This window comes from Anoplopoma fimbria, chromosome 23 (genome assembly GCF_027596085.1).
Source record: "Anoplopoma fimbria isolate UVic2021 breed Golden Eagle Sablefish chromosome 23, Afim_UVic_2022, whole genome shotgun sequence".
NCBI lineage: Eukaryota > Metazoa > Chordata > Actinopteri > Perciformes > Anoplopomatidae > Anoplopoma > Anoplopoma fimbria.
The window spans coordinates 9,361,673-9,650,030 of record NC_072471.1 but is presented as its reverse complement, the minus strand read 5'-3'; the positions used below and the strand labels follow the sequence as shown (position 1 = coordinate 9,650,030).

At 40.0% G+C, this 288,358-nt stretch overlaps 9 protein-coding genes across 12 annotated transcripts in view; 4 read left to right on the top strand and 5 right to left on the bottom strand.

Annotated features, from left to right (window-relative positions):
• Positions 1–49,003, top strand: part of LOC129112456 (serine/threonine-protein kinase WNK1-like) — an 84,665-nt gene extending 35,662 nt beyond the window's left edge. The window contains 39 exon segments of the mRNA XM_054624565.1: positions 2,607–2,779; positions 7,557–7,777; positions 9,066–9,223; positions 13,549–13,637; positions 14,269–14,408; positions 14,524–14,603; positions 14,742–15,080; positions 15,280–15,355; positions 15,893–15,991; positions 15,994–16,085; positions 18,109–18,148; positions 18,151–18,407; positions 20,383–21,807; positions 24,389–24,481; positions 25,304–25,378; positions 28,408–28,668; positions 30,322–30,392; positions 30,538–30,688; positions 31,007–31,123; positions 31,419–31,529; positions 31,701–31,752; positions 32,061–32,201; positions 33,061–33,982; positions 34,402–34,721; positions 34,804–34,874; positions 35,219–35,275; positions 36,438–36,516; positions 36,716–36,757; positions 36,847–36,929; positions 37,079–37,369; positions 37,489–37,760; positions 38,169–38,244; positions 38,338–38,467; positions 39,585–39,782; positions 40,197–40,289; positions 42,730–42,771; positions 44,466–44,638; positions 45,235–45,291; positions 45,937–49,003. Of these exon segments, the coding sequence (XP_054480540.1) occupies positions 2,607–2,779; positions 7,557–7,777; positions 9,066–9,223; positions 13,549–13,637; positions 14,269–14,408; positions 14,524–14,603; positions 14,742–15,080; positions 15,280–15,355; positions 15,893–15,991; positions 15,994–16,085; positions 18,109–18,148; positions 18,151–18,407; positions 20,383–21,807; positions 24,389–24,481; positions 25,304–25,378; positions 28,408–28,668; positions 30,322–30,392; positions 30,538–30,688; positions 31,007–31,123; positions 31,419–31,529; positions 31,701–31,752; positions 32,061–32,201; positions 33,061–33,982; positions 34,402–34,721; positions 34,804–34,874; positions 35,219–35,275; positions 36,438–36,516; positions 36,716–36,757; positions 36,847–36,929; positions 37,079–37,369; positions 37,489–37,760; positions 38,169–38,244; positions 38,338–38,467; positions 39,585–39,782; positions 40,197–40,289; positions 42,730–42,771; positions 44,466–44,638; positions 45,235–45,291; positions 45,937–46,377 (7,608 nt within the window). The 3' untranslated portion in view covers positions 46,378–49,003.
• An 11,349-nt stretch (positions 49,004–60,352) lies between these two features.
• LOC129112472 (proline-rich protein 5-like) lies at positions 60,353–74,433 on the top strand. 2 transcript variants are annotated; one of them, XM_054624587.1, is made up of 10 exons: positions 60,353–60,614; positions 63,148–63,233; positions 66,174–66,356; positions 67,171–67,251; positions 68,064–68,170; positions 69,308–69,399; positions 69,499–69,639; positions 72,430–72,574; positions 72,768–73,085; positions 73,377–74,433. In XM_054624587.1, exons 2-10 carry the CDS (start codon positions 63,208–63,210, stop codon positions 73,754–73,756), a joined length of 1,473 nt encoding a protein of 490 aa, XP_054480562.1. In that variant the 5' UTR covers positions 60,353–60,614; positions 63,148–63,207; the 3' UTR covers positions 73,757–74,433. The 2 variants fall into 2 exon arrangements, with proteins under 2 accessions (XP_054480562.1, XP_054480561.1); XM_054624586.1 differs by lacking the exons at positions 60,353–60,614; positions 63,148–63,233 and adding an exon at positions 64,355–64,754.
• Positions 74,434–81,774: 7,341 nt separating this feature from the next.
• On the bottom strand, positions 81,775–92,168 carry napepld (N-acyl phosphatidylethanolamine phospholipase D). 2 transcript variants are annotated; one of them, XM_054624519.1, is made up of 10 exons: positions 91,915–92,168; positions 88,814–88,889; positions 87,639–87,752; positions 87,259–87,399; positions 86,050–86,274; positions 85,836–85,939; positions 84,702–84,867; positions 84,344–84,492; positions 84,026–84,140; positions 81,775–82,759 (listed from the first exon to the last, which is right to left on the bottom strand). In XM_054624519.1, exons 1-10 carry the CDS (start codon positions 92,064–92,066, stop codon positions 82,628–82,630), a joined length of 1,374 nt encoding a protein of 457 aa, XP_054480494.1. In that variant the 5' UTR covers positions 92,067–92,168; the 3' UTR covers positions 81,775–82,627. The 2 variants fall into 2 exon arrangements, with proteins under 2 accessions (XP_054480494.1, XP_054480495.1); XM_054624520.1 differs by lacking the exon at positions 91,915–92,168 and adding an exon at positions 90,612–90,912.
• Positions 92,169–92,396: 228 nt separating this feature from the next.
• yeats4 (YEATS domain containing 4) lies at positions 92,397–95,603 on the bottom strand. The gene is made up of 7 exons (XM_054624781.1): positions 95,372–95,603; positions 94,603–94,722; positions 94,398–94,464; positions 94,121–94,215; positions 93,859–93,948; positions 93,534–93,621; positions 92,397–93,387 (listed from the first exon to the last, which is right to left on the bottom strand). The coding sequence occupies exons 1-7, from the start codon at positions 95,420–95,422 to the stop codon at positions 93,218–93,220; spliced, it is 681 nt and encodes a 226-aa protein (XP_054480756.1). The 5' UTR covers positions 95,423–95,603; the 3' UTR covers positions 92,397–93,217.
• A 3,278-nt stretch (positions 95,604–98,881) lies between these two features.
• Positions 98,882–113,224, bottom strand: LOC129112298 (cleavage and polyadenylation specificity factor subunit 6-like). Its single transcript, XM_054624332.1, is given in 12 exon segments — positions 98,882–99,473; positions 105,417–105,615; positions 105,913–106,066; positions 106,164–106,279; positions 106,527–106,941; positions 106,944–107,090; positions 108,380–108,405; positions 109,681–109,864; positions 110,216–110,361; positions 110,774–110,877; positions 111,207–111,416; positions 113,076–113,224. Coding segments are annotated over 11 exon segments (1,749 nt in total). The 5' UTR covers positions 113,136–113,224; the 3' UTR covers positions 98,882–99,473; positions 105,417–105,428.
• Positions 113,225–116,342: 3,118 nt separating this feature from the next.
• On the bottom strand, positions 116,343–196,505 carry cacna2d4a (calcium channel, voltage-dependent, alpha 2/delta subunit 4a). Its single transcript, XM_054624442.1, has 39 exons — positions 196,330–196,505; positions 192,566–192,647; positions 189,959–190,075; positions 189,470–189,529; positions 188,993–189,155; positions 188,756–188,887; positions 188,266–188,326; positions 186,595–186,745; positions 185,567–185,641; positions 184,308–184,397; positions 184,024–184,137; positions 183,790–183,868; positions 182,699–182,832; positions 181,140–181,217; positions 180,959–181,039; positions 180,693–180,767; positions 180,476–180,562; positions 180,287–180,358; positions 179,995–180,056; positions 179,742–179,809; positions 179,599–179,644; positions 179,393–179,490; positions 178,830–178,923; positions 178,575–178,667; positions 178,118–178,245; positions 175,863–175,931; positions 128,481–128,542; positions 123,677–123,691; positions 123,168–123,212; positions 122,874–122,936; positions 121,205–121,275; positions 120,023–120,098; positions 119,876–119,928; positions 119,231–119,286; positions 118,765–118,785; positions 118,095–118,215; positions 117,055–117,170; positions 116,597–116,679; positions 116,343–116,435 (listed from the first exon to the last, which is right to left on the bottom strand). The coding sequence occupies exons 1-39, from the start codon at positions 196,503–196,505 to the stop codon at positions 116,343–116,345; spliced, it is 3,360 nt and encodes a 1,119-aa protein (XP_054480417.1).
• Positions 153,273–168,438, top strand: lrtm2a (leucine-rich repeats and transmembrane domains 2a). The gene is made up of 7 exons (XM_054624443.1): positions 153,273–153,351; positions 164,451–164,680; positions 165,439–165,564; positions 166,122–166,210; positions 166,487–166,644; positions 167,870–168,121; positions 168,179–168,438. The coding sequence occupies exons 1-7, from the start codon at positions 153,273–153,275 to the stop codon at positions 168,436–168,438; spliced, it is 1,194 nt and encodes a 397-aa protein (XP_054480418.1).
• Positions 196,506–201,555: 5,050 nt separating the features above from the next.
• Positions 201,556–215,823, bottom strand: dcp1b (decapping mRNA 1B). Of its 2 annotated transcripts, XM_054624632.1 has the most exons (12): positions 215,737–215,823; positions 215,428–215,628; positions 215,030–215,070; positions 214,608–214,735; positions 207,224–207,290; positions 206,579–206,834; positions 206,243–206,335; positions 205,023–205,929; positions 204,783–204,833; positions 204,051–204,277; positions 203,735–203,946; positions 201,556–203,562 (listed from the first exon to the last, which is right to left on the bottom strand). In XM_054624632.1, exons 2-11 carry the CDS (start codon positions 215,584–215,586, stop codon positions 203,749–203,751), a joined length of 2,127 nt encoding a protein of 708 aa, XP_054480607.1. In that variant the 5' UTR covers positions 215,587–215,628; positions 215,737–215,823; the 3' UTR covers positions 201,556–203,562; positions 203,735–203,748. The 2 variants fall into 2 exon arrangements, with proteins under 2 accessions (XP_054480607.1, XP_054480606.1); XM_054624631.1 differs by having other exon boundaries at positions 215,428–215,814.
• Positions 215,824–222,944: 7,121 nt separating this feature from the next.
• The window catches only part of cacna1c (calcium channel, voltage-dependent, L type, alpha 1C subunit), a 173,552-nt gene continuing 108,138 nt past the window's right edge, over positions 222,945–288,358 (top strand). The window contains 4 exon segments of the mRNA XM_054624630.1: positions 222,945–223,002; positions 271,648–271,668; positions 271,671–272,061; positions 278,793–278,898. Of these exon segments, the coding sequence (XP_054480605.1) occupies positions 222,945–223,002; positions 271,648–271,668; positions 271,671–272,061; positions 278,793–278,898 (576 nt within the window).

The window sequence follows — 288,358 nt, the reverse complement described above, 5'->3', positions numbered from 1 at the left end:
CAGAGATTGTCCTAATCTCTGAAGCAGCTCACAAGGTTTTCAAGAAGCTTTATAACATTTAAAAGACTTGCACATCGTGACCTGGCAGAATTTACAGTGCTGAATAGTTTATGGTTGATGTGGTAGGTATTGACAGATTGTTTAGATATCCACTCAATAGTACCACCCACATATATCAATATGTTGTGGGATTTAGTTCACTGTAGCTTTAAACAACATGATTGATTGATTGATGCTGAGCTTGTGCTTCGTCTAATGTTCTGGATGGGTTTTTTTTAATGCCATATTTAAATTAAGTTCTCAACTCAAACAATACAATGCTGTAAAAAAAAAAAAAAAAAAAGCACAGACTAACAACATTTTATCCGAAGGATGTCAGAATATTGTTGATTGATTGCATGTAACGACAAAATAGTTGAATTGGATGCAAGGGGCGCCTCATTGGACCTCTATTTAAAACTGGTTGCCGTGGTGATAGTCCCGATATTGTTGCCAGGAGTAGGTGTCTAACCTCCAACGTGGTCTCACTCTGTGTTTTCAGTTATTTTGTCATCTCTACTTTAACAAATGGTCTTTGTGTCAGTCCTGTTCCTCTCTGCAATTTTCTGCATCAATCCGTCTGTTCACTTTTCTGTCCTTTCATCCTCTAAAAGGGTCACAGGCATCATTAAAACGTTCTGGCTGTGTGTCATTCGTTCCTCTCAAAACACAAATATCTGTTTGTTCCAGGTTAATTGGAACATCTCTTTCATATTTGTTTAATTCTCTGTTTTTTTTCATATGTGGTGGACCCTACTATGAAGACTTCATATTTCGCATGGTTAAATTGATTTTTTTTAGAATCACAGAGGAAGTTGCAACCATATTTGGGCTTAAATCCTTTCAGTATTGAGGTTTTGTAACCTAATTTTATCGTTGTCAGGCTGGCAGCTCTGATTTTATTTATTTCTGGGGCTGTGATGTGCTGAATGTGTCAACTACTGTTAGACACAGAGCCGGTGAAGAAACGAAACATTGGTGTGCACACACATTCAGGAAAAGCAAATAAGCACATACGAACACTCACTATCACGGATACACAAGCCTAACACAAAGTGATGCCTACAACAAATGATAATACTTTTTTTTAGAAACTGACGTGTAAACAAATACACAAGCTAGACACAGTTGAACGCCTGACACATTACCTTATGTTGATGTATAAATGCAGACACATGCACACACTTTCTTTACAAGGCCTGAATCGCCTACGCTGTCCTTTGCATCTATGTTTATTGAGGTATCAGTGCTAAGGCTGGAATGCCCATTAAACTGTGTCTGTGTTTGTAGCGGGCTTTTTCTAAGAAGCTAGTTTTACAGGATGGAAGAATGTAGACCTTAACTTTAGCCGGTTTTAGTCACACTGGGTGGCTCCGACCACTAGTAATAAAGACTCAGTTAAAGCTTGGTGTGAATGTTATAGAACAGGTTTCACAACCAAATAACAAAAAAATGAAGGACACAAGAAGTAGGAGCTTGTACCTGAAGATTTGCCGAACGTTTTAGGAGAGAATTGGGAGTGTTTATTGGTGGGAAGCCAGTGTGGGATCATTCGCATAGAGGACAGGGGAAAGCATGGTTCATTTTTTCGACAACAAAGTTGTGTCAAAAGTCACATGTCTTCTGCTTTAACTCATTTTATTATATAACAGACATTCTTTTAGAGCTTGAATGATTAGACGTTAGTTGATCAACGTAAAATGAATCGGTGACAAGTTAAGCAAAGATGCAAATTCAGTGTCCAGCCTCTCAAATGTGAATATTTTCTGGTTTTCGTTGTCTTGTCTGTGATTTCATGTAACTGGACACGCTTTTTTGTTCAACCTTTGAGGACATACAGTAAACTTCACACGCCCAATTTGGACATTCAACTGAAATGGCAGAAAGTAAAGAACATGCACTATATAGTAAATGAGGAGTCTTTTCATACAATGCCTGTTTGTGTCTGTCTACAACCTTCCTGTGAGTTACAAGTGAGGATCACAGTAGAGGGGAATATATGGGAAGTAAATTCAGAAACACAGGCTAGTAGCTTACTTAACCTACTTTGCCTCCTGTGGTAAGTTAAAGCAGTTTAATTATAATATTTTTTTTATAAACCAGTTTGTCACCATGTACTTTTCAGAAAAGCAAAGCAAAGATGTCGGATGTTTGTGTCTTCTTTGACTTAACATGAAAGGACAGTCTACTGTTTACCCCCGTCCTCATCCTTCTCGAGTGCTGCATTTTGATGTAATATGGCACCATTTTCTGAGAGCACCTGCTTTCATATTTCATCCGCATTTGTATTCCGGCAGCATGTTTCGATGGCGTTTCAGTGTTTGATGTTCTGTAAGCATTTATTATTCCTCCTCTGCTCACGCTTCTCTACCTAACTTGTTTATTTCCCTCTGTTGATTAGCTTCCCTCTCCCCCCTTCAAACCCTCTTCCAGCTTAATTTGATTGTAATCACACTCACTCTTTGTTTGGGTAAATGCCCTCTAGATTTTCTGATGAACAATGTTTCTTAGTATTTTTTTTTAATCTATGAATGACACATTTTTCCCCTCTTCTGTCCTGTGTGTAGGATCGCAAGCTGTCCAAGTCTGAGCGCCAGCGCTTTAAAGAGGAGGCCGGGATGTTGAAGGGTCTCCAGCATCCTAACATTGTCCGCTTCTATGACTCCTGGGAGGGACCATGCAAAGGAAAGAAATGTATTGTTCTGGTCACGGAGCTCATGACATCTGGCACACTTAAAACGTGAGTTCATGAGAGATAAAAATTATTTTTCCAAGATGTTCATTTAGTGACATTGGGAGACTTGGGAGTAAAAGATATTTATTGATTCAAGGGGAAAAACTGTCAAAACGTAAATTACTTCAATTGCATTTGAAGTATTCAGTTCATGTTGCATTAAATGAAAAAAAAAAATTGCAGGGAATGTGAACAACCACATGCACACACACTCTTAACCACCTCTTTTTCCTTTTGCTTCTGATGACTCACCTCCAGTTCTTTTGTTGAACTGTAGAAATTCCACACAGCTTTAACCTCCTATATCCTGTCAAACCAATACACAGTTCTTCACTATTTTCAACTTCGAACAGCCTGTGATGTCATCAGAACATCACATCCCAGCCGGATTTCAGTACTGAGAGCAGCTGTTAGTGGGATGTCTGACTCATCACACGTACACTAAAGTATGTGTCTGCGTTATTTAGAGTATATATGTCATAGACTGAGAGAGACAGTCAACGCACGTCTGAGACTCTGAAGAGTGAAATGATGGCACTGTAGTGTAGCAATATCAATCCACCTCCAAAATAAGATGTTCTCGTCTGATTTCAGCATCAAATGGACACAATAAGTTGTGAAAGCTCATGGGGAGACTTTTTTTTTCTCCGTGTGTGTCAAGCTTTATATCTGCGGGGCATCTGTCGGTCTCCCACCCCCCACTCCCCTAAATTCATGGGAGGATTGACGCACTTGTGGCTGTCATTGTCCATGCCATGCCCGCATGCCGGTCTCTCTGCTGTACAGAATAGATGCGTGTCTGTGAATGCGTATGTGATTGTTGAGCTCCTGACACAATAAAGGGGCTAAATGTGAGGCGTGTGGCGCGTGGCGAAGCCCCACGCAGTGCATGGTGGGACATCGGCCCACCTGCCAGCTGCTGCTTCTGCTGCAGATTCCTCTCATTCCTGACGGAGAGACAGACAGAGGGAGAGACCAAATGAGGCGTGTGGGTGAGGGAGGGAGGGGGGGGAGGCAGACAGGGGGAGACGTGGATGGATGACCAGACTGTTTTAAGCAAAATCACAGAAAAGAGGGAGACTCAGCAGTCGGCTGAAGAGGCAAATAAACGCACAAATAGTCAAATCAATAACTAGAAATCCAGTTTAAAGCAAGTTAGGCAGAGTGACACACCAATGAACCACCTGTGACCACAGAGGGAGGGTATTAATCCAGCAGCACAGCACTGCCAAGGACAGTAGCACCCTCCACTGGAAGACTGGAAAAGCTTCATAAGTTTAACAAATGCAGACGCTCTCTGTCCTGCATCTATCCAGAATGTTTCACACATAATAGTTATTTAAAAGATATATATTTATTTACTTTTCATTTCAAAATCAGGAAATATGAATTAATAAAATAAAGGTTTGTAGTATTTTAAATATTCAGATGCAAAAAAAAAAGCAATGTTTAGAAGGGAAAGTATTTCCAAACAACAAGTTTGATGGGGGACTATGACTTCTATGGTTCTTCAATATTAGATAAAAAATTGAATGTACTGTACAGTAGTTAAAAATTCCCTAAATCCATGAACAATCATATTATAATATCAAGTATACCTTATACGTGGGTTACACCTGACTATTTATATTCATTAATGATTAATCTGCTGATTGTATTGTTTGGTCAATAAAATGTCAGAAAATAGTAACAAAGGTCACGCTAATGTCTTCATGTATCTTGTTTTGTTATCTTGTATTATAGTTAATACTCAGTTTACTCTCATAGAAAAAGGAAATCAGATGATAATCACATTTTAAAAGCTGGTACCAGTCATTTGACAAATCGCCTCGTCTAGCTCTTTTTAAGTTTGTGTAATTCATGCATGTACATATATGAACAGGATCGAGGCTGCAAAGGGATTTGGCTGCCATCCAAATGAAGACTCAGAAAGGAGAGGAACTGTTGTGTTTTGAAGTGGTGGAAAAAGAGGGAGAGATGGTGAGAGGGAGGACTGATAGGAAGGGAGGGAGAGGGGTGAGGATGGAAATACTGACCAGCGTGGGCTCAGGGTATTAGAGGCCCCTTATCTACTGTGTGTGTGTGTGTGTGCGTGTGTGTGTGTGTGTGTGTGTGTGTGTGTGTGTGTGTGTGTGTGTGTGTGTGTGTGTGTGTGTGTGTGTGTGTGTGTGTGTGTGTGTGTGTGTGTGTGTGTGTGTGTGCGTGTGCGTGCGAATGCTTATCTTTTCATGCATTCACGAGTACCATATATGTACCATTCACATACTGTATAATGTGTATTCTCACAGTGCAAAGATACATCTGCATTTAGGTATGCGTGTTGAAAAGAGAGCATGGTTGAGTGTTTGTGTGTTGAAGAGATGCTTTGTGCAGTGCATGCCACACGGTTTAACTTGTCTGTCAACACTGTTCTGACTTCAGAAAGCGAGAGAAAGAAAGCAGAGGAGACAGGAGAGGGAGAGGAGGGCAGGAAGGTAAAGGAAGACTGAGGAAGAGGAGAACAGAGTCGTGTTTCTTAGGAGATACGTGAGAAGATGCTTTAAAAGGTTTTAGTATTAACGCTAAAGTTATGCAGATGTGCATGCTGAGATAAGCTCACTTAAAAAGTCCCGTAAAGATAGTTGTTCTGTCTTTGTTCAGCGCCCTGAAGGCAAACTATGAGAGAATCTGTGAATCGAGCCAGATGTCTGATAAATTCCTCTGTGTTGTGTTAAAAGACATAGATGAATGGTGAGAGCCAAAGTAAGAGACAGACTCATCACTTGTTCCCTAGTTCCAGTTTGTCATTTGCTTTTCTTTGTCTCGTGGTGATAAATTAATATTCTTTGGGTTTTGGGCCATTAGTCGGACAAAAAAATGCTTGAGGTTTGGAAAAATTGTGATGGGCATTTCTCATTTGTTTCTGGACAATTTCTGGACCAAACAATAAATTGGGTACTTGAGAAATGAATCTGCTGCTTAATTGATAATGAAAAAATCCTCATAAGTTGCTGCCTCTGTGTGGTCATACTCTGTTGCTGGTATGAAACTGGCTGACAGTGATTTTGAATATTGTTAATGCTGACGTTCAAAGTAATCCTGATGAAGCTGGAGTTCATCGTAGACCAAGGACAGAAGAGAGGACACAATGCATGCTGGTCATTTTGATTCCACTGGTCAGCAGAGATGCTGCCGGCCGCCCTGGTTGTCATTCAATGGCCTCTGTTATGAAGGGCATGTTACGTAGCATGCTGCCGCTCCTGCAACAAGGAGAGATTTCTTCAAATAAGCTCTAAAGAGTTAAAACTACTCAGTACTGCCTGGTACTTGAATAGAGCTGAAGAGCCGAGGCAGACGCGTCCCCAGTGGAGATCAGCAAATTGGAATCACTTTGCTTAGAATTCAGGCATTGAGTTTTAAATGAGCTCATCAAGAGTGATAGTCAGACGAATTTTAAATGAGTTCTCAAAGCTCTTAAAGAGAAGTGTTGACTGAAGCCTTTTTTTTTTTTTCAAATTAATTAAATAAAAACTGACTGCATGTTTAACTTTGACTGAAAGTGAAAAAGATGTTAAATCTGGAAGTGTTGCTGTGCAGATAACTGAAATACATGTTACACATAGTGAAACTCCCGCCCTGGTCTCCCTGTAATCATGTGGGGTTTCCTTCACTTTCCTCCCACATTCCAAAGACATGCTAACTAGATGGACTGGAGGCGTCTGATCACACACAGGTGTGGATCTGTGTTAGCTCTGTGATGGCTTGCGACCTGTCAAACGGTGTCCAAATATCCATCTGGTGTATGTTGGGATACATTCTAGACACTCATGAGTGAAATGGGTTAAGATAATGGACAGCTCCTACCTAGAAACCACATCAAAAAATTCTCTGATGATGTGCATAAGCATGGCTACTATTGTTTCATTAGAAATTGCTAAGATTGTGACATCTAAATGACGTTGCATTTGGATATTTTTGCTTTACACGGTGTGAAAATGATTAAAGTAAATGTTTTAAATAGTTAAATTCCTGCTTATATTCAGTAGAATTGGCTTTCTAAAATAGATAATCAAAATAGTCCAAAACATGTTCTCAGTCCTGCTGAGTAAACCTCACGATTATTGGCTGTTCATTGACTTTTCAATGGCCATTCTCTTAAATTGACATATTCGTATGCAGATTGAAATAGACGTCTCTTTTCAAAAGGTAAAATAAGGTTATGTCTCTGTTTGTCTCAGTATTCCCGTGGTTATCTGTTTTTTCATGTGCTGTCAGTCTCTAACCATGCAGATGCCAGAATGGCTTGTCTTTTTTTTGTGTGTGTTTTTAAGCGCACATCCATTGACACTTGTGTGAGTATTTAAGGCGCATCTGTTTTTAAGATGGAATTGTCTGACTGTAATCCACTTTGGATTTGTAAGCTTTCATCTTTAATTGAAGCATTATCTGTGCTTCCATTGCTGAATCTTATCTGGCTATTGTCCGCCTCTCCATGCTTCGCTTTGGAATAATTAATTCCCTCATGGATGTCTTGCCATAATAATATAACTGTATAATACATTCAAAACACTTTAGAGAGCCCCTAAAGCCTTAAAGACAAGATGTTACAGATGATATGAGAAGCATAGTGGGGCAGCTTTGTTTTTAAGCTGGTGGCCAAACGCCACTTGAACAGGATATATGGCTGTTGAAAAGCTTTAAGGGGTTAAACCTGCTGCTCTCTCTATATTTCTTTACACTTAATCTCCTACAAAGCATTGTTGAATGACGTGTCGGCTTGTGTGTGATTTATTTTGTTCTGCAGCTACCTGAAGCGCTTCAAGGTGATGAAAATCAAGGTCCTGCGTTCGTGGTGTAGGCAGATCCTCAAAGGCCTTCACTTCCTGCACACCAGAGCGCCGCCCATCATCCACAGGGATCTGAAATGCGACAACATCTTCATCACGGGGCCCACGGGCTCGGTGAAGATCGGGGACTTGGGCTTAGCCACGCTAAAGAGGGCTTCCTTCGCCAAGAGTGTCATAGGTAGGAAGAAGCATGTACACAGCCACTAAATACACTTATTCCTTATCTCTTGCATCTCACACACACCAGTCAGTAGAGCTGGGCCATGTGGCAAAATATTCTAACATAATATAGGTTATTTCATATCGCGATAAGGATATGTATATCGCCATATAGCATGTTTTCTGGTTATCCAATATATAGTCTATATAAAATAATCACATTGTTTTTAGAAATGAAAAGTACTGATTATTTTTTCTCATTTAATTCAATACTTCAGTCTGAGAAATTTGAGTAAATATGTGCATGTAATTATCCATTTAGTAGCCATCATTTTGTATCACAATATCTCGATATATATTTCATCCCCATATGATTCCACTGTCTGTAGTCAGACATAAAGCTGTATATCTGTATGAAATTTATAGATCTGCGAACGTGGAAAGAGAACAACTTCCATGATTTATGTGACTTTGCAACAACAATAATTTCTGTACATACACGCTGTCAGGTACGCGCAAAAACATGAGCGCAGAGACATTGTGTCCTACTACACACGCCTTCTGTAGTTTAATCTGACTCCTTCTGAATGTCTGCTTGCACAAGCAAAAACCGCACATATTTGTGAGATACTCTCCGTTCAGTCAGTCTGCTTTTAAGCTAGGATTAAGCTGTCTGGAGGCTACATACAGTACACACACACACACACCAAAAAAAATACAGACCGCACACACCTCATAGATTACACACATTCAAACTAAAGTTGAGTAAAAAGAGTCTGCTGTGCTCCATAAAATAACTTGGCTGCCATCCAGTTGTTCACCACAGATATTCTGTTATTCGTACACATTCGCCCACAAGCACTATTATTCTGCATATAGCCACGCACTTGAGGCGACAATGATATGCTTTGTAAATCGCACAGCTGCTTTATAGTTATTAGACAGACCTCAAGACCTATTTGGACACTTGCAGATTTCCGCAAACACACACATGCATGCATTAATGTGCACACACACACACACACACACACACACACACACACACACACACACACACACACACACACACACACACACACACACACACACACGCACACACAACAAGGCTAGTATGTGGCACCAGTAAGTCCCCCACATACTACAAATAATTTAAGTATGTGTTACTTATAACTGACAGAGCCAAGTTTGTATCTAGCATAGTTTATTTAAACCTCGTACTGTGCAGATATATTTTGTAACATAACATTAAAGATGTTGAGTTCAACATGATGACTTAGAGTTAACTGTTTCCTCTCCTTTTTCATCAGGAACCCCAGAGTTTATGGCTCCAGAGATGTATGAGGAGAAGTACGATGAATCCGTAGACGTCTACGCCTTCGGGATGTGCATGCTGGAGATGGCTACCTCAGAGTACCCTTACTCTGAATGTCAGAACGCTGCCCAGATCTACAGGCGGGTCACTAGTGTAAGTTTGCCTCTCCTCTACAGTACGGGGGTGAAACTGTATCCTCTGAATGCCTCAGCTGTGAATGATGTTACATTGTTGAGACACCAAGTTGTGACATTCATGAGTTCCATCTAACAGCCCTGTTTGTCTTTTTTTGTCTTTAATCTCCACCCTCCTCCGTGAGACTCTCTCTGCCGCTCCCCCGATGCTTGTTTACTGACTGAATTAATAAGTTTGGCATGAGCTGTGGGAGATCCAGTCATATGACCGTTGTTTTTGCCCTTTTTAGTCTCTCTTGCTTATTTTCCCAGAGCTCTCTCTGAGAGACATTTTTTAATTAAATGAAGAGAAATATGAAAAAAAAAAAAAAAAACTACAATCTGATTGAAATGCTCTCACTTTCCATTCACTTTTAGTTTTGTCACATTCTAATGCTTGCTAAAACATTTAGATAGACAGTTGGCTAAACTGAGTGCTTCGGAGGTTATCACCCCAAAACACACACACACACACACACACACACACACACACACACACACACACACACACACACACACACACACACACACACACACACACACACACACACACACACACACACACACAGAGGCAGATGAAAGCTGTCTGCCTCTTTTCCTCATGGGACTGAGTTCAGCTTTGTGGAGGCTGACTGTGATGGTTAATTGACCAGAGGAATTTACTAGAAATCTCTCTCTCTCTCCATCCTGCTCTAGTCCCTCCAATATCGCTGTGTCCTCTCTTTAACTGTCTGTCTTATCACATCTTTTATTTCAGCAACATCTTTTTCACATTAAATCAGAAAAGATGCTCAAACATGTGGACACATCTTAACTTTTATTTTTATACAATTAGATACAGTTTTTGCAAAAACATTAATTTCAAATCTTTTGCTGGTAATAATTCAGAAATGCGGTGCTGTTTGCAGCTTTTGGATGAGTGCAACATCCCCCTAAGCTAAAACATGTTCTTCTGTTACCTCTGGTGAAGTCTAACATTAAAATTGAATGGCAATTTTAGACACACAGCTGTTCCCCCATAATGTTTACAGCAAAAATCAAACTAATGTGTTCCATTTTCTATTTAATAAGTATAGCCAGTCAAAGGCTGCAAAAGCACTGGTTTCATTATGTTATAGATCTTATATGCTCTAATTAATATTCAGTTTCAGTTCAGTAATGGAATCTATCAAACACTTTTGGTGATGGTCCATCCTATCTAACTGGTAAATTCAGATCAAAGGATTTGGACTAAAATTGCCTCTAACCACCACTGTGAGAGAAAAGAAGCAGTCTTCTGTCTTTCTGTATTCTGTCATCTTTTTGAATTTTTGAATTTAATCTAAAAACTAAATTCAGACAGTATATTTCGATACATTTGTCCATACCGCCTCTTCTCACTCACCCAAAATTGAAATCACACAGCCAGATTTGATTATCGCTGTGACCTCAGCCTCTGTGTTTGTGTGTATGTGTTTGAGTTATTATTTCATAGCAGTAATCTCATAAATTGAAAGCGAATGCGCATTATGCTTCTCACATAATTTTGTTCAGTCAGCCAGACATTGTGTCAAACAACCAACTTCAGTTGTCTGTATTTGTTATTGTCACACACACATTCACGTCACACACAACCTTGTGACAACCCCAGGGTGTCCCAGTCCCCCGCTTCCTTTCATATCATTGCCTAATCCGACTTTAATTTCCCACAAAGTCAAAGACCTCAGTTAACCCCTGATATCTTTAAACTGCAAGTTCAAACAACAAGTAAGATGAAACAAAAAGAAACTCTGTTGTGTTATGATGTACACTGTAGCATATAACAATTACACTTTTTCTAACAGTGTATTGGAGGTTAAGCTTAATAAGACAGTTACCAGTTGTTCTGAAAGGTCACTAACAGGATAGGACATTCAAATAAATGTTTAAGGAAAAAAGTAAGTTTAAGGTATTTGCTTTTTTTTCTTGATCATCATTGTATTGATATCAGACTTTCACATTGTCAATCTGAATTTGCCAAATTGATGTTTGGGTCACTTTTAAGAGGTTGCAGTATAATGAGACAATTCAAAGGATAGGAAAGCAGAAAACATATCAAAACTTTACAAAATTCTATTTACTTTAAAACATTTTCAGATATTCTTTTAATCTTTTCTTCTTGTGTTTTTACTGGATCATTTTAACTCTACACAACACTGAAAGTATAAAATAAAAGAAACTGTTCCATGGAAAAACAGTTGTCCAGGTCATAACTCAGCGACGTGTAGAACCAGTGAAGCGAGGTCACAAAAAGGTTGGAAACCACCGGGCTAGCATGTCCAACAATGGGGAAAATACACAATTTTTGTTTTTCACATCAGTATTTTACTCTTAATCAATTTGAATATACTTCATACTGGTGTTTCAGACACTTTGTGTTATCTTGTATGACTGTAAGGCAGGACCTTCTGAGAGTGCATGGCTTGTGCAGATATACTTATAATACTGTACATTGACATGCAACGTTGTTGACGTACTTCATGGTTCTTCTCCCTCTGGAACATTCCTGACCTCCAATCATCCTTGTTAAACTGAAATCTTTGCTTTCTCCCTCTCCTTCTCCCCTTCATCCTCCCTTCTTCTGTCAGACCTAATACCATTACTTCCTCCATTAGTCCTAACTTTGTTTGGCCCTGGAATCACACGTGTGTGTGAGCAAGAGAGAGAGAGAGAGAGAGAGAGACAGAGATGGAGGGGGGGTTGTTGTGTAATGGTGAACTGGGGGGTTACAGGAGAGAAACGGGACAAGAAAGTAGGAAGGGAGGACGGCTGGAGGAGAAGAGCAGAAGTAGGTGGTCATTTGCCGGCATGAACAGGTTGAAATAAACAGTTAGCAAATCTGTCTGTCTGTCTGACAAGCTAGTTTAGACTGAAAAACAGCTTCCCAAGACATCCGTTACTCCAACAGGTCTGTAGTCTATTTGTCTCAGTATTTTCTAGGTAAGGTACCTTTTATTTGATGATTCTTAAACCTGTCCAACTGTCTCTCTGCCATTCGTAGTACCTGGTATTGAGTTTGTATTGCTTTCAATCTGCAGTCATCTTTCTGAATTTGTATTTGATATGTAATTGGGATTTAAGGAAACTTTTGATCCAATTTAATATAAATGTGGGTTTTAAGTGGATAATTCCATGTTATTCTACACATTCACCCTACAGCTATATGACAGATGGAGAGATGTATTTTGTCTGATGTATTTTCTGGTATATGTCATTTTTGTTTGCTACCTTGTTATTTATTATTTATTTATTTTTTAAATCTGACTCTATTTTGTTCCTCCAATGTTTGAACAATTGGGCCGGTCATTAAGATGCCTTGTTTCAAGCTGTGGGTCTTCTGAATGATCTACTTCAAAATCACATGAGCCTTTAGAGGTTCCTTATTAGTTTATTGTCCCGCAACTGTTGTCTTAGAGCTGTTTTCTTCTTTGGGAAGAATTCCAGCTGATGCCTTTTGTTAGTTTTATCCATCAAAATGGCCTTTAGTTTTCTTAATCTGGCGCTGGACGGCTGAGATTCATTATATGTATTCCTGACAGGATATCTGGATTTATGTCGGAAATAAGAGTGGGCAGTCTCTCTTACTGCAGGACGTCTGTCTGTCAAATGTTTAACCATCATAAAATAAGTGTTAACAGTAAAATACTGCATGGCTCATTAATTTAAATTGCATAATGGGTATTTCACAGACAAAGTACCATTTAATTTGATTAGTAACAGTTAATCCTGCCTGTATGTAATAGGAATTGGCAGTTCAGTCTTTTGACGCTTTCTAATTTGGACTATTTAAATCATTTGTCCTGTTTTTCTATTTTCCTATTCTGAAGAATAATTGTGTTGTGTATTGCAGATAGAGGCAAAACAAAAAACAACAAGCAAGCATAGAATGTTTTCTTGAACAAATTGAAGATTAACATGAATGAATGTACAGCACATGTAGGAACAGCGTTTTTGTGTGTTTTAAAAGATGGCAGCCCATTTTAAGCATCTTCTATACATTGAAGAGAAAGAAGAACATGTGTGTTTCAGTTCTATCCCAAACACCAGCAAGTGTATCTACCATTTTGTGTGTGTGTGTGTGTGTGTGTGTGTGTGTGTGTGTGTGTGTGTGTGTGTGTGTGTGTGTGTGTGTGTGTGTGTGTGTGTGTGTGTGTGTGTGTGTGTGTGTGTGTGTGTGTGTGTGTGTGTGTGTACGTGTGTGTGTGTGTGTGTGTGTGTGTGTGCTTGACTCCTTGTCTTTCTCTAAAAGGTTCCTTGTCTTCACTGTTCTTCTTCTTGTGTTTGCAGGGCGTGAAGCCGGGCAGTTTTGACAAGGTAGCCATTCCTGAGGTGAAGGAAATCATAGAGGGCTGCATCAGAACAAACAAGGATGAGAGGTGAGACACACACACACACACACACACACACACACACACACACACACACACACACAGCTTAATTCGGCATTGTTAATATTTATTAATATATTTTGATTTATGGACGTTATATGGACTCTGTAACTTTGTGAGATTTACTGTATAGAAAATATTTGGATCAATCTCTTACTTTTACTATTAAAATAAAATATTAAAATGAATCCTGTTCTGATTCACAGCTTCTTGTTCAGAAATAAGTAGAACTACTGGTTCTGTGTGTTCCCATTCTGTAGGTCTGCCAAAACATTCACCGCACCCTCCTGTCTGCTTCTTTAGAAACTAAACCAAAGCTAAACTCACTTCCTCTCCGTTAGTTTTTCTTCGGTGTCTTTTGGAAGAATAGTTATATGATGGATGGCTTGTCATTCAGTTTATGTGACACAATGAGATATACATGTGGAGGACAGACTGTCCCAGACTCATTGTCGTCATCATGTTGTGTTTCCCAACAGATAAATTAAATGCCATGTCTTTCTTATTAGCTTATCAGCTGGAGACCAGCTCACAAGTCGTCGCCGGTCTTGAACACATTGGTATCAAGAAGCAAATCCCCTTATACATATCTTTTTTTTCTTTTCTCTTTTTTCTCTAGGTATGCTATAAAGATCCTGTTGAACCATGCGTTCTTCCAGGAGGACACGGGCGTCAGGGTTGAACTGGCAGAAGAGGATGATGGGGAAATGATTGCCATCAAACTTTGGCTCAGGATAGAAGATGTGAAGAAGCTCAAAGGCAAGGAATAATTATATTTCTTCATCTAATTAAGATCTTTTACATTTGGAAGAAATTGTAATGTCTGCCAACAGGGGGGGCCTGCCTAACGAGCTATTTCCTAATTTGTTTGCAGGCAAATACAAAGACAACGAAGCCATCGAGTTCTCTTTTGACCTGATCAAGGACGTCCCTGAAGATGTGGCCCAGGAAATGGTATGTACAGAGTGGAAGGATGTTGGATAAGAAGAGCTATGTGGTAAGAAGAGATGGGGGAGGGTTGTGGTATGAAGTAAACAAGTCAAAGGTCCTGTTTGTTAAAAAGAGTGTGTGTTGCTCCACCTAACTCCCCAGGTTGAGTCTGGCTACGTTGCTGAGGGTGACCATAAGACCATGGCCAAGGCTATCAAGGACCGGGTGTCTCTGATCCGCCGGAAGAGAGAACAGAGGCAGCTGGTACGAGAAGAACAGGAGAAGAGAAGACTTGAGACTGAACAACAACAACAACAACAGCTGCAGCAGCAGCAACAACAACAACAACAACAGCAGCAGCAACAACAACAACAACAACAACAACAGCAGCAGCAACAACAGCAACAACAACAACAGCAGCAACAACAACAGCAGCAACAACAACACCAACAGCAACAGCAGCAACAACAGCAAGAGACCCTTAAACTTTCTCACACACAGGTTTGTTCATTTATTAGTAAATCAGTTTGTCAGTATATTTGTACTTTTGGAACACTCAACTGGTTTTGGATCAACAGACTGATCAATAATAAATACAGATATATTCATGGTTCAAGGTGGCCCTTTTTCCAGTTGTAGTATTTAGTATTTGAATGTGGACCTAGTTGACTTGACCCTCGTTGTGTTTGTTTGTCTGCAGGTAGAAGCAGAGGAGACTGAAGTGGAGCTACAGCAACAGCAGCTTCACTATCAGCAGACAGGCATCTCACACACATGTAAGACAAGATACAAATTGCAGAGAGAGATGATACGTAGAGCACAGCATCATCACATTCTGCGAAGATATGTTATTTCCATCGTGTGTATTATTCATAAAAGAGAATATTTTAAGCATCTGTAATGTATGATTTAAGATTACCATGAGACACCGTTCCAGCACTACCATCTCTATGTGACATGTGACAAATGACTCATACATCTATAAAAATATTCACCATGACCCAAGAGGGTTAATCCAGTATCATATTGTAAACCAGCGGCAGCAATTTTTGAGTTATTTCTTTAAGTGTAGCACACAATTTGAAGTCATCCTATTGTAAACTGAAAACACTGGAAATGACCATTAGTTCTTCCTTCCTATACTTGCATGCCAAGTGCAAAATTCCTACAGAGATATTCAGATTATTCTCATCTCAAAGTACTTTTATGTAAATACTGACTTGATTGTGAGCTTCTGTTCAAGTCTATACTTTAAGATGGAGTACATCGGACTGAAGGTGACCCTAACAAATCTCTCTCCGTCTCTCTCTCAGCTGAAGGAGGTCTGGACAGCGGCCAGGGCTCCTCGGTTTTCTCCTCAGACTCCCCCCACCTGGGTCAGCTGACCATGTCTTACAACTGCTCCCCCTCCTCCCACCCCCTTCCCAGCCCCAAACCCCTTACCCCTCCACCCCTTCTGCTAACCCGCAGCAGCACCCAGGCTACGCCCAGCCGCCGCAGCCCATGGTGAGTGGGGTTATCACACAAACTGGACATTACACACGTGTGGGTTGGTGGTATGCATTTAACCACGTCATGCTCAATACATCTGTGAGTGGTGCTCAGTCACAGATGTGCTGAAAATTGACTGGTCGGTTTTTAGTGAGCACTGCGTTGTGTTTTGGAGTGGGAGTGAGTAGGAATGACGCGTGCAGTGTTTGTGACTAGGCTGGGAGTTTATTGAACTAAATACGCAAGAGCATGTTGTTGATTTTTCTATTTGAGATGATCCCCTCTGACCTGAAGAAGAGGAGGACTAGAAGGTATTTGATTTCATCTTGCCTATTGAGGCTGTAACTTCATTGCGCAGAGAGACAGAAACGCATCCATCAGCCAATATTTAAGAACCTTAGACAAGTTAGTTAATTACACAATTTGATATTTATTCAGTTTCAGTCAGCTAAGTAGTCAGTCTTTTCTCAGCCAGCTAATGGCCAGCAGACCAGTTACTCAATTAATCAGTCAAACACTTTCATAGTAAGCCAGCTTAGCATTCATTTTCCATTGTAATTCATCTTTAAGTCTGTAAGTCACTCTCTCTTCAGCGTACCAGATCTCATTCATCCCTCTTTCTTTCTTCCTCCCTTATTCCTCCTCGTTCTCTGTGTTGAAATCCACTTGTGTTAATAATGCTCCCTCATATACGCATCTAGTTGTCGCATCTGTTTTTGTTTATTCAGTTTTTCATTTTATTTTTTTTTCATACTTTAGACTTGTTTTCATATATTGATAGTTGATATGTGGGATATATAATTGAACACTCACCAACCCCCATGCTTATTACTTTGCTTAGACAGAAGCATCATATTCAGGAAGGAATAAGTTCCTTATAAGTGGGATAAAATGCCTTAAACACTTTCAACTAAGCCTTAGGTTTTTCTCACTCAGCAAATGTTACATTTACTTTCCCCAATGTTGTTGATCAGGTATCCTGTATATTGTTTTAATCTGGTGTTCGAGGCAGTATGCTCAGCATTTTGGGGGATTTTTACTTCATTTTAAGGCTTTTTCCTAAGAAATAATTCATCTTAGATATGACATGATAACTTTCTGAAACAGTTTTTTCAGAGCTCTGTTTGCAGAGCATAGCTTTCTGTTTTAACCATGATACTTAATTGTTGACCTTTTAGCAGCAGATAAGACAAATGCCTTGGTCAAGGACACCTTTATACGCAATTACGAAAGGAGGCGTGAGCATTTCTTATTTAATTTCACAACACTTTTCCATCCGGTGACCTTTTGGCTACAGATGCTCTTGTTTGACCTCCAGTTTACCTACCCTGACTGATACTGTTCAACTGGACATTCAGTTTGTAGGCTGATTGATTGAATAATTTAATGATAGTTTGGACTTTTTTAGGACTATCATCAAAGGTCATTGCTGTTTAGACAAACTGACTTACTGACAGACTGGTTTATCATATTTAATTACTACTTAATTGAATATCTTGAATAATCATTCTCTCCTTTTATGTAATATTGGGTTAATTTATTTCCTTATTTATCTTAGAATGTATTTGTTTCAGTTTCTTTTGTTTTTGGTCTTTTTCAGTCTGTGGTTCATTTGTCTTTATTGCATTTATTCATAAAGTAATTTATATTTCTTTGTGTTATTATGCTGTTTCTCTTGTTTAACTTTTTTAACAGGTTTCGATAGAAAGTTCTTGTTGGAAAAACTGAAACGGTTGCTCGTTGATTGCGTTTTCTTCTTTAATTAATCCTTCCATTATAGGAGATGTTATTTTGTTTGTTTATGTAATAAGTTCTAATTATGGAATCATCTTTCTTTTTTTTATGACTTCTTTTGTAATTTAATTGATTGTTTCTGTATTTTTTTTTTAAGCCTCTAAGTTTTTATTCATGTCCTTTGGTTGTGTTTTAATTTTGCTGCTTTTTTCTATGTTAATTTCATTTTTTGCGTGTTGTAATTTCTTGTGTTTGTTTTTCATGTTGGTCCCATCCTCTTCTATCACCCCTTCCTGGCCTACAGCCCGCGTTGCGCCGTCGTCGAAGTCGTAGCATGTCTTTTTGCGTCCCCCCTCCTCCTACTCCTTTTCCCACGCTCCTCCGCCCATGGCCGTTCCTCCGAAGCAGCCCTCCACCCCTCCTCCAGACCTGTCCTCCTCATCCTCCTACACCACCACCTCCCCCTGCATGCCTCTCGCAGCTGACTCGTTCGCTGGGCGCCTCTCCAAGGCCCTGGAGACGGTCCTCCCCCTCCACTCGGCCTCCTCTCTGCCCAGGGTTAGGCAGCGGAGGGCCAGCCTACCTGCTCTGTTCTCCACCCCTGTAGGTTCACAGTGTTAAACCCCAAAGCCTATGATTGTGGTGACAACCAGAGAGGAAGGGAGAGAGAGAAAGATCTGGGATAGGGGCCACACTGGTGTCTGGAAGTAGATAAAACTGCTTAAGCATGTTGGGAGTGCCCAGTGCAAAGTTAATGTACTGGTATTTGTAAAAAAAAAATGAGAAATGCATAAACAAGCACATAGAATCAGAAAGTTTTATTTATTTGCAATATCATTGAAAATGCAAGATGAGATGCACACTTGAGAAAAACGTCAATTATTTTAGTAGCGCTGTAAACTTTCCAGTGCCCTTTATTAAATATTCATATGTATCAAGTGTCCTCTTCATAGTTAACATATTGATAAAAATCTTCTACAATATAATGTTGGCTGAGCTTATTATGTATCTTTTATTCAAGACATTTTAAGTGGCACCCTTGGCCTGATTAGTATGACCTCAGAGTTTAATCAAATTTAGTTTACTTTCCGACACCGCTGTGAGTCTCGTTCTACCCATCCACCTCTCTTTTACTCTCTCTTTCCCCCTCTGTTAGACCACCATGTGTTCATATTGAATACAAATTGACTGGCTTTACCTTTCACTTTGCTCTATGGTACAAATTTCCAATATCATGTGCATTCGCCATCAGGAAAACTGCTCATTTGACAGCAAACATTTTTAGAGCGTTAATTTTCAAGTACAAAACCTTGCTATACACAACACATTCTCACTCCCGACTTGTGCAGTGTTCGGAGATCGACGCGCTGGGTACCCCTCTAGTGTTAGTTTTCAATGTGTCGAGATGGTGTACCGACTTACACTTCTTACATGCATAGTGTCTTTTAAAATAAATCATTCTTATAAGTTGGGTTTATGCAACCCAACCACTTGGCTAGGTTTATGAAACGATGGGGATTGACGTTAACTTCACTGACTTAACGACTCGCGTGGCGAATAACTGACCTGACTAGCTAATCACGGGACTAACGACTAATTAGTCACTCGACTAATGTGACTTTTAGTTTCACATGAGCCGTGAACAATGGCTTTGTGGTTGGAAACACACTTTATACGACGTCACGTGCTCTTATCGTCCACTAATGCCGCGAAGGGTTTACAATAAAGTTAGTTGAAAGCCCAGTGCGTTGCTCAATGCATCGTTCTCTGACAAAGCGGTGGCATTTGAAGAGCTGGGGGTGAGAATTGGTTCCTGTATACCAAAAATGTTACTTTACACTTGAGAAGGAATAAAATGGCTAGAGTAACAGAAGCTACCTTCCTCTTATTTAAGGCGTATTTGGGCATTGTGTTCCCTTGTTACGCAGCTATCAGTAGAGAGGTGACAGGAAATAAGCAAAGAGAAAGATGGCGAATGTTGTGCAACTAAGGTTGTGACTCATAGTCAACGCCTTAACCCGTAGGCCACCAGCATGCCTACTTTTCAGAGTTTTTACTTTACATGTAAAGACACCAAGCCTGTCTAGATCGTCAGTTTGCAGCTACATAGTTGGACAATCAACGTTTTGCAGATAGAATCTGTGTGTTAAAAGACAGTTTTCCTGACTGCGGGTGCGACAAGATATTATTGAGCGTATTTGGCCTTTCTTTTCTTTGTATTATACTTTATAAACTACCCCACTGTGTATCTACCTGTGATCTCTCACAGTGTCTCCCACTTTTCTGCTCGTCTGTCACTTGGCCTGTCTGTCTGTTGTACTGCAGCTTTGTCTCTTAACGTTACCTGTTCACTTCATCTCATCACTCCTTTTAATAGCTGTTAATGATCTTATGTCCTATTTTAACCACCTCTTTTGTTTCTTATGTTGAGAAAGACTACATGTCCCTTTTTTCTCTTGGTAGTGCTTTGAAATGATGCTCTTTACTGTTTTCTACATTTCATGTGGGCCTTTGCTGAAGTTCTCTCTCTCATTCTCTTGAGTCTCATTCTTCAATTCATTGTATCTCATTGTCGCAGCAGCATTCAATGCCGCACCCATACAGTGGAGGAGGAAGTACAGGAGGAGGAGTGGGAGGGAGCATCCCCCTACAAACTCTCCCAGACCCCCCTACTATTTTCTTCCCATCTATCCCTGAGCGCCCCATTTCCTTCTCGCCTCCGCCCACTGGGCCTCCTAAGGCCTACAACACCCAGAGACGCAAGAGCACGTCCATTCTCGAGGCACATACCCGACACTTCCAGCCTGCCTACCCCCGCTATGGGAGCAGCCTGCATCCGTTTCCTGGGATGGAGGGCGTTGAGCCCTCTCTCTATATGGTAAATCCCGGTTTTGCAGCAGCTGCTCAGAGACTTGGTGTCTGTGAGCCGCTGCATCTCCAAGGACAATCTGACCCAAGTTTATACGGCTATAAAGACATGAGAGCAGAGCACGAAGAAGTAGTGCGGAGATTAAGTCTAAATCAAGCTGCCTTATTGGACCATTATGAAGCCATGGCATATGGAGGTTACCCAATGACTGCACACCAGCTTGGCCACTTGAGTTTTCATCAGCAGAGGCAAGCAGCAGCTGCAGCCGCTAGTTTTGGTTTCGATCCTGTTCCTCCACCTCAACCAGGGTTCCTGCACGCACACCTCATGCAAAGAATGAGTGCACACAGCCCAATCCCCCAACCTTTACCCCCCATGAGCGGGCTCACTGTCTGCTCTTCTTCATCGTCTGATGGATGCTATCCTCCACCACAGCATGCCTCCTCGTCAGCTTACCCGATTTCTGCACCTCCAGTAATGGCTGAATCCCCAGCGCCAACTGGAAGTGTGTTTGAATTCCATTTAGCTGCAGCCGCCGCTGCAGCTGCTGCCGGAGACCCAAGCCTCCTGGCTTCCAGACTTTACCGGGCCAGAAGGAGCTCCATGGACCTCCCTCTGGAGGACAACACTGGAACTGGATCAGGTGGTTCAGGCACGTACAGCCGCCTTCAGCCGGTGACCGAAGAGCTGTACGCATATCTCAGTCCCGAGCTCCCCTTACCTCCGGGAAGTCTTCTTCTCCACCACATAGGTGTAGCTACAAAAGACAGAAGCCCTGAACCTTCTAGTGACTCTATGGCCTCCTCTGATGCCGGGGAGTTCCAGTCACCTCCTCCCCCTCCTATCCTCCCTCCCTTCGACTCCTCCGCCGCTCAGTCCATCCCTCACGCATCCTCCGCTGCACTCTACGATTCATCCGGAGGAGTGTTCCCCATAGACCCCCAGGGACATCCACCCTCCATGCAGAGCTTCCTCCCCGCCACTCCGTCCAATGAGCCTGGGGGAGCGTCATCAATCCAGCTGGAGTCTCTGATCCAGAGTGCCTGGGCTCGGCATGGAGGGGTGATACCAGCCCAACCCGATATGACATACCATGAGTCATTGCTGGCCATGCAGGCCGCTAACCCCACTCTGGTACTAAGTCTAGACCTTAAAAACACCCCTATACCTCTGGGTCAATTACTAGTTGAAATGACACAAGTTACTTTTTTAGCAAAGATTCACAACCAGCTGTTATTATGACATTCTATGCTCTTTCTTTTTTGTTTGACTGCAAATAGTCAACAACTCAAAGATTGAGAATTTCATATATATTGCCATGGACCTCATTTTTCATGATCTGTTTCTGATGAGGTCATTGGCGTGTAATTGTAAAACATAAAAACATATTGTTGAGAATAGATAAGAATGATGTTATCCATCAATTAAAGTGAATCTTTCTATGAAAAGCAGCTGCATTAATTTATGAAAGTAATTTGACCCAGAACCTGTTATACCACCCCTTCTGTTTTTTTTTTTTTACCCTGCCAACCCAGGAGCCTCAGTTGATGCTTATCATCATCATGTAGCCTTTGTTTGTGATTTTAATCCTCTCCAGTCATATCAACACGACAGAGAGATTCTCATGGTCTGCCTTCAGAATATCTCACATTATGACAATGTTTGCTTATATCAATACTTTAATATTTGTAGGAAAATGTCCAAAGCACAGCTTCAGTAAGAAATTGTAGACGAGGGCACAACTCAGAGCACATCTGGGTTCAACAAGGACCATAAACATTTGATGTGAAATCCAACATAAGACTCACTATTGTGAGTTGAGTAATACTTATTTTAAAAGCAACATTCAGAAGGTAGTCTTTGAGACAAACTCTGTTGTGCAAGCTTTATAAGCAGTCTAAGCCCCCTCCTTTCTGTGTTTATGTTGTGTATTTGGTTTCTTTTTGTAAATATCAGTAAGTAGTACTTTGTCTGTATGTTCATATACGAATGTATATGAGAAATGTGTGTTTGTGACAGTATACTGTTTGTATGGTATACTTACATTTTTACTCTTACAAATTCAAAGTCTGTTTCTGCCTCAAATGGTGAAAATTGTAAATGGAAAAACTTCAAATATAGCTATTTATTGTAGACACCTGCACATTGAATAGTGTGTTATGAATCTAAGACAATCATTGAAGTACGATAAAGCTACGAGACTTTGTTGATTTGTATGGACAAACACTCAGAAACATACAACAAATCCAAGGGGGCTTAGACAAACCTTCAATGTAACCATGCAGATAGCCTTTTCATTTGTATATTTTAGATTCTGTCTGTTGTTTTGTGTTGTATTTGCTAAAGATACTGGCTTCAAGTCAGTTCTTTATTATAGCATACTGTATTGTCATTTCCAACCCACACTGGAAATCAACTTCCTACACAAGGTTCAAAGGTCACAGTTCAAATTCTTTAAACCCTTAGAATGCTGATCTTTTCAGTGTCACCTTTACTTCATTTTTACTTTGAACCATCACTGTGATCACTGGCCTTTCTTTTAATTCCTTCAGTCTTTATCTGTCGCTACTGTTTTCTTTTTTTCATTTCATTATCTTTTATCTATATATATCTTGTCTTGCCATACATTTTGTTAAGTAGATATCTTCCTTGTGGAATTCTTTATTACTGCTTTTGATGTTAAAAAAGTTAGGTAGCGGTGTGTCGGGTACAACAAACTTGTGCTTCATGACAAGTAGAAAGTTGCAAAAAGCCTTCTAACGGGTTCAGTTAATAGAGCGGCCATAGCAGTCTGTATGATGATGTCCTGTAGTGCTGTAGATTATTCAAAGGATTCAGGAAGGGATGATACAGATCTGTTTGGCTTGATGCTCACTCTACCAGGATCAAAAATCAATAATTCCAAAGTTTAACAGGACTGGAAACAGAAAGAAAATCTGCAACATTTCAAACCATTCAGACTCTTTTGAAAATCATTGAAAGAGATATTCAGAGCACAACAAAGGTCTCTAATTATCTGCAAAACTTTCTGAACGCGATTATATCAGTCAATGTGGCATCTAAACATGGCTCCAGGCATGTTTGCAGTTTCAAGCTTTTGGTTTTTACTTTAATACCATCATCGGGAACAGGCAGAGTTGGCCACCACATCAAGGCTCATATTTTATCGTATGCTATAGAACAAAACATGTGTTAGGGTGTTTTAGGGAAAACAGCTGTGAGTTGTTTAATGGACTTGGTGTCCGTATTCCAGTTTCTACTTTGTGCTTCTTTTATTTAATATCCCTACCAATCACTAAAGGGTTTGACCTGCATGTAAAAAAAAATCCCTGTACTTACACCCTGCCTAACCCCAGTTCTGTGCCTGTACTGCTGTACATGCTACACTACGAACTGTGTATACAGTTGGTATTGGTGTGCTTATATCTGTTGCCGTATAGATGGACGTATTCTGTGTGCATGTGTGCATACACAAGAAGAAGACTAAAAACTAGCCACTAGAGAGCTGCAGAAGTACCTTGTGTTTGCACTCATGTGCAGTTTCTGGTTGACAAATTACGAACATGCTCTGATTTTATTCTTGTTTTTTTTCTTTTTCTCCTTGTTGCCAATCTCTCTTGATTTCCCGCCCCTTTCCTCCAACCTTTTATATCCTTCGATATCTCGTACTCTTTGTCCACCCTTCTGTCTGTCTTTCTCTGAATCTGTTCCACAGCAACAGGTTCAGACTCCCACCCCCCAGTCCGCTACGGGACCCCCTCTGGTCCCTGTCACCACCCACCCAGCTCCTCCTGGGACCCCCCAACAGGTAAGGCAACTAGGAAAACAACTGAAGCAAACTAAAAAAAGTCACTTTTTAGACATCCAGTATTCCCTCTCTTCTCTCATTTCATCACATTTCTCCCACTTTTATTACCACATCCCCTATATGTACAAACCCCAAAAAGATTCAAAACAAAAATAACCCTGTCTTATGTGCTTATCCAGCAATGACTCGTATGTCGGCTTTCACTTTGAAGTTGTTGCCTTTGCTTCAAGGTATCCACTCCCGCAGAGTTAGCCCTTTGCCTGCAGTAATAGTCTTTCTGAGGAACCTTGTTTGCCCCAAAGCACAAGCCTCTGCGGTGAACTAATTGCAGCCCTAAACTGATTTGATTGAGCATGAAATTGGATGTTAATCAGGGATCAAACGGTTTTTGGGGGGGAATGTCCTTATTTGAACGAGCAAATGAGCCATTCCCGCTTAACTACATTCACTGTGTTTACAAAACGCTTGCATTGCAGTCATTGACATTGTGTTCATATTTTACAACATATTTTTATTGCAATATGGGTTGACAACCAATTAGGAAATTAACGACACAGGGGGTTATAAGGAACTGAATTTAATTAGATAAGAATGATTTTCCCACCTGGAATTTTCCAACTCATTTTGGTTTGTCATATCTGGGATTTGAGTTATCCAGGTTATAACAAGCAGGACATGACTTGACATGACATTGCTATAAAAAGTAACAAACCATAAAAAGATACTGGCGTGCGTGTATATTTATATTTATGTTGGGTAATTCTCCCTCCTCTCTTTTCTCCACTACTCTCTATCTCACACTCTTTTCCCTTGTCTCTCCAGGTTGTTTCATCCAGTCACAGTATTACATCAGTTCAGAGCCCCACACACACATCTCTGTCGCAGGCGTCTTCACAGGTATGTAAAGTAGCACCACTAATGAAACATACTGTATATGTAACACAATACTTCAGAAACACATTCCTAATGGAACTTTGCAGACAGCTGCAGGATTTAACTGAAGCTCACCATACATGAAACACACACCTTCCTGTTTGTACATATGGTAATTGTGTACGATTGAACATTTTGTCACACATGCTAAAATCTATGCTGAAGCCAATTTATTAAACACTGACCTATTAGTTTAAGTTACAAACAACTCTCCGTTTGTGTTTTGTTTCCCCATACACTTTACTGTAGATGTATTTAAACCTGGAAACACAGAGGCATCCAAAGACACACATGGATATCCACATTTACACACAGTTGCCCTCAGTCTTCACATTCAGTTCCATTCTTGGCCTGTGTGTTATTATCGCATGTTTTGCTCCTCTTTTTGCTTCTTTCTTCTTCATCAGCTCAGATTGTTTCTTCTCTATTTTTCTTTCCACTCTCTGGCTCGCTCTCTGGCTTGCTGCCTGCACTTATCACCTGGTTTGTTATTATGTGTGTTAATACATTTCTACTTGTCTGTACAAATGTTTGTGTGATTGTATGTTTGATTGTGTTTGTGTGTGTGTGTGTGTTCAGTTTTTTGACCTCAGTCCGTCTCCCAGTATAGAACATCTTTATTTCCTGTACCAAGCTGCTCAGCTAGCTCTAGTTAAGGTACCAGAACATATGCTAGTGTATGTGGCTATGATGTACGTACTGTAGGTGACCTTGTGTGTCTGTAAGTGATAGTGTGTGATTTGGTCAGTGAATCTGTTTGACAATCCTCTTGTTTCGTTGATCGTTAATGGTTCCCCTTTGTTCATCCCAGATGTAATGCTCCTTCTAACTATCTCATTAAATTAGAGATGGCAAATACATGAACACATTTTTTAGCAAATGAAGATGGGTGATTTCCTTAATCGGAACTGATAAACAGTAAATGGTAAATATTGATAACAGGAGGCAGTGAAAAGCCTTGAAAGAAGCGTATCACTGATGTTCAGGCCAAAAAGCAGTATAATATGGTTTTACGGTGCTTTTACATCTAAGTTGTTTGGATTGGTAAAAATGAACTCAGGTCTGTTTGCTACGTTAGTATGGTTAATTTGGGTGCCGACCAAACAACCAAAACGAGACAGCCTAAAAAGGTGGGTCTCAGTTTGCTTCTAAGTTGACTGTGGTGTGTTTGGTTTGAGATGTGAAACAAACAACAAGATTTTATGATAGCAGATATGTGATTTTAGCTAATCTTTGATAAAAAACATCCGTCCCTCAGTCATTTCCCATAAGGGTCCTGATAATTCAGGATGACAATCGCCAACCAATGAGTTACCTGTCAGTCCATATAACGTCATGTTTACTCCTCATGGTTCACTTATAAATTGTCAGTGTGAACATGACGCAGACCAGAACAAAAATGCGATAATGTATCATTTCCCCCCTTGGTCTGGACCAAACAAACTAAAAGCTGATGCTTACAGTACATCTGCAAAGTGAGCAATGCACTGTGCAAAATATGTTACTGTCTTCAGCTGTGGACATTTAATCATTAGATGGATACTGCTATTTAAGTTTCATGTACATCAGTAGGTTTACATGCAGCCGTTTTGTGGCAGTAGCTATGAAGAGCAGCTGAATTTAATTGTAAAGAACACATTGAAGCAATGAAAGATCGACTTCTTTGTGTGACAGCAAGTTAACTGGTTTGTTGGTTTTGCATTATTGTTTTAATGTAATGCACTGTACCCTTTGTTGTGCATAAATGGACAAAATACATACAATGTAGGTTATTTAAAGGTACCATGTGGAGATTTTGACTTCTACTAGCACTAAGGAACATTTTTATGAGTGGATCCTTGTTGTGTTTGTCTCATGCTTGACAGGCACACCGACTAGTCTGCCTTCAAAGACTTGTTGTGTATACTTGTGGTCATGTGACCGCGGTGTAGTTAGTAAATAGCCTAACGTTAGCTTTTTACTCGTTCCGATTGCATTCAGGCTTTAAATAATCATAAAAGTGGTGTTCATTTCTGTACATTATCTTACGTATAGAAAAATCACTTTGGCTTTTTGTCGCGGGAATCAGTGCGATTTCAACTTCCATTGTTGCCCTCCAAAAAATGTGTCATCCCTGCAGCACTCTATTGAAAGGTGGCTGTAATGCGCCAAGATACACAGTGATGTGCCAACAGAGGCAGGAAGCAAGATGACTGCTCACTTGTAAACACGGATGTTAACTATGCAGCTTTCACACATTTAAGCAAAATCGCCTTTTGCAGTTGTTTTATGAGGAAAGAAATGCATTTGACATTTAAACCTCAAGGACACACGCAATGCCTGTAGACTTGATATAGAGTAACAGCAGCATTACATCACTTTGTAAAGTGTGACAAACATTTGTAGGTCAGTTTTTGGTCCTGTGTGTGCGTTTTATTATGGCATTAGGAGTGTTGCCCATCTGCATCGTACAAAGAATTTGCTTGCTCTCTCACTTCCTGTAAAGCCACACTGTACATTGCCTGTTGGGATATATTTGTGGTTGCATGATCTTAAGAGTCGTGTGTGTTTTACACAACATTTGTCTCACAGAGTTTGTTGTCACTAATGGGCTTGGTCGATGTTCCAGTTGTTTGTTGAGGGTCAATAATGGGTCAGTGAACTATAATTGGCTCTTTTTCTTAGTGTCTTTATTTAAACATGATTTATTTTGGAGATCATAAAGAACCAGACTCACAAGCTAGCAGGGAAGTAGTTTTTTCTTCTGATGTGGAGTCTTTACGGTGAACCTTACAGTTAAACTAAAGACCAGCTTTAGCTCACTGTTCCATTACCAAGGCAGTTGACGTTAAATCTGTCTTTGCTCGGGGTTATCTGCTTCCTCCTCCTCCTTATGACGTTGATCCCTCCCTCTCTCCTACCTGTCCTCTTCCTTATTTACCTTCTTCTCTTTCCCTTCTTTTCCTATTCTGCCTCCTCCTCTTCCTCCTTCTGGCCCTTCCTCCTCTTCTCAGCCCAGTGTAACTCCATCTTCCGTTTCCTTGGCGACCCAGCCCTCTGCGTCGCAGTCCCTCCCTGTTCCCATGCCGACAGCGGTCGTGGCTTCCCCTCCCTCTCCTCTGCCACTCCGTGTTGGGGTGGCTCCTACCATTGTTTCCCCTCCTCCTCCTCCTCCTCCTCCTTCTTCTCCTGTGCCTCAGCCGTTGGCCACGCTGGTGCCAATCATCAGTGTGGTCACCGCCCCACCTGATACTCCCATGGAAGCCCCGCCCCAGGTACTGGTTATAGACAGACAGACAGACCCAACACGAGAATGCTGTAGTTGTTGAATCCTTTTCAAGTGCCTGGGTTTATTGGATTTTTAACTTTGTTTTTATGGAATTCCTTCTTGTCCATGATACGAAGATGATACACATTTGAAGGGGAGGATGGACTGCATCTTATATAAGATGCAAGAACATTTTCTTATTCTCATCCATATACTCTTGTTTTTTTCTGTGTGGTTTGGAAGTCAGATTCACCAAACTCTCTTGACTGCATAAACTAGTGGAACCGTAGCAATTAAATAAAAACGGTACAGATGTCCACAACAAAATGTCATCAGAGCAGCTTCATAGTGTGTCAGAAATAAAGCTGGATTTGTTCAAAATGTTAAATGATTACAACAACTGAAGAAAAGCAGCCACGAGTAATGTGAGAGGCGGTCAAGTGCACATGAGATGGAGAGGATTAGAGGAAAACTTATTATAGGCCAAGTAGGTGTTGTTCTACTGTCAGTGTAGCAGAAGATAATCCTGTACAGGGACCGGCATTAAGGCCCAGAGGCAGTTGTTGGAGAATTGTACTACAACTAGAGAAATGTTTGCATTTCAGTGCCAAAATATGCCAGTTACAATTTAAAAAACCTAAATTGGCAAGCCATGATGATGATAATGAGGTGAACAGAAATAGGTGTTATGTTTCTTAAGTGTTTCTGCTCATAGAGACAGGCTGACTATCTGCATATGACTCATACGGCGGGTCTGGACCGCCCGTGGATTTTGTTAATACCAACAAATCCGTTCATACGAGTTTTTTTCTGAATGAGGCCGAATATCCTGCAAACGTACAGTAACAGTTTGATATCTGTTTTGGATAGTAGTTATATTAAAGCTGCAATCTGAACAACTGTTTTCAGTTGGAGTTGGGTATTTGCAATGGTACTGCATCTACAGTACATTCACTTTTAGGTGATTAGTAATATGACTGACTTGCAATTGTAGTTTAATTTTATGTGCTGAAATATTCTGATTTCCTTTAACTACATTGAATAATTAGTCTGGTTGTTGAATAGCTTTTGTGGCTTGTTTTGAATGCAGCAACACTGACTTACTTAGAAGAACACTGGGTTGCTGGTCTGACGTCAGAGACAGTTTTGATTGGTCCACAAATAAATAATGTCTATTAGAATCCATGTTTCACTGTCTGCAGATTTCTCTTTGGTCCAAGTGCAAGAGTTGAACTCTGCTCCAACTCTTAGCATTTATTCTAATATCTAAGTCATCATTTATAGATGTTTATCATTTATGAGGCAGGGTTGCATGAGCAATCGGAGAGACTGTATGCACCTAATGAATACAATCCTGTTTATGTTCTCTTTTTGGGTCAGTTCTGCTTTGTTACTTTTGTTCCATGCTCTAGTTTTACTTTTTGTTCGGACCAATTCTGATGCCTTCTGTCTCTCGACTGCTCTATTTAGTTTGACTCTAAAATCATGAACCCACTTCTTCTCTAGTTAGTTTTCGCTCTTATTTTCGTCACACTTTGCTTATATTTCATGCCTTCCTGCTGCATTTTCTTTTCCCAAATGTCCCTGGTGTTTGTGTTGATAGCGATCATATTGATTGAGTGTGCAAGTGCATTTTCATGAGCCTGTGTGTGTGTTTCAGTCGGCCTCTCAGTCTTCAGAGCTGTCTCAGTCCCAACTACAGCCACCTCAAGTTCTCTCATCTATAGAGAGGTAATACATGCATAAACAAGCGAACACAATGACTTAACTGCTCAAATATTTGTGATCACATTTACACATTTTTGATGCTGTCTCTCACTATTAAACTCTTTTTCTCTTATTAAATTTGACCTCTGTTTGATTCTCTGTACCTCAGTGGGCATTCTGAGACTTCAGGTTTGAGCGACGGCAACGAAGGAGGAGGAGGTCGCCATGAAGGGCGCTCCACTAAGCGACATCAGCGGCGCTCTGTGCGAAGCCGATCACGCCATGAGAAGATCTCCAAGGCGAAACTCAATGTCCTCAATGTAATGGCACATCCTATAAATCCTATAAACTCATAATTATATAATAAATCCCCTTTTGTACTGTACCACTGCTGAAATTGTGTTACAGAGTTATGAGTTTCAATATACGTAATGAAAAACAGCTATTAGAGATACTTATCTGTTTACATTCCGTCTCCTTCTTTCTAATTGTATTTCTCTTTATGTATGTATGTGTGTGTGTGTGTGTATGTGTGTGTGTGTGTGTGTTTCTAATTGTATTTCTCTTTATGTATGTGTGTGTATGTGTGTGTGTGTGTGTGTGTGTGTGTGTGTGTGTGTGTGTGTGTGTGTGTGTAGATCTCCAACCGAGGAGACCGGGTGGCAGAGTGTCAGCTGGAGACCCACAATAGGAAGATGGTGACTTTCAGATTTGACCTGGATGGAGACAACCCTGAAGAGATCGCCCAGATCATGGTACACACATTGTTATTTTCGCCCTCCCGAACTATATTAATACCTTAATACCTCCGTTAAAAGGCTGGAATATGCTTCACATGCCAGTATGCGTGCTATCTACTCTTTGTCACCCAAAACCACTGAAGTACACATAATTGCCGTGCTGTTGTCCTTGTCCTTTCATTGAGTCATCAGCAGGTTCCCACACAGAGCAAAATTATACCTCAGTGGCCACTACAAACCAGCTTTGTTTTCTGTCACATGCTACAAACACACATACACACATCTTAATGGGACTTTTTTTTCACATCAGGTCCAGAGCGAGTTCATCCTGGAGAGTGAGAGGGAGTCATTCATTGAGCAGGTTCGAGAGGTGATAGAGAACGCAGATGAGAAGGGTCTGGAGAGAGACACAAACAGCCAGGTAAATACAACACTCAGTCTTTCTTTTCTTTCTCTCTGTTTGTGTTCTGTTTTTTGTTTTTCAGGGGTTGCTGGTATTCTTGTTGCTAATTTTTATTGTACAGTATACCTTTATTACTTTTACACCATCTATCTTTCAGTGTTTATTTCATGTTGTGTTGTTGATCTACAGATAACAGGTGATATGGCGCAGCAGATTCCTGCTATATCTGTCCCCATGCCAGGTAAAACTAACAAAATGAAAAGCCTTAGAGTAACAACATGCACCAGTTTGAGTGCAGGTCGAGCAACAGGGGGGCAGCTGTAAGACCGGGCTCGAAGCATCTGTCTCACACTGCAGGAGTTTCCTTGAGCATAGCATTGAATTCCCACCACATCTACAGACAAGACAGAATTTTCACACAGAGATTTTCCATATTTTCTCTCTAGAGCTTCTATTTTGTATCCACAAAGCTTCCTGTTACTTCTTTAGCAGGTTAACTGTAGAATCTAAACTATTTTTACAATACTATGTTCTGTCATCTCTTCCCAGACATCACTCCCAGTGCAACAGCTCAAGTGGTCCATTCAGCAGGTCGGAGGTTCATCGTCAGCCCCGTACCTGAAGCCAGGCTGAAGGAACAAATGTTTCCCACGTCTCCTTCTCCTGCCCGTGCACCTACTGTTGAAATAGGTTAGGAGTGTGTGTGTGTGTGTGTGTGTGTGTGTGTGTGTGTGTGTGTGTGTGTGTGTGTGTGTGTGTGTGTGTGTGTGTGTGTGTGTGTGTGTGTGTGTGTGTGTGTGTGTGTGTGTGTGTGTGTGTGTGTGTGTGTGTGTGTGTGTGTGTGTGTGTGTGTGTTCATGACCTTCGAAAGTCAAAATGAAGGATTTGTTTACAACCTGTCTTTCAACCTGTAAGACATCTCATTACCTACTTCCAGATAAGATGTTGGTGTTAAGAATTATATATATATTTTTTTTTCAGATTATAATGATTGGCCCAAAAAGAAAGAAATACTAAAATAAGACCCAGGTTGCCCCATTTATCTTCAATTTAACTTTAACAGTCACACACAATCTTGCACTAAATGACTGTGTACTCACACACTCATCAGATTAAGCTGTAATGCTTTTAAATGAAATTGGGCAAATGTTCTGTCCAAATGCAATAAGACAATGACATTCATTTATTTTGCTACAATAGGATCCTTCAGTAGAACATTGGAACGTTTAATTCTTTTTAGTCCGTTCCAAATTTCGGCATTATCCAAAGAGGACCAAACGACAAAACCAATCAAGACCACGAGACTGAAGGTAGCCAAGATTAACGACCCAGTTGATAGTTACTGACGTAACATTGACATTAGTATTGCTCTATTAAAACATTCTTGGAGACATATGACCCTTTCCTATGTTGAAAAGTACTCCCAATTATAATCTTCCAGTCAGTAAAAAAAAAAATCAATGAAAATGTACAAGTACTGATAGGATAAAGATCTTAAAGTGAACAGGACAGACTTTTGGGATTAAAACAATGTTTCTTTTTTTTCCAGTTCCTCCAAGATCCGCTCCATCTCAGACTCCGGCCCAAGGAGTGGGATTGTCCCAGTCTGCCGGAGCAGTCAGCTTACAACAAGCCTTCTCCGAGCTCAGACAGTACCAGCTGGACGCTGGTCCCAGTACCGCCCCAGCTTTAATCCACTCCACCCATCCTCTCCTGCAGGCCGCAGCAGCCTCTGTCCCTTCACAGGCTAGCACAGTCACTCCTACAGTGGATGCTACGGCGGGACTCGTCCCTTCTGATTTGAACCAGGAGCAGGCATCGGACGCCTCTCTTCCTCCCCCTTCCTCCTCCTCCTCCTCCTCCACCCCCTCCTCTAAGCCCGCTGTCTGTCTCAGCCCCCCTTGTTCCTCCTCCCCTCCTCCTACTGTGGTGAATCAGTCCATCCTTCAGTCACAGGTACCACCACAGCCTGGGATACAGGCTGCGTCCCAACCCCAAGGACAGGTGCCGGTCCCGGGCCAAGCACAAATCCAGCCCCAGGTTTTCCCCCAGCCTCAGTCTCAAACTGTCCCTGCTGTCATTGCTACTTCGGTACCCTCCACTTTACCACCTGCCAGCATCTCCAGCATCCCGCCAACAATGCTCACCTCCCCTCCTCCCGCCCAGATTATTCCTCACGTATCCTCCCCTCCCTCCTCCACTCTTCCACCGAGTGAAGTCTCCTCCGATCATCCGTCAGTGTCTCCCCCTGCCTCCTCTACTCCTTCCCTCTCCTCCTCTGTCATCCCCACCACTGTCATCCCTGGCCCCCAGCTCGCTCCCTCTGCTGCCATCCACCACATCCACACTCCGCCCTCCTCTTCCTCCGCTGTTGGTGTTCCCTCAGTCCAACCCACCTTGGTCCACACCCAACCGCAGACGGCAGCGCTGCCCGGGCAGACGCACACACACTGTGGGGAATGCGATGCAAGGTGAGTGATGAACAATATGTCTTTATTTAATCTCCATAGTTTATTTACTACTTAGGACTTGCTACCTGACTACTTTACTAACTTAGTATAGAAAACTGACACATACCAAAAGCAGGCGTGATTAGCTTGCTTTGTTTCGTACTCTTCTTCAATTATTCTCTGATCAGACAGTTTTCTGTTTTAAATCTTAGCTTTTCCAGTTCTTGACTGAATATATTTAGGCAAAGTTCTTGTAGTTCTTGTACAGTTGATTCTGTCCCACTAACACTTAATATTCCACCGAAATTAGACCAGTTTTGGATCCGTGTATCTGTGTTTTCTCTGGGTGTTTCTCATTGATTTACTATGTCAGGGTTGTTTTGGGGCTTTGATTCATTTTTTGAGCAGAATTGCAAAACATCCCTTGATATCTTTCTCAGGTGTGAGGCATTCACTGAGTCCCAAGGCAAACCGGACGACATCCAATCTCTGGAGAAGAAGCTGCGGTCTCTCTTCATGGATCTCGGTGGAGGGGTGCCATCCTCCCAGGGAGACATCTTAGCTGCTGACCCTGCCTCTGGAGTCCCTGTGGCAGGGACCTCTTCCCCAATAGGCCCCTGCTCTACCTCCAGCCCGTCTGTCACCACACCCGGCTCCAGTCAGCCAGCCAATCCTCCTCAGCCCCCCTCCAGCCTGTCACTTGTGTCACCTCTTCCCATCCAGGGCCCTGGAACACCTATCTCCACCCCTGCACCGATTGGTACGTAGATTAATATGTTTATGTGTGTAGGGTCAGTTAAGATGTGTTTTAATAATGCAGCTTACTGACTTTATGGTTTCAGTTTCTACAGTCATCCCTGCTTCATCCTTTGGCCAGACCACTCCATCCAAACCCTCTTTATCCAGGGCACCGGTGAGTGAGCCAGTTAAGCCGTCCACAGCAATACTAGTTATTTTGATAAAGTTAAAGAACTAGTAATTGTATTAGTTACTTAATTCTGTGGTCAGCTATCAGACCAGTGTTTTGAGAAACTGCCCAGGTAATTTACAGTACATCACTTTTAAAGGTTTAGAAGCCACAGATTATTTAATCTTTAGAAGTTATAGGTGTTGCAAGATGTTTCTACTCACTTTCCTGACAATTCATCTGGCATGCAAATTTCTTTTTAACTTTCTCCACAACAAACACTATTCTTAAACCTCCTCTTGAAATCTTTTTTCTCTCTGTATTTTTTTCAACTCTTTCTCTGGGATTAGGCCAGTTCTCCTCCTTCAGAACTCCTGCCATCCTTCCCTGGACCTTGTCTAATACAGGTGTTTTTTTTACTCATTTTTAGAGTTCTATTTCCAATGCAATGCAACTCTTTATGCAACTGAGCCTGTGATGCTTGTGATTAAATTGTGCTGGATCTGCTGTGTATAAAAGTGCTTCTGCTGTGCTAAAATACATCTGATTCATGGTGCATATTGAATATGTTAAAAGCTTGCAAAACCTGAGACCTCAGACATTATGTTTCATTTCCATCATAAATCTTACTTTACATCCTAAATAAACCCATCAGAACAAACAACAGTAGAACTCTACAGTGTGACATCAATAGATACATTAAACTACAAAGAAATCCTGATACGGTTACTTTAAATGAAAATAATGAGAGATGATAAAATAAAGTAGGATAGGAGAAAAGCTGAAAAGATACACAAATGAAATGAGACATGGAAACTCAATTGGACAGAGAGAGAGACAAAGGGGACAGGTTGAGGACCGGGGACTTCAAGGAAGAGACGACATTGAAGTGACTCTAGTTTCCAGACTGTTTTGTTGTGACTGAATGCTGCCGTCAAAGAATAGTCCCTCCATGTAACTAACCACTGGATGGTGAGACATGACTTGTAGCTCTTTTATGAAATATCTGACCTGCCAAGTTACCGACATTCGCTTCTCATTCCTTACGTAACTCTCATGGGCGGTGAGACATGTCATGTTTGATTAAAATAATTCGGCTGCAGTTGAAGCTCACAAGGGATTTTTTAATTTGAATGACTTTTCACCTACCTGATTCTGTGTCTGTGTCTGTGTGTGTGTGTGTGTGTGTGTGTGTGTGTGTGTGTGTGTGTGTGTGTGTGTGTGTGTGTGTGTGTGTGTGTGTGTGTGTGTGTGTGTGTGTGTGTGTGTGTGTGTGTGTGTGTGTGTGTGTGTGTGTGTGTGTGTGTGTGTCAGGAGAGGGTCTGATGAAATTTGGAAGGATAAGGCCTTTAACAATGCGCTGGCTTCTAAAATGTACACATACTTATATCTGCTGAATTGCAGTAAAAACTAATGATGAATTATGTGACTTATGGTAACCATACATGTGTGCTTTTGGGCTAATCTGTGCTTGTATTGCTAATCAACTTCAGTGGCCGATCGGTGTGTGTGTTTGCTTCTACTTGTATGTGTGTGTTTGTATCTAAATGTGTTTCTGACTTTTTCCAGTCCCAGCAGCCTCTGGAAGACCTGGATGCTCAGTTGAGGAGAGCACTGAGCCCAGAGACCGTTCCTGTCAGCACACACACACACACAAACACACACACACACACACACACACACACACACACACACACACACACACACACACACACACACACACACACACACACACACACACACACACACACACACACACACACACACGTTTGATTATTGCTCATACTGGCATTGTGTTTCCATGATAGTGGTCAGTACTTACCCACTTTCTTTCTTTCCATGCTGACCCCAGGCGTCTCACAGTGGCATACCTTCAGCGGGACTACCAAGTATGTATATAAATCTATTAATCTATGTGTCTGTCTCTATATCTGCGTATTATCCGTCCATTAAATAATTGTAACATCTGTCTTTAAAGTTCCTTTCTCTCTGGAGGAAGCAAATGGATCATTTCCTGGTCCTCCTCATCCTTCAGCTGGAATCAAACTGGGAAGATTTCAGGTAATATTCCTTTTCCAATGATCTAAGGGTGACATAATAAATGTTGTTAAAGGTCTATTATATACTTTTAATTCCAGGTTCCCTGAATTTGTTGATATGAAGTGTGTCTGTTTCATTGTCCCCTTTCTCTGACTCCTGTCACTGATTAGGTCTCGTTGGCTACTGAAGCTCCTCCTCCTGTCCAACGACCAGCATGCACTGAATCTTCCTCCACCTCCTCCTCCTCCTCGTCTTCTTCCTCGTCGTCCTCCTCCAGTCTCTCCAGCCCGGAGAATACACTGCACAAGGATTCCTCGTCCCCTCTGAGAGGGGGAGGAGGACAAGGAGGAGATGTCGTGGACGGACTCCCCCAACGCACTCTGGGAGGGTCACACCAGCCCTCCCCCCTCACCTCACCCTGCCACTCTCCTAAGCCCACCACTACCATCGGACGCTTCCAGGTATTTCCTGTTTCCTGTTTCTGATCTTGTGGTGTAGCGGGTGAGGGGTTCATTTCCTTTTTTTGTCCTACTGTCCAGTCATTCGTTTTTTCATCGATTATTTTGTACTTTTATTTCAGGTTACCACCAACCCAGAGGCCCGTGTTGGTAGATTCTCAGTCAGTCGTGCCCAGGAGCAGAGCCTCGAATCCAGGCAGACGCCTCCACCCGCTGCCCAGGCTGCTAATGGACCCAGTAATCCCGAGCAGGTTTTGAGTCCAGACTCTCCTCATAAAGCCTCGCTGCCCAGTCTGAACAACAACTCCTTTAATAACTCCTACATCAGCAGTGACAACGACTCCGAATTTGAGGATGAAGACTTCAAACTGGAAGTCAGCCACCTCAGAGAAAAGTAAGTCATCCCATCCTCTCTTCCCAAACAACTCAGTTCTGTTCATTCTATCAACCCTCTCCTCTTTCACCTTCCATCACCTCTTTATTAGGTTGAACTGCTTTGAAATGAACTAGATTCTGCTTTCTTCTGTCTTCTATTTCTGTGCCCCCCGAAAATAGAAAGCTTTGCTCTGCTTCTCTTTTCTCCTCTTCCTCTTTCCTCCCCCTCAAGAATGAGGTTAACCACCCACTTTCCTTCATTACTACTTTCTCGGGCTCCTTCCTCTTTTTTTAAAAAGGCAAGCTCTTCCTAGAACACTTGGCCCTCCTCTTATCTCCTTGCTTCTTCATTCTCATTGTCTCTTTCTTTTACCTCTTAATATTTTATTCCTCATATTTATTTTTCATTCCCTCTTTCTACCACCAGGCACATGCGTGAGATTCAGGCCCTGCACTGCCGCCAGAAGGAGGAAATAGACAGTCTCTTCACCAGGCTGGGAAAGGTAACTCACCCTGGCTACATCTGTCAAAACACTATAAACTGTATCTTGTCCATTATGTGGAAAGCAACCATCCTTTCTTTGGACTCTGTGTAGGTCCCTCCAGCTGCAGTGCTGCCTCCAGTTTTAGGCTTGACTGGCAGGAGGAGACGTCCTACCAAAAGCAAATCCTCCAAGTCCTCCAGAACCAGCTCCATGCACAGCAGCAAGAGTCCATTACAGCCAGGTAGGCTCCTGTTTAAACATTTATATTGAAGAGTTGGTTCACCCACAGTTCAAAGAAACATGATTTCTTGCTTATTTCTGGTGGTTACCAAACATGCTGTGGTTGGTTTTATTTGTCCAGGATTAAAGATATGCATATTTAAGATTTCTGCCTCCACCCCCACACAATGGTGGTGAATTATATTTGGTGTATGTTGCTGACAGCACAAGTATAACAGCAGCATGTCTTCTCAGAAAAGAGAAGTGAAAATAGTTGACATTGACACTTTTTTATCTAGCGCCATCTTGAGGTCAGAATTAGAATTTGTCCAAGACTTTCTCTTCTGACAAAAACCTGCAAACCTAATGATACATCCTCAGCTGTCCTTTGTGTTTAGTGCTGAATAGCAAATATTAGCATGCTGAACAAATACGTTAAACATTACCAGATTAACATCAGCATGTAAACATTGGAATTGTGAGTTATGTTAGAATGTTGACGTTAGCATTTAGCTCAAGCAATGCTTTACCAGTATATAATGTCTTATATCACTTAGCTGCTAGCATGGCTGTAGACTGTTGACCTAGTTTAAATCACTTTTCTGAATGTTGTGAGCAATACAAATAAGATTCCACTCATCTCACCAAAATCTGGACAAATGAAACCAAAACAATAGCATTATAGCTAGATACCACCAGAGGAAGGTGATCAAATGTGTATTCATCTCTGAACAGTAACTCACCACCAACATATTCACCTTCATCTTTAATCCTACACTTTAATCAGGATGGTTAAAAAAAATCTTTACCCTAATGTTACACTGTCTCTGTGTTTATGCATGCATGTGCATTTGTATGTGTGTTTGTGTGTGTTGATGTGCTTGGTTGCACATGCACATGGGTGTACGCTGGTGCAGGCTCAGAGCTTGAACATTTCTGACTGCTTTCCCCGTCTGTGTCTCTCTGTGTGCTTGTGTGTGTGTGTGTGTGTGGGGTGGGGGGGGGTGTCTGTCTATGTAAATGTCTATGGTGACGGGTTGTCTTATTTGTCCATTATCTTTGTCTTTGTGTGTCTCTGGTGTCTCCGGTGTGTTGTTACTGCCCTGTCCTCTCCTGCCCATGCCTTGTGCTATCCCCAGGCAGCACTTTATCCGCCCAGAGCGTCCCCACCATGTACCCCGGCCAGCTGGCTCTGTTAGCCCCCGGAGGATTAGCCGATTCGTGCAGCAGTACTGTGCTCCAGCCACTCAAACCCTCTGCCTCCAGCAACAACCTGTGTTCGGCCTACACCAGCGATGCGGCACTCTCTGTGCCCAGCCTGTGCGCTCCCGACCCAGGTAGGCACGCAGTCTGCAGCAGGGCCTCATGAGCTTTCCCCACAACATTAGAAATACTTTGCATAAATGCATGCATGCTCTAGGTTCGTCTTCACTCGCTCACAAGACACAAATAGCATCTTTTTCTATCTTTCTCTATCTGTTTCTCGCTCTGTGTAAAGCAGGGTGATGGATAACTGACTGTTACATTCTTCCTCTGTACTCTTTCACCTGTGGCTCTCTTCTTTCTTCTCCTCTATACCTCTCTGGTCTTCCTTTTGTCCTGTCTGTCTCTGTTTTTTCTTTGTCTTTTATGTTACTCTCCTCATTTTCCTTTCTTTATCTTCTTCACCTCTACCTTTTCTCTTTGTCTCCTTTCTCTTCTTTTACTCTCCTCTCCTGGTTCTTCATCTCTTCCCTCATCCCTCTCTTCAGGCTGTGTAAAGTTCAGCTGGGGTTCGGAGCGTTTGGCCTTCAAGCCTGGCGGCAGGAGGACGCGCTTTCTGAGTACGCCCTGCTTGGCTCTTTGTGTGTAACGCTTTATTTCTTTGCTCTTCTCTTTTTACCCATTGTCCTTACTTACTTTTGTTGTTATTTTTGTTACTCCTATATCCGTCAAGTCACAGTCGTCCTGTCTTCCCGTGGGTTTCCTTCTTTGATGGAGGAAGACCCCTCTGCTTGTGATATTACCAGTGTCATGCAGGAAACTGGTGTCTCCAATAAAGTCAGCTTTTCAGGCATTAATAGGAAACATAAATTAACCTTGGGAAGCATGCAGGCTTAACTTTTAAACCTGAGAGCTCAAAATGACCAGCCAAGCTAAATTTCTTTCCGAAAACAAAAGCAGAAATCTGCACACTGTAGCTCCCTTAAGTACAATTTATTGGCACAGTCACAATAAAATATTGTACAGAAGATAAAAAGGTAAAATCAGAGATAAGAGCTTGCTGCAGGATACATAAAGTTAGCCTAATGACAAACACAGTCTGTGATACATCCCAGAGCTTCCCATAGTCAGCTTCACTTACTTTTTAAATATTTTTGATTCCACTCTCCCTCAGTATTCTTTCTTTTCTTTGACATAGTCGTCCTTGACAAACACATCATCTCTTAACTTCTCATTCAATGCCATCCTTTTGCACTTTTGGCTGCAGAGAATAACAGCATTGCCAGAAGAAAAGGAAAGCATCATAATTGATAGAAAGGACGCAGAAAAGTGTTAGCTGTCTAAAAGTAACACTTTAAAAGGCAGTCAACAAATTGCACTGCCATTTTCATCAAAACCTGTTAGCTTTCTAGAGGTCATGTGGAGTGCAACAGCCTAAACACAATACAGCAACTGTAATGTTTAAGGAAAACTTTGATTAGTGACTGTAAACTCGAGCGTCACAAGTGTGTATGATTCCTGGTTGATTTGGTGACAAACCGAGTTACTGTTGGTTACATCAAGTGTAGTTCATACTTCATGTCCCAAAATTGTTTGTGCAGAACACACTATTTGAGTAAATATTGTGTAATAAAGAGCAGGGCAACTGGTGCCACCAAACAAACTCACAATGTGATTTAAAAAAAAAGTCAGTCAAAAATGAGTGCAATGTTAACATACATGATTGCATGAAACAAGTTTGGTCCGTGGGAAATTAAAACAGCAGCTCATGGCTTGTCCAAATTGCTTCATTGTGCAGCATGTTTACATTTCATCCAATAAGATAATTCTCCACGGCAACTGCCTTGATAACGAGCGTTTCATACGTTTCATCTCAAGCAATACTACTAAGGTAGGCCTCCATTTCTAACCTTTGCCACCGTGAAAACAAGCAGACTAACGAGGAAAGACAAGTGGAGACCTGATGACTTGAGATTTGTGCCATTCAGTTTTGTTTTTATAGAAGATTTATTATTTGTTTTGATTAAACTTGTTTAATTGCAGTGACTTCTTTGTTTAAGCACAGTTCTGTGCATCATTCTATATTTTTCGTGATTATCATTTTTTTTATTTCTTAAATAATATTATAATCATAATATGCAATCTTGGGTACAGTTTTTGTGCATCATGAAGACATGTTTATGAGTGCTTCTGAACCCTCTGCAGCTCAAATCCTTTGTCTCTCTCCCTTACTCCTTTCCCTCACTCCCTTTCCTCACCCCTCTCTCCCTCACCTGTTCCCTGTCACTGCACAGCCAGGAAGGGAGAGAGACAGACCTGGGTCTTTCTCTTCTTGTTTGCCAAGAGGAAAAATGTATTTGATTATTAATGTAAAGGATCTTGACAATAAGGCATTTTGTTTCTCATCATTCTTTTTAAATGGCTGACCAAATCAGAGATGTGTGCAGCAATTAAGAGATGTGCAAACAGGGTACTTTGATAAATCTGAATCTTAATTTGGACCCAGTTCTGGAACGACGCTTTGAGCTGTAGGGAGGACTCGGATTCACATGAGAACCAGGGGTTGGTTACTCAAAAGCTTCTTTTAGCCACAGTACACAAACAAGACTTTGAGGCAGTGAGCAAAGACTCTGTTTTGGTTTATTGTTAAACAGAAGTATTATAACCAAGAGCGTTGTTACAAAATATATATATTCCAGTAATAACTGCTCCGTTGCTGCCGCAGTAGGTGTGCTTAAAGTTGGTGTCTGCACTTCCTCAGACTGTTGCCATCATATCTTGGCATTGTCCAAAGACAAACATCTGTGGTCAGTCTTTCTCACAGTGCAGAGTACAGAACACACACCAGACACACCTCATGTCTTTCATTTAGACATATTTGAAAACTGCACATAAGTGCTTCACATTGCACTATGTTACAGTGTAAAGATGTTATTGGGCAACTAAACCCCAATGTGTTGTTTATTGACCGCTTCAAGTTCAAATCATCATACTTGGATGCATTGTGTTTGGTTGTCGGGTGTTGTGGGTTTAACTCTGACTCTCTCCCAATCCTCCAACCGTTGTCTTCCGGCCGCACAGGGAAGATGGTGAAAAAAGTCTGCCCCTGCAACCAGCTCTGTAGTAATTATCTCTCTTTTTGGTCTTTCCTCCCTCCATCGATGCCCTTTTCCATCCTTGCACTTGCTCTCCCACGCTTCCTCCTGCTCTTTAATTTCCTTTAGATTCCAACTTTGATCCTCTGCCAGATTTGAGATCAGTTTGATTCAGTTATTTCAGCAACTTAAATGTGATGTTTTTTAATTAAGACATGCTGACACTGAAGGATCAAAAAACACCCAGTTTGAAGACTGAAATGACTGAATTGACCAGCCATCACAGATCCAAGCTGACAGTGCATGCACCTGCAAGCTCACACACACATGTTCAGACACACACTAGCACATCACTGAACAGCTGTTCTCCACTCTGCCCAATCCCTTTTCCTCTCCTCCCTCGTCATGGCTTCTGGTCTTGACTACATTGCCCAGAATTCAATTCTGCTGCAGTCATTCATGACTCAGCCTTTACTCATTCTTATTTTCCTCCATTTTCTTTAGCATGACATACCAGTTTCTGTCAGACCAAACTGTATAGTTTTGTTTTTTTACTGGTTAATCCCTGCATATTATGTCTTTTCTTGTGTATTATCTGATATGAAAAGATCTGTTTTAATATAATTATAGTCTGGATTAAAGCTATAGTAAAGGAATTATGATATAGAAACAACATTTGGGAGGGAATTATTATTATTATTATTATGATTCTTTAGTAAAATCACAATAACAAATCCTATTAATCCTGATGTTCTCTTTTACTGGCCTAAATATTTCTTGAAAGGTATATTTGTGAAAGAAAGCATACAATGCATATTATGAGAGCTGTGTGCAGTTTTGGGGATCCAGATTTAATTGAAATCCTTTATTTCTGAGATAATTATTTGACACCAGGAGAGTGTGTAGCAAAGAGCTGGTATTTAATATAATCTCTCAGTTTATACTGATTTAGTTTCCTATTGTTTTGTAAGAGATGCACTAATGTGAATAAATTCAGTCTTGAACCATAAAAATCAATTGATTATGGCACAAGTATCATGTAATAGTTTATAAAAAGTGAACCTAACTTTAACAGAGGCTGCATACTACGATAGAACTGCACGTACATGCAGACACCCTGGCCAGTTTGCAGTGTTTGCTTTCATGTTCTGCAGTGAATTTGCTCTGATCAGTTTGATGCTTAGGGTTTTCACACTACCAGAGCTTGAGTGCCATCTTATGGTCAAAGAATAGACACGAGATCAGTGATGCATGGGGCAACTGTGATAGACAGCAGGCCGAGCTCAGCGTTACTGTTTTCATGTAGGAGCATCTTGTGGCTGAATGATATGGGCATGTCAGCTTTAAAGGTTGCCCAGTTAATCACTAACCCGAAGCAATGGGACTCTTGAGATAACTCAATGTTTAATATTCTGAAACAGGCTCAGATTTTGTTACTTAAAAGTGTCCATTTTTGTGTTTTAAAATGCTGCTCTAGTATCATAATTTTTCTTATATTCTCATCCGTCCTCATTATTTCTTTCATTAAAACTAAACATTATAATGACCATGTCGACATGCTGACCTACCCTAAAAACTCTGTCCCGACCATGCAACGCCTTCATGGTCAAGACAGGAAGTGCATTCTCATTCATTGAGATAACATCAATTATCATCTTCTAGTTTGAACGATATCTCACATCCTTTGCTCTTCTCCTCCTCCCTCTCCTCCTCCCTCCACAGGGACTAACAGCACCAATGCAGTGAGCGGTTCAGGTGGTTTGGGTCAGAGCCAGGGGGGTTCTCAGTGTCTGCCCCCCAACATGTCAGCCCCCCATCAGAGGAAAGGAACCTTCACCGATGACCTCCATAAACTGGTGGACAACTGGGCCAGAGATGCCATGAACCTCTCACAGGTTTACTGCTATTTTAATGGTTCATCTTCCTGTAGCAGAATTTGTTTTGACACATAAAATGTTTCTTCAGCAATGTCTCACGAATTCCTGTATTTAGTTTACCAGACAAGAAGACAGAGGAAAGAAGCTAAACTGTAATTGGCGGTATTTTTAAAAGCATTTGGCTGCTGATGTGTTATCTAAACCTCTACCAGGTCTTTTTTACTTTCATGAGGGTTTACAAATGACCAAAACATCAGAGAGAGGAGTGAGGGAATATAATTTATTCATGAGAGGTTTTGAAGACAATTTCAGTGTAATTGGATGACCTAATAGTGAGTTAAGCCAGTTCAAACCTTGAGGACAAAGACAGCAAATGTTTAGTCCTCCAAGCTCTGGGAGCATCCAGTAGTAGATATAGTTGCCTAATGTACATTTTAATGCTTTTCAGAAATGTGAATCATTTTGTTCAAATGAGGGCTTTTAACTCCCATGCAGTCGTGTTTTTTGTATCTTCAATTATTGATCCTTGAAGAAAAATAACTGTTTTGTGTGATTAATGTGTGTGTTTGATAAAGTGATGTACAGATGAGAAAACTGAACTAACTTTTTTTCAGGGGAAGAGGAGTGCCAAACAGCTGCAGCAGGCCCCAGCACAGGGACATAGCTACGAGGTTAGTTTAAGAATACACTGTATGACATCATGGGCAGATTAACCTGCTAGGGGGGCCCAAGGGCAAAAATGACTTCTCTTGGTACCTCCAACTTCTTATTAAGTACAATGGATGCAGCAGACAACACATGGCAGTTTAATTAATGCAAAGAGACCCACAAACCATCCAGTCCTTCTTTGCTGTAATACTATTAACTGGCCGTGTTTCTTAATTAGTTTGTGGTCATTTGATTAAAGAAAACGGACAAATGTTCCAAAATAAACAAAAAATGACAAAGGTCTTTTGACAAGATAACTAATGGCCCTTTGTCAAGACAGGACACAGGTTTAGTTAATAATTCAGTACCTATTTATATATACATTTGAATATGAATGATCTGAGACTTTGCATTTCCAAAACAGTGAGTTGTTTGATTTTTATGATTTTTTTACTGAGATGCATGTTTTCCAAATTTACATTTAAAAAAAATCTTGAATTTGTGTCTTAGTCAGTCTCATAATTATACCTTCAGGGACATAAACTTATCTACCAAATGGGAACAACATTTTTCGGAAAGGTCATTGAAACATAAACGTGCTTGAACCAACAACTGTGAATAGTAAGCATGAATAAAGGTTTCATCATGTGAAATATCCATCTCTCCAGGTGATCCAGTCAGCCAGTCTGGGCAGGAAGTACTCTGCTCCCAGCCAGCTGTGTCCCAGCAGCATTGGAGGTTCGGCCCACCTCCCTACAAACTCCACCAACGCTACCTCTCTGAACACCCGCAAGGGCTCCCTGTGCCACCCCCCGGCCTCCTCCGCCCCAACTCAACCCCAACCTCCCCAGTTCATCAACTACACCCCCACCTCCGCCTACAGTGCACAGTGGGCGGGTCCGACTCACAGCCTGTCAAACCCACACCAGGCCCCATCACAGCCCGGGCCTCTACTGGTCAGCACCTCCCAGCCGCTGGGCCCCTACCCGACCACGGTTGGTGGACAGGGCCAGATTCCCGGGCAGGGGCCGCTCCAGGCTTTCCATCTGACCAACTCTCTCCAGAAGTCGGTCAGCAACCCAGGAGGACCCAACATGAGGACCACGTAGGACTTGGGGAAGAGGGCTGGTTTGAACTACTGCCCGACTGGACCGGACTGGTGTGGAACAGGGTGTTATGGGCTTGATCGGCTGGAGAGGAGGAAAGAACTGGAGGAGCGTGGAGAGAGAGAGAAGAGTTTGAAGGGACAGAAGCTGACCTGTTCACGAATAGAAAAGAAAAAAAAAAGGACATGAGGAGGAGGGAAGAAATCAGGAGTGCGATGAGGCCAACGTTTGTGTGATGCGTCTCACCTCTGCATCCAACCATGTGTGTGTGTGTGTGTGAGAGAAGCTGTCACAGACACAAATGCAGTCACACAATCTCCCTTTGTGCTGTGCTGGACTGTAGGTTTGTGACAGACAGCCAAATGCTCAAGGATAAAGGAAAAAGACTCATGAGTGCAATGTTAAAAGGCCAAAGAGATTCTGACAGGGTGCGGGATTGGCGTTAATTACTGTTGGTGTGTGAGGTGTTTTGTATGCGCAATCATGGCTCTGTCATACTTGTTCCATTTCATATTGAGTATTGAGATAATATCAAGATCTTAAAGACAATACTAACATGCAACAATGCAGTTTTTCCCAAATTGAAATACAGAAAAGACATTGGCTCTCTATAAAGAGGTAACTGGTGGATGCAGAGGGGAGCATGGCCGGCCATCGCATTAAGGTCTTAGTTCTCAGTGTCAACATAAAACGATGCACAAGAGGCTCCATCACTCTGAAGTTAAGCACTGGCAGGGTTTCTGCTTAAAAAGGAAGGGTGCACATAGCAGCAGGTAAAAGCTTTAATATCAGGTGAGAGCCGAATGGAGAGATGTTCAGGGTGTTTAGGAAGTGTTTTTTCTTCAGTATTCAGAATTTGGAAATTTTCCTCAATTCAAAGCACAAAAGAAAATCAAGAACAAATCAAACACACATTGAGAATTGAAACGCCTCAAACTGAGCCTGGTTTACAGTCGATACAGTCCAGCACTTGTTGGTGTTTGACTCGTCAGCTGGAGGAAAGAAAATCGTGATAGCTACTCCTCTGTTACCTTCTGTGTCTTGTTCCTCCCTTGTTCTGACAAACCATTCAAACAGACGGAGAGAGATGGAGGGGAAAAAAGGTGGATGAAGAGGGAGAGCAGCGAGAGGGTGTTTGCATTAAATACCAGTCAAACAATCTGTTTCCCAGTTCACTGCTTACTATAGGAGCACACTGGCTGTGTGCAACGTGAGTATTGATGAACGCGATGCCTCTGCACATCAAACACCTCTTCACCATCACGACTCCACCTCTCCCTCCATCCCTCTCTCCGCCTCTCTGTTGCCATTTGAAGCAATAACAGCAGAAACCTTTTAGAGAAGAAAAAAAAAGCAGCCCAAACACGAGAGAACTCAGCGTGAAAAAGTGGCCTTGTTAACAGAATAATATCAGAGTCCCTGTACAGTTGGTGTCTCTGTTTATTTTTTAGAATGTCAGCCATGATGATTCCATTTTGTTGTTTTTATTTTGGTTTTGTTCAGTTGGGATTGTTCTGCTTGCTGCCCCCGGCTAGCAAACTGATACACACACACACACACACACACACACACACACACACACACACACACACACACACACACACACACACACACACACACACACACACACACACACACACACACACACACACACACACACACACACACACAATGCATGAGACATTCACATAAATACAAACACAGACTTATGTAAATACACACACATTGTTGGAGGCGTAGCATCCATTTAACAGACACATTCACAGACTAATGCCTCAGTTCTTTGTGTCATCATTAGGGTGTTTTCAACATTTGTGTTGAAATGATTGCAATGTAAATTGTTGTTAATGATAATTATTCTATTTAAAAAGAAACAAAAACGTGTTCTGTTGATGGACCTGTTATTCGCGCACATCGGTGTACGATGTGGAAACACTGTGATTATTGTTGTTTATTATTAGGAAAATGTTGTTGGACAACATTAGTTTAGGGTGAAATATCACAAATTTAAAAAGAAATAAAAAAAAAGCATACAGAGAACGGTTCGGGGTCCTTTCACTTTCAATTCACTGCTTTCAGCAAATGGATTCTTATCAAAATGTGAAAATTGAGAATAACTCTTTTCAATAATCGTCCCCACATTCAGTGACTGAGGACACGCTCTAAACAAATGCCTTACAGACAACTAACCAACCGCAGTTTCAGTTCCTTGTTCAGAACTGATTGAATTGAAAGTCGAAACTGACCTCCAAGCCTGATTTATAAGTGAACGGCAGGATAGTTGATATTTAGATAATAAAGTAATGCTAGCTATTTTTTTTTCTTAATACAGTACTTATATATCAGACACTTTAAATAGCCCTCCTCTTCCCTTTCTTCCCTGTTTTTTGTTAGATGAATGTGAATGTATAAACCAATGGTGTCCATTTTTATGTACTTGAAAACAAACAAAAAAAGAAGTCTGTCTTTTATTTTTTGCTCTCTTTCACTTCCCCTGACCCTCCTCTAGAGCCTCCGGTGAATACTGGAGGAACTTACTAGTGCCTTGCATCCTTCCTGTTGCTCGTTTCTTTTGGGGGTTGAGGACTTGGGTTAAAGTAAGCACACTTGACAGCACGTGTGGAGCGTTTTTTTTTTTTTGGGGTTGTCACTTTGAAGTCAGTGGTGACGATTGGACCTGGTGTGAGTTGAGCAGGCATGCAGTAGATTGGTGCAGATTCAGTATTAATGGCTGTTGTTAGATGCTACTGTGTGCTCTACTGCTGGTTTGTGGTTCATTCTCTTCGATTTCAACTAATTGAGTGTGTTTTCCCCAAAAAACAAGTATTGTTCCCCAATTTAGCTCTTTGAATTGATAGAGAGATGAATTGACCCCAACTCTGCTGCCATTTAAACCAATGAGATTGTCCCCTTAAGATTAGAAAAGGCCACCATATAAAAGCTAGTGTTGTTTCTGTGAAGTGAGGCCCGCGTTAACTACACCTGAGGCCTGACTGTGACTGAGGCCCATTACACAACCAACATGATTAAAGATGGAGAGAGAGTTAATCAGTGACATTTATTTTCAGGGTTTTAAAAGTACATATTGAGGGGAGAAGAGGGCAGGAATATTCTTTTCAGTTTTAAGGAGGGAGTTGTTGAAGATTGTATTTGAAGCTTGGACCACTCTGTATTTTAGAGGCACAGGTGCAGCGTAAAGTCAGCAGCGGACACATTGATACAGTGAACTAAAGTTGATGCATCTCTAGTGTAGTATAGATTATGTTTTTACCAAACCAAACATCTAATTCTTCTTAGACCTACATGTGAAATACAGCAGAAATCAAAGGATTAAAGATTAATCTTCGGCTTTTATTTTTCCAAATTTGAAACTTCCAGTCTACGATAGCTGAGAATAGAACAGAGAAACTGAGAATTACAGAAACCTCTTGAGTTAAATCACCAACACTTTGGCATGAAACGGTGTTTTCATGTAGGAAGTCATCACTCATAGTTAGAAGCTAATTGCCACTGTGTAAACCTTTGTTCTCCAATTAGGAAAGATGTTGGCTATCTAACCATTTATAAATCAAAAACATTTACAAAGCCAGCAGAACTATACTGTCTTTTTTAACAGATTTGGTTGGGAATGCCTTCTCATCTGAGAATTGCTGCTATCGAGCAGAAACAGTCTGCTAAAAGGTATGAATATTGTCTCCTTCACTGCTATTCTCACTGTTTGTTCCTGAAGCTGCACCGTTGGGGTGAAACAGGTTTCATTCACTGAAATGTCTACGTAAACCAGACATTTAAGCATTTCGAAATATTTGAGTATAAGGACGTAACAGCGCTAGAGGTGGTGTTGGTGGTGGTGGTTGGAATGACTGTGAGCACAGTGGTGGTTATGATGGTTGTACTGGTAGTGATGACGGTGGTTGAAACGATGGAAGTGATAATGGCGGTTTTAGATTCAAGGCCTTTGACACCCTGTCCTCTTTTCTCTCTTCATTTGTCCGTGCAAATGAAACATATCTGGTACAAACTTTGACATTCACTTAAAATACTTTTGTTTTTTTTGTTGTTGGGAAATGAGAGTTCTGAATTCACTTATAAAAACATGAAAAGGTTACTTTGTACAAACAAAACACATTGCTTTTGCTCATTTATTGGGGATGTTTTTTCTAGTTCTCATGAATAATAATGCAACATTTTTACTACTAGGCAAGTTTGGTTGAAGCTGTGAATACTCATTGAGCCACTTTGCTTTAGTTCTGGTTATCATAATCTGTTAAAAGAAGTCAAACCTTTAACGATGCCACCAACTCAGTGCCATGTTACTTTTTGTCAGTGGAGTGAAAACATCAGAGGTAAAGAAATTAAAAAAAAAAGTAAATTCTGTGTATGTTTGACTGCTTTTATTCACTGGAGCTGTTTTAGTTGCCAGGTAACACCCTGGATTTCCACTTTGCAATTGCTGGAGCCTCAAATGATCTCCACAGTAGGATTTGATCATATTTTGCTGTGTCTCTTCTACATGATAACTATGAAAGAAATGCCTACTGTGCAGTGGCTAAAATGCTATTATTATTTAAAGTTACAGTATGCTGTCAAGCTCTGAGGTTACAGTTTGGTTTGACAGTTATGTCCCCAGCTGGAGGACTCTCATTTATTTAAAAAAGCTCTAGAATTAAACATCAGTGGGTGCATTGATTGTGAAGTTGTAGTGGAAGGACTCTTACTGTGAAAGGCTTGAGAGTTATCCAGTGTGGGCACTCTTATTGTGAAGTTTCCTGAAGTTAAAGTGGGGAAAGTACATTTCTTTCTCTGGCGACACACGTACAGTGTAGCAATACTTTATTCCAACTTCCTTGCATTAGACTAAGTTTGTGTTTTCACAGTTTTTGTCTGTTTAGCACTTGCTAACCTTTATGCTTTTACTGTATAAGTGCCCACATGTAAAAAAAAATGCCTTTCAGTGCACCAACAGATCCAGACTCTCAAACACATACACACAGATGGATTCATCACATCCCCTTGCTGTTTCATGTAGCTTGCTCCTGTGGAATGATGTTGAGACTCAAGCACAGCAACAGTTTCTCTAACTGTTACTGAAAACATTTTTCTCAACATGTTGAATATGTTTCTGGTTTCTCTGATGCTCTCATGTTTTTTGATTTTTTTTTTTTCTCTCACTTATTCTCACTTATCAGCAATTTTAACGTCTGTAGCGGCACCACTCTTAATTCAGTGGTTTCATTTTTCTGTATCGTGTTTGACATTGTACAAAGTGGTGGGAATGAAAGAAAAAACAAAAAAAATACATGTAGGGAGTCATCGGCAGCCTTTAACGGTATGTTTTGCACTAAGTATAGAGTGTTCAAGCTTCATATTAAAAAAACTTTGCGCTTTGCGCTACAATACAATGAAATTTGTTACTTTATTTGTAAAAACTTAATAAATAAAAGTTGTTTAAAATGAATTGGAGTGACTGGACTATAAATCAACATGAAGATAGTAATAGACTTAAAAGATGCATCACTGCTGTTCATGTTTTAACATTTAATATCTTTTCAACATGAATCCGGGTCAAAATGAACCAGAACTGTAAGACGCTGTAAGACGACAAAAATCGTCTTACTTTCTGCATTTTTTGTGTTAAGAGACTTTTCTTGTGAACCATTTAATGATCTCACATTCAGTAAAAAAGCTTTTATTTTTAGTCATATTAATAATAAGCTCCTTCCAAATGGTTGAAATGTTAACAAATATGTAATGGATTAATATTGAATTTACCATATTGACAACCTTTATACTCAGAAAGCGTTACATTCAGTGGGAATATTAACTTTTGTTGAAACATTACTGGCAATACTACCTTTATCATATTTATCATTTTTATTTTAATTGCTTTACATTGGTCAATGTAAGACACTACCCCATCATTAAGAAAAGACAAACAGCTTTGTTTTGTGCCCCTTTTTGTTGCAGTTACTTTTTCTTTCCACTTGGCTGCAGCACATATCTCTCTTAACTGTATAACCAGCAGGATTTACTCCTTCCTGTTACCTAGACCATATTCAGCAGCCTCTTGCATCGAGGCCAATAAGGAAACAGTTGTCAGGTGTGAATCTGTGCTTATTATCCGTCACCATGGAGACAATGAAATTAACACCGTCAGTACAGAGAAAAAGAGGCCCGAGGAAGGAAGGGAGGAAGGAAAATGAGACCTACCGGTACATTATAACAATAAATTTTCCATCATGCAGTTTTCCTGCTGTGACACAAATACCGCACTGCAAAAAATGTAACACTTTGGGATTGAGATCATATTCTGCATTGAGCCATGTCAAACTTTGGGGAAGGTATTTTGTCAGGTTATTTCAATGCTCCTTAGATAAATGTATATGTTTGAATTACTACTAAGGAATCTACTCGTTCTGGCGATACAAAAAATAGCTGGAAGTTATTTAGGACTTGCATGGCATTTAATAAACTTGATGAGCCTAAATAAAGAACAATATATGTTGCAGTGTAGGGCTTGTTTTTCAGGCTAGTGTGAACCAAGGCCATGTGCAGGGTTTACAGGTGAGCTCCCACAAGATCTAGAGGTCAGATTACTCAAGCTTAGTTGACATTTGTTGCTGCTCTGGTCATGTTTATTTAATGATTCTGCTTTCTGAAATAATAATAATTATGCTGATGAAATGCTTCTCTGTTCTATTAGATTAACGATGGAGACAGAAGTGACAACCATGAGGCGTAACCAAGCCCACAACTGTTCACACCACAAACTACAACATCTCACATTACCCTTTTAACACAGACCTCCCACATATATCTGTTATCTTTAAGCTTGTGGAAAATGAACGTATCTAGAAAAGTGCAAGAAGCAGACAGAGTGAGAAAAAGAAATATCGCCCACCACGTGCTGGTACATTTTGATTTTATCTACAACTGATGATAGTGCGATGCTTTTCTGATTCATGTCCTTTTTTATTGCTTCTGAATCTTGCAGGAAACCACTAACATTTAGCTTCCTGTTTAGCTGAATTATGTGAGTTACCCTTCAGGCCTGAGCACGAATGACTCAAAACCAGAAGGTGAATTATTAAGAAACAGTCACTGATCATTGATACCAAGCAAATCAGCCCCGGTCTGTTGTCCACAAAGGTGTACCACTGTATTGATTAGCTTACATATGACTTGAGGTGATGAAAGACTACTTATTTACTAAAGTAGAGACCATCTGATAAACTGTCTGGGACGATATATCATCTGATTTTATCTCATCTTAGAAATAAAAAAAATTGTTGGGGTAATGTAGAATAAGTGTTGTAATTACATAGTTTGTCCTCCAGACAGCAAGTAGATTTTTCAGCTTTAAAATGTTGTGCTCAGCATAAGACTTGGTCACAACTTGGTAATTACATAATTAAGGAATACCTATAATTTGTAAAAAAAAAAAGAAAAAGATTTCAATTCACTCGTTTTCAGATTTTTAAATATCAATATCGTATCCAATATTGTCTGTGAGCTGTATAACGGACTCCAAAGTCCTCAAGTAGATTTATGTCTTGCACAACATGATTATACATAAATACAGGAAGTGACCACTTTCAGTTCTGCACAGTCACATTCACCTCCACTGGTCACAAGAGGAGTTAACCTTCATGAATGTGGGAATAAAAAAAGTGATTGAGCAAAATGAGTCTTTTTTTTGAAAAGCTGATGAGCAGAGATTAATAAACAGTTTATGAATCGAGATAGAACATCTGCTTAAATACGATTTTTTTGTGTGTGAGTGTAGAGTATGTGACGCATCCATTTATTCATCTTGCTGTCGTGACAAATTAGTCGACTTACATCATAATGGTCCTTTTTTTTGCATGAATTGAAAGGTTACGCTGAGAAGGAGAGAGAGAGGGAGGGGAGAGAAATGGTGGCGAGGGCGACAGATATGGGGGTCTTCAGACGTCGTGTGTGTGGGAGAAATCCACAGACTGCAGACAGAGGGAACAGCTTGTTCCATGATTCAGTTTATGTAAATGTTACTAGCTGTAGACACCGTTTCCCTGTATGAATCTATATATGCATAAAATACTTATCTTGACATTCAGAATATTTAGGAAAAGACAAAATTTGGATCTTTTATCTCCAAAAGTTGTGTGACTCCACCACACACTGAACTGATTTGAGATCACTTTTAAAGTTGCCATTTGTAATTTTTTTGTTGTGGGAAGTCTAACAACTTTTGGAGAATGTTGTTATTAACATAAATACATAAAAGCATGGCTGAGAGGATTGGTATCCTCTTCTTGACACACTGTAGAGATGTTTGGTCCAACAATGACATAACCTAAAAAGTGCAGCCAACACTCTTTGGTCAAATCTGGAAATCTTGCAGTCCAGTCAGTGGTCTACTGAACAAATATTTAACTGTAAGAATCATACTGAAATGGCAAATTCAATAAATTATCAGTCTGCCCAATTATTGTTGAGAAATTTAAATTAAAACTACAAATATCAACTGATGGTGGCGCTAAAGAAGAAAGTCAGGGGATCCCTAAAATGAATAGCACACATCCTCTGGGGAACATGAAAGTCTGCACCAAATGTCATTGCAATCATTTTAATAGTCGTCAAGATATTTCAGTCTGGACCAAAGTGGTTAACTAACCGACGGTTCAACTTTACCAACCATAGCACCACACCGCTAGTGTGGAAATTAAAAATAACACCTGAACTCAATATTCTTGTGAATTGAAAAAAACATAACTTGATTGTCCATGCCACAGAAGCAGTTAAAAAAAGATTACATTTTATAACCTGACCTATCTGCACTGCAGGTGAACCACAGGGACTACAGATAGCAAGTCAGACCGATTGCATTACGCGATTTCTTTTCACAATCGGTGAAAATTTTGGAAACTTCCTCCGGATGTGGTCACAGTTCCTCCAGCTTTAACCAGAGTAAAATGTTTGAAGATTTTCTCACAATGAAGAGGGACCAAATAAAAGATACAGTGGATAAAATGACTTCCTCTTCAGTAGAGCCAACAGTAAGACAAACACATACTGAAAAACCCAAGCTATTGGATAAGAAACATCTGAGCCAGTGTTTATGGGGAATGTAGTCTTTAAATCAACATGAGACAATTCATTTGACAATGATATATCACTGTTTAACAATTCTACACATTATGTAATAGTCTGACTTGAAATTGTGTGAGTGCAACTTTTAAACACCTCCACTGTTAGCCATACAGAAATAGCAAGAGACCAAGTAATATTGATATTATCACAACATGGTAACATTTACTACAAGGGTATCATATTTCTAAACTGGTTGTTATTGCGGTTTAATTACAATCCACTAATTTTTCTAAGATATATAAACATGAATAAATAGTGTGTGTGTGTGTCTGTGCGTGCGTGTGTGTGTGTGCACGTGTGTTTGTTTACTAAACAGTGATCATTCTTGCATTTGTTGTCACTGCAAACACCCCCCTCAGGAAACCCCTCAGGATTTGGAATCAAGTATCTGTCTCTGATAATTTGTCCAGTTGTGGCTTTCAAATGATAATCCGATGGTTAATAACAAGTTTTTGTTGTTATTGTTGTTTTTGCATTTTCTACAATTATATGGTTACAGAGTATTCAGGAAAAAAAGACAAGATAAAAATAAGATAAAATGAACTAAAACAAAACAGCAGAGGAAAATAAGATAGCCTGTGTCTCCCTCCTTGTTCTACCCCTCTACTTGCTCATTTATTTACTCATTGATACATTTGTAGCTTACCCGCTAACTTCAGCTGCCCTTGAATGAAGCATTTAACCTTTAACTGGTGCTGTGAACCGGGATGCTACTGGAGTGGAACACTTATGATCTGGGTAAATACAGGTTTGTCCTGACTTTGCTCAGTGGTTCCTCAGCAGCACTAGTGGTGGTTCAGGGCACCACTTTGTTATCTTTGTCTTCTTCTAAATTATTCTGAGGTGGCGAATTGAGATAAAAGTCATCATATTCTGTTTTACTATGATCACAAAGGAGGCGATAGATAGAAGAATGATGAAGTTCTGAAATAACTTAGATGTAAGTTGTGCATTTTATCGAGAACATATTTGGTTTAAATGGTGTGAGATCACTGACACAACACATATTCCTTTGTTTCAACATAAAACACAGAAAAAGAAGTAATGAGCTGGATGTTTGCAGTTGGATTATTTAAAGGAAAATCCCGTCCAACCTCTCTGCAGTAGCAATGATGTAGCAACCTTGCCGTGTTTAGTGTAATCAAGCAGAGGCTGCAGGTTTACGATGTGGGCTCCTGAGTCATTACAGGTTCCTGCTGCTGTTTCCTTTGGCCTGAATGCATCTTTTCTCCCCTCAACTGTTTACACAGCCCAGATTAACACTGCACCAGTTTTAAATGATACTAGTTTGTCTGCGGACGAGTGTGTGTGTTTTTTTCTGTGGACATGTGTATTTCAGTACATTTTTGGAAAAGGCGTCTATCCACAAGTAGTCTTGGCTGTAGTTGTTGGTGCCCTCTGTGTGTGTGTTTGTTTGTGTCAGCCTAATGTGACTTTGTGTGTGTTTAAATAGACTGGAGGAGATGGACTGTAGCTGAACATAAACAAACACTGTGTATCTCTACACAGATCATCCATCTTGCAGCTGAAAGGTCACCGCTAACAGACACTTTGCACCTCTACCTGCTCCCCCAGTGGGAAAAGATGTAAGTCAGAGCCTCAGCTACTCATTGTCTTGTATACTAATTTCAAAAATATAAAGTTGATTTGATATGGAGAAGTGTGTCCATGTGTACATGTGATGAAAGAAAAATTCAGTTATTGTGATCTGGTTTAAACATATTGGGAAATTTGTGACATTTTGTGACATTTGATATTAAATCAGTCAGCTCTTTTAAGCATTTAGAACATCCCAAATTTCCAATAGACCAAAATAAAAAGCATGTCATGTCATGAATATAACCTAAAGGTCCACTTGCGAAACATCTAACAGAGAAAACTGTTTTTACAACTCTTCAATCCATTTGCTATGACAACGGAGGAAGCGCTCAATCATCTGAAACTAAAGTCTTTTAGAAGAGTACTTTGATACTGTGATGAGTATTGGTTGTGTAATGATATTACACTGAAACATTTTTTGTCTTAATGAAATAAACTACATGTATCTCAAATATTTATGTTCACTCTTACAGTGTGCTTTGCGGTTTTCGAACCTAGTTTCTTTATTAAAAATAACTTCGAGGTCTGCTGTAAAAGTGCAAATTACAGCTGTTAACCTCATCAGCAGTGTCGCTGCCGCTATACTGCAGAACAGAATTAGCTTTAGAATTCAAATGAACTGCTTTTTCACTTTCAGGGTTAACCTTTAACCTTGTGCTGTTTCCATTTAAGTGTAGCGAGGGATGGAAACACAGCAATTAGGCAAATGAAAGGTATAATATTAAAGTATCTCAGCTAAGAATTGGTTCAGCTATCATTAAATAAATAAGTTCAGCTCCAGAGGCATTGCAGGTTCATCCTGTTATTTCCTGATATCAAGATACACGCTTGCATACACTTACACATTATCCAAACACACGACCACACACCGTCGTGTTTTCATGTATTTTAGGGACATTACATTGACTTACATTCAGCCTGAACCTAACCTTACCCTGAACTTAAACCAAGTCTTCCAGTAGACTGTAATGATTTACATTATGAGGACATGCAATTGTCTCCATTCTGTTCTGCAAAAAACACAATGTGATTGTGTGTTTATGTCCCCACAAGGTGGGTAAAATCCCCCCCACACACACACATACTAGTCGGTTTCTCTTCAAGTCTCAAGCGTGAAAGAATGTCCCTAAAGCAACATTCGCTAACTGCAAGAATAACTCACATCACTAATTTGCTGCAGGTTTTTTAAGGTCACATGATCAATCCAGCACACACAAACACACACACACACACAAACACACACACATCAGCAAAATCTAAAAAACTGATTAATATGTGGTCTGTGGCGTGCCAGCCATCATTAAAAACTAAATGTGATTTGTTTTTTTTTAGCATGTCTACAGTATCTGTACGTGCCAAAACACTGTGTATGCAAGGTGTGTGTGTGTGTGTGTGTGTGTGTGTGTGTGTGTGTGTGTGTGTGTGTGTGTGTGTGTGTGTGTGTGTGTGTGTGTGTGTGTGTGTGTGTGTGTGTGTGTGTGTGTGTGTGCCTAGAGACGTTAGTAAAACTCTGTTTATATGATGTTAAGTGATTGGTGAACTCTGGGCGAGCTGTATTTTTCCAGGTGCCGTGTGTGTGTGTGTGTGTGTGTGTGTGTGTGTGTGTGTGTGTGTGTGTGGGTGTGTGGGTGGGTGGGTGGTTGGGTGTTTTATGGTCCTAAGAACTTTTAAGATATAATCTGGCCTTGACCAGTAGACTTTGCTATTACAAACCTGTTCCTTATTACCGCATGTGTTGTGTGTGTGTGTGTGTGTTGTGTGTGTGTGTGTGTGTGTGTGTGTGCATCAGTAATTGCATATGCAGTCTGCAGACAGAGTGCAGTTTGTCTGACAAACTGAGCTCTGTGGTTAATGCAGAGATCTGAACATTAGATACTGTTTGCAGTGCAAGTTGATCAAGTTTTGGCGCAGAAGTTAAAACACACCCATAAACACACACACACACACACACACACACACACACACACACACACACACACACACACACACACACACACACACACACACACACAGAAGGCTGTGTAGCTTCTGAGTGGCCGTCTCCGCTGGCAGTAAAAGCACTCAGTGTATTGTCCAGTGTTTTGAGTGGGCTGCTGTAGTATTGGTTTGGCTATGAATTATTTAATTATTAATTAAACATGATGGGAGTCCAAAGTGCTGATAACTAAGACTAATTTTGTTTAAACAAAAAGGCTGACAGAGCTGCCTCTAATCTGCACCTTACACTCAGGCTGGAGTTTGAACTGAGGAGGAGACTCTTTCTTTCTTCTTGTCCATGATGGCGGCTATGGGTCAATACCTGCCGGAGATCCAGCTGGACCTCATGGCACTGTGTGCTTTCTCTTAGTGTTATCGTTGCAATAACATTCACTCAGTAAAATAGCATTTATTTTACCCACAGAAGTGGTATTCGCATTAAAATGGAATTATTCAAATTCAAGTGTCTAAAAATTGCGTTTCAGGACTTGTACTTAGTTACTTTCCATGATAAGCATTAGATGCCTTATGTTCATAGAAGACAAAAGTAGAAGCAGTATTCTAATATAGAGAGGGGCAACCGGTGTTGACAATCATTTATATCATAATGTTAATGATTTAAAAAAGAAACAACAAAACGCACAATAAACAAAGTTAGCTATGTCTATGTGTATATATTTACTGATGGCATTATTATCATTTTCAAAATGTTCTACAGTAGATATCTTGAGAATATATCCTCAACTCTTTTGGCCACAATAATCCTGTTGTGAAGATGTGATCATGTGACAGCCATAATGATGATCAATACACACACACACACACACACACACACACACACACACACACACACACACACACACACACATTTTTCTTTCTTTATTGCTCTTTATCTGTCTGTTCTCAACTGTTATGTATGCTATTATACACACACACACACACACACACACACACACACACACACACACACACACACACACACACACACACTAAACTACCAACATTTTCCATAGGCTGCTAGGTTACATCTCTCACCCGCCGACCCCTGCACACACAAAGCGTCGTGTACGTACGCACGCACCCACACACACACACACACACACACACACACACACACACACACACACACACACCATAATTGTATCTCTCTCTCTCTCCCTCACTCTCTCTCTCTCGGCTTCACGTCCCACACTTCCTCTCTCTCTCTCTCTCTCTCTCTCTCTCTCTCTCTCTGTCTGTGACGCTCGCGGACAGTCCTGAGAGCCGCGCGGACAGCTCGCTGCTCACGCGGGTCCTAATATCGGATCGTTTCAGGGCTGAAACGTGCGCAGCTATCCACGCGCCGTTATCTGCGCTAAAGGGACAGTGAAGGTGGACCTGCAGCCTTCACACCAATAAAAGGAGATATTTTTGGCTTCTTCTTCTTCTTCTTTTTTTCGTTGGTTGTTGGTGCGGGATTTAAAAACGGAGAACACTTACTCTTAAAGGCGAGCCCATCTGAAACACAGTCTCTCTTAAAGACATCTGAAAAAGTGAGTAGGAGCCTAGAGAATGTTGTGTGAAGATGATCCACTCAGTCCAAACATGAAAGAAAAAATGTCCTTGTGCATATATAGCAAAAACGGAAAGCTTTGACTATAAAAAAAAAGACTCAAATTCCATTTTTTCTTTTCATTTTATTCCAAGATCTGTCCTAAGATGAATTTCCTCTCCGACTTAAGTGTTATTGAAGGAGAACTTTATGCGCCATACAACAGGGTTTCTGTGCAGTGCATCGTTTGGAAGCGTTCCGTTGATCACTAGTAGACCTGCTGTGAGGGCAGGGTTGCTCTTTAAGCAGACACCAATGATGTGTCGGCTATGACAGAGCCAACCGACTTGTGGTTTGGTTTTCTGCCAGAGGTAGAGCAGTCAAACCTGCTGCAAGACTCAAGCAACACTTTAGCACCAGTCTGATGCAGGCTGGTAATTTCCCTGTTGTGCTGCCAGTCTGCAGAATGGTGTGTGTGTGTGTGTGTGTGTGTGTGTGTGTGTGTGTGTGTGTGTGTGTGTGTGTGTGTGTGTGTGTGAGAGAGAGAGAAAGTGTGTTGGAGCAGATTATGGGTGTTAATTTTCAGCAGTGGAGTCCCTGCTATCTACTTACAATATAAACTGCCTGTTGAGTGAGAGGCTGGAGGAGGAGGAGGAGACGGAGGAGGAGGAGAAGAAGGAGGAGGAAGCTTCACAATCAGAGAAGTCAGGATTTCTAAATGAGTGGGAGCTCCCTCCTTTCATATCCTGCACTGCTCATGAAAATCAGGCCAGAGGCTGTATGAGAAACACTTTCAAGCTCCCAAAAAAAAAACAATCCATGAATCTACAGTCTACAGAGCCCTTAAGCAAGGCATTAAACCACACTGAAGGTTGGCATTACAAAGAATTAGTCAGAGACGATGCAGCACCAGGATAACACCACGTTGCATGTGTGTCATTCAATCCAAAGACATTTCCCTCTGCAGAGACAGTTTGATTGACATCTAACTAGCATATAGTCTATAATATCAATAACAGTTTTTACCATACACAAACACCACATTATTCTTGAAAGTGGTGCCTTTCTGGCCTCAAACCAGTTTCACTTCTTCCGCAGAGTCTTTATTTGAATAGAAAAATCTGTGTTACGCTGCAAGGGCCAAGTCAGTTTATTTCCAAGCCACGTTGGTCAACAGACATTTGCTTCGCGGAGAAATTACAAGGAAAACCAGATAATAAAAATGAAAAGGATAAACTAGGTATAACTGTAACTGCCAGGCAACAGCAGGTCACCGTTTATACTGCAGAGCGACAAATACAACTTCCTGGAAGTAAAGCCTGAACCACTGGAGAGTCTTTACTGGCAGACAAACACATCACAGTTTTCATCCAAACAGACCCTGATTAATCGTCATGACCTCAACTTCACCAGGGCTCTCATAAACTGGTTTTAGGGCCTAAACCACATGCACAGCACATTTGAAAATAAATCAGTTTTAACAAAGTAAAGCTTTCAGTGATTTTTTTTATGTCGTTACAAGTCTGTGCATCAAATACGAATATGAGGAACAAACATGTTGCCTTGAATATGACAGTGACTCAGGTCAGGAGGAAGCCTCAGCTTTACCCAAATTGGCCCTCTAGTATAAACCTGCCTGATGTGTGTCATTCAGTGTGTGTGTGTGTGTGTGTGTGTGTGTGTGTGTGTGTGTATGTGAGAGAGTTAGTATAGGGGCATTTGAGTTCGTGGTAGGATCAAATGTCTGTCTGTCTCACCCACTTCACTGTAATTTGATTAGATTACGCTGTCTTGTTAGCTAGACGGTGATCGGAGACACCGTATGTCTGTGAATATCTGTAATCTGCGTGACTTAGTACTGAAGAATTTGACTACATAAGTAAATGAGCACATTGTAGCTTCTCACATTTTTTACATGTTTATTATTGTTGGAGCATTGTGCCTTTATTTGGTAGTGACAGTGGCTATACAGAGAGGAAATTCTGGGATGCGGAGAGGAGTGTGACATCAAGCATTTCGCATTTTAACAAAAAGGGGGAAATGCTATGAATTGTCCGATTTCTTTAAAACCACTTTTGTCCAGTTGAAGCATCTTTCACATCATAGAGAAGTCATGGAGGTTTTGTTCACTGCAAAATGAGACAATCTCAGTCAAAAGTGTTGAAATCTATATTGATGCTTTCACCCTAGTCACTCCATTGTCCCCAGGTCAGATCTGTGGAGGCACCGGGGTGCATTTCTCTACCACGGTGTCTTGTTTTGAAACGCTCTGTTCAAGTGTCCCAGTGAGCCATGACAGTTAGCCTGAAAATGAAGTAGCTGAATCACATTTCACCATTATCATATTTTTTGTTTACACCTGTTCTTTTCCTACTGTGTCGTGTAAAACATCTCCCAGGAAGTAGGTCGATTCACTTGGGGTTCAAACTAGAAAAAAAATCAACTCTACCAAAGCCTGTTAAGTTTGTTACTTCAGTTTTTTTTTTGTTTAAAATCAAGACAATTTTCTCTACTACTAATTCTACCTGTTTCAGATGCTGATTCGTCAGTGGTTGTAGCTGGGGGGGGTCGCTAGCTGGTCTGTTAAGGCTGAAATGGAACGAGAGGGCTCATTAAGGAGGTAAGAACACACACACACACACACACACACACACACACACACACACACACACACACACACACACACACACACACACACACACACACACACACACACACACACACACACACACACACACACATCACCCAGAAGGTCTCATTCAGAGAGTTTCACTGCATCTGCAATACTTTCTCTGTTCCTTTTTCTCTCTTTGTCCCTGTTCTTTGGGACACAAAAAGGTAGATGAAAGTGACTCACACACATTCCTCAATGACCTCATTCATTCTTTCAGGCATGCAAACATTCCCCTTATCCTCCTTTGTTCAGTAATTAGACCACAGCGTTTTCTCTCACAACTCTTCCGGTTGCATCAGCGCCACAAACAAAAGGTATCAAACTTCCGGGTTACATTACCAATCTTTAATTTAGTTAAAATAGAACTTTTTTCCCATCATGCTGACAACTCAGTGTTTACTCCGAGTCTCTGTATCTTCTGCTTCTGTTTTCTGCTCTGCATCATCCACTCTTCAGGTGTTTGTAAAAGTTGTGTGTGTGTGTGTGTGTGTGTGTGTGTGTGTGTGTGTGTGTGTGTGTGTGTGTGTGTGTGTGTGTGTGTGTGTGTGTGTGTGTGTGTGTGTGTGTGTGTGTGTGTGTGTGTGTGTGTGTGTGTGTGTGTGTCTGTCTGAGCCCCAGGCTCCTGTTTCTCACACTGACCTATTTATGTGGAGTTGAACTTAGATCCAGGTTGACAGACGGGCCAAAAAAAACCACATGCTCGCACAGACAGACACACACACACACACACACACACACACACACACACACACACACACACACACACACACACACACACACACACACACACACCTTCTCCCCTTTTCCCTGCCATATTTTTTTTACATGCTTCTGATTTTCCATCCTTTTTTTCATCTCCTTTCAGCCCTTTCTTTTCCTCTTTCTTCTTCCTATAATGTTCAAATTAATTAAAATTCAATTGGGCATGGATCATTACAAATGTATTGAAAACCAAAGAAGAAAAGTGAAAGATTCCACAGCAGATGACAATAAAAAGCAGACAAAAGCAATGTGATGAATCGAGCCAACATGTGATTACAGCTTGAATACAAAATTCTATCTGTCCTGGGCCCCACACAGAGAGCCAAAAAAAAAGGAGAAGGAGGAAGTGAAATGTGTGTCACCTTTAAATCCTTCCCCTCCCTCTTGGCAGCTCTTGAACCTCAAAGGGTTCCTTTGTTCGCCTGGCACAAAAGCTCACATCGCATGGTCACAGACTGGCACAGACTGGCAAAGGGGAGAGAGAGAGAAGAGTGTAGAAAAGAACAAAGTTTAAGTCAGAGAAGTGGGAGGGAGAGAAATGAATTAACAGAATGGCAAAAGGGCATGTGAAAGACTGAGATAGAGACCCATGAGGACAGAGACACTTTTTGTCCTCCACATCTTCATCCTTTCTTTCATCCAACTCTCGTTCAGTTCTGTGTGACACATGGAGTGGGGATATGTGGTATCTTTTCAATTACTGGAGTAAGTACATAGTGTGAGTGTGTGTGTGTGTGTGTGTGTGTGTGTGTGTGTGTGTGTGTGTGTGTGTGTGTGTGTGTGTGTGTGTGTGTGTGTGTGTGTGTGTGTGTGAGTGTGAGTGTGTGTATGTAGAGGAAGGTTTGAGTGCTGAAGTGCTGTTTTAGTCATTTTAATGAATGAATGAATGTAAAAGCCTCTTGATTCATTTTACATTATAGTCACTGCTTACTGTGTAAGTTTATATTTGCCTGCATATATACACGCATGCAGATTACAAATGTACGTACACACACACACACACACACGTTGTACATGTCTGTGGGAGAAAACATGGTTTCATAACCTGTTCCTGACATATTTAGCAGCTTTATACTAGTTTCAGCTTCAACACCACATTTTTACTTCGTTCCTCTTCTTCTGTACTTTTTTAGGGCCCTGACTGACATAATGTTTTCACATCTAATCCTAACCATCATAAGTACACTCCCAACCCCAAAAGATGTCCTAAACTAAAACTAACAATTGTTACTTGTACATGTTTAAATCTAGGTGTACAGTAGAATCTGTTGTTTAATTATCACCTGCATCACTCTGCCTTTTACTGAACTCACTGTTGGTGTTTGTTTCTCCTCCATGGACCAACCCTCTGAATATTTAGTTCATATTCTCCTCAGGCTGTACCTCCCTATACACTCCTTCTCTCCTCTTTTATCCTCCCCATCGTGTCTCTGTTCCTCACTTCATACTCTCTTTTTCTATTCTGTTCTCTTCCTACTCCATCTTCATTCCTTCCTTCCTCCTCATTCTTCCTCTTTTTTTGTCCTCTATCTGCTCATCTTTCTGTCTTAGGTTTCCCTCCTCTCTCCCTGTCCAGCTTACTCCTCTCTCATTTCTCTATTTAAGTGTTTCTACTGTATTGTATCTTTTCAAAGCAGTACAGTGCATTCGCTTGTGTAAACATCAACAGATGGCTGATACAAAGTTATCACCCATCAATGAAAGGTAATGTCTGCCATTAAAGTCAGGAAGAATTAAAGTGTGTTTGTCCGTTTTTCTCTGTAGACTTTCTGCTGATTTTCATTTTTTACATCTGTTGTTCTGTTTTTTACATGCTCAGTACAGTGTCTTGATTGTTAACATAGCTAAACAACGAACACATCCTGCAAGAGAACATTTTTGATAGATTTGGAAGTTTCTGAAACAAAAGGCACTGTACTTACCATTTACTAACAGAAGGATTAAGCTTTTGAGGGGGAAAAAAACCATTTGTCTTTGGATAGCTTTAACGCTTTATGTACTGTCACTGTTTTCCACTAGCGCAAGACGAAAGTGGGCTTTGCTCCACCAGTATCATCCAGTACCACAATGGACTGCAATTTCTGCTCGTAATTATTTCTCTCTTTCTGTCTTTTTGATTTCAAGGAGTCTCCACAGTAAGCTGAAGTTGGGTAGCAGCTCGTCCTCCAGTCTGACCGACCTCTCGCAGGCTAAAACCCCAGGAGGAGGAGGGGATAAGGGAGGGCCAACTGGAGGACTGGCTGAGGAGTCCAGCAGGGACAGAGGGACTCAGCAGAGAAGAGCCGGGGCCAACGCCACTTGGAACAGGTTAGTGTGTGAGCAATGTTGGTTCACTTGACATAATTGACTGAATTTGAAAATATGTATGTGTTGGTCTTGCATAAAACCCTATTTAAGCTGTCAAGCCTGTATGTTTACACAAACACACATGGACATTTGTGTGATTGTGTGTATTTCTTCCCAGAATAAACATCACTGGGGGAAAGCTCTGTTAGTGCCATTATTCATGCTGTGAATACAAACACACATAAGCACCAACTCTTTCTGTCTCTCCTCCCCTGAGGGTCCATCATCTCTTTTTATCTCCGTCCATCGCTCGCTCCTCTTTTCATCTCATTCTGCCTCTTGAGCCTTTTCTTCTCATTGTCTTTTCTCTGGTTATTTTTATGCTGGTTTAAGCTTTTTTGACTCTAGACAGTGGAGAGTGAAAGCATGAGCGCCCGGTTTGCTTGAGGGGTTGGAGGTGCATGAACAACATGAGCTGGACTGGAAGCTACAGTAAAGAAAGTTCATGCCCCCTCCTGACCTTTTATGTTAACTCTCCTTTCTTGTTTTCTGTTTTTTATTTTATTTGGTTTACACTTAGGGTTGTATGGCTTCCTTGTGCAAATTCACAGTTTGCCTAATTTTATTTTGTATTATTATTCATGTTAGGCAAATCTACAATGTATCTCAATTTAAAGGAATGGAAATCGTCTTTTTTGTGTGAAATGCTGCCTCTCAGCAGCTAGTCATGTAGTGATCATGCATATTGTTGATTAATGTAATATTATGCTATCATTCTACACGTAAGTCTTTGTGAATATTTGTCCATTAAATGCTTCTGTGTGCTTCTTTTCAGCATCCACAACGCAGTGATATCAGTTTTCCAGAGGAAAGATCTGGGGGAAAATGAACTCTACACTCTGAATGAAGGTGTCAGGTAAGCTCTCTGTCTCTTTATGTTTTATTTATTCATTTTCTTTTTAAGAAATTTGACTAAATTATAGTGTTGTGTCATTTCCCACCTTCCTTTGCTTCCATATACACACACACAATGACAGCTTCAGCATTCTAAATTTAGTCTTCACTAACACATTTCCAGTAACTGTTTTTGTTATAGCATCACGCTCAGCTACTCCTTCTTTTTCCTGCTGTTCACGGCTGCATACTGGCCACTGAATCAGAAACACCTTCAATTTAAAAAGGGGGAATGACAGCTGGAGGTTACAGAGGGGTCGCTGCTGTGTGTTTAATTACAGTTTAGCCGAGGGCAGTTGAGACAGGGCTTTCAAAACTCCAGTCATGTAAAGTAACTATCTCACTGCACACATACACATACTGTACATGCATGCACACTGACCAAAGCTGTTGTAATGAACTAGAACAATATGAAAGCTTCACATTACGTTGTAGAAACCCGGCAGTAGTCATGACGAGGGTGAGATTAAAGGTAAAATGTTCTCTTGCTGTAATAACAGCAAGAGAACATTCATACTAATCTCTACCTGTGTTCTCACTCACAGTTTATCAGTGGAAAATCCTGTTATTGAAATGTTCTTTGTTTTCGGTGTGAACAACATCTTTTTCTCATTTCCTGAGTATGCCGCTGTTCAAACACTGCAGCTTTCCAGTTCAGTCGAACTTATTGTTAATGGTCCATGTTAAGGAAGTATTGAGGTGTGTGTGAGGTGTGTCAGTGACCGCTTACAGTTTACATAGACACTCATACGCACTCTTTTTTTTTTTATACAGGCAACTGCTGAAGACGGAGCTGGGCTCCTTCTTCACTGAGTACCTTCAGAACCAGCTGCTCACTAAAGGCATGGTGATACTGAGAGACAAGATCCACTTCTATGAAGGTAAGCCAAACTCTACATGATGTAAGCGACGCAAAACTATCAAGACCTTAAGTTTGCTGGTGCCTTCTGGCTTTGGTGAGGAATGTTTACAGAGCCAGTGAGTCACTGCAGGGAAACTGAATGGAGACATGATTAAGAGTTTTTATCTCAATGTGAAAAACATCACAAGTCTAGCAGGGGAATATAATGATTGACCGAAATGTCCGACGCTAGGTTAACCCTTGAACTATTTGTGTGAACTGTTAGAACATAACTTTATCTCTGCATCATCACTCTGTGTGATAGACCTCTTTCTGCAGAACCTACCTGTATGTACACACACACACACACACACACACACACACACACACACACACACACACACACACACACACACACACACACACACACACACACACACACACACACACACACACACACACAGTCAGAGTGAGAACGAGCCATTGAGTATGTGAGAATGAGACACTGCAATCAATTTGTTCCCTCTGTTGTGGCTAGTGTGTGACCTTTATTTGAAGCACCTTTGACACACACACACACACACACACACACACACACACACACACACACACACACACACACACACACACACACACACACACACACACACACACACACACACACATACACATACGCACACTGACTAGATTTTCAGTGCTGGTTTTGCACAGCAACCAGATAGGAAGTGATGCAAGACGTCACACAACACGTAACATCCTGTCAGTGAGAAATTAAAGAAAAGAACCACTGCGGTGCATTCAGTGACTCACAGAACCATTGTTCTGGCTCACGCAATAGTAGTGTTTGTGTGTGCACTAGTGTGTGTGTGTTTGTGTGCACAGACCTATGCTGCAAAATCTGAAGCCTCAAGGCTAGAAGCGTCATGATTTTTACTTTACAAAGCACAGGCTCTGTCATGTCCATCATTAGAGAGATGTACAATTTGCATGGAATTAGGGACATGTACATCCACTTTAATGAGAACAATTCACATGAAGTTCTTGGATAACATGATGCAGAGATTTTCCAAAACATCCTAGCCGATTGTCTCTTGTTGACTGCGTGTGCTAGTCAGACTGTGATATCTTTGACATAGTGGTGATGTTGATTGTTTGTCTTAATGCTTGCGTGCTGTAGGTCAGAAGTTGCTGGACTCTCTGGCCGACACATGGGACTTCTTCTTCTGTGATGTTCTGTCCATGCTGCAGGCCATCTTCTATCCTGTACAGGTACACACACACACACACACACACACACACACAACCATTCTCACACTCACATGCTTATAATTCCATTACAAAACTGTGGGTTGACATGTGTGTCGACAGGGAAAGGAGCCATCAGTGCGACAGTTGGCTCTCCTCCACTTCAGGAACATCATCACCCTCAACCTGAAACTGAACGAGGCTCTGTGTCGACCCCGGGCCAGAGTTCCCCCTTCTATCATACAGATGCTGCTAATACTACAGGTACACACGCACTTTCTTTATCTTTTCCCTTCTTTTTCACCCTCTTTGTCTTACAATCTCTCACGCTATATCCCCACACACACACACACACACACACGCAAACACATTGCTTGCACAGACAAACATCCATGGCTGCTGTAGGCTGAGGGAAGAGGGTAAGTGACAACAGATGGAGGTTCAGACGGTACAGAGAGCTGCCCCGCTTTTTTTCTTGCAAAGAGATCTCACAGGAAGTAATCTCAGAGGAAACATAGTCATCTTCCCATGACCACTCAAGACCCTCGGCACCCTGCCTCTGTCTGTTTGTTTCAGTCTTTGCCTGTGTGTATTATCTATGTTTACACTGTCCTTTAAGACCCTTTTGTTCTCACAAAAACAGGGAAATCAGAAAGTCAATCATCAAAAGAATCATTTAGGATTAGTGACCTCTGTATCAACAACTATTGAGACAAAAGGTCAAAGGAATATGTGAATTCATTGTGTCCCCTGTGGATAGCTTGCTTCATATTGTAAACATTTAAAGACAAACTAACGTGAGTAACAGAAGGCGACGGATATCAACCCAAAGTAGGAAGCCTGACCTTTAGAGTTTAACATTTTAACTATTTTTTTATATGGCTGAACAAGGTTTTATATGATTTAGTGGTCATCCATTGGGCAGAGACTTGCATACAGATAGTTATCCATTACCTTCACTTCCCGTGGGAACAGGAAGAGAGTTTTTATCCGGTTATTTAACTGCGATGTCGCTGTACTCTTCATGCAGATAAAACATAATGCATTTTCAAGTTGATGCTGCTTGTTTCACAAGATTCACCCCAGTTTTATTCATCTGCAGTCATTGTCAATCACATCCATAGTTTGTCATTGTCAGATGCATTGATATTTTTGTGTTTCTCCTCATCAAGGCAGTGTTTTTTCATCCTAGAGGTCAGAACCTGCATGTGGGGTTTCAACATGATTAACAGGGGGTAATAAGGAATGGGAAAAAAAGAAACAATATTGTATATTTTTCTGGTCTATTCCTAATCTTTGATTTTTTTCCCAGGTGTATGATATTCACAGTATTATTCACAGTTATGCAGATTTAGTTTTAGTAAAAAAAACCTTCGGGACATTCTGTAAATATAGACACGTACATTTCTCTGAACAAAGTCAGCCATTTGCTGGTCCGATGTAAGATGTGGGTCAGGGAGTGATTGCAAGTGTTCTCAAGTGTGTCGAGGAGTATGAAGTGTGGGTCTGTTTCTGTGTGGGTCACTTTGGACATCACTGTGGTGACTCATTGACCCAAATATGCTGCTTCCACACTCAGACAGAGGGAGGGCAAGACAGAGGAAGGTATAGAGAGAAAAAGGGACACAAGAATAGAAAAATGTTTATTTTACTGTTTTATCTGTTGTGTACAGATGCTGCAGAGTCATTTCAAATGGTCTGTTTGTGTTTGCCTGCAGTGAATATCAGATCGACAGGTAGAGTGGAGGATATAAAAGCAGACAGGAAAGCAGGGCAGCTAAGACAAGAGTTTAGGGGTAAGAGAGATACAATTCTGCGCTGAATGTTTGCTGTTTTCTCGACTTCTTGTTTCATCTGTTAGTAATTTCCTTTTCGTTTTTGTGACGCAGATTACACCGAAGTCTGGTCTATTGATGTGGTTTGTCTCTTTGCTGTGGTTTAGATGCATATGCTCAATGATTCCGAGTACTGAAACCTTATTGATCTCTCTATTGTGTTTTGAAGACTCTGGAGTAAGTTCTCTTTGCCCACATGTTTCACACCCCTCAGCGTGAAGATGTGGTGTTGGGTTAATCAGAACTGTGCAGGGGACTCCAACTATTATTCAAACAAAGAGCCTGAACCTTTCAAACAGAAGAGTGGTTTTCATTAGTTGGCTCTGAGTTTGTAAAACTGCACCACATTCATTCCCATTGATTATGAAGGTCATTTGTTTGCCCCTGATTGTGTTAAAGGAAACACATGTGAAATGCACATTGGGTTTGAGCCTTGCTGCAAAGCTGTAATGCCTGTTTCCTTGCTACAGTGAAGAAACAATTTGGACCCTACATGAAGACCTATCTGAAATAAATAGGGCAAAGAGGGCCCAACACATGCCGAGCGGATGCATGGTGAAACTGGATGCATGCAAAGTTGCAAGTGTCCCATCATGGGGAGAAACACCCACTTTAGTCCCATTAAGGAAATTGGTTGTGATTGCACTGTGATAGCAGATGCAAATATTCTTACTCTTGCTCTCAGTTTGTAGTAGTGTTGTGTGTTGACCTAAAATCAACACCCAAATCTGTCCTGTCCTTTAAGCTGCTCTAATCAATGTCTTTTTTTTTTTTTTATCTCAGAATGATCTTTTCAGTGAGTTCCATTATTTATTTTTGACATCTATTGTTCACTTTTCTCACAGAAAATCGGTATTTATTAAACCAGATACATGAGTTTGTTTTATCTGTGTAAAGAGGAATGCATGTTTATTGTTTTCTTATCTGAGTATGTTTATACTTGTTTATACTGACATTAGATTGGGACCAAAAACTCTCAGCTCTTTTATTCATGTTGTTTTCCAGCAGGGTCCTATTGTCAACTGTCTGCCCCTCCATTAAGTTTTGATATTCAGCTAACTTCCTCAGAAACCTTTGATTTTTTTTTTGCTTCATTTTTTTGACCCTGAGATCTCTTTCATGGCTTTTAAAGTTTCCGTAACCACCTGCCAACAAGCAGCAATTACTGGCTAACGCGTACTAATGTGTGTGTGTGTGATTGTTCGTGTGTCTGATGCAGGGAGTCCATGAATCTAAAGGTGTAACAGAAGACTACCTTCGTCTGGAGACTCTCATCCAGAAGGTGGTCTCTCCCTACCTCGGCACTCATGGGTTATATTCCATAGATGGATCTTCCAATTTGCACTGCTCCTCCTGCCTTTTAGGTACGTACATGTGAGTGTAAATGTGTTCACAGATGACGAACAATGAAAGGGCTTTTAAAGGTCACTGCGCCATGATCGCCTATGTTTTAATTTGTTCTATTGCACTTTTGTGGTGTTTTTGCGTGTTTTCAAATACAGAGTAATCAGATTTATAGAGCAATCTTTCTTTACATCTCTGTCTTTCTCTTTACAGAAAAGCGTTTGCAGCGCTCCTGGTCCTCCAAACCAGGAAGTTCCCCCATCGCCAAGAACCCAGTGGTACGCTCTCAGAGCTACAACGTTCCCATGCTGACCCCTGTGGTGGAGTATGACGCCGACTCTTCCACAGGAGGTCTGGGCACAGGTATCAGACGACACTCCGTCTGTGAGATGACTTCCTGCTTGGAGGAGAGCAGCTCTTTGACTGAATCCACAATAATTGCCACAAATAACACCAGCAAAACCAGCAACACCAGCACTTCCAGCCTCGCCAACCACTCTCTAGCTTCCACTGCCTCCGCTGCACTTTCAGGTACGTCAAATAGCTGAATTAGTTGAGGCAAAAACATTTAGAAAAACACTGAATATTTGGAAATTAAGTGTGAAAGTAGTCACATTTCAACATATTAAATTCTGGGAGAAATGGTTCTTGTTTTTTTACATCAAAAATATCTGCTAAAAAGCCCTAACATTACAGAACTCTCTACAGGAAAGACTAAAAGCAGGCAGCTATTCAATAAGACACCTGGAGAGTTGTAAATCACATCTAACACACTGATCCTTATTTTTCTTAACTCTAAAACCTCTGCTGGTCTCTGTACAGACACTGTGACGTCCAGCCAGGACCCCCTTCCCAGGGGCGCTGACAGTCCTGCAGGTCCTGACCCTCTCCTGCTGCAGAATCCCTCCCCCTGCATCCTCCCAGAGCCTTTCCCAGGTGAAGACACACACTGTACTGGCTCGCTGCTGTCAGACTCCCCCGCATCCTCCAGAGCGCTGGCTCAGGACACCAGCTCCGGTCCCAGTCCTTCGTCCAGTCTGGAGATCATAATGGACCACGTCCCGGAGTCGTTGGACTCGGAGCCGGAGCACGACGGCATCTTTCTGGACTTCCCGCGGCGAAACTCTGGAGGGTCGAACCCGGACCAGAATCAGCAGATATACACTGATGGAGGGACGTGTGGCAGCACTGCTGAGCCATGAGGACATTCCTGACACCCAGTGACACTTGTGCTGTTTTATGGAGACTCTAGATCATTAGGGATCTTTTCAAACTAAAGTATTTTTTTAGAAGATGTGGTCACCCATCCCTAGAGACAAGTCTAACATCATGCTGCCTGGTAAAAACATGAATTTTGGCATCATCACTGGCTTTTTGGGAAGAGAGACTTCTTCCCTGTTTTTTCTTATGAATGAAACGGAGCCAGTTATTTTAACACATCCCAGGGGTAGATGCACATGCTGAAGGAATGTTTTATAATTGTCAAATATCTCAGCAAGACTAGGGCTATTGAATAACTTTTGCTGTCAATTTCAAACTTTTTTTTTTAACACTTTGAATGTAAAAGAAGCTCTCCAATTCTGTTGGTGGGAACTCTACTTATTATATTAATGGATGATAAAAATATTAATTTGAATTTGAACTTGGTCTCGCACTATATTTAAACCTAAACCTGTAGCTCTGGTATATTGAGAGAGATGTGTTTATATTCAAGCATTCAAGGGAAGAAGGCACTAGAAATGGTTTCACTGTATCTCAGATCTTCTGATTTTTAGGCCTCATCTACATAAGACCAGAGGCAAATTACACATCACATTGTTTTCTGCTGCTTTGATTTTGGTCCATATTCCTGGTATCAAAATAAAAGCTGGTCCCAGTGCTTAGTTTAGAGTAGCTTCTAAAAACAGCTTTAGGCAGATGGCAGATGTTATCATAGTTGTCTACAGTTTCTTTTTGATTCATCTAAAGGTATTTTCTTAAAAGCTAGTCTTGAAAATGAAACCCTTTAAATGATGATAGATTCAGTCTTTGCAGCTTGCCAAGAGGTAAACAGCTTTCTTCCAAACCTTATTTAGACATATTCAACGGTTTTCAAAAACTCAGACCTCTTCCTGCCACACAATGTTTTTAGTCAAAATCTCACTGAACTGCTTATGTTGACAAATGCCTCAGCGAGGATTCTCAGACTCGAGGTATGTTTTGACCAGAGACCAACATCGTATCTAAGCGCTTTTCAGCCATCTGTATTGTCTCTGTCATTCAACTACAATATGTCCCCCTGAGCTCGTCTAAACAGGGACAAACAACCTTGGATTTTATCTGTCCTTGTTCACACATCTGGGAGCAAATCACAACGTGGTCGCAGACAGTGAATGTCTGGATGAATGCAGCATTTAAAGATTTCTGTGAGTTGTACTGACAAATCATACAGCCAAATTAATGTCTTTAAATAATGAGATCAATGTGGTTTAGCAAATGAAATGTAATTCTAAAAATATCCCCTTTTCGCTGAATACTAATGACATCATCAACCTCCCAACAGCATAACAGCAATATTTTGTTTTATTCTAGATAATAGGATTTATGTAACATTTTAGAAGAAAACACCAATTACTGTATTTACTCTGCATAAGAAACATTGTTTGTTTAAAAAAAAAAAATACACAAATGTTGATTTTAAACCCATAATATCAAACAATAGTTTGTTATAAGTCCATATATTTTTATGAGAAAACTTAGCAGACAGCGCCATCTTGTGTCATTCTGTCACAGTGCAATATGTGTTATGTATGTATGTTATTTTTTTTTTTTACCTTGCATTCAAATAGACATTACAAAGATACAGTGTAGCATATCAGTAGAAAAAGGGAAAATGGCAGAATAGCTCTTTAAAACCTTGGCAGGCGAGGAAGGAGAGGAAATTACAGAGACTATTCTAAACCTGTGGGTGGCAGTGATGCACTGAACAGGGCCGAGTCTGCCGGGAAAAAGAAGGAGAAGAAGAAAGAGAGGAGCGCTCATTAGAGACACCTGTGCGCATGGGAAGGGAGCACAAACAGGTGAGAGTATTAAACAAAATATACATTTTAAAGACTTTAACCAGTTTCTAAGTGTCCTCTAAAACAACAGTACTGTAAGTAGAGTACACTATAAAAAGTTTTGTGGCAGCAGCTTCTGGAAGTGGTTGTATCTTCTGGACTTCCTGGACCACATGCTACTATGCAGGTATGAATGAAATGACCTAAATGTGTAAAACGCTGTCTGCCAGTGTCCTTTTCTTATACTGCCGCTAGGGGGCGCCAACGTTGCACGTTTTGCATTTCTAGTGTCATCAATAACATTGCTTTACATTTAATTTAACGTTCACCACAGTCTTATTCAGGAGTTTTTCTAAGGGTAAGAAACCATTAAAAGCAGTATTTGTACAACTTTCAAGGAGGGTTGTATTTGTAAAGGCTGTTGTACATTTAAAAAAGTTGCTCTGATGTTCTTAGAAGACAAAAACGTCCTTCATAAACTGCCATAAATAATATGTTTTTATTCATTTACATTTTCACTGAGTTAAATATTGTAACAAACTTCTGTCCTGACCATAGCTACCACTTAGTCATTCATTCTCAGAACTATAACCCTTTAAATAAAATGTGTTTACATAGAGACACTTCTTTTCCCCCACAGTCTGGGATATGTCAATGATTGGCAACAACATTTATTATGAAGCATTTTTTATGCAATTTAAAGGAAACTCCACCTTGTTACCTTTTTGAGGACAAAAATTGGCCCTTCCTAAAACTGATATAAATGCAAATACATGACACAAACTTTAATTATTAGAGTCCATCAAACTATGATAAACAAAATGTTCTGTTTTTTTTTTTTTACAGACACACAGCCCACAAAACCCTGGAGAGGATCAGTCAAAGATGGCTCCTTCCTGTGAAGCTACAAGGCGAGACTCTCTGATGCAAAGAGAAGAAGGATTGTGGCTTCAGTCCTTTCTGTTCCACGGCCTCTCTGAGACGGACCAGGCAGTGCTGGATGAAGGGAGGAAGCTGGACCAGAGAAAAAGTGAGTACTGTGTATATATACAATTTGTTTTTGACTGATTATTGTCAGCGCAGAGGTTGCATTAAATTGTGTTAGCTGCATAAATAGTCATGCAGCTTAATAAAGCACCTTTTGCAGATAATGTGTCAGAGCAACACCTTACCTCTGTAACACACAAATCAACCCTTAGGCTGCTGTGATTTATAATTTATAATAGTGACCAAGACATTACAGTAATGAAATACTAATGTGGCACGGTACTATGATGCATCAGCTCTGTTTCTTTTGGAAAAATATTTTTAAAACTTTTCTTACGGTTCCTTCTAGTGTATCAGCACCCTAACATACACTCAGTGGCCAGTTTATTAGGTATAGCTAGCTAAGATTAATGCAGTATTATACAAATATAACTGTACTTCACTAAATCGTACCTTCATTAAGTTTATGGTGTTCATTTTTAAGTGTTTCAGAGAGGTATTGATTCAATTTTGCAGTACTTTAAAAGGTATGTTATTTAGCATACCTTCATTGATATATATGGCGTGAGCAAAATAATAGAAACAACTGTCAATATAACACAATTCGATTTAGCAGAACCACAAACTGCAGAGATGAATCAAAGTTGATGTATATAATAAACTGGCCATGGCACTGAAAAGCTATTTAATATACTTTAACTTTTTAGGACTTTATTTTGGCATTGGTTACTATGACTTTTGTGTAATTTAATTGATTAAATTAGTTGTATGACTTAATATATAATGACTTTTTTCCCCATACTATATAATTAATTTGAATTGCATACTGTACTTTTACTTTTTTGACATGCTATACTCTGACCATTTGTGACTTTTTTGGAGATAAAGTAATCAACTTTTTGTAACTCTTATTGACATAATAAACGTAGGCTTTTTTTGAAATGCTATACTATGACTTGTTTTTGACATTTTTGAACATGCTGTACTATGACTTTTTTTTATAAATTTTTTCGACATACTTTACTGTGGCTTTTTCCGACATGCTATAGTATGAATTTTTATGACTTTTTTTGGATATAGTACACTATAACTTTTTTTGACTTTTTTCGACATACTATACTATGACTTTTTTTATGATACAATGTTTTTTTCTGACTTTTTTCTGCAGTGTATATACTATTACTTTTTTATACATTATATGCAATGATCTTTTATGACTTTTGACATCCTATACTGTGACTTTTAGACTTTTTTCATAACTTACTATAGAATGGCTTTTTTTCAACATACTATACGACATGATACACTATGATTTTTTTTATGACATTTTTCGACATACTTTACTATGACATTTTTCGATCGCTATACTATGACTTTTTTCTATGTGCTTCTCTATGACATTTTAGACGTTTATAAGGACATACTAAAGAACTGCTTTTTTTTCGACATACTATACTATGCCTGTTTTGACATGCTACGCTATGACTTTTTAATGTATTTTTTCGACATGTTATACTATGACTTTTTTTATGACTTTTTCTACATACTATACTTTTTTTTCCATCTATGATTATCTTCATACTGTTTCATGGTTTATTTTCCATATTCTAGATTTCCTTTTTTTTTACATACTGTATTCTGACTTTTTTTTTCGACATACTATTCTATATACTAAATAACCTGACGAAGGTCTACGTACCAAAACGTCGTGACTAAAATACATTTATACGCAAGTGAAGAAGACAGTGTGCGGGAGTTTTTGTTCTATATTGTCTACCCAAGGTATTCTCCTACGCACCTGTCGTCCTACTGGAGTGCAAAAGTTTTGCTCTTTTTTTGACATACTATACTATGACTTTTTTTGATATATGTTTTTCCTGACTTTTTCTGCAGGGTATTAACTATTACTTTTTTGACATGCTATAGTATGACCTTTTTCAACATGCTATGACTTTTTTTTCCTACTGGCTATACTTTGACTTGTCTTTTTTCCACGTTATACTATTACTTTTTAATGAGTTTTTTTGACATGCTATAGTATGACTTTTTTGAACATGCTATGACTTATTTTGACATGCTATACTATGACTTTTTTCCAACATGCTATAGTATGAATTTTAAATGTATTTTTTTCGACATGTTATACTTTAGTTTTTAATGACTTTTTTCGACATACTATACTATGACTTTTTTTTATGATACAATGTTTTTTTCTGACTTTTTTTCTGCAGTGTATATACTATTACTTTTTTATACATGATATGCAATGATCATTTATGACTTTTGACATCCTATACTGTGACTTTTCGACTTTTTTCATAACTTACTATAGAATGGCTTTTTTTCAACATACTATACTATGACATTTTTCGATCGCTATACTATGACTTTTTTCTACGTGCTTCTCTATGACATTTTAGACGTTTTTAAGGACATACTAAAGAACTGCTTTTTTTTCGACATACTATACTATGCCTGTTTTGACATACTATACTATGACTTTTTTTTGATATATGTTTTTCCTGACTTTTTCTGCAGGGTATTAACTATTACTTTTTTGACATGCTATAGTATGACTTTTTTGAACATGCTATGACTTATTTTGACATGCTATACTATGACTTTTTTTCAACATGCTATAGTATGAATTTTAAATGTATTTTTTTCGACATGTTATACTTTAGTTTTTTAATGACTTTTTTCGACATACTATACTATGACTTTTTTTTATGATACAATGTTTTTTTCTGACTTTTTTCTGCAGTGTATATACTATTACTTTTTTTATACATTATATGCAATGATCTTTTATGACTTTTGACATCCTATACTGTGACTTTTAGACTTTTTTCATAACTTACTATAGAATGGCTTTTTTTTGACAACATACTATACGACATGATACACTATGATTTTTTTATGACATTTTTCGACATACTTTACTATGACATTTTTTGATCGCTATACTATGACTTTTTTCTACGTGCTTCTCTATGACATTTTAGACGTTTTTAAGGACATACTAAAGAACTGCTTTTTTTTCGACATACTATACTATGCCTGTTTTGACATGCTACGCTATGACTTTTTAATGTATTTTTTCGACATGTTATACTATGACTTTTTTTATGACTTTTTCTACATACTATACTTTTTTTTCCATCTATGATTATCTTCATACTGTTTCATGGTTTATTTTCCATATTCTAGATTTCCTTTTTTTTTACATACTGTATTCTGACTTTTTTCCGACATACTATTCTATATACTAAATAACCTGACGAAGGTCTACGTACCAAAACGTCGTGACTAAAATACATTTATACGCAAGTGAAGAAGACAGTGTGCGGGAGTTTTTGTTCTATATTGTCTACCCAAGGTATTCTCCTACGCACCTGTCGTCCTACTGGAGTGCAAAAGTTTTGCTCTTTTTTTGACATACTATACTATGACTTTTTTTGATATATGTTTTTCCTGACTTTTTCTGCAGGGTATTAACTATTACTTTTTTGACATGCTATAGTATGACCTTTTTCAACATGCTATGACTTTTTTTTTTTCCTACTGCTATACTTTGACTTGTCTTTTTTCCACGTTATACTATTACTTTTTAATGAGTTTTTTTGACATGCTATAGTATGACTTTTTTGAACATGCTATGACTTATTTTGACATGCTATACTATGACTTTTTTCCAACATGCTATAGTATGAATTTTAAATGTATTTTTTTCGACATGTTATACTTTAGTTTTTAATGACTTTTTTCGACATACTATACTATGACTTTTTTTTATGATACAATGTTTTTTTCTGACTTTTTTTCTGCAGTGTATATACTATTACTTTTTTATACATGATATGCAATGATCATTTATGACTTTTGACATCCTATACTGTGACTTTTCGACTTTTTTCATAACTTACTATAGAATGGCTTTTTTTCAACATACTATACTATGACATTTTTCGATCGCTATACTATGACTTTTTTCTACGTGCTTCTCTATGACATTTTAGACGTTTTTAAGGACATACTAAAGAACTGCTTTTTTTTCGACATACTATACTATGCCTGTTTTGACATACTATACTATGACTTTTTTTTAACTATTACTTTTTTGATATATGTTTTTCCTGACTTTTTCTGCAGGGTATTAACTATTACTTTTTTGACATGCTATAGTATGACTTTTTTGAACATGCTTTTATTTTGACATGCTATACTATGACTTTTTTTCAACATGCTATAGTATGAATTTTAAATGTATTTTTTTCGACATGTTATACTTTAGTTTTTTAATGACTTTTTTCGACATACTATACTATGACTTTTTTTTATGATACAATGTTTTTTTCTGACTTTTTTCTGCAGTGTATATACTATTACTTTTTTTATACATTATATGCAATGATCTTTTATGACTTTCAACATACTATACTATGACTTTTTTTGACATGATACACTATGATTTGTTTTACGACATTTTTCGACATACTTTACTATGACTTTTCTACGTGCTTCTCTATGACATTTTAGACGTTTTTAAGGACATACTAAAGAACTGCTTTTTTTTCGACATACTATACTATGACTTTTTTAGGACATAGTATGCTATACTTTTTTTTGATATGCTTTAACTTTTTTCGACATGCTTATACTTTGACTTTTTCCGATGTGCTCTTCTATGACATTTTCATGACATACTGTAATATGACTTCAAGATATTTTAAGGACATTCTATAGTACTGATTTGTTTCGACATCCTATATTATGACATATTTCTATGACTTTATACAACATGCTAAACTATGACTTTTTTAATATATGCTAATCTATTTTTTTTTTGACATGTTACACTATTGCTTTTTGACTTTTTTAAAGAGCTATCCTATCACTTTTTATATGCCATACTTTTTCTTCTTAATTATATTTTTTTGCATGGTGTGCAATCACTTTTATGACTTTTTATGCCCCACTATTCTTAAACTTATATAACAGTATGTGTTATTTTATTCTCTAATGGCAGTGGCATCAGGTTTCAAATGGGACATTTGTCCAAACGGGTCAGAATGCCTGTATATTTATTCTTAAAGTACTTTTCTGTCAAAAACAGACAGAAAGGTATTCTCTTTTGATTGTTAATTTTGGTATAAATTACTGTTGACAACAAGAAAGAAACACAGCGTGCTCCCAAATGTTCATTTATTCAGGCTTTAAAGAATAAAACAAAATAATCACATTGAGTACTAAAATGATTCTACTTTTGCTCTGTGAAGCAAACATATCTGTTGACTTCAGTTCTAATAAGTGAAAATCACACTAAAAAGCAAAGAGCGAAAAAAAAAGCACGGTATTTTCAAGACATGAAGGTAAACCCAGCTCAACTTCAGTCTGCATTGTATAGCTCTTTAGCAGCACTTTTTTTTATTAAAATACAGTGGTTGGGAATAAATCTCACATACAATAGATGTCTGCGCTGGCCAGAGTACATTCAGAAAAACAATGCCTTTTGTATTGTGGCATCGGCTAGCACCACTTTAAAAAAACGTTCTGATAGTTGTTTTCTGTTAATTTACAGCCCACAGGAACTTCAAAGTCCAGCTGTGTGTGAACATGAAGCTGCATCACTCTTTCTCCAGTTCCACACAATATAGTAACATGGAACCTGCACCAGTCATGTGAGTTTTCATTTATTCTTAACCAGCCTATGTGATTAGCATGCAGAACTTTTCTTTTCAGTGGTTGTTCTGCTCTGGTCTCCTCAGAGCTGAAAGCCACAAAAACTCTTGATATTTTAAGCACACCAAAATTCAAGTTATCACTTCATGGAAAAAATATTTAGCTGCAGAAAAGTCTCTAAATATGAGTTATGTGAGATTGGTAATTTTACTTCTCAGGAAACACCAAAACACTGTTGTGCTTTATTCTGTTTTACAGATACAAATTGTATGTGTGACTTTAACTTCCTACTAAAAATGTTTCTTACGAGGAAATAATTACACACATTGTTTTCCTTTTATGGTTGAGACACAGCGCCCATGTGGATCAGTCAAAGACGTCTCCTTCCTGTAAAGCTATAAGGCGAGACTCCCCGTGATGTAATGTGAAAAAGGATTCTGGCTTCAGTCCTTTCTGTTCCATGGCCTCTCGGAGACGAAGTGGTGGCTCCAGGTAGTACTGGATGAAGAAGGGACAGAGAATAAAGGTTAGTGTTTTTGACTGGCTTATGTCATCTCTAACTTTCAAAGTGTTACCAGAACACAGTGTCACAGCGTCTCTTGGGCTGCTGTGATTAATAATAGTAACGGAATACTAATGTAATGGTGTACAGGATGATGGGTCAGCTCTGTTTCCTTCTAGTGTATGGGGCGGCTGTGGCGTAGTGGAGAGCAAGGTAGTTCTCAATCAGAAGGTCGGTGGTTCGATACCCGGCTTCGGCAGTCGATGTGTCCTTGGGCAAGACACTTAACCCCAAGTTGCTCCCGAAGGCTTGCCATCGGTGTGGACTGGATGTGAATGAATGTTAGTTAGAGTCTGATGGTGGCACCTTGCATGGTAGCCTGTCATCAGTGTGTGAATGGGTGAATGATATGTAATATACTCCTGATTGTAAGTCGCTTTGGATAAAAGCGTCTGCTAAATGACTGTAATGTAATGTAATGTAGTGTATCAGCACCCTAAAATCTTTAAGAGGTGTTGATTCAACTTTGCAGTTCTGTATACAGAAATGTTTCTGTTATTTAGCCTACCCTAAGTGATACAGAAATACTTGTAGGTATAACACAGTCCAGGTCACCTGAACCACACAATTTATTGCAGAACAAGCCGGTAGGACTCGTATGTTTAACATATTTTCTCCACATTGTTCAGAAACAGAGCTGTCTCATCGTGTCGTGCTGCTCGTCAATGTCACACTTGGCCCTGGCAGCCGATCAAATTAAGAGGCACGTTTTGATGCCAGTAGATGTGTAGCTAGGTAGCTGTTGGACTGTGAGAGGTAATTCATATCTCATGTTGGCTACTTTCTTTCAGAGAGAAACCATATTTGGTTGCCAAGGTGTTTTTGAAGCAGCACATCTCTGATCAGCCCCTAAACAGGTAAATACAATGTGGACTGGGTGCCGTAAGTGTACACTTATTTAAAAAAACAACCTAATTTCTCACAATGCTCAACCTTACAACCTATGTTTGCATGTGTGTTAAAGGAATAGTTTGACAGTTAAATAACATTGATCCCACTCTCACCGTCTGTGCAGTTATCAAGTTGTAACAAAATGTTAGCGGTTTCCTTGTCTTTACTATGCTAAGTATCTGTTCACACTGGGCTTCCTTAGAAACTCCTCACCGTTCAACACATGATACATTTTTTATGTTTTCATTATACGTATAGGAGTGGTGTCAAACTATTCATTTAAAGCACAACTAATTAACTGCATATTGTACCTCATAGGCAAGAGCAAAGGTTCCCCAGTGAATGGCCACGGACTGTTTGGCCTGAAGGTCTTGGTGAATCCGAACAGCCTCTTCTGGATCTACATGCTGCCCCTGCATCATATCCCTGAAAAACAAAGTATTTTTTTTACATTTTTGACAGTGTTTTAAAGCTGTATGGTAAAAGTACTCTAGTGTGTTGAGCTATTGCAATCCAATACAACATCTTTGCCATAGTCTACCTTTACAAAAGATGTGGGGCTCAGATTTTGTTGATATTGTCACATCTAAGTGGCGTTAAACTTGAACTGAAACGTTTAGGTACAGAACCTGGGCAGGTAAGCGCCGATGGGGATTGCTGCGAGGTCAAATGGTCCATAGCGCCGTCCAATCTCCTGGAAGGAAGTGCAGTAGCCCGTATCACCAGCAAAGAAGAATCGATGATCCGGACCCAGAATAGACCAGCTTCCCCAAAGAGACTAAGAGAAAGCACATACAATATTAAGAGTTACTTAATATGCTTTCAGCTGAAAATAAAATTGAAATGAAACCCTCTTTGTGCTTTACTACTGAAAAATGGGTCAGCCATTGAATAATGATTATGGTTATTCATAACCATATAAACTTTTGTCAGCATATTAATAATATGTCTCATTCAAGAGTACTTTTATAGTGATTGAATTACTACCTTGTTGTCGTCCAGGGCTGTGCGTTTGCTCCAGTGTTGAGCGGGGGTGCAGACAAAGGTAACATCATCATGACCAGGGACACAGTTCTCCGCCCACCAATCCAGCTCCATCACGTTCTCACAGCCCGTCTTTACCAGCCAGTCCATCAAACCCAGGGGCACGAACCTGTGAAACACGTGCATTCTTTTTAATGACATTCTAGATTTTCTGACACACTGAAGAATGACTTGCTCAACATAGTAGAACTTTTTTTTACACATATTATACTATGAGTATTTCCTAAATGCTATAGTAACACTTTTTTGACATGGTATATATACACACTTTCAATGTTATACTATGACTTCTTTCTGAATTTTTCAACATACTATGACTTTTTTTCCGTTTGCGACATACAATACTAACTTTTTTTAGACACACAACACTACGACTTTTTTCTACATTCCATTATATGACTTTTTTTTTTTACTGTTTTCCACATGCTATACCATCACTTTTTTCAACACACTATACTATGACATTTTTTACTATGACTTTTTTTCACATATATGCCTTTTTTTTGGACATTCTATCCTATGACTTTTGTTTGACATACTACATATGGCATTGACTTTTTTATGAAATCTTTATGACATACTATACTATGACTTGACTATGATTTAATGGCACTCTATACTAAAACTTTCTTATGAAATGATAGTATGGTTTTATTTACTTTTTTATGGATATACTATACTGACTATAATATATCTTTATGGCATCCTATACTATAACTCCTTTTTTCTACATTTTGTATGACAAGCTATGCTATTATTACTTCCTATGGCATACTTTATTTAGATTTGATATGGTCGCAAATATACTTTGACTTTTTAAATTATATTTTTATCGCACACTAAAAACATTTTTTAAACAAACCAAAGTATGACTTTTAAAGAGTTTTTATATTCTATACGACAACTTTCCTTTCTCATTTGATGGCATACTTTAATTGAATTATTCCAAAATTGTGGCATACTCTAATTATGCTCTTTGGTTGAGAGTGTAAGCTGAATACGTGAACTACAACTGATGAATATAGTTAAGACTGGATCTCACTACAATATTGTTGACAGTAGTTCCACAACACTTACCAGCGTAGCTCCCCTCCAAAGCGTGCATTAAGGCTGGCCACAGAGCCGGCATCCAGATGGTCATAATGAGAATGACTGATGACAACAGCATCGATCCTGGGCAGCTGTTGGCAGGAGGAGAAACAATGTAACCATAGTAATGATGGTAGAGGCTAAAGAAAAAAGGCCTAAGTGAAATACAATGATTGAGGACTTAAAAAGAATAGTACTACACCTGTTCCACAGTGCAGGGGGGTCCTCTGTACCTTTTGGGCCCCATGAACTGGAACGGCGAGGCCCTCTGACTGAACATTGGGTCTGTCAGAATATTCAGCCCGTCCATTTCAACCAGCACTGTAGCGTGACCCATCCAGGTGACTCTCAGACCTGGACCTGATTCAGAGAGGTCTGGGCTTTGGACGAAGTACGGTTCCATCACTGGGAGCTCAGCGTCCAGAGCCTTCACAGGAAGGAGAAAAGAGAATGAAGAGTATAAGCAGCGCAGAGAGAGGTGGGAGGATGAAGGAATGAAAGGAAGTAGGGTAAAGATGTAGAAAAGAAGGACAGGGATAGAAAAAACAATAACATTGATTATGAGGAATACGATGTTTCAGCCTTTTGACTTCATCTGATTATACTTTTCAAAAATGAACTGTAATCCTTATTCACCCTAATAACAGACTCACTGTTATACACTATGCCTATGTTACAGTCCTGCACTGTTTGCTCCTCGCTATACACAGGAATTAGCTTTTGTTGCTGCTTGCAGGATTTATTTTCAATTTAAACAAAATCCTTTTGTGTACCTTAAGTTTTATCTCTGTTAAGTATTTATCCATGCACTTTACAAGGCAACATGCTAATACACAATATTACTACAAAATGTTGCAAGCCTCGTTTCGATCATTCAACTTTTGATCCATGACCTCAGGTTTTTTGTTTGTACGCACATTCACAGGGTGAGAAAAGCTGTGCACATAAGGGGTTAACTATTTCTCTCTTGCGGTGTGAGAGCAGTCTTTGAAGCCTGTAAAGCTCCTACTGAGCTCAGCAAGGTTTCAACTAGGAGCTATAAATACTGTGTGGGTTTTGAAAGGGGACAAATTGCAATAATCCTACTAAGAGAGGTGGGGAAACACTGTGTATGAAGTATAATTCTGATCACTGTACAGATAATACTAATAATAAGTAGAGCCATATATTGGTTTGACTTAATTTGACACATGGCTTTTATACAGAATTGTGGAGTAAGATTTTAAAAGTGTGACTTGGTGAGTTTACCTCCATATCATCCACTATATACTGTATTATATTGGTACAGTTTAAAATTTAAAAACATCATCTTTTACTGATCCGACACCCTGTTGGGACTTCGATTACTTGTTATAATAAGTAACAAAGCTAAAATTGAAGTTAATGAAAGTTAACTCTAATAATAACCTACCTCTTTACTAGTCGGTACATTGCTGTTATTTTTATCCAATAACAGGAATCTGAGCAGGGTGGTGTAGGAAGGGAACCGCCATGTGGGCCAGGGGTTGGTCCAGCGGCCATGTTTGTCCCGGCAGGACTTGGTTACATCCTCCTAGAATCAAAGTAAACCGTGACATTTTAGCCATTTATTTTAGGCTTAAAGAATGTTATTTAAAATAACGTCAGGTTAAAACACAAACAGTTAGAGAACTGGAGTGATGGCATGTTGAGGGAAGGGGGTTTTGGAAATGATGATGATGATTGAGGTGAAGGCGGACGACTTGATGTGTGCGTTTCAAGTAGAAGAGGAGGTTTTGGGGGTCAGGGGGATTATGGGAAGAAAGGTTTTACCTCCAGCCGGTAGTCCAAGCGGAAGCTCTTGCGGGAAGAGCGAGAGGAGCTGCTCTTCCTCGGGGTCGGAGCATCCACCTCTCCACCCTCAGCACCTCTCAGCATCCCAACATCCTTGAGTACAGAAACAAACACAGACACAGTGATGGATTTAATTTGGATTCTCCGAGGCATTTGAAACAGTATGGGAAATTAGCACCATCAACAAAATAACCAACCACGATTAAGACACCCTCTTGTGCCCCCAAAATGAAAGAAAGATGAATTTTCTAATATTTTTCAGCTTCTGGTTGCTCTGGGTGCAACAATCAACAATCAAGAGTTCTGGACTGATTTAGCATTGCGCTCCTATAACATTGTCAGACACACAATGGACAGTTTAAAAAAAAAAAAAAAAAAAAAAAAAGGATCAAAACCTATGCAGCAGAACCGAAAATATGTTTTTTATTCCATGCATTCTTCCTCCTTGTCAAAACATGACGCCTTCATTACCCACAATGCACTGCCCACCAACAGATCAGTCAGAGATTTGGGTGTGTTATGCTACTGGCAGCTAGTGTTGAGCAGAGACGAGAAGCAGGCTGCAAAAGCCTGGTAAGCTCACTTCTTCACAACCCCACGTTCTTTTCTATTTTCAACTTGTAGTTAAAGGACTCGCGATATACATATGATAATATTTTGTAAATAATCCAGCGAATGTTCAAATACTTTTTATGGTTACGGACTGTCTCTCAATCTCCCTACACTTCTTATTAGTATGTTGAATGAAATATATTTTTCAAAGATATTTTTTTTTCTTGGCAGCAAACTGTTACTGACATTTCAAAATGTGAGGACATTTTGAAATGTCATAGTAGGAAAAGTACAAGTTTAATCAATAACACTGATAACAACTGCATTCCATCAGGATTAGTGGTACCTGCTGTTTTACACGCTGGCTCACCGTTATGGCTTACTGGGACAATTGGAATGCATGAAATTGATCCGTCCTTAATGTTATTTGTTCAACCTGTGCTTTTCCTCAATTTCCATATGAAATGTTTGACCACAGTTGAACAGCAGAAGCCCATATTAGTTAGTATTAAAGTTAGTTTAGAAACATGCATTCTCTTTCACTGTTTAATGTTATCATTCACCATATATTACAAGTTAGTGTTGACATGTAGGCTGCTTACCTCCACCAGGCCTCTTCTCTCCTCCAGAGCTGCTCTGCCTGAAGATGATGGCTTCTCCATGGACTCACCACCACACCTAGCACGCACACGCACACACACACAAAAACCACTGTTTTTTTTTTTTTTTTACTGTTGGCACACATGCCATGTCACATGCCTTGCTTAAAAGGTACACCAGTAGCAGCTGAGGAGGACAGCGTTTCACATTTAACAGCGTGAAGAGAGTGAAACCATAGTAATTTGCATACGAGATAAAACAACGATAATCAGACATAGAGCAAGATTTTAGTCTTGTGATAAACTGATTGGTAAGTAACTGATTCATCCATGGCACAAAAAGAATAAAGGCCATTCACATTAAAAAAGCCACATTAACTATTAATATGAAGTGATTATGGCAAACTGCGCCCTAACTGTACTCATTAAAACATATTGATACTTAATTACAGGCCCAGCGCAACAGTCCAAACTGCTCTGACTAATTTCTTCTTGGGAAAGATCTACATCAAACATATGTTGCAATATTAAACTTTGAGTTCAGCCCTACACTGTGCTACAGGTCTGGTTTCAGCCGAGCCGACCCAGGTAAAATAAAAGAGTCCGGGACTGACTGTGACTAAAAGATAATAACCACTTTTGTTGGAAGAGTTGCTAAATATGAGTGAATTTGACCTTTTAGTTTAAGGATAGGAGAAGAAACACCTACATTTACCAGGCACAAATATTGATGTTGGCTCCTACACACACCAAAGTCAGCAAGCCTAATCACAGCCTTTCCTTATCCTGCTATTATCCGCAGCAATCAGAGTGCAGCACACACCCTTACTAACTACTATCCACCTGTAAATATATCCTTTGTGCACTTATAGAGAATGCACTCATGAGGAAATGTACTTCTTCGCTATCTCATATTGATTGAAGATAATTGTATGATACGGTTCCTCCGTAGCGTGATGTTGTTGAGAGCCTAACAGATGGGTCCTCTGTTGTGCTAAGAGACACAGCCCCCACAACGCACTTGTCCTCTTTGGGGAACCCCATACATTAAAGCTGTGGCGTGCTGATCATGCACTCAGCCTGGTGAATAGACTTTAAAAAATGCAGAGAAACCAGACTCTCTGGGACAACAATGGAGCTCTGACAATCAAACAAAGATCTATGGAGCCAACCAGCGTGCCTGATGTGGTCCTATGAGCAACACATCCAGCCTGAAGTGAGAGTTTCTCTTCTTCTCTGTAGTCAGGTTGAATTCAATCTGTCCATTAAGTTATCAGACATGGTCATCTTAAGGTATTTGACGATAAAACACAGGATGTAGCCGACACTATTTGTGCAGGACACCAAATGTGATGATAACCACATTTACCTAGCCCAGATTCCCATCATGAAGGCAGACACTGAGCAGACAAATGAATATCACTGCCATAGTCATGATCAAGTCTGAACATGAATGAGTGTAGTCATTGTGAAACGTGACTGCCAAACCATTTGATAATCAACATATTTATATATATATATATCTTCAAATATCTCTGATTTAAAATGTATGATCAGATACTGACAGACAGGAAACGCAGCAACAACAACACTGGTTGTGTTATGAACTTCTTTGCAAAAAACAAGAAGGAAATGAAGAAATGCATGCCAAGTTACTCTATAGTATAGAAGGTTTTAAGAGAAAACTAGCCCAGCAAAACGTGTCCCCTTGGTAAAACCACAATGATACCATTAAACAGTAACACAAACATCGATATGCACTACACAACATGCCATTTGTTACTATTTTCAGCCCACTTACCTGTAACACTTGAACGCAACAGAATCCCACCAGTGGTTTTCTCAGCAGGGAGACATGTTTGTTGCGTTTACGTTCGCCATATATACCTCGTTAATGCGAGCTGGGAGGCATTATTAGGAGCTATGCGGTTCGCTGAGCATTTCCAGTTCACTTTACATTTTTATTTTTTTTTAAAGTCAATAGCGAGAGAGGAGACTGAAACACAGCAGTGCACGCTGCTGGGGAAGATGTCTCTCAGGAGGTAAGCCGTGCAGTTTACATGCAGGAGGACGGTGAGGATCATTAGTCGGCACCAGCTCTGTTTCTCTGACGTCGGTGCAAAGCCCTCTGATCACGTGACCGCCCGAATAACTCACTATGACTGCATGCTGGTTTTTATCAATGAATTAAAATGCATTTAAATAGACTAAAAAAAAGGGGGGGAAATTAATATTTTTAAGACTAAAAACAGAAAAGTCTTACTTACAAAATGTTTCTAAATTATTATTGTAACTAGTACAGGTGAGCTGACTATTATGTATGCTATATTTTGGTATGCCTAATCATTTAGTGCAAATAATAATAATTATAATAACAAAATGAATAAATAAAGAGAATATCCATATCAATTTAATGTAGCCCATCATATGTATCTATTTTCTTATTAACATATTGATTATTTAGTCAATTATATATATATATATATATGTGTATTTGTATGTATTGTATAGTATGTGTATTTATTGTCTGTGTCTGTGTAGTTGTATAGTATGTGTATTTATTGTCTGTGTAGTTGTATAGTATGTGTATTTATTGTCTGTGTAGTTGTATAGTATGTGTATTTATTGTCTGTGTAGTTGTATAGTATGTGTATTTATTGTCTGTGTCTGTGTAGTTGTATAGTATGTGTATTTATTGTCTGTGTCTGTGTAGTTGAGCTGCTGCAACACTTGAATTTCCCCCATGGGGATCAATAAAGGAATATAATAATAATATTTCATTTTCTATTATAATACTTTAAACAAAACTAATTGCACAACAATTAAACGTGGGGCCTGTGCTGTTTATTTATCATTTAAAATATAAAACTATATTGAAATGTGATCCCTTTCAAGAAAATGCAAGACATTTGAATACCTTTTTGACCACCAATCATCATCATTATTATCATTGATCTACCTGGAAATAAATGATGCTCCAATTAATAAACATGAAAAACACATATTTAATTAATTAATTTATCTTTTCTTTTTTTTTTACTACAAGTTGATTTATAATCCCTAAACACTCTGACACACATTTCCACTCACGGCTCTTGTTTTACCTTGAGCTGCTCCTCCTAATGAAGGACACCTGGAGCCAGCAGAACCCGAGCACACTGTTCAGTCGCTCCTCGTGTTTCCTAAACTTACATCCAAACGCCAGAAACAAATGCACAGGCCTGGACAACACTGCCTCCATTTTGGCCCTTTGCATTGGACCATATTTGCTTTAGAGATTAAGTAAAGAACAGTCAGAGAACACAAAGCAGCCTGTGTGTGCAGCTTAAGGAAAGTTCTTCAGCGTCCGGATAGCAAAAGTTTGAACTTCCTGCCAGATGCGTTCAAGGACTCACGGAAAACTCAAAATTCCTATCTAAGCTTTAATGAAACTTTCTTTTACTCCCTTTAAATACAAAATCATTTCGACGAGTTACTTTTTAAAAAAAATAATAAAGTCACATATAAAAGCTTCTTCTAAAATCTGGAAATGTTTCTGCCTGTTTTTGTACATTTATTCTGGAGGTAGTCAATAGAATATGCACCCACATAATGTTTATTGTGATGCTTTAAGTCTTTGCACAGAGACATGTTTTTAATAAATTTCACCAAATCTTGCATAGTCTGCCTGGCTATGCCCATCTTTGAACAGTAAGTCTTACTCCATATGGATTATAGGAGTTACTTAAATCATTGCATTACAGTGTGTGCACAACACCTTTATTCCATCATGTTTTATTAATCAACCCTCATTAAACCCAAATGGTTACAACAGGAGAGGCAATTATATTATATAAAAAAACTGAAATATCTGCAAAAAATACAACAAATGGGCTATTCGTATTCAGAACTATTCACACAAATGTGGATATCTCAGGTAGGTATCAGGTAGGTATGTGACTTCTGCTCAGGTTCACCTCACAGCGATGCATGGAAAAAGCTTTCTTCAAAACAGGATCAATTACATGAAGATGAATTGACAAGATTAATGTTGTAAAACATATCAGAAAATTACATTTATTTTGACATTCTTCCGGACAGCCTGGTGATCCAGCATTGTTTGGGTAGAAAAGAACACCATGAAAAGTCATATTAAGTAGCAATCACAAAATCCTCGTTTCAGCCACAAGCAAGACAGCTGACAACACAACAGAGTTCTGATTTTCATTTTTTTCAGTTCTGCAGTAAAAAAACCTAATATGGTAAATTGTGGGGAAATCATTCTTATGTCTTCTCTGAGCTTTGTGATATTGAGTGTTGGTGTAAAAGTAAAAAAAAGGAAATAATATAAACAAAAGTATAATCATAAAATATGTCACAACAATGGCTTGTTTCTTAATTACTTATTTGTGTTTGTTAGTCCGTGTCTCAGTGATCCTTGTGGTCTCCGTCCTCCTCCAGTTTCCTGATCTCTGCCTTCAGGTGGTTGATGTTTTCTCTGCTGGCTTTTAGTTTGTCTTTCAGCTCTGTGATCTCCTGGCTGGTTCTCTTCTTTGCTGTCTCCATTTTTTCCTTGGTCCTTAGTTCCAGCTCACTGACTGCAAACACACATAAACATGTTGACAGTAACTCAAACTATGTCAATACTCTCTGCTCTTCTGTACAGATGTATATACATTGTTTTCCCTTATGCAGGGCCCCAAGGTTAAAGTAAAAACAATTGTTTCTATTTGTGTGTACATACATTCAGTTTCATGCTTGTATGCGCCCAGGGTGAGTTGTCTCGATGTGGTCAGTAGCTGCTGCATCATGGCCGTAGGATCCTGAAAGATCTGAAAAATGACAAAGAAAACAGGGTCAGGTGCATCACTCCCAGTTTTACACAATTCTATGTTTACAGCTAAACCTCCTTGATCCATTTCATCAAAATACTGATGCAATGTGGTCGTGTCAGTTTGAAAATAAAAGCTCTTTATGTGTGGAAAACTTTGATATGTGATTTATTTAATTGATGGTGGCAAGATTAAATATTAGTAGGTAATAACAACAATGATAATGAACAGGCATACCATTTCATCATAGAATTCAGAGACAACCGTCTTCTTAGGTATCGCACTGGAGTCGGACTGGAACAGCTTCAACAGATGGTACAGAGTCACCTAAGACACACACAGACACAGGAACAAATCAATATAAGCATGAAATACAAGGAGGTGAAGCTCAACAATCCTGGGTTTCACTGCCTACTAAATACTTATTATTATCATCATGTGTTTAGTATTAAGTAGTAATATGCAAAGCAGCTCAAATAGATATAATTTAGGCTCTCACAGGTCTCTCATTGGGGTCAATGAAGAAGATCTTGATGATGATCTCAAACTCCCCCCAGCCCGTCTCTGTAATCTCATATGGAGGCTTGGTCACCACTGGAAGGAAGAGAAACACAATGAGCCATTATACACCTGCCTATATGATTATATGATGCACCACTATATCAATCTCCAGCAACATTTTCATTTTAACATAAATAAGAGGCAATGCATCCTTGCAACACAAACAGATCCATTCAGATGCAGACTCCTCAATAGTTATGATAAGGTCCACTCACCTCTCAGAGGGTTCCCATAGCTCTCGTGTAGCTTGAACTGGATCTTCTTCACATAAGCAGACATATCCTGGAAGAACAATGTTATGTATTTATGTAAAAATATTAAGAAAAATATTAGAATATCAAGAACAATTGGCATTAGAAGTGGTTGCACATTGTATTTCATAAACCTGGCAAAAGCCCTGATGTGATCTGGATGTCTCACCTCATTCCTGTAAGGCTTCACGTAGACAGACCACTGATGTGTGTGTCCATCCTCCTCTCTCTTTTTCCCAAAGTAACGGGCAACGTTCCCAAACACAATCGGCTTCACGATGGTTATCCCCTGCAGATTAGAGGGAAAACATTAATAATCATATATATGTGTGTTCCTGTTAACCCTCCTGTTACCTTCAAATGTACTAACATCTTTTATCCTTTGGGGTCAATTTGGACCCAGCAATTTAAACCTCCAGAAAATGATTATAATTAAAATTGTTACCCAAGTTTATGTGTCAGGTACTTTATGTTTGTTTGTTTGTTTGACTACCTAAATATCCATTTAAATAAATAAATATCCATTATATATATTTTAAACATTTTTTATTGCTCATTTGCTTATTTATAATTATAATTACTTATTTTTGATCTTTTTTTTTGTTTTTTTTCTATGTCTCTTGTTTGCACTATCCTCTATGCTGCTGTAATCCTGTAAATGTCCCCGCTGCGGGACTAATAAAGGATTATCTTATTTTATCTTATAATGAGCTAATATTTTCAATAACACAAGATAAATAATCATATATATTTGTTCCCAATTACAGGATAATAGTAAACAGAACAAAGTATGGGTAAAGGTTACATGCATGCATACTAGTGCTATTAGTAACATGAACATTTCTCTGCTTAGTTATTAAACTATCATAACAATACTTAAAAGCAATACAATGAGCTTTCATTGTCAATAACAGCAGCCTGCTCCAGTGTAGTGTTACCTTAACTCGCCCCCCGGAATCTGGACCAAATTCAGTCATCTTTTTGAACATAGTACGGTAGAAAGAGTGAAGTAGATCCCGTGGTACACTCTATAGGAGCCTTCCTGTTCCACAGCGTGTATCCTCATTGAATAAACCTGCCATTCAAGCATTAAAAGTATGCTTCATACCGCCAGCCTCCTTATTTCAAACAACCAGCCAGACAAGCGCCGGAAGTGGCAAGTGTAACGTCCTAAAGCGCCCGGTGGGAGTGAAAGATGGAGACACGAAGGTTCCGGGTTAGCGTCGGACTAGTAGCGTAGAATGTAGTATTACTTTTTATGTATACACTTGTATAATAGTTTCCTTGATCGGTAAAACACACTGCAAACGCGAACTTAACTTCTGTCAAAATTGCAAAAATAATATATTGTATTGATATCGTTTATACAACGTGGTTATTAAAATCGTATTACTAAAATCAACTTATATCAATCGTATGGGTGTTTACTTCTATGCTTAGTACCAGTTAAATGGACTGTTTTCTTGTGATCATTTGAGGTAGAAACATAACTTTTCTTGTTCAACATCCGTTATATATGAATCTAGTAATTAAGTAGGTTAGCACTATTATAATTAATTTAGTCCAAGAATTTATAGTAATGGAATGATATGGCTGCTCATTTTTACTTTCTTATACTCTTAATTTAGTGGTAATTTTTACCTTCAAACTAATACATCTCAGCATCTCTACTTAGTGGGTTTCTGCACCTTCATCAAACCTAAAAGAGAAAAAAAAAGGCATTTGGAAAATGTAATAAAAGAGAATTTGTGGACTAAATTGATAATGAAATCTCATTCACATTGGTAGCCTTGAAGTTATTGACGGAGTCTACCGTTACCTGATGCCCACTCTCAAGAATAATTACATGCATCATGCACAAAGTAAATCCACAAAACCAAAACAAATTTTGAAATGTTTTATTTAGGTGCAAGGACCATTTGATGACTTTCGCTACTGTGGGCCTTTCCCAGACAGGGGATGTGTAATTAGAATAACACTGCTGGCAGTAGTACAGGATGACAACAGTCCCCACTGTGAATCATCTAGAAAGGACTCTTCTGATCTAGAAGCCCAAGTTACATAAATAATAGAAACCCAAACTAAACTGGGCAAGTCTGCAAAGCTACTCTGATCCATTACATTTACAGGCAGAACACTGCAATTGTAACCAGTTATATAATCAAGTTGAGTTTTTATTATTGTTACACCTTTGGTGGGTTTCAGTTTGGGTCACACATAGCTGAATTTCTAAAACATTAACATGATCTGTTACAGACAATGAAAAAGTAGCTTAAGATCAGGTAATGCTTAGTGCAATTAAATTGCACTTTCAAGTCAAATACTGCAAACACACACTAAAAGATACTTTCCAGCTACCTTTATGAGGTAAAGTCTTGGTCTGTCTTGATGCAGCAGTCAGCCAGGCTTCAACTGGACTGAACAGTTTGGCCTTCTGTAGTGAGGTAGACCTGAAAACACTTACCTCCAGCGCTGTGGAGAGAAATCAGCACAAGGCAACGCAAACAGACCCCTGAGTATTGTTACTGAAAGCCCTGCACAGACATGTTCTTATCCCCGCTGATTAGACCTCAGTTTAGGATGACATTGAGTTGCACTGCGCTGGGAGTTTTCTCAGACCACAAAAGTCACTGTACTATAAAGACTCAAAGTGTTAAGGCATGAAGCCTTTATAGGTGCAAATGTAGCATGATCTGAACACACTTAACAAAGTCCAGAGAAGATGTCCAGTCACCCAAAAATATAAAAACAAACACAAGAAAGAAAACACTGGTGTGTAGGGGCTTGAAACTGCAGTAACATGTTTTAGGGAATTGTTATAAAATCCCGCTCCTTAAGTGCAAAATGTCCCATCTATTCACATTACTGTTCTGTACAAAAACCCAATTTACAAATATTACTCTTTTACAGAGTTTACAAGGCTATTGGAGCAAGTGGATTAATATCCGTGAATATATAACACTCTTTTTAAAGTATACGGTTAAAATAATAATACATAACAAGAGCATTTTTTAGGGATTTAAAAAATGTTTGGATGCCTTTAAAGGCTAATGAACATCTTTTTTTTAAATCAAAGTTCAGAGTGATCCCTGTAACCATTACAACGACTAGATGGTGGCTAGGGTCCACAACCTTTACAATCAAACACTTTTGAACATGCAATATTTCAGAGGATGGTTATGCATTTGGAACGAGGTGATGGGGGGGGGATCAATCATCTTGTCATGTAAACAAATAACCTCCAATAAATAACCCAAAAGGAACTTCGATTATAAAGTTATTGTGGACCATATAAACATGCGTCATGTTCGTTAACCTGTTAATATCAGAGTTGATCAACAACATTAGTTTGAATCTCATTTTATCCATATATCCATAAACATCACTATCAAAGCACCTGAAAAACACTGTTGCAGCCCAACAACCCCCCCTTATTTACTAAAACTGGTCTGGCCTTATAAGAGGTCAAATATGAGGACATCTAGGCCATATATATTTTGTCGTTGAAAATATCAATCAGACAGTAAAAAACAGACACGCAAGTGCTTATTTGCCAAAACGATCATATAAAATACTTCAAACTTATAGCTCTGTATCACAAAGTGCTGAAAATCAGTCTATAAAAAAGAAAAGCAAGACAAACATGATGGTCGTTGGAAGACACGTTGCCTTGCATATGATGACAAGTTAATGTTATGGTGCACATCACATATTAAACAAATTGCATATTTAGAACCAGTTCCACTGAATGTGTTCCGTATCTTGTCAAAATTTGGTATCTATGGTGTGACAAACTTAAAGTGTTTAACATGAACATACAGAAACAGAACGGGTGTGGGACACATGAGCAAAAAAAGTCAATCATTTTCTTTAAATGACCATTCCCCAAATGGGATTAATTAAAATATAAAGGATAACCAATTCCATGCCAGTTTTAATTAGTATGGCTGCTTGAATCAACATGGATCCCCAAAATATAAGAATGAATCATTTTCACATTAAAAAAACAAAGACAAAAACAATTTGGATTGGAAGGGTTCTTGGTAATAGCTGTTCAGTGCGTTACACACAAATAAAGCCCTTTGTCAGCAGTATTGTGTATTCTTTTGGGTTTCCTTTAAATCTGCCCAAAATTGTTCAAAGAGCTGCATGTACATGTAGACCTTCAACTTGTTCAAGGTCGACATATATTTCCATCAATTCACATTGCAAAAACAAACATTCAATTAAATGTTCTTACCTTGTAAGTTTTGTCCATTTGACTTAAACAGAATATAACAAAAATACTATTTTTTTTTTTTTAAATCATAAAGCTGCTCACTAGTACAGCACAAAAACAAAACAAAAAAAAAAACCTTTACCCACACAAATTCAATATGAAAAACAGTCCAAAATACACATTTAATATAAATAAGCCAAACGTAGAGGAATTCACCAAATGCATTGAGTACCTCAGTAAACATTTTTTATTACAACACCATCTAGTTTTTAATCAAAAGCAGAGAGACATTTACAAACATTCTAACAAAAGGAATAAATGAGAATGAGGGGTGGGGAGAACACATCAAACATGTACCCTATAAAAACTGATCTCTAAACTGAATGTACACAGTACAGCGAGCCAAGGAAAAATAACAAACAAATAGGATGTAATGTTTGTGTCTTCTAGTTAGGGTTTGTGTGGGCCAATTTATTGTTTCTTTGCAAAAAAGCATCACACGTAGTCATCTTCATGTCAAATAAAACATCATAAAAATAAAAGAACTGCTTGGAAAGTTTCTTTTCTTTCATCTTTAGTTACCATGAGTATAGATGTAGGGATAACATAGCCTTACACAGGTCAGGGTCTTCCATCCACTGCTCTTATTCAGGCAGACAAGATGAACAGACAGAGAAAAAGGATGGGTGGAGAAGCAGAGGAGAGGATAGATGGAGGAAGAGGTGGTGGTTGTAATCCTGTCCGGTCATGCAGGGTGGGGAAGTGGTGGCGCACTGAAATTCTTCCTCCTTTTTCTTCCATCCATCCTTGATCCTCGTTAGCTGAAAGGTGTCAAAACGAAGGGTGGAGTTTGGTTTCGAGGCAGCCCAACAGTGAACACTCTCTCCCTTCCCCCCCTCATCATCATCATCATCATCATCATCATCAAACGTCTAGACTACACATACATAGTGCACACCAGGGCTGGGCTCAATTCACCATCACTTTGAGTCACAGGGTTGGAGTTTTCTTCCAAATCCACTTACTGAACATGGTATTATGACAAGAGGTCTGTGGCCAGGAAAACAAAAATGAGGCATCTAAATATACAGTAAGGACTTTAACTTGTGTTTCTCTGAATGCTCAGATGACTGTGTATTGCACCCAACCCTGGCACAGGCACAAACATTGTCATGCAAACTTTAACAGGAAATATCCCAGAAGCAAATCTGAACTGTATCAGTATGTACACACACACCAGAAAAATAAAACAATATGCAGTTGAATTTATGCCTAAATGCATTTTATCACTGTTTTTGAAACATGTATTTGAAACTTAAAAAGTTAAAATGTGTGTTTAGAAATTCTTATATAGATGCTTGCACATTACATAAGCTTGTCTGACGGACAAGAGTTTATGTCCATATAATAAAAATGATAAAAATATAGTATATCTAAAGACTTGGGACAGTGAAGTAGGACATCTTTGTTACACGGTTGTCTACAGTGAAAACTGAATTTCAAATTTAGGGATGGACATGAGGCGAAATATTGGTTAAATCATAAGGGTAAAGATATTCTAGCTAATCTGGGAATCTTTTAAATGTGTAAAACTTAATTGAGCCTTTTGCTCGTACGGTGTGCACCTGGCTGGCTTTACAGGATCAGTTCTGCACAATGTAGCAAAGTTTCTGTTCTGTGTGGTTTGCAAAAAGTGTGAAATGTCTTGGTAAATTAGTATTTCCCCCCTATCACCAGTGTTTTTGAAGACTTGACTCCTCCCCTTAAAAAAAGATCAATAATCCACCAGATGTTAATAGTTAATTGGTAGTTTTATTTTAAAACTTGACTAAGAATAAGTAATGCATTAGCCACTTCTCACAACCATAGTAAATTGGACCCTATGTTTATTGTTTGGCTATTTCAAGAACACATTTTCCTTACAACTAACTAGCACTGGTAAGCTTTAGATACAGCCCTAAAAAACTAAACCACTGTGACGTGCAACATAGAAACAGTGCATGATTGGTTGTGACAGCTGTTTTTTCAGGAATTCAGCAATATAAGAGTCAAAGACACAGAAAGGACAAAAAGCCATAGATAAAACATACAACTACAAAGAAGAAGGCACGCATCTGATTCTGACATAGCAGGTGATAATTTGCTACAGCCACCCAGGTATGTATAAATATTAATACATATATATATATTTTTTTTTACATTTATCAGGAAAAATTCTGTCAGTGTAATTTAGTATATCCCTTTATGGCCTAGTAAACGTTATGCCAGCAATTAAGCTGCAATATTTTGTATTTAGAATTGAGAAAGACAAAGTCCAGCATGCAAGGTACAGGAAACCTGCAGCCTGTTTATGGTCATTAGAAATGACAGCAGCAATGGTCATTTAGACTGTCAACAATGGTCCACCAACCTGCTTACATTTTTACCCAATTTAGAGCACCTCTAAACCCAAAAATATTATATTAACAGTTCTGATACAGAAAGTTATTTCAAATTTGTTAGGTATTGTAACTATTTAAAATCGAATGAATTAAGCCTTGATGATGCAAGGTTTTGATTAACATGTTTAATTACAACTGGTGTCTGCACCAAAAAGGCCTCAATTACAGGCATGTCAACTGAGTACAGATGATTTCACATGATTCAGAGATTCAAATGCATATTGTAACTTGATACGTTTTTGCTGTAGAAAAGGTTTTACATGGTGCATGGCTACAGACAAAAACAGTTAAACCGACAATAACAATATTTTACACAGCACAGTAGTCAAACTCAATGATACTCGTTGTCACACCATCATTCATAAGGGACTTTAACATCCAGTACAAGTGCTAAGGGGCATGACCGAAGTTTTGTCAACAGTCAAATTACAGATCAGATCGAATATCAGACGAACAAATCTTTTGCAATATTAAGAAATATGCTTTGAACCTATGTTCATTTCAGGATATTTAATTAATAGAAAATATTAAAATATGTAGCCGTGTCTCCGCTATTACAGCATGGAAATGAAACAGATCAAAGTCAAACCAGGGTCAACCAGTTCATGAACGCTCAGATCTTCAACTTATTATCTGTTACAAAACCGTCCTCGAAACAGCTTAAGATGTGATACTTGCCATTTAAATATTTCTATTTAAAGATTATAATCTGACAACCAAGTTTGTTGCTGTGGGCATCACCTGTGCGTCAACTCTCAGTAATCGTTATTTTTACAGAAAATCTTTAAGATGGCTTCTTGTATTTCAGAAAATATCTTTTAAGTGCATACAGTATGGAGAAATTTACAAATTTGCATTTCGACTCAATGTGATAATTACATATATGATTTGTTGAAACTTGACACAATTAAAGTATTACAATTACCAAATTAAATTGGTAATTGTAATTTTCTTATTTTATACACACATAGCCCATCTCAGAGCCATGTGTATTCAGGTATACATTGTATACCCTCCCTATCCTTTAAATGGGGACCAATGCTTATTGATGACGTGTACATTAAACTGTTTGACCCTGGTTCAACATAAGCAAATAGTAAGCCTGTTTGAAAAGGACATCAGGCCTGTGACCCTGAGCATGCATGCACCTACAGACAGACTGAAGAGAGAGCATAAAGTCATTATAGCCTGTTGCAAACAGTGTACATTCCCCCATGGAAATATGAACAGATAAAAGAGCTTTACAGCATATTTGTGGACACAACTATAGCCATACTACCATCAGGATTAAAAGCAATATGCTTAATTATCTTTTTTTCCCCCCTGATGACCATGCTCTAAGATATCAGACTGAATGCAAGGGCAGATTTATACCTCGAAACATTTAGTGTAAAATATACTCAACAAATGCAAAAATGTTTGGCATCTTCAAATCACCAAAAGTTATAAGGCCCTGTGCCCACAGGGGATCTCTTATCTAACAGAAATAACTAAATTCAATGTGTTAAAGGGGACTGCAGTGATTGCTGTTGCAATGCTACTATTGAAATGCAGTGTTTATACAATAGGCTGTTGGTACTGAAAATGTACATGTGCTATGATTTGAGGAAAAATATGCTCTCTTTTTACAAGAGAAATCTTTTGTTAAGGGGTCCCCAGTGGACACAAAGTCTTACTTTGATAAAAACTGTTTTGTATAAGGACAATTCAGTGTAACATATGAGATCAAATTAGCTCAGGCTGATAGATAAGGGACACAATTAAGTTCTATTATTTTGGTCTGGGGTTTGCCTGCTTTTCAAAACTCTGCAACCCCACAAGCAAAAACACCCCAATTAATATTTCTCAGTGTGAAAGAAATATATGAAATACTGTATGTATAAAATATGTGTATAGAGTCATTACATTAAGACAACAAGGTCTCAGGAGTAAAGGTAGTTTATGTCTGAAAGCTAATGTAAAATTTTGGGAAATATTATTTGGGGTGATGCAAAGCTGTACAGGGAAGCTTAAGGGTCCATGTAGCCTTCTAGACTCTGCTCGATAAGGACTGGTTTATATACAACACCACAAACATCTTAAGTGCTTTGGCAGTGAAGGACATGAGAACGACACACAAAAATCGATAAACCAGATATTTCAACTGCAGTTCAAAAACTTTACAAAAGTTATCATGTTTAACACGCAAGTAACTCATGGAAACCTAACACCAAGCCAGACAATTACCCTACTTTTTTTTTTTTTTTTTTTTACCTCAACCAATTCAAGTGCAACAAACCATTTGCAATATGGTATTGATAATTGTTGTGCACAAGCTGTTGTTATATAGTTTTAACTACAACTCATTCATCACATGACTCAGCATCCAAAAAGCCAGCAAAAAACATAAATTTGCATGATCTCCTGCCAACCTATGACGATTAATCATTCAAAATCAACACTGCAGCCTAGGTGGGAATTATTTCAATGTACATACAAGTCCCATAAAAAAACATATCAAAATGTAAATGTTTTACTATGTATCAGTCAATGTCAAATAACAATTAGCATAGAGTCATGAATTTGCTGCATTGACATAAAAAAATGTTGTATACCTTCAATATTATTGACAAGTTCTTACATATCAAATTTGGATTTTCTTCAGTTTAACCGACTCAGGTAGCTCAACTACAAATGCTGTAATGATGGCGCCAACCAAAAAACTCTGGTCCGAGCTTTCAATTTATTACTCAATGTGTACATGTAAATTACTCGATGCAATCATATCATACTGCAATTTATTATGCACTGATCCTGAATGTAAACCAATTCTGACAATCAGCAAATTACAAATAAGTTAAATGCAAAGACATTGATCATCTCAAGGACATAAAATTTTGTTTTTGCTTCAAAAATTACATTACACATTGTGTGTATTAAGGGCATTGAGATCTTTGTCAGAACAAAAACGTATAAATGTTTTTTTAAATTTTCACTTTACCTCAACCTCTTAAATTGAGGTACAATGGTTCAAAGGTGAGTAATACTAGGCTTCAAAACATTCAATTTGACAAAAGTAAAATGTCAGACATTACTGACATGCAACAATGGCACAAGTACATTGTCAAAAATGTCTGTGTCCAAAAATCAGCAGCTATCAATTGATAAATCAATGTTCATCTTCTCGTGACAATTATATATATATGTTCAACTAGTCAACTGAAATGGTAATACGTATACAACAGGACTGTGAATGGAACATTTACAAAATGTAGATTGATATACTAATCGACAAGTTGAACATGTCATTTTTTTCCCTCCAAAAATACAATCCAATTTGAACAGACCACACAAAATGTTATATCTGTATATCTGTACTGTAAAAAAAGCATTGGGGAATACCTGGACTATTTTTACAAGCACACTGACAAACCAAGCCACAATACACTTCAATTAAACTCACATATAATGAAATGGCAATCAACTATTGAACCTTCATTTTCAAGCCAGAACATATTTTTTTGGGTCCACTGGCCATTGCTGAACTAAATTTTGATAAATTTTACTTCTGATGAGCAAAACCTTTGTTTAGAAAAGCAAAAGTTTATCTACAGAGTATCTGAACTGCAAAAATAGGCAGAACTGGTACAAAACATTTTGCAGCCTCAGAGGCATGAAGACCAAAAAGTAACAATACATCCACAAGTCAATTGCCAGTGATTATCAGTGTTTTTCTAATTTGCGGAAAACCACAGCATTGATACAACTTTTACAAACCCATTAGTGCAATGTAGCATGGTGAGTACAGCAGGTGTGTATTACACATATTGTCTGAAAGACCAGACACACGACAAATCTGTGATGAATAATTATGACATTTTAAAGAAAGAAGACTTACCTTTCACCTACCTGAAAGCAAAGGACTGATTTTTTTTTATATTTTCCCTTGCTTACCTCGTCTCTCCTTGTCTACCTCCTCATATATTCATAAAGGGACATTTAAATTAACGTGTGTAAGTCTCTACCTTAAATAATCCTTTCAAAAGTTTATAAAATGTTCAAAAGCCTTTTATGGCCTACGACTGACTGTATTTATAAGGACAAAGGCAACATTTACTTGATAATTTCTTAATTATCCTATGCAGATTACATTTTGGCCAAATAGGTTATTGTCCCAGAAAATCCTTAACTAAACCGAAGCCTTTGATCCAATGAAATAGAGAGGAGGTGAGAACTCAAAGCAAACGCATCTTCTGCCTCGATCCAGGTCTAAAAAGTGTTGTGATGAAGAACACAGAAGAGAGCTTATGACAGAAGTAAATAACACTGAAAATAGGTACCCACCTCCCTTCTCGTCTAGCGGTGTCGGTACTCTCTCTCCCTCTCTCTCTCCCGGTCTCGGTCACGGTCCCTCTCACGATGGCGGTCCCGCTCCCGGCTGCGTTCTCGGTAATAGTCCTCATGCCTGTCACGGCTGCGGGACTTGTGACGTCGGCTCTTTTCTCTGGAACGACTATGGTCCCGTTCCCTGGAACGTTCTCGCCTGGCATGGACAAGCATCATTGGACTGTGTACAAGGGGTTTAAAGTTTCAAATACCAAATGTTCCAGGGCCAATTCCCAATTGGAAGAAAGTGTTTAGATACAGTCAGAATTACAGTAGATATAGGTAAGAAATAGTTAACATTTCAAATCTGGCTAACTAACCCTTTTATTTTTGTGCTAGATCCAAAATATTCTGAAGATAAACAATCTGACAAGTGGTACAACATGTTTTATAATCTTTTAAAAACCTTGACCATTTGACATTTAATGGCTACTGGAGAAAATTAAAATCTTACCTGGAGGCGGAACCGTAGCTTTTTGACTCAATGCCGTGGAGGCAGTCCTGTAGGGAACTGATGAGGACCTTACAGCGGTCATCTGCTGACACTTTGGACTGCTTAATCAGACTGATAGCTGTCACCAGGGTCTCTATAGCACTGCCATAGTCAGCTGAAAGGACACAAGGTAGCAATAAGTGTTAATATGCTCCCAGTGTTTGTCTTGCTGCCATTTAATGTGTGCACGTCTATATTCTTATGTGTTTTACCTGCACTGGCATCAGACACTGCTCTAGATATGGCGCTGGAGGAGATGGCTCTGTTCCTGTTCATGATCTCCTCAAACTCAGCCTCGCTCAGAGGGGTCCGTGACGCCTCCATCTCACTATTAATACACACGAACACACAAGAGTCAATGCATGTGTTAAGTTACAAAGTTACAAAAGACACTGCTATCTTTCCAAACAATGTAAATGAGCTTCAACAACAAAAAAACATTTAAGTGTAAAGTTGCAACTTAATATGCAAGTCTAGTAATCTTGCACTTATTAATTAAGCTATACTTTGTGTAAATACCATTATATGAATAACTATGTTTAATATTTGTTCCACCTCCACCAAACCATTCTTACCGGCCTCCAGGACCGTAGTCCCCTCTTTCATATGGTGGTGGGCGCCCGTATGGGTCGTTTGGTCCTGGGGGGCCTCGGTTGTCATTAGGTGGCATGTTGTTGTTGCCAGGTGGGGGGAAGAAGGCAGGGTTGACATGCGGTGCTGGTGGTGGTCCACCCGGTGGGGGACCTGGCATGTGTGGAGGCGGAGCCAAAGCCATGGGGGGCCCAATGGGGCCTGGGGGACGTGGAGGGAAGGGTCCTGGGGGTGGGGGGCCCTGCTGAGGGGGTGGGGGACCAGGTGGAGGGCCATAACCTGGAGGAGGGGGACCTGGGGGCAGGGGTCCCATTGGAGGCTGGCCAAACTGAGGGAATAGAACAGGGGGTGGAGGCCTATCGCCTCTATTCGGAGGACCAGAAAGGGGAGGGGGAGGCCCTGGCCAGGAAGTGGAGGTCCTGGTGGACCAGGGGGACCAGGGGGACCAGGAGGGGGACGTGGGGGACCTTGCATCCCACCTAAAAGAGAACACAAGGGACAAAACAGAAAAGCATGATACAAAGTAAGATCTAGTGAACTATTTATCTCTTGTTTATGTTATAGCAGGTAGAGTTCTCCCCAACATTTTGAGTATCATGGGGAAATAATTGTGGTAACAAAAAACACTAAGCCTTTTTTACTTGAAAACATAATTAGCTGGTTTAAAAAAAAAAAAAAAAAAAAAAAAAAAAAAAGCATATTTTGGCTTGGCCGATTTGTTGGTCAAGCTCTAATTTTAAAATCCTGTAGTAGTCAGTATTTGATGATTTCCTTCAAAAAGCCAGTTCAAAGCAGGGACAACAACACAAACAGATAAAGAGCAAGCCATAGCTACAGGGTACAAATGTCAAAAGGGCACATAATAAATAAATAAAATTATATATATATAATAAATAAAAATAAATAAAATAATGCTGCAAATTAAACCAGAAGGCAACAGAACAGATGATGATACGCTCATAGCAAATTGTTTCAAGCAGGCTTTTTCTTTAAGCAGAGGCCCTGCATCCAATGCTCTTTTGCCTAAACACTTAATTGGGAGGGAGACTTCCTATAAGTTGCCAAGACCCCAAAGACTTCCTCATGACAAGCTCATACATATTTCAGATACTGTATATACTGCAGTTAGCAGAATGATTACTCCCATGCATGGGTAATTTAAGGCAAATAAGAACTACAAGACCTCGTCAGATGCATTTTGTTTTCTCATGCAGCTACACGTTTAAAGGGAAGTGTTGTCTTGACATTAAGCCATCACACAGCCTTAGAGGACCAAGGAGCAATAGAGGTAAATAAGTCCTGTATATATTCTCACTAGATATAATACAAGCATGAACAAGTTGAGTTTGCTCTAGGCAGTATGAATTGTTATAGACAGAATGCAGGATGACCTCATAAAACATATATTTTTTAGTTTTATGGGATGCTTTTTAGAACCAATTGTGACATTTTAATCTTAAGTAACTGACCTAAAATAAAATAAAAGCAAATCTCTATGAAGGTTTTACATCCCTAAAATGTTTTAGTTTGAAAACCGTTATCCCGGCCTTATGTACAGCTATCAGTTTTTTGTGGAAACTGTATATTTAGGGTTAAAGAGAGTAAGAAGTTCAGCTTTTTTAATGGTATAACGCGAACCAATAAACAGCTGAGGGTTAGGATAAAAAGGTGATCGATAAATTCAATCAGATTAATCGAGGTGTTTCACCTCTGCCACGCCAGCTCCCGTTCCTGCCCCCCGGCGGGAAGGGATTGAAATTCATATCCATCAGAGGGCCATCTTGGTGCCTAATCAGATCTGGTCTCATGCCCGAGCCTAATGGGGAAGAAAGCAAACCAATCACAACTATTCCCTTTAATAAACTTCCCCCTACGAACTGAAGGCCTGTCACAGCTCAGCAGCACGGGGCACCAGCCACTACGCAAAAGAAGAGATGTGAAAAAAAGGTGGGATGGAGGGGAAAAGACGCAGAAATTGGAGTAAAAAAAAACAAGAGAAAAGCTGGCAGCTCCACTCTCTACTGCTATCTGTGTAAGGCGGCCAATCCAAGATTTGCAAGGGATTTAAGGTTGGTAGCTTGCCAAGTAAAGCTTTGAGCAAACTGCTTCTCAAGCAATGGTGTTGGAAATTGCCAGTGAGCAGAAAATTGCAGCCAGGGAAGGATTATTTGTTCAACTGGAGGTGAAGAGGTACAACGAAAGAACAAACCAGATGGGGAGGGGAAACATGCAAAGACAAAGTCCTGCAACAGGAGAGTTAATGGTTGAAACACTGCTCACAGGAAACAAACACTACAATAGACTAGCCTCGGTTCCATGCGGGTGGGAGTAGAAGCAAAGACTGGACTGTGTTAAGAGAGCAGCACTGCCAGACAGAAAGCTGAATTTTACTTCATCTCATGTTAAGTTTTCATTCGTCACACTATGGTGATTATTTCAATCTGTTAAAACTAAAAACAATTTGAATTAACTTTTAACAGCACCAGGTCTAAATTAGGAATAAATCCACTGACCAATACATCTCAACAGGTGATAGAACATGACAACCGCTAGCAGTGATTCCCAATAAACTGGTCCATACACATAACAGATCACACATGTTGCAGTGAGATAACTGTGTGACTCTCGATGTGTATATATTCCCAATACATCCATCGATAAATTTGCTTCGACTTCTGGGACTGGAAATGAATCCATTTCAACAAGACAATTCAATATTCAGCTGGTTCTCCTGTAGGTACATGAAAACAACATAAACATCTTTTCTACCATGGACTCACCGTGTTTGGTACTGCAAGACCAATTTAACATGGTCCAATAACTATGGTTTTCCCCCATTCATATATTAGGTAAAAATAATTGTTTGAATACCTAAATTGGATTAGGAGCAACTAGCGATTTGTTCTAATAATACATACCCCCAACACTCTTAACTGTTATAAATCATTAAAGTAAAGTCAAAAATTGTTTGGTATTCATTAGATATGTATAGTTTAAAATGAGACCTGCTATAGCATAAACTGTTCTTAATTACTGACAATCACCAACACTTTCATCTGATTTCTGCAGTTTTTAAACATTATCTTTCAACTGAGTTAACTGAGAGCGGGTTCATCCCTACCATACTGGCACAAACACTTGTTACCAAACTAACCAGGGAAGTGTGGTGGCGGTCCTCCAGGCCCAATGGGACCAGGGAAGCGGTCTCCACCGGGGCCGGGTGGTCCAGGGAACCTGCCTCTGCCTCGACCCAAGGGGAAACGAAGGCCAGCACCAGGGGGACCAGCTTTACCTTCCCCAGACATCTGGCCTGACTGGGTACCTGAGGAATATAGACACAATAGTAACTCAGTCTTCCATTTAATATGCAATTAATAATAAATGTTTGTGCATTGTTTGCACATTTAAACACAAAGGGATCAATAACTGAATAGGTGTGACAAGTGTACTCCTGCAAATGACTGCACATGAGGTTCATGTATTTAATGTTGTCAATTTTGATGCAGTGCAAGTGCAATTTCAACGGACTAACTGATGTGTCAGAGCATTTGCAAATATCTTTTACATGACCTCTGTAAAACCAGCATGGTAACAAGCATGCAAGTCAAATTAACTATATTAATTGAGTGCTTTTAAAATATACAGATGCCAAATGTGCATTTATCCTACTTACTTTTGCGTGACTGCATCTCAAACTGGCTGAGGGACTGTTTGTTGCATGCCGTGACGATGGGATTCTGACCATGGAGCTCCCTCTTTGACAGCAGCTCCATCAACTTCCTAGATGATGCCTCTGAGCCCACACACACCAGTGCAAACCTGTAAGACGAATGCAGAGAATATACACAATCAGATTCATGACATTTTAACTTTTTATGCTTTTCACTGTAAATAATTATATTATTTCTTGTGACTTCACCCTTGACTTCTGTGGCTAAAGCATTAAACATTTTTCTTGAGAAATGGAATTTTACAATTTACAAACCAGTACTGCACTGCATCAGATCCAAAAGGAACTACATCAACAGTGCTACTGTCCAAAACTACATTTTAAATAGAAATAGGCATTTTTAGCGCTTAGTTCATACGTATCCATAACTGTAACTTAAAAGCACCATGTCCAGAAAAGCATAAATTCATCCTATCCAACTCACTATTTTCTATATGTACCAAGAAGTAATAGTCTTTATCTTAGTATCTTATATTCAGTCTATACATGTCAAAAACTCACCCTTTTGACTGCCCATTGGCTCTGTTTTCAAAGAACTTGATCTCCAGCACATCCGAGATGCCCACCGACCGGATAGCTTCTGTCAGGTCCTCGTCTGTCGTCCACTGCATAACAGAAAAAGGCATCAACAGTCTATTCGTACTAACTTGCTTAATTTGATATCCATTATGTAATGTTTCACATTACATTACATTACAGTCATTTAGCAGACGATTTTATCCAAAGCGACTTACAGTCAGTAGTATATTACATATCACAACTTGCAGATCATTGTGTGTGTCAACATTTGGCATGGCAATAGAATACCTTGTTTACAGGACTGTCTTGAACATTTTTACTTTAAAGAAAAGCATGCTACTATTTTTTCATGCCCTTAAACTTGAGTTTTCCTCTACGTGTATAAATAGCCTGAGCAAAATTCTCAGAAACCCACCCATGTGAGGTTTCCTATGTACAGGGCAATCCTTTTGCCTGTGTAGGTGTACACCACGTTGGGTGGGGCGCTCTTCCCTCCATCTGAGCCACCTGGTGTAGGCAGTGTGTCCAGGTAGTCTCGGTCTTCTGGAGCATCTCCATTGTTGGCTGATGGGGATATTACATCATCATACAGGTCGATCTGTTCATGGACTGGGTAGTCAGATTCCTGTTGAGCATGACAGTGACAGTTCAGTCAGACACAAGTGACACTTTCAGAATATTGATTATATAATCAGCATTGTTTGTCCTTGGAGCTGCTAAATTAACTTACGAAGACATAAATGTGTCTGCTAAATGCCATTTAATTTTCAAAGTCTGCTGCCTTTGCCAATGTGTCCTGAGCTGGTGAGCAGGGGCAACTCTGTGTGCTGCTGCATGGAGGGAAGACTGTTGCCATTCATCTACATGTACTACCCGGTGCCCATGCTGCAGTGACACGGAGCTGCCGATTTGTGTTATGTTATGGGCTTATGTCCAAAATTTCTTACAAACCATCAATTTTGCTTACAAACAGGGCTAAGTGTACTTTTAGATGTGGAGAATATTTTTGATATTTTTCTATCCATAACACAATGTAGGGGTATATTTTTGACTTTCAGTTCTATTATTTGATTGCAGAAGTAACTAGTGATACAGGAAATCCTGATGATGATTTGAGAAAAAGTGGTTATTTATTTCCATTTTATTCACTACGCCACTATCAGTTCAACAAGGCTTGTTAAAAGGCTCTTAATGTTGGCTCTGTACAGTGCATAGACACAAAGGCGATAATTGTGTTTTCCCAATATGAGTATTCCTGTATATTTTGGCAGAAATCCTAAAATAAATTGCAACAGTACCTTGACAAATTTGTGTAAATAACAGAATGATATTAAATGATTAACTTTGTCAAAGGTACTTGTTTACATTGTGTTCTATAAGAGCCTGTAGGAAACTCACATACTGCCAAACAGCTTATAAACACTTTATTGTGATTACCTTAAACCACGACAGGCTGACTCTTAGTCACTGTAACTCTACCTAGATTTCTTTTTTTAGTCTGTGCATGTTGCCAGATACAAATACCCGGATGCAAACAATGCAAAGGGAAAAGCACAGTATAAAAACAGGTTACTCAAGAAACGAGGGATCGTGTAAATGTATTCATAGTATTGCTTAAGAGTGTGGAAGTGTAGTCAAACTGGTGATTGATAAGTTCATGTGAAGATCAGCTGTTTACAGGCTGGTTATAGTCTGATTATAGTCTGATTATAGTCTACACACTATGGGAGGAAGATGTTTCTGCAGATAACGTGACTCTAAATAGTCTGCAAACAGCAAATGATCTGCCTCCCAAACTTTGCACACCAAACCATAATTACATGCGTTTCAATTGAGAAGTTGCTTGAATGAAATGGCAAAAGAAACGCACAATCTAAACATATTGTTTTTGCAAACGAGCCTCCCGTGTGTTGTGTGCTGGAGAGCCCGCCACAGGCAGCAGCCATCACGCCAAGGCCTGAACCGGGGAGAGCTGAACAATACAAGTTGTTGCTTTGTTTTGCGTTCACCTAAAACAAATGTTTCACTTTGCACCGTGCATGTTTATTACTACTTGCATTACACGTTGCTTAAAATGTCGACAATACCGCAAATGTATCATTTCAAGCCGAAAAAAACATAATTGAGTCTGCAGGCTTGCATCATGGTGAACGGGGCGGCCTGTATGCGAGGGAAACCAGTGTACCCAGCACAACACACCACTCTCTGGAAAATACGTATTTATACAATAAATACACACACAGTATAACTATTCGTCGAAGTGCGGTGAATGTGGCTTTAATACCTGGTTGAATTCCTCCTCTACGTCGGCGTAAATGTCGATGTGATCCACACCGTCCGCCATTTTCCTCTGGCCCGTCGCTCTCTCCGCCCGGCGGTGCAGAGCAATGCTGAGCCGCAAAACAATGAGCCAGAGAGGGGGACGACTAGCGCCTCTGCTGGTCGAGTTCAGCCACTACACCACCCACTGAAGACCGTATAAACACAGGGGGAAAGTCAAACAAGCTCTCCTATCATTTAGATAGTTTATTCTAGGCCATTTTGCCAAGAAAAAATAAGAATAAAAGATGAAATATCTAATATGTAATTACTTTCTCGTATATTTTTTAAATACATGGCAAAACATTGGATTTACCTCATAAGTATGACTGAGTTAGTAGGCCTATGTCAAAATGTTGACTCTGTTTTTCATAAAGTTGACATAAATTATCTTTGATTTAGTATTTCTAAAAAAGTAAAATGTAATCATCATTTTCTTTCTTTTCCTGACATAAATACAGTACCAGTCAAAAGTTTGGACACACCTTCTCATTCAATGGTTTTTCTTTATTTTTATTTTTATTTTTTTTCTACATTGTAGATTAATATTGAATACATCCAAACTATGAAGAAACATATATGGAATTATGTGGTAAACAAACAAATGCTCAACAAATCAGAATATGTTTTATATTTTAGATTCTTCAAAGTAGTTGAATGAGAAGGTGTGTCCAAACGTTTGACTGGTACTATATGTCAAAATGTTGACTCTGTTTTTCATATCTTTGAGTTAGTATTTCTAAATTTTGACTTGATCGTGATTTTTTTTAATTTTTATCATAATTTATTTTCATTTCCTATACATATGTTTGTCTTTTGTTTACATGCATGGTGCTGAAATTCTGTCAAAGAGCACTGATGAAGGAAGCATCCCTGAATGCAGAAATCTGAAACTATATTCTACTATACTGGATGATGCTCCTGATGAGTAATTTGCCATTAGTCTACTGCAGCATCTGAAAATGAAATGAAATAATCTGGTGTATGAGTGCAATCTGAGTGAATTGTTGTTCATAATTTCAGCCAAAGGAAATACAATCCAGGCATAAAGTCATACTGGATTCAGATTCTATGACACTAGTTAAGATGAATAACAGTTATTCTACATGAAGCTTTTCTGTAAAGCATCACACAGTTTCTAATGACAATATTTTGCAGTTGCAGATAGGATTTAAAACTTTTGCATTATTCCCGTTACTTGTGCAATACAGATAAATTCAAGCACTTCATGTAACACATTTATTTTACAGGGAGCCAAACATTTCGACTATCAAATTTGAATTCCGTATAGATACATTATAAAGGGTGTTTATTGTTAATTGACGAATGTTATTAGGATGTAATCCACTTCTTTACTAAATTCAAGATCAAAGCTTCGTGGAAGAAATTATATCACCTCAATTTATGATACATTTATGATTAACACTTCTTTGTGAGTATTAGTAGTATTCCTTGACTGATTCTCTGTTTTAGCCTAGTTAGTATATTTGTGCAATGAAATGAATCACTCACAAACAAAACAGAACACTCACTGACAACAAAGTACAAAAACCATATGGATCATTTAATTCAGTCAGCCAACATACAACTTGGTCACATGTCAACCATACAATATACAGAATATTGTACAGTGGAAATTACAAACAAAACTGAGACAAATGAATAAAATTACTCAGATAATCTCAGCAAGAAAAAACATACTGTAATGATGCACACTCACACACTATATGTATCTGAGTCTATTACACAAACAGGCAAATTCTCAGGCAATGTTTTCCTCATAGTTAGCTCAACGTAAAGACATGCTTTGTAGGATGATTCAGATATACTATTTTAAAAAAGCTATAGAGACACTCACAGCCAAAAAGTTGAAAATATGAAACACAAGTAAATACAAAAATACCCTATTCAATTAGATTTACACTGTAAATTTACATTGCAATTATGGGACATTTTCAGTTGTTTTTTTTCAGATGACTATCTTGCTTGCCAGAGTGAGCTTTTATCATGAATGTATGAAATCTGTTATTTATGCCAAGTAGTAAGTAGAAGTTACATGACACTGGGACCCAAGCAACCACATTCTTGGAAAATGATTAGTCACGGCCATAATAATAAATCAATTTCAGGAAAAAAATACATTTTGGTACTGCAACATGGGTTTTATTATGTTCTAGATTGTCTTTCAAACCATATAATTGCAATTTTTAAATCGCCCAAAAATAATCTTATCAAAACCTTTTTAATCCATTGTGTTATCCAATTTGATTGTAGATCTACATCCTGTGACAGTCCCAGTTTCCACAGTGATGTGCAGTCAAGCATAATTACATAAAGTATGTACAAACACACAGAAAGACACAGCTGATAAAGACAGAAAGGCAGACTTATAAAAAAAAAAAGATATGCCACAAAACAAATATTTTTGGGATGCAATCCAAGTAAAAACTTAAAAAATAGGATAGTGAAGGGACTTCCCATTCTGATTTGAATATTATCTTTATTACATTTTTATCAACTCTGCCAGTACTTTTCTGGCACCGAGCCATTACCCTTTGAGATTTGCAGAAGATTCAGAGAAACAATTATTGCAAACACCCTTGTAAAACACGACTTTTAGCAGCAACACTGATGTTACACAACAATGTTTACCAGATTTTGCTGCAGCCCTTCTCTCATTCAATGCTTAAAAAAGCATAGACAGTCAATGAAGCACTCAGGGTGACAAAGTATTGCATGCTTGCAGCTGCATATATAATATGCATGGGTGTTTGCAATTTTAAGTTCAGTGGGATTTGGGAAATCATAAACACATTTCCCCCTGGACTTTTTATGCCGCATCTTGTGACTCACAATCCTCTTTTCTCAATGCACGTCATGGACACCATCTGCATCTCTTTAGTCCCTTTTCATTTTGAGATGCAAATTGGTGAATGAGAAAGCAACTAATGGAAAAGTTTCCATGGCAACAACAGCCCATTAAAGTGCCTTCTTTGCAGTTTTCAGTTCAGATATAATAATTTCCAGGAGTTAACTAAGAACTGCTCAAAAACGACATCATAGGTCCATCATTAGAGACTAGGTTTGTGGTTGCCATGAGCAAATGAGCAAAATGTGCAACATTAGTTTTTAAAAAATCCACTTGAGGTGTCCAGTGTCCAAACACATCTCTTGATTCATTCTAATCACCTCCTTTATATGCGAATAGGAAAAATAGCAAAGTTGTCCATCATCAGGAAACAAGTGTCAAGAAGGAGAGGCAGGTGAGGAAGAGAGAGGCAGAGAGAGATATAGCAGAAGCTCCTCCACAGTCATTGGCGTTCTCCTATACAGCAAAAAAACAAAACAGGAAGAGCAATCAAGCTAAATATGACAGCAGATATAGAAGATAGGATTGTATTACTAGGATTGTACAGTATTTTGTGCACAGAAACAGTGTAGTACGACAATGAAAAAATGAACGGGGTGGACCAATTAGAAGCTGACCTGGGGGTGGTAGGCGTGGCAGGACTCGGGGCGTCGGCGAATCTTTTGGGACCTCATCCTGTCACACTTCACTGAGGCATTATGTGCTGGAGCGTCAAGGCGCAACAACATGAAAAGGCTTCTCTTGGATTCTCATTCAAATATCAATATACTGAAAAATACTTTCAGTTTATGGGCCACAGAATCTGAGTGAGTGGGGCGAGCGTGGGGCAAAGGGGAAAATCATATCACAATAATAGAGTTCTCTGGTGGGAAGCTGGTAAAGGTCCCGGACTCGCTGCAACATTAGACACATTAGACTTGTTGGTCTGTGTACAGTCTCTCCAAAGCAACTGGGACTGCGGTACAAAGGGAATATATTTGGGAGAAAGTTGAAAAGGTCAGCAATCTGTTTATATAGACCAAAACTATAACAACATACAATCTAGTGAGTTAAGGTGAGATAATTCAAAGGATATATTTGACTTCCTTGGGCTCCATTGTAATGGATGAGTACTGTCTGGAGCAGTCACAGTCCGCCTGCACCACCAACATCAACAGGTTGCTCTCTGGTATCTGTTGCACCACAAACATCCTGACACACACAAACACACATAATATTAAACGTGACAACATTTGCACACAGATAAAAACACATTTGTATGACATTTTTTTTTTAATATAATAATTTAATTCATTCATTCATCTTCCGTAACCGCTTATCCAGTTAAGGGCCCTGGGGATGCTGGAGCCCATCTCAGCTGTCAATGGGTGAAGGGCAGGGTACACTCTGGACAGGTTATCAGCCTATCACAGTATATAATAATTTCATTTTTCAATTATCATTAAGGCTTAATTTAATGGAAAATGACTCGCATTTTTATACTTACTTGCAACCACTGCATGGGTTGGCCGAACTTGGTGGTAATAATATTCTTTCCCAGTAGTGTTACTGTTGGTGTGTTTCTGCTGCTTTATACCTCCTTTGGCCTCATGAGGGCGTTCACACTCAACGTATAATCACAAACCTGCTGAACTATTACAGTTACCCCTCTGTCTCTCTCCATTTATTTCTGTTCTCTCTGTCTTTATAACAGACACACATACACACACATGCCAAGATGCTTCCCTCTCTTTCACCTCTTACCTCCCACTGTTTTTCCATTTCTGTTTCTGTTTCTGACACCCTCTCTCCCCTCTCTCCCCAAACACTGCTTTTTTACACATCTCTTAATACGTTCTCTCTCTTTTCCAGCCTCTCTCTCTCTCTCTTGCCCCATGTATGTGTCTCGGTTTTTCTATAACCACATGCGCCCAGATCTAATTCCGTTTCTTCCTACTTATTTCTACCCTTCCTGATACTCTTGTGTAAACACACACTGCTCTCAGTATTCAGAGCAGAGCAAAGCTGTAGAAAATGGATTTGGGGAGGACAATTTAATATGACTGGTCTAGGGCTTAGAGGGGACTGCACTGCAGATTTGTGTGTGTGCATAAGTGTGCATGCGCGTGTGCTTACTTCTGGCAGCGTCCACACTTAATAATGCTGTTGGTCTCTTTGACCGACGGCTCGTAGACGAAGCTGGGGTATTCGGTGTCACATGGCTGCAGGATGTCCCCTCTTTTCTTATGAGCTGAGGCTGATAAAGAAATAGATATAGATCCGGTTATGTTGCAAGGTTGGGAATTGGATTAACTGTATGTAAAAGTGTGTGTGTGACATTTTGTTGATGACTGACAGGCTGAGAGTCTGTGACAGGGAAATGCTGGGTGCTATTTAAATGCTTTACACTTGAGCCATTTATTGCTCTTTCTACCATGACCAGAGGTACCTTGCTGTATATGACAGACTAAATTGAATTTGGTGTGTTTGTACAAGTGAAATGATGGGTTTGAAAACCAGAAATAGGAGCTATAATGGCTTGTTTTTATTTTCACATCTTGTTGTGAGCTATGTTTTCTGTCTGCTTTCCTCCGAATTACATTAGTTTCAATTTAACAATACGCTTCTGTTTTGTTTTTGTAGAACTTACCAGTTGTGGCTGTTCCTACTGAAAGCTAGAGACTCCACATTTTATTTTGTGTTTGAAGTATACTACAAACACTACACCCTGCACTAAATGCAAAAAAAAAAGCTAGTTTTACAGAAGACGGATCTCCCTAAAGAATACTTCAAGACAGATACTCACACACGCTGAAAGATGGCTTGGCTGAATGAAGGGATGATGATGGTGGTGATGATGATGATGATGATGATGATGATGATGATGATGATGATGATGATGATGATGATGTGTAGTAGAGGACGAGTGGATGATTGACAGGTAGAGTAATGAAGAAGAGAATTTGTGATTGATGGAAAGACAGAAAAACACTCCTGGTATTGGACTGACAGAATATACATGTGTGTCATTACTCTGATTATTAAACTATGTAATGATGGCATTAGAATTTTCTTGCAATCAATGTAGATGTACATATGTGTATTATATCTAAATAATTGACTTTAAGGTACATATTGCATATCTGTTTGAAAGATTTACAGAATATACATGATTTATACACGTAGAGGGACATTTCCAAAACATATAAAAGGACATTTGTCACACAGATGGATAGAGTTTGAGTTTAACATTTTTTTCTCGCATAGCTCACCATCAGCGAAATGATCCGTATGCCAGAAGTCACAGATATTAAACTCCAGGAGAAACCTTGTGAAGAAGAGAGTAGAGGAGAGTGGACAGACAGAAGGACAATAGCCGGCCATCATTACAGACCAAAGCAGATTGCAAGCAGATTGCATTCAGCTTTCAAAAACTGGGCCACGACCCAAAGTTGTGTCATGGGAATTTGAAAATGGGTCCTCAAATTATTCAGCAGTAATTGTCAGCAGTTTTTGGGATAACTGGATAAGCCTTACAAAGTCACTACAGTAAAAGCACTACAGTCAAGCACATGACTTCCTGTTAAACAGATAATTATTGTTTATAGAGCCAGATAAACTGTTTCCTTCTTTTAGCAGTCTTTGAGCTAAGCTAGCTGACTGTTGGCGGTAGCTTCATATTTACCACGCGGACATGATAGTGGTATTGATCTTCTTACCTAACTCTTGGAAAGAGAGCAAATAAATAAGTTCTCAAAATGTCAAACTATTCCAATAACTATTATGTAATGTTAACCAATAAAAAAAAAAATGCTTTTACACAGATAATAAAATCTGAATATACTGAATACTTAATAGCAAAATATGAACTTTATTTTGGACATACTGACATTCTGGTTGCCCCTAGCAATACTTACAGTAGGAAGTTGGAGAGGAACCACTTGAGGACTGAAGCCAAACCATAAAACGGCTGAAAAGATAAACAGGTAGGTTATAGTTACCGCAGAATTGACAGGACCATTATGATATTAATATTGTATACGGAGTTAGAACACTGTGCATACACTGAGAAGTGGACGGGCGCTGCTGACAGAGTGCGGGTTCATCTTACACATGGCCTGGTAGTCGAACAAGGACACCCTGAGGAAACACACACACACAGACACACACAGACACAAAAGCACATGGTGTTGCTCTTCGGGCAGTATTTAACAAACTTAAATCGATTCCTTGACCTCCTGCAGAATATTACAAACAGTGTTGTGTAGCTGAGCTTAACCTTTGCAGAAACTCTGATCCCTAACTTAACTTAGAAAGAGAGAAACCTTAGAAAAAATCATCCCAGGGCTATAACTACTTTCCTTTTTAAAAAGAGGATTGACCCAATGTTTTGACCTTCTATATTTGGTCCTTAGGCAGGTAGACGCACAAGAACACATAAATACACACACATGTTTGCAGATGCATGCAGATATAAGTGCAAGTGATGAGTGCACGGCCAGTGAAGTTCATGCATGCTCTAAACCAGTTATGTAATATCCTGTGTCAAATGAAACATGACAAAATCTTTTAGCTGTATAAAAATAGCAGATCCCTTATGAGATTTCAAGCATAAAAGATGGGAAAATAGAAAGAGGGAAGTCTAAATGGGAGCTAAAGGGAAAAGGAGGGACATCTATCCTGGATATAAAAAAATGGGTGAATTAGCTACCCTCAGCACGTAGAGAGGACAACACAGGGCAGAGACTATACCATTATGTAGCAATAACAACAAAGCTTTTGAGTCTCTATAATGACAGTGAAGCATGCCCTCCAGGCTTTGGGTTGCGTATGCATACTAATGCATGGCTTAGGTGTATAATAACAAAAAGGCAAACCGAAAACATTTACAAGCCACTCTCCTGCTTAAGCCAAGCCTCCACTGCAACCACTTCTGTTTGTGATATAGCATGAGGGTGACATGTAATCAAATTCATGAGCCACATTCAAATGCAGGGTTTTATGAGCATGAGACACCGGGGATGCATAATATGGCACTTTGCTGTGCAATGCGGGGGAACTGTCACTTCATGCCTCATTGATTTCGAGAAGTTTACATTGTGTTTAACAATCTGGAGCTCTTGCAGGCCAAGTCAGGACTTGGTAATCACCTGACCTTTGCTAACAGACAGACTGACCAGACAGAGAAGCAGACAGACACACAACTATCCTATCAAACAGTCAGGCAATGACAACCAGCCCATTACCTTTTGAACATGCCCATTCTGATAAGTGTTGTCATCACTGATCCGTCAATCTCACCAAAAAATCTTCCCGCCTATTAGAAAAGAAAAAAAAGCAACAAAAAAAAAAAACACTGTGTGAAACTCTCAGTGTGGATGAACACATTAAACTCATGTCATGATAAACTGAGGGGATATCAACTCCCTTTGTTGATGTTCATCCTCTCCATTTTCACCTCAATGTAAACTGTGCGGTCAATTATTTATGTTATATTGTGTGTTGGTTAAAAAGCACAAATCTCATCACACATGATTTAATTGAAGTTCCTCCTTCATATGCACTCAGTGGAGGTGGGTCCCTGCAAGAAACTTTTAAAGGAATAGTTCGATTTTTTTGGTGAAATACGCTTATTGACTATTTTGCAGAAACTAAGATGTGATGATTTCATATCTGTAAGCTAAATGTGAAACTAGGGCCAAAAGCCAGTTAGCTTAGCTAAGCATAAAGACTGGACACAGGGGGAAACAGCCTGGCCAAAGGTAACAAATTAGATTGGCAATTGAATCAGGCTCCTTTGATCAAATTGTCAAATTTGTCCTGGCCACAGACGTAATATCTGCACTGCTGGTTAAAAGGCAACTTTTTTATTTTACTAAAACTCTTGCTGTGTCAAAGTTACAAAGAGTCTAATGGGGACAGCAATTTTTGAAATTGGTCCAGTATTGAGTTAGAGCGTTCCAGACAGCAGCCGCTAAACGAGAGGCGATGTAATCAACATGGGCAATTCTGCACCGTCACTGTGGTCCACTAAAAGTGCTTCATTCTTTGCCACTGACAGGCTGGGATTGTTATTTTAAATCCCTGACAAAATCAACGAAACGACTCTACAGAGAAATAAAACTGTTTGATTTTCCTATTGCTTGATCTGGTCTTTTTGTTCCTGTCTAACCAAGTGTCACATGGAGAAGTCTTGTGAAATCTTGCATCGCATCTACATTGTAGAAATCAGCTAAATATACAGCCATGAAATTGAAAATCTTTTGGTAAACACGAATTTACGCTTTCTTTACTTCAACACAACAAACTCTGACAATAGAGTCACTCCTCTTTCAAACGCTCACTCACGTTTCCACCGTTGTCTTCCGGCATCAAGTCACATGACACAATACCAAACAGATCGGATCAAGCGAAAGGTTATAATCAGATCTAATAACAACCTGAGCCTGTTAGTTGCTAAAACAAGCACTGTTATAGACATTGACGGTGGGCAATTGCCTCGAGTGATTACATCCCAGCCAGTTAAGTGGCTATTGGCTGCAGCGCTCTTGCTCAATGCTAGACCAATTTCTAAAATTGTTGTCCCCATTAGTCGCTTTTTAAAGTTACCCTTTAACCAAAGGTTCAAAGAATGAGAAGTGGGACGCTTAACTGAATCACAAGGAAAATTTAAGTGATTGTATCTTTAATTAACAGGCACAGAAAGTTTGGGATATTCTGAGTGTGTTTCTTTTCTTGGTAATGAAAATTGGCAGACGTAAGAGCCCTCAAATAATCAGGTCAAGCGCTAGAATAGCCTAGAAAACACATTTTCTGTGTGTGTGTGTGTGTGTGTGTGTGTGTGTGTGTGTGTGTGTGTGTGTGTGTGTGTGTGTGTGTGTGTGTGTGTGTGTGTGTGTGTGTGTGTGAACTCACATCCGTACGCTGTTTAGAAATTAGGACAAAGCCATTATTATCAATCACGTAGCATGCGATATCCTGAGATGAGAGACAGAGACAGAGAAAGCACATATTACTTATGTAAGGAAGGTTCTAACAAAGATAACAAAGTTCAAAAATAATTTATATAATTTATGTTATGATGTGACTCAATATTAAAGCTATAGGAGTACATTTATTTATTTTATGGCTCCATACAATAAAAATATTTGAACTTTTTTAACGCACTTGAGAATTCACTTTCACTACATATCAGACAGATATACTCACAATGCTGTCACACCGAAGAGGACAAACCCCATCCGTATCAGAGCACTGGAGGACAGACAGGCAGACAGAGAGAAAGGACAATATAATGGTAAGTGTAATAAGTGTTATTATCTAATGTGTATGTCTTTAAAGGAGGGCATGTTTGTGTATGTGAGGGAATGATTTGAACACATTTTTCAGTCTGTCTTCTCTGTGGAGGTGTTATGCTTGAACATGTGTCAGTGTCGACGATGGCGTGTGTGTGAAACAACGTGTCAGTGCTGGTGAGAAGGTGTTAATCTACGTGCGATGTCTACCTGTGTTCGGCTTCCGAGCGTCCTGTTTGCGAGATGCCTGTGACTCTGTGTGTATATGTGTGTGTAATTTGTTTTAACTGGAGTGTGAAAATGATTTCACAGAGCTCAGCACGTGCTGAAGATGTTAAATCTAGTTCAGTGCAAAAAGTAGAAAAGAAATAGGCAGATTGATGTTTTGAAAAAATGAGGAGAGGGGGACTTATGCACACTTACATCTGTGTCATTTGGCTGAGAAGACACGGAAAGAGGAACAAAGAGAGAGAACATGAAGAAGAGAGAAACATTACTTCAGTTAATGATGTGTAAGATAATGCACTGACTAGACTGTCTCACTCTGTTGCTGTTAAATTGCTGTTGACTACGCCATATATCATCTCAGAGCACTTTGTCGGGAAAAGACAAAAGACTGCAAATTGCTTTTTTTTTTTCATGAATGCCAGTTTTTGTAGATTTAATTACAGTTTTAACAGATTTTCAAGCAGAAATTTAACAAATCAATGAACATTTTAATCAAAGTGTGAAAAACGAAAAATGAAAAACTTGCTATTAGGTGTTTAGTGCTTCTTCCATAATGTTGAAAATAGGATTTGTGTATTAGCTTTTGGAAGTGGACCGTGGAAGTTCTCTATCGGCACTGTCTGTAAGTTCCACCTCCAAACACTTTCCCTCATCAGTGGAAGGGTCATGAGTCAAAATGTCAATAGTTCTCCTTGTGACTTTATGGTCACATCTTGTGTCGAGCGCATGTGTGGATTGGCGTCTGTGGACAATATGTCTTTAGAATCATGGTCAGGCTATATAGAGCGTGTCCAAGTGCGAATGAGACAATCTATCATCCTTTTCAATCCTATTACAGCAAAGTGTCAGTCTTTCTCCGCTTCCCAACACTGCCTCCTGAAATAAACTACCATTCATTGGGTGGACTGACAGAAATGATGATCCTTCCCAACATGCTGTTGGTATATAGCATGGCTTGAAGAGAGACAACATTTATAGAAAGCTATTGGAAACTAGATCAGATTTAAGAATATAGTTTCTAAAGATTGTTTATCCTTGTAGCTTTGTCTAGAAATTGAGCCAAAAATAGAATTTTGTCATGGTTAATGGCACTGTGAAAAAGGCATAGGGCCCTTGAAAAATGGAAATCTGGAAATCTGCCCTTAAGATAATTTTATTTTGTGTGCATGTTTGCTACTTCAGTCTAATGAAGTGTCAAAAGTGCAAAAGGTTCACCCTCAGGGGAGCATAAATGTGCAAAGTAGAATTTAATGTAAAAGTTCTTATTACATTATGGTATTTCCTGTGTAAAAACAGAATTTACACTTATCAGGTCATCACAAAAACTTAATTCTTTTCTCAGTTACATTGCCAGATTTGCTGATCAACTGTCCTAACCATCCACAATCACATCGCAAATGAATTCAAATCAAAACTGTTAATTTGTTCATCACAGCTTACTGCCTTGGACCCTCTCTTTGTGTAAATGTACCTCCTCTATTAGCAAAACTTCTATTTCTCATCCAGCCTCTTTACCTCAAACATCAGAGACAGATTTCTAAATCAGGGCAGCATGTAAGAGACTGTTCCTGTGTTGGTAAATGTGTCTCATCCGTGAGCACCAGGAGGAGTCAAGGTGATGTTGAGAGCATCAATTATCACTCTCATTCCCTGAACCGCAATCAAACTTTTTCTCGCAGCGACTGATGATCCTGCTGTCGACTCACTTACACACTTGAGCTCGAAGTAAGCAACTCCCTTCAGTATTATAACCATGATTTACTATACTGAGCTTTGCTACGCAATTAAGCCTGATTTTATGAAAACTGATTTTACAAATAGTATTGATATACTTTGAAGAAAGCTGCTCCATTTCTGACAATTTAAAAAAAACAAAAACTGTCAAATATTAATGATTACCAAAGTCAATTAGTTTCTGTGATTGCGTTAATTACAGTACTTACTGATATACTTTAATTTCATTTTTCAAAAGCTATAGTGTAGTGACTATCACACACACAGAATTAAAGTAACAGATATGGGATTATAGAGTAGGGAAGACCAGAGTCTCGTCCACGAGATAAAGAGCTTCCCAAGATGTGAATGGGAAAAAAATCTATCATCTTTTAATTCTCATTACCGTCACCTTACAGTCTCTCACTGCATCTCCACTCGATCCTTACACTGTGGGATTCACACTGTGTATTTTAATGTGATACAACTTTAAAAAACTGTGGCTTTCTTGATTTAACCAAGGTGGGAACATGTGTCAGGGGAGCAAAGGCAATTCTTTTTTAGTTCTGTCGTATTTCTACTTGTTTCTTTCTCTTATACTCTCACTCGCTATTTCAAAACATATGCAGCGCTGAAACACCACGGATTTAGACACACGCACACACATGCACACACACACGCACACACACACATGCACACACACACACACACACACACACACACACACACACACACACACACACACACACACACACACTGAGACGGTATACAAGACAGAGTGTGCTGTGCAGAGATGTCAGAACACTTTCCTAGTAATCATTCTATTAGATGGGAGCTTGTTCTTTATTCCTACCCCCACTAATTCATAATTTATCTACCAATACCATCTTATGTTAAGGTACTCAAGCTTATACTGAAGCTTTAAGATCAGACAGGGTTTCCCTGACTAATGTAACTCTTCCTGGAGATCTGAGAACTATGCAGAGTTCCTTGCAATGATCATTTCAAGTATTAGTAAAATAAAGGAGGAAATATGTCTCTTACTAATACCTAATGATGGAGTAGTGAGAAAATCTGAGTAAATTAATTTGTATTATTAGATAAATGTATCCTTCCCAATATATAAACATTATAAATAAAATGAAATAAAATGCTTGTAAGACCTTTACCGCTATGCATTGCATAGGCAAAAATGGACGTTTATTCACAGATTAAATGTAATCCAAGATATTTTTGTAACCCCAGAAGAATATATATATAAAAAAACTAATATACATAACAATTTCTTCATGTCATTACTTACATTAAAACCATTCTTTTTGTATTACAAGTTTTCTTAAATGTCATGCTAAAATGTGCAAATGAAGCACTATCTAATGCTTACAATTAGGAGAAATCTACAGATTAAAATAGACATTAAGTTTAGTAAAATAAACACCTAAATGTGTGTTTCGGATGTTTCATTTCAGTAGTTTTTGCATGGGGTGTCTCCGATTAACACTTAACCCAGAAGGCCAATATAACACCCTCTTTGGCAGAAGTCTTTATATGTGGATGGTTGGTTGCCATGTGACCGGTTATTGTACTTCCTCCTAAAAATATGTCATACAGAATGTACTGTGGGTACAGTATCTTCACCCCCAAGGGAGTTTAACACTTAAAATAGACCACCGACAGGATTTCACACACACACAAATACACACATACTGCAAACCCATGCATGGATGGACACATACACAACATACACAGTCAAGATGAGCACAGCCTGTGAGTGCATACACACACACACACAAACCTCTATTAAATAAAGATGCTTGACAGTGAATACATGACAGGAAGAAGATTATGTAACCTATCTGAGAAAGAGGGAGGGTTGAGGAGAGGAGATGAGACGAGGGAAGAGGGAGGGAGTATAGGAGATGAAAAGGGAAAGCTGAGAAGAAGGAGGGGACATGAGAGGAGAGAAAATTGAGAATTTGGGCAGTAGAAGAGAAATGTAAAGGTTCAAACACGAAATGAGAATGAGAGTTACTTTCATTAAAAAGCATTACTCAAGTGGATAACAAGGCTACTGCAAATGCTGCTAATGAGCTCCTAGTTGATGATGATGGACATAACAACACACTTGTGCACAGATGGTCATGCATATGGTCCCTGTCAACATGAAACATCCACATACACATATACAGTACTATCTTCTTCACACCTCCACAAACACACACAGAAACATGCACACATTTGGGAGTTTCTGAGCCTAGCCGTGGTGGCTATCCATCATTTATTGGCTAGCCAGCAGCCCTAATGCTCTTTTAACTGCTGTCATTTACAGCCATGGGAGCAGAGGAGGGGAACCGGCCAAGCTATCAAACACCTGCTACAGCAAAGATGTTACACCAAATTTAGCAAGTTGTCCAGTCTAAAATGTTTTCTCCAAGGTGTGGTAGAACTCAAAGGATACCAAGCTCCTCCACTGAAAGTAGTACTGATGGAATCATCTGAGCAACACAGTTAATCAGCTGAAAGCAATTCTAATAATGACTTTCAAGCTTTCAAAATTATATATCCGGCAGTGTGAGCCCTTCTTTCATGGCGCTTTGCACAGATAAGGAAAACAATGCGTTAAGCTTTGAATCAAAGTAAGTTCAAATGCTTTAATTACCAACTAATGGAGCAGAAAAAGAACCTATAATCATCCTTGACTCCTTCTTAAACAGTAAAAAATGGTGTCAGAACGACCTGGTGATCAAAAGGGATATTCCTGAATGCATGGTTTGAACCTATATATATACACAGCAGGAGTCATTATTTTGGGAGGGTGGGGTTATCATTCAGTTACTGAAAAACAGCATGCTTTCTTTGTTTCTATTTCACAAGCACTGTTCAATACAATAGCTATAACCATAAATATAAGGAGACATTTCTCATTAGTGCCAGTGTATTGCTACAATTAACTTGTTTTATGGTGGGCATTAGAACATAAAAACAACTATTAATCTCACATGGAAAACATTTAAGTAATAGTACTCTATTCACAGGGTTTAATTCCCAAACGATGGTACCTGACATTAATGATCCATGATTTTGTTTCTCAGATGGTGGCATCCATTAAAAGTTGTTAATAGCTGACAACTTAGCTAGAAGCCAGATTGTTGTTTATAGAGGGTTTGATTTAAATAATATGAAGGACTCATTAAGTGAAATGTCCACAGGACGATGAGTTGATGAGCAAAAAAAATACTGTAATAGAGAAAAACACTTGCATCACATTGAGCCTGTATATACTTACCTGTGATGCAATAGCCCAGAATTTAGACTCAATCAGATCCAGAGTCATCTGGACACCGATGGCTGCAGAGAGAGAGAGACAGAGAGAGTGTAAGGGGAATTAAGTTCAATAAAATAAGCCTGTATATAAAATTAAAGTTAAATGTATGACTTGGTAGAGAGAAAGAACAGGGGGAAGAGAAAGGAAAGGGGGATGTTGAAGAGGCAGATATCGAAGGATGGGAAGAAGTAGAAGGTGGATATTAGACTATGGATCCAGGCTTTGAATTTGAAGTGCCCCTCTCTAGTAAAGGCACATTTCCTCTGTAACAATATTAGCACATGCTGAAGGTGTCATGGTAACGACATGGAGGCAGGAAGAAAATAATGTACACCACCTGTGGCTACGCAGCATGATCTTTCCAGTATTATTATCTCACATTTTTTATTGCACTCTCTACTTTTGTATCCATTCTCTGTTTCTTGGGATTGCAGGTTTGTATGTTTTCAAGATGAACAGCTTATATATGTATATCACCTCTGTGAAGTGAAGGTTGACACATTAAGTCCTCCAAAATTGTTTATTAGTGTACATTTGAGTTGACAAAATCCAACTCACTAGCCTTTTTCCTGATTTCTGCGTCTGTCAACAAAATCAAACAATCTTCTCCAGCAGAAGGAGTTTGCCCATATGATACAGTTGAAAGCTTTCAAAAAGCAAATAAGTGGACCTTTAGTTTTTCATGGTTTTTTTGGGGGTCAAACTTCCATTTCCAGGGGTATACTTTGCAGATGAAGACCATGTGATACTGTTAAAAACAATGGAAAAAGTAATATTCCTAATGCTACAATCCTGTGACTCTGATGTGAAGACTGTACAATAGTGAGTATTGTGTGGTAAAATGTGTGATAATAACTTTTGATATGGCAGTATTGTTAATAGTGGGACTAGTGGAAATATAAAAATAGTATTAGCAAAAGCATTGATGGTCAAAGACCCCACTGCTGCGATAAGATTTTCAGTTTAAGCAGTGATTCCTTTAGAAGTAATACAGCCATTACTTATAATAGTAGGCTGTAAATGGAGGAGGGAACTTTAATTCCAGCAGTTTTGAAGAAAGAACATTAATGAGCCGGTTAACGTCCCGGGGTGAGAGACTATATCTCTCTCCCTCGGCTCTCAGGCTGGAGGAGCAAAAGAGGACCTGCTGTACAGATCAGCTCTGCCTTCAGAACTCAACTTATGAAAATCCTTTTACAGTAACTGGCCTTCTGAAGCCCCAGTGCCGCTGTGTGAACTGACTATTCATAGACAGTGTATGTGTGTGTGTGTGTGTGTGTGTGTGTGTGTGTGTGTGTGTGTGTGTGTGTGTGTGTGTGTGTGTGTGTGTGTGTGTGTGTGTGTGTGTGTGTGTGTGTGTGCGCGCCCGCATAACACAGCACTTTCAGTCACAAAACATTAAGCCAAGAGTTAGGGTGCGTTTGTACATGTTCAACACACGCACGGCGGCAGAGTGATTGCTTGTGTCAGCTTAGGGCTGTACGTCCATCAGCATTTTAGTCAGCGTGGTAATGCAAAAAGGAATTGTAATTGCATAAGTTCTCAGTGCAGACATACTGTATACACACATACACACACACAACAATAACACACACACACACTGCGAGGGAAGATATGACACTTCATATTAGCATCAAAGACTCAGCATTTATTTTTTTTTGCTCCCAGCGTGCCTTTTACAGCTACACAGGGAAAGCCTCCGCGGTGCTCACAATACACAGAACACATATAAACACACATGCAATGCGCACAAACCGACCTCCCCTCACACCACCCACATATAGGTAAACACTCTGTATACAGCATGCTCTAATACCCAACCACACACATGCACATCATGTACTGTAATCATTCTGTAAGACGAATAATTATTGTAATGGAGTTAGTGGCCAAAAAGCTTTATAAAGAGGGATATTGGTCTATTAGGGGTTAGTCATTTTTAGGTCTGGTTGCAGGGCAGAAGAGGAAGAGTAAGGGAGAGACTAAGTGGGATGAAAAATGATGGTACAGAGGGAGCCAAGCACTTGTTTTGCTTTTTGAAGATAGATACATTTAAATACATTCAGTGTTTTATTGTCAGACCTTAAAGGACCATACCAGCAGGTTTCTTTGTGTCTTAGTTATCTCATTGTCATTACCACAATCCCCATTTTTTGGAGAGTACTTTATTTATTTTATTTTCAATGTATTTTATATTTTTACCTGAAATAGTCCAGCGTAGTCTAAAAAAAATCGATCAGCCTAATCCATCGCATTGAACATCAAGGCTGCAATAGTTTTTGTTGAAATTGCATCAACTTGTTAGGCAACGGAAATGAAAGAAAACTAAATGGCTGCCGTAGAAAAAGTACATAAGATTTATAATAAGAATAAGAATAATATACATTTAATATGTAAAGCGCTTTAAAAGCTACTCAAAGGCACTCAAAGAAACATGTAAAACTGTATAGCATAACTTTGAAAACGGAGAGCAAAAATGTTAAGTATATATTATTTGTAGCTAAAGAGCTACAATGATATTATATTATATATTTATTGGTATTTCATCTCAACCCATAGACTGAAAAGCTCAACACAGCTCACTCAATTATGCTTGTAAAATGCTATTAGGTGATGCATTATGGATCGTTGAGGGTAAGAATAAACCATGAGATGTATGTACTCATGGGGATCTGTCTGACATTTTCTGCCTGCGGGTGTGTGTTTCAGTCTGAGTGTCTGTATGCGTGTTTGGTTTGTCATTGTGTTGTCATTGTGTGTGTGTGTGTGTGTGTGTGTGTGTGTGTGTGTGTGTGTGTGTGTGTGTGTGTGTGTGTGTGTGTGTGTGTGTGTGTGTGTGTGTGTGTGTGTGTGTGCATCATGGATTCTGTCCAATCTCTTGAAAATCAGTTGTGATTCTGACTCTGGCTGTAATCAGCCTGTAATCAGTCATGTACATAGAAAAGTTCGTTTAGCTGATTGGGGAGTTGTTTATCTGTTCATACAGCTCATGCAACTCCAGGACGGCTGTTCAGAAATTTACAAAGTGCGAAAGTCTATTTACTATAAGTTGTATGGACATACCAGAGAACTGTGTTGCTTTTTCTGTGAATATGTGGAAATTTCCCGCAACATATTTTCATATGTGATCGGAAAATAAAAAATATCACAGGATGAAAAATCAATGCTCTTTAATTTGCGCCAAAATCACACTTGACCTTTCGGTGCTATTCTACATGTGATTTGTGAATTTCTTGAACACTCTCTCTCACACATCTCTTCTCCTCAAAAGTGCTATTGACCTTGAAGTTTTGTCCCTCCAGCATAATCTCAGATAAAGTGTTGGAAGGCCATTATGGAGGGCAGCATTAATCTGCCTTCTCTCCCTCTCTGAGTTGGAGACCGATAGGCCAAATCTAATTAAAATCATCACACTGATCCCTCTGTGTATGTGTGTGTGTGTGTGTGTGTGTGTGTGTGTGTGTGTGTGTGTGTGTGTGTGTGTGTGTGTGTGTGTGTGTGTGTGTGTGTGTGTGTGTGTGCGTGTGTGTGCGTGCTGTAATAGATGTTTTTTTTACCATAATGTGTGAGCAATATTTTCCCAATGTGTGTAAATTTGCATAAAAATGTGTACCAAGAATACGCATGACCTTGCATGCATGCAATTGAGTTTGTGCTAATAAACTTGAATGTGTTTGCGCGTGCGTGTGTGTTTGTGAGTGTGTGTGAATGTGTATGTGTGTGCGTGAGATCCTAACAGTCTGAGTTCCAATTAGTGTGAGCTGCCAATCACTGTGGAGTGCGCTTTCAACAGGAAATGAATTAATGAGGAAATAAAAAAATAAAAAATTAAGCCATCAAGAGCCGGAGTTAATTGGTTATTACACTAACGAGATAGCGGAATGAGAGACGTAAGGATGCGAAACTGTGAGCGATAGGAGTGGAAAAAGTGTGAGAAAGAAATGATTATACTTTGCAAAAGAAAATATGTCTTGCAGCTATTAAAACTCATGTTTAGGAACCGGGGCTGTATAATCCTGCTACTAAAGCTTACTGTAATTGAATAGAGAGACGGGGAAAGGTGACCAGCATACTGGCCTTTTGCTAAAAGAGGCGGCGAGAGTGTCAAGTGTCTGACAGACTGTGAAGAGAGAGAGAAAGTGATAAGGGTGGAGGAAAAGGAAGGAGAGAGGGAAGGCAATATCTATCTATCTATGTATCTATGTATATATATATCTGTCTATCTGTCTGTCTACCTTCCTACCTTTGCCTATTGTTATTTGTTTAGTGTGGTGACTTTGCAGTTCTGGCACCTGCATGTGTTCACACATTTTTGTGGCACAGGAGGTCAGCTTGTGTTAAATGACTAGAGAGCAGAGGCAGTGTTGATGGCTCCCTTAGCAAGGCCCTGGAATCGAGGCTAAATATATTGTAACATACACACACACAGAAACGGAGTCAATAAATTAAACTGGCACAATGGCCAAGTCTCTGGGCACAGAGGGGACACTGAAAATAAGGCTACTAGTGATGAGGTCATTTCACTCTTTTCTGTTTCTCTTTCACACTCACACACACACACACGCTTGCATGCATCCACGCACATACACGCACACGCTCACAAACATACACAAACACACACACCCAAAAACCACTGGGCAGCAGTATGCTCTAGTAATGGATGTATGAGGCAGATATTACGACCACTAAAGGGAAAAGCAAAGCAAGGAAGTAAGAGAGAGAGGAGTCCAAGACCAAAGGAGTGAAGGACACACACATAAACAGACACACAAAGACACACAAAGACACACACACACACACACACACACACACACACACACACACACACACACACACACACACACACTATAGAGCAAAAACAAAAGAGTGTGGGCCGCAGTAAAGACACACAAACAAACACAGAGAGAAAGGTCATCAATAAAACACGGACATTGTAATCAAAGTAACATTAATTGTAGTAATGGAGTCTGATGGAGAGACAGAATGATGGAGGGATGAAGTGGGACACGAGAAATGACAGGAAAAGGATAAGTCGAAAGGCAGGGCTGATGGAAGAGAATTAATTGATTTTTAATAATGTTATGAGGTTAAAACCCTTTTCATTTCAACCAAACGTGGCAATCAATAATAGAACGAGCAAGCTCAAATGGTTGTGTGTGAGCGTGCATGAGAGCATGTGTGTGTGTTTCTCATTAGTGCACATACATGTGTGTCTATTTATGTGTGTGTGTGTGTGTGTGTGTGTGTGTGTGTGTGTGTGTGTGTGTGTGTGTGTGTGTGTGTGTGTGTGTGTGTGTGTGTGTGTGTGTGTGTGTGTGTGTGTGTTGTGTATTGAGCACAAGAGGTGGGAGAGGAAAACAAAGAGTTAGGTGTGTGTGTGTTTAAAGAATGTGTGAGAACTGGCTCCTAATTTAAAATTCACACCTCCTTTTAGAATATAATTCTCTCTTTCTATTGTTTTTGTAGATTTGGCCATCATTCCTGTTGGTAATAAAAACACTTTACTCACTCACTAAGTGACTGCCCTCAATGAGAAGCCTGTTTTACCTCTGACCAATCCCAGCATCACTGATGACAGCCGACAGTGATGTCACAGTGTTCTGACGCACTCTGGAGTACACTTCTACATCAATGCAGCGACATGAGAACCCCTGGAGGTCGGGGAAAAACAGGATCTTAATGGGGTGTTAAGTGAGTCTATCATTTATGATTGTTACAGACTTTACAATCAAATGAAGTGTTGTATATAATCTGGCCTTTTATTATTTTCTGACCTCTTGTGTTTCACTCCTCGTCCAACTACAGGATATGAATGAATTGTGATCTTCCATGCAAACGTAATCCTTTTGTGGTTACATATTGTGTGGTTATGTAACAAGATGTTGTACAGTGAGGATACTGAAGTGAAGTCTTTCAAACCTTGTCCTTGAAAAATAATCTTTTTGCAACTCATTCTAGACCATTGCATCTTCTGAGACTCTTAACATTTTCAAATGATAAATGTCTGCGCACAATTATCTAGAAGGCAGCATCTTTGTTGTGAAAGCCTTTAAAACTCTTAGTTTGTGGGGGTTTGATAATAGCAAAAGTAACTAATTCACAAAATCTATATTTCAGGTATTTTGTGCCTAGTTTGAGGTCTCAAAAGTGTGTTTGTTTTCTATTTGAAGCGACTGTGGACAACAAGATTACTGTTTATCTTAACACATGTCAAAGACTTATCATCTCTCTGTCATGATTGTCTCTCTTTTTCTTCTTTCTTGTGCTCACACATGCAGTCAACACTGACAAAGACACAATGCCAAAACAAGCATGCAATGAGATTATAGCTCTGTCACTTAGAAATGTCACTTGTGTTCTCTCGTCTCCCTCACAAACACATAAGAACATAATTATAGTTTTTATCGACAAATGCCAAACATTCATCAGGAAGATGGAATAGAGGCAGTTCAGAACATTTGTTGTCCTGTTTCTATTTCTTGTTGTTGTGCTTCCCACTCTCTTTCTTTCTATCCTCTTTGTTATGTGAACATTTGACCCTGTGAAAACGAAATCGCCCCCTCATATTAATCTTAACCTCAGCATCAATGTCTCCAAATGTCTCAACATCTGTCATAAATACGCCTCACAATGTAATCTGCATCTTGCTTCACCTTTACTTATTCATGTCCTTTTCTGTCCTCTATTACTAATTGATATGTAGGGTTTAGTTTAGCATATTTGCACAACATATTGCTGTAAACAACAGCGTAGAGATGAGAAAGAAAAACAACTTAAAGACGCCACACAGTGTTAAAGCTTCTAAGAAGAAAGGTGCATTAATTAGAAATACAATCATGTGAATAATTGCAAGGGCAAAAGGGGATTTCTGTGATGATTTTAATTAAATAAAAATTATATTACTGCATGTTGTGATGTGCTGTTGATTAACTAATATTTCAGGAACTCAAACGTGCACTGTTCCTCCAACATATCTTGAAATTGGTTTGGCTAATTAGAAGATTAAAAAGTATTTATAGTATTTGTCACACAAAATGTATTTACCAGTCTCACTCCCAGGTGTTCCTAGTGTGAGTGGTAGATATAAACCTTTAACTCTTTCAATTCTTTAATTAACTGTGCATTGGTCCAGAAGGGAAAATGCATCTCAGTGAAGTAAACTGTCAGTAATGTTGGGCTGAATACATATATAATGTACACAGGACTTGATTCATGACATTGGAGAATATTCTTCTCAATTTTATTTTTTATTACATGTTTTGACAGGAAATTGTCTTGTATTCTGGCTGGTCACTGTTACTATTTGCTGATCTGCAATTACTGAGCAAAAATGTTAACTGGTAATTAAATGATCCCTACTGTGTCTCTCTCTATGTATAATCTATTTAACATAAGTAGATAAAATTAGATACCAGTTTTTGTTATTCATAAAAATGCTTCTTATTTTGGCAAAAGATATGTACCCAGTCATAAGTCACATTTATACTTATACTTATATCTTCCATCCAACATGACCCTGATAAAAATGAAACTTACTATTCAAAAACAGAACTGAGTAACTCTTCAACTACAAAATTAATGTTTGTGTTTCGCCAAAAACAGCAGTGCTACATTCAAAAGCGCCCGAGGCAATCCCATGACTTTGTGATGGGGAGCGTTCAATAGCCTGACGTTGCCGGGCAACAAACACTGCTCCAGCCAGTAAAAGGAATTATAGCAAATTCTTGTCGACTAGTTTGGCAGTTGACTATAATGATCAGTTTGAAGAGAAATCCTTGACGTATGAACACGCACAAACACACATGCCCTCAGACTTCCACACAGAATTTCACACATGCAAAGTTAAGTAATGCACCAGCACATACATAAATAACATAAACATGTACAGTCAGAGATCAATTCAAATTTACAGACATAAATGTAAGGTGATACCCAAGAAATACCCAAAAGGATGCATGTACTCATTTAACTATTATAACAAGGAAGCAATAAAATCTGACCTCTGACCTTAAACTAAAGTCTAGTTGTTTTTTGTGACAACTTCAAGAGAGAGGAACAAGAAGAAACACACACACACACACACACACACACACACACACACACACACACACACACACACACACACACACACACACACACACACACACACACACACACACACACACACACACACACACACACACACACACACACACCTCTGTGCTGAAGCTCACTAACCTCAGAGGAGTTGCCAGAGGCTGCACTGACATCGTGTTACCAAAGCAACAGGCAGAGGCCTGGGATTGGACGAAAGCATGATGACTCAACCTCCCTCACTCGTCGTCCTCCTCTTTCTTTTGCTCTCTCTCTCTCTGTCTCTCTCTCTCTCTTTCGAGGTGTCTCTCACTTCCCGATGCGCAACTTTTTGAACGTCGAGGATGCAGACAGAGGGGCACAAACTGGCAGAGCCACATGATCATTTTTTATTAAAAGAATGGAAGAGGTGGCACGTCGGCTTGGACTAACTAACTTGGATTTCCAGCCCATATAACTCACACAAACTAACTAAATTAGTCTGCAAATTTGTGCTTAATAATTTGACAAACGAGCAACATGTTGCTCTGTGGAGCAAGTCAAACACTAAACTATACTAAAAAAAATAATAGAACTTAGGTAATACAGCTGTGTTATTGTTTATTTTTGTTATGAAAGCCGCTGACACAGCTAAAAGGTGGACAGAGGATCCTGTCACCCCTGTTTAGCTGTCGCCAAGGTGACAGACCAGAAGCGACAGGGTGTTAAATGGGTAGCCTGTTTCTTTAAAATGGAAATGAATGCTGTTGACATTGGGTATGTGTGTGTGTGTGTGTGTGTGTGTGTGTGTGTGTGTGTGTGTGTGTGTGTGTGTGTGTGTGTGTGTGTGTGTGTGTGTGTGTGTGTGTGTGTGTGTGTGTGTGTGTGTGTTTGTGTGTTTGGACCTTCTAAGTCAGCAGAGCCTACCTTAAGTTAACCTAGTTTCAAAGCCTTCTTGAGCGGGCCTGTTGGAGGCACGCTCACTAAATCATTTATAGTGGAGAGACAGGGCGAAACATGTTCCAGTGTGTGTGTGAGAGAAAGAGTGGCTGCAAACTGCCATGCTCTTTCCCCTGTTCTGAATGTTTACATGGTAGCTTATGCGCCTAACAGGGCTATTTGGTCACACATCAAAAGGAAATTAATGTAGCGTCATTTTGAGGCACTTATTTGGTGTGAAATTCAATTACCTACTCAATCTTTTATAACATGAAAGGGGATCAACATGGTACCGTGCATGTGTCTTTTTGTGTGTGATCGCCTCTCTTTCCTTAACCTCACTTATACTTTAATAATGGCAGACCTTAAGTATCTGAGCTTTAGTGGGATATTTCAACATTCATGGTTCATATCTCTTCCCAATACTGTGCAGCATCTCCAGCTACAATGTGAGTTGGAAACGATGGCCCCAAATGTGAACTTGTTGTGTTGATACGCACAGTCACTTTGCACAGGTGTTGTTCACCGATGAAAAGTTCTGACATGTACTGTAACCCCCATTTAAACAAGGTTAAAGGTTAAACAAACAATACGCATAGTGTTCAAGCTTCTTTAGCCTGCATTCATTTATTTTTGGGGGTTAATTTGAGGGCAACAAAACAAGCTGTAAACACAACACTGACATATTATCAACTCATAAAGATGATATTTTGAAAATGTTAAACTATTCCTTTAAGATGAAGGGAAAAAAGCATGGACACATATACATATATGTATATATGTATGTATCTATATATGTATGTATGTTTATATTTATTAAGCTCCCCCTTTTCATGACTTCCCTCTCTCTAGTCTTCTGTTCCTGTCTCTCTAATAAGACAGATGGAGCTCCCTCACCTCTCCCCTACTTATCTCCCGACTATCTCTCTCTCTTTTTCCACTTGATTCTTCTTTTGCTCTCCTGTTGCTTGTCTCTCTCCCTCTCTTCTGCTCTCTTGTCCTCTCTTTTTCCACCCTTCCTCTTCCCTCTCCTTTTCCCTCCCCCACTCTCTGTCGCCCCTGTCTGCCCCACGCCACTCTGTCTCTCCCTCTTCCTCTTCTCCTCCAGGAAATCCCTCTCTACCATCTGTCTGGCTGTGATGAATACAGAGCCTTTCAGAACAAATCAACTTGGCCAAATTAATGAGACTCTCAGAGGGGATAAACTTTGTGTGAGTGTGTGTGTGAGTGTGTTTGTGTGTGAGAGTGTGCGAGCGTGTGAGTGTGTGCACCTAAAATACTTCATAATCCGTTGGCTGTAGCACTTAATTTATCCTGCAGTGACAGATAGCGTGTTACAGGGAAATACAACAGACAAGGCTGGCTGCACACATTGAGTTTCTTAAACTATTACAGACCCCAGATGGGCAGTTTTTGATCGAGCTGGTTTCTTTTTTTTAATGAGGGTGTGTTGCTTTCACTTTCAGCCACATTTTTCCAAAAACTAGGATGTAAGGCATCTGCCAAACAATGTTTTGGATGAGTAATTCCATGACTTTATGTTTGTAGGTATACATCTCAGACTACATGGGGCCACCAAGTCAGGCTACTGGTTCTGAATGCTATAAGCACCAGTGCTGCTCCAAGAAAAAGCAATATATCAATTTGCTTTAACTGTTTGCTGATAGAGAGATATGAAGCAGCACTCAGGTAATATGGTGTTTTTAAAAAAAATACTAATTTCATTAATAAAAGGGTCTTAAGAAATCATTCTAAATTGTTCAGTTGCTAATAAGTCAACAATATAACTGAACAGCTAGTATTAATAATATACTTTTGAAAAGCAAATGCTATACGTATTAATCATTATAATACAAAATATCAGTTTATAATGTAGCATTTGGTGTTGCTTTTCTTTTAGCATGAAAGGCCGTTTGATTTCATGGAAACAGCAGAAAAAAAGAGATTGTTAAAAATAAATAGATACATGGCTAGTGCAACATGAGGTCAACACTGATGACGCACCTTTTCCTAGAAAGCATCACCTTTCCAGGAAGATCAAGAGTCTCTTTCATTAGATTTTTAAACCAATCCATTGAACTCACTCGTAAAGTACATTGCATGCTACCTTACCTACTTCAGTTTACCATGATAGGTCAGAAAATGTAACGTCTAGCCACAGTTTAAGAGGGAATGATGTACATTTAATGCAATACTGTGTTTTACAAAACCATTTAAAAGTCCTTTAAATCTAAGGAGGAAAACCAGAAAACTAGAAATAAACAAAAAGGCAAAAGTAATGGGAATACAGTAGGCTATTCGATAAAAGGTGTCCCAGCCAGAATTAAAAAATGATTGATCTTTAATGTAGCAACCCTCATTGACCATATTGACCAAAGGGCCATAAAACTGTCTGGTCAATATGAGGCCAATTCATGGATGATAGGAGACATTGATATATGGGAACGAAGACACCGATGTCTCCTGGGATGGCACCATGGACATATACAATCCCTCTGGGTGTATGTGTGTCAGTGTGTCGGTGTGTTCGTGTGTGTGTGTGTGTGTGTGTGTGTGAGAGAGTTAAGATGGATGGTGCCTTGAAGTCACTTGCTCCGCGCAGGAACTAGTGGTTGTAGCGCTAAACGTGCCTGGCCAGACCCGCTGTTAATACGAAGACGAGAGCCAATTCATCTTCTTTGACATTCACCCAATAGCACAGTAAATTTCAGAGCAAGGGAGGGGTGGGGGCGTTAAAAGATAGAGTGAGAAAGAGAGAGCTAGAGACGAGGGACGAGACAGTAGGAGAGAGAGAGAGAGAGAGAGAGAGAGGGGATGAAGACTGCTGCAAAAAGGGGAGAGGCGATACTCGTCCATATAGTTCACACAGCAACTTATAATGAGTGCAACAGAGTTTAAATGTATATATCATCAATATTGCAACGAACAAGGACTGCAGTGATTTAATCATGCCTTCTGGATAATAAATAAACCAATATTTTTGTAGCTGCATGGGGAATGAATATATCTGATAGAGAATTTCTGCGGGGTGCGACTACAATAGCCAGGCAGAAAGGTTAAAAAAGGCCCTTTCTTGCTCCAAACCATTGCCAGTAATCATTTTTCATAACACGTATTTCCTGCATCATTGATGGAACAGAACGGCCATAAAAGTCGCCTTGGCAGGATGTGCTGGCATTAACAATGGATCCTTACGCCAGAAGGCCTTTTTTTTGCCAGACAGTAAACAGCCCAAAAAAGCGGACACATCGCTTGGAGGACCAGATAAATCAAACTCACCCTACGTTCTTATCTGGTGTTAAAAACCTCTTCCCCCTCAATCAGTGAACAAAGTCTCAGAGGAGCTGCCTAAGGAGCTTGGAAAAGTCACAGTCTTTACATTATTCTTTCGGGATTTCAACTAACTTTCTAATAACTTTCACTGTTTTTTAGCTAATGAGTCCATTATTTCTAAAATGTTGTGTTGTATACCTAGCATTTCTGGTTAAAGCAACGCTAGATTACCACTGTAATTTCAGCTTGATCAGAGTAATTAGATGTGCTCATGGCAAGGGACACAAAGGCAAAGATTTTAAGGGATTTACATTTTTCTTCTCAAAACTAAAGGCAGAGGTAATTTACAGGAAGAACCATGAAGGTCCTTTTCATCCATTACAGACTGCTTTTGGATTACATCACAGACAGCTGTCATTTCATCTGTTGCACACTGAAAGGACACATCAAAAAATCAAAGTCAAAGTTGAATCAACTGGAATTTCGAGTGCAGTGAAGGGACATAAAGTTCAGGGGCTGCCATGGGGTTTGCAATCTCCACTCTCTGCATAGGGGAGCAGTGGCTCAATCAGATAAATTAATTCCAAGGATGGTGCAAAAAAGTCAGGGATTTGATACAAAGTGTTATAATAAAAATATGCTGAAACATGTTTAAGTCTTTTGATATATATTATCTCTTTTAAAAAAGAGACCTGGCCAAACTGACAGCGTAAGATAAGTAAATTACCATCAACCATTATTAGAATCACAAATCATTTATTTTTCAATGTAATAACTTATTACTGTAATATATAACTACATTACTTACGTTAACGAGATAAAAATGCCAGAAACATGTTTTTCCAAAATGACTATGCACCATATTCTCTCGTTAATGACAGCATGGCTGCACTTCAACACCAAGCCACCATGTTGCGAAGTAGAATAGAGTGCTTCAGGGCCGAGCAAACGGTAAAATGAATAGATTTGGGCTATTTTCAACAGTGCCGGGCCCTTCAGCATTTTTCTATATTTGATCCAAAGTGTCCTTCAGCCTGGCACTGAATCCTGGACAGCTGAAAGGTTGCGTCACTGTAGCTCACCTTTGTCACTGACCCCTGCACTCTGGAGAGGAGGGGGCAAGACTAATTAGAGGACTAATTACCCCTTTGGGAGAAAACACACTCACACACACCTACGCACATCGACACACACACACACACACACACACACACACACACACACACACACACACACACACACACACACACACACACACACACACACACACACACAGTCAACACTTTGCTGTTATATCAGCAGATGTTCTTTCTTACGTCCTTCAACACTAATAGTCAGAAAAATCGAACTTTTATGTGGAAACGCCATATTACACCTTCACCTCTGTTCTAGTCAATCTAGCCAATCATCTTTCATAACTACCACTGACGAGTGTGTTCTATATTGCCAGCAGCACTGGCAGCAGCTGCTGGCAGCTAAAACAGATTTCTGTTTTGTCAGGAAGTACATTCAAGTCAAATGAAGCCAGCACAAGCACCCACATTTGGACAGGAAACCAGAGGACTCATGTTCGGGTTGTGTTTGTGTGGTGACAGACAGTGATGTGTGCAAACTCCGGAAGTTGTTCAGATATGTGCTGCTGACTATTAATAGAAAGGCTGAAATCCATATTATTATGTGTTACAGATATCTTGGTACATATCTTTTAATACATAATGCATAAAATGTTACTGGTTCAATGCTTCTTTATGTGTCCTGATTAATTACCAGTGACTCTGGGCTTTTGTTTGGTTGAACTACCAGTTAGATAACTCTGTTTTTGTGCAATACTCAGCCAGTTGTTTTATTGAAAATCGAATTATGAGTACTGTTGTGTTTCTAGTCCAATAATCACTGTCCTTATATCTCAGTTTTGGTCTCCACCAACCACTTCAAGTCGATGGCTATATATAGTAGAGCTATATACCTGTTACTGGCCATGTGCTGAAAACAGCTGCCTACTGCGGTAAAGTTGCAGTCCAGGAGACCAAAACAATGACCTGAAAGATGCAAAAATGCACCGTAGACCGGAGTCGAGTCTATCGTCACTACAGGCGATACCTCACAGTAGGGGTGTCCAGATCAAGCTTTTTGGTGCTATAACATTGGTGATCTGACCATGAAATATGTATTTGGCACATTGAAAACACAGGACCTCGCTAAATTTGTAGCACCTTTTTTGTTATAAGTTGCTTCATCCACATACTTAAGGTCCAACTTAAAACTCTTAGTCAATCATGTTCATTTATGTATTACTTATTGAATGAAAGTTTCACTGGGAGAATGCAATGCCACTTGATCTGGTCGACTAGAGAGAAGACGTATCACTCTGTTGGAACTTATTAGAACTATCAAAGCACTCTTGGTCCATTCATGGCAATTCCGAGGTGTTACAGAAGAGAGTTTCTTCCCTTACAAATAACCTTTGGCTGAGTGCAGATGAGCTGCAGAGATAACAGACAAGTTTAATGATGACCTGAAGTTACTCCTGTAATTCATGTTAATTAGCGACAGCTAATATGATCTGCTGCTGGCAACGTTTGTCCTTTTAACCTGTAAAAGTGGCTTTCAGCGCCGCTAGAAATGATTAGCTGCAACCTCAATGATTTGAAGATTGCTCTTTTCTAGATAACAGATATGACAGTACATTTCTTAGCTTGGGAGATTCCATGTATTTTGCCAACCTGGGTGTCAGACCTCAGAGTCACTCACACCAACGCGGCCAGAATTTTCACATTCACACACTCTCTCACGCAGTGAAATGCTGCACCGTTGAGCCAAATGATTCACATGCTCATTAACAGCACAATGTGTGCGAGTGTGTTTCAACTATGATTCAGTCCATGTAAGGAAACAGCCAAGTAATTATATGCTGTGTGCAAACAAACACCACCACCACCACCACCATTTCATACCCCCCACTCCACACCCTTTTACTCCCCCACCCCCTCTTTCTGTTTGTTTTGAAAATGAACACTGGTGTTCTTCCAAAGATTGTGCTTTCTCACAATGACTTCCACAAATAAACACACACACCACTAACTCCGAGGACATTGCACTGACTTACATTTGTTTCTTGAGGATTAATCCTAAACCTCATTGCCAACATTTACCCTTAAAATCTATTGTTTTACCTGGTGAGGACCAGCTTTTTTTCCCCTAGACACACTCTACACCACGTGTGCACAAACAGCCATATACAAAATCATACTCTTCACACACACACACACACACACACACACACACACACACACACACACACACACACACACACACACACACACACACACACACACACACACACACACACAAAGCAGGCGTTACGGGAGCTGCCACAGGGAATAGAATGAAAATGAAAGCCGAGAGAGGGAGACGTGAGGAGAAAAAAAGGGAAAGAAAATAGAGGGGAGGAGAAAAGCCCATGTGGCAGAGGGAGATTCTCATCTTTACTGAAATCAGCTGATCCCTCCCTCCCTCCCTCCCTCCCTCCCTCTTTTGCTACAGCTTTCTTTCTTGCATTTCTTATTCCGTCTCTCCCCTTTCAATCCCCTCCATCCTCCCCTATCCTCTTCCTCCCTCCTACCTTATTCGTTTTTCAACCAAACCTCTTCTCTATTTCTCTCGCCACCTCCCTCTCTTTCTCTTTATTTTCTCCCTGCCCTCCCCTCCCACCAACTCCTACTCCCTCTTTTTTTCTCTCTATCCCTGGCTTTCACTCTTTTGTATTATCATTCTGTATTCCAGCTCCCTTATCCTCTCTCTGTCACAGTGGGAGAGCTGCAGGCAGACAGAGGCAGCATACACTAATGTTACTATATTTGACAAGACACACACACACACACACACACACACACACACACACACACACACACACACACACACACACACACACACACACACACACACACACACACATATTCTCCTGCCACTTGCACGAATGCACACACATAGGGGGAAAAAAAGAGGGGGAGGTGGGGGCACAAATACACATGCACATGGAAAGACAGCCCTCAACTGTAAATACGTGGATGAACACACACACACACACACACACACACACACACACACACACACACACACACACACACACACACACACACACACTGCAACGCGTGCTGAGTGCAGGAATCACAAACATAGCGACACACAGAGGGGCAAGCGCATGACGCCAGCAACCTAATGCCGTTCTCTCTCTCTCTCTCTCTCTCTCTCTCTCTCTCTCTCTATCTCTCTCTATCTCTCACACACACACTCGTCTCTCTTTTTCACACACACTCATGTCTCTCAGACGCACACGGCAGCACTCAAGCCAGCGAACAGGACGGCGCTGGACATACCATCCGTATAGGGAATAGATCCGAAGGAAAGGATTAACTATCTCCATCCCTCTCCCTCTACAGACCTCATCCTCTCGCCTCTCCTCTTGTGTCTCTAAGCCTCTCTTCACCTCGTTTTTTTCCCCTTCACAATCCCTCCTTTTTCACAATTTATTGCTGGGTTGAATGGAAGCTGGGGGGAATTGTCGCTCTACAGAAAGGAGGATTATTCTTGCATTATTCACTCGACCAGGAACTTGAATGTATGGATTTATTTAATTGAAGAGGCAACAGTTTTTATTTTTTTGAGATTTTTTTATCTTTTTTTTTTTTTTTTTTATTATTTTTTTTGGGGGATATTTTATTGCGATGATGGCTGATGGCAGAAAGCTATAAGGCTGGTGCTGCCTGAGATATTTGGTCAAAAGGTAAGTCTGCTTATGGTGTCAGTTCTTTTCTCTTCACTCATACATACACACAGACTTCATTTCAACTGCTCCTCGTCTTTTTCACGACTGGAATAAAAGATGAGGACAGACTTGCCTTCCTTCTCTGCAAACAAATGGACATTTCTGATGGGGCCAAAGGTGCCTGCTGTGAGGAGGTGGATGCTGAAAATGTCAGCCCTTAAGCTGTTTCCTGGATACACACAACATGCACATTCACTGGAAGGTTTGGGCTGTGGTTTTGGGGCAAAGCTTGCAGACGTGGGAAATAGGAGAAGGTGAGAGTATGGGAGTGTGTTATTTACCTATTAATGATTTAGAGCTAAACATGAAAGAAGTACATATAAAGAGAGGCAGCAGTAAACCACTCAAGCAACACACACACACACAAAGGTAAAATACCTTAAACTAAGAGATACGCTGTAAAGATACTTCAAACTCTAATATTTGAAATTAACAACATACCCTGCAGGTCATAAACATATAATGGTTTGTTCTAAACATGCAGTATGAGAAAGTACAGTATACAGGAGATATAAACTTGTATTTTTTCTCCTCCCACAAGCCACTTTATTGCAAGACAAACCTAAATCCACATAATCTGTTAAGGTAAAGCTCAGCTAAAGTTAAAATACTGAAATACACTGGGATATTTTTTTTTCATGGCAAATACAGTATGCCAGATGAACCACCCTGGGATGTTTTCAAATTGCATGAGGTACTCAAAACATGGCGGCACATGTATTCCAGTGAAATCCCATGAAAACCCCAAAAGTTTGGTCCGTTTCCTTCTTCTTTACCAAAACATGTGCATTAAAGTCTTTATCTAGCTCTGTTTAGCTGACTGGACATGAAAAATATCGTTATACAGCTTTTCTTTCCAAATATCTGGCCTAAACGTTAATATATTAGGAATCACAAAAACTTAAATCTGCACGATGCACAGGAAATGTTTTTCCTCCATTTATTTTGTAATGGTCATGAGAGTGTCTCTTAAACCCAAGGCGTCATGTGACCTGGAGGTCAAACTTTGGCCACCATACTAAAATTGCTGCACAGAGTGATCGTGCATCTCTTGGGGTTATGTCAGTGTGGATCTGTGTTAATATACTAGATGACTTTTGTTACACTTTTCCTATAGCACAATAAATATCCTATCCTATCCTTTTTTCTAATGGGCTTGACATAGACAACTTTATAGACAAACTTATTTATCTCAACGAACGCTACCCTTATTTGCAATGAATCTAAAGTGAATATACAAAGCAGTAATTGCCTTCCGTCTAGTCGTGCTTCTCGATTCTCTGACCTTCACAATATATAGTCTTAATCGAGCTGAAACCCTTACGAGGTTCTATGACATGGTGTCCTGTCAATCCTTTTTTTGTACCTGCTGTAAATCACTTTGTAGGATTTAACCTTGTTTTTAAACGGTGTGATATAAGAGTGATTAGCGTTCAAGAGCTGCAGTGATAATGCAGTGGGTGTGAGCCACTCCACCCTGATATCCTCTCGTGTGCCTCTCCACATTAGCTAACAATTAATGGGTATTGTCTGAATGTCCTCTAAGTTAATGAAGACGCAACATAAAACCTGGAGGAAACAATGATCGCTGACTAACTCCACGGTTAGCGCTGTCACTTGACATGCCTACTCAATACATGGCTAACACCTCAGACTAGTCGGACAACTCCGGCAAAACTGCTCAGCCAATCAATTACTTCAGACATGTGGGAAACAGTCTGGGTCATATTATTGATGTGCTTGAATAAATTATAAATCAGTATCAGAATCAGAATCAGAAATGAAATACATATCCCAATTACAGTATTTTTGTTCGGTTAATGTTAAAAAAAAGTGTACTTTACTGCAGCAGTCACCGTAAATTAGAATTGTGGTACTAGATGAGAAAGCTGAATATCTAGATTTAAGAAAACTATAGTTATAATAATAATTAACCATACCAACAATCATTTCAAATAAGCATGATAACATGGTTTGCAATTAAAACGCCTGCTATTCATGTACGTGTATGCTCGAACAAAATGTGTTTGTGGACACATGCAGACTCTTACAAAATGTTATGTACAGTATGTGTCCGCATACCCACATGCATGTGTAATTATATATCTGTACATATTTTTGCCCCATGTGCCTGTCAACACTCGTGTGGTTCTATTTGTCAAGCCATCGGCATGTGCGTAGCTGTGTGTGTGTGTGTGATTGTGTGTGTTTTGTTGTGTGTCCGGTGAACGTGTTGCCCCAATCTCTCCACTCTCCTGTGTAAGAAAGCTATTAAAAATTGATTCGGACGAGCTTGGCTGCCTCTATCTGCCTTTGTTAGCACCCTGCACTGTTACAAAGACAAACGCACCGAAAGACACACACACACGCAAAAAAAAAAATGGACATATAACGTCAGGTAGATGCACATAAACCTTTTCTATATTATTACTTTTTTACTTCTATTTCCCTTTGATGTCAGCTTGAACTCCTAAAAAAATACGTTCCTCCACAACAAAACTGTATTGTCAATAACATTCCATTGGAAACTAAATTTGTCTCAGATTACATTTGTTTTTGACATAATACGTTTCTAATCAAAGCCTAAGTTGGACGAGGTCAGGGTGGATAAAAAGACAAACCAAGGACTTTCATCCAGGATACCGCTGTTCATGTCCTGCATGAAACGAAAAGTCTACATTAAAATATGTTAATGTTTAATGTTATATACGCAACTTAATTTACATCACAAACAAACTTGTTCTAAGCCAAACCATGATATTTTAATAAATATACAGTTGTATATGTTCGGTTTGTGTTTTGATTTGTCTCAATTCAAGTGTGACTATCTGGGAGAAACATTTCTAGAAGCGTATTTAGGAATGCAGTTTAGTTGAATGGGAACGTGATTTTTAGGAGACAGGGTAGCTATTGCATGGTGTGGTTTGTGTTGTCAAATAATCTGACATTGATAGATCCCTTAAACCAGGCTTGAATCAAACACCAGCCAACTGCCAAATGCTAATGTGTGTGAGTACAAATGTGTGTGCGTGTGAGTGTGCGTGTGTGTGTGTGTGTGTGTGTGTGTGTGTGTGTGTGTGTGTGTGTGTGTGTGTATGTGTGTGTGTAAATAGGGAAGAAAGGGTAGAGCTGAAGTTGAATGATTGGGCTGTGTGTTTACAGCTGTGATGTCACTCACTGAGGGGCCACACACCCACATTTAAACACTCACACTGTGGTTCGCTCGCTCGCTCGCACACACACACGCACGCACACACGCACACACACACACACACACACACACACACACACACACACACACACACACACACACACACACACACACACACACACACACCTGCCTTCACACATGAATAGACGTCCTCTTGAGTGCAGGTGGATTTCAATTTGGTGGCAAATTGGACAGAATTCTGGCCATATTGATTAAAAACTATTAGTCAAGCCAAGTGGGGCATGTCACAAGAATGATGAAATACTCTGAAAAATGGGCTCAAGTGGGCACATCGGGCAAATATGGGCCCACACTAGCACAAACAGGATTTAAGCTTTTCTGTGGAGGTGATTCAAGTAGATGCCTGTCGGAGCATCAACACAACTTTTACCATTCCTTCGGTGGATGAGGCATGATGGGAAAGTTAAACAGGAGGAGCTAGCTGCTGTAGATTACTGACACAAACATGATCAAAGTGGTGATGCTTGCGGGGAAATGGATTTGCTAGATCACAAAAAGTAATTTTGTCAAGCGTGAATAAAAATAAAAATACATGAGCCTTTCTTAATCGACAGTCTCTTCCTGCATCATAAACATGTGGGCCTAAACACAAGCAGCCCAGGTTGACCAATTTAAGTTGGTGGTCTCTACTTGTTATCTCAGCCCCTGAGGCGTGCGTTTAAAGTTTTGAGGAAATGCATGCCGAAGGCTTTGCACATCACGAAGCCTCTGCATCACCCCGTGGAGTATAAATCTGGTTTACGTGCGGACAGGAAACAGTTAGTGGAATAAACAGAGTGAAAAAATAGTACGGAAAGAGGAGAGAGAAGAGGGGCATAGGAGCCCAGAGGAGGGGAGGAGGTGTTATTTGATTCCCCAACATGCAGGCCACTTTGGCAACCAAGTATTTACACGTGTGTGTGTGTGTGTGTGTGTGTGTGTGTGTGTGTGTGTGTGTGTGTGTGTGCGTGTGTGTGTGTGTGTGTGTGTGTGTGTGTGTGCATGAGGGGATTTTGGCTGCCCCCGTATCCAGGTCAAATTGGTAAAAAAAGCTTTCTGAGAATAGCCTGACAGACTTACCACCACACCACCAGTTTAACATGATGGGAACTGATGGGCGATCAGTAACATGTGGCTGCAGAGGTCACCTTCTGCTACACCTCCAATACATCATTTATAGGACAGTTGCAGCATGATTGCGCACAGTATTGATGATTTTTTTCCCCCTTGCTGCTTAAAATGTAATTTCTGCCTCTCTCTTTTTCATCCACTTTCATTTATTTCAAAAATGGCATAGAAAAAAAAGAAGCAATAAACAATAAGATGCGAATGAGCTATAAACCAGATATAAGCGCCGTTCACCATTTTGAATCAATGCAGACATTTGTTATGACTGACTGGTTTTACTTTCCCGCTCATAAAGTTGCTCACTGCTTCCCAGCAAAGCTGTTTTCCTCGCCAAAATAAATCAAAAATACACAAGCATAAAACCATGAATCATTTGAAAAATGGCCAACATGCTAAACAAGGCAACACTTAAAGTCCCAAAGCTGAAACTGAAATTAAAGATTGATTTAACACAGCTTGAAATTGCAGGAGAAATGTTTTATTCAATGAACAACTACGAAGAATGCTTTGTTTGATGTTCCACAGTGTATGAGTAAAATGTATGGAAATCAGCAGAAAGTGTAATCACACTATAACTTTCTGTTGCATAGATAAAATATATGTTTTTAACAAAAAGACCAAGCAAACTGAGAAAAATAAAACAAAACATGCTAGAAAATCGAAGCAGAGAGAGGAATCTTAAATTCCTTTCATTTCTCATCTGCGCTTCAGAATCCTTCAAATGACGCTCACGTGCTCATTTAGAAAGAACAACACAAATTTCCCAGTAGAGCCTGGCTAATGTGACTTTAATCACACGCAGGAAATCCATCTGCAGAATATATAGAGAATATACAAGCCAGAATATACAAGCCAGAGAGGGAGAGATGTGATGAGAGAGAGAGGAAGGAGGGAAGGTGAATATCGAAAGATGAAGGTCATAAAGAAAGTGCAAAGACTGAAAGGCGGAGGAAGAGATGATGGAGAGGAGAAGAGGAAGTGAGGGAGCGTGAGATGCAGAAGGAATATAAAGACAGAGGGGAGAGAGCTGAGAGATTAGACCAGTGCTTTATATTTTGTTCAGTATCTTGCAGGCACTAATAGCAGTCATGATAACAAATATCACCACTGGGGAGCACATAAACCGTCCACGCCAAAACACTCGAGAGGTTCGGGAGGAGAATTTTAATGTCCTCCCTGTTTACCAAAGGCACTTCTGTCTACCTCCCCTACACTTCTGTCATTTCCTGCCTCGCCTATATTTTTCTTTTTATCCTTTCATCGCTGTCTCCTTTCAACACCTCCTCTACTCCGTCGTTACCCTCTCTCTTATTTCACCTCGCCCCCTCTCCCACCCAGTCCTCTCATACCACTCATATATAGCAAGTTGTAAATAACTCACTGACACTCGGAGCAGATTGTTTTGGTGTTACTTTTGGAAGTGAGTGCAGTTAGCTTATGTCTGCTTGGCTATTTGCATAGAACGTTTAATTTACTGTTTATCCACCTGACTGTCTATCTTTATTATGTTTTCCCTTTTTTTCCCTCACTTTATCCTCCCACAACTCTAGATCATTTTTGCTTAACATGCTAGCTAAGGCGGTACAGGTGCTAATTTACATAATCACTGCACACGCATCCACAAATTAGCGCTAACACACACACACACACACACACACACACACATTCACCAACTTTATGTAAAAATAAGCAGAGTAGGGAAAAAAACGCCTGCTTGTTTTTCTGAGTTTTACCCACAAACAGCTAACTACTGAACAACGGCCTAATCAGATTAGTGCGATATTTCACACTCTGCTGATTGGGTTTTGATGATACTTTGGGAAAAGATGCATCCCACAGCAGCACTCCAGCATTTTTAAAAATTACACTGATTGGCCCAGGGGGGCACGAGTCAACAGCGAGCATCAGTCATGTGGCACTGAGGTTCCAACAAGCGTTCTCCCATGGCAATTTCCCACTCCGCTAACCTATTTTCCCTGTAATGACTCAACAGTGACAAGAAGACTCATCTCTTTAAAATCATGTGGGATTTGTTTCATTACACTGCTGTAATTAGACTGGGTCTTTCTTTTCAACTTTTCTTAATCAAAACAAAAGTCCATCCATCAAACTGATACACAAATACACAACAAATCCGTCACCATGTTAGTATAGATAGCAAAATCACAATTGTGAACAATATAATAACTATACAACTAACTATATTATACACAATGGTAACACAACATTTTCCATGACATTTCAGATGAGTGGACCACAGGCAAAGAGTTTTTGTACAATAGAACTTTCTTATTAAACTTGCAGCCTGATGTGAATACTCTTGTATTGTTGATTTCCTTTGTTAAAAAGTTTGTATATATTTTTTTAACAGATTTGCTCTGGTGGACCATGCAAATATCCTTCGAAATTGTTACAGCTGAATTTACGGAATCATTTGGACACCATCATCCCCAAAATATTACAATTTCAGGATCTATATGTACTCTCAAGGTGACATGTCCCTTGCTGTTTACTCGGGATTCAGTTTGGTTGCTGTGTTACCTTTATTTATTCAGCGAAGCGCTCAAAGAGTGTCAGCAGCACTCTACCGTCTCCTGCCTTGCCCAAGGGTAGTTTTGCAGAATCATACACACAAACGGATGCAATGACGTTTTGCGTTAGACTTCCTATTTATTCTCTCTTCCTTTTCACTCTGTTCTTTTTTTGTTCCATCCATATGTCTCTGTTCCTCCAAGTTAATGACATTATCCTCCCCCTTAACCTACCTTTTCTCACCCTCCTCCTCCTCCCTCTTCCTCCCCTCTCACTCCCTGTGTCATTCTCGCTTTGTCCCTCTTTGTGTGTCAGTCTCTGTGCCAGACAGTAGCAGCAGGGGTCTGTCTGAGGGAAAGGCAAACTGATTGTGTAAACTAACAAAGACACACACATCTATTATTTATGCCTATGAAATACCAGGGGGGCTATAAGATAATATAGCGCAAGCACATATACGCACATACATTCGCACACAAGGGAGCAAAGGTGCTGGCGTGTATGGGTGTGTGTACACATGTGTGCAAGTGTAAGTGCTTATTAGTTTGTGTCGCCCTGTGCAACAACAGTTTCCCAAAGAAGTAGGATTTGCAAAAGTATTAAGTGTAAAAGGGAGAAAAATTCTCTTATTTCATTCAGGCTTCTTTTCTCAATCATTTTTTTCTCTCTCTTCCCACAGGTGTTTTGTTGTAGCGTTTCGCAGTCGGCGCCCTAGTGGAGGCCGCAGGCATGGTGGCTTGACGCCCCCATAGCCCCGCCCCTCCGACAGAGGAAGGCTGCAGAGCTCTGTGTCATGCCCCCGAACACCCACCCCCCTTGGGGCATTGGCCTGCCCCCACCCAGCTCTACCACCCACCACCTGGCCAGACCTGGTGAGTCGACATAAGCAGATTGAAAAGATGAGAGAGATGAGAGGAACAGTGAAGAGGAGGAGGGGGGGAAAAAAGGCGCTCTGTCCTTACTCCACTCTGCTCTATTTTATTCCCATCTTTTGTACTTCTAACTACACATGAAAGGAAGAACACTGTCTATTTTGACAGCTGCTAATGTTAGTATGCCCAGACACACACACACACACACACACACACACACACACACACACACACACACACACACACACACACACACACACACACACACACACACACACACACACACACACACACACAAACACACACACAAAGGGTGAGGGCATTGAGCTTGCTGTGGCCACGTGCCAAGTCCTCCAGTGAAATGCCACATTACTGTATGTATTAATACAGCCAGCAGTCTGTGGAAGGCAAACAAAGTGGGGGGGAGAATGATGGGTGAGAGACCTGCAGGTTATTTGTCTGACTTTTCGTTCTTTTACGGTCCATTTTACCCTCTTTTCTTCCCTTTTCTTTCCTGTCCTTTGTCCAATCCCCCCCACATTCATCCATTCTTGTCCCTCATCTTTTTCTCACATATCTCAATTCCCTTTTCTTTCCCCTTTTCACCCGTCTTGTTTTCCGCCTTCCTCTCATTATCCGTCCACTCTTTCCCCACAGTCTCTTTCTCTTTCCCCATCTCATAGCGCGGGTACAATCAGTCAAAACAAAAATCCGTCGGAAGTCGGGTGGCATAGCAACAGATACGACAGCTGTGTGCATGTTGTGGATTAGACAATGGAGTGGTTGGATCCTGCTCTCTGAGATATTCCAGACACTTCCTCAGCTAATAAGCAAACATGAAAGCACCTTTCTGCAATCTTTCATTCTCTATTGTTATACATCTGTTATGACGCAAACGTGCACACATGAACACATGTGCTGCAATCTCGGCTAGTTATAAATGGCTTTGCAAAAACAGAGACCAAAAGAACAGGGATCTTTGTTTTCCTGTTGGGGAGATTATTGTTCCGGCAGTGTCAACGCCCCCACAAACTACTTTGTAACACCGGAGACACTAAACAGGGCACCACGATCTGTCAGACCCTCCACACACCCACACAGCACCTATGTCAATAGATACACCTCCCTCTGGTCTGATCTCCATTCGACCACCTCATACCTCTTCTTTCTCTCTTCACTTGTCCCTCTACCTTTCCTCCATCATTCCATCAATCTCTGCATTAAATTCACATCAACATAACTGCATTACCTCTTTCAGTTACCCTCTCTCCGTGCATTTCATTTCAACATAAATATTGTATTAACAGTATTGCTAAAGCCTTTTTGGGAATGAGAATCTAACACATTCTCTGTTAGTCATCAGAAATGTTCCATCTCTTCCATGCAATTACGTTCTTGGCATGGATTTAACACAATATTGCCAGAACAGTCTCTCGCACCTCAGTCCAATTCAATATTCTTTTTTGAGACAAAATGTGCATAATCAATACTGCCAGGCATTGTCACCACAGGTGTTTTTCTCTGCCTGTCTCCTTTGCTTTTAAACTGTCTCTGCATTTTTCTCACAAAGCTTAGAAGCTCTCTGATCTCTGCTATTACTCTTCAAAGTCCTCACACACTGTCATACACACACTTACACACAAACACACACTGAATCACTGGGAGATGCACATAGGAGTAGAAAGGGGGTAGGCATCCCATCAAATCAGAGCCAACGAATATGTCAGATTAATACAGTACAGAGAAACGGTTCCAATCATCAAGATGCATTTCCCTCTTATGCTGATCAAGTACATTTAGAAATGTTTTTTTACAAAAGATGTTTTACATTCAGTATTTTGTGTTGCAAAAATCAAAGGTGGGCTTTCATCAGCAGGGCTAAAGCAAACACTTTCTGTATGACAGAAAAGAGATCAAGAAGAAAAATAGAGGAAGAAGTGTTGGTATTTTTCAATGTCAGCTAGCGTGGCCATATTTTCAACTAATGGCGGTAAAACTATGATGAAACGCTGTAACCTACATGAGACAGGCAGCAATATTACATTTCTGAAAGGTTGTGGAGGTTGCTTTATGGGTGTTTCTCGAGTGTTCAAATCCAATTTTACAATATTGCGACTCAAAGTAAAAAATAAAAAAAAATGTGCCAAATGAGTAATAAATGTATTTCCATCGGAGATTGTTGTATAACTTATTTGTCTCTTGAAACACATATTTTAGTCAAGTGGTTTTAAATAGGTGGATGGTGTATACTTTGGAAAAATGTGCATATTCTCTGGAAAGATTTTCATTTGAATTCAGGTTTTTTTCATTCATGTAAATTCCCCCCCAAAAAGATGAGAGATGGAAGATGTTGATACTTTAGATATAGGCCACTAACAACAACTTTTTGCTTGTCAGGTTATGAAAAGAGAAAGTGGTACCCAAAAATCAGACACTGGAGAGAAAACAGATGTCAAGGCTAAAAGAGCTCAAAAGTGACTTAACACGACAGAAGAAGACAGTAAGAGCTTTAAAATTAAAAGTGCAAAGGAGAGGGCGATGATATAAAATGAAGTGACAGAAAGAGTGAAACAGAGGAAGCGAGAAAAGAAGATGGAAACAGTGGGGAGTGGAGAGGAGGAGGAGGAGGAGGAGGAAGAGAGATGTGAGATCAAAGAGGCGCAGTGATAGAGAGAAGACAGTGAGGAGATAAAGAAAGGATGAAGGAGGGGAGGCGAGAGAGGAGAACAGAGAGGTCTATGAGCAACACAGAGACCATATGGTGTCTCCAGGCCCCCCATGATCCCAGCACACTGTCTCATCTGACACAACACGCACACACACACACACACACACACACACACACACACACACACACACACACACACACACGCGCACAGCAATGAATTAATTCCTATTCACACCTAAACACACACTGTAGTTTATCTGGTTGCATTGTGCATGTGTATGTGTTTATGCACCTTGTTAGAGACCCAAACAAAGCCGGCAGATTAACTGACCACATACTCACTAGAGTGACGGAGAGTGACAGAGATGAAGGGATGAAAGGAGGGAGGATTTGGCTTTGATTAGAGACCCTAATGCACTGACTGAGAGTAAAACATTTGGAGTGGAATGGAGCCATAATACGGGGACTTAGGTTATAGCATTATGCCTTGAGTACAGCTCTAATACAGTGCAGTGACTAAGGGAGTATAGCATAATGTTTGGAAGAGAGCCACAGTGCAGTAACACAGTCAAATCTAACTTGCAGCTGATGCCAGGCTGTTAAATTGGTTTGATGCATTCCCTGTTTAACCAGTTTGATTTGACCACGTCAAAGACATTGGTCAGCTGTGAGAGGGTACCAACTACCCAAAGTCATCACTGGTCGGTTAGTAGCTGGTGGCACTTATAAACCCCGCTGGGATGTTGGGTTTGGCATGAAGCCACAGCAGTGTGACAAAGTGTGTGAGTGAGTATGTGTGTGTGTGTGTGTGTGTGAAGCATTATGTTTGGAGTGGAGCCTGATCCCTTAGTGTTACATGAGACTCGGAGTTAAATAGAACTGGAATGACAGCTTGTTGGCAAACTATCCAAAGCATCTGGCAAATTCAAGTATGTCATCAGCCATTTTACTGTTATTGAAAGTCATTCCGAGAAGTAGTGATCACAGGTTAATTCCAGAGTCAACAACAAGGTTTCTCCATTGAGGGAAAACTTGGATTTTACTCTCAAAAAATTCCCCAGGAGCATTTATTTTGTCCTCTCACCTACAATGGTTTATAGCATTGAACATTCTAGGAACACAGAAATATTATCTTCTATCAGGGGCACTGTGGCTCTGACCCCTGGCCTCCTTGGTGGCAGTTTGTAATGTTTGTCATAGGAATTAACGACTAGTTTGTTGTCATGGTGACCTTAAGCCAGCTTGGCTACCGTTGTCCTGTAGGAATTTGTAGAGTGCTATGGCGACCTTGAACTAGCTCCAGCTGGACACAATGCATGCAGGAACCTGCGTCCTTTAGTTTGGTGCAGGTGCAACAGGAATGTGCCAGTTGAAACACCCACATACATGGTGCTGGCCCAATTTCAAAGGATATTGGCAAGGATAAATATGGATAATCCCCTTCACCACAAACAGCACCGCTCCAGTTCAGCACTTGTCAAAGGATACTGATATAGTATTACACTCTAAGCAAGTCCAGTGTGGATCCAGCATGAGGCTGATAAGCCAGCAGGGCTCATTCCTGAGAAAAAATAGTACTTGCCTTACCAAGTAATCACAGGAATTGGCTGATAATAGCCCTGGATAATATAGCCATTTGAGATGTGCTCGATTTGTTTTTGTGAACACTTCACAAGCCTTTGAAAAGGCCATCCAATTAGCAAGATAAGAGATCTATCTATCTATCTATCTATCTATCTATCTATCTATCTATCTATCTATCTATCTATCTATCTATCTATCTATCTATCTATCTATCTATCTATCTATCTATCTATCTATCTATCTATCTATCTATCTATCTATCTATCTATCTATCCATCTATCTATCTATCTATCTATCCATCTATCTATCTATCTATCTATCTATCTATCTATCTATCTATCTATCTATCTATCTATCTATCTATCTATCTATCTATCTATCTATCTATCTATCTATCTATCTATCTATCTATCTATCTATCTATCCATCATCTATCTATCAATGTATCTATCCATCTATGTATCTATCCATTTATCCATCCATCTGTCCATCTATCTATCTATCTATCTATCTATCTATCTATCTATCTATCTATCTATCTATCTATCTATCTATCTATCTATCTATCTATCTATCTATCTATCTATCTCACATAAAAAAACAAATAACAATATTGTGTGTATGTGTGTGTGCGCTTTGGATCAATACCATCTGTCTAACCATCCCTTCTTAGGAATGAGTGGGCATACATTATGACATGTCTCACGTCCAAGGCAAAATCTATTCTATTCGTGTCGCACTGATGCGGATGTGACATCAAAAGCCAAGCATCCTTCATTTTTCTCTCCAAATTCTGAATGTATTCAGCCTTGGACTGGGGCCCAGATGAGTGGTCAGTAGAAAGAAATGCCACATCCATCAAAGACATGGTATTCCAGTGAGAAAATGTAACTGTGGATTTGCTGAAACTGGCCTTAAAAATATGCTTTATTGATGATCTGGTTTCCATCATCTCTTTGTCCTTTGTTTATATCCCTTCATCTCTCCTTCTCTCTGTCTTACCTGTCACTCCCGCTAATTAATAGCCACTATCACAAAAACAATGTCATGTCATACTCTCCCATGGGCCATGCCTTTTGTTTGTGTGTGTGTGTGTGTGTGTGTGTGTGTGTGTGTGTGTGTGTGTGTGTGTGTGTGTGTGTGTGTGTGTGTGTGTGTGTGTGTGTGTGTGTGTGTGTGTGTGTGTGTGTGTGTGTGTGTGTGTGTGCATCTGTGTCACAACAAATTGATACAGATAGCATGAATTACAGAGGCAGATCAGCCTACATTTCACCCACTCACCCCTCCAAGTCAAAATAATGATTCTTTCTTACCGGTGCAGGATTCATCACGGGAAAAATGGATGGGGGTGATAGAGAGAGAGAGTAGGTGGGAGAGAAATGGAGGATGAGAGAGTAAACACAGAGGGGGAGAAAGACATAGACAGAAATAGAGAGAAATATTGGAAGTAATCCCATCGGGGCTAAGAAATAAAGTACAGGAACCAAGATTTTGAAGGACGACTACAATCTCTCCTCTTCTCTCCTCATCACACTGTCAGCAGGAGTGCAGCCTAAACTCCCACACCCTGTTCCTGCTTATTCTCAACTGCCGTACTTGTGTGTCAGTGTGAGTGTGAGTGTGTGTGTGTGTGTGTGTGTGTGTGTGTGTGTGTGTGTGTGTGTGTGTGTGTGTGTGTGTGTGTGTGTGTGACCATAACTTTCTGTGTGTGAGTAAGCGATTAAGTGCCCGAGAGTCAGGCAGAAAGGTTGTGTGCGTGAGAGAAAGGAGATGATGTGGGTTAAATGACGGGATTTGATGTGAACCCCTCAAACTTCTCTCATCTTTTTACCACCGCCTGCAGCACTAGGTTGCTACGGAAACACAGCATTACCTTGTCAATGTTGAAATAATATGGTGATACTGCTGAGATCGTGATGTTATATGTGTGTGAGTGTTGTGTATTCCTTTATACCTCTTATACAAAAGACAGAAAAGCCATGCATTTAGTGAGATGGTAGACTGTGTAGTGTAAAAAGAGATTCAAACACTCACACACATTCAAGGTGAGCACACGCACACTGGCTGGCTATTTTCCATCTGCTAACTGAATGAGGTCTCAGGTTACGGTGGAGACCAGATATGTAACAGCCTCGGACAAATCACACAGACACTGTTGCTGTAGAAGGACAGGCCACACAGCATGATTAGGTATTATAGATGGGAGATTACACATCACATATGACAAATTATGATTTTTAAACATACTTCTGCTCAGAGCTGTCTCTGTAACTCAAACAGGTGAAGGCATAATCAAAAATCCATCATGCACCCTTATCATCGATTATATAAATTCCAACCTATAGTTTTGTAACATCACCAAACCAAAACCAAAATGGATCCTGGCAGCCAATATTTAATAACCATAACCATAACCATAATCATAATCATAATCATACCTATAATAATTATAGATGAAATATGCTGTCAAAAATATGCCATCATAATTGCTGCTAATGAAGGCACTAATTAATCATGTGGCTGATCAACTGTTTTTGTTATCGTGCTTTATTGTATTCACATCATTTTTAATTATAATGCCCTTAAAATATATAAATATATATATAAAATAAATTAGAAGTTGACTAAGTATCTGGACTGTTGATTCATGTTGCAACTAAAGACACAATTTTCTGAAGCCCTTGACTAATCATTTGAGCACTACTTTTGACTGACTGCGTTTTTTTATGCTACTCATTAATTCCCACTGTGGACATGAAGGATTTGTTGTAAAGGCGTGCAGGTCATTTAGCTCACAGGAGTCAAATGTAAACTCTTTATATCAGAGTTCTGCTCAGAGGACCATGTGAAACATTAAAGATTTAAGAAATTCAGGCCAGTGAGTCGGTTGCATAGAAGACAGCTGGTCCTTCTAGTAATAAGATAGCAGGGAGTCTGTCGCCTGCATGGAAAACAGCTTGGCCCCTGGTAACATGCAACTGTGCTTGGTAACGGAGGTGCCTGTAGAGATGACATCATAGCTGGGTCCAGTATCACCCAGGGGCCCCTGGATATAAACGTACAGACAGCTGAGGCCCTGGAGCTTTTAAACAGTGTTGCCTAGAGGACACTGTCAAACATCACCAAGTTTACAGTAGTCATATGACTCTTCATATGCATATATATATATATGAAGATGACAAACAGTAAAAATAACATAGTGACAGTATTTAAATATGTAGATCTGTGTATGTATCAGTCTAATACTATAATCCTGCAACTTTGTACAGAGAGAGATGAAACAAGCAGAAAGTACAGAAGCCACCCACGTGACTAAACACAGCCTAACAAACAACTTAAATAAGCATGCAAATATACTCCAACAATTAACTATCCCAATTCAAAGCTGACCTGTGCCTATGCACCTTTCACAAATTCCCTCATCCACAGACTCCAACCTGGCAATAAGAGAAATACATTTCTCACAACTGTTTCTTGTGACAATTAGATTGCGGTGTTGAGTCGACTGGGCAATACTGCTCTAAGCGTTGCCTCAGAAGTCTTGCTTCAATCAAACAGGAACATTGCATTGCATTTTAATGCCGTGTCTCAGTTTCCCATGGCTGCCAGCCTACATTTGCCCAAAATGTCAGCACTTTTACAGTGTGTGTTTGGGGATTCTTCGAAAATATTCAGTCTGAAGTCTGTTTGGACTGGATTAAACCGCACAGAACCACTTAAACTTATTTAGACTGAACCTCCGTATCTTCCTCTGACTGTGGCTAAATGTTTTCCTTCTGGTTTGGCTGCGTGGAGCGCAACAGCAGATAGGATTTGGAGCAGCTAAAATAAGCCAAACAACAACTACCTCCTCCACGAGAGCAGCAAAAATCACTCATGAATGTTGGAAGATATGCTTTAGCACTGAGGGAGGGGGTAAGGGGGTGAGGGGGAGCTATAATGTACAGTAAGAGAGTGAGAAGAGGGGAGGTAGGTTGCGGTGAGGAGAGAGGAACTGAGGAATGAGGGGATTAAAAGAATACCTTTGCAAAACAAAGCCCATGTAGAAAGCTGAGAGGGATGAAGGGTGCATAAAGATGACTACAATCTGAAATGTGACATTATATGAGGGAGAAGAAGCAAAATATCACAGCTTCTCTCTCTCCCCAGCTCTCTCTTTTACTCTCTCTTAGTTGTATAACAATGCTTCTACCTCTGAGGTACAACGTCCTCACAAATCGCCTGCACTACTGCACCTTTTCAAAGCCGTTCTGGCAAATTCACAGCTACTGTGCAGCTAAAATCCTTCCAGATTCCTCCCGAGCTGCTGCAGTGAAGGATTGGCCCTCTGAAGCATTTCCACAACAAAGTACGAAGGCACGAGACGCTTCAGGATACTTTAAAATCTCTCCTTTCATCCATTTATGAGGTGGCGTTAATTTTTTCCCAGAGATTAGGATTATACTGCTGGATGGAGCAGAGAGGATAATAGATACAGGAACAGCAGAGAGGTCACATGTTGATCTCTATTACAAAGCCACAGTCTTCACTTTCTGAACCTTTGGTTTGGATTACAGAATGGGGCAGTGTCCTGCTTGGGGGAGGTCATGTTCTGCTGTCTGAGAAAAGATGATTTCTCTGGACCAGCGAGTCAGCGTGTATTCACAGAACTATACAATGTAGTTCTCAGAGGTGTTACGTGCTGCACTCGGATATTTTGTATTTGCTGTTAAAAATGACACATTATTACCCTGGGGAGTTGATGTGCATACAAAAAATACTTTAAAATTAGGTTTAAATTTAACTGCGAGACTTGTTGAGAAATGGCTGCTCTTGCAATGTTCTTTTTTGAAATGCATATATTCACTTTCATGAGAGTAAGATTGATACCACTCTCATGTCTGTACGATGAATATGAAGCTAAAGTCAGCAGCCGGTTAGCTTAGCGTAAAGACTGGAAACAGGGAGAAACAACTAGCCTGTCTCTGTCCAAGGTTAATTAAAAAATCAGAACCCCTTAAACTCGCCTGTTAAAATGCCTTATCTTGTTTCTGCACAAAAAACATAGTGTAAAACAACATATGGCATTAGGGAGAATATAAGTATTCCCTGGTGTCTGCCATTACCATGAAGTTGCTAGGCAACCAACTAGCTGAGCTAAGCTAACTGGCTGTGGCGTAGCTGCAAAAAATTCCCAAAATGTCAAACTGTCCCTTTTAATATTTTTGATGGGCTTAAAGAGGTGATAAATCATTCATGTTTCCATTCTGGATGCGTTTCCCATCATTTATCATTAATTAAATTCACTGTCTTTCCAGTGGTGTAATTTCCTATTTATGACCACTTTAAAAGGGAATAAAACATGATTTTAATGGGACTTATAAAGCATCCTCTCAACTTTCTTTCTCACTGCGCCATTTTAAGCTTCATATTTAATCAGTGGTGATAAACGGAGACCAAGTTACTATAGAAGACTGAGATGACCTTCATTGTCACTTATTTCTTCTGATGTTCATCAGGTGTTTTAACATATTACAATGTGGAGTGGCCAGTAAAAGGCTATTTCACAGAGTTTCATCACTCTCAGAGCCAGACAGGCTATATAGTGAAAGACAATGGAGTCTTGAATGTGAGCGAGAGGAAGGAGAAGGAAAATGAGAAAGAAAGTAAATTTAGAGAAAACAGATGGACTAACAGAGAGAGCGAAAAATACAACAACACGCAGCGGGTGAGACATAGTGTGACAAAAGGCAATGGCACGCTGAGAAATAGATGCTAATAATATGCAGATGAATGAAGTGATGAAATCTGCTGGCGAAGCAGAGTGTTGTCAGGAAGTAAAAAGTGCTGTGTGTGTGTGTTTAGACAAAGTAGTTTTCTTAATATCACGCTTTGTTGGTGCTAAGCACACACACGCACACACACATTTACACATACTCAAAGAGATAAAGCATAAGTCGTGCTGATAAGCCAATGGACGGAAACAAAGTCAGCCACTGTAACGAGACACTGAGGGAATACAGAGCAGTGCCAAGAGACTTGACGTGAAGGAGAATGAGAAAGATAAAGAGACTGCAGACGGCGAGAGGGAATAGGAGTGGAGTGGAATGAGGGACAGACAGATGCAAAGACAGACGGACAGAGAAATAAATGAATATGAAAAGGAAATGAATGAAAAAGCCTCGGATGATGGATACAAACAAAGACGGAAAAGGTGCGAAAAATGACAGACACAAAAAACTTGAAACAGAATGAGAGAGGAGAAGAGAGAAAGAAACAGATTATGAGTGGGAATGATGAAATGATTATAGTCAGCCAGAAAAAAACAATCAGTCCAGAATAAAATAAAACAGAAGGGATTTCCCTGGCGAGTGTCACGCAGACTGCTGTGTGATGCACACAAACATACACACAAATAGACAAAGACGAAGTCAAAACACAACACAAAACACACAAGTAGAGCATTTTTATGGAAAAGAGATGGCTTTGTGAATAGACTGCTGCCTTGGAAATACTAACCGGAGTACTGGCTGTAAAAGTTTCTGTGAACGGGATGGTTCTGGTTCTACTTTCTAATGCTTTCTCTACGTCTAACATGCATCTAAGACAAGGTTCTTCAAATGACTGACAGCTAGGTTGACCATGTGTCACACATTGCAAATGAAAAACTGATTTTCAAAAATAATTTCCACTTAAAAGCGCTCCATCTTTCGATTCATTCCTCTTTATGTGTTCACTTATTTCTCCCACTTTATCTGCAGTCCTTCCTACACATCCTCCTGATTAGTTAAGAAAAGATAATTCACTGTAAAAAAAAAAAAAAAATAATCATGTTTTGTCTCTCTGCTCCTCTTTCTCTTCCTCAAGTCTTCCTCTGTGTCCTCTGCCTCGTGGCCTCGCTGCTGCCGGCGGCCTCCTCCTGCCCTCCTCCCTGTCTCTGCGGGTCAGACGGTCTGGTGGTGGACTGCGGGGGCCGGGGTCTCTCCTCCCTGCCTCCCCTTCACCTCCTGCCCCCTGGGAGCCGCTCCCTCCTGCTAGCCAACAACAAGCTTGCCTTGCTGGGAGCCTCTGCCTTCGCCAACCTCTCCACTCTAGAGGTCTGTAGCCCATTTTTTATTACTGTCAGTGGAATTTTTCTTTGGCTTAACAGTTGAACATGTTGTTGCGTTGTTGTGTTTTCTGCACTGACCTTGCACACTAAGCGATACTCTCTGGTCTGCAGAATTCCTATGCTCTAAGTCTGAAAAGTTAAGAAAAGCTGACATTTTCAAAGTTTTGCAGGGCTACTAACATAATTAGCATATTGTGTGCAAAGTAAAGTTGGTATTTAAAATATAGGAGTTAAAAATGATCGATAGTTACTGCACATGAAAAGAAAGGGAATTTATTTCCACACTGCTGAGCATCTATCTGCAGAAAAAAAAAGTTTTTCATTCCGACAGCACTTGATGTGATTTACTCTGAATAGGTTAATGCTTTTAGATGCTTGTTTAAGAAAGGAGATGCACTTATGACTTCTGGTGACTAGTAGTTCTCTTGAATACCTATGTTGAATACACTTATTGTAAGTCGCTTTGGATAAAAGCGTCTGCTAAATGACTGTAATGTAATGTAATGTAATGTAGGAGCACCAGTTTAAGGTATAAAATGTGTTAAAGTTTTAAGTTAATGTTAAAGTTTTGTAGCAGTTCATCATTTTTTAAGATTGATCCAGGATTTATGCATTTATTCTCTTGGAACGGGTTTCTGAATCTCACTTTCCATTTTTTCTTAAAAGCATCAGCAATGTGGTGTCTACAATGCAAATGTGGATGTAAATGAATTTTTTTTTTTTTTTTATATGTGTGTATTTTAGGAGCTGGACCTCTCTAACAACTACCTGGATAATTTACCCGCTGGATTATTCAGAGACATGTCCAACCTGACAAGGTTGACTCTGCACAACAACTCACTAACAGTAATGGACAGAGATCTCTTCCAGGTACAACAGCACACATGGTACAGTCTATAAGAAGCTCACTGACGTCATATTCAAGCTAGGGATCATACAGGACATAGTGCTAAATGATATACAGTCATGCACTGTGTAAAATATACCATCAAATCAGCCAATCCACCAAAATCCTAAAGCATCTGGATAGAGAAAGAAACTGACACCACTACTGATACACTGTTTCAACTCCTGACTGATGCTCTGCTGGCTCTGTTTAGGAGTAGAGCCAACCTAAGCAGATATACATGACTGGGATCCCGTCCAGCTGGTAAATATTTTATCAAAAATAAATAAATCGTTTGCTCATCACTTTCATCCACTTATATTCAAACCAAAGCAGTCTGCAAGATGAGCTTGTGTCATGACTTCACTTGGGGCCCTAAATCAAACAAGATAAGCCCATCGAGCGGTGCTAGCTGTGCCCCTTGGCAACAGTGAAAGAAGCCAATAATACTGATATGAGATGATGGGAAATGTACTGTACAATGCCGTACTGTATGAGCAAAGATGGCTGAACAGAGAGCTTGTTTGGATGTTTTCTACAGGGTTTGGGGGGTCTTCAGAGTCTGGATCTGTCCCTGAATGGTCTGTCCTCTGTTCCTCTGGGGCTAATGGATGAGCTGCAGAGCCTCAGGTAGACGTCAGCACACACTCTGTTCACTGACATGTTTAGATCAATGTGCACTGACAATATATCGTATATATAAATTTGGAAAATGTATGCAAAATGACATCAAAATTATCGACTTGATGTTCAATGACCTGTTTGTTTAGCATTTCTTCAGACAAACCTTTCAAGCATGCAATTAATAATTACAATTTGCCACAAACGTATTGCCACAAGGGGAACATTTGTCTTATTTGTTGGTGTTAAAAAAGTTTATACATTTTTATTCTAATTATTTCATAGGTGGCTGTCTCTGGCAGGTAACCGCCTTCATGGCTTGGAGAGGGCAGCGTTTGAGCCACTTGCTAACCTCCAACACCTGGAACTAGGACACAACCCCTGGGAGTGTGACTGCAACCTCCGCGATTTCAAACACTGGATGGAGTGGCTGCTGTACAGAGGTAGATGTTTGATTTATGTTACCTGCTTTGAAAAGGTGCTTTGATTTGATTTATATAAGGGGACAGCACAGGAGGGCAATGAGAGGTGGGTGGATACTAGAGAATTCTAGTTCACCAGAGATAGCTAGGTGTGTGCTTCAATTGCCTGTGCTTCTAGCAATACAACACAATACAACTGCGTCGGTGAGTGAACGCACATTGCCGCGCTCATTGTGTGTGTAGTCCACGTGTCCCTGCAGGCTGTTAATACATCCGATAACCACAGCTGCTCTCCGCTCTCTCTTCATGTGTAAAAATCTACATTCACCTCAGCGCCTTGGGCCTCAGCTGCCCCGCTAATGAAGCATCTCTTTTTCCGCTCCATGCTGCTCCTTGCTTCATTCTGCTCTCTCCTCCTTTGCTTGGCTTGACTCTCCAGCTCAGTCCGGTAAAAGTCAGACCGAGGTCGACACAGGGCACACATGATTAAATCATCACCAGAGCAGCAAAGATAAATTACACGGAGACATTTCGTAGTTGAACATGCAAGACAGTGTCTGTTGGAAGGGTAGAAGATGCATGATATGTGTTCTAGAAAGTAAGACAAAGCACTGAACAAGTGTGAAACGCTCGCTGACAGCAGCCTGTGTTGACTTCTATCTCCTGCGAACCACTTCAAGCACACACGGCTGGGATATTTGGAGATATTGGGAGAGCGAGCTCTGTTTGCAAGTGGGATTCTTTTTGCCGCACGCCGAGACAAAAGCACCTGGGGGCCAAATATCACTTCCCTCATTCTGCCTCTCTCTTATCCTTTGCCTTTATATCATTGTTTATGTTGCTTAATGTATCTGAGGTTGTAGATCAAAACGCAACCTCGGGACAAATACTACACATGGAGACAAATTCATCATGTGATGATAACAAAGGTGATCCACCACCCTCCTGCAGCCTGTGGGAATTAGTGACTCAGATATTTCTCCCTTCCCCACACGGCTCTGCTGAAGCTAGGCATGTCATCTCATGAATTATAGAAGGGCTTAGTTAGGGCTATCTCTAACTTAGTGTAGAGGGCACAGCAAACCATGTGTGTGTGTGTTAAGTGATGTATGACTCATCTTACTGTTGGCACAACCACCCAACTCTATCTTTTCCTCTCTCTCAGTTAATTGGTACTGCTTTACAGGCATAAGGCATTTATAAAAGACCTCTCTACTGTCTCTGAACCTCTTTCTCTCTCCTTCAGGGGGGAAAGTGGACGCAGTGGAGTGCACGCTACCAAAGGATCTGCGTGGGCGAGACATCCGCGGCGTTCCCGTGGAAATGTTCAACTACTGCCTCCAACTTGAAGATGAGAACGGGGGAGCAGGAGGTGACGGTTCCCGTCCCGGACAAGGAGGCGTTCCACCCTGCAGCAGGAACGCTCTTAACCCCAGTGGGGCAACACCAGTCTCTGACAACAGCAACACTGGTGATGACTCATCTTCAAACACGGGAGGTGGAGGAGGAGGAGGAGGAGGAGGAGGAGGAGGAGGTGGAGGAGGAGGAGGTGGAGGCGGAGAGGCCCCGTTGGATTGTGTCCGCGCCCGTTACCGACCCGTGAGCGTGCGCCGCGCCATCGGCACCGTGGTGATTGCCGGCGTGGTGTGCGGCATCGTTTGCATCATGATGGTTGCAGCCGCGGCTTACGGCTGCATCTACGCCTCGCTGATGGCCAAGTACCAGAGAGAGCTGAAGAAGAGGCAGCCGCTGATGGGAGACGGGGAGGGGGAAGGGGATGATAGGGAGGACAAACAGATCTCCTCAGTGGCCTAGTGGAGTGACGGGACCGGTGGAGGGTTGACATGTCGAAGGGGGTGAAGGTTGGAAGGGTTGAAAAATAAAAAAGGGCTCAAAGAGGACAGAGATTGAAGAGCTTGTTTTACCGCACGCAGACAGTTATGGTATCGCTCCCTCTGACTCTCTAACTAACACCCTTCTCTCACTTTTTATCTGCCTTTCTTGGTCCTCTTTCTATTTTTAACCTTCTCCCTCTCTGTCCCTCTCTCTAACACTTCACATACACCTTATCGGTTCCCTGATTTTCTCTTCCATTATGGAGCCATTCTCACTGCAGTATTTGTTACCAATCATCCCTCCAACTCGCCTACCAACCACCTACTGCTGCTCTTGGCTGCTGCTGAATTTACCATTTTATTGGCTGAGGGAAAACTGATTTAGTAATCTCTCTAGTATGAAACATATCATTTAAGCTGTTACAAGATGCTTGCGGTGTACGGTCAGTCGGTATTTGTAAAAACTGAATCGAATTTTTCAGGGATTTGCGCTATGTATGGTGTCAATTGGACCAATATTCATAATGATGAGAATAAGTTGTAGTATTAGGTCGTGCCCAGCTCTCATTTTGTTTGTATCTTTCTCCATGTCAACCTCTCCAATGCCAGTAGTTCCTCCCAAAAACCAGGACCCCGACCCAGATCCCTTCACCCTCGTCTGGTCTACTGTTCCTCTGATGTTCCCTTCTTCCTCAAAGTCCCAAAGAAACAGCCGGTATTTGAGAGCTTGGGGACAATAATGGAACTTAATGGATAAACACAAAGACACATTATATATATGGCCAATGCCTCTCTAGTGTTTTGTTGCAGAGAGAATACTCGGGAGATTCTTTGTTGATAGGAAATCAAATGGTGTCCTTTAAGACTCTTAAGAGATGATTAACAGGAAACCATTTGGATTGACAAATGATCCTTCATGGATGGCTCGATCTTTCAAACACATGAGGTCAGACACAACTATTCAATATTTGGACCAGATCTGTCTTTCTCTGGATCTTCTCTGGACCAATAACATCCTCTAGGTGTAACATACTGGAGCTGTGTATGGGTTTCTACATGAATCATATCAATTTTGTTCAAAGGGAAACAAACCATTTTAACTGGAATTTCAATCTGCTGTATCTTTCACTTTTGCTGAGAATAAGGTTCTTGCTAACATAATGCTTGTAAATGATGATGATCATTATCTGGATGGATCAAAAGACACTTGTCGTGGTGAAAAAGTGGTCAAGCTAATTTTCTGGTATTACGTGAACGACGCTTCTAGCTATGCTGGTTCAGAACGGTATTCACAATTGTTTTAATGATGTTATTGAGATTTAAAGGACCACAGACTTTGTTTTAAAACAGATATTCTTTGTTCAGAGCTCATTTTCAGGCTGATTTCACCCCTCAAACGTGAATATTTGCGACTAAGGCATGGAAGCACTATCTCAGAGAACCCTGTCTCCTGTCAAGGACTCCAAAACGTCATCTAAGGACTGAAAACTTCAGACTCCTGCACTTTATTTCCCTAATCCGATCCCCTCTGGCCTCCCCCTCCCTCCCCTCTCTTTCTCTCAAAAATGGACGATTTGCCCAGAGGTATTATTACGAACAAGGGATTAAACAAAAAGACGCTGCTATTTTTCCCCCTCCTCTGCATCCTCTTATCTCTCCTTCCATCTTTTCATCCAGTGCTATTTATGGGAAGTATTTCACACTTTCTTAAAACACTTCCTCCTCCTCCTTTCCTTTCATCCTTCTTTTCATTCTTCCACCCATATTATTGCCCTTATGTTTTTTCCTCAAAGGTCAGCAATATGCAATGGCTGCTGTGTCACCTTTAACATGAAAATGATGTCATCGCCGGAGAGTCCTTCAGTTAGAAACTTAGTAATCATGACATATTTGAGAGGAATCTGTTTGATGAGCACTCCCTAATTCACAAAAAGGTTAGTTTGTTTGCTTTGCATGGTGTTTGCTTCAGTCATCTCATTCATGCACTGATATATTTATGTAAACTATACATTTGTGTCTTCAGTGATAAACTGTCTCAAGAATCTAGCTTTCATTGCATATTGCTCCCCCGACAGAAGAACTATTGTCCCCTCTCAATTTAGAATTGGCTGGAAATAAACCTATATTTATAGTGTGTTATCTTATACCTGGGTATGATGCAGATAAATATTATTATATTCGTCTCTAATATGGTGTGTTGGCCCATCGATCCCCAATTTTTTTTTGACGTACTGTAACGGTTTATATTTTTTTCTGTATCAATACATGATGTATGTCTTTTGTTGTGTTAATGATATCTATGTTTTGTTTTAGGGTTTAAATATCTCTGTAATGTTTGTTCATTTGTTGTGTTTATTGATTTGTGTTCAGTAGCTGTTAAAGTTTCTGCAAGATGCATAGAAAGAGTTTGGCCATTGAGAGTGAAGACGTCTCCATACAGCCTCATCTCAGAAAGTTATCAGGGAAAGGTTATTTAGACAGGTAACCTTATTGCTTTCATTTGATTTATTTCTATAGGAACTTTAATCTCCAACAAATAATATTTAATTATGCAACTACTATCAGGCAGAACATCTAAAAGATGTTGGGCTACAACATTTTTCAATTTTCTTTTTTATTATGTCTACAACATCCAAACATGATAAGTGTTATGCTGGCATCGTGATGTGACATCTCACTCAAGTGGAAAAAGCGTCAGCGAAAGGTTATGTTCCTGTTTAAATATTAAAACTGTAAAGTCAAATGCCTTGTAAGAGGTGGGACATGAGAAACCATTATTGAAGACAAACCCTGACCTCCACACCTTCACATCTGCTGCATTTCTGAACATTAACACCACTTCTTGCATCAGCAGAGGACCCCAGAGTAGTTGCATATGAAAATATTTGTTGGAGAGGGAGCTGGTGTGAAGTCGAAATGCACATAAACCTGGAGAATTATTTGATTCTGAATCTAGAGATATCTAGAGATAGAACAGACGATCAGGTAAAGTTAATTTAGCTGTAGATTTAAATGAATAATCCCCATCTTCAGGAAAATGTTTAAGGGATTGAAAAGTATAAATATAGCCATGAATCACAGGGACTCTGGGGCAGTAAGTGGAAAAAAAAAGGAAATGGCTAAACTCTGTCTATGAATGTAGAACCATTGTCCTCTCACCCCTGGTCTGCAGGTTGTGTGTTGTTGGTAGCTAAGTATCTTAGCTAGCAGAAACCTGTTCCTATAGCCTGTGTGTGTAAAGAAAAATAAATTATAGTTTGTTACGTAAAAACTGCAGCAGCCATGATGACTGAGGGCCTCAAAGACTTCAGTGCATTACCCGGAAAATCTATGGTGTGTTGTGTTGCTATGATGATTGTGATTATGACAGTGACGATATGATGGTGATGATGAAGCATTTCCTGGTCAATATGCATTGATTTGAATAAAAACATATCACAATAATGTCAAATTTACATCCAGACCCCTGACAAGCATTAACAGACTACAACTACTAGCTATTTTTCCAATTTCATCATTAGCATTAAAATAAAGCAGATATTAAGTAAAAATGTGAAGAAAAAAAAAACCTTTACAGACCTGGTTGTGGGTATTTAACACACACAATTATAATTTTAGACGCCTAATATTATTTGTTAGATTTACATGTGGATATTTTTCTTTTGTCAAATAATGTCAATAATTGGGGTCTTTCTCTTCCAAAGCGGAGGGAAGGTAAATATTTACAGTGTACAAATTATATTTTAAGGTGAAAATATGATGTTAGGTGCTGAGGAGGATTAAATACACAGCACCAAATGAAAGCAGGAATCATCGTCATGATAACAGCTCCTATACTGTACCTTATCTCATTTTCTCGGTCTTTTGCCCTCTAACTCCTCTCACCTTTTCTCTATTTCTCATCTTCTTTCCCCTTCCCTTCTCCTCTCACTTATCTTGTCTCAATTTATCTTTCTGTCGCCTCTTTCCCCGTCATCTTTATAGTCTTTTCACCTTCTTTTCTCTCATCTCTGCCCTCTTTATCCTTTCCTCTGTCTGGTCTATTGTGTCTTTCCCCCCCTCCATCCTTTTCTCCCTAATTTTTATCCTTATTCGCCGCTTCTTCTCCTCCTTCTCCATGTCAAATATATCTCTCTATCCTTTATTCTTTCCCTGCTTACTCTCTTTTTTATTTTACCTACTTATCTCTCTTTCTCCCTGTCTTCCTCACAGTATGCTTCTCTGTCAATAGGAGCGCATTAGGTTTATTTACATACAGCCTGTCACTTCTGCCACAGAGATATTCTAATCCATTGCTGAGCCTTCGAGGAGTATAAACACAGTGTTTTTGTAGTCACTGTTGACTGATTTTGGATCAGCCTCTGAAATACCAAATCCTTGGCCTTCATCACCTGCCACCAAATCCATTTGAAAAGCAGACACAAAGTACACCGACCGGATTCTGTTCAGATAAACACTGACACTCAGTGGTTACGAATGGAATCACAACCTTTTTAGCTGCTCGTACTCATGCAAGTATTAATTATAAATTTGCATTAAACAGAAACTCATTACATCATCAGCTGTTGCATAAAATAGCAGCTTTCATCCACTGTATTTTTTTCTACATTTTTGCAAACCTGCAACATGGCAGTAAACATTGTCGGGAAGTCATATGTAAACTGAACTATGCTGCTGATACTGAATGTGAAGCAACTGCTGATTTTACAGTATGTAAAGGACAAATCGTGCAAAAGCTAGATCAATGCATCAAAGCCGCCCTAGCCTACGCAGGGGCAGCGAGACACAGATGTAAAGAGGAAGCAAATGTACAAAGGAATAAGCGAAAAAAAGAATGACAAGACAGGGAAAAGAGAGTAACGAGCAAAGAGAGACAAGGAGAAAAAAGCGCGGGGACGGGAAGGGTGACATGTCCGACAGCTCAGCAAGAGAGAAGCTAAGAAAAGAGAGATGTATGTGAGGGTTTAACAGGGTAAGGGAGAGTATCAAAGGGTGACTAGTGTGTATGTGAGTGTGTATCTTTGTGTGAGGGTGTGTTAAAGAAAGTCAGAGAGAGCAAGTCCATAAAACATTGATACTGTCTTTCCCTCTGTGTTTTTGTTTAAGTGAAGCAGCGGGTAGAACATCCAGTGAAGCAGCAGTGCATTATGGGTGATAATCATAAGAAAATCTACCATCAACATACACAAAAATCACTCTCCCTTAACATCAATTAATACAACCTTTCTGAAATATTCTCGACACGTACACTTTTGTGTATACTGTGCAGTTACTTTCATATAAATGCTGTATTGCATGTAGATGTAATATTTACTTCAGATCTTTCTGTCTGCTCTTTGTCACTGAGAATTTAATATAAGTACAGTAGCAGAGCTCTGTATTCAACATAATGTGACCTCAAAGTTTCCAAACAAGCAGAGAGAGACAGGACGAAGCAACACGGAGAAAAAAAAAAGAAAAAACATTAGGAATGAGAGTGAGATTAAGAGAGAGACAGAATAACATCTATTTTGAACTCTTGCTCTCACTTCTCCCTGCTCTCTCTCTGTTTCCAAATTCCAAGTATAACACGATTTTCACACCTGAGACAAATTCTACGAAAGCTGTATAATACAGATAAGCACCTTGTGTGTGTGTGTGTGTGTGAGTGTGTTTGAATGTGTATGGAGTGTTTTTCTGTCTGTCTGTCAGCATAATGAGACCTCTAGGTAAACACCTAGACATGAGCACACACACACATGTGTGCTCCGGGAATGCAGCTCTAGAGAACTCGAATAATTATGTCTTATGAGTGTGTCAGACACAGATGGGTTTACCAGGACAAAATACGCAGCAACACTAACACCAACAAGCAGTGAAACAAAGCCAGAGACCGTGAACTGTAAGACAAAATGTGTCTGCGGAATATAAAAACTTAAGCACAGACATTCTCAAATACAGCTCCATAAACCTTTTCCTTACGGAGCCATCTGGAACATCTTTAAGAAAAGATTATCATAAGAAGCCTCAGTGAAATTAGGGATTAGGAGTGATTGAAACAGACAGAACAAAGGTTCAGTACTCTCCAGGCATCACAGGTACGTGATAACTATTAGAGCTTCAGGGATACTTTAACAGGCATCACAAACATATTGGTATGTTTGTGTGTATGTGTCAAAATGTAAAAAAAAAAAATGCTGAGCAGTAAACTACAGCAGTACATGTTTTGAGGTTCATTTTTGACCTTGGAAATAGCAGATGAAAGAAAATGTACATTCTCACCCCAAGTTCAATTTAGTAACTGTTCTGGACCTTTTGATTATATCACACGATCTTTATCAGCAAAAAGAGTTTGCCCACTTTGAATTGTAGATGTTCAAATTTACATTTTGTCATTGCGCTTTCAGGACTCCTTGTCCATGGTGGAGGATTAATTCCATGACAAGACTGTATGATGATGATGTATAAGATGAAGATCATACGATATAATCAAAAGCTCTGGAACATCTACTAAATGGACATTGTGGTAAGATTGTTCTCTCAAATGAAAGTTTTATTGTCAGCATTTTTGTGGACTAATTTATATTTATATATATATTTTCTTTATATGTCTTTAAAGACATTATTTGAAATAATTTAGTTGTCACATTATCATATATTTATTGTTACTGATATTTTTTAAACAAATGTTATTGTTAAACTGTTAAATAATATTATTTACACACCTGCATAAAAAATTGAATATCGGACAGCATCTGGTCGTCGGCATGTCTTCATTCCAAAGAACTGATGACAGTATTGGCCTCAAAAATCCATTATTGGTCAAGCTGGGTAATAATCACAATATCTGTCTAAATTGTTTATCCTGTTGTGTTCACATCTTGGACAAATTTCACACAGCTCACAAAATCCTCCTGTCTTCAAAAGACCTTGTTATCTTAGTCAGAGCATCTTCCAGCAAGTACAATAACAGGATGAGTAAATACCAAACTGTGAATGAAACAAGCCAAGCTCTTTTTGTTGACAACAAAACAAAACCATGACCAATGACCATTAGTCACTGAATTCAACAGCACATCCAATAAGCATTGCACTGACAAATCAGCACATCAATAACCACACGCTGATTGTAAAGTGGTGATAACAGCAATCACCATCCAGTAAGCAAGTTCATTGTCACCAACTTAGCAGCCATATTACCATGTGAAACGGCAAAAAAAGATGGGCAGGGTGAAGAGAGAAAGAGCCTCGAATGAAGAGGCAGAAGATGCTTTTAAATATGAAGGGAGAGGACGCTTTGCAAGAGAAAAGGAAAGTTTAGAAAGAGAGAAAACTGGACGGGCATGTGTTGCAATGAGGAGAATTAAAATGTGTGTAAAAGACAGAAAAAGAGAATGTGTATCATAACAAAAATTGTCATCCTACCTCCAGCGATGGCGGTTTTCTTTCCCACCGTTACAGTGACAGCAGTGGTAGAGATCACTATCCTCCCTGCTGGTAGAGCAACACACGCAATTAGCAAGAATTTATAGAACTTTATCGACACATGCATGTAGGAACAAGGTTGCATGCAAGCACATCCCAACACACATATAAATCCCTTCCAAACAGGTACACGTGCACGAGTATATGCATGCACAGGAGCTGAAAAGGTTTTCTCACATAATGAATATATCAATTGTAGTCTGTGAACACTTACTGTGGTAGTGACAGCTGAAGTATTAGTGCCAAAATGTGTTTAGACAGTGTTGAGTTTGGACTCAGTAGGTAACATTTATTAAAGTCTTGCAATCATCTTCTGTGAGTCTATTCACAGCTGATGCCGACTGTCAGCAAGCCACAATCCAGCCAGGTTAACACTTTAAGCGTTATGTAACAGAGTATGAAAGCTAATACACTCATAACAAAGGGAATATATGTGTGTGTGTGTGTGTGTGTGTGTGTGTGTGTGTGTGTGTGTGTGTGTGTGTGTGTGTGTGTGTGTGTTGTGTGTGTTTCCCTTTGTTTATATTTCTGTTATTCATACTTTTATTATATAAAACAAAACTATTATATACCTGTATGACAATCACACATTCAGGACATTTTGCAATTTGGATGAGAATTGAATTTCTTTGTTTGTTTGCTTACCATTGCATATTCTAGCATAATGTAGTAACAGAATGAGAGAGGTGATACAGTCAAAAAAATCTATGAAACCAGATTTTTACTTCTCAACAAGTATTTATCGAAGACAGAGAGCTATCGACCCGGAACAATGAAAATGTACCAGAGAGCTTACTGATCCCTGAGAGAGGAGAGGAGGTTCCCATACTTTATGCATGCTCATGCCGCAAGAGAAAGAGAGAGGGAGGAGGAGGAGGAGGAGGAGGAGGAGGAGGAATGAGACAGAAGAAAAAAAGAGAAACAGAGCAGAGAAAAACAGAGAAGGTGTAGAAAGGGAAAACAGAGACCACATCCTTTGTCATGCTTTTCAGTTAGGGGTTAGGACGAACAGAAAGAGGATGAACTAAGACGAGGAGGCATGCCAAGTATCAGTAAAAGTTTTCCTCTACCCTCCTCCACCTCTTTCGCCTCCCTTCGTTTCCTCCCTCCCTCCTCTGCTGCGAGCTCCACCTCCTCTGCCCTCAAGGTGGTGCTATAGTCAGCCTCATAGTCCCTGAATGTATCTAAACACAACAAACTATGTCTGACAACGACCTAAAACATATTTAAGACAATTTGTGTTAATTTGTACTTTAACGCCAAGGTTTAAAATGATGGCAGTATTATAAAATGCTTCATTATATTAATGTCACATGGAACATCTTAAAATGGGACTTAAAAAATGAGCCTCAAACTTTCCAAAGTGTGAACATCTTATACTATCTTACAGTATATTTTAAATCTGTAGATTTATTACATACAGAATAGTAGCTGCTTTATTTGAGGTTTTCATGCTGGGTGAAAAAATAAACAGCTCAAAAGCACTCAACAAACTCCATTAAATTTGAACCTTTGAGAGAGTCAGGAAGTGAATTCTGTCATGAGGTAGGGCAGTATTATCAGCCTCCTACTAACTAAATATTTTAATAATATCACATTTAAGTCTGCGCTATTTAGTGAAGATTAAATTTAAATTCTGTCCTTGGTTGCTGTCTAAAGCAAACCTTTCTTTTAAGCATTTTAAAAAAGATATATAATTCAAGCAGAGCTCAATAAGAAATTGAAATGCAGAGGCAGAGAAGTGTCAAGGTCAAAATCTCATCTTTTTACTGACTTTCATTTCTAGACTACATATACAGATGGAGTTAAGTGTTAGTGCGAGGTGATCATAAATATGACGACAGTAGCTGTTAACATTCTCAGAAGCTGCTGATGATCCTTCAGAAGCAGCAACATTCACAGAATATAAACTTCAGAATAAACCCAAATAGAATATCCATCAAGACTAAACACTTCATGGTTGAATGGCTACGTTTTTTCAAACTGTTGGATACAAATTGAATGAATATACAACAAAGTGAAAAGAGAGGAGCGATTGCAGCCTGCTGACCAGATAAATGAGCCTGTCGCCGAGAGATATTTGGCTCAACCTGCTGAAAATGACTGAGAAAATTGGAAATAGAAAAAGCACAGAAAGTGTGTTGTCTGTCCATGTATGTGTGTACGTGTTAGACCAGTAAAATTATCTCCACTACCTTTAGTGTCCTGTCTGGGCATGTAGTATAGAAACTGTCCAGCTGGGTACTCGGATGCTCTGCGGTACCACACTGGGAAATGGTCCAATGTGAACATATTCTCCATGTCTTTGGAGGTCAGGAAAGACCTGGGGAGAGATAAAAATAAGCTTAAAAAAAAACCATACTCTCTGCTGCCTAATTATGATGACAAAAGTTGAGGGAAGAAAAAAGAAAAAAAGTAGAGCATCATTTTACAATTATTAACAGCTGCATTTTTATTGACAACCAGAGAGCGAACTCTCATCTTACTGTAAATTAAAACTTCAATTCAGACCTTTAACTACTATGACTATCATATAAACAGTTTTAACTAATGTAACCCCAGTGTTAAACATTTTGGTCGTGGACATAATGGTATGAATAATTCAATGTGATGATATTTAATGTACAAATAATGAAACATTTTCGGACTCACTTGGCAACTCTTTTCTCAATACCAGCGTATCTCTGGAACCTCATCAGGCCGGAGCGGGTCCCCAAGAATGCAGTTTCTACCCCCTCATCCATACTGAAAGATACAAAGCGAGTCAGACATACAATAAGAGGAAGGTGGAGCAGATAGAGGGGTTCATATTTGTAAAAAAAAAAATAGATGAAAGTGAGTAATCATGTAAAAAGTACATGTCTTAACTCAACATGTATGTGGGTGTACATGTGTGTTAATATTCACCCGGATGTGTTGAGCATGAGAGCGGTCCAGTAAGCTTCCATAGGAGCCGTGACCACAGCATCAAAAAGAGTTTGTTGCAACAACTTCACGTCACCTGTCGAGAGAAAACATAAGAGATATTACTTATGAAACAAAGGACTGAGGCCAAAAAATAGGAAGAGAGAAAATAAATATTTAGCACTGCATGAGGCCAACAGTTTGGAAGATAACAATCACAATGTATCAGAATGTTATTATACCTGAACAGACAAATTATTTGATTTACATTTTTTAAAGACACTATTAAACTATTGCAACTTTCATAAATACACTGTACACCTCAAAAATCATTTGGTTAATAAAATGTCTAATATTCCTGATGTGACTGAGAATATTTTTTTTTTCAAAAGATCAGAAACTAAGTTTATATGGATGCAGTGTATAAGGATACTATATGCTGTGTGAGTGTGTTATGTTCTCTTCAGATTTCAGGTATGTATGTAAACACACAGTAGAGAGTTGCAGAGTTGAGGTGTGTTTTATTTTTACTAAAGCAAAACATGATGATAAAAGTGTCCACTTACACTCCAGATCTGGTTCTTTGCCAGTGAGGTATCGCACCACCGCCTGCAACTGGCTCAGCTTACGATGGGCCGGGTCAATGTCTGTCTCACAGTAGGTCCTACAAGCACACAAATAACATAATAATAATAAACTGTAGTCATACTGTCATGAAGAGTTACAACCACTTAAACTGGTTGGAATCCCATACTATCTATGCAGTACTCACCATTCACTGGCTATGGTCAGGTCTGGAGCCAGTAAGTCATGGAGACCTGAAGTAAAAAAAAAAAAAAAAAAAAAAGACACACAAGAGAGCGTAAGAAAATCAGCACAAGTACAGAGAAACTAAGACAGAAGGGAGAGACTTACCCTCCTCAACAGAGACGTTTCCAATGAAGATATACTGTCCATATCCTCTAGTCAGCACTATACCCAGACTGTCAAATACAGAGAAGGCTTTTTTACTGACAGAATGAATCATGTTCATATCAACTATTATTTCCTACAAAATGCATTTGCTGCCACAGAATTAGAAACAGTATTATTGTTAAAATAATTATTTCATACAGGTGTTGCTTTGTTGGCTATGATTAAATAATTCTGTTAAAGCGATCAGACAAACCTGAATGGTGTCTCGTTGATGACGGTGTAGAAGTAATCATTCTTCAGGAACATCACTCTCCTCTGTGAGAGACAAAGAGTGTATAAAAATGATTATGAACGCAGAGAGGAAGAAAGACAGTATGTACTTAAAAGACAAAAAATACAAATGGACCATTAAAACTTGTCACCTTAAGGGATACAAAACTTAAATGATACAGGAAAAAAGAAAATGAATCCCGACAAGAAGAAAGAAAAGCTCCTCTTGCTGGCGTTTCACACACAGGCACACTCACAAAAACAAATGTACTCACTCCTTTATCTACAGTCGCTCTCACGTCTAGCCCCATCGTCCCAGTTTCTCCTTTAACCATGGCAGTCCTCAACTAAAACATAAACATTGCATACTTAGCTTCATTTGTTTAAACATTTTTTGATTGAACAACAGCTAAAACAGAGTCGAAAAAAACAGAAATGTGTGTGTGTGAATGTGTGTTGCTTACTTTCTCGTCCGTGTCTTCCCATTCCACTTCAGCCAGATCAACACTGTTATAGTTGGGTTTTGGCTTCAGCGTCTTCCCTTCTTTATACTGTCACAAACACACAAACAAACAAAGCGAATTACAAGTCTTTAGGAACCTATCCTATATTATCCTATACAAAGTTTCAGCAGTTTCTCAGCTGCAATAATTCACTGTACAATACAATGTTTGTCTGTACCAGAGGTCGTAGGTCAGGGTGTGACAAGATGTAGCCGTTGTTAGTGATGAGGTATGCGTAACCATGGACACCAAGCTGAGGAGACAGAAAGAGGTGAGGACACAACACACTGCACTAAAGCGCAACAACACAGATCATTAACATGTAATAATAAACATTATATGATGACTCAAATGTCACTGGCATGTCTTACAGAGGAATCGATCCAGAGTATATATACAGTATTTCAATCCTTGTTTGTGACACATATATTGTGGATAGTTTACCTTGTATCTTGGTGCTAATCTCATCAATTCTTTCAAGGCCACATCAGTTCCTACCACTCCCAGCAGAATCCCATGTGACAACTACAGGAGACGCACAACAAGTTCATAAATGCACAATTTCAAATGACATCTGTTGAGGCTAATAATATTGTATTAACAGTGATTAAAAATGAATACTTACAGTCTCTTTTTTCTTGCTGAACACAGGCATGGCTACAGAGGTCATGAGGAGCAGGCTTTGGGCCTGACTGTTGAACAGCTGTGGGACACAAATACACAAGAACAGCCACAATTAATTACTCTGCCTTGTTTTTGTTGACAAGCTTAATTAGTTTGCTAAATTATGCCCAAACAACTGTAAATGTAAATTAAGTTGGTAGAGTTCATTGTTGATGACCAAAGGGGCAAAATGAAATGGACAGAAACATTAGCAGTATTAAGCTAACATACAGATGAAAAGCAATGAGAAACTAAGTTATGTTTAGTCAAATATGCTCCTGTAGAGCTATAAGATAAGTAAAAAGTTAAGTAGTGGAGTCGAGTTTCAAAACACTAGGTTGCAATGTCAAAGCAGCATTTTATCCTAGAGGCTTCAGGTGAAAAACTAGTTGAAAACCACTGACATTCTATTGGAGCAAGGGTAAACAGTTGCATTCAGGATAAACAAATTACTTGACACAGCTAGAAACGTTTAGCGGCTAAGCAAGACATCACAGAAACTATTTACTGTATTTTATTAATTCTATTATGAATACTGTACATGAAAAAGAAAGTTTAACAAAGTTACTTTAAAGCTCTGCGTATGATTACCTCTTTTGTAGTTGGTAACTGAAGGTGAAGATGGAAGAAAAAGACAACACCAAGCATGAAATGGCAATGAGCAGATATGACACATATGGTACAGATGAGAACAGATACTGAAATAGAAGGGGAAATAAAAAGCAAAAGGGCAGGTGGAGGTGGAGTAGCTAAAGATGCACTAGAAAGGAACATTTAGAAAGGGTAATTATTTTGAAATGTATACTAATTTCTGCTTGAGCAACTGGCTTGTGATGGATTTTTGCTGGCTGTGTTGCTAAATATTTATCAGAGCTTTACTAGTAACATTACAATGTTGTTAAAAGTGCACCAAGGTGATCCTGTTTGAATTGTGGCACATATGTTTATAAATTAAAAATATAATTTTGCAAGTCAAGAAATTCCCTGAGCGGTTTGACACAGAACTAAATGGTACTTCGACAAACCAAAACATGGCTAACTGTGCTTCATGACTTGCAAGTTAAGAATTGACAAATATATGTGTAATTCATGGCCCATGTCAAAGGGATAAAACACTTTTAGGCTCTCGCCGTTAACTACTGCACATATTCATTACGGTCCCATGGTGGTCCACCGGAATGGGAAGGGACTTTGCCTCTCTATTCATCCCAGGTACCAATTTAATCTCCTAGCAACATCCTTACTACACAGAACACCATAAAAACAATGTAACCACCACCAATTTCTGCAATAGCAATTGAAGCAGAAATTGCTTTGCAACAACCTTGCATCATCTGTCACTTGCCATTAACTACCATACATATGTTTTTCGAAATAATATCCCAGGAGAAACATCCGAAGGGCAGGGACTTTGCCTCTCTGTAGAAATTGTATAATGGATCACTATATATATTATATATAATATTGAAACAAGATAATAATGTGTGTTGCCCAGCAAGCATATGGGAGAAGCAGACTGACCACACTGTCCATGTAGGCCTCAGTCCAGATGATGTCGTGATCGTGGTTGATGACCATTGGTCGGCTGAGAACATGGAGGTACTCCATAACGTTTTCCTGGACGTCAGCCAGTGTGGAGACGTGTGTGTAGTAACCTGCAGGACACACAAATACATGTACACACATAGAATATATCACATTACTCAGATGGAAAAACTAGGAGCCATACATTTTAGCAAAGAAAATGTTGACCATATTATTTTTCATCTTTCTGCTTCTTGCCTTTGGGTATTACATTTAGAGCAACAAACTCATTTATCCGACTTCAGAAAAAAATGTGCTTTTGACATGTTTTTAAAGCTTGGCTTAGTCTAAGGTTTATGGAATTTATACAACTGGGAGACAATGACGTCAATGGGATACCTGCAGTGAAGCTGCTCAGTGACAACAGGATACTGAAGCACTGCCAGGTATGAATGTGTGCAACCTTATTCCCCTTTGTAATGTCTCCACAAGAGTGTCGCTGTGGATATTATTAAGTAGACCTGCTCACTCAACTAAAACTGTCATAGGCTTTAGCAGCAGTATAACAGTAAGCATGTCTATTTATGACAGACATTTTGTTGTTGGCAGAGGCAACTATCAGTGTACGCAACAGAAGGGAGTGCACCTGTTTCCTATTCCACAAAGAGTCACACAGGAACATATGATGTTTTTTGGCCAGGGTTGTGTTTATAGGGTATCTGTGCTTATAATCAGGTATTTAGTCAGGGATTTTTGATGTGCACAGAGCAGGATAAAGTGATTATTTTCAGGTCTGAGCTGCTGCATGACCCCATGTAATTCACAAGAGGGCAGCACCTGATACCCAGTCCCACACAGCACCACCTGGGAACAACACAGAAAGCCAAGAGACCTCCTATAACATGAAGGGGGACTCTGTTTTATTTAATACTAAGCAGTTCATTGCAGTGTTTTTAAAATATATTACTCTACTTTTTTGTGCTGATATTACCTAACCTTCCTATCCCAAATTTTGTGACAGAGCCATGGAGTCAACCTAGCAATTTACATCACAAAGCAGATTCTTGACTGATTGATCCCCATTTTACCCTTGTTGTTGCAGGCAATCCATTTTACATTTTCAGCAAATGTCACCTCCCGTCCAATCAGATAGGTGAAAACTCGAACCTGGGGAGACAATAAAGTATATAGTGAGATGGGATAAACTAATGTATTACTCCTAACAGCCTTAATGCTATCAGGGATTTGTGTTTGTGTGGTTGCACTGGTGCTTGTAGTTGATTATGCTTGTGTGCGTGTGTGTGTGTGTGTGTGTGTCATACCCGTCGTTCTGGCCAGTTGAACTCTTCAAAAACACTCTGGAAGTCCTCCATGGCTCCGTCTGTTATCAGCATAATGGCCTGGTTACACAGGCTGCCCTGGCCCAGTGCTGCAGCCTAAACACACACACAATTTACTGGATATTGGAAGGTTGTACAACAGACCTGTGAATTGTGTAGTGAAGATATAGAATCTCCAAAGAGTTAACTGGATTTTATTTTTGCAAGCAAAGCTGTGTATTGTTAAGATCTAGCAGTTGCTGTGAATGTTGCGAAGAGCCACAAACCTCATTGAGGATCTTAAACGACTCCTTCATTGCATTTTTCACTCTGCCCTCGCCTTTGACATGAAGCCCCTCAACCAATAGCTTGAAATGCTGTGAGAGAGACACACAACATATAAACACAGAAATTGTCACATAGCCACGAATGTTATCCTTTTGGTTAACGCCGGTAACCGTAGAAAAGAAGGGAGAGAGATAGATCATGAGGGAGAAGGATTATCCCCGGCTCATTGGCACACTGAACAATTATGGCAAAATCACTTAAACACCAAGAGGTAAAAATTCATTTACACTTGCATACAACACACACACACTATGATGAATGGCCACATTGTTGCGGGTGGCACCACTGTGCAGACACGGGATAGACCTAGCCTTTGTGGGACTCTTAACAGAATTGTATATCCTGTAACTGAAATTATTGCTTATGATTATTATTGTATACTCTGATACCCAAATGTAACAAAGCTGTTTCCTTTAAAATGTTTTTTTTGCAATTTGCATGTATTTTTGTAATAACCTTGAAATGACCAAGACATGAGAACATTTACTTAAATATGTATAACTCTATCATGCCAAAAAAAATCAAGGAGAGTCTAGGCACCTTCAGCATCCATTTAAGGCCTTTTTGGGCCCCTAGTATGCCTTTTCTTTCCCCATTCACGGATTTAACTGCCCAACATTTGACAAAACTGAAAACAAAAATTACTTAAAAAATACAAATTTAACTCGTTATGACTGAACATGGAAATAGTTGTTTGGGAATGTAGGAACTCTTATACAACATCCACAAAACTCAGTCGTCCCGTGTGTGTCAGCCAACATCTGTAAGCCCATTCTGTTACGGCCTGCCTCTAGGCATTAAACCAATCAAATCTCTTGTTGACAGGTCATGTGACCTACTTAAAATTGACAGAGGCCTTGCGACCTCACCTGATCTGGGATGATGTGGAGGGGATTGAAAGTAGGGCATACATCCAACACGTAACGCACACTCACACAGAAAGGGACTGGGCAGACTGAGAAGGTGTTGGTGTATTAAAAACAGGAGACCAGAGGAAGGGGGGGGGGCAAAGCAGCAGTAAAACAATGGGATATTAATATGAACGCCTACTTGTTAATTAAAATTTTAATGTGATGTGAAGACAGTGTAATGTATTGAGAGGATTAGCAGAGTTTAAGGGAATTAATTAGCTGTCTAGCTTGTGTTTCCACTATGTGTGTGTGTGTGTGTGTGTGTGTGTGTGTGTGTGTGACGTTACCTCTCTGTTATCCAGATCAGCTTGTACCAGCGTTCCTTTGAAGCAGGGTTCCACGTAGCGAACGTAATCACTGTACTGGGGAGAGAAACCAAATATGTTACTCAATATGAACAATGATCTGCATGATTAACAGTCAACATGATTGGCCTTTGTAACAGGTGATGATTAAGTTTTACTACCCTCAAATCAAACCCTCAATCAATCCCTAAATATCAAAATATATCTTAACTACATAACACTTATTTCCTCCAGTCCATGTGTGATTCTATGACACAGAGACTATTTAACTGTTATTAATCTGCAACTATGAAAGTGAATGAAAATATTTGAATGCTATATTATTAATATGAATGTAATAAATATATTTTTTTATTTGTTTGTTTTTTCAGATGAAATTTAAACATGGTGTTTATCATCCTGGAAGCTGCTAATGCACGTGGGCATGTTGTCTTGGTTGTATATTTAATCTACTGATAAAACATAGATATAACCACTGTCAAATTACATACAAGTGGGATTTAAACCCTTTCTATTTTAAAATAAAACTTTAAAAAACACTCATTCTACTGCATGGTCAGTTTCTTTGAGAGGAGTGTAGCTTTAAATTCTGTGTAGAAACAGCTTAAGGGCAGCGGATTTGCCGGAGGCGTATGATTACACACACAGTAATACCAGGATAAACCATGCTTATTACACCGATTTGTAGTTGTAGAACTGAACGCAGCCAAAATCCTGAAAAACCTGAAAACAAAATGAATTTTGAAGCTTTGATGGTACTGAAAGTAAATGCCTGTAGCAGATTGTGTGTTTGATGTGTGTATTCGTGCCTGTTTGCCTGTGTTTCCGCGTATTTCCCCTGGTCTCTGTACTATACCTGTGCATTAGCTTGTCTGTGTGTTTTTATTTCAACGTGTGTGTGTGTGTGTGTGTGTGTGTGTGTGTGTGTGTGTGTGTGTGTGTGTGTGTGTGTGTGTGTGTGTGTGTGTGTGTGTGTGTGTGTGTGTGTGTGTGTGTGTGTGTGTACTTACAGCTATGATATTAACAAAGTCATTTTCCCCCAGTGTGTCCAGGATTGTATTGATGGTGTGTTTGGCTATGGTCAATCTGAGCCCCTTCATGCTTCCACTGACATCCACCACGATTACCACATCTTTAGGCGACGTGGCTGCCTGGATATACCTAGAAAGAGACAGTAAAGACTTTGTCTTTATTGTAACACAAACCAAATTACACTAAGGGATGAACAAAGACTATTTTTTACCAGTAATCTACAGACAGACGGAGCAGGCGGAGTTTAAGCCTTATCCTTTTATGTTCTGCCTGAGTTCATGGAACTTGATGTACTTTAAATAAACAGTAATCTTTACAGGGAAGACAGTTTGACACGTCACAGTAGCAAAAGCACAGGTGTAAGTAATAAAATCAACGATAGGTTTCAGTGTCCCAGTGTTATGCCTGCTGGCTCACTTTTACACAGACACTTGAATCTAACGGAGCCGTCTTTAATGTTATTAGTAACACCTGTGCTTTTCCTAGCATGACAAGTCAATGTGTCTGCTGAGAATAAGGCCTGTTAATGAGATGTTCATGTGCAGCGTTAATTGTAAAAGACTATACAGCTGCTGATGTATAACCAAGTCTTGTCCCATTGCGGTATTTATGGATGTCTTTGACACATTCTGCACCCACAATTGGGGCTCTTAAGGGTAAAAGGAGGAATAGATCTACTTAGAGCCGCTGTCTCTCTTTTCAGCATATACTCTTTTTTTATTTAAGGGAACAAACTTTAACATTACAGTAAATTGTATCTATCTGCACTTGTAAGGGCACAGATAAACTAGCAGACTGATAAAATGCTTTTTCTTCGAACATTACCTGACAACTATTAAAGATGTCTTAAAAGTTGCACTTAAAAGGAGGATAAACTGTACTAAATGGGTAAAGACATTGATTCAGGAGGCTGAACAACTGCTGAAGTCAGAACGACTTCTCTCACTAACTGCCTCTGCAACAGATTCAACATGCTCAATCAGCCAAATAGTCGCTGATATGGGCAGACTGGTGGCAGCTTGACACACTGAAAAAACTATAAGTGATGTAGGGCCCTTCTTGTGCTCTTCTCTCTCTCTTCTTCCTGCTTCTTCCTGCTCTCCCTGTGTTCCTGATCAGATGATTAGTGGGTGGCCCTGCCCTCCATATTTAAAGGAGGCTGGAGGAGAAGGATCTCTCTAAACGACAAAGCAGCCTTCTGCCTGTCGTTTAGTTTTCTTTTTCTCTTTGTTTCACGTTCATCTCTTTTTCTTCTTCTAAGGATGAATGTCTTATTAGCTTTGTTTAACTTGTAGTTTAATTTCAATCCAGGCCTCCAGACTCTCATATTTTTGGTTAATTCATGGAATTACTTATAAATAAGACCTTTGTGCCTTTTTAAACTAACTCTCAGTAATGGTGTTCTTTGTATATGTTGCTGGTCACAAGGTTGACCCAAATGTTTCCCCGTTGTGGCCCTAGCAGTCAGCCATAGACACTTATGGCGCCCAATGGCTGCTGGCTTGGAGTGTCAGGCCCATAATTGGGGTTTGAGCTGAGTTGTTATGGTTCTTCTGTCATTCATTAGAGAAGCACTATCCTGCACTTACAAACATTACAGAGAGCTATGAATGTTCAAAGGGCAGATGTTGACAGGAATACATCCTTACCAGTTTCTGTTTCTGCAATCAAAGGTGACCACACCATTTTCATCTGGAATCCACTGGATCCCTGGAGACAGAGAGAAAGATAGAGGTTTAGCAAAGGCAGACGCTCACAACTGCTGATCGACTGCCTGGTTGGGTTAACGGATGGACAAATGAATGCATGGATGGATAGTGACAGACTGTCAAATAATGAGCGATGAGATAGCCGATGAGTAAAACAAGCTGTGTCACAAATCCTCTAATTACTCACATACACACACACACACACAGGAGAGAATTCACCAGCAGCCATATTGTAGCTGAGACTGAGTCATCACGTTTGACAGACAGCTTCCTGCATCATCAGTTGCTGTGTAAGTATTCTGTTTGGCTTGTGTTAGCTGCACATTCATCTCCAGCTCTGTTCATGTTGTCTTAACATAGTGACCACACAAGAGAAACGTGCGACCGAAGACGTTTTGGAGGATGTCCTAAATGTAGGATGTGTACGTACCTGGGTACAACCTGAAGAAGCCTGCAGCACTGCCAAAGTACTGCCAGGTCAGAGTTGGATCTTTCTGGAAGTTATCAATGAACACGTCATTCAGAGCCTCAGACATATAGGCTCCATTCAGAATATCTGGATCTACAGAGAGAGAGAGAGAAAGAAAGAATGACGTTTATATTCTACTGGCAATCACAATAATCACAGGCTGCATGTGTGTGTCTGTGTGTGTTCACACTTCTGTACCTCTGTTGTAAACATTAGTAGGAACTTGTATGTTACTCAGTTGTGTGTTGACAGGCAGTTTATTGAAGTGTTCATTCTTCTCCAGAGCGAATTCTCCTCCCAGCGACACTGGATTCCCATCCTCATCCACCGTGTTGACCAGAATGGAGTTAAAGTATTCAAACTAGATACAAGAGTTAAAAACATTGAAGACATGTGTAAAGATTCTACAGAAGTATATTTGTCTGTGTGGTGGGTCTGAAATAACAAAGTTAACTCGCATTGAGTTGTTGAATGCTTATTTTCTACACAAGCATATATGTTCCACAAGCAGAAAATCTTTAATATAGTTATGGCTATGATGGTAATAGTACAGTAGTGCAGACACAACCAAGTAGGGGTTACAATAAAGAATAGTATATTTTGGGTATATATCAGTAGTTAAAAACTTATAGGCCAAAAAGTCACAAACTGTGCACAGGGGTTAGTGTCACATACCGTTAGTGTTTCATTGTACTCGTGGTAAAGGTCAGCATCCTCTGCTGCTTCTGCCAACCTCTGTGATAAAATACACCAGGTTAAGGATACAAACTGAGCAAATAATTCACATCCAAACCAAAGAGGGCAGGTGCTGAGCCGAAAGTGGAAAGATCATGAAAAAAAACAAATAACTAGCTTGCAAACTGCAGCGCACCAATTTCCACTTATCTTTTACACCTCAGTAAGGTTACGAGCACAACTGATAGTCTTCAGTTCGAGTAGGTATAAGTATAAGGTATAAGTAAGTGGTGGGCATAAGTGATGTATAAAAGTTCACACCAATTCATCCCCTGAAGAAAGAACTGAAAATATATACAATAAAAAGAGGGAGACACTGAAAAGAGTGTCTTTCAGGACATTTAAACCATCTCATGTCTGCAGAAGAGCACATGTCAAAATGATTACCCTTAAGTGTTTGTTTGCTTTAACAGAGTGTATCATTTTTACCTTCACAGATTTCATCTTCCTCCCAAGCATCTCCTCCATCTCCTCTGCAAACTTCTTTACTAGCTCCTCTCCGTCCACCTCCTCTATCTTCACCACTGGCTCTACATCCTTGTATTTCTTTAAAAAATAAACACAGTTTTCTCATTAATAGCAGTGCTGAAAACTTACAGAGAATCCTTCAAGAGAAAGTGTGATCAATAAAACAAAAGAGAGTAAGGATTATAATATATTGCCTCGATTTGACTACCACCAAATGTATTTTTATATTTAAAAGTCACGTACACTATCTTGGTCAAATATACAATGGAAAACCACAAGCAGAGACACAGATAATCATGGAAGGGATCCTGGGATTATATCATTTTACACACACACACATACCCCCCACACATTCACAGTTAGTACGTATGAGGGTCAAGCGCTGACTTCATCCCCTCCCCAGACCCCGTCTCTAATCTGCAATATGACAGAGTGATGCCACAAGAAAACCATCCACTGCACACTGCGCCTCCTGACTGACATCTGTGCATGTTCTAATGTATTATTGTGGCTGCTAGTGGCTGGTGGGTTTTGTTCACTGAGCTACTGAATTAAAGCAGTTACATAAATGTAATCTAAGCGACGTCGTGCTGTTCTTGCCTGTGGACTGAGGAGTTAATTTCCGGCACTGATGATGAAAGCATCAGTCGTAAAGCTTTATGATGTATTTACAGTAAATTATTTTGGGGGGGGGGGGGGGGGGTAATGGACATTGGACTTGTTTTCTATTACAGGAAGATGATTATAAGGTTAAGTTAATTATTCATATTTAAGAAAAAGTTAGCAACTTTTGGGAGCCTGTTGACGTAGAAATAACTTCTGACAGCTTAGAATAGTGGGGAAACTATATGCCCTATTTGTTATTTAAAGTAAGCTTTTTTTCAATTACCATTACAGGGCAGAAACAGCCGGACTGAATTAGACAGATGAGAGAGACAAACAGATATGAATTAAAAAAGGGATGACGAAGAGCTCTATTAAAGCTCTCTGCAAATAACTGCAAAAGCCCCTTTCCAACCAAAAGTAAAGTTCAAACAATTTCTCTATTATCTTCTTATATAAACTCAAATACTCAATATCCTATTCAGTTTACTCAGGCAAGAAGACAGAGTCACTAAATGTTCCCCAGATAACGAGAAAGCCATCGATTAGACAGAGGTGGGTGATTAATGGCTTCTTGTTGCCGAGCTTAAACGAATGCACTGGGCGCTTTTTACACATCACTGACTAAATAACAGGATAAAGTGTGCAACTAGGAGACATCAGTCTACATTATATACACATACTGCTATTACTGATACTGTTACAACAGCAACTAGTTGTATTGCTACTACTATGACAACTGCAACTCCTACCATCCATTTACTGCCATGTCTCTGGGGTGGCTTGATCAAATTAGTCAGTATTTTTAATCTTATGTGGTTCTCACTCTGGAAACCTGTTTCTACCAACTAAACATTGATTTAATCGGAGGTTAATCCAGTCTACAACACAAGCACAAATATCCTACCGCGATTGCTGTTTTTAATTTTGGAAGAAATCTGTTAAAGTTGGTTATAGTGGATGTTTTGTGCTGTAGAACAGAAACATGAATTTCGTGAAACAAAAATATAGATACATAAATGCTGTAGAGGGAGATGGTCAGTAGTAGCATGTATCAGTGAACACACAGTGTGTGTGTGTGTGTGTGTGTGTGTGTGTGTGTGTGTGTGTGTGTGTGTGTGTGTGTGTGTGTGTGTGTGTGTGTGTGTGTGTGTGTGTGTGTGTGTGCAGATGGTGAGTGGGCCTGCTAGGTATTCTACAGGGTGGCATGCTGAGAAAGACCGTACATCCTAATTACTTAAAGACACACATACACACACAAACAAGGATAACCTCTTCTTCTGTCTCTAAGGTAAGTCACACAACTATGAACAAAATTCTAATTCAACTCAGTTCAATGAGCTACAGTATATCCGCATGACTTTTAATGCATGTACTGTTAAAGCACACTAATGTTTTTTTAAGGTCAACATCGTGTGAGTTTATTTTTGTGCTTTTGAATTAAGTGTGTCATGACATTGGTCTCTGGGCCATGTGCAGATGTTGTACAGCAAATGTATGCCAGTCAGTCGATCTCCCATTGGACGGTGGAGCAGAGGGGTGGGGGAGGAGCTACAGACCCCGCTCGACTCAGTCTCTTCTGCTCCACATCCAACTGTCTCCATTTACCATTAAGTACATTTATGTCTCTGTAATTAGGTCCTTGTCTTTGTATTTTCTTAATGCCAGCAGCCAAATTTGTAAATCGGCAATCTGCAATTAAATCCCCACAACCACCACCTCCCCCTCAACATCACTAATCTGTCCGTCTGAAATGGAAAATTACTGACACACAATATAATGTATCTTAATTCATCTCAGAACACATAAAACTGAGATGCCTTGGAAAATATTTGCATTTTGTGTGTATATGTATGTACTGGTTTTAGCTTGTGTATGTGTATCCATGTTTCTGTCTAACATCATGTGTGTTTGTGTGTATTTGTGGGTGTGTGTCTGTGTTTCTTAATGTGGGTGATCTCCTACCTTCTGTAGCAGTTTAGCTCCAGAGTATCTGGCGGACAGGGCAGCCAACTCTTTGCCAAAGGACACAGCCCACTGCTGCACCCTGGAAAGGGAGAAAAACACGATTAGTGACAGTTAATCAACGCTTTTATTGATGTCTATGAAAGAAATGCAATAACTTAAAAGGTACGGTCCAATCAGTCAAAGGGACTTTTCACATCATGGCAGCCCGAAAGATGGTCTTGCTTAGAACTGATCGACAAAACGTTACTAGATGATCTGTTGACCTTTGACATTATCAATAGTTCCAATTTATAAACCCTTTATAAAGAGTGCATTGCTTGCAAATGCATGCAATAAACTGAATAAAAGCACTATGAAGTAAATGTCACAATTGACTCCATTAGCAATAACTCATTGTGTTTAAGCTCTGAAACAATTGTTGAACAAATCATGTCTGAATTTATTTCACGGCTAGAAGCAGCAAAGTACTTCCCTAAAGTGTAACACAGCGCTTTGAGAAAAGGTTAATTGGAGAAAGAGATAAGGCCTCTTTCTAAATCGATTTATTTCACTTGTGTCTTTCCTGAAAAAATAACTTATAGCTTATAAAACAAGGTCCATAGTGAGAGTGACCCTAAAAAGCATGCAGCCAATTATGACAAGAGGTTACGGTACATTCACCAATTACAGATTAAAACAGATTACTGTGAAGGTGACAGTAGAAGCTGACAGTCAGATAGGTTACTCTGTGTTCTATAACATGAAGTAATGAAGTAATTCTACAAATCCTTAATGTGGATGCAGCCAAGGAGAGCTAATAGAGGTTAGAGAGTAGACAGGATGTGACAGATGGCTCAACCTATGGGGAGCCAGCCAGCTCGCTGCTGGTCAGCAGGCAGGGTAGCCACAGTTATAACATGCCAGCCTCAGTACTTAAAATACTGTCTTGACTGAAATGTGTGGTTCATTTTAAAATGTAGAGTGTTACTATTATCAGTTTTTTTTTTTCTTCGTTCAGTGATATCAAAAGCGCTCCTGACTGTTTAAGGTAGTTTAAATGTTTGTTGTGCCTCTAAGACCAAAGCTGTTAAAGAGCAAGGTTGACGTGAGCTACTATACCACTGTACAGGCCATGCAAGGACAGATTAAGATAGAGCTTTAGGCAGACCAAATACAACACAGTAAGTAACTCTCCATGGTTACGGTAAAGGCTGCAACTCACTATAAAACTAGTTTGACTTATGAAAATGACAAAATCTTACCCACAGCCTTTTATGAGGGTATCTAGGGTGTCTCACAGTCAAAAAAATGTGCTCATCTCCTAAGTTGTTGCCTAAATGTGTCATTTCTATTGATGTCTTTCTGACAGTTATCTGTTTGCCTCCTGACTGCAGAGCGATGTTCCCTCAGAGACTAAGGATTTGACCTTGTTGTCCTGAAATGAGCCAGAGGGGCCCTGCTGCCAAATCTTCCCCAGGCGGAGTGAAGCATTTTGGGCTCAGTGACCGTCGTTGCCCTGATGATCTCTGCTGACCCAGGAGCTTTAATCTCCCTTGTCACACCAGCCCGTCTAGTGACGGCACACGCTCTCTGAGCTGTGTAAGCGCAAAACTCACGCATACATAGTATATACTGAAACTGTACAATAAACCAGTGCTTTTTTGGTTTTCAGTGCAAGTAACAAAATGCTGTGTATTTCTGTTTCTCTGAGTTTCTCTGTCGCTCTCAACCCCTTCCACTTTAACACACATACACACACACACACACACACACACACACACACACACACACACACACACACACACACACACACACACACACACACGCAGTTAATAGGCTATTGTGGACTGACAGCACTGTATCGATCTGTTAGTGTTTTTAGTCAGCAGGAGGTCTGAAAGCTGTTAAAGGAAAAGAGCTTTGTCTGTTTTTTGGAGAACAAACAAACGCAGCATTTAATTCCCAAAAGAAAAAAATAGGGGGGAGAGAAACCGACCACATATTTAACAAAGTGAACGGTGCTGTGAAAACAAAACACATTAGGCATTATGAGTTATCACAAGTCCCTTGTGTAAAAGTCAGCTTTGTATTTGGGAAAGTGAATCATTTTTTTCCAGCACTGGTAGAAAATTTCCAAATGACATGATTTTAGGCATTTCTATTACTGTTCATATAAACAGGGACATAGAAGAGGAGTTATAAAAAAAGGTGGAAGTAGGTTGCAAATAAATCCAAATCAACAGATTTGTATAAATTACAATGATTTTTGTCACTGTCATTGTTTGATGTTACAATTTTTTTTGCCAATAAAGATCTGGGTGAAAAAAAACATATTTAATACAACGTTAAACGCAGCCCTACATACTGTTAGCTTTGACTGCACAATGTATCAATAGACATATGAACTGGAAAGAGTTTACAGCCATGCTAGCGGCTCTTTGAGGGTTTCCTTTTTTGTTATAATTGTTGAAATTCCCTTTACATCCCAACAGCACATCAAATGCTCTGACAAAAAAAAAAAAAAAATCTAGTATCTGTGGCTGTTGCAGGACTGTAATAAGCCTGTCCAACCAGCCACAGGCCACCTGTCAACCAGTTCTCACTCGGCCCATGCACTGATTGGGCTTCACTGGAGTCTTCCAAATGCTTCTAGCCTTACAACTGTGCGTACTAAGCCATGTTCCTTGTTTACGTTCATAATGATAATTTAAGGGGACTGGCGTTGGAGGGAGGCCTGAAGGGACGGGCTGTCAGTGTGGCCGGCTTGTCGACTTTCTTGCTAGATTTAGCCACATTTGGAGCTAGTGCTGCTAACTACTTTCATTGCAAAACAATTGGCAACAGTGAGCTTGGTTTTTATGTTGGATCATTTATTCAATGTGACGTTTTTTTTTTCCCCAATGTTACCTACCAAAGCTTTAAACACACTGGTGAGCTAAATGTTAACGTTGGCATGCTCACAATGACAATATTTACATGCTGATATTTAACAATTCTAAACATCCCAAGTTACTATGGCAATGAATAGTAACATTTGTGGAGCTAAGCAAACCCTAAATAAAAAACTAGAAACATAATCATCACCAAATGTGTTTTTTAATCAATATCTGGGCACAGCCAAATTCATACGTCATCTTCAAAATACTTGGCTGTAGCTGCAGAGAGGCTGCAGGATAGTTTGGCAGTTAGCTAACCCCCCCTATCCCACAGGTGCCCATATGGCCCATATGTGTCTGTGTGGAGCCATCCACCAAAATAGATAGAACATTATTGACTCATTCATCGAACGCGTGGCTTCAAAAAGGACAACGCTACATGTAGACTTGGCAGGGTGTCCACGGGGAAATGACCTGGTACAAATTGTTGATGTAATGTCTTAATAAGGAACAAGGTTTGCGGTATTCTTACTTGTATTTACTGCTAAAAGGCAGCAAATTGTGTTTCGTTGTAAGTGAGGATACAATCGTTGTAGCCTTCACAGGTAAATGCAATAATAGCAACTTTTGCAACAAGGCCAGATAAGGGAAGTCAGTCAAGTTAAGATCCTTGGTATAAATGTCATACAAATCTATGAGATTAAATATTTGAGTGAATTAATGAAGGTTTATTGAGTGAAAATTGTATGCGTTTTAAATGAAATTTACATGTGCATATTTGTCTCTCACAAAACCTGCATGATCGATAGCTTTTACAGTGACATCCAAACTTGATCTGACAGAAATGGTTCAGTTCCTGGGGGTGAAACGCTAAGTGTGAGGGTTTTGTAGTGGAACTGTACTCACGTTTCCGGTGAGAGCTTCATCTGGCCCTCGACCATCAGGCACAGCGAGCTGGAGAGGATAATCCACAGCAGCAGCACCAGCCTCCCTCTGTTCGGCCCACTTCTGTCCGATTTACTGGCATTCCCAGCGTTTCCCCAGATCCTGAGATTCATCCCTGCAGCTGCCACGATCCGCATCAGTCCAACAATTGTTGCACGCTGGCTCTAAGAGAAAAAGGATTAAATTAGGAGAGAGCAAAGTGAGATTAGAATGATGTATAGTGGATTTTTAGAGCTTTTTGTTGAGAAAACTACAATGAGACCAAAACCGTAAAGTTGCAGCATATTAACCCAAAATTGTGATAAAAGAGGGTATAAAACTCTATAGAGCTGAGCAGAAATGGGTGGGTGATTATTATCTGTGGGTTCGTCGCCATGAGCAACCATGATATATGTGATACATCCTTAATATGAAATATTGACTATAGCCGCTTTAAATTTGTACATAGCCTAATTTAGAAATTACAGTGAAAATCAAACCAACAACTTGCTCAGGCCTAAAAAGAAAAACACTTTTTGTCAACTTGCCTGGTAATTGTTACCAAAATGTAAAGATCCAATCCACAATGTTCTCAAACACATTCATGCATAGTTCAAATCTCGAGACTCTCCAGGGACTTTAATAGAGGCAGACTTTGCAACTGAGCAGCCTAACATATACAAGGATCCATAGTGACATGTGGAGAATCCAAGACAGTCCGAGGCCTGCTCAGGAAAAGCAAAGGATCCAGAGAGCTCAACGTTCAGCGCCAGAGAACACATGTCATCCTTAGCAGTCACAGATTTAAGGCTCAATTTGGCTTCGAAGAAAGACACTGAGAAGCCAGAATCTGTGAGCGGAAAGATTTGAGAGCTGCTTTTCCTGTGAGCCAAAATAATCACAATCCCACATGCTGTCCGGAATCGCAGGATGCTAATTTAAAAAGAGCACAAGCTGGAGCCAAAAAGTGGGTTGCAGGATGATTAAAATACGTCCCCAAATCATAATAGACGGAGTTCCATTGAAGATTACTCACTATGTCATGTGGTCAAAGCTTTAAAACCATTCTCTTTGAGACATGTGGGTCTGGAGAGAAAGTTCAAATATGACTGATAACAATAAAAAATTGTCTGAATGATGATTTGATGTCAGCTCAGCTGGGTACCACAGCACACAATGGAGTCTAGAAAGCTCTTGTCTCCAGTGTCAAAGGTCACGTCTGCACGCCAAGAGTCACAAAGGAGTCTGGCCATGTTCCTACACCTCCCTCTCTACACCTTTTAATCCTATTTGTAGTGCTCCCATCATCCGCTTCTCTCCTCCATGCTCCCTCTCTCCGATCTGAAGGGTGCTGGGGGAAAAAAAGGGAGAGGGATGAAAGACTTGGGTCGTCCCGGTAAAACTTCTGTCTTCACTCGTGTTCAAGTCCTTGTTTCCAGATCTTATTCCCAAACAGGACATGCACACACATATTCCCCCAAAAAAGACAGGTGTTTCTGCCGTCCTTTTCCTGAATGAATCCTCTCTGCTGACCTCAAGTCCTGGTGGATCAAAACCGAAACCATGAAGCAGTGGGACGCGATTACGCTGCGAGTAAGGAGTGAATGATGGATGGAGGGATAGTGGGACTTCTTTCTCTCTCCATCGTATCTCTTCCTACTCTGCGGGACCAGTTTATACCATAATCCAGGCAGGATTAAACCCCTCCTCCCTCCTTTTTTTTTTTCTCTCCATCCCTCCCACTCTCTCCTACACACACATCCAAGCACACACGCATACACACACATTAACACAAACACTACCTCCCTCTCTTGCCCTTATCTTTTCTCTAACGCTCTTTGACCTACTGTCGTTCTATTCCTGCTTTTAGTTGTGTTTCTCTTCCTCTTTTTTCCCTTAATCTCTCTCACCAGGAATTCTTTCACCTGCTGTTTCTCCATTCTTCTTTTCCATTTCTCTCTTACTTCTTTGTTTTGTTTTTTTGCTTGATCTTTCTCTGAGTGACTGTTTTTACTGAGGAAGAGCATGGATGGGAGAAAACGTGGCAGTGGTTAGAATTTACTGAGTTCATCTGTCACGGGGGCAAAGGGGGAGAAAGAAAGAGAGAAGAGGAGGGAGGAGAGGAAAATAAAAGAGAATAGGAAGCAAATGGGAATGGGACGATATCAGGAAGAAGAGAGGAAAAGCTGAGTCCTGGTGGGACGGTTGTAGTTGCTCAAAAGGGAGTCGCAATTTGTAGAGGAAGATGCACTTGACTGACGGAATCTTATAACATATACACACTGAGACACCTAGTGGACTCTCATTGCCTCACACGTATGTCCATACAGACACACACACACATACATACAAACACACACACACACACACACACAACACAAACACAAACACACACATTAAAACATCTGCTAATGCTGTTTTGGAAATACAAATGCTGTAAAACAATCTGGCACACACACAAATGCAGAGAGGGTCAGATTAATAACATGAACGGTTAAGACACTGACTGACACACACACAGAGACATGCACGCACATACTACCTATGTACAGTATAACAGCTGTTTGACTCCTCCTCCCCCTCTGACCCAGATCACTGACTGTGGGGATGAGCCTCCCTCCTTCCTCTAACAAGGATAAACTCTGGAATTTTTCTATCAGCAGAAGTAGGAGTTTAATGCCAAACTTACTATGAAAGTACAGCAACAAACAAAGACTGCTTTGTAAAAAAGAATTTGCACACACTTTTAAGCAACTTTATGGTCCAGTAAATTATTATTTTAATTCAGTAGAGGTGTTGGAGCATATAGTTTAAGATAATAGCAAATAGCATAATAGTTTTGCAGAAATAACCTCGAAAACAGGCAAAAAATGTAAATTATCATCAAAACCAAAATGAGGATGTTGAAGAATATGTTTATTCTATTTTATTTCCATTCATTACTTTATCCAGGTCAGTCTTGTCTTTGGTTTTCCGACATTCCAGGTTTAACTTTTACTATATTTTAATTCACTTTACACATGAACAACGAATATTTATATGAATATTTATATGAATACATTAGACTTTGATCTTCAAACAGCATCAATCACCACTGTGTGATAGAATAAATAAATAATAAATACTCACTCACCTGTTCCCCTGTTAATTATGGTTCCAACTTGTTTGTCCGAGTGTAGGAGACTGTAAAAAATGACATGAACAATGTTTCTAAAAATTCAGTTAGAACTCAGGACAACTCTTTAGTGTCTAAACAAAGATTAAAAGCTATAAAAATACATAAACCATAAACAATATTTGTCCAAAAATCTGTTTTCATCTGATTCATCACCTCTTGAACTTCCAAAGAAAAACCAGTTAATGGCGATGACATCCTCCATGTGAGAATACAATGGCAACAAAAGTCATTTGGACTCCCTGAACAAACTGAAGACCCCGCCTCTCTGGGTATGGAGAGAGAGAGAGAGAGAGAGAGAGAGAGAGAGAGAGAGAGAGACAGACAGACACAGACACAGACACACACACACACACACACACACACACACACACACACACACACACACACACACACACACACACACACACACACACACACACACACACACACACACACACACACACACAAAAAGTCATTGATTAGTCTAAGCCAGGGCTAATAGTCAGCCTTTCGTTTTAGCTCCATCAGCTAAACCAGTGGTCTGGAACCTCTGTGTGTCAGTGTTGGTGTGTGAGTGTTGGTGTGTGTGTGTGTGTGTGTGATTCCTGAAAAAAACCAATTTGCAAGTCCTAATAATGTTATAAAAATACTATCAATGACATTGATAAAGTCCTCCTAAGACTATATTTTTTCAGCTTTTTTCTGTACTTTACTGTAGCTGATTCTGTTTTTCAGTTTAAATCATCTTTTTCTTCAAATACTGATGTTAATTACCATGTGTGGTTGGTTGGGGAGAGGAAGCAGGAAGGAAGGGAGAGGCTGCCAAATTCCCCAGTGTAAGAATAAAAAGTGGGCAGCGGATTGATTGGATTCTGATCATTTCACATCACTGTTTGGGTTCCAAGCTGTTATTAGTGAGCCATTAATAGACCTGATTACAACAACACCAGTTAGTACTAATGGAATGAAGAATGTGTCACACAAAGATACTGAAAATATTATGAAACACTAAAGGGTCATGAAGGGCAGAGCAGATCTCTTAAATCTCTTTACTGTATTCCTTTAGCCATAATCAGTTTGTATATTTAAAGAATCATACTAAATGCATCTTTGCCACGGGGAAAGTGAGTAAGTGACAGGTCATTATCTCCATTGTCATGAGGGTCTATGGTCGCCATGGGAGACCAACTGATGACTTCATCTGAGGACGTATCAGTCAATCAGGCCCTCTATGAATCAGTCAGTTATTCATATGTCAATATATGTCAATTGTTGTCAGCTCATTGACTCAGAGCCAATAAGTGCCATTGTTGCACACCGAATAAAACATATTGCTGCATAGTGATGTCGTGAAAATGCTTGAAGTAGCACATGAGCATCAATGAAAAAAATGTTGATTGTTTTTAGGTGAGCTAGCGTGGTATTTGACACTGAAACTGTTCAGATTTCCACTTTCCTTTGAGCTCTTTAAACCAACAAAGCTGAGGTTAAAAGGTCTACACTATAAAAATCCACTTAGTAGCTGCTTCATCTGTTTATGAAGATTATTTGATTTGATCAAAAGCTCCACAGCAGACACTGAATTGACCTTGTGGTTAGATTTTCCTTCTCAAACTTACAGCTGATCCGTTCACTCAAAGTAACACTATTGTGTCAGCAAATCTGCTTTATTGGCTTGAACTGTGTGCTCGGCTAGGCACGACAAACACAGGGAGCGATTTAATATTGGAAAAAATGATGTTTATAAAGTCTATTAGAGTTAATTGGGCAAAGTCCCTCAATACTGCTGGTTGTGTTAAAAAACAGTTGATTAATCACTGCAGACATTATGTCACACTATTGATTGTTGCAAAAGAAGGCAACGCTGTGACATTAAAGCAATAATGAGGGTAGCTTCATTGTGATAAGTGTTACCTGAGGCTGGATCAATCTTGAATAATAATTATAATAATAATAATAATCATATTACCAGTCAGCCATGCAGATCCATTGACACAACAAAAAAGACAGTAAGCGACCACAAAGGCAGTTTGAGAATATTTAATATCCAATTAAAATATATTCCAGTTTATGTATGAGCAAAACATTCTCGACAAAAAGAAATAAAAATGTGTAAAAATGTTTCCAATGGCATTCTAATGTTTTATTATATTCTAAATGACAATGTTTAAAAAATAAATGTATGGATGAATTAAAAAAAATAATAATCTGACAAATAACTGTAGATATGCGTTATAAGAATGACTTTGTTGCTGTACATTTATTTGTAATATAACATGCTGGTTATTTGTACTTTGACAACAATACATTTCGCTCGAGTACAAAAATAGGGAAAAAAATATTCTGTTTTTCTCTCAAATGTATTCTTTTTTTTTTGTTGCTGATGTTTTTGTGTACTCTCTGGTAGCTACTGTATAGTCTGGCTAAATACGAGTTTAACACAAACTGCAAACCCTAACCCCGATTAAATGAACCATTTTTAATGACTTCAACTTCTCTGAGGAACTGAGTGACAGTATGCAGTGCATGTATCACAACGGTATTTTGGAAGTGCATTTCCTATCATATTTTCTTCTAAACTTGCTCTAAACAGCCCTATGAAACAGTTATTATTGTATATCTCTTAATACCTTCTCTGCTGATATTTATGGCTTTTAAATCCCTTGTATACAACTGGGCTTACCATCAATAGCAATGTCGTTGATGAATACATTTTTTCTTATTCCTGAGGGGAATTTCAGTGAGATGCTGTTTGGCAGAGAAAATGTTTAGGAACTGTTGAATGAATGCAGGATCACTTGAAAATGCAACTCGATCTATATTTCAGTGCGTTAAAAGATTGTCAATGTTTTTTTCTGTGGTGATGAAATCCCCTATGTTAAACTGAAATCAAAAAATCCTGACCGGAATATCTAATCTTTAAAACTGTCCAATCACATAACTGACATCTGTCACTAAGTAAAATCACAGGTAGACCTCTGAACTAGCTCTCTGTGAGGTAGGCCGAGTTAACAATCTCCTGTACTCTCCTTGTTATTTCAAGTTAGATGGATACCATGTCATTTTTAATTCTTCATAATGATAATAACATAACTGTAACTACAATACCAATACAGATATTCATCTCAGCTAGAGTGTGCTGGATAAGGAGGAAAAGGTATTAAAAATGACAAGGTATCATTATTATAACTTTAAAAGAATTTAGATAGTAAAATATACTGGCTTTATGTTCCTTTAGAAAGCAAATAGTAGGAACTTGATTTCATAGAATTGTAAATTAAAATCCACCAAATTCTGTTCACCATTAAAAAATACTTACTTTTCCAAATGTACAGAAAACAAAACTTGTAAAACATATTTTACATTGAATTTCAGAAGTGGAGCTAGTTTCAAGTCAGTTTGAGCATATCCTTCAGCACTAGTTTTTAGCCCGGGAAGACTTTTATATCAAAGCGCAGAAGGCTGGCTGGTGTTAGACGACTGCGACGGACTTAAGACTACACATTAAATCAAAACAAAACAAATTTAAATAAAATTCTGCTACATTTGCTGAAGAAATAGTGCAGGGAACTACTAATTTCAAACACCTTGGGAAACATTGAGTTTGCAGTATTGGCTACATTTCCCCTTAAATACAGGTGATGTCAAGACTGTATAGTAATGCCATATTTATGCCAAAAATTTGTGGTGAGAAGCTGTTTTTTTTTTCAGAGGAGTCACAGGATGAAAAGTTATGTGTCTTTTGGATGGAAACATACACATCTATAATTTTTGATAACTGCTTTTTTTGTTGTTGTGACTAGATAGACTTGGTTCTAAGAGAAGAGAGTCAGGTTGACTGGCTTTACAGTGCAGAGGAGATGTTATGGGTTATGATAGGATTCGGTTGAAGAAGTGCTACATCCATGTTAGATGTAGAAGAATGAGCCGCACTGCTCTGGAGAGGGAGTATCGGTACAGACAGAAGGTGTGACGAGTCATCAGTACTTGCTGCTGGAGTCATTAGTAAAGCGGCTGATGTAGGCTTCATAGATGGTGTCCAGGAATGAGCTGTCAGTCTGAAACACACAAAAGCAAGGCTCATCATACTGTATGTTTGTGTGCATGCATGCATGTGTATTCTCACATGTACTCTGCTTTTCCATTATTAACAAAAGGACAAAGTGAAATGATCTGAGGCCTTAGGAGTATAATGTGTCAGTGTGAGATACTGTCAGTTATATTTTTTACCTGGATCATGTGCATCAGTGTGGCTTGAAGCTGGCATCTGGACAGGACTCTGATCTCCGCCTGCAGCGGGGGTCTGGACTGGGTCGAGGGGGCAGGGCTGGTCTCCTGGGCAACCGCTGACAACCTGCCACTGGTCTTTGCTTGGGTGAACACACTGGGAGAGAGGAGCATGTTGGGGGCCACAGTGGCTGGTATCCGCTGGGGGAGATGACCTGGATAGACAGGGATACTTATCAGTACCCGTAATAGTACTCAGAATTTGAACAAATGGTAAAAGTGTAAAAGACAAACACTATCACTGCTTCATAGGGCTTACCTGAAACTGCAGCGCTGCCTTTTGACCCGCTGCTGTGGTCTGGTTTGAGACCAGTCCCACAACTGAGCCTGCACCTTGACTTTGAGTGGGCCCCAAGAATCGAGGGGCCAGTCCTGGACAGAGCCGAGGGGAATCATGGGAAGCCAGGCTTTGCTCTTGCTGGACCAGCTGGAGCTTTTGCAGGAGCTCATGAGGCGACACCACACCAGGAATCTGGGAAGACGGACCTGAGAGGAGAGCATGATTAGAATATTAGAATTATTCTAACAGCTAGTGCAGATAAAAGAGGCATCGTGGCAGAGGCATTTTAGATACATTGTCAAATATCTGTATTTGAATTGTATGTATCTAGAAGGCCTATATTATGTATTACATATTTGCCTGATCCCGATTATTTGACTGGGACAGCCCCGTCTTTAAGAATATTAAATAAATGGCTAATCTGCATAGTTCTGCTTAGATTCAATCAGTCATATTTTACAGAGATAGTGAATAGAATCTTCAAATCAGATACCCAAACACTAGCAAGCAGACATCATTGCAATCCAAGATCATTTAGAAACATACATAAGGTATCGACTGATAAACAATGGCACAAATATTTAGTACACATTGGCTATAATGACTCAGGATTCAGGATACAAATAGAAAACTCAAGGAAGTGGGAATTGTTACTAAAACAGAAACCACAAAGAGTGCGTGTTAGTTATTTTAAGGAAACTGCTATCATACCTTGTAAAGGTTGAAGGACTTGGTTATTGGTCACCTGAGATGGCAGCAAACCTGGTAGAGCAGAGAAAATATGAATGAAAATGAGTTTCTACTCATTACTTTTATACATTTTACTATTAATGGTATTCACTTATAATTTACAATATGAAACATGTATGTGGTATATATATATATATATATATTCAGTACATGATCATACTGCTTATTCATAGCATAATGATGGGATATAAGATGTCCCACCTGTTCCCTGTATAGTTGAAGCTGACTGGATGCTGTGCTGTGCCTCTGTTTGAGATTTCGCTAGGCTGTAAAACAGCTGCTGGCTTTGTTGTGCTTGAAGGTGGGAACATGTCACAGCATCCACCAGTACGGGCTGAGAGGAGAGATGGAGGTTCTGCTGCAGAGGAGGCAGGTTGGAGGAGGGAGGAGGTGGCTGGGTTTGGAAAAGTCTCTTGATTGGGTCAGCCTGGAGGAGCTGCTGCTGCTGCTGCTGCTGCTGCTGCTGCTGCTGTGTGATGATGATGGTGAAGGAGATGCTGCTGCTGCTGCTGCTGCTGCTGCTGCTGTGATGATGATGGTGAAGGAGATGCTGCTGCTGCTGCTGCTGCTGATGATGATGGTACAGATGGTGATGGTGGTGGTGATGCTCCAGCGGCACCCCGTTGTCACACAGCCTGTTCTCTGGGGACTCGGACAAGGTCTGAAGGACACCTCCAACCACCCCGACTCCTCTCTGTCCCTGCATGAGTTTCTGGATGGCCGGGCAGTGCTGAGGCTGGTTCTGCTGCTGCTGCTGCTGCTGCTGCTGGTGGTGGACAACATCGGGACTCGGCAGCAAGCCCACAACAGCATTTCCAACGTGTTCCACGACTGTTTGTCCTCCAATCACAGCCCTGCGCACTCCATCTGAACACCCGACCACGGCCACGTTGCCTCCCTTGGAGGTCACACTTCCGCTCGAGTTCACTGTATCGTCGTATTTCAGTGAACGGGCTACAGGTGGGCGCATGACCCGTCCCGTCGATGGCCCAGTCTCGGGGGCAGCCATAAGAGCGACTGGGTCAGGTTTGGATGAGTGCTGGTGTTGAGGTTGAGAGCCAAAAAGAGTGGCCAGGGAGAGAGGCTTGGGTTGAGCACTTTCACTGTCCTGGATGAGACAAAGGGAGAGAAGGGTAAGAGAGGGAGAGATGTAAGCAAGGAGAGCTTTACTATTTTCAACTAACTGTGGTGCCGTTATTTCTGCAGTATTTTATAACAAATCAGGCTCATTAACCCTCGCTGCTACTGGTTGTGAGAGCCATTTGACTTATGCTTTAGCAGATACCTGTCTTTTGTTCTCTGTGGATATGAGAGTCTCTCTTTCTGTACTTCACAGGTTTTATGACAAAGTGCTTCATCAAGGAAAAACAATGTACTGAATGCAGCCGTAATGGAAAATGAAGTGAATGAGAATGTTTTACCTGTGTGTTCGGTTTAACAGGTATTGGTTTGATCAGGTTGGGGTTTCCATAAAGAACACTGCTGCCACCAATCTCCTTTGGCTCAGACGCAGACTTCATGTAGAGAGACGTATGGAAAAGGGAGAAAAAAGAGATAATGTGAGGGCAGGATAATTAGAGAGATACAAGGCCAGAGAGACTGGAGAGAGGAAGATCTTGGGTGATTCTGTACTGCCTATTGGCCAGTATGAGGAAATGAAAACAATTGAATAAAATGTGACAAAATAAATCTATGGCAAAATATTTATCTCTAAAGTTCTTTTTGTAAAGGGAGCAAATTATTTGGTGTTATCCTACCTTGTCATACTCTGTGCGGGCTTTGGTCAACATCTGGATGATGTCCACTGCCTTCGCTTCACCTCCTCCACCTCCTCCTACTCCTACTCCTCCAACTAGTCCTCCAAGTATTCCCCCAAGAACTCCTCCACCACCTCCTCCTCCAACTACTCCTCCAACTACTCCTCCAACTACTCCTCCTCCTCCTCCTCCTCTTACTCCTGGGGACAACCATCCACCCTGCGACTGAGACAGGGCCTGCTCCTGCTGGGTTAGACTACACACACACACACACACACACATAAGTCCATGTGAGAACACATACAGATCCATACATGATAAGCAGTAAAATGGAGTACTTTTGTCAGGATAAGACAAGCATCTTACATTACACTTAATATATGTTTTGAAAAGAAACGATCGGCTGGGAGTCAAGCTCCTTCAAACATATCGTGGTTGTCATTTGTTTGCTCTACGCCGCAGACACAGATCCATTAATAAACACACACAGTCTCTGTCGTGTGCAAAATGAGGTATGAAACAAACTCTCTCAGCCACGGTGGCCGACGGATCATAACTCACCAGCCCCTGTTTAGTAGACCCAATCTCATTTTCAATTTGTTTTGTCTAGCTGCTGTATACACTTGTGGTTATATAAGCACTTACATCTTCATCCTCTGGGCAATGCGTTGACAGTCCTCCTTATCATAGAACCAAATGCCATGGATAACCACTGGGGGAGTGAGGAAGAGAGGGACAAAGAGGAGCAAAAAGAGAAAGACGTGAACTTTTGAACATAAACAAACATTTAACAAAAAGTCCTGGTCATGGGGTAATGTCCCAGTCAATGCTAAATTTAAAGTAAGGCGGTGAAATAATGAAAGCCGGCTGAAATACGAGCTGCACCAGCCAGTAAGGTCAGCAGACAACGAAATGAGTTTTCAGAGCTGCAATACCCTTACAATCAAATGACATACAGACATTCTGTCCTACAACTCTGCTGCCATGGCATCAATGCAGGCCCGGTAGACGTGTACACGGGTTATAATTAGCCCTGCTGGGTCTAAACCAGGGTTAACAATGAGTCATTTCCCAATGGGAACAGAAGCCAACAGTGCCATTACCCAGAGAAACATGGGCCCCTGGAGTCTCCTGAACTATATAAACATGGTCAACAAGGGAGGAAAAAGGCAACACTATAACCTGTTGGCTACAGGATTACACGGCAGCGAGCAAGTAGGTTGCATTACATTACACAGCGAGTCATTTTAATATTTTCATTAGCTTTGCCTTTAAAAGCATATTGAAAGAGGTAGTTGTTTTATTATTATTTTTATTAATAACGGGAATTATTCAATTCCCGTCAGTGTTGAGAGATTCAGAATTTTACCCAGGACTAGAATTTTGTTTCCCAAAAAATTGAAAAACAGTTAAGGTCTAAAACATTCAGATCCCAGAGTCCCACTACCTTTATGCATCAGCTCAAACAAAACAGTTCTTCCTCTGGAGACCCAACTTTGAGGAATATTTGTTATATAACAACAAAAAGTCAGATTTCTCAAACGCTAAAGTCTTTCTAGAGCTTAACAATAAGGGTTGCCAGGTTGCCATTGACAACTATTTTGAGAACAACAGCAACTGCTACAATGACAACGCTGCACGTGCGTTTGTTCGTTTACTCACATGCGCACAGGCATCTGTTTTAGAGACAGTGCTGCAGAATATCAAGCTGTTTGACTTGGTGGTAAAAGGTTTGGCTAACTCATCAACATCACAAATGAATAAGCAAATTGATTCAAGTGTGTATGTCATGTCAAATTTTCATTATTAAACTGACGTATAACTGCATGGTATCATAATTACTTAAAATATAAGGTGACCAAAAAAGGCAACCGTATTTTCACATATAGCAACCAAAGTATGCTGCTTGGTTGCCAGCTCGGCAACCTCTTAAAATGTCAAGTTGAGCCCTGCTTTTTAAACACAAGCAACAGAACGAGAATTATTGCCGTTTAAAATACCGGCTACAAAATGTAAAAATTAGGATTTGAATAATTAACTGTCTGATAAAATAATTAGATAAAAGGAGTATGAATGCAGAGCAAGCATACGATGCTCCACAGTTATTGTTACTCATTGTGATAAGCACATTTCTATCTGTACCGAAAAAGTATTTAAGTTTCATACCCAACCCTAAACAACACAGCTGGAGGAAATCATCCAGCACCTCAACACGCTTACCTTCTAGAGTTAATCTCAAGAGAAGATAAGGTCAATCCTAACAAAGGAAAGAGGTCACTATGAGACAAAGAACAAAGTAGTCTGCTGTGGTGGACAAAGTTACCGCCACAGTCATATCAAAGACACAACCACACATTCCCATAGACAGACAGACATGCACAAAAAATATACACAACACGCACTTGGCTACAAATAAGGTTGGACATGCCACTGAGGTCAGCATGGAGAGAGAGAGAGAGAGAGAGAGAGAGAGAGAGAGAGAGAGAGAGAGAGAGAGAGAGAGAGAGAGAGAGAGAGAGAGAGAGAGAGAGAGAGAGAGAGAGAGAGAGAGAGAGAGAGAGACACACACACACACACACACACACACACACACACACACACACACACACACACACACACACACACACACACACACACACACACACACACACACACACACACACACACACACACACACACACACACAGTTCAGTTGAGCCTGGGAAAGTCAGCCCAGTACAAAATAAGTAACTGGAGTGGGAGAGCGTCTGGTGGAGCCAGAGCCCCTTAGTGCTCACTGGGGATGAGACTGTTTGACAGAGATCACAGAGCTGGAAAATTGAGAGAACAGAATCAACGGGACGGATGTGAAATAGGAAGAAGTGAGACGTGTTAGAGAGGGGATTAACATATAGTTCTGAGAGCTCTTTAGCTGTCAGGAAAAAAAGAAAAGGAGAGTGAGTTTTGTAAAATAAGGGAATTGATGGGAGGAAACAGAGCCAGATACAAGACAGTCTATGTTACCAGTATGCTGACCTGCCTAACTGCCACAGAAAGAGAAAGACATGCGATAATGACGGGACAAGATAAAAACTGTTAAATAGAGGAGATTATCACACAGTTTTAGCTACACTGACCTGTAAAAAGTCTGAACCTCAAATGGATAGAAATCCCCTCTGAGCAAGAGAGATAGAGAGAGAGAGGGGGAGTGGGAGGAGGACTACAACCAGTAGCACCAACAAAGAAGTGGCCGTGGCTACAAGATTACACTTTCAGGGAAGAAGTTGGAGAGAAAGAAAAAGAGCAAAAGGGCTCCAGTCAACAACGCTGGAGACTGAGAGAGAGGGGAAGAAAGGCAGAGGGACATCCGCATTGAATAAGCGAAGCAGAGAATCCTGAAGACGTGACCCAGGCAGCGAACACCTCTGAGCGGTCACATGGGCAGATAGCTTCAACGGAAGGACGACCAACGTCACTAACTGAGAAATGTCGATTCTGAATGCGACGGCACCCTTTTACATTTTGAACGAGGAGTATTGGAATCGCAGAAACTATCACTCTACTGAAGTGTGTCAGTGATCCAGGACTTCAGCTGGGTGGTCCTTTCAAACCCTCTGTGACTACAACAAGACCGGACGGAGAGGGAGCCCTGGTGCACGTGGGACGTCTGCTGTAGACCTTCACTAACTCTTCCAGTGGGACTTGGACAGATAAGAAACATTTTTTTATTTGAATGGGACTTTGAGTTGGGGTTTTTTTTTGTCTGGGGAGCAGTAAGTCATTGTCTCAACTACTACTCTGATGGGATTTGCTTGTAAAAGAAGACATTTTTGGTTAAATCTGATTAACACGTTTTGGTTTGACTTGCACGGCAACATTGTTTTTCCCAGGAGGTTTAAATGCCCTTTGACAATACAGTAACATTGTTGTAACCCACACTGCACTACTGTGACTCCTCACAACAAACTTTTGTTTTTGTAGATTTAGTAAAGTAAAAAAACTGCAGACATATTTGTAATCTGTTCCGTTGTCCAAAATGGATTAGGTGTCCTTTTACTGCAGTATGTCATCAGCTTTGTGGAGAGAACTCAGTGCATTAGTCACGAAGAACAGTGTCGGCATTCTTTTCCACAATATTTACTTTGCCAAATAGTTTGCAGAGGTAGGTGCTCTTAACAGTAAAACACGTCTATGCTTGGAATTGTTGTTGTCCGAGAAGAACAGTCACTTCCTCCGTTTGTAAGAATGGAATTCATGACATTGAAGGAGAAGTAAATATTGAGATTTGCAGCTATCGAAACTCATCTAAGAAGACATCACCACTCTTGTTACCCCTTCCTGCTGAGGCTTAACTGCAGGTTCATTTAAAAAAAAAAAAAAAAAAAAAAAAAGTTTGCTACTAAAGCCAAGTTCGAAGGAGGCTTCACCACAACTGCTGTGACAGCTGTATGTGCACTACCTGATCTAGATGAAGAGACCTCCACACAGTGGCACTCATTACAGAAGATCACTATCAGTACATCCTTTGCTTCGGAGGAAAAACAGTCTTATCAGAGGAAGTGTCACATCCCCTCTGGCATCCCTTTCATTGAACTTATTGGCGATATTACTGGAGCTGCAATTTAACGTATAATCTGAGTAACATCAAGTTCTAGAGAGACTCAAAGAGGCAATTACTACCAGACCGTAAAACTCCTGAGAGACCGGTGGAGCCATGCTGAGAGGCCTGTTCCAGAGGAAACCTAAACATGAGAGGCTGGAGGAAGAACCTGAGGTCAGATTCAAAGGCTTGCTGGTGTCAGAGAGAGACCTGGGATACACATACGTCCAACCTGGAGGTAAGACTGTCCGTACACCTGATAGACAGAACATGATAGAAATGTTCATTTAAGTGCTAATGTTTATGTACATTTTGTGGGCCACAGTACATTTTCAGTTATTTTCTCGATTAAACAATTAATCACTGGGTCTGTTAAATCTAAAAATTGTGTAAATGGAAATCACATTTCCATTATTATTATTATTATTATTATTATTTTCAAAGGCCATGGTAACATCTTGAAATCTGTTTGGCCAACAGTCCAAAACAGAAAAGATATTGCGTTTACTATCACATGGGCCACAGAAAAGCAGCCAATCATTTGTCGAGAAGCTGGAAATAGGTAATGTTTGGCATTCATGCTTACAGGTTACTTAACAATTACTTAGTAATCAAAAAAAAACTGCTATTCATTTATTATTATTCAACTAAAAGTCTTAGCTCTTCTACAAACTTCTACACCTTTTGATTACTATGTTATGATTACTTATAACAGGAATACAGAAAAATTAAACAACCCTTCATGAGTTTGTCCCCCAACTTCTATGCAGTATAATCCCAAATCTGCAAGAAGGAAGACACCGATGTCCTGAGTCAAACTGATAATATTGTAACTCTGTAACCTAAACTTTTAGAAGCATGTTTAGGAGTTTACAAACCAAATATGTTGAAATTAAAAATACATTGAAATGAGCTGTTGGTTTTCAGTCAAAGTATCTATTTGAGCGGACAGATTCCCGAGCCCACAGCCAACAATCAAGACAGTAACACGGCCAAGGTTAGGGGATCATCTAACTCCATACGCACTGCAGATAATGGGCCGACTGACACACTGCTTGGGATAATAAGTGCCTATAGGAATGTAAAAAGCCTTCAATCCGTCCGCCTGTACTAGGATGTTTGCCAGAGGAATCTTGACTTGCTCAGACTGAAGTTCTCTTCCCTGATTCGTGCCCTGTTCTGTGGTATATCTTTATTCTCCAGAGTTTATTTTTAACATGGGGTGCCACTTTGTGCCAACTGCCATTCTCGGAAGTAACAGCAGCACTGAGAGCTACATGTTTATCTAATGATAAGATTCCACGACCCTTGCTCAGAGGGCATGACTCGGTGGGACTTGCAACATTACCAACAGCCTGAGGCCCAAGTAGTCTTACAGATCAGATGTTGGCTAGTGAAAAAAAAACTTTTCCGAGCTGAGATGCGTGTCTCTTTATACAGTTTACGGGGAAAAGATTCATCCAACCCGCGTATACCATCGGGAAAACACTCACTGATGATCACACGACATCTTGGTGTCTATTAGAGCATCTGCGGGGCTGTTTATGTGCATGTGTTTTTAGCTAAATCTGGCTAAACCTAGTCACGTATGTCCATGTTAAAAAATGTATTTAGGGTCCAACAATGCCAGTGAAACACAGCAGCCATGATGATAAAATCAGCTTGATTACAAGCATTCTGGATCTCGCCTTATTTGCTTGCTTTATTATCCGTCTCATATCAGTGTAATCGTCTGGAGCCACTGACCATTAGGTTTGCTATGCACTCTCCCACTCTTCAACTCACATAACCCTGCCTATATTTCCTCTTTATCAGAGGAATAAGTAATCGACTGAGCTGTGATTACTGGCTTTATGTGCTTTAAATTCCTTTCCTTCCCAAAGAAATGTGAGTTAGCTGTTCACTTGTAACAAATCCCCCCATTACAGATGCTCTGACCACATCCAAAGGCAATTATTATCTCAGATCACCTTTAATGTGTCCTGACTGCGTTTAAACCTGGTGCAAAAGGTATTCGGAGGTCACAGAGAAAAGTTTATGTCATACACATTATTTCACTGAGCCTTCAGAATGTTTAATAATGGCAGTGTTGTAAAACGTGTCAGTAAGACTAATGAAGTACGACAGTAAGGGGATAAAAGCACGCGTGAGGAATCCACTGGTATCTAAACACAGCATTCCACCTGCCTCTCTGAACCTGATGAAGAGTGTGAGACCATGACAGAGAGGGAGGGAGGTCTGTGTGTTTCAATGATTCCTGAGTGAGTGTGTGTTTATATTATCAGTGGCTGTTGTGGTGTATCTAATCTCTGCTGGCTGGCTTTGTAGTGCTGTCAGGCTCTTGTCCCAAAGGCACACTCTGCAAAGTGTGTGTGTGTGTGTGTGTGTGTGTGTGTGTGTGTGTGTGTGTGTGTATGTCTGTTAGCCAGATGTAGGTCTCAGAGTGAGACAGGCTGATAGAATTGGAGTCACCACAAAGCCTCTGCTCCTTATATGGAACTAGCGGTTCCCACTAAAACGAGGCAGCATGCTACACACTCTATCAAATTGTTAATCTTTTATCTAACTTCCTCCCTGTGGCTAAAGATACACCTGTCATTTTAAAGTGTGATGTGGTCACATTGCTGTCGGGTCTTAAAAGACACAGAGATATGGGTCTCCTGTGGATTTTGAGATAAAATACACACAATCTAATGTGCATATTTTACATAAGCAGTCTAAAGAGTCAGGGGAGTTAAAAAAGACAAAGCCGTTTTTGAATCAGAACCACAAAATAACAATGAGGAGCACAATTCTATTTTTTTCTCATTTTATAATTTCAAATTTGTTCCCAGTTCGTCTACGAGGACTGTCTTTTTATCCATGTCTTTTCTAGTTTGACTGTCTATCTCTCTGTCCATCTCTTGTTTTGTCTCATTTCCTGCTTGTCTGCGTCTCAATTCTTCAACAGTTTGTCTAAATGTGTCTTGCTGCTTGTGAAACACAGAAAAGTCTATTTAAACGATTTAATCTATGTGGCTAGTCCTGGTATTTAGTTATCTATGTCTGTACAGTCTGTGGCCGTCCCTCTAACTCTAGTTTTAGTGACCCCTCTATAACCAAAGGTTGGTGAAATTTAAAAAAACATATTGTCTTGCAAATTTCTCCTTCCTAGTTTCTTTCATGTTTCAAGATATTTGTCAATGTTCAGCATACAGTAAGCTACTCTGAAAGTGGCTAGGGAATAAAACTGTCAGCAAAGACACTACACTCTGACACTGATATTTATGATTAACTGCAATGAATATCAAACTAAAACAAATGGCAATGGGTATAAAACTACACCTAATGTGCCTGTGCATATACTGTGCTCAACAGGTGTTGAGATGACAAACCACATAAGGTATCAGTAATGAATAAGCAGACATCAGCACTGTGCCTTTGTGTGTATCTGTGTGTCTTTCATCTTACATCGCGCATTGCGGTAAAGCAGGAAGGGGTGCTGGAGCTGGAAGTCCAAGTCTTTGGTGATTGGCTCCGTCAAGTTCTCCATACTGAGTCTGTTCATAATGGTGAAACCATGTCTCGGAGACGCCAGTCTGAAATACAATAAGGGTGAAGAATTCATGCAAAAGTGAGTTAATCCCAAATTGAAACAAGAGGCACTTTAGCTATTTCCCATGATTTATTACACAGAAACAGTTGTGCTAAGTAATAATATATTAACAAAGATGAAAAAATGCTCAATTTCGCATGTTAACATTTAGCCATGGCTGTATGACATACCAATGAGTCTAAAGAACTTCCCAACAAATGTATAGTAAAAGTTGTACTTTCAGTAAAGTTTGTTTGGCATGGAAAAACTTCATAAAGTCCAACATAAAGTCCATTACCTTGTGTAGATAAAAAGGGTGCCTTCCACTTCAGTCTTCTCCTAAAAAAACACATACAACAAAAGAACAAAATTAGGAAGGTGATACAACTGGTCAACCAAATCTCCTCACTTGTGACAAGTAAAAAATAAAGTATTTTCAATTAAAAACCCCTCCAGCTGAATTTAAAATGATGATCTTGGAGGAACACAGGGTGAAACTTCTTTATTTTTTTTCATTTTTTTTTTCAAATAATAGAGGACTAAACGTTTCCATAACTCTTCAGACCCTAAACAACAATAGCTGGGGTTGACTTCATGCTATAACTTAAGTTGGGACAAATCTGTGTGAGCCACAAAGCGCGCCTATCAGAGACGAAGCTAAGCTAAGTTAGCATATTAAGTAAAGTTCAGGCTTACCCACTCATTTGCCCTGTTGTTATAAGTATACAGGGCAACCTGACTGGCCACGTCCACGATGTTATTGATGTACGGGTCCTGTCTCTGCAGGGCGGCCAGGCTGATGTCCAGTCCTTTAGCCGGGAGACAGCTGCTGCTCCCTGCAGAAGTCGCTGTCATTGTTCCCTATGGAGAAGTTAGCTCGCTACCTAGCTTCAGAGGCTAACGAGTCACAGGGAGATGAGATAAAAACCGAAACAACAGCGAGTTAAAACAAGTCTGTTAAATTGGTAACTGCGTAATAGTTTGTTTCGTAACTTAAGATGGTACATTTAAAATGTTAAGGAGTGAAGGAGTGCTATCTGCCATGAGAGAGTTTGTCATCGGCCATGTTTAGCCAGAGAGATTGTAAACAACCAGACATGAGTAGTGGCGCAGCAGCGTTGGAGAGTTCAGCCTTATCAATCAACCTGGAAAAGTCGATGGAGCATTGCTGTTGTCACCTGCAGAGATTGCTTTCCTCAAACAATTCATGATAAAGTTATTGGAAATGTCGGGAGATAAATGTCCATGTGCAATTAGGTGTCATGTAGCTGTAATTCAATTTAAAATTACTTTAACACATCAAATCAAATCAATAAGATAAGATAAGATAAGATAAGATAAGATAAGATAAGATAAGATAAAATAAGATAAAATAATCCTTTATTAGTCCTGCAGCGGGGACATTTGCAGGATTACAGCAGCATAGGTTATAGTGCAAACAAGAGACATAGTAAAAGAAAAACAAGATAAAATAAAATAAAAAATAAGTATTATAAATAAGCAATAAAAAACAGTAAAGAAAAAAATGTACAGACAGAAAAACTATTATAACTATAATTGCACAGTGTATTGTATTGCACAGGTTTTTAGTGTCATGTGTCATGTGGTCTACTGGGAGCAGAGTTGGTTGTGCAACCTGACAGCAGCCGGAAGAATACTTTTATCTGGTAGGTTCATTTCATTGTCATCGGGTTGGTTGAGGAGTACGGTTTTATTTCAGCTCTATTTGTGTATTAACAGGGTTGTATTGGCTACAATCCTCTGTATTAGTGGTAAATATGGTTTTGGACACCTTGTTTTTGGTAGATACACAAAGTTCTTGGGTCTCTTAGTATTGTAAGGAAAGAAAGCTATCCATTTTGATTCTGTTTTAACTTAATTCCCTATCACTTCTCCCAATACAAGTAAGCAGCTGATGTTTCCCTTTTGTCTTTCACTTCTGTATATCTGGCTTCTGGATAACATAAACACTGATGCTGACTGATCTCTTCCAATCCTCAAATACATTTCCCATAAAATGCACTAGGGGGAAGCAAAGGGATGGATAAAACACAGCAATTCCTGCATTAGCCATTAACTGCATGGGCTTGAGTTGATTTAAAAAAGCCCAGACAAGAATGCATGTGTGTGTATATTTGCAAGTATCCCCCAAGAGTTTTGTCTCAATGAAAAAGCAGTTACACCATGCTACAAAACCTCCAAATAGAAAACAAACACAGATCATGTTTTTAGCTGTGATGAGGTTCTGCACTTAGTTTGAATTAGATGAAGTAATGGACACACAAGAAAATGAATCATCGTCTTTGAAAAGTGTTATTTAGTACCCCTTTCATGGGCCAGTTAAATCAACTTCAAGCAAAGTTTACAGTTGTGCAGTTGTCCAGGCTACATTTTCTCCTCCTGCAGTGGTTTAAACTTGGTTTAATTTTCTGGTTAATATATATTTAACTTTCACCTTCAACAATGCTGCCGTCCCCGCCATCTACTGTTATTCATCTCCTTCCAAGGTTTATTCAGATGCAGTATTTTAGCACAGTTTATAATGCACCAGCTCTAGGGTTTTGGAAATGAATACTCAAGGACAGAACTCTAACTGATATAGGAGCAGGACTTTCAGGTTTGTAAATTCCTGAAATCCTTATCAGCCATACCTATATCACACATTATATGTTGGATCACCTGACTGTTCATCTCCATATTCAGTTCAATATATCTTGTTCTGTTGCAAGGGTACTTGAGGGGAAATAGCCACCTCAAGTAGATAAACATAAGCGCCTTCATTCTTTATGCATTTTTTAAGCTGATCAATTCTTGTATACTCACTCAATCAATTAGTTTACAACCACTGATAAAGACATACATGGACAACAGTAAATTACCAAGAATTAGCAGTATATAGCCTCTAAAATTGGCACTCCTCCTGTACTCTGTGGTGAACTGTGATAGCCGTTTCTGTAATTGGATTTATAATGTCACAGAGATGCACAACAGCTGGTGTGCATCCATCAACAGCCATGTCAGAGTGTCCTTGAGGAAAAAACAATGACCATCCAACTGCTCACTTTAAGCAGCACTGGATGAAAACATCTGTTTTAAACACTTCAAATAAGCCCACCTCTTTAATGTGAATGAAGCACTTCCAGGTCAGAATGACACATCTGGCTTGCCATTCACATGAATATAGCTGCCTTGGCATTCAGTATTGGCCTGTCTTTTAGGCCATTTTGTCCGGGAAATAGTGAACTGTGGTTGGGTGTTTCAAGATATATGTGACTATTCCTCAGGGTGGTAACTAACTGTTTGTCAGGTGGTGCATGTTTGTCACTGATGAGGCTAATGAGTAATACATCAGCAGATCAATACTGTCATTAATCATTCGGTGAAGATTGAGTACTTGACTGATTGGTGGGAATAGTCTAGGGGCTGCTGCTGATTGGCTCACAGGCAGAAAGGATGATGGGATTTAGCCAAAAGGCAGCTTATTGAAATTCACCAAGGGACGGATGTGCATTGTTTTCACCTGTTTTATTTCCACTCTATCTACAGCAGGAATATTTTTGGAACAGGCCAATTTCTTAGATCATGTGAAGTTTTTAAAGATATTCTCTAATTCAGTCCTATTTTTTCTTTTGAATTTTTCAAGCTTCATAAACGACTCTTCATTATGAACAGTGCTGCTGATTTTCCAAACTTGACATTTTGCATAACCAAATCATACACCATATGTCTGTATTTATATAAATGCAGAATTAGATGGAGAAAATATTTTTTCTGCACTGGTGAAAAACTGTGATCTACTACTTTGGTAGTTCATGTTTCAAATTATTTAAATCAAAACAGCATTTCATTTTATCCCTCTATATTTAAATGTCTTATACATATTGAGGAAAAGAGAGACAAGTAACATTATGTAAATGCACAAAAATGCCCAGGAATAACTTATTAAAAACAACATTTAAATATTTAGTGTGGATTCCAAGAGAAAACTTCATATTTATGTGAAGTGCATACATCTATCAGAATTTGTTTAAATTATAAAAAGCCTCAAACCTGAATCTCACATTGCACAGATGTCAGTTGTCATGAGGGGATTTTCCTTTGACTGACCGTCAGATCTTTCCCACATGAGATACCAGCGTTTGAGTGTTTGCCTGTACAGAGATTCCCAGAGACCAACTGAGCTTAAGTCTCAAACATGCTCACACACATACAAAGGGGGTCGGGAACTACAAATATAGAACAGTCATAAATAGAGTAGATATTCCATGTACAGGCTGGATTACAGAGCACATTTGTGTATGTGAGTCTGTGTGTGTGTGTGTCCCCTGGGCACAAGTGTCTGTTCCCACGACCTGCCCTCCATCCGTTCTTCCTTCTCCCAATCCTTTCTTCCGTCTATGCTTCCATTCACTGGCCAGTGTAATCAAACATAGGCTGCCTTGGCAGGAAAGTGAAAGGGAGAGTCAGACCACCATAATGAATCTCGATGTCTGTCTGCCTTACTATCGTCAAAGGGCTGATCAGTCAGACGTCTGCAGCGGTGGAAAGGAACTAAGTACATTTTCTCAAGTACAAAACTAAAGCACAATTGGTTTCCCTGAGAATTTCTACTGCTTTATACTTCTACTGTTACTCATTTGTTGGGGGGAAATACTACTTTTTACTCTAGTTCAATTATCTGACAGCCATAGTTACAAGCTACAAGTGGTTCCCAATCTGTAGGGCTTGATCTTTGTCGCCCATTATAAAAAAGCAGTGTCTAAATGGGGCCCTGTGCCATGTTTCTGGTGTCTATGATATGTTAGCAGGGATTTTCCCTGTTATACCTCTCAACTGGTTTCATTTCAATAACAGCATCAGGCCAAAAGAGTTCAAAGTATCCAATATTTCACAAAAAAAGCATTGAAAGAGTCAAAAAAATAAATACAGTACCAGTCAAAAGTGTGGACACACCTTCTCATCAATCTAAAATATAAAACATATTCTGGTTTGTTGAGCATTTGTTTGTTTACCACATAATTCCATATGTGTTCCTTCACAGTTTTGGATGTCTTCAATATTAATCATAATATTAATATTAAAAAAATAAAGAAAAAAATAAAGAAAAAGCATTGAATGAGAAGGTGTGTCCAAACTTTCGACTGGTACTGTACTTAAGTCTGAACTTGGTCTTTTGTTCTTTCCTACACCATTTGTCATCTCCCAACCCCTTAGATTTTAAGTAGTTAAAACTAGCTCACCCTTGACCAGCTTTAACTGTAAAATGCTACTTATGCATCAATTCATCAGTAATAACAATGTAAGTATGTATTATATAGTGACATGACACAAGAGCACAATTACTAACTAACTGCTTCTTTTCCTAACAAGAAAATATTCAGTTTGTGCAGCAGAAAATGCAGGGAAGGTTTCCATTCATTCATCAGCACAGGTTTCAACAATCCCTCCAAATACACAGTATATTAACATAACATCTGCATCACAAAACACCATATGTCAGAGATAGACAATTCATCCATCAAATGTCATCAATAGAATCATTTATGCCGTCTTCCTGTCTTTACTATGTCTGCACTGACACATGTAGACAAAAAGCTTTATTCTATTACAGGATGGTGGGTGGTGATTTTGTGCTAAGGAACTGAACAAATTAATACAGGCTGGGTTGAGTCATCAGATTCACCTCCTGATTATAACCCGCTGTGAGATTGACATGAGGCCTGCACATTGTGAAGATCGTATTCAGTGTCGAATACAATCAGAAGGGATGGCCAGTTCCATAATTAGAATCTGGAAATGCTGCTCAGTAGATTCAATACATCCGGATTTATTTAATCCAATTATTCAATTTTGTAAAGCATTGCCATTTACGCATCTGACATCTAAAAGTCATCCTTTAGTATAAAGTATTGTGAGAATAGCCATTAATAGAAAGGAGCTGCTTTTCAAAATAAGATCAAGATCCTACTGAATTAAGTTATGGTAAAGAAAATTCTTTCTTATCTTTTTTTTATCAAGCTGTCTGTGGATAGCTTTTACCAAAACAGCTCCATTTATGTAGTTACATGTTATTTGCACGAGAAACTCTATCCACAAGCCTCAGGAGCTATAGAGCCAAGCTGACTCAGTGTCGTCAAAGCTTCAAAGGTCCAGAGCTATTTAGTTAAGAGCTGATGTTGTTTACTTTTTTTGACATTTGATTCCCAAAATGAGCTTCATTTCATTGTTGTGTTCCCCAAGAAAATGGTCCCATGTCTCCAGAAAATGACTTTGTGTGCTCGAGGGGCCAGGGCGAGTTTGTTCCCGGTCATGGAGAATGATGTCGAAACAAACTTCCCCCCGTCCTCAGGGCAAAAAGAGGAAAAGAAGAAACATAATTGAATTCTAAAAATAATTGTATTATCCTTTAGATAAAAACGTTCACAAATCAGTTTTTGTGCACTGACCTTCCTGAACCCATCCACTTCATGAGATTCGAGTCTGTATTTACAAAGCATCCAGAGATCTGAAAATCAACTTCCTTGTGGTTTCTCTCTGTTTGAGAGAGCCATGGTATGACAAAATCAGAGCTTGAGTCATAAAAGAGTTGAAAAACCAGATCTTTAGTGTGTGTGTAAACACGGCCTTGGCCAAAGAAAAGCACGCGGCTGAAGCAGTCCAGATGTGTAGGGACGACGGGCAAATCAGACGTAAGTACAACATCTCCCATCTCTGTTTCCTCCTGCAGAAATGAGAGTCTATGTGAGGCTCGAGCTCGCTATGGATCATTATCCGTCTTCCCCTCTCTCTCTCTCTCACACACACACACACACACACACACACACACACACACACACACACACACACGCACACACACACACACACACACACACACTTCAGCAACATCATCATCATCTTTGTCTTCATCATCACCATCATAATCATCTGGATACCAGCCGCCGGTTCTTCACTGTTTGCCTATACAGTCTCCCTCCCTCCTTATTTCTCTCTGGCACACACACACACACACACACACACACACACACACACACACACACACACACACACACACACACACACACACACATCTGGAAACAGTCAAAGCGTCTACATGAGCGGGGAGGGGGGGCCTACCTCTCTCTCTCTCTCTCTCTCTCTCTCTCTCTCTCTCTCTCTCTCTCTCTCTCTCTCTCTCTCTCTCTCTCTCTCTCTCTCTCTCTCTCTCTCTCTCTCTCTCGGTATCACTGCAGAGCTGAGCTGCAGGGGCAGCAGAGGCAGAGAGAAGACAGAGCTCCAACTCCCGATCAGTGAGACACAAGGCAGGCAGACAGACAGGCAGGCAAGCAGGCAGGCAGACAGGCACACCGACTGACAGACAGACACACCGCCGGACCATCATGGACTGGATCAGGACAGAGAAACCGGTCTCCGGATGAGACAGGACGGCCTGGCTTCTGTTTTTTTTGGGGGGGGGACTCTGCTATAGATACGTGGAATAACCGACAACCTATTGGGAGATTTAACCCCGTGCTACCCGTGATGGAATATTTACACTCTTCTCATTTTCTAAATTTTCTCCTCTTCTCTTCCTCCTCCTCCCTCCTCCTCCTCCTCCTCCTCCTCCTCCACCACCTCCACCTCCTCTTCTTCATCCTCGCACATTTTGACACGCTGCTGAAGATGCGCACGAATGCGTCTTTTGCGCACTTCCATTGCGACCGTCACTGACAGCGCCCGTGCTTTGTAACCTTTTTTGAAACCTTTCTTTTTTTTTTTTTTTTTTTTGAAGACAAGGGGAGAGGAGAGGAGAAGAGAGAAAGAAAGAGAGAGAGAGAGAGAGAGAGAGAGAGAGAGAGAGAGAGAGAACAAGGTGTGAATTGAATTGGACGCGGTGCTGGTCTCATGTTTCTCGCCTAGGGCCCGGATGTACCGAGAGATGCACCGGTGCGTTTTCCCAACCGGTTCCGCCGAAAGCTCCCTCTTTTTTCTCGCCTTCACCTCCATCATGGGGATTAGGTAATATTCACTCCATCCGAAGACGCCCTCCCCATAAACAAAACAAAAAAAAACGGAATACCCCAGACTGTCCTTGTCAGACAGTTCCTTCTTCTTTTTCCCCTTTTTTTCTTTTACATTTCTTTATTTTTGGGGGGGCTGTTTTTCCTCCGCCTCTCCAGCTTCCCTTGCCCTCTCTCTCTTCCATTCACCTATAGGGATAACGCCGGACTACATTTATGGTAAATGAAAGCAAAAACATGTACATCCCGGAGGACACCCTTGAGAACCATCAAGGTATGTGGTGTCTTTTTTTTTTTAAAAAATTTATTATTATTTATAACTGGCAAAACATCTTGTAAGCGTGCATAGGAGAGGGAAGGGAGGAAGGGAGGGAGTAAGAGAGGTATGATGGTCTCGAAATGGGGATGGGATGGGGAAAGAGGAGGAGGAGGAGAGAGAGAAGGGGGAGGTGGAGGGGAAAGGGACAGGGGTGCTCTCTCTCTCTCTCTCTCTCTCTCTCTCTCCTTCTTTCCAACAGATGGACAGATGCAGTTCTCTCTCCTCCGCTTTTCCCTCCTCTGTGTGTCCATTAGATCCGTCCCCACTGATATCTGCAGTTTGTGCCACAAGTGAACTTGTGCCATGATCACGCAACAGGGCTGCAGGTAGCCGCGGACGGATACATGGATGAGGCCTTTTTTTTTTTTTTTTCTTTGCTTGGTTTAGTCCACACTTGTTGGTTTGACAGGCCTGTCCGTCGAGGCACTGTGGCATGATGGGTGGTTCAGTGGTCGTGTTGAAAAAAAATGTTTTATATGTTTTCATTGTTTTATAGACACGTTTCCAGAAGAAGAAGGGAAAAAAAAAAGAGAGCCCGTACAAATAATCTGTCAGATCTCGCCTCCCATAAGGCTTTTCCGTTTTTTGGGGGAATAAACCAAACTACACATGTAACTCTACGTGTTGTTGGTCATATGTCAGAAATGACCACAAACACACGCCGGTCGATGAGGAGCTGTACAATGAGCAGCCTTACCGATCCTCCCCTTCTTCTATAATCAATACTCATATTTGTCACCTTCCAATCCAAGTTGGCGTCATGTCCGCGGGACTCCTCCAGAGAGGATCTCACAGGGATGACAGGTGGCAGTAGGAGGACGGTCGGTAGATTGGCACAAGACACGACTGAAGTTCAACACGACGACTTAAAAAAAAAAAAAAAAAAAGTGTTTAACAAGCAGGGGGGGGTTAATCTGGTTTGTCTGTTTGCATTGCGCAGTATTACGCGTCGCTCCTTCCACCCACGTTGCAGAGAGCAAAGCCCAGCAACGCGTCGGTTTATGTGGACCTTGTAATTCAGCAAAGGGGTTAATTATCAGATCACCAATATCATCATCATCATCATCATCATCATCATGACAATCATCGCTGCTGTCGTCGTCGCCGTTCGTCCCATCACTCCCATCAGAACCACATACCTCTGCCATGGCGACAGGTTCCATAGCAACAGGGGATGAGGAGAGGGGTGGCGGTGTGTGTGTGTGTGTGTGTGTGTGTGTGTGTGTGTGTGTGTGTGCATCTGTGTCGCAGCGAGGCACAATCACCAACAGTTTGTTCCGAGGAGCAACTCATCATAGGTTGAATGTAACCTGCAGAAGCTGTGTTCACATAGTTTGATGAAACACAGTGGCATCATCATGATGTCATCTTAATGTATTATTATCAAAAAGGGGCCTTTTAGTCCAAGTTGTCCAAAGCAGTAAAAGGATGTTATCAAGCATCACCATTGTCATATAAAGTAGAAGAACTTGAGCGATCAAGTAGATCTTTGTGTTTGATATTGCTTTTGATAGGAAAAAACATTCCATTATTTTCAAGATAAGCACGAGATGATCAGGGCCAGGCTATAAAGCTTTCTTGTGGGTGATTGGTAATTGATGCCCTCCAAAAGTCCAAGTTCAAATCTCACAGCAGAAGTTATTTTAGCATCAGTGTGCGTTTACAGCACAGGGTTCAAAAGAGCAAAACATTAGCTCAGGCTTTCTGAATGCACAGTGTTTATCTCTTTCGTCTATTGGATGTACAGACCTGACTAGGGACTTGCCTGTTCAAATCAAAGTGAAACAGTGCACCATACTTCTCCAGATCAGCAGAACTGAATAGAATAACCTTATTTGTAATATTTCCAACCCGATAGAATCATGTCTGAATAAGCTTTTCAACTTCTTGCTTATCCGTGTATTTAGTATGTAGGGAAATTTATAGCAAATGTTTCTCATGCTGAAGTCTACCTGGGTGGTGGTTTCAGCACCACGGACAGTTCAGTCTTCATTTGTCTATTGACAGCTACATGACAGCTATTGAAGGGTTGCAAAGACAAGACATTAGCACTAAGGTATCACTGCTGGTGTCCTGTTTTGCTCCAATAATTCATTTGTTACAGCATTTTTAGTTTTCTTCATTCAATATAGACAAATAACATCCGTTTATGCACAAGGACCAGATGCGCTGTGTTTAGTGTTTGTAGTGAAACGCTATTTACAACACCTGTCCACATAGATTTATTATGTTAAATTGACCGTGTTCTTTTTCTTTTATTTGTTAAGGGCAGTGGTGAGGGGGAGCAGAGAGGTGGATATGCAATTAATGAGTTTCCTGCGGATGAAAGATGTCGGCACTCTGGTGTTGTGTAGTTATTAGAGAGACCATCCTTTGACCAAAAGTATCAGCAGCCCTGTTTTTAACTCGAACCCACAGTGTGTGCCAAGACAATGAAGCTCTACCAACTCCATATACGTTGTCCTGTAGCTGACCCTGACCCCTGTTCTCTGTCGATGGAAGCAAAAGAAAAGACAAATCTGTCCATGAGGGAATCAGAGACACCAAGTCCTTCCTACAAAGAAAACACGGAGCAGAAGTTGTCTTCTATTCTGTTGCTTTTTGTAACACTTCCTGATACTACTACGCCAGCTTTGTCGGCGTTAGATTTTCTCTCTGTTATCGTTTAGCTTCCATCTTAACATCCACTCTGTAATTCAAACAGACTTGATGTTACACATGAATGCTCATGTTTGCTGAATGAACCAATTATGCATCTACATAATCTAACTTTTTTACAAATGAATGGCTTGTGCCTGTGTCTTTAAGACGTACAAACACAACCCGAATCACAGGCTGATCATTAAATACTGTACATGAGTAACTGATGTGGCGTTGAATGAACAAGCACACCTGTGGCATCTCATGTCATTGTATGTAGAGCAGGGCCATTATTTGGAACACATACAAATCCATTCACATACGCACACACACACACACACACACACACACACACACACACACACACACACACACACACACACACACACACACACACACACACACACACACAAACACACACACACACCACTCATTACAGCAGCAGTTTACAGCAGTGTAATCAGTGAGTTGATTTTCCCTGTGGGCATTGTGCCAGAAGCATGATACCTCCGTTAGGGATATTAATTGGTTTCCGATGGTTACCCCGGGGTGTTGGCCACCTGCCAAATCACCTCACACTAATGATTCGACTTGATATGCTCAGTGATTCCATTGAAGTCACCTCAAAAGACATGTTGCAACCGCCACTGGCGTGTTCACATCACATGTAGCTTCTCACATTGAGCTAATGTAATGTGCCAGTTAATGTGTCTGCAGAGGTTTAGCATATGCTCACACAAGCAACCTTTCAAAGGCTTATGAAAAAAAACCTTCCAGTAATTGGAAGGACTTTAAGGACTCGGTTTTGTTTTTTTGTTTTTGTTTTTGTTATGACACATTCAAATATTATTATAATTGAGAGAACTAATTTGATTTGATATATTTTTTGTGAAACCCGTCCACAAATAAAGCAACAACTAACTGATTTATTTCAAATGTGTGAAAGATGGTGAAAGAAACAGGAATGAAGCATTAGCTAACTTCCGTGGGACAGTGTGGTGTGATATGAATACGGCTTCGGAGGTTTTCTTTTAAAACAATGAAAAAACTGACATTTCTGTCATTCATGTAGCCTAGCTCTGTATATGTTACATTTAGAGCTATTTTTGCACCATAACTCATTTACTTTATTTGTCCCTTTATGGGTTTTTTTATTACATGTGGTCTTTTAAGCCAGCTTGCATGCTAGTTTTAGCTCAGAGACAGTTCAGCAACTTCATTTGAATCTAAAATCTTTTGCATTTAAATTCTATCTTCAGTGACTGTCCTTTCTTCAAGACCCCAAGATGAAGAAACAATCTGTAGAACACTGACCAGATCCATAAACGACTTACACAAAGACATTAAGAACCCACCTTGTTAGTGTGTTGCAGTCAAACATGGCCCATTTTGATCAAACAATATCCCTCTTTACTCCCAAACTCACTCGCCAAACAAAAGCCAGCCAGTTGGACTAGCATTTGCATTCACACACAAAGAAGTGCTAGTGCTTACATGCATGTCTGTCCATTTATGTTAGCTTTTGTTTGTGTCTGCGAGTAACAGAGAAACATAGAGACACTGTCTCTTTACATTGAAGGTTATCATCTTTAATACTTCAGTGCTGAGGGAAACTGTTGCATGTGTGTTTTAAACCTTTGTGCTCTTTCTCAGCTTCTCTTTCTCTCGAATTCAAAGGAATAAGGGTTGTTAATTTAGTAGCTGTTTTTCAAGTGATATAGTTATTCACTTCCACTTTACTCCTGCTTGCTGACTTAGGCCCCCTACTGTTGTTTTTGTTCAGTCTCACTGCTTTCATCAGTGTCATCTTCACCAGCAGGAGGCAAAAGCTCTACAAACCATGTGAAATACTGTAAAGTTTAACTTCTTATGACATATTGAAGACCTCTCTGAGAGGTATAAGGAAAAAAGTCTTTGTAACACAGCCTCGCACTGTCAGTTCGTCAGGCTTTATGCTCCCTCCTACATGTATAGGGTTAGAGTACAGTCTCCACTGTACGTGTATTTAAAGACTTGTTAGTCACAGGTTGGTTGTAGCAGCTGTAACAGAGGATGTAATGAGTGATTAAAGACCAATCAGCACTAAAGAAGTCGGAATGTGTCATGGCCTTAACTTAAGCATGTGACTCAACAACAGCTGGTTTTTAACGAAAAAAACCATCTGAGAGACAAATAACACACATGAAAAGAAGGAAAGAGAGGAGGGGAGGTGCTAATCGAAGCAGAAATAATAGAACAGAATAGCAGATTGCATTAAAAGATATAAAGGTAGAGAGATGGAGAGAGTAGAGAAAAAAGTGTGGTGTGGAGATGGGAAAAGAGGGACAGAGCAAAAAAAGCAAAGGCTGGCGAGGAAACAGACGGACAGAATGGAGCAAATGGAGGAAGCCAATGGGGAGAAAAGAGGGAACTGTAAGAGAGAGGAATAAAGGGATGAAATAAGCGAGATTCAGAGGGATAGCTGGAGAAGTGAGGGAGCTCAGGAGGAGGAGGAGAAGGGGGGGGAGGATTATCCGTGACTCTGTCTTGCTTAAGCCTCTGGTTGCGTATTGGAAATCTATCCAGAGGCTGTCCTCTGCTCTTAGTGCTATCGGGCCTCAGTCTTCATTTCTGTTGGGACAACACGGCAACACCGAGCGCACCGCGTTTGTGTGTGTGTTAAAGAGAGAGTATGCAGTTGCAATTGGCTGCCTGCCCTTATGCATTGTACCTGCTTGGCTGCCTTCGTCTCTGTGTGTGTGTGTGTGTGTGTGTGTGTGTGTGTGTGTGTGTGTGTGTGTGTGTGTGTGTGTGTGTGTGTGTGTGTGTGTGTGTGTGTGTGTGTGTGTGTTGGAAAGGTAGGACACATAAGCACATGTCCAAACTGAGTGCAGATCGGACACACTCACCCTTCTAGTCTATTGATCTGGGTGAAGCCACCGGTGGAAATAATGACTCCAGACCTGTAGCATCCTCTTTTATACTCCCTCCATTCCTTCCTCTCTCTACTCAGACTCTCGCTGTCTTTTTTTCTGCATATTCTCATCGTTCACCCTTAGTAACCCGTATATCGTATGTAGCTGTTTGAAAGTAAATTATAGCGCCAAAGGGCCCTAAAGGGTCCTCCGAAGATCGTTGCTGAAAAAACAGTGTTGAGCGTAGACTCATCAAAATCGTTTTGCAGATTTTTTTCCACTTGGATGCAAGGGCATAGTTTCCATCCAATTTGCAGCCTCGCTTTTTGATTTAGTCGATAAATATCTCTCTCAACAGTGTCGTCTTACTGTCCAGCAGCCATTATCCAGATGAGTTTTGTGTTGATAAAAATATTGGTATCTACTGTAGATCGTCTTCAATTACTGCCACAAGCTCACAGCGATGCACTTTTTCAGCAGGAGCGTTTGGTCTTTTCCGCCCTGGGTTTCACCTCTCAGGCTTCCAACCGCCTGCCAATATTTTTTAGGAATTGAATCATTTAATCCTTGTTTTGAGTTGATCTTGTTATGAACCCCACTCAGCATTTCAAAAGTTAAATGGCAGTTCAGGAGTGAAACAGCAAAATTAAACGTCTATCATTAAGATTCAGGTCTCTATCAATCAAACTAAAGTCAGCCAGTGGGATAACAAGACACATATGACTCATATCATACTCATATGATATAAAGAATATAACACAACGTCTTCGATTAACACGAACCCAAACCCAAGGGAAAAGTTACAACTTTTCACCCAAAACTAATTTTAGGAATGGTTAGTGCTTTAATGTATAATACAATGCAGTTTATATGGCACTGCAAATTATTTTGTTATTGTAGCATTTATTATGGAAAGCATGATAACCAATTGCTTAAAAAGGTATATAAATGCAGTATTATATCCATATTATATAACACATATGTACATATCATTATTTTCATGGTTTTATTCTGATATTATTCTGTCCTCCTACTTCTAAAACCAAACGTACGTTTAGTGAGAATAGAATATAGAAATCTGGTAAATATTTCAGTCTTACATGCTGTGTACACGTGTCACGTGATCCTTATGAAATCCCACAGAAGCTCCATGTGTGTTTAGAGTCTGCCCTCTATTCTGCTACATTAAAATGATGCTACACAGAACAAACACTTCAACAATTGTGTGTCTGTGCGTGTGTAAGTTTTAAGTTACAGGAGAAGCTGAGGGATTAAGAGAGAAGAGAGTAGGAAGCAGTCTATATTATTCATGGCCAGTCATGCATTTTCTCTCTCCTGTCTCTATCTTGTCTGTCCTTCTCTCTGTCGTCGTCCCACAAAATGTCTTTACCCGTCTTTCCCTCAAGATAATTTGCTCTGTTTTCTCTCTTTTTCCTCTCTCGCTCACTCAGCCAGCCATTCGGCATTAGTTCATTTCAGGGTTTATCGTTCAATGAGACCACGTTTCCTTTCTATTATGAATTAATCACTCCATCGGCCGGCCTTTACAGTAACACTCTGAAGCATTCGAAGTAGACTTAACCACAGAAAAGCAGAAAAGCACGATACAGAGCATCATTTATTGTCCCAACGGGGAACGCAGACTGTAAGCTCAACACACAGAGCACTGCAGAACACAAAGTGGACAACCCACAACTCCATTACTTACAAGAATGACTTGCATAGTTCTCTATATCCAGAAAAAAATGTGTAGGCAATATAGGGATGTGTGTTATAGTGGGTAAAATTTTATCTAAGTTTATAGCTGTATATAAATCCACTGTATCTTGTGTTTCAATGCGAAATGCTCAACCATGTGAGCTTGATACTATGAAATGGCAACCATGGTTTCTCTGTTTTGTGTGCTTGTTGTCCCCAAACTAGGTTAGGGTCACGTTAATACTCGTGTAAGTGGGGATGGTTTTGTTTTGAGGTTATGAGGCTGAGGTGCAATTTGAGTAAATGTAGTCATTTTCAAGTATTCAGCATCAGTGCCTCCTGTACAAAAGCTGCTAATGAAATCTGATTTTGAAAAAAAAAATGAACCAAAAGGGTTCTTTGGCCTTTTATTTTGACAGTAAACACAACATAGAAAAACAGGAAAAAGAACATAGAAGCACCAAAGGGGTTTGTGAATTATTGTTATGAGAGCATGTTATGAGTCATTTACTTTACCAAATGAGTGCAATAAAATTACAATAAATTGAATGTATGATGTTTTAAACATGTAGCTCCACAAAGTTGCACCATGAATCAACTGTCTGCCTGAGAAGCATCATTTTAGTATTGAAAACACTCAACACGCTTGACATGTGTCAGTTTGTCAAAAGTTGTCATTCATTAGTCTTCCTTGTTAAAAGAAGCACCTTGACTCTATTGAAACCACCCGACAATGCAACTCACAGATGCTTTAAGTGTTTATCAACCAAGAACTTTAGATGTACAGGTGATTTTGAAAGAACTTGTTCTTTCTTTCGAGTCCAAAATGTATTTTTCCCGCATCCCAGAATTCTTTATTCAATTAGCTGAAGTCTATTACACTGAAGATTGAGTTGGCATCATTTTCAGCAAAAAATGGTTGTTTGTCACGTTGTATTGCAGTTGTAAGTGCAAATCATTTTACTTGGCGTCAATAAATGCAGACTTGATGACTGTGACTGTGATGGATAACACAACTCAAGGGATTTTCAAGAGTCTATAAATTGATTTTCTTCCTCAGTGGTGCATTAAAGTTCATCACTTTTGTCCGTCTGAGCTCCGCCCACTTCCAGCCAGGCAGAAACTTTAAGACAAAACAGCCCAAAAATCTCTCATGTGAAAAACTGTTCCAATTTTGGCAGAAAAAAAGTTGAGTTCATATGCAATAAGACTTGATTGCTCATAGCAAAAATATGGTTAGGAAAATTGATATTTAAGGCATCTAATGTACTAATTCTAGCAAACGAGCTAAAAGACATACCATCATTTCCTATTTAGCTTTCATGAGCCTAATTAAACTGTTTGAAGAGGTAGAGAGAAAGACAGAGAGAGAAGGAAGAGGAAAATGTATTCAGAGGAGGAAAAGGACGAGAGGGAAAATAGAGGGGGAGGAATGTAAGTCACCTTCAGGCTCTCTGCAGGATCACTACTGACTTCTTCACCACAAGGGAGACATGTGTGTGTGTGTGTGTGTGTGTGTGTGTGTGTGTGTGTGTGTGTGTGTGTGTGTGTGTGTGTGTGTGTGTGTGTGTGTGTGTGTGTGTGTGTGTGTGTGTGTGTGTGTGCAAACTTGTCTTTCTGTGCTAAACACTGACCTGTGTCTTTAAGGGGAAATTAATCCTAACAACAACACCTATCTTACGTATAGAACAGCTAATTCAAGCAGAAAATTAAAGTTGGAATCATGTCGCTCCAAGTGTGTCTTTGTCCTAATTAAAGAGCCGTAAATGATTCTATTTCATGAACAGCAGAAGGGTTTTACAGTGCCATTAGTGCATATATTTTTAGCCTTGGTGTCCAGGCAGAGAATGAGGGGTTTTGTAAAATTGAAGAAATTAAATAAGATCTCTTATTCCCAACAAGCTGCTACTGATTGTACATAATATTCAAATGGTTCTAAAAGTCTGGCCTAACGTATGTCTTTTTAGCAGCTTGTATTTGTAGATGTAAAAATGTTTTGCTTTCTCCGTGGGAGGGAGCGTCACACCAAGCTCCCTAAAGAAAGCATGCCATAAGTGTTCCCTCGCTTACTAGTAAGTACACATATTTCTCTATGTTGCTTCTGCTTATTGTGGCACTTTTCTCTCACAGGAATTGAGGTTTGAGGCACAAAGGATGTACAGTCATGCGTTTCTGTCGGGCTCTCAGTTCCAGCAGTCTTGTTAGTCGGTCCTCTGGTGGGCTTGTCATGGATGGATAGCTGCACTACAGAGAAGGTGCTCTGTCGCCATGGGCCTATAGACACACACACACACACACACACACACACACACACACACACACACACACACACACACACACACACACACACACATTCACACACAAACTCTGCCGTGAGCATCACCCTGCTGGGTGACAGCACCCAGGCAAGATAGATTAAACTAAGAGGGGAGTGTTGGGTCTGTGTGTTTGTTTGTGTTTGTTTGTGTGTGTGTGTGTGTGTGTGTGTGTGTGTGTGTGTGTGTGTGTGTGTGTGTGTGTGTGTGTGTGTGTGTGTGTGTGTGTTTTTCTGCCTCTGGGTCTTTGGATGTGCTTTTCTTTTGAGCACTTTCTTCCGTGTGCGTGTCTCGGGCCGATAGCTGTCAAATCACTTCTTGCAGCTAAGAATCATGGGTAACAAAAGCCTGTTGTGAAGCCTAAGGCACCTAGCACTTTCTGTTACTTTTCTTAGTACGGACCCAGACCGGAAAAGGTTAATAAACAATTGAGCATGAGAGAAGGAGGGGTAGTTGGTCCAGAGATATCATCTTTTTAGTATAACCCTGTTGTTTTTTTAGTATTTCCAGTGAATATATATTTTCCCTTAATGCTAAACGTCTGCATCAAACTTAAGGTATGGAAAGGTTAGGGAAAGATCATGTTTATGGTGAATAAATCAACATTAATTGCAGGTCTGTCAAAGGACACAAACTCCTGCATGAAAGTCTAGCACATTACGCGCCTATCTACCACCCAGACTTCCATTGCCTTACTTTGCACCTTGCTACATATAGAGCCATCTCAAAACCGGCTATCGGCTATGGCTCTGACAACAGATAATGCTCTGGGGGTGAGCGGTGATATATTTCTGCGGATTGTTTCTCAAGAAGCCAATTTCAAACCAATCAAAATCAAAATCATTGTCAAACAATAGGCCGTAGGCTTTCTGCCTCTTTGACTCCAGACAGACTGTTTACCCACATTTAATCAAAGCTTGCCTGAACGTGATTGGTAAATATTACGTAGACTACAGACACAAACCAGAAAACGCTTCTGATGCCAAAATCTTGTCCCTTTGCTTCAGAGTCTACATGTGAATGCAGAATCTGTTTATAGAGATTACAAATAGGGCACCTGTATTTCCATTTTCACAGTCAGTGCCAGTGATGTTGGCTTGCTTTAAAAATGATGCAGGTACGTTGTGCACTGATCGGTACAAATCAAAAATAGATGTTTTCCATTTATAGCAGGGCTCTGCTTTCATGTAAGACGTTGACGAAGAAGTAATCATGCCTCTGTAGCACATGTGTTTGATCATCATTGGTATTTTTAAGTCCCCCCAGAGACATCGCGGTATCAAAGTCTGCATTCTGAGTGTCCCTTTAAAGTCTCTGACGCTGCTGGCATATGGTTCTCCAATAAAGATAACATAAAGAAATATCACAGAGGGATGTGACCTGTCATTAAGTTGTTTAATATGGTTACTTCATTTAATAGTATCTATGGCACCATTACCAGCAAAGTAGGTAGCTTTGAAAAAACATTGAGTTTATGATCTTTCATGTCTCTGACCCTTTTATCAGTTTAGCCTTGCTCTGTTTCTTTATTTCGGTCTGCTCTCTCTGCATTTCCGTTGCGTTCTATTCGGTTCTTTTCTTTTCATCAGTTGTTACCATAGCGACCAGTGCTGGACTCGAGAGGATGGAACTAAGGTTATAAGGCGAGTCTTCAGAAAATCTGGCTGTATTCTTGTCTCTTCCCCTCTTCTTTCACACTCCATTGGTCCTTTCATACCTCCTATCTTTCTCTTGCTTTCTACCTTCATGTCTCTGACTCTTTCCTCCTAAAAAATCTGCCAGTTGTGTTGCATATTTTTTATTTTCTTTCCTTCCCTTTATCTCTTCTTTCCATCCCTCTATTCTTATTAAGACACAGATAAGGTGCTCCGGTGTGAAATGACCCAACTATATAGGCCATCAGAGTGTCCTTGACTGTCTATGTGTGCAAAAGAGTGTGTGTCCTGCTATCCCATCTATCTAGGCCAGTCTTGATGTGTGTGCTCCACGGACCACTTCCCCACAGACCACATTGTATGTGTGTGTGTGTGGTGTGTGTGAGAGAGAGAGAGGGGGAGAGAAAGAGTTAGTTAGTGTGTAAATCTGTATAGAGAAGTCCACTTCCCAAAAGACCAGACTCACTTTCACACTCTGGAGTCATAATGGCTGAAACAGGCTTGTTACAGGACTCTACAATGGTATGCGTGTGTGTGTGTGTGTGTGTGTGTGTGTGTGTGTGTGTGTGTGTGTGTGTGTGTGTGTGTGTGTGTGTGTGTGTGTGTGTGTGTGTGTGTGTGTGTGCGTGTGCGTGTGCGTGTGTGTGTGTCTCAACCTCCAGAGCTGTGTCTGTAACCAGCTCCAGAAAGAAGAGGGGGTATCTGGTTTAACTCTTTAGGGTCGCTTTCTTATGACTTCTGTCGGTCTGTTAGTCGGTTGGTCGGTCAGTATTTCCTCGACGGAAATATCTGGAAAAAAAAATCAGATAGATAACTAAGAAATTCATGGTTCCCAGAAGATTTAACTTTCTAACTGATTATCTGTCTTTTCCTCTAGTGCCACCATGAGGTTGACATTTGTGGTTTTGAGTGAAATATTTTAACACCTACAGGATGGATTGCTATGATATTACTACAGATATTCAAGGTCCCTAGAGGATAAATTCTGTTTCTATATTGAATACTTTGTGGCCAAATGCCTGCAAAACTAATTCCCATTGCCCTCAACTGTATTGGGTCTTTAGTGCTTATGAGCATACAAAAATGCTTTTTTTTAAATATCAACTGTTAAATATCAATATGTCGAATGTGTTAAATGTTAGCATGATAATTGTAGCATTTGGCTCAAATCACCACTGTGTCTAACCACAAACTTCACAGAACAGTTAGCATGGCTGTAAACCCTTAGTCTTGTTCTATGTGCGTGTTTAGGTAAAAGATGTGGCTTTTAATATTGACCTTTTTTTTTTGTATGTACCCATGCGGTTGTTTCACATTTACTATTCATGTATTTCGTCTCACGCACACTGAAGAAAGTCTTTTCGGCCTCTCAATCACAAGCATACGTCTTCATGTCGGCCTTCCTCCTCGCACAAAATTGATTCTGCATGTGTGTGTCTGCGGTTTTATACCAAAGTCACCCAGTATGGAAATGAGTGAGCGATCACACACTCCATTACAGCCGGTTGACGGGATATAGTGGGCGTGGTGGTAGCTCAGATGTATCTGTGGCTATTAGTCTTTCTCTCTGCACTCTTCATTCCCCTTTTCTCCTCTTTATTTTATCTCCTCTCTCCACCCTCTACCCCAGCTCATCTCCTCTTCACATCTGTGATTTGTATTCTAGATCGATATGTCTGAAAGAGAGAGCGAGAGAGAGAGAGAGAGAGAGAGGAGATGATAGGTTTTTTGGGGACTGGCTTGGCGCCTGTAGTGATGTCACCATAACAGGAGGCGCGACATTGTCTGTTGTCATGTCAACCAAAAGGGATTGAACATGCTCACAAATGAAGAGACAGATTAAAGGAGGGGATAGAGGGATGGGGAAGAGAAATAATAAGAGTCTATGTGAGATTTTAATAGTCTTGTTTTAATTTCACACGTGAAACACAGACTTACTTCGATGTTACCATGTTAAATACACTCACGCTCAGCCTGCTCGCTGCTGATGTTTAACATCTCCAAACGGCGTTCCCTCCAGCGTTTTTTCAGCAGTGGACAAAATGTCATAGCTGGTCTCCTGCGTGCATTGCGTCTGGGTTGCAGTGTGATAAAGTTGATGATTAATGACATTACCTCAACGTGGCAGACGGGTAACCATGGCGATACCACATTAAACAAACACTGTTCCAGCAGGGACAGAAAGAGAGAGAGAGAGAGAGAGAGAGAGAGAGAGAGAGAGAGAGAGAGAGAGAGAGGGGACGAGGAAGATGTTTTTCTGGGAGATTCATTGTGATTGTTGCAATGCCATGATAGTTTGTTCTCTAACATTGGAGGCCATAATACAGCCCAGACCTTTAAAGGGTCACCTCACTCATATATAATAAATTGCTACCATGTCAGGAAAGAATGACATAACTGCTTTTTCTATTTGTAACTGGGACGGTTTCATGGTCACTCATGTATTGAATGATTCATTATCCTTTGGTTTCTGAAAGCTGTTATAAAACCCGCGTGTGGTTCTCTGACCCGCTATCTATTCACCATCCTCCTCCTGATCACCTTTTCTCCCCCTCTGTCTGCTCATCTGTGGTTAGCAGCAATCTCCTTTTTTTTTTTTTTCGATTTCCTATCATTTCTTTCTTCCGTCTCTCCTCTGTCCTCCTCCGAATGCTATGAGCCCTCCCGTTTCCGTCCCCCTAGTCTTCACTAATGAAGCAGAGATCTGCTTGGGGCCATTTTCCTCTCTATCAATATTCTATGGCAATTATCAGGGCTGGATTATTAACACTGACACAGGGAACCATGTCGCTCTGCTCAGTCCTCTTGTTACCTCGCGCACATACATGTAAATGTAAACGAGCACGGGATACGGGCATTAAGATTCTGTCATTAGATGTGAACGGGAAGTGTGAAATGCCCGGACAGCAGAAGCAGTGTTCTTTTAAGTGTGCTGGAGGCAGGTGAATGAGTCAGAAAGGAAACACAACAGAGTCAACAATCTTCCTCAGATGAATATCGTCTGATAAATGAAATGTCAGACCAAATATGTCGCATTCTGAGGGTTCAAAACCAGGGATAGAAATATCCGTATGCAGAGGTCAGAGTCAAAGTCAGGTTCACTCAAACATCACAAGCTCTGCGATTTTTGACACAGACTTTTCACGGTCAGGGTTAGCAGTAATTTGCAGGGCTGAGTCAAGGCAGGGCTGTCCTGCTGGGGAGGACAGGTCAGGGCCTGGAAATGATAAATCCACTTATGAAAGTTAGACAGGGAGAGGGGAGACATACATGTAAATGTAAACGAGCACGGGATACGGGCATTAAGTGTCTGTCATTGACATGTATGACTGATCAAAATCATCAAATAGGTCATGTTTGTAATTTATGCTCAGTATGATTGAGCTCTGTGATTAGATGATGCATCTGTGAAAAGGTGCTCAATATCTTCCATTGGGCGACTCTCGAGGGACCACTAACATACAACTCAAGAGTCCTGGGATTACTTAGGTATTCTGCTATGGTGTTGACTACCATTGGCTGTGCAAAGATATTACAACACACTGGTAACTGAAACGTCCCCATTGGCCGTGGATTTGACTCAGTGTCATTGTTATTAATATGGTTACATTTAGATATGATAGAGTATCAAACACATCTGTTGCGTTTTTACTTTTATAGTGACAGAAAAGAAGCTTACTTGTGATGCTTTTAGCTGCTTCTGACAATAACAAGCCTCTTGCCTTGCAAATTGTAGCGTGTAGTGTCAAATTAACACTGTACTTCTGAAAATAGCAGCTATGCTAATGTTCCCAGAATAGAGTGCTGCAAGAATGAGCCCTAAAACCAGGAGTTAGCCTTTTTGCACATCCAGTTCTCCTTGTCTCATCTCAGTTTTTGGTATGCCTGAAATAAGGTCTGTGGTTAACAAGAGCTTAAGAGATTTTAATGTTTTGTTCTACGATGTAAAACACGTTGCTAGATACCCCTCTCATGAATTTTGAAGCCCCTACTTGTCCTGAAAAAGGCTGTCATCAAGCTGACTAGTACGCCTTTACAGCCTTGTCGTGTATTCTCGCGCTCATGTGACCGTGGTGTAGTTCGTTTATAGCTAAAAAATGATAAAAGTGTTCATTTGTGAAGCTTATCTTGCAGAACACAGCATGTAAGGTTCCTGAACTTGTGTAAGCAACAGAGCATATGTTCTGCAATACTCCAAAATCCAATAGAAAAATCCAATTGGCAATTTATACCGTCTTATATACCGATTTCCATACAAGACCACTGAGCGACTCTAATGCTTTCATAGCATTTAATCATAATCAACTTTCTCCTCCCAATGTGGCAGCGGTGTATTAAATGATAATTCTTCCCACATTTAACTTATGCTAATGCCTATTATTGCCACTGCTAAGGGCTCAACGTGGCAGCAGGATGCCAAGTGTTAATGATGCAGGAAATAATGTCACAACACAGTAGGGCTTATTGGAGCACAGATGTTAAGGTGCTCTGCAGACGTGTTTTCCTAAGGTGGGCTCGGTCCTGAAACAGAGAAAGAAATAAAAATCAACGGTCTTTGAAGCATCCTCAGCACGGGATCTGAGATTGAGCGTGCCTAAATATGGTCGACAGTCACTGTAGGATTCAGCCTCATTAAAACAAGCACATCACTGTTTGTGATAAACTGCAACTAGTGTGGCGCATTCAGGAGGACCAGTCCATGAAAGGAAGTCCTGTTCACTGCTGGTCAGCAAGCATGTAGCCTATTTACAGTAATATTTGCCAACAGCAGGCAGCCAAAATAGACAGAAGAGGAGAATTAAGTTCAGACAAACATTCAGTTTCATGAAGTTCTGTAAGAGTTTGAAAGACCTGCATGTTTTGGGTGAAGCCAGAAAGAACATTTCTTTATAAACCAAAATAAAAAAGATGGAGCAGTTGACTAAATCCACATAGACAGATACACAGTAAAGTTATGGAATATTTTGGGAGCAACACATGAGCAGAGGGACTTACTGTTCACAAGTCGCTGGTCAGAGCTAAAATACTAGTATTACTGACATATGTAGAACTTGCCAGAAACAAGCACTTGAGGCCTTGACCCATGTTTTAAGCACTGCCTTAAATTATATAAATGGCTCCAGATTTAGAATATAGTTGGCTAAATTTGATGGATTTGTATTCCGGCATTCAACTTGTTATATAATGACATCCAACAAGTACCCTTTAGAAATATACTCCTTAAGCTGGAAATATTGCACTGTTACTTAACATTTTCCATATTGCATTATATCTGTCATTTTATGCTTTCTCCGCAGAATATAACTCAAAGCTATAGCTGCAGAAGAGGTAGCGGCTACATTGGGATTTTTGTGTTTGGCAGTTCAGACGGGCAACATCAGCCAGTCCCACAGTCTGAGCCAGCTGCTTGTTGACTGCCCAATCTGATAGGCCTGACTGATGAGAGGGCGTCCAACGAAACACACAAACGCACATGCACACTCGCATAAATATATATATTTATAAATGCAACACAGTTAAATATAAGTCCTGTCAGTTTAGGTAAATAAAAATCAGTGTCACGATCTCTTACTTCCTCTCCCACACACACACAGACTCACATGCACAAATACCAGAGAGGAAACAACATCTGCGGCATCTGGCCAATCAAAGCTTTGATCTTAGGTCACATCAACAGCCATCCTAGAGAAACATGTCATCTGCCCTCACTCATGTGCTGTTTGTTCTCCAACAAAAAATCAAGCTCAGGAGGAAAACACAGCATGTCTTTTTTTTTTTGAAGAACAAAGTCAGCGCTCTGTAGCACACACAAACATACCGACACACATACTGTACACACATGTTGAACCTCACCTACACAAACGCTCTGTCTTCTCTATGTGTCACTTCCTTTTTTCTATCTTTTGCTTTTCGCTCAGTTGCTGTCATTCACAGTGTCTTTGTGATGCTCCGCTATCTGTCCGTCTTCTGCCTCTGAGTTGAAGTGATTTGTGTGTGTGTGTGTGTGTGTGTGTGTGTGTGTGTGTGTGTGTGTGTGTGTGTGTGTGTGTGCGTGTGCGTGTGATTGTACCTCTAAGTCAGGCATCTGGTGGCTATCAGAGTTAATCACCCGAGCTTCCTATAGCCGCCTGTGACACTCAAGCTCACGCAAACACACACAATGAATGGCACACGAAGCAGACGGAACATTAGACAGTGTTTGAAAGAAATATAGACAGCAGTGGATGAAGAAATGGAGGGCAGCGAGAGGCCACAGGAAATAAGGAGAAAATGATGGGTAGATAAAAAATTAAGTTGGAAAGGAGGGTAGGAAGGTGGCGGGATGTGTGAAATGGGTTGTCACACATTTTGGCATTCAGGAATAGTAGGACCTGATAATGACGACGTTTACAGCTTAAATAGATGTGAACGGGATGTGTGAAATGCCCGGACAACAGAAGCAGTGTTCTTTTAAGTGTGCTGGAGGCAGGTGAATGAGTCAGAAAGGAAACACAACAGAGTCAACAATCTTCCTCAGATGAATATCGTCTGATAAATGAAATGTCAGACCAAATATGTCGCATTCTGAGGGTTCAAAACCAGGGATAGAAATATCCGTATGCAGAGGTCAGAGTCAAAGTCAGGTTCACTCAAACATCACAAGCTCTGCGATTTTTGACACAGACTTTTCACGGTCAGGGTTAGCAGTAATTTGCAGGGCTGAGTCAAGGCAGGGCTGTCCTGTTGGGGAGGACAGGTCAGGGCCTGGAAATGATAAATCCACTTATGAAAGTTAGACAGGGAGAGGGGAGACAGGCGGTTTTCTTCTGCCAACACTCGGCTACCTTCTGTAGCCTCTGAGCCGAGCTACACCACAGCAATCATTAAGAGGACGGGTACTGTGCTGCGCCTTCCAGCAGTGATGGTGGAATGAAGTTGAAAGGTCAAACAATGCCTCATTTGTTTTGGTTGCTAAGCATATAATTATTCTTTTCCATTTGGCAAATAAGTAATTTGTCCTATGTTTCCTTGTCATCTGGCTCTCGTTTGTACTCATTCTGTGCTCACTGTTGGCCGTCTCTATTCGGAGTGAAACTTTCCATTATTTATTAAGCGAGGCTGTAATGTGACTTAGTCCGCGCTGTGAGCAGGGCTGAGCTGTGCCACGCCGCTCCACGCATGCAGCAGAGGAGCTGCCGGCCTCGGTAAAGGCAGCTGTACTCCATCTAAACTGTTTACTGTCAAATAGACAAGGTCGGGACACCTAGTACAATCCGAATGTGTCTGTCCCTTCTTTCTGACTCCGTCTGTCTCTCTTTGTAGCACTCTCCTCTCATCTATCTTTTCCCTGAGCCTGTCATGTTCTCCATTTCCGCCTCTCGTATGAGGTTTACGGGGGGAGGTTCACATGCTGCATATTTCTAGGGCTACACTGAGAGCTTTGTCATGTATGTTTTATTGCATGGCTGATTGTATCTGTGTCTATGTAGGGCCACAACTCAAGACAGCCGAGTCAAACATTTTTATGGAAATACAACTTTACTGGCCAATGAAAATCATGTATCTCCACATTTGGTGAGCAGCATAAAGTTTTATTTGTGAACTGATAAATGTCCCTGCTTCTTAATAGTAATTACTTTATTCTAAGAAATCATCATATATATGCTTGGTGCTTGAAATTAATAAAACATTATTCATATAAATCTTGTTTTTTTACATGGTATTCAAAGGACAGCAACAGGAAGACAATCTGTGAAAAATACTATATAATGTGCATATCTAATCTTATTGCATCAAGATGTAAATACTACATAATACTAAATTTGTCACAGGAAAATGACAGGAAATTGTGTGTAATGAATGAATGAATGTAAAAGCTGTTTAGGATGTTGTCTCCTCCCCTGCGTGTAGAATGTGTGTGTGTATGTTTGTGTATCATTTTTGGATGTCTATTCATTTGTAATATTCACCACTGAAGTCCATGTGAGTATTGGACTTTGATTTTTTTCTGAAGGCTTCTGTTGATTCAGAGATAAACAGAAAGACAGACATGCTGACATGGCCAGAAAGATTGTTTTGGAGCACACTACGGTAGAAAAACTGGTCGCACCACTTACTGTCTACTGTCATCCGCAAACGGAAAGACACACAAAAACACAAACACACACCGCTTCCCCAAGTCATGCTGCTGCCTCCTGGGATCAGTGAGAGCAGCTGTGCTAGCAGTGCAGTCGTAGTAAATCAGAATTTCCTCCTAATTGACCTGCCTGCTTAGATAAATGTGAAAATGAAAAAAGGGGCCTGAGAGAGAAAATGTTTATTTAAGTCAAATGTGCACAAACAACTAAAGTGAAACATTAAATATTGAAGAAAATGCTTAATCATTTTTTTTAAGTGTCTTATCTAATTAAGAAATATTAGTTGGTTTAGTTTTGAATGAAATTTCAGAGTGATTAATATAGTAGAATGGATTTATTCCAATTCAGTTAAGTAGAGCTACTTTATTTGATTAATTCAGTTCTTGGTCATAATTTATAAACAGCTTTGTGGAACTTGAAGCACTCCATCACAATGATCACGCATGGTTTAATTACCCGTTTGCACATGGGAAACACATCAAATCCATGTGTGGTTACAGTAAATGTGGAGGCCTGTGTGCACAGATTAAATAAAGTGTTGATAGTTAACTCTTATCTTCTGTTAGTATTTACTTATTTCATTCTTTTTTGTCAATTAGAGTTTTTTTAATCACCACTCCCTTCCCCCTTTTGTCCATCGTATCAAAGACTATTATTGAGGTTGTTATGTGATTCGCTTCGCTTTGATTGGATGGAGAGAGAAACGCCATAGCAACAGCCAGCTGATGGATTAAAGCCCTAATTGGGAAGAGAAAGTCACTGTGACACACACACACACACACACACACACACACACACACACACACACACACACACACACACACACACACACATACATTTAATTAAAAGGAAACAGAAGCCAGAGGATAACTTACTTTCTCTTTCTTTGCGACAATGCTATAATTCATGCTAACTCACATACACACACACACACACACACACACACACACACACACACACACACACACACACACACACACACACACACACACACACACAGTCAATCAAAATGTCACTCTCTCAGCTGCACTGTAGGAATCAAACATGGCCGCTTCTCCCTTGCAGAGAGTTCCCCATGCCCCTCCATCATCTGTGTTAATCAGCACCGTGTGGAGCCACTCCACATTCATTACTCCTTGATTAGTCCATTAATTATGAGAAAACTCAGTTTGATTGTTACTGAACAATATGAGTGTGTGAGTGTGTGCTTACCATGCATACACGTACAAGTGTGTGCACAGGTTTATGTGGCCGGGTGCACTTAAGTAAAAGTTTACATTATGCATGTACTGCGTGGATGTAAATGCTGGTAGCTGCACACACCATGCTTTCCCAAGTGTGTTTGTGCTTGTGTGCGCTGAATACCTTATTAGGCTAGAATGGATGTCATTTGCAGTGGGCTAATAGAAAGTGGTCATACAGGCAGACCTAGCTGTGCATTACAAATCACTACAGCCGGCCTGCTCGTTCCTCAAGGTGACATTCAGCTCTGCGTATTCACCTGACAAGGTGTATGTCAGGGTGTGGGATGTCCCATTTCTGTCGTGTTTTAAAATCTCGAGACTAAAGAGAAAACCCTTAAGAGGTCTTTTTGCTGCACCTTAATGGGAAAATTATTCAACTTTTTGCCCTTTAAGCTCTTGTAATACAATGTTTTGGATACATGTCAAATTTTTGATAGATGTTCATGTACTTTTCATAACTTTATACCATTTGTTGGGTTAATGTTCCCATGTCCCTTTGAAAAAATGCAGTCCTCCATATTCAGCCTTTTGACTAAGAGTGCAGGCCCATATTGCATTCTTTGTCTGATAACTGAACCAGCAGAATAATCAGTCTTTCCATTTTCTGCTGTTTATCTGAGTCTGGGCAGCATTGGCAAAATAACCCACACAACTTGACATCCTTCTCCCCAGCCACGTCCTCCAGCTCCTCCTGAGGGATCCTGAGGCCTTCCCAGGGCACATAAGATATTCAATGCAGCATGTTCTGTGTCTGCCCTGGGCTCTCCCCAAGTTGGACTTGAATACCTCCACAGAGTGGTATCATCTAGGTATGATATATCTCAACCGCCACAGCTGGCTTTTTAAAAGATAGAGTACCAGTTTTCTACTCCAAGCCTCTCTTTAGGATGTCAGAGGTTCTCCCCTCGTCACCAAGGGAGAGCTCAGACCTCAGACCAGCTACTTGACCTCCTTCAATTATGTTGCAAAAATTATAAGGTGGCAATCCAGCATTTTCCAGCAGAGTACCGTGGCCTCAGACTTGAATAAATATTTGACTGTGTCTTGTCTGGTTGTGCATCGGTACGGATGTATCAGCTGACAGACTATATTAAAGTAGCAGCAACTGGAAACAAGAATACTAATAAATTCACACATTGGACAGTCTGTCTGCACATCTTTGTTATTTATTTCCTGTACTTATTCCTGTCCACTTCTCTCTCTCCTTTCTTACTTTCCTTTTCTTCATCCTTCTCTTAAACTCTGATTTCCCTCTCTCCTGTCCCTCATTTCTCTCATCTCTCGCTTTTTTTCTCTCTTCTCTCCTGCGATGGATTATTTTTGGGCTGCCTGGTTAATTTCAGTAGAAAGTCAAGCTCAGTGCCAAGGAAAGTGGAACGCTCATAAAGAAACCAAAAGACAAACAGAGACATCAAAAAAGCCTCTCGTCTTTTTTCAGCCTTTCAGCAAGACACTGCATTGAAGCTCTGTCTCTAAAAAAATGTGTGTGTGTGTGTGTGTGTGTGTGTGTGTGTGTGTGTGTGTGTGTGTGTGTGTGTGTGTGTGTGTGTGTGTGTGTGTGTGTGTGTGTGTGTGTGTGTGTGTGTGTGTGTGTGTTTCAAAAGTTTTTTGTTTGCAGCTAATTATTTCTGCTGAGCACCTTTAAAAATTGGACTTTTATCACAGTCATGCAATTATCTGTAATTTGGTAATATTTAGACCCTCTGCCAAAATAAAAGCCTGCATCACATGACATGGCAAAGTCGCAACAAGCTGGCTTTGTGTGTTTGTCCTGTCCATCCTGACAGCTTCAATCCCAGCATCAGCTAATGTGTCCATCAACCTCTGAGCGACATGCTTGAGCGTCCTTGAGCAAGACACTGACACCCTGCCTAATCACTGAAATTTACTTCGAAAAGGAGGGTCAATTAAACACCTCAAAAGATTGAACAGTTTTTATCGCCTCTTCTTTTTGCTCCTTCTGCTCAGTCGACTTGCGAATGTGTGTGTTGAAAAATTCAGCTGTTAGCGCGCCTGATCAATGTCGGTGATGCGGTCAACAGTTAGAGTGGTCTGAGAGCCTGAGTGGAGACAGCAGATTATACTGTATTACAGCCAAAGAGGATGATAGCAGTTATTAATCTAATTACAGCAAATGGTAAGATGGTGTGTGTCTGTGGTGTATTTAGGATCATAAGTGCTGTTTGTGTGTATTTATCATGTGTCCTTTGTATGTCTGTGTGCATTGTGTGTGTGTGTGTGTGTGTGTGTGTGTGTGTGTGTGTGTGTGTGTGTGTGTGTGTGTGTGTGTGTGTGTGTGTGTGTGTGTGTGTGTGTGTGTGTGTTCATACCCTGCTGGTTAATGCTACCTCTGCTTACGGCTGTGGCTCAGTGTGAGTAAGATTTACGCTGTGTGCTGCGCTGACCTAGCTTATTACCGACTCCGTGAGTGTGTGTGTGTGTGTGTGTGTGTGTGTGTGTGTGTGTGTGTGTGTGTGTGTGTGTGTGTGTGTGTGTGTGTGTGTGTGTGTGTGTGTGTGTGTGTGAGAGTGACAGCCACAGGTTACACTTTAGATGGTCTCCGTATGTAGGAGGCACATGATCGGCTTAGGGGACAATACGCTGCAGGACACACACACACACACACACACACACACACACACACACACACACACACACACACACACACACACACACACACACACACACACACACACACACACACACACACACACTCACAAAGGTGTTAATATCCTCTTGGGCAGGTCTGACTCACACAGTCTACTCTCTCTCTCTCTCTCTCTCTCTTTAACTTGGTGACTCACAGAGAGGTAGATTGCCCTCAGGTGTCATGGCGTAAGATGAATAATTCACCCCAAGGACCCCTCACCCCTCTTTCTCTCCCTCCCTCTCTCTCTTTCCCTCTCCCTGCCCTTTCTCTCACCTCCTCTCTCTCACCTAGACTGCCCCTCTCTTCGTATTTTTTTCTCCTCCTTTCTCCTCCTCCTGTAATTAGCCTCTGTGTGCAAGGGAAGAGGCAGCATATGTTGCACTGAATCAGACAGAGAGAGAGAGAGAGAGAGAGAGAGAGAGAGAGAGAGAGAGAGAGAGCTTAAAGGGACGGAAAGCATCCAGAGAAAATGAAAATGTCGGAAAATAGATGGACGGAGGAAGCAAAATGAGACGGTTGGAGTAAGGCAGAGTTTTCAGTTTCTCACTTGTACCCTTGAACGAGGTCGGCCAGCAGAACCTGGTCACTGAGAGAAACAAGATAAAAAATACACATAATTCAATCAATTCAATCTCTCTGGTTCCTCAGTGCCAAGAAACAGGGAGAACTACAAAATATTAGAAACCAAGCCAGCAAGTTATGTTTGGATGGTTGTCAAAGAACACATTTACAGTCTTACCTGGGCAACAGAGCAGCTGGATGCATTTGGAATTGTTAAGTCACACTTTATGCTTGAGTCAAGGAAGAAAACAAAAAACTTTCTTGCATCACATGTAGGTTTGGAAGTCAGTGCTGGGAAATGTATGAACTACCACGGTGGTACATAAGGTACCCACAAACAGAAAACCATTATGAGTTGATAATGTTTGAACTTTTGTCACAACATTATCCAACGTGCTGCATTTGCCAATCTAACATCTACAATCTCAAACAAATCATTTTCTAACATGAATGCCATTATTCTACAGTTGTTCTTGCAATCATCAACAAGGAGGAAATTAGTAAAATCCTTTCTAACTGCATTTAAAACCACTGTGCAGTGTTCTGGTGTCCGATATGCCCTTAAAAATATGGATTTGTCACTCAAACTTTAGTCTTGTAGATCTAGTTTGTCGGATCTGCCATACATATCTGCTGGTTACACGCCCATGATTTTTTAAAAAAGACCCTGAGTGCCTTTTCAGTGTTATTTTAGCCTACAAACACCAAATTTGTTCAGTGGAATGGCAGGTAACGTGGTGTAAGGAACTTTAACTGGTTCTGAAACTGTCTCAGTCTATATGGCTTGAGAAAGTAAGCTAGACCATCAGCGAGAAGACTAGTTATTTCTATATAACGGGTTGGATTGTGGTGAAATCAGATTAAATCATGCACGTATACCAGGAACTCCTTCAGATCAGACTCCAGTGGAATCTGGTGCCGTGAAACACTAACACTTTCATCCAATGGGATCGCCAAAATCAACACAAATGAAAGTTCTTTGTTGTAGCTTTGAGTAAATAACTTAATTAATGACTACAAGGTGAATTGTGGAACCTATATTCACTTTAATTTATCCCAGAACAGTTTGCAATGCACAAAGGCTCATTGTCGTGCCTCACATTAACACAGTTACAGTTACATTTACAGTTAGGTTCACACCTGGGAGCTTCTGTTGTGCTTGTTGTGTGGTGTGAATAGCAAATGCACTAAATCTGGTATCGGCAGCTCGTCTGTATTAGTAGTCTTGAAGAGTTCCTACTAACTCATTGTGAGACATTTGGGATATGAGCATGAGCTAAATGCTGACATTTCTTTAACTTGAATACCCACAGGGAAGGCATGATGCTGAACAGAGATGACATCTTTTATTCCCTCTACTGACTCATATGCCAGGATTTTATAGCTTTACAGATCACAAGTATAATTGTCCCCATTTTATCATTGATCTGCTTGTCTGTTTGGAATGATCTGCTGTGCTTATGTTCCAATTTTGTGTCCTTAATACATCAATAAAATGTCAAACATGAGAGGAAAGACAAGATAAAAATATCTGCTTGGACGACATCAGATGCTATTTCAGTCAGTGCACATTTCATTCAGCTTTGAAACCACTTGAAAGCCTGTTCTGAAATTTTCTCCTCCTTATTCACTCAAGGATCATCTCAAAACGAAAGTATTTTCTCTCTGTCAGACCTTTAATATATTCAAAGACATGCACTTTTTTTCAAATCCATAAACACGATCACATGCAGCACGAGGTAAAAAGGTCGAAAACAGAGGAGAAAGGAGTAAAAAAACATATCTAGAGCTTGGTAATGAGAAAAATGACACAAACAGAGATCGTTCATTGTCAGCATCCTTCCGCCCAACATCTCAATTTCTTCCAATTCGGTCAGGAAGTTCACCAAGTTCACTTCCTGCTTGGCGAGGTCACATCCTCCCTGTCGTGACATGATTGGGTGAACAGGTACCAATTCTCCCCTACCACCACACACTCACTCACACAGAAACTCTTTATCTGTCTCTCTCTCTCTCTCTCTCTCTCTCTCTCTCTCTCTCCCTCACCCTTTTTTCTGCCAGAGTCCAAAAATACCTTTAAACCCAATTAGCGGAATTAATTTCACTTATAGAAAGTTAATTATTTTGTGATGGATTGAAAAAAGGAGGAGATGAGGAAGAAAGAGAGGAGAGGAGGACAATGGAAAGAGCAGAGGAACCTGAGAGGAGTCCTTAGGGGAGAGCTAAACTTAGTCCCTCTTTACAGTCTCTCTGTCTCTTCGTTGCTCTTCCGCTTGTTCTTCATCCGATCTGTCTTGTCTCTATTTCTACCTGTCTGTCATCCTCTCTTTTTCTCTCTTTTTGCTCTTCTCCTGCTCTCTCTTTCACTCTGCCTTTACTTGCTGTCACGCACCGTTTTAGTGAGTCACACTGAAAGGCCCAACAAATTATCGATAACTCACAACAACAAAGCTAATTATTTATTGCTTGTTCATGACACATTAAGAGTGCCCTTACAAGAGGTGCAGCCGGCAGTTTAACTGCAGAACAAAGAGCAAAATTGTATTAATTTGGAGGAACAATGTCTAAAGCTGTAGAATTATCCTTTTTTTAATTTTTAATTTTTTTAGCTAAACTCAAGATATGGTTCGGTAATGCAATTTGTCTCTTTTGAGGGTGTTTTAAATTTCTTGCAGCACAAGAGTTTGTTCCGCTAATTGAAGTCCTGTAGGCGAGACACCCAAGGCAGCTTACATTGTTTTTCATGAACTGGTCAATTTTGAGATTTTGGTCTTCTTTTGGAAAAAGTTATATGGCATTATTTGTATATTTAAACATAAACTTTCAGAAAACAATTGTCTCAATGTAAGTAATCAACTTATCATGGTGATATCTATTCTATATACATATCTGTAAAGCCTGTTTTATCAAAATGAGCCCTTTCCATGTCAGTAGCACTTACATACACCAAACTTTCCAGTTTCATTCGTATCTATATTCTGAAGTCTTGGTTTTGATCATATACCATTCATATCCTGATTTATAGAACATTTTATTGCTAAAAACTAGGCAAAACTAAGAATTATTGTTTAGATTTTTGTTGTGGACATGCATGCATCTAAATGTGCCTATATTTAATAAGTTAATGCTTTATTTGCTAATTAAATCATGAACATTTAGAAAACTTGTTTTGTAAACTTTGCCTTTTTATCCCCTTAACACAAATAATGCAATGACACGTTGGGTCATTCATCATATGAGGAGAGGATGCTGAGGTTTAGAGGTCAGAGGCCACAATGGGTGTTGTGGTCTAGTGCTGTATGTTGTTACATCATTATGGTGACCACACACACACACAACACACACACACACACACACACACACACACACACACACACACACACACACACACACACACACACACACACACACACACACACACACACACACACAGGATCCCTTCATAAGTCTTTGAATTTCTTTTCCCGTCTCAAACTTCCTTAAAAGCCTTGGAGTAATTCCCAAACTTTTCTGGCGGTAAGCCCTTCAATCGGCTCACTACAGTGCAGCAGACTAGACTGTTGGAAGGTTGACCTCTGTGTGTGCTGCATCCACTGCTTTACAATGCTGTCAGGATGATGCTGAGCAAGCTTATGCCTTCCACTAAAACACAGTCGATGTACTAAAGCCCTGCACAGGACCAGACAGAGCAGATAAATACAGAGCACTCAGAGGTCAAACTACCAATCTTACAGTTTATACCTTGAAGAGGAGAAAAATGTCTTGAATGGGAAAGCTATTATGCTGAAGAAAAAAAAAAAGACTTATGCAACAGTTTAGTCTGGGCTATTGACTATACAGCAGCCTCTTTACTTTTATGTTTTTTGGTACTCAATTGAAGAATTGCTGTCACATTTTGTCTATTAAGTTCGATTGAATGGATTTTACCTCATCGAGTAGCTGAAGTTCTCTTCTCTTTCTCCTCTTCTCCTCTTCTCCTCTTCTCTTCTAACCATTAGTATCCACAGTAGTTTGTGGTTTTCCCTGATTTCCCGATGCTCCCCCTCCCACAGGCAGTCTGGGAACATTTCCAGTTTCAAAATGCCACATGGCTTCCCAGTATTCCACATTTTTTCTGACTGGAAGTGTCGAATTCCAGTGGAAACGCTGCTTCGTCATACCAATACCGCTTTAGTTTACGGATGCCTCTGGGAAATACTTCACCCTGTGCATGTGTGTGTTTTATCAATTTTCCCAACTCATGCCAAGTGGAGAGAAAGAAAGAACACAAAAGCGGAGAATAGTGTAAACTTTAAACACACACAGGCCTCCATACAAAGTGATGAAAGCGCGGTGCGAGATGGCTAAGCTGATGGCACTTTAGTCTAAATGTTTACAGTGAGACCCTTTGGTTATGAAAGGAGGAATGCAGGAAAGAAAGAAGTCAGTTCGTGGCCAGCTATCTAATAGCTTAATGACTCAGAAGTACTGGCAGTCATGAGGTACAATTTCTCTGTGCGTAAGTGTGTGTTACAGGCTTGCGCATGAGCGGTAAATGAAAAGCCGTTTGTTGTTGATTGAAACATAGAACCACTTAGTCACACACACATACATAACTCGTACTGACACATTGTGGTTTTCAGGAAAATTTGTAAAAGCAGGGGAACACACGCAACTTCAGGCAGGAGGTATTTTGCCCTGACCTCCAACTCTGTGCTGAAAATGCTCCAAAGAGACAATATTCATTGTCACCCCATTTCGGCACTATTCGATTGCAGAAGCCTCCTTGAAAACAGGCACAGATCCCCTGCGCTCTGTGTGTGTACACGTGCAAAGAATTTTGTGTGTGTGTTTTTAATTTGTCTTTGGTATTTCAAAGTATAACAAAGCATCACTTACAGTAAATGATAGGCTTGATGTGGAGCAGTAAACACATGACAGTACCTAAAATAGTTTTTAAATTGATTCACCACCACTAGATGACTGCGGGTTTGAGCTGATGATTTGATGTGTTGTGGTGAAATGTTGTCATGTTGTTGTTGTTGTTGAGTATTTTCTTTATTTTTAGGTTTCAGTGTATGATTTTGCATTTTTCAAAAATCGACAACATTTTTATTTTCGTGCAATCTGCAGTTAGAAAACGGATCACTAGGGGTCTGGTGTTTGTGTCTCATAAAAACTGGTACTATAATTTTAAACGTCCAATTAAGCGAATTGAACTTCCCCACTGGGGATCAATAAAGGTGTAGCCTAGCTTATCTTATCTTAAAGGAGAAAAACTGAAAAAATTATAACATATACTAATGCACCTATTCACTTTCTTGCCCGGAGTTAAATGAGACGATCAATAGCAGTCTCAGATCCGTATGGCAGATAAAAAGCTATACAGCTAGAGGACAGTTTGCTTAGCTTAGCATAAAGACTGGAAACAGATAGCTAACTTGTTGTCCCCACTGGTTGCCTAGTAACCTCAGAATGACATAACCATTGACCTTTGGACAGAGACAGCTGTTTGACCCGGTGCTGAGCTAAGCCAACGGCAGCTACCTTTAGCTTCATTTTTACCAGAAGGGGTATCAATATTCTTCTAACTCAGCAAAAAAAGCAAATAAACCTACTTCCTTAAATGTGGAATTATTCCTTCAAAGAACTATTACTACCCTGTTGAATAGATTCCTATTATGCCTGTGTGTGTTCGTGTGTGTGTGTGTGGTCCTAGAAATACATCATGTGCTTGAGGCAAGGTGACGACCATGTAAAATGCGGATAAAAGAAACCAGCACACATGATCTCAACCAAACATTTTGATTACTCTGTAGGAGGGGCTAGGTTGGTTTGGCTGCTGTAACTTTTTCGTGTGACAGAGAAAAGAGAAACAAAACAAAGTGAAGGCAAAAACGCTGAGAGAGAGAATCAGAGAAAAGTGTGAAAATGGAAAGTTAGATGTGCGACGAAAGAAAGATGATGCTACTGGAGCGCTTGAAGATGACTCATCCATAAGCTAGTGATGCTTCACATACACACACACACACACACACACACACACACACACACACACACACACACACACACACACACACACACACACACACACAAACACACACACCAGTACAGACAAATACACACAGAATCATGAATCCTCAGACAAACACAAACACACACAGACACTACACACGACTATTTAGTCAAACGCTTCAACACATACGCAAACACACGTACACCAGTCATCTATTAGTCTGATACTGATTCACGGAGACATGCATGTTGGTTCAGCAGCTTGTTTCTAATGAGCCAAAAGGAATATAATAATAAAATGGCCGCTGCCGCGCCGCAGTTTCCAGGCCAGAGCAGGGAACGGCCCCAGGGGCCGAGAAAACTGGGCGAGAGGAAGAATCAGAGGGGCTGGATTTAAATGGAGCTCATTAGCTCATTGTAGCCATGAGAGGTCCCTGCACACTGAGGAGAAACACACACACACACACACACACACACACACACACACACACACACACACACACACACACACACACACACACACACACACACACAGGCATGCATGCACGAGTGTCCATACATACAGTATGGACACTCGTCTGCACACATCAGTGCTACTCAGGTATTTTACAAGACACAAGAGGTAGACATGCAAGAGTAGGACAGCAAGGGTGTTAAAAATCTGGGGAAAGAGATTAAAAGGGTTAGTGAGGTTCGGTTGGATGGGACGACTGGCAAGGTGGCAAGCACTGCAGATGGCAGAGAGACTTGCATGTGTGATTGTGTGGGTGTGTGTGTGTGTGTGTGTGTGTGTGTGTGTGTGTGATTTTTGCCAGTCGTACCCCCTTCCCTGCCATCCCTGCTTGTCCACCCACTCAACATATGTCCTCTCCTCTACTGTCCTTCCTCCTCGTCACTAATCCTTCCAATCATCATATATTTTGTCGTGTCATTTCTACCATTATTTTTCTGCGTGAGTATAAATGTGGGTGGTATGCGAGTTTGTGTCGCAGAGTGCCCTTTGTGCTCCACTTCAGTGCTCTCTGATGTATTTATATCCATAAACACACACATACACATACACACACATGCTTTTTTCAGTCTGCAGCCAAACTCTCATCAAAGCGGTGTTTGATTTCTTCTTCCGTTGCCCAGGCCCCACACGTCCCAGTAGGGGGGCAGTATAAAGACCAGGGAGGGGCTGAGCTGTAAAAAAAAACTCAGCATCCGTTAAGCCTCAGAACTATAAATCTGAAAAAACACCAAAACCCTGTTAGATGCTTTGTATTTGTCAGTCAAACATTTTGCTAATCTTTGTTGAGTAATTTCACATGAGATTTGTCATGTGTCGGCTCTATTTTGTCAGGATTTGTTGAAATACACATCAATCAATGGTAAAATCCAGCTAATGTAGAATAAAACACTGGATTTTAAATGATTGTAGAATATGATGATGTCGGTAAAATGCACACAACAGTAACAATCTGCATAAACAACCAACATAATTGCACATTCACAGATTCAAATGTGAATATGTACCTTGGTGTATTGTGTATGATATAGCGCTTTTGAGGCCCTTATCCATATATTTTTATACACTTTTTTTTCTTTTTGCAATCAATTACATTATCTGCTGCTCAGCTGCCACTCAATGGTTAGTGTGTGTTTGTCAAGTCTTGTCATTTGTAGAGATGAAATACTTCTACCAGTAAAGAGTGAATGTGATCAGATAATGTGTACACTATATGTTAATTTGATGGGTCAGTTTTGGGCTGAAATGTACAAACCTTATGTCACTCGAACATTAAGTGCTTCACATAAAACACTTACAGATTGAAAAGCGGCAAACTGCAATATCATTGAAACAAGACATAATACATAAAGATCAAATGAGGAGTAAATAAGGCAATATGAAGAGTTCTAAGAAGTGATTTAAAAGAAGCTCTTGACAGAAAATGCACCTTTCATTCGACCATTCAGCCCACTGTAGGTGTATGAACAGCAGGTTTTTGAGTGTGGGACCTTGAGCGGAAGACAATTTGGTAGTGTGTAACCTCTAGATAACCTGGACCCAGACCATGAAATGGCTTCAAATTTACCAATAAATCTTTAAAATCTATCCTAAAATCCCCAAACAAACAGTTAGTAAGTGAAAGGTTAAAGTAAGAAAGATACAAGAGAGTGTCAGAGAATTCAACTAGGATTGTTGTCTATTTGATATTGTATTCAATAATATTCACAATAGTATTTATCATCTTTAAAAAGTCAAGTTTGAGAGTCAAGTAAGACTGCAATCATATTGTTCATCCTGTTCCTTTTAAAAAGCCTTTTTCAGATTTTCTTTTATTATAACTGACTGTCTGTTGCACAAAGTTAAATTAAAAAAGGTGTGTAGTTCCCACCCCTGGCCCCAAATCTGCTGGAGGGGGATGTGCAGGGTTGGTAGGGCCTGAGTCATAAACTAAACGCTCCCTCTGAGACTGTGGCTATGCCAGATTGTCGAACTTTGAGAGCACATTCATTAGCGTTTTATTGCTTTGTTGTCTCGCCAATTAATCACAGGCGTGCTCACGGATGTGCACACACTTTTTTTACAAAATCACTCGGAGGACGTTTTACAGCGCGGGGACATACATTGTGTGTCGTCTCCGCTTTGAAACGCACAAAGACATTACCACACGTGTGCTTCGCTTCATCGCTCCCTGATGTGTTGTATGTCAGACCACAACTTGTCTCTGGGTCCGTATATCTGGTCCTCTGAGAACAATTACACACACACACACACACACACACACACACACACACACACACACACACACACACACACACACACACACACACACACACACACACACACACACACACACACACACACACACACATAATGTATCTGTACCTCCTGTGAGGACACTTATTGACTCAACAGTAAAAAGGCGTGACCTCGACTGCCCTCTTCCCTGTCGATAAAGGTTTTATTGAAGGATTCTTAATGATAGTAAATTGCAGTTTCATTTATTGTTTCAGGGCCATCTGTATTTGTGACGTGTCTGCTGCTAATCACGAGTGTGTCAGGAGAAATTTGATGGCGTCTTCTTAATGACTTTAGTAGCAGCACATTAAGTTATTAACAATTTTACAACACTTTAAATGTCCTGCCTTTCTCCTTTTTTCCTTGACACAACAGACAGCAGACTATACTGGGACTGCTCGTTCAGTCACTCAGGCAGAGGGGTTGTGACTGTATCATGATAGCAGTAATACAGCAATAGTATTAAAATAACTCCTGTGGTTGGAATAAAAATTCACACTTAACAAATACTAAATTACATGATATTTTGAGCGGATAACCCAGCAGCTGACGGCTAACCCTGTGGCCGAGCATCGGTACTGACCTCAACGATTTTGGAGATTCTGACATGACTGAAGGCGTGATAAAATGTGAGTAATTTAAACAGGAGCGTGAAACGTGAGGAGAATGTAATACAAGGAATTTTGTTATTTTTGATTATCTGGATATTCTCCTCAGAGCGTTGGTTTAAGTCATGCATAACCCAGCTAAAGGGCAGAGACTCAACTGAACACTGTGGTCTGATCAGATGAGCTTCTGATAAATGACAAATCTTTTAAGATGTTCGCTGAGGTCGTGATGGCAATTCTTAAAGTAAAGTTTATTTGTCAATTATTAATGTTTTCATCAGTTTTACATCCTTTTAAGATTTTGTGACATTTGTGAGTTAAGATATTGTCCAAAACTGTAGTAAGACAAAAACAACTAATATATTCTCTTTCAAAACAATAGACATGAGCAAACTGCACAATGATAGCTGCATAATGTCAAAACTAAATGTATGATCCACACTGAAAATCTTGACTTAAAATGTTCTTTAGTGCTGTTGCATCAGGATTTTTGTAATTTCAAAAGAATAATTCTGAAGTCCACGTTGATTGCTTGCTCCTCCATTCCCGCAGTTTCATTAAAATATCACATGTCTAATACGTTATATGTTTTATCTGGTGTTTATGTCCCAGCTGTGATTCACGTAGATCAGCAGTGTGGTTTTGTTAGCAGAGAAATCAGAAGGACAACACATTCTGCTGGAGTTATTTTTTCCTCACAAAAACCCTATGTCTACAGTTTTATTTCATTTACAAACAGTTTTGTATCCTATAGGCTATGGTTAATAATGTTATAGCTCTGTTGTGATTGTTTATTTTTTTATGTTATGTTAAACTATTGGCTGTGTTAGGTTCCTCCATGGGGTCTCAGCAGTCTGACCTCCTGCATCCCTAACCAGCTCACTGAATTCATGTTCACTTTGTCTGTTAGAGTATCACTGTAAAAAAATCCTACACAACTGTAAATGGAGCATTTAAAAAAGCAGTGATTCTGTGGAATATTAATTTGTTGCCCCTTAGGCAAGCAAACAAATATAGATTTTTGACTTGTTTTGGCCTAGCTAACAAAAACCTTACCTTAGGAGTGTTTGTGGCATCCAGAAGCATTGGTGGACATGGCTGCTGCATGTGTGGGATCAAAGCATTAGCACATCAGAAACATTGGGGATATTTTCTTGTAAGTGAAGCTATAATAAAAATCAACAAAGGCTCTGCACTAACTTAACAAATTGGACTCTTACCCTGGGTTGAATCTGTTTCGTGTCTTTATCCAGAGAAAGTACAGCTTTAAGAATGTTTCATACATTTTCTTCAATTCTCTGCTTCACGTTTATACAGCCCCACACTGTACACTCCCTCCTGGCAGCTGCCCAGTCCAACCAGCGTCTCCCACTGCTGGCATCTGGATGGTCCCAGTGTAGCAAATGAGGGTTACATTCCTTGCTCAAGGGCAGAGAGGAAAGTGTTAGTCAATCACTTTGCTTATGCAGATTTTCCTCTTTTGTTGTTGCATTTTTTAAGTGTTACAAGCCATGCCCTTTACACTCCACTTCAACCTAATGTCGGCCCTGCAGCAGCTGTACCAGTTGGTGAAAACCTGCTTTGCTCATTTTTGCAGTATTTTTTAGGGAGTGAGGTCGGTAGGTCCTGCTGGCACGCTTGCAACAACTGTTAACTCACCAACAGAGCAGCAAAGCAAACAACCTTGAGAGTGTTGATGTTTCCTTCAATTTCTAATCTTGTCTTCTACTTTAAGGGATACAACAGTGAATTTACGAGAAAATGTGCTATGTATGAACTGTAAAAGTAAGGATTTAGCATAGACCAAAGTAACTGAAAATATGCTGTGCTTTATTTCTCTAAAGGTTGGATCTAGTGCAGGTCACGCACCTACAGTATATTCAGAGAAACACTTCTCTATAAAAGGCTCTTTTTTTTACAAGAGCATTTTTTTTCTTCTTATCCGGTTGTTAGATGAGCTCAATATTTGGTTGTTAAATAAGGCCGCTGGTGGCTATGTTCAGCCAAGTGCCTTTGCCATGGTAACCTATCAACAGTGAAAGTTTATTTAATGTGCACTCAACAGCAATGCCAGGATCACCAAGGGAAACTGGGAGATCAGAAAGGTCTCAGGCTTGATTTTCCATATATTTTTTTCATGTTTTTAAAAGATGACATGAGGAAATGAGCGATTGAATGTGCAAGTGATGGTTTGGTTTGCTGCCAAAAGGGCAGTGTTAGCATCCAAAGCAGACATCCGTCAGCATTTGGGTGCTGGCTGGTGATATTTCCAAAGCTTGGCTGTAGAATCGATACAAATGCAACAATGCAAGAATCATAAGTGGCAATATCTTTTGTTTAAAGGTTGCTTTTGTCTATATGATTTATTGTAGAGTGAGCAAAAGAGACAAAAAAAACAGGAAGTGAGAAGGATTGTTGACTTGTCAATGCCTTCACATGTGCACATGTATGGAACGCGCTTAAGCATTTAACAGTACAATTTGAATTAGTACATTTACAAAATGATACACATGTGTAATGTAAATAATAGATAATGATAATTATCTTATTGTGTTGCCCGGTGCATAAAAAAAATAATATCCAGGAGTACAAATATGGAGAATGAGACGTCCCACATAAGTGTTCCAGACACGCTTTGATTCTGTACCATACAGGTGGTCATGTTCAGCTCAGTTGGTCTTGCATTGTAATGTCCTTGCCAAGGTTAAGAGTTCCATTCAGTGGGACCACACAAATATATGCAGTTACTTTACCGGAAGGCACTTTGCATGAAAGCGTTGTTTGAATGGCATAAGCTTTACATTATAGTAGCCCATTGTGCCCTTTACTGATCCAAAGGGCAGATGTGGAGAGGGAGAGAGAGAAGGACAAGAAGACAAAGACAGAATAGAAAGGAAAAGGATTGAATAGAAGTATGGAGGAGAGGCAGACTGGAGAATATGGCAAAATGAATGCAACATTTAAAATGGATTAACAAACAATGCATGAGCCCTCTGGACCCCGTCTCAAACAAATACTGTATGTCAGCTCGTTTCCCCAAAGTCTGGGTTATTAGAGAAAATAAACTTTGTTGATGGCCTGCCTGACCTACAAGCTTCATAGCTCAGGGTGTCCTCATGATGCAGAAACAGAAGCCTTTTATGCCGTTCCAATCACAGCAAATTGGATAAAAGTGCGAGCTAAGTGGCTAATGGGGATCATGAGCATTAGATATGAGGAACAACGCAAAGAGAGAGACAGGTAGAGAGAGACGGTTGGTATCTGGGTTACTCTGGCCTCACATCTCTCCACTGCAGATGAATATTAATAAGGAGTTATTAATATCTGCTGCCTGCACTGTGTGTGAATATGTGTCGATGCAAGGTCGGCATGGAGGCGCATTGTGAACGAGCCTTCCTCCTCCTCTTGCTTCTCCTCCTTCTCCTCATCCACACAACCTGTATATCACTTTTTTGCTCTTCTTTTCTCCTCCTCATGCTCACTTAGACTTTTTTTTTTTCATCTTTTCTTTTTTCTTCTCTCTCATTTGCTTCTCCCCCGCATCCATTCCTCCCGTCTTTCACAGCTCCTTATGTTTCAAGGAAGGATGGCGATGCCTATGCTGGCACTGGTTTTGTCATAAATCAAAACAGAGTGACTTTATTTATGACTATTTGTCAGCTATTTGATAAATTCCCTCTATCAGTATTATCTAAAGGTGATAATGTATTATGTCTCAGTCATTTTTTTGTACATTAAAGTACTGTAATCACTATAATAGTACTGTAACAGCAACAAGGGAATCAGTGTCACTCAGAGGATCTTTGATCCTTAGCTGTTTGTAATGGTGGGTTCGCAGATTTGAAGTGTACTCAACTTTTGCATGCATGTGTTTTTGTTTGGTCTGATTTAAAAAAACATTAACTAAAAAGAGACCACTCCTTTTGCTACAATCCACAATCAGAATTGTCCAAACAAATTAGTAGCATACACACATGAAATTCAAGGAGAAAGGGTTGGAACAAGACACTTAACTGCTTAAATGTGCATTTTTAGTGCAGATGGATTCAAAATCAGTTGACCTCAACTAGCTAAGTAATCAATCATACACTGTATGTTTCAGATTATATCAAGCTTCAAAATCCAACTTCAGAATCATATTCAGATGTTGTTTTGGTCTAAGGCAAAGAAAAAATAAATGACATGTCATGTAAAAAAATAGGACCTTGTTGGATTTGGCTCAGACTATTCGACTAGCCAGCCAAGAAAGTGGTTTGACTTGACTTCCAAAGTATTAACAGCTTAAAACCATTCAGTCTTATCTTTGGCTCAAAGTTAGCCCTCTGAGGATATACAGTACCATAAGTCATTGTTATAGCAATTGTCACTTGAATAGGGATAAATGACAATTAGCTACATTTAACAGTCCCTGTGAGCTACTCTGATTAATTTCCTGAAGCTCCAGGTTTTCACATGAAATAAACTCTCATTGAGAGGATTTATTTGACATGAGGTTGATGAACATCTGCTTGCAACAAAGGACACAAGCTTCAGACACAGCTCTGTCCCCAAAGAATGACGTTCCGTTACAACAAAACTAAATTGAGAATTAGGTTTTGAGGGGAATGACGCTTTTGTTAGCTTTTGACGTTTCACAAATAAGTTTCAAATGAGTATATGTAGAGAGGAGGTTAAATGCTTAACAATTTGACACACTGGGTGTCACACTTTGGTCCACTTTTAATTTTTGTAAACAGCCACCTTGATTTTGTAGCATTGCTTTTTACAGGAAGTTACATAAATCTCCTTATAACAACATATCCACGTATTAGAGTCCCTTTCTTTTTACCCTATTATTCAAAGAAATGCACCACCCTGACCTCCTTGGTGTAGGAAAACAACAACCAATCAGTGCTTCAGAACTATGATTCACAGCTTGAGGGTTTGGCTGAGCTGTAATAAACTAGAAAGTCCAGATGACAGTGAGCAATGTCCTGTTGAATACGGAGCCTGCATGATCTATACACACGTATTCCCTTGACATGTTTCTGTAGCATCTATTTAATGTGTGGAGGAGGGCGCACACACTTCCTCAGTTTCCCCTCCACTTCAATTGCCACCTCAGATACAGTTTAATGAATAAATCCATACATGATAGGGTTTTTTACAACACAAGCTACTAGCAATGAAAAGAGCAATAACAGCAAAATAAAAGAGAGTGTTGAGCACCACAAATACCTTTAGCTATTTTGTTGTTAGAATGACCTTATTCATAACAAAAAAAAGTAAATCTGCCGCGCTATCACATATTTCTGTTGACAGGGCAAAACGGGATAAACAACCACAATTGTAACAGGCAGAGGTGTGTTTACCGCTCCGTAGTATTCAGATAAATGAGAGGCACTTTATTTTCAATGTGCAGTAAACGAGCAGGAATTTCCCGCGGCGTGCTTCTGTCTATTAAGAGTAAATATTCTGTACAGTATGACACGTTTTCAGTATGCTTGTTTGTCATGTTTGTTTACCTCGTTAGTCCGATCCCAAGCATGCGATTTGCTGCTTGGCGTGTTTTCCTTGTCAATTGCATGCATGTTCTGCTCACGCTGTGTGGATTCTGTGTGTCAGCTCATACTGTATGTGTCTGTTGGGGGGGTCATAGATCAATGGGGAGCAGGTGGGTGTGTCCTGTTATTATAGGGGAGCAGGTGTGTATATGTGCAAGTGTGTGGTGTGAGCTTATGTGTGTGTGTGTGTGTGTGTGTGTGTGTGTGTGTCTGTGCATGTGTGTGCGTTGTGGGGAGCAGGTGTGTCTGTGTGGTTTGCTCACTCGGCCGGATAATGGGCACATATGGAGAAAGCGAGAGAGAGAGAGAGACACAAATGATGACACACACACATATGCAGACACACGCGGGGTACGGAGCCTGAAATATTCATGCACATGTACACGACTGATACAGACAAGCATTTTAGACTGCTTCTGGATCTGTGCATACACTGTGAGTGAGTGGATGACACATAAATTAGATAAAAATAATATAAGGCTCACAACCGGTATTTACGAGGACAATGATAATGAGGGTTAAGCATGATGGGATGTCAATGGAGCACTGCAAAACATGGAAGCAGCGGCAATCATTTTTATGCAAAATAATGGAACAAGAGTTCCCATCCATTATGCCGTTTTATGTTAATTATTTGAGTCTAAATCAGAGTCTGAAAGCAGTCGTAACGAAGCAACGGTATCGTGCGTCAGACCGGCGATGGACTAGCTGCTTCTTTCCGGCTAAATGGATGTTAGAGAATAAGGGGAAGAATAATTGTCAGATATTTGAAAATGACAGAGAGGGAAGTGATGGGAAAAAGAGTGGGAAGCAGCGAAGCAAGAGAGATGGAGAAAAATGGGGAGATGAGGAGGGGTAGATTGATGGAGGAAAGGAGGAAAGGTGCGTGGCTGAAAATGAACTTGTCCGCTGCTGGAGAGTCAATGGAGGGAGTGACAGCTGTATAGATTAGAGAGAAAAGAGGCGAGAAGAAGAGAAGGAGTAAGTATGTTGGGGAGAGGGAGGAAGAGATAGGAGGGAGAGAGGGATGAAGGGTTTCACAAAGATAAGGGGGAAGAAGAGGAGGATAAAGAACTAGAGGGGAGGAGGAAGGAAGGGAGGTACAGTAGCAGAGGAGGTCATCTTTCAAAAATAACGACGATTCAGCAGGGATGGCAGACGAAGGGAATGCTGTGTGTGTGAGTGTGTGAACGGATCAGTGTGTGTGAACGGATCAGTGTGTGTGAATCAGTGTGTGTGAATCAGTGTGTGTGAATTAGTGTGTGGGATCCAAATCCAAATAGAAAAAAAGACCATTGGTTAGGCCCAATTTTCCAGACCTCAGTTAGGCTGTTAATAAGATTTTTCTTTTTTTTTAATATTTTGAATTAGAGCTGTGGCAAAGTGTGGGCCCTCAGTGTGTGTGGCTGCCTGTGTGCATCCCCCATTAATTAGCGTCTGATCAGGTGTCATCATCAGTTAATTGACTGATAATTGCATCATCACTGTCCACCCAAATAGATCCCTGTTGGGACGAGCAAAGGAGAAGGAAAAGCAGACGGAGGCAGAGAGGAAGAAATGAGGCGGACGTGAGTGAAGAAAGAGAGAGAAGGAGAGGAGGAGAAGGGCATGTAGAGGAGATGATGTGAGGGACTGATTTGGGGAAGGATAATCTGATTGGTCCCCTTGACTGTCCGTTATCTGGTAGAGCCAATTAAATGAGCAGAGGGACAAAGGATTTAAGAAGTTGGAATTCTCTCTTTTAAAATCCATCGGTGATGAATTTTTTTGCCGCTGTGGTTTATACTGGAACTGTATTGTGTTGGTAAGCAATATGAAAAAGGACAACTTGAAGCATACTCTAGGTGTCTGTGTGTGTGTGTCTCTGTGAGTACAGGTGACATTTTACGGCAGAGCTTGGAGTTGCAGTGATAGCATCTGTCCCCACTCTTTATCATTAAGTAGATAACAGCTCCACTGACTTAAGTTTATATCTCAGCTCATTACAGTCTGCAGTTCAGTTCACACTGAAGATCGGCTCGATTAGGTTCACTTCAAGTTCAGTTAGAGCGAATGCCTGCTGTCTTTACAGTATATGGATCATTTGTTTGACAAAAATGAGTTGAGCAACCCGGACTTGATTTGGTTGTCTGAGGGTAATATGTTGAGTTGGCTCTTTAATGAGGAGATTTTTGCCTAACTAAGATTCATAGAGAACACTGTACCCGTTATAATGAGACCTTTTTGTTGTGTAATTTTCTTTCTTTATAGAATTTGTACCACTGTATGTTTTTGACTGGCCATGTGGCCATCCTGGTTGTTGTTGTCGTTCCGAGTCTTGTACGCCCGTATCTGCTGGGCACCATAGAGTGGTGCAGGAAACTCATATATACAAATCTATCAATCAACATGGACTAATGTCTATAGTCACAATACACATTTAGCTCTGTCAGGGTTTATTTTTATAGACATCATATGCATATATTCCACCCTAACAGGTGCAACGAAGTGAAAAGGAGAGCCCCTTCTTTTTCTAAGAAGACAAATTGACTTGTCACAGAAGAAAAAACACAGGTGTAAATAATAAAATGAATGATGGCTGAATTCTATTTTGTGGCGTTAGTTTCAGGTTTTTCAGGAATTCTTCAAGCTGGCTCACTGTCATGGCTCACTGGGACAATTGAATAGAACAGAGCCAGAGTTAATGTTATCAGTAACACCTTTCTTTTTTCCTAGTATGGCAAGTTAAAAACTTAAGCTGGCATAAAATGCAGTGCTTTTGATCACATTAATGTGTATTTATACTGTATTGTGCTATAAAACCTTTATGTAGAACTAATAACATTGATTGAAGTACAGCTACAACCATTAGCTGTGGTACTGTGACAGCCACTGATTGACTGAAACCCGCGGAAACCCTTGTCTGTAGTAACACCATTGCCTGCATTGCTGTTAATACTACAAGAGTGAATTAGTGTTAAATATTCTTGGCTGTAAAGTCATATGATGGATGGATTAAGTATTGTATTAAGTCCTGTCACTCGTGATTAAGCACCCTAGCCCTCCTTACTCATCTTCCCTCTTTCCCTCGTTATTTTGTTCCTCATAGATTTTAATCCTCTCTTCCTGTTTCCTCCTCTCTTCCTTGTCTGTATTTGTTTCCCCCTTCTTTATCCCTTCTGTTTGCCTCCACATCCTTTTACCAAAATCCCTCTACCCACCCACCCACCCACATCCCTCTCCTCTTCATGCCGTCTTCCTCATCCTCGTTCCTTTTCTTTTTCCATCCCTTCTCCTCCCTCTTCCCTTCAGTCAGAATCATATTTCCTGCAGACTGCCACCCCCCCCCCCCTGCAGAATAAAAGAATTAAAGCACTGCTAATAGAATTATAGTCACTCTCATCATCAAACGGCCTATCATACAACACACACACACACACACACACACACACACACACACACACACACACACACACACACACACACACACACACACACACACACACACACACACACACACACACACACACACACACACACTGTGACTGTGCATGTGCAGGACAGACACACAGAGAGACATGCGGTCAGACAGACAGATTAGTGAGCTCAGCATTATTAAAGTTTTACTCTCCTCTAATCCTCTCACTCATGCACACTCTCAGTGGGGTACACCCTTTGAGAGGGGCAGGCAGTGTGAGATAAACTGATCACGCTGGAGTACAATATGCCGAAAGTGATTATGTGTGTGTCTGTGTATGTGTGTGTTTGTGGGAGATTGTGAGCAAAAGAGAGAGAGAGAGATGATGATGATGTGCAACAGCAGTCAGGAAGCAGATATTAACTCACACTGGAGTCGATGATAGAAAGAAAGAGGAAGATATTTTCCAATGCAGAGAATCATCTGGGACGAATGAAGAGCCCGCATGTATGTGTGTATGTATGATAAAAGTTAGGTTTGCTATACACTTCTAGGATCTCTGAGTTTAAAATCACAGAAGCCCTCTAAAAGCGATCCCGGAGTTTAGAGAAAATGGGGGAAATATAGTTCTATTCAAGTAATGAGAATGTTCCAAATTAAAACCACAGTGGTATTTCCCATAAGGCACAGCTGCATCTGATACCAAGTGACTTCACCGCTGATGAATGTAAAGAACACCTCCTTGGGCATTGTTGCTGTATTCAAAGCACACTGCTCCTAAATATTTGCAGACATATCTGGTGTTGTTGTTTAGTCAGTGCATTTGTTTTAAGACATGCCTTTGGGGTGTTCCAGTTTTATTTTAGCTGTACTAAAAATAATAATAAAGTTTATTTATATAGCACTTTTCAAAACAAATATAACAATGTGCTTGGCATAGAAAGGATATTTTAAAAAAAACAAATCACCAGTAGTAAAACCAGGGAACCGCAATATCAATAAAACATTCAATTCCAAAAGAGGAGCGTATGAACCAATATTAGGAATCAGGTAGGCTATTAAACCAAAAATAAAATTATTGGCTATTTGATAAATATGAACTCAAGGCAGGTCAAGGTGGCCTTATGGTCACATGAGCAGCAGGCTCCTCTCTGTCTGGCTGCACAAGTGGGCAAGTGCTTGAGGAGCAAGGCCTTAAAGGTACCTTCAAATGAATCACTTTTAAGAGTAAAAATATATATTATTCATCATCGATCAATAGTGTAATGGATTGCAGTTTAAATTGAACAGTTGCTTTACAGTTATGAATCCACCAACGGTTGCTTCTTGCCTCGTTGGATGGGAATTACGTCTAACGTTAGTTCTGCAGTGTCCGTGATGGTTAGGTTTACGCACAGCCTGGAGGCGGCGTCCTTACAGGTAGACTCCCCCGGAGGAGCAAGAGACTTTCTGGTAACCTCAAATGTGTCCCATTTACGCGTTATGAAGTGTTAAGGTAATATAGTATTATAATATTTTATATTAGTTTCCTCACTCGTCTCTCGGTTGCGGTAATAACGCTACCTCAGTAACGTTATACTGCATAGTTACTCATGCATACTGTATTTAATTGCAATGTTGAAGTTTCTGCACTTATTTTTTTTTATCATACTTTAGACTACTAACGTTATTTCACTGCGTTTCGGAGACAAATATTGTAGCATTAGTCATATATATTTGACAGAAACATTAACGTTACTGGTTACTTTTCAGATTTAAATGTTCAATCAAAACGCAAAAAAAATTTGAAATTGAAACTTATGATATATATATATGTATATACTATTATAGATAAACTTCTTAAAAACTAGATAAAAAAACTGAAATTAGTTCAACTGCACACGTTACATTTAAATCGGTAACAATAATTCATATACAATGTATACAGTAAGTCATTCTTCATTAAAGGCAATTTCACTGAAATGCACAGGTGTAAATAATGAAATGAATGATTGCATTCCATAGCTGCTTTGGTTTCAAGGTTCTCCTTTTGTGCATGTTGGCTCACTTTCTAATTTTCATGGCATCGTTAATGTTATTAGTAACACCTAATAACTGTGCTTTTCCTACTATAATAAGTCAAAATGTGTGCTGGGAACAAGCCCTCTGCTGTTCTTATTGAAGTACATTTTGCTGATAAAAACCTAGTTTAATTAAAGTGACTGTTGTCCAAAAATATTAATGTAACTAATTACTTTAACTATAGAGTAATTTGTGAAGTAATGCAATTTTTAAATGAGTAATTAGAAAGGAGAAATTTGCAACATTTCTCAAGTAACCTACCAAGCAGAGAAGAACCAGCGCTATTTACATAATTCCTTTGACCATTCATATTGTGTCGCTGAAGCAACAGCGCCTGTTGAAAGATATTTTATAGTACGCAGTTAGCAAATGAGGTCAGAGGTCGCATGCTTGATATTGCTGTGTAACATTACAGACATATGCTGAGCCACTTAGCTGCAGAGTAAGTGTATTTCTAGCTGAGATCCCACCATTACATTTGAGATGATACATTTCACAGTATAGGCAACTTCACATGTTACTGGAAATACACAGCATGTAAAGGTAGATGCTTCTGGGATGTATGTGTGTGTTACAATTTTACAACTCCTCAGTATCTGATTTGATGCACCCTCAGGCCTGTGAGTCCATATGTAGAAACGTATAGCTCTGAAGTGAGAGGAACGTGATTACAGCAGATATTGTAGCCTGTAGTCGTACTAAGCATACTGGATAAGTCTCTCTCGCCTCCTCTCTTTAAACTCTTCACATCTCTTCTCACTTTTTCCTCTTTCTGTCTCTTCTTATCTCTGTTGTGACAGCTTAGGTTGGATTTACTTTACAGGGGTTCTTAAAGTTTTGCATTATTTTCTCCCAAAAGTAGCTTTGCTTTTATGGGATTTAAGACTCTTACATTGGGGATAACGTTTGTTCAAAAAATCAGCATATTGATAATACTGTAAACGTAGAGCCAAGCTTTATGCCAGAAACACACCAAGCGGTGAGCTTCTATGCAACGGCTGCGGTGTGCATTATTAAAAGTCAGGATGTCAAGTGTGGCCCCCCAAAAAATTGGATAATAGGGAAATTGTGGCCAGAGAATACTTGCAGCCAATCATTAAACAGAGTTCTGTGACTCCTGAGACATGATAACCTTTGTTTTAAAGGATTTCCTCCTGCCAGAAACATTTGAACACGCAATAATTGTGGCCAGCTGCACTTCAACTAGGCTTGCTGTGTTTCCTGCATAAGGTTATATACCGTATTTTCCGCACTATAAGGCGCACTTAAAAGCCTTTAATTTTCTCAAAAAACGACAGTGCGCCTTATAATCCGGAGCGCCTTATATATGGATTAATTCTGGTTGTGCTTACTGACCTCGAAGCGGTTTTGTGTGGTACACGGCGCTCTGTCAACATGTTTTAGTAGACTTAGTAAACTACAAAGCCGCACCGCAGCAGCATCACGGCCACCGTAGTCAGGAGCGTCGCTAATATGAGTAATACACACTGTGCTTCACCATCACATTACAGTGTGTGGATAAGGACCAACATGGCTCCTGTCAAGAGACACGCTGACGACGCGGACTGAACACTCAAGGCTGTCAGTCACGCAGGAGAACATGGGAATAGAGCAGCTGCGAGAGAATGTGTTTTATATGTATGAACAAATGTCTCAATAAAGTTATTGAATTTAAAAAAAAAAAAAAAAAAAAAAAGGTGAAAGAGGCATAATTAGCCGTTTAGCCCGATAGACTCCCATTCAATCTACCCGGCATGCAATGCGCGGTGATCGCCGGTGAACGAACCTATTTCCATCCGGGTGCTCCGGTCACCGGGATTCTACCGGGACGGCTCCTCTAGCTCCCGTTCAAACTCAAGGCTATCAGTCACGCAGGAGAACATGGGAATAGAGCAGCTGCGGGAGAATTCAACGTTAATGAATCAATGGTAGGAAGTGGAGGAAGTTTGACTGACTGACTGTTTTGTTTCGCTTAATGCGCCTTATAGTCCGGTGCGCCTTATATATGAAAAAAGATGGAAAATAGACCATTCATTGACAGTGCGCCTTATAATCCAGTGCGCCCTATAGTGCGGAAAATACGGTAACTCTATGCAATCAACTTGTAACTGTATACATTGTATAAACATGAAAAAAAGTGATTCTGTCCTCAAACAAAGAGCAAAGTGTCAATTAAGTAGTCAATTAAGTAAATTCAACATTTTGGATTTCCATTAGTTTGATGAAATGGTTTGATAATCAGTAGCTTGGATTTCTTAGTTTCAAAAATGTACTGTAGTTTCAATACAGCAATTCAGTTCTTCATTTGTAAGGAACATTTCAAATGTCATGTGTGTTTGGAAGATTAGTTCTGTGTTAATAACAATTGTTGACATGAAAGTAACACAAATGTGCGTTGTCTTGAACCTGAAAAGGTCACTTAGAGTGTGTAATCTATGTCAGAGGGAAGGAGGGGCTGAGAGTATATTATAACTGTCTTTAATCTGGCTAAGCATACAGAACGGATAATCTGCTCTCTCTTACTTACAATTTCCTACAATTGGTCTGGGTGACACAAGTATGTAATCTCACTGAGATTATTGTAATGCTGTCTCTCATTTGCCTGTGAAATTCCTCTTTTCTGTTCTCCACTACCACTATGTACATTCGAGTAAATGCGAAGTGTTTCACAAAAGAACCCCTGTCATTAAACCTTATTAGTAATAGATGTGCGCAATTAGTCGACTAGTCGATTAAACATTGCTACCCTCGCCAGTCGGCACCAGTTTAACTAGTTGGTCAAATATATTTTGTTAATGTAGTCAACGGAATTACAGATCGACATATGCTGTTTTAGCTGTTGCTGTGGGAAGCTGCTGCTCGTCCTGCAGTAAACTCATCAGCTGCTCCTGACTCACTTCCACCTCGTCACGTTCTCCCGGCCCACCTCCTCTTTCTGAAATAGCGGCTGGTTTCAGCAGTCAGTCTGGTTCTCTCCTGATCGACTGGATTTGCCAGCAGATGACAGCAGGGCTTTATCAAATGTAACATTTTTAACATCCAAAGCTTCGATTGAGGTTTTCAAATGAAGCTTGGAATGTCTGTGGTGCTGTTCTCATATACGGCCCCCATAATACAGGTGTATGCAATAGAGTAGGCTGAACATTTTTAATGGCTAAACGCCAATGAATATGGATTGAAGCAGAATATTTCCTTAGATAAAATCCTAATGTTATTTTGGAAATTATTAAATCTATTTTTTGAATACATTTTTTGAGTCTTGGACTGAGGACTTCGACAATTTAAGTTACAGAGACAATCGTGGCCTTTAACTAATGCCAAACCATGAGTCTCTTGGACCACAGTCCCCGCTGGCATGTCATCAAATATTACACCAAGATATTACACCATACACTGGGTTTGTGAGGCACATTCCTAACTGGGCAACCCGAGCGGACACTTGAAACATTGTGTCTTCAGTAGCATTTGAAATACGATGTGATTATGGAAAAATGTGAACAATGTTTTTAAATGGCTCTTATACACAATGTTTAACCTTATAGATTAAATTGGGTTTTCTTACTTTGAGGCCAGCCTTTACTAATTTCTCAGACACGATTTTAGTGATCGCATGAAAATGTTGTCTTTTGGTGTATATTATTTGTAGTTCTAAACGTTACAAAGTTGGAGGGCAATTTAACGATATTCACTATACTTTCATCTTTCGATACTCACTATACTTTCATCATTTAGAAAGGAGATGCACTTATGACTTCTGGTGACTAGTAGTTCTCTTGAATACCTATGTTGAATACACTTCCTGTAAGTCGCTTTGGATAAAAGCGTCTGCTAAATGACTGTAATGTAATGTAATCTTGAAATTGTTTCAATTTAGACGAGGCAAATCTCAGAGAAAACTGCCTTTAAACTGGGAAAAAAACAATAGCAGGAAGCACCTACAGAACAGATATTCTTTTTTATTATAATTTTTTGCAAACTTAAAAAGAGAGTTGTGAAATAAAGTCATCATTATGTAGTGTTGTAATGTGAAGAGAAAGGTCATTACACCAGCCAGTAGTTGCTGGTCTGATGAGTGGTGATGAGTGTGTGTTGACACAAAGTGAATCTGGACTGCATAACCTACACAATATGCTGAGGAACTAAACAACACGCAGTTAGTCTGTTGTACTTGCTTGACAGATTGGAGTATATTAGTCATCATCTATTCTACAGGGAGAGACTTCAGTGTCTGAAAAATATACGGGGTTGACTAACTGATCTGTCAACAGTTCAAACACCCTTAAAGCCACCAAAGGAGACTACCAAACTGTGGGAAATTGAAACACTACATCAACCTCGAGAACAACTGAATCACTTACTGAGCGTTATTGAAAAGCTTACTGACATTTAACTTGCGTCGTTTGCTAAATCTCCTTCTCCTTTCTCTTCCCTTCAGGCTCCGACTACTCTCCCCCCCCCCTCTCCCTCCCCCCGGCCTGACCAACGAGCACAGCGGCGATGGCGACCATGGTGGAGGAGGGGGCGGGGTCAACCACGGGTTGGGCGTGGTGGGCCTGGCCCCGGAGCACATCGCCACGCCGGGGGCGGCCCTGAGCTGGCAGGCGGCTATCGACGCTGCGCGGCAGGCGAAGATGATGGGCAGTGTCGCGTCGGGTGGAGGGGCAGGGCTTGGGACGGGAGGGGGCGGGCCCATCTCCACGGCCAGCTCCACGCAAAGGAAGAGACAACACTACAGCTCTAAGCCCAAGAAACAGACAACGACGACAGCCACGAGGCCGCCACGGGCCCTACTCTGTCTCACACTCAAGAACCCCATCCGCAGGGCCTGCATCAGCATCGTAGAGTGGAAGTATCCTTTGACTAACCATGAGTGGAGGCTGGTCTTTATTCTGTATGCTGCAATGTGGAATAACATGTTTCACTTTAAAGAGAGTGTCATGTTTTTAAAGGTTGACACCTGACATTCTCAATTAATTGACTTTTGTTGGATAGCCTGAAGCACACCTGTCCTGAATGTATTCTCTCAAGCTCCTTGTTTTCAGAGTTACATGTTTTGCATCATGTTGCCCTATTTTATTTTCAGCAACCTTTATTTAACCAGGAGATAGTCTTATTAGTATTAAAAATCTGGTTTTCAAGGGCATCCTCTGCCCAGACAGGTAGCATCCGAAAAGTGCATTATGCAGAAACAAAAACCAAAACACATAACAGTAGAAATGAAAAAAAAAGAACAAATAACTGAATCGTGTATAAAACAGAACTACCTCAATGGAACTGAGAATGAAAAGTCAAGCTACGAGCAATAACGTAGAAAATGCAAAAACATGTTTGTTGCAGGTGCTCCCTTAAATGGAGTAAATAAAGGAATAGGTCATCAGAGATATGTTAATGATGAAATCTTAAATGTTCAAAACCATCCCCTCCATCATCCAAATCAGATCTAATGATCCATTTCAAGCTGAATGGTTTGCCAAAACTAGAGAAATGCAAATATTTCCATGCAACCACATTGTATCCGTTCAATAATGAATGGATGGATAGATGCAGGTAGAAAAAAGATCATGTCTAGGAGAAAAAGAAGTAGGCGAAGAACAGAGGGCATAGGGGACAGAGGACATAAACATGTTTAGAATGCATCTCGCTTCCTCTTTGCTCTCTTCTGTCCCTTCTTCTCTTGTTTAATCAATCTGTCTCCTTTCCTACGCCTCACTCAGTGTGATTCTCTGCTCTCCACTCACTCGTCCTAATCCTTTCTCCCCTTCCTCTGTCTGCCCCGCTCTCTCTTTCTCTACTCTTTCATCTCACAGCCTTTTTCTCCCAGGAGGATAAAACAAATTGTGTCATTTTCATCCCTCCTTCACACCTCTCCCTTCATACGTCTTTCCCCCAGCTCTTTTTAACTGCATTCATCCTTTCTCCCCCAGGTTCTCCCATGCCTCTGCTCCTCCTTTGCTTCCTCCGCACCTCTGTCCCCATTTGTTATCCGTCTCTCCCTCACTCTGTCCATCCAAATCCCTTTATTCCTGCTGTTCCTCTTTCCCGTCCTTCCTTTCTACCCTTCCTCTTTTTTTCTTTTTTTTTTTTTTAAAGCTGCTGAACATAATGACTTGGTTTTCCCCTCAGGGTGGGTGAGATAGAAAAGGAGAAAGGCAGAAATGGTCAGTGTCACAGTCAAAGTGATTGATAATCGGAGAGCTTCCACGTGAGTATCAACTCAGCAAGAGCGCAGTCACACATGGTCCTGAGAGGTGGAAAAGGAGAGGAAGAGTGGGGGGTTTGGGGAAATGAGAAGAGCAGGGATGTGGCCAGGACATGGATGTCGACAGGAGAGATGATTGAGCGGATTAGCTGAGGAGTGAGGGGAGGGATCGGGGGGAGGATGGGAAAGGCAAACAAGAAAAATGACAGAGCAGGAGGAGGGCAAATAAAGAGGGAGGGGAGGAGAGGAGAGAGGGTAGGGGGGAGAAGAGAGAAGTAGAAAGCAGAGCGAAGTGGTGAGGAAAGAAGATGAGCTAGAAGAAGTATGTGTGTTTGTGTGAGTTTGAAGAGAATTTGGGAATTATCAAATTAGAATAAATCAGAGTTGATAACATTGTAATCTATAATGAGAGACAGAATTACGGGGAAAACACTGTTGTAATCATACACCAAACATAGGATCTCCACACATACATATCATGAGCTCCAGAACTGGTTTACAACCCAACGTGTCACAGTAATATTCTTTTTTAAATTTATGTTATAATCAATTTGATTGGGCTTTTACGCAATTAAAGTTAACATTTATTTAAAAAATTTACAGGATAGATTGAAAAGATTTCCCCTCTTTGTCCCTGCTGCCATAATATTCTCACAGCACTAGTTTCTCTTTTTATATTCAGTCATAAACGATGGCACAATTCTTGGTGACTTTCTTATGAAACAGTTCATTTGTCAAATAACCACAAAATGACTGTTTGGTTCTATTTAGTCCTACATTTGTTTTGATGGTTTTGCTCAGTTTAATGTAAAAATAGCCAAGGTCTTGAGTCCACCATGGTGTGCATCTGTTCATGCATATCACTCAAACAATTGACATGTTTTCTGAAAAAACAACTCCAAATTTCCCATGGGAACTGCCCTGCCCTTTTAAAGTGTGTTTAATCTCAGTGTGGTAAAGCAATGGATGCAGGCAAATTATCCTTCAGATCACCTTGTGTGTTCTCACTTATTATTAAAAGTCATGATGTCAATACTAGACCTTAAACTATCCCGTTATTTTTGTTAAAATCATTCATTTAAACAGCTCTGAGGGGAGGGAAGGGCGAGAGAGACAGAGTGACAGAGAGAGAAAGGTGAGGGAATGAAATGAGTGCAGGAAAGACGAGGGACATTAAAGAGGGCTTTTGGGGAGATACCAGAAAAAGGAAGAAGTAAACAGGATGGAGTCTGAGTCACAAAAAAAAAATGGAAGGAACAGAACAGTAGCATAATTGCAGCAAGTTTTGTCCTTCAATAGTTTCAAAAATCCACATCAAACTGTCAGTCAGTCCTTCTGCCTGCTTGGGATGTCCTTCATAACATTCTGTGGGTGACTGTGCTCTTTACTGTATTCATTTGTTCCGTGTATGTGTGTAGTTTTGCATTCATGTGTTGCTTTTTATTCTATAGGCTTTGTGTGTGTGTGTGTGTGTGTGTGTGTGTGTGTGTGTGTGTGTGTGTGTGTGTGTGTGTGCGTGTGCGTGTGTCCTGTATTCTGCGACTATCTCTGTCTCTAGAGACAGCAGATCCGAAATCTTCCTCTCTCCCTCCTCTGTTACCATGACAACAGCTGCTGCTCTCAACAGGTCGATGGGGCCTGTCTGAGCTCACACATTCACATGCACGCTAACACACACTTACATCAGAGAACACACATAAACAACAGTTACACGTAGATGACAGACACAGCACACTCACATGTTGTGTAATTATAGCATTTAAGCATTACCTGCACACTGCAAGGTCAGCATGAGGGACAAGGAGAGAGCAGAGGCTAACTACCATGTTCTCTACATGAAATCACACTAAGTGATCATTTTGAGAAGGTTCCTTTGAGTGCATTGACACACGCACACACACACACACACACACACACACACACACACACACACACACACACACGCACACACACGCACACGCACACACACACACACACACACACACACTGTGTCCTAGCTAAAAGCTTATAAATTGCATCAGGTCACATGAGGAGTAACACTATTTGTATGCATTTTCAACTCAATCAGGCAAACAGATAAATATTCTTAGCATAACAGAGAAGAGTGCTGAGCCCACTCTGCCAGATAATATCAGTATATCCCTGGTTTCTTATATTGAGTTTGTCAAGATAAGAGATAATCTGTGTTATTGTGAGCTGCATGTCGTGGTTTTGTGAGGCAACTGCTGAACGCAGAGTATTTTAGAAAATAACAGCGACCCGCTGTGTATGTGGATGCAATCCCAATGTGACAATTTGTCGTAAGCATACAAAGTTAGCTTGGTAAAATGCTTGAATGTATATTTTATATTCCAAAATGTCTCTGAAGCACTGTGGTGAATACTGCTGCACATCATGTCAGCTATGAAGCCTGCTGCGCTAACTGGGTGCTTATTTCAGTTTTATTTTTCTACTGCTGTTTTTCTAGAGCTGTCTGTGTCAATCCCCAGTCTTAGCTGATGGCGAAATTCCTACCATTAATATTTATAAACTGTTAGAGATGGATATTTACTATTGTTAGGCCGATTAATGCATTAATAATAGACTTGGTACTTGTTTTGATTCTTCACTCAGACTCCCCCGAATGTTCCCCAGTGTTATTTCACTCTCAACAGCACAGCAGACAGTAGATTTATTATCATGTTGATGGAAGCAGACCTCAAGGGTTTTTTAAATTATGGGTCGAGCCCAAGAATGGTGGGTTCCTGCATGTCTGGAGAGTGTTTTAATGAGGCCCCGTTACAAGGGTGACTGATTTACTTTAATGCATTTTGGTCCCAAGATGAGTGATCTTGTGGCCCTTGGTGTCCATGGGTCAATCCTTAATCCAAACATAAACTCAGTATTAGTTCTTCCATAAAAAGCTTAAGATTTTTTTCCCTTCCTCTCGCTGTTTCTCTGTCAGCATGGCTATTTCCGAAACGGTAGTTAAAGCTGTAGATTAGATAGCAGGCCTGTTTCTAGAGAGGCCACACACAGCAAGATTTTTTTAGTGTGATTATAGGAAGGTAAAGATTGTTAAAGTTAAGTTTACTTCTTATTTAAATGGAAGCTTTGGTGTTTATTTGTCCAGACAGTTCTATTTGGCCTTTGCCATAAAACCTATTAGTAACTGTATTGGTCATTTCAAAGTATTAATGAGCACCAGTAAAACAAACGTGCACCAGTAAATTGCAGATGTGGTTTTACAGTAATGAATGACTGAGAAATAGCATGTCAAATGTTTCATTATAGATATATTTTAATGCAGTTGAAAAAATATGGATCAATTTCTTTTCTCCTTTTTTCCCTTTTCTTCTAATTGGGTCACTTTCTCAAGCACTGCTGCTAACTTCCTTCGGCGTCCTCTGCACATGTACCCAGCCAACCAATGACAGTTGTTAAAGTTTTGCAACACAGATCCCTCACTGGCTTCCCACATGTGATAACTACATCTTTTTGTTGGATGAAAAGACCAGCAAAGTCAGATTCAGTGCAGAAAAAAAAAGCCTGCATTCATGGTCTGATGCCATGTGTTGAACATTACTGTCAGCTAAAAGTGTATATTAGTTTGCTCATGATTTGTCTTCTGGATTTGAGGATCTGACAGCACAAAAAGAGACCAGAGAAAGGAAGGAAGGAAAAAGAATGGAAGAAGAGAGCAGAGGGAGAGCAAAAGGAGGTGGAGGGAGGTGACAGCAGTGGCAGTTAGTAATTGTGTTGATGAAAACCAGACCTCCTTTATCTCTCCTTCTCCTTCTCTCCCTACCTCTCTCACTCTCCTTCCACTCTCCATTCTCTCTCCCTTTACTCTCCCTCTCTCTCTCTCTGTGAGGCCACAAATAATGAGGTTGCTCCCCTCTCAAGGACCGTTTCTCTCTCTCATTCCACCTCGCTCTTTCTCTGTCCACATCCCATCTTCCACGCGACAGGCCTGCTCCTCGACACGCCCGTATTAGGGCATGCACTGTCTCTCTAACCCCCCTGGCACTCACAAAGAGGTTCCTAAGTGACCCAATATGTCTTATTGTTAACGCAAAGGCAAACTCAACGGCTTTGATCTCTCCCCCGTTGTGTACACTGCTAGTGCAGTCTGCTGTGTGTGTATATATATACCTCTGCTTATGTAAGGATGTATTAGCTTGTTTTAAAAATACCCCCTTGTTGAAATAACATGCCTGATATGAAGACTTTCTCTATTCAGGAAGGTGAGAAGTCAGAGTTTGTATTATTTTTAGCTGTATACTAGAGGCTTTCATGGATCATTGAAAACCTATTTGACCCTGGCGTCCTCCCATTCATTTGAATGTGGGTATTGCGTTTAACCTGTGGCAGCGGCTTCCAGCGACAGGAACTGTTGGAGTAACGAAACCAGGCGCCACACTGCTGCGGTCAATCACGTTACCGGCGCTGTACTTTACAATTCAACCATGAGGGAATAAAAGACTTTAATCGTCATGCAGTCACCCGGTGTTAATGGGCCATTAAGGGACACCACCACACCTTCATACAACCCTGCGCTAATCGCTGCAACGCCTGATTTGTTATGAATGCAGCCTCAGACTGACTGGAAGGCAGACTTTAGTGGAGTAGGATCCTACTAAACTTCAAAAAGATGTCCAGGGAACTTATATCCAGGCTCATCCAATTCAAGATTCTAATAGGGTTTATTATACCCCATCCAATCTACTGTATGTATAATCAAGCTAACCCCAAACCCCAGAATGTTGGAGATGCAGTTGACTCTGCAGAAGTTGCCCCTAAATAGAAGACTTCTGGTCTGAGATTTGCACATATCATAGGGCAGGACATGCCTTTCTCCCAGAGTGTGTTTATCCTGGAGGACTCGTTGCTCCTCAAGGACCTCCCATTCCCTGATGCAGAATGGGTGCAGATTGCACTAATGCTGGGGCTGAAGCTCGTTCATTCAGAATGGAAGTTCCCTCCTGCCCCACTTGCACATCTTTGACCTTATAATTTAAGTAGACTAGCTTGTCATACAGACACATGAACAAAGTGGAATGTTTCCATTAGAAATGGGAGAGTAACCTCAAACATTAGAGGACCAGACCACGGTGTAGGACTGAGAGGGACTCAAGGATTGAAAGTGCCAGGCACAGTTCCTTTTTTAAATGTGGAAGTAATTATTTATAAAACAAATTCCTGTCGTTGCTCTGTCTGTCTAAAGTCAACATTAATACTGCTGGTTGTCCTATCACCAGATATTTGTCATATGTATGCTCGTAAATGTTATTTTAAAATACCAATAAGAATAACCAGGTAGAAGATCTCTATTGTGTAGATGTCTATACTTGTCTTGTGTACTCTGTTCTGGTGTGTATATTCTTTAACCGTCCTCTCAGACCATTTGAGATCATCATCCTGATGACCATTTTTGCCAACTGTGTGGCCTTAGCCGTCTACATCCCCTTCCCTGAGGATGACTCAAACGCCACCAACTCCAACCTGGTGAGTAATCTTAAATATTAAAACTGCTTCACAGTTAAATATGCTCACTTGCTGTTCAGTCCACTGGTTGCTGAAAGTAACTGCTTGGCTCGTTGGAAGACGGGGTTTCTTGTTTTTTGTTCTTGTGTTCTGACACCTGTGTTCCCCATGTGGATTATCGTGACTCACATTTTATTAGGTGTGTGGTTGTTTTCTGTAACGTTTCATCAAAACATTTTTTTGTTAATAAGCAATACTGAGCAGCTTGTCATGAGCACATATCCAGCTGATCCTATTGTGTGTGTGATTTGCTGCCTTGTGTACAAGAGGCAGCAGAGGGGGATCCATTATAACACTGTGACTGGTAACAGACTGGTTCCTGAAGGTGAAAGATTAGAAGTGGGGAGTAAAAGGAGTGAAAGGCAAATATGGTGGAGGAAAAAAAGAGAATGGTAGTAGGAAACATTATTTGATGTTCCACTTTGAAGCCTGAAAACAATTGAGGATTTCTGTTATTTTGACTGAGGACTCTTGAGTTGTATTGAATAAAGAGTTGAGTGAGTTGATTTGATCAAAGGCATAATATCATTTTCTTGTGGGCAAAAGAAAAATAAATTGGCTAAGGAGAAAAATGTTGTTTTGATTGAGGAATGCATTTTGTGGTTCCCTAAATGTCATCTGTTGTACTAAATGTCATATAACTTGATATTTTAAGTAAAGAAAAACAAAGACATCTGTTGCTTCAAAATTCAGATTTTCTGACTGCTTCATGCCAAACCTTTGATCTTATTATCTTAACCTGGCCGCTCACAAGGGTGTGTGTGTGTGTGTGTGTGTGTGTGTGTGTGTGTGTGGTGTGTGTAAAGCAGTGTGTTGCTCTATGATTATTAGTATCCATCCATCCATCCATCCATCCATCCATCCATCCATCCATCCATCCATCCATGGATAAACTATTCCCCCTTATCATTGTGGATAAACCATTCCCAGCTAACATTGGGCTAGAGGCACAGTGCACCCTGGACAGAACCCCAGTCGATCACAGGGCTTTAAATCGATATGATTACTATATTTGTACAATGTTTGTGCGTTTTTACGTTTGTGTGTTTGTGTCAGCTTGCAGATGTTTGCCAGTGTATTAGTGTGAGGAGGACACTAATCCCTCTGAGGCCATGTCACATCTGTCAATCTGTCTCTCCTTCTTTCTAAGAATGAGTTTGCCACATTTACTGACTTTTGATAGCTCATGCTGTGCTATGGTTTTCAGATTGCCTGCTGTGCCTGTCAATGGCATCAGTTTGTGCTGTTAATCTCTGCTTCTGAAAAGTGTAGCCAATGATGAAAGGGCCTGAAACTTTACATTCTTTCTAATATCCAGCAGGGGGCGACTCCTCTGGTTGCAAAAGGAAGTCGGATTGTAAAGAAGTCAATGAGAAAATGACCATATTGCTAACTTGTTATTATTATCTCAGTAAACATTGTAAACATGAGTTTATGTTCTCAATCACTTCTCTCACAGTGTGTTTTCAGTTCATAAATGAAATAACTTTTTGGTCACCTAACAATTATTACTGCTTTCCGTTGTACTACCACAAAACAAGATGGCGACCGCCAAAAACCAAGATGGTGACGGCCAAATGCCAAACTCAAGGTTTGGAAATGGCTTGTCAGCATGTCCATGCATGGGTTTAACTGTCAGTGTCCAGGATCCAGCGGTCACATGATTAAGCCAAAGGACTATGAGGGACACAGTTTTTTTTTCATATCGTCTATTCATAAAGTTACTGTGGACTTAGTGTAGATGCGTTGAGAAATAACATTTGCTTTAATTTGCTTTCCTGTGTACATACACTCTGGTTTCTCGTTGAATGATTTAGTGTCAGAGCAGGTATGAGTCAGTAGAAGAGTAAATATGATTGAGGGAGGGCAGCTGCTTTCATCTTCTTAATTTGTGTCCATCACACACTCTCTGCCTCTCTGAATTCTGTAGGAGGCCTACATACGGCAACTACATTACTATTCCTGGAAGGCTGTACAGATCAAATGTTAGTGATCACATGAAACTTACTGATTAAACAATTTAAGGAACTCTCAAGCTACTTTAAGCTCTTCATTAATGCGTAATATCTTGAAACAATCATCCACTTGAATCATCTAGCCTTTGAATCAAGTCAAAAATCTTGAAATTACAGGTACAGAGCTAATGAATGAAGCAGCAAAAAATAAACTCTGACACTCAGAACTTAATATTCCCCTTCAGATGCATCTTTAAGGCCTTGACTTCCAGAATAAGTAGTACCCAATGAAAGCAGGGAGAAAGTAACACAAATACAATGAATATATTTTGTAAATACTGAATTTCCTCATGCAATATAAGTAAGGTAGAGCATTACATTTAAGAACAGTAATGTTAAGCGTGTAATTTATTTATGTTTTCAGCTGACAGTCTAGACTGGATAGGAGTAAGTTTACTGTCTCTTGATATCCGTCAACACCATGAGGAGAATTTAAATGCCACTGTTTTCGCGATTTTGAAACTGAAACATGAAGCGTGGCAAGGCAGACACACACACACACACACACACACACACACACACACACACACACACACACACACAAAAGTTTGGCCTCTCATATTTTCGGGTATTCTATCCTTGCAGGGTTATTTTGGACGTAACTGGTGACCCCCCTAGTTAGTGAAAAGATACTACACACACAAACATGCGGACACACACACACACACACACACACACACACACACACACACACACACACACACACACACACACACACACACACACACACACTCATCTACTCACCACCACCACAGCTGTGGTCAATTAGTTTTATAACCTTCTGACAGACAGGAAGCGGTGTGCAGATGGACGAGAGACTCAAATACATCCTTGAACCATGTATCTGTGTGTGTAATTTGCAAAATATAATTTAGTCACCTAAAAGTAAGACCAACCTTTAAAAAAAATCAATATCAGTTTAAGTGAACGCTATATTTAGAATATTTTTACAGCTTTACCTTGTCGTCAGTCAGGGAACTGAAGCTATTATCTACGCTCACTTAAACGACACAAGACTTAATAGACAAAACATTATTTTTACTGTCACGCAGACTGATTGATTTATTTTCAGTTTATTTCAAATAAACTGAAATAAACTGAATTTATTTGTGCTATTGTGTCACTTTGGAAAATCTAACCCTTTAAATTAGCATAATTACTCAATAACACAAACAAACTAACCAATCAAGGCAGCGGTAGACCAGCGACTCCTGTGTTCTGCGAGGTAATATTACAGTTTTTGTCCAGTGAGTCTGGTGGCTTTCAAGAGAGCATAGATGACAACTTCAGCCCCCCATCAGAAAGGCCTGTAAAGCAGTGAACCTTTTCTAAATATAGCCTACACTTAAACTGATATTGATTTTTTTTTTTAAAGTGGGCCTTCCTTTTTAGGTGGCTAAAATATGTTTTGCTGCCGTCCCGTCTACAGCAGTACAATGCTTTGCTCCCGTGCTGGTATTCCTTTCTGTTTCTCCAAACTGGGAATTTCCTTTGTGTTTTTTTTATATGCATTCACTTTGACTGTAGGCCTTATTCAGTTCTTGTATAATGTTTGTAAGACAGTGAGTAAATCCCAAACTGCCAGAATCCATCTTACATCCCATTGGTTAATTTGCCAGAGTGTCTACGGTGAATCTCATTATAATGATGTTGAAGTCATTTAGAAGATGTGTTTATCCAGCGCTGTCTACGCGTACTGTTCTTCTTAAGCACACTCCAACGGACAGACTGACTCTTCCTGCACATTTAGGAAGAATGTGAACTCATTGCCTTACCAATAGGGAACCCCGCCACTTGTGTGAACATTGTCTTTACACTATTTCATTTCTATTTACACTATTCTTTTTCTATTTGCACTATTCTATTTCTTTGCAACAAACTGTGAGGTAACCCTCATTAAACATCATGTCAGTCTGAGCCACGGGAGGCTTTTTAATATTCCCTGAATCAAAGCTCACCCTGAACCTCTTGTGTTAATTCACATTTCAGTCACCCTCCCCCCTCATTAGGTATTGTCGTCATTTGTTTTTCTTTTAGTCATTTGGGGTGACAAATTGTGCTTAGCCCCTTGTGGTTTTGTTTGCTCACCCACACAGTTTTTATGTCGTTTCCTTTTCTGCCAGTTTTAATCTTTTGCAAATAAACTACAAGCTTATACTAAGTTTGATCTTTTAATGGGGCATAAACCCAAAACTGCTGCATCATGACTGTGGCTCAATATCCTGATAATGGTCTTTATATTTACCCCTGACCCTCAGTGTGATTGAGTTTTCAAATCAATATGGCTCCCCCTCACTAGATTTGCACAGGTCTTTCTTATGTAATACCAGAGATCTGTGGTATCGCTTCCAGTACATGATTTCTATTTCTGTCTGCATCCCATAATGTGCCGCTCTGTCTCCTTGACGACATGCCCAATAATAGCAGCGGGAGAGGTTGTCATGGATATGGTAACCGTAGTGATGCTCCTCATCTGTCCTTGGTTACAGAGGAAAGGAGGGTAGGAACCAAAGTTTGAGAGAGCCTCTGCTGTCAGGGAGGAAATAAATGCTGCACTTTGGCTAGTTCAAAAAAAAAAGAAGAAGATATTAAAAATCAATGGATTTTCTCTAACTAGAATGTGAAGCTTAAGTAAAAAAAACTTCACTCCCTGTGGCTGTTCTATTTCTCTTCTACTCTATCTGTTTCTCTCCCCTCCAATCACTTACTCCCTCTTCCTCTCCCTTCATCTCTCCTTCTAATCTGATCGATACTTTCAGATTGACAGAGTAAGTCATAATCAAGCAATTAGCTAATCAATACACCTGATTAGACACTGATTGATGTAGAGGAAAGAACACACGCACACACCTGCGTGCGCACAAACACACACACTAAATCCCATCAGCAGTAATGAGACTTAATAGGATTCACAGTGATTGAGGTTCGAGATTATGTTCGATCAGGTTAAGCTGGCTTATTTGATTTCTATATAGGCTGCATACATTTTTATCGTGTCGGCCGTGTTTGTGTTTCAGTCATGAATGAGGGTTTATCTGTGAGTTTTTGGTAGTTCACGGTTGCTCACTTGTGTGTGATGAGATGTGTGAGTGTGTGTCAGCAGTAGGTGACAGGATGTTTAGTGATAGATGTATTCGCTGCCGGCTCTTCAGTAGGCGTGTAAAGCCAGCACCTTAAATCAATGAATCAACCTTTAGAGGGTCACACACACACACACACACACACACACACACACACACACACACACACACACACACACACACACACACACACACACACACACACACACACACAGATACTTACTCTTCCCTCTGTGTCTTATATTTAGATTTAGGTCATTTTGTTCAAATTTGTCAAGTGACCTCTTGTGGCTATGTAATTATGAGTGCCCTCTTTCTTTAGTGACCACAGAATGAGGGTGCTTACAGTATTAGAGTGGAGGTCAGGGTGATTATTTGGATTAGTGACTTCAACCGTAGTGAGAAACCTTTTTCCTACTAACAGCCTACACTGGTTTCTTTTAACCATACAGTTGATGTTTTCCTACCCAAAGCTGAACTAGACAGACACAGCTGATAACATACACTTTAGATGCCTTAATAATTGATTGTACTCCAAGGGATGATGTGACTCGAACATTTTGTAGTATCCGTCCTCTGATCCGTGCTTTTTTTAAATCACCTTGTCGCGGAGTTGCTTGAAATGTTCCCCTGTCTTTAGGTGTATGTTTTGCTAAAATTCTGACTCACCAAAAGTTGTCCCCAGATACAGCAGTTATACTCGGTCAATTGAAACACCTCGACTACACACAAATTATGTCCTTATTAGTGATAATGTGAATTCTACAATCAATTGGCTGCAACGGTAATGCATACACATTCTTTGCAAACAAGTATTTTGTTTTTGATTGTGGAATCAATTTAGATCACTTTCTAGAGATCTGTTTTCACTTTGAGACTAAAGGGTCTTTGTGTTGATCAGAAAGGCCACATTTAATCTACTTTGTTTCAATCTTGTAAAACAACTGAACACTAACACTTTCAATGGAAATGGATATATTTAAGGCACTGTGTTTGGTTGTTTAGTTGGATTAAGATTATTGTTTGTTTGCCTCCTATTACCAATATATAGTTCTTGAGTGTCCACGTGTCCACACTGCCTCTCCCTTCCTCTCGCCGTCCTCTCTGCTGTTGAGCATCAAGTTAACAAGCTGTTCCTTTGGGTGCTACTCTGCTGGTTGCTAGGAGGGTCTATTTATAGATGGAGAGGAACGATCAGCATCTATCTGTATGTTCACTTATCTAAACAATGTCGGTCTGTGTTTTCTTGTGGTGATGGTGGTGTGTGACAGTGTGTGTGTGTTTGCACCTCTAAATAGTCACAGTGGAATGCAGCCGCTCACGCTGCATCCAGATAAGGGTGTAGATGTGTGTGTGTGTGTGTGTGTGTGTATATTTGTGTGCCTGGTGGTGTATGTGGGTGTATGAATAACTACAGTGGAATTGAATGCATTTATTAGTACATTTACCCATAGGATACAAGAGTGTGTGTGTGTGTGTGTGTGTGTGTGTGTGTGTGTGTGTGTGTGTGTGTGTGTGTGTGTGTGTGTGTGTGTGTGTGTGTGTGTGTGTGTGTGTGTGTGTGTGTGTGTGTGTGTGTGTGTGTGTGTGTGTGTGTGTGTGTGTGTGTGTGTGTGTCATATACAGTATATAAACAGACAGAGATACTGTATCTTATCTGGTCTTATACCGATTAATAGGGCCCTCTACATGGATGGGAAACTTCTAATCTCTTGCAAGTTTTCTGCAGTACAACAACCATGATGGAGCCTCGGGAGTCATCATTTGGAAATTATAAATGCTGTCCCCTTTTCTTCTCCCAGAGGAAACAAGGAATACCCCAGTTAGCCTTTCTGTCAGAGACATGGGTGCTTTCCAACTCCAGAGTTACTGTTCAGAGTGCTGTTTGGTTTCTTCTTAATTTGTTCCATATTTTGGAGCCATTTTACTAATTCCTCACTGCAGCAGTGCTCTAGTGTAGCTGAAAATAAAATGAGCCCTAAACATGGAATACTCTACATTAAAAGTTATATTTTTAGTGGAGTAGTTTCTCTGCTTAAGCTGAGTATATTTTTTATCTTCACTCTTTCAATTTTCATATTGCTTATTTAAAAAAAAAAAAATGTAATGTCATGAACATAAAATGGAAATCAGGGATACCTCCATCAGCAGGGTTTAATTAACTAGATAATATTTGAATTGATGAGTATTTGGTAGGCTGTTGTTCTTTTGTGTTCCCCATATTTCTGTTTTTATCTGCTGGTGAAAGGCAATTGGCAATATTGTAATGCATGAGCTAATGGCTATAAAGCCACATGGAGGTGATAATGGACTGTGGTTTGTATATTACAGGAAATATAAAGCCACCATTGCATCATTATGCAACAAAGCTGAAATGGTGTATTCATTGAGGGGAATTCTTGCCAGGTTAAACGTTATAAAATATTATTATAAGCATAAACTACTTGGAGAGACCCTAGCGCTTTTGTCACTCACTCAATTTGTTTTGGCTCTCTTTGAAAGAACTACAATGGTACGACTTTTACTGTTAACACAAACGATATGGCTGAAGCGTAACATTCTGTTAAATGCTTTAGTGTTATCAGTGTATAATTGTTTTGGATTGAGAATATATAATAAGCAAAAAATTGTGTTATTCCTTGTTGTCACAGTTAATCCCTCTCTTCCTCTCTCTATTCTTTCCCTCGCTCTTCTCCTCCACCTCTAATAAAAGCAAAAGATAAAGACTGTTAATGATGGCAGCTGTGGCACCACATTCATTACAATGCCATTTCCTCTTCTCTCTCTCCTCATCCCTTCCTTTTTTTTAATGTCCCATTTTGGTGATAAAGAAAGGAAGATTTCCACACAAACATCCTTCTTTCTTTTCCTTTATTCCACTTTTTTTCATATACATTAGGTTTTTGTGTGAATGCTGTCCCAGGCATGAATCCCATGATTCCATAGCAGTTCCCTGGACAATGTCCCTGATTTTGAGGCTATGTTTGTATATCTGTGTGTATTTATGTTTCGGGAAGACAGGACACATATAGTATCTGCGTGTGGATTTGTGTGATGCCGCATTGGTAACTCACCACTAGAGTTATTTGGCAAACAAGTCACGATAAATCAGGTCAAATGAGCCTTATGCAACAAAATAAAGGCTCCTTAATGCCGACGCCGAGGAAATAATCATGAACATTACATAACTGTCTGAAAGAGTCTAGTAATGCTGAGGTGAATTTTTGATCATTTGTACGAAGCTCCAGATGTGCCAGTGGTAAAGGCGAGTGAGACAGAGGCAGCGAGCGAGAGGAGGAAGAGAAAGAGATAGAGCGGGATATTTTTACTGAGCTAAAAGTGTCCTCTGCCTCACATCGACCCACATTACAGCTCCCACAGAGCGAACAGAGAGAGAGAGAGAGAGAGAGAGAGAGAGAGAGGAGATAATGTCTCTGTCCATCACTGAAACTCAAAGTTCTCAGTGCAACCTTACCACAGGGAGCGACGTCAGTCTTAATGTCCCCATTTCAGATAGAAACATTCTCGTCACAGTTGAGCTTTAGTGGCTGTTCAAAGCAGGTTTTCTTCCCTAAACAGAGAGCTATTACATATTGGGCAGGGTTAAACGAAACAAAACCTCAGGAGGGAATACGGTGAACAAAGCCCAGTTTAACACTTGTTTAGTTTTAACTGCGCACATGGCAGTATACAGATGACATCATAGAAAAAGCAATGTGATGGGTGGAGTATATTCACATTGATGTGCACCCAGAGGCTTATTTCAGTCAAAATTGAAGGTTTATATTTAATAAACCCCACGGGGGAAATTCTCATTTTACCCATCTAAACTATTCAGGAGCAGTGGGAAGACACTGTGCTCCCCTTGGTTAAGGACATTGACAAGAGTACCAACACTGAGAACACAGTCTCTCGGCATGACTTTGCTTTTTATTTAACACTGAGGCTGAGATTGTTGGTAGCTGTAGCTCCTTTTTCACTAATCTTTCAGCACAGAATGAGTTTTCATGTAGACACTGTTTACATATAAAGTGTAGAATTAACAGATGCCACTGAATCTACCTTTTCTTTTCTCCTCTCTTGGTCACAACAGGGTTAAGGCTCAGCCTAGTAACATCTGAGCTTAATGTGTAGGATCATCCACTCACTGGCATCCCAGTATTAGGTACACACACACACACACATCGTATTGCGTATACAGCAAACATTGGAGCCATGGCAACAAAGGTAATGGAAGTGCACAGTAGATCGCTGGGCAAATTAGGGTGGTAAACAGGTGTAATGTGTACTTTGCATGTGCATGTGTGTGTATGTGTCTTCACCGTT

Bases quoted from the DNA above. Each gene is read 5' to 3' on its own strand.
- yeats4 (XM_054624781.1), bottom strand. From the start codon at position 95,422: ATGTTCAAAAAGATGACTGAATTTGGTCCAGATTCCGGGGGGCGAGTT. The intron at 94,465-94,602 runs GTGAGACATCCA...TTGTTCTTCCAG, and splicing joins TGAAGCCTTACAGGAATGAG to GATATGTCTGCTTATGTGAA. The intron at 93,622-93,858 runs GTATGCCTGTTC...GTCATTTTTCAG, and splicing joins CTGAATTCTATGATGAAATG to ATCTTTCAGGATCCTACGGC.
- napepld (XM_054624519.1), bottom strand. From the start codon at position 92,066: ATGCAAAGGGCCAAAATGGAGGCAGTGTTGTCCAGGCCTGTGCATTTG. The intron at 87,400-87,638 runs GTAAAACCTTTC...CTTTGATTCTAG, and splicing joins GCTTGGACTACCGGCTGGAG to GAGGATGTAACCAAGTCCTG. The intron at 84,868-85,835 runs GTAAGTGTTGTG...CGTGTTTCACAG, and splicing joins TTTGGAGGGGAGCTACGCTG to GTTCGTGCCCCTGGGTTTGA.
- lrtm2a (XM_054624443.1), top strand. From the start codon at position 153,273: ATGCCCCCGAACACCCACCCCCCTTGGGGCATTGGCCTGCCCCCACCC. The intron at 153,352-164,450 runs GTGAGTCGACAT...CTCTTCCTCAAG, and splicing joins CCACCACCTGGCCAGACCTG to TCTTCCTCTGTGTCCTCTGC. The intron at 168,122-168,178 runs GTGGAGGAGGAG...GAGGAGGTGGAG, and splicing joins CTCATCTTCAAACACGGGAG to GCGGAGAGGCCCCGTTGGAT.
- LOC129112472 (XM_054624586.1), top strand. From the start codon at position 64,717: ATGGAGTGGGGATATGTGGTATCTTTTCAATTACTGGA. The intron at 69,640-72,429 runs GTACACACGCAC...TGTCTGATGCAG, and splicing joins AGATGCTGCTAATACTACAG to GGAGTCCATGAATCTAAAGG. The intron at 73,086-73,376 runs GTACGTCAAATA...GTCTCTGTACAG, and splicing joins TGCCTCCGCTGCACTTTCAG to ACACTGTGACGTCCAGCCAG.
- cacna2d4a (XM_054624442.1), bottom strand. From the start codon at position 196,505: ATGCGGATCGTGGCAGCTGCAGGGATGAATCTCAGGATCTGGGGAAAC. The intron at 184,398-185,566 runs GTAACGTCACAC...TCTCTCTCACAG, and splicing joins CTGATCTGGATAACAGAGAG to CATTTCAAGCTATTGGTTGA. The intron at 181,040-181,139 runs GTAAGTATTCAT...CGTCTCCTGTAG, and splicing joins TCAGCAAGAAAAAAGAGACT to TTGTCACATGGGATTCTGCT.
- dcp1b (XM_054624632.1), bottom strand. From the start codon at position 215,586: ATGACAGCGACTTCTGCAGGGAGCAGCAGCTGTCTCCCGGCTAAAGGA. The intron at 206,336-206,578 runs GTAGGATAACAC...CTCTACATGAAG, and splicing joins CCCGCACAGAGTATGACAAG to TCTGCGTCTGAGCCAAAGGA. The intron at 203,947-204,050 runs GTAAGCCCTATG...CTGTCTATCCAG, and splicing joins AGGCAGCGCTGCAGTTTCAG to GTCATCTCCCCCAGCGGATA.